Source organism: Canis lupus, chromosome 14, assembly GCF_011100685.1.
Source record: "Canis lupus familiaris isolate Mischka breed German Shepherd chromosome 14, alternate assembly UU_Cfam_GSD_1.0, whole genome shotgun sequence".
NCBI lineage: Eukaryota > Metazoa > Chordata > Mammalia > Carnivora > Canidae > Canis > Canis lupus.
In genome coordinates, this window is record NC_049235.1 from 22,921,543 (window position 1) to 23,187,358 (window position 265,816).

At 38.0% G+C, this 265,816-nt stretch overlaps 2 protein-coding genes, 1 long non-coding RNA gene and 1 pseudogene across 16 annotated transcripts; 3 read left to right on the forward strand and 1 right to left on the reverse strand.

Annotated features, from left to right (window-relative positions):
* Nucleotides 1–2,423: 2,423 nt before the first annotated feature.
* Nucleotides 2,424–173,720, forward strand: LOC119866411. 3 transcript variants are annotated; one of them, XR_005369438.1, is made up of 6 exons: nucleotides 118,292–118,341; nucleotides 121,407–121,678; nucleotides 122,526–122,609; nucleotides 132,505–132,594; nucleotides 138,724–138,860; nucleotides 173,319–173,720. It is a non-coding gene; the product is annotated as an uncharacterized LOC119866411 (long non-coding RNA). The 3 variants fall into 3 exon arrangements; XR_005369437.1 differs by lacking the exons at nucleotides 118,292–118,341; nucleotides 121,407–121,678 and adding an exon at nucleotides 2,424–3,981; XR_005369439.1 differs by lacking the exons at nucleotides 118,292–118,341; nucleotides 121,407–121,678; nucleotides 173,319–173,720 and adding exons at nucleotides 2,424–3,981; nucleotides 143,437–143,684.
* Nucleotides 26,890–189,018, reverse strand: COL28A1 (collagen type XXVIII alpha 1 chain). Of its 2 annotated transcripts, XM_038556895.1 has the most exons (36): nucleotides 188,862–189,018; nucleotides 185,625–185,785; nucleotides 183,772–184,328; nucleotides 177,833–177,853; nucleotides 176,076–176,132; nucleotides 173,171–173,224; nucleotides 170,481–170,522; nucleotides 165,899–165,925; nucleotides 161,604–161,648; nucleotides 158,604–158,648; nucleotides 157,107–157,160; nucleotides 141,921–141,989; nucleotides 140,755–140,823; nucleotides 133,240–133,308; nucleotides 130,108–130,176; nucleotides 126,422–126,490; nucleotides 122,201–122,269; nucleotides 121,009–121,077; nucleotides 112,197–112,268; nucleotides 111,380–111,448; nucleotides 108,411–108,482; nucleotides 105,173–105,241; nucleotides 104,466–104,534; nucleotides 101,194–101,262; nucleotides 101,011–101,079; nucleotides 88,013–88,081; nucleotides 83,758–83,826; nucleotides 54,629–54,697; nucleotides 53,981–54,061; nucleotides 53,857–53,892; nucleotides 49,053–49,089; nucleotides 46,872–47,426; nucleotides 45,165–45,322; nucleotides 30,757–30,943; nucleotides 28,709–28,881; nucleotides 26,890–27,600 (listed from the first exon to the last, which is right to left on the reverse strand). In XM_038556895.1, exons 2-35 carry the CDS (start codon nucleotides 185,746–185,748, stop codon nucleotides 28,709–28,711), a joined length of 3,432 nt encoding a protein of 1,143 aa, XP_038412823.1. In that variant the 5' UTR covers nucleotides 185,749–185,785; nucleotides 188,862–189,018; the 3' UTR covers nucleotides 26,890–27,600. The 2 variants fall into 2 exon arrangements, with proteins under 2 accessions (XP_038412823.1, XP_038412824.1); XM_038556896.1 differs by lacking the exon at nucleotides 185,625–185,785 and having other exon boundaries at nucleotides 188,862–189,011.
* A 10,976-nt stretch (nucleotides 189,019–199,994) lies between these two features.
* LOC608813 lies at nucleotides 199,995–202,263 on the forward strand (annotated as a pseudogene).
* A 4,485-nt stretch (nucleotides 202,264–206,748) lies between these two features.
* On the forward strand, nucleotides 206,749–243,989 carry MIOS (meiosis regulator for oocyte development). Of its 11 annotated transcripts, none has more exons than XM_038556898.1 (12): nucleotides 206,749–206,888; nucleotides 207,903–208,047; nucleotides 212,867–214,208; nucleotides 214,559–214,657; nucleotides 221,767–222,021; nucleotides 224,354–224,523; nucleotides 227,046–227,111; nucleotides 227,937–228,095; nucleotides 233,635–233,787; nucleotides 235,012–235,216; nucleotides 240,986–241,115; nucleotides 241,945–243,989. In XM_038556898.1, the coding sequence occupies exons 3-12, from the start codon at nucleotides 212,915–212,917 to the stop codon at nucleotides 242,039–242,041; spliced, it is 2,628 nt and encodes an 875-aa protein (XP_038412826.1). In that variant the 5' UTR covers nucleotides 206,749–206,888; nucleotides 207,903–208,047; nucleotides 212,867–212,914; the 3' UTR covers nucleotides 242,042–243,989. The 11 variants fall into 11 exon arrangements, 9 of the variants coding, with proteins under 9 accessions (XP_038412826.1, XP_038412830.1, XP_038412828.1 ...); XM_038556900.1 differs by having other exon boundaries at nucleotides 206,796–206,888; nucleotides 207,955–208,047; XM_038556901.1 differs by having other exon boundaries at nucleotides 206,864–206,888; nucleotides 207,951–208,047.
* The last annotated feature ends 21,827 nt before the right edge of the window (nucleotides 243,990–265,816 follow it).

The window sequence follows — 265,816 nt, forward strand, 5'->3', positions numbered from 1 at the left end:
TACCTCTCCAGGACTTGGATTTGGTCAAGGCTGTGAGAGAGAATCCATGGGCTACAAACAAATAAAATAAAATAAACTCTTATAGAGCTCCAGCTATAAAAACAGAAAACTTCATGTTTTTTTAGTGGCTTGAAAACCAAGCCTGATAAAGCAAGAAAATTACGAGCTAAAGACTGCAGGCGTAAATGAAAACTAGGCTTGATGCATTTCAAGGGCTGGTTTGTATTACAAAGTGAAAAAAAACCTGCGTGAAAGGGCTGGCCAGTTAGCACAAGCGTGGGTTTCCGGAAGACTGCAGTAGTAAGTTCTAGAGGTGCTGGCAAAACCCCAGGGCCTCGGGCGTGGGCAGGTCCCCTGAGGTGGACCTGAATGGGAACTGGCATCCTGCTCAAGACCCATGCTTTTTCAGGTCAGTGGGGCTGACTTTGGAACCCACGCAGACAGGAGAGAGAAAGGGAGCGGGCTGCGGGGCTGTGGTGAAGGAGAAATGAGAAGCCCAAGAGCAGGAGGGAAAGAGGGGTGACCTCTTGACCTCTTCTTTCTGTCCCTCCACAAACAGGACTCTTCCCCATCTCGGAGAGGGATTTTTCAGAGTTCCCCTCCAAACACTGATCCTCACCAACCTGAAGTGCCAGCCTACAATATGCTGTTTCCAAGAGTAGTGTCCATCTGGGTCGAGGGTGCTTTTGTTTTTTTATTCTTGTTGGAAACTCTTCAAAGTAATTTGAGAGACAGAGGAAGGAACAGCCCCAGGGGGGCAGAACTGCTTCAGTCAATGTCAATGCTTATGTTTGGGTAACTCAGGACAGATTACAGCCTTTATCATATGCCATCTTCATAATGACCTTGTGAGGCAGGTTGGGCAGGTTCAGGGCTATTATCTGGTCCAATCCTGTCGTTCTTAGCTTTGTGCAGGAGGAGGCCTCCAGAAGTTAGGGGAGGCTAAACTCTTGCAGCCGGTTGACCACTTGCTTGACTTGCTTGCGAGGAGGGTGCCTGGGGGGACCGGGGGCGCCCAACAGTCTGATGTGTAGTTGGGCTGGCGCTGGGCTTTCCTGGGCTTCAGCTGGATTCCATTCACCACTTGCTTCATATGTTTTGTTTGTAAATGACAATTTTGTACCATGATTATCAGGCTTGTTGTTAAGGTGGAGGTGGCGGTCTTTTGGGACTTCTTTTTAATTCAGCAAAGGACAGCTACCTGGCTCTGCTTCAGTCTCAGGCAGGATCACTCAGCCCCTGGGATGGGGCAGCTCTAGACCATGCTCTGTGAAATTAACAGTAAGGAGCTGATGACAACTTTTTGTGTCACCCTGCCCGGAACTGTTTCCATTTGGAAAAAGGAGGACTCAGGACAGGAGGCAATGTCTTAGCTAAAAAGTGAAAAGCATGACTGTGATGCTAATGGAAGGATTTCAGAAAATGTGATGTCAATTATATCTCAATTTTTTAAAAAAGACAATGTGGCAAGCAGATGGAGTAGATCTTTTTGGGTCAGAGAGCACTTGCCGATCCCCTTATAACACACCACCTCAGAACCACTCCATGTATGCTCAAAGACTGTGTGGCAATCTGTGACTTCCCTGGTAACTCAGTCAGCCCAGAGTCCAGGAAAAGTGTGTAGAGTCCAAGGTTGGGGTTGGGGGGGGTGATGAAGAGAGGCATGGCCCAGGGGGTAAAGAATAAAGGGGAGATGGTTCAGAATCCCTTGAACAAAGCAGAGACCTGCTGGTCCTACCCCTTCCATCCTATCCCCACATCCTAACTAAGAAATTTTCCATTCATCCACACAGTTGTACAAATTTATCTAAGCATCTATGATGCACAAGACAAGACTTGCAGGGCCTGTGCCCCCAGAAAAGAAAATAGAAAGTAAACAAACATTGTGAGGAGGTTGGCAAATGTAATAAGGAGTCGGGGGGCAGGGGTGAACATAGGCCAGGGGAGACCATGGCCTGGGAGATGGAAACTGAACCAGCTATGCAGGAGCTGGAGGGAGGACCTTCCCTTGGGGGGACAGCAGGAACAGAGGCTTTGAGATGGGGAAGAGTCCTGTTTGTGGAGGGACAGAAAGGGTGCCAGTGTGGCTGCAGTGCAATGAGAAGTGACCGGGAAGAGGTGAGAGAGACTCAGATAAGCAGGAGCCCGAGACTGCGGGGTCCTTTTGTGCGGGTTGTGAGAACCCGCTGAGTGATTCATGGTAGGACAGTGGCTCCATGTAATGTATATGAGCAAAGACCACAGGGGCAGCCAGGGGAGAGTGGACCCTGAACGTCGCAAGTTTGAATTGCGCAGGTCCACTTCTATGCGGAATTTTTCCGTAAACACGATACAGTACTATAAATGTATCTTCTCTTCCTTATGATTTTCTTAATAATGCTTTCTTTTCTCTAGCTTACTTTATTGTAAGAAATATAGCATATAATACATGTAATGTAAAATATGTGTTGATTGACTATTTATGCTATTGATGAGGCTTCTGTTCAATAGTACAGCTACTAGTAGTTATGTTTTTGGGGAACCAAAAGTCATCTATAGACTTTTGACTGTGCAGGGGGTCAGTGCCCCTAACCCCCACATTGTTCAGGGGTCAAATATATTGTGCATTGGAGCTGGAGGGGAGCAGGTGTCTGCGGACCGAGGAGGTTCTCCTCAGCCTTTCATGGAGCTACAGGAGCTGAAAGTGTTAGCGCTCAGGCAAGCATGCACTTTTTTCTTCCCTACCCTGAACTCAGTACCCAGTTCTTGTCAGTGGCGTTCAGTTTTCCTGAGTAGCTATTGTGTCTTTTGAGCTGGGGGTACATGACCACATTTTTGTCACTGTTTACTAATCACCTAGCAACATCTGCAGTCATCTGTACACTCATATTTTCCCTCCTCATGTTGCTGCTACTTGCTATCTAGATGCTGCAGAAACTATTTATGGACAAGGAATGCTGGGAATTTTGCCTCAGGATTAGAGAAATTTCACTTGGCGAGAACGTCCAAAAATCAGGTCAAAAGCTTTTGAAGGTCATTACCAGCTGCCATATAGAACATACCTTTCAGTGTTCTGCTGTTGGGCTGTCCTGCATCTGGTTCTTTGAATTATTCCAACCAAGCCTGCTTCCTGCTAACTTCCTGCTAACCACCAACACTCTGGAGTTACCTGGGCGGCCATCACGATCTCACCTATTCCTACCCTGCTCTCAATCTGATCTAGTATAATTCTAACCCTAGACTCTGTGGACCTGTTATCCTTGATAAGGAACATTTGTGGATGGTGTTTCCAGCTTTTGATCCTTGACTTTTCCTCATGACCTCTGACCTGGTTTGTCCTTACACATCTCTGCCATTATGGAAACTGCAGGCAGCCCCAGCTGCTTACCTGACCCCCAGTGCTCCATGAGAAAGGCCTGGTGGCTGCCTGGATGTATCCTCTGCCCCACTGAACACGCCACCCCCAGGAATCAGACCATTAGATTAGAAGTTGCTTTTGCCTTTTTTTCACAGGAGCCTGGAGTATGTCCTCTTACAAATTGCACTCACAGCAGACCCTGATATTCTAGAATTCCCAAGGCAGATATGCAAATCAGATCTAAGCTGTGACCTTCATCTCTCACATGTAAAAAGAATGTGTCAGGACCCATGGCTTGCGAAAGCAACCTTATTTCTTTACAATCATTTTTAAAATGCCACTAATTGTTTTATTACTTTCAACTTCAACACAAAGCATTACTCAGACAGCTACTGAAACAGATGAGTACATAGTACCACCTCTGAATCACCTGCACAACTGCCATGTCAAGGACGAGGTTGCTGTTCTCCCTCTGGCTTTCTGGACTTCTAAATCTCAGCAGTGCTAGGATTGAAGAACACGCTGGGCTTCCTGCATACCTGCACCCCCTGTGGATACCATCATCTAAATTACACCAGCCAGCTCCTTCCTCATGACCTGAAAGAGTAATTAAGACTGTAATGAAGAAGAAACATTCAGCAAAAGTAAGCGTGACTCTCTTGCTCTTTCAGAGGCTGGGAACCAAGCCACCATGGGATAGGTCACTTCCTTGTAGGTTGGGACAGAAGGAAAATTATGACTCAGAGAGGTTGGTTCTCTCTTATGGGATACAAGAGGAAGCAGAGATTCCAAGGGTATTGTTTTGGGGGTTTGTTCTTTTGTTTTTTTCAGAAGAGTTGAGAAATATGTAAATTCATGCTCTTATCATTGGAGAGGACATGAGGGAAATAGGACTAGGAAGGCATGTGAAATAAGTAAAATTTTAAAATATCCAAATTTGCCATAAGAATGTGAGTATGTCATGCATGTCCATGAATTGTCTGTGTGTGATGTTGTTGAACAAATACTTTCATGTGCTAGGAGCTGTTGCATTCCCTTCTTATTTGGGGTCACTGCAGGAACATTGAATGTCAGCACAGTGAGCTGAGGCAGTGTGGAAAGGACACTGGGCTGAGGGCAGGGACATCTGGATTCTATCATGTGAGGACAGAGGGCAGCGTGGACCTCTATACAAGGGGCTGCCCTGATGGAAGGCTCAGACCCAGGTGCCAGGGGGTGCCCAGAGCAATGACTTGATCAATTAGTGCTGGACTCACTTGAAGATTAGCCGCACTCAGAGATAAACACTGGTAATGAGTGTGACAAACAGGGAACTAAGCCAGGTCTCTTCATGGTGACCCCTTGTTTCTTATAGGACATGCTTTCTCAGGGAACATCCAACCTTAGTCCACATGAAGCAGGTTTTGGGGTACAGAATGGGGGGAAATGTGAAATGCTTATGACCCTCTCGCCTTGCTGGCCCTCACCAACTATGTGGACGCCTAGTCCTTCTGAGATGAAATCCCTTCTGAGATGGACCAATTTCCCTCCCTAGCAGTGCAGTGCGGACCTCTAGGTTAATTCCTAAGAGGTCTGGAATTCCTGCTGAATTAGAAGAAATTGTGTTGTAAAACTTAACCGGTGAGATTTAGTACTGATGTAAAGAGGAATTGGTGTTTTACAGATAATAGCCAGTGGTAATTGTTACACAATATTCATGGAAATAGGTATAAAGCCTAATGACACTTGCCCCAAATGTCTCTTAAGTTACAATCTGCTCCCGGAGTACAGAGGACGGAGAAGGGCCACTGTGGATCTCAATTGAGGTTGTGGGGAAAACAGTAAAAGTTTGATTAAGTGTGGATTTAGAATTTGAAGATACTCTGGTTGAGAAGTCCTCAAATAGCTCTTCAGTTTCAACTCTGAAACCGATACTCTATTAACAACCCACAGGCAGTTTTGGAAGTAGCTAAGTGCTGTCTGACTCATATTTCTAATGCATTTCCTATATGCTCTGTGCAGAAAAGAAGTTGAGTTTCTGTTATGATAACTGGGCTACCCAGAATCAACTAACCGACAGGTCTGACTTGTAGCTGATCCACCCTTCTGAATACCTGTAACCTAAGAATGACCCAGAGCCAGAAAAGCTAGAAATCACCATTTATTCACTATCAGACTCTGAAGCCTTATGAAACCACACAATGGATTGGGGATGGGTTGTGTGTGTAGAACTACTCCCAGGTCACTTACCCCATTTCTAGGCTCCCTGAGTGACAACCTGGGGCAGTTCCAGCAATAGAACACATTTCTTGGAGTTAGAAGAACTGGCTTTGAGTAGTAGTAAATTTACTGTAAAACTGGCTAAGTGACTGTGAGCAAATCATTTCACCGTCCAGGAACTGAGTTCTGGCATTTGTAAAATGAAGGCTGTGGACTCAGTAATCCCATACATGATAAACTTCTACTAAGATTTATGATAAGAAACATGAACTTTATAGAAGTTAAGATGTAAGTCTTAAGAAGAAAAGTCTAGGCCTGGTTCATTTAGAACTTGTATTTCTCAAATCACTCAATTAAGTCAGTCTTGGAGTTATAAATAAAGGTATTTGACTGATAGAGAAACCTTTTCAGATTTCCTTAACCATAGGTAATATACACACTTAACAAAAATCTCTGATTTTTTCAAACTAGAACATAATTGTGCTGGATGAAAAAGTTTACATTACACAAAGAGTTCTTTAGGGTCGTACCTGACATTCCCTGACAATGATAGTTTTATGAAATCTTGTAATTGATTTGCTGTCTACATGTGGGTGTAAACTTACTCCTTTAGAATGTGGGCTCAATGGGAGTGCAACATCTTTTACTTCTTTTTCAGTCCAGCAACATTGAATTCAGTACTCTAAATATAGTCTGCATTCAATAAAAATTTAATTATTGACTGAATCTAGGCTGTCGGGGAAAAAGGACATTGCTACTTGTTTGGACATGCCCCTCTGATTAAATGCCACTTTTGCCTTTCTAGCTAATCAGTCAGTTAACTAAGTGTGGTGCACATTTGACCTTCTCCCTAAGAGAAGGTCAGTGGCTGAAAATGAGATCCAGCATGATCATATTAGGAGGATTTTCATGTGTATTCCATTAAGGAGATTAAATATCCAGGTGCTTCCCACATTTCCCCTTAGAACTTGTTAGAATCTCAACATTTCAAGACTAGCACCAACGCATTCATTGTCACTTCCCAATGATGTTTATAAAAGGTTCATATAATGTTAGGGTCCTTCAGAGAAACAGAACCAACAGGACGTATATACATAAGAGTCATTGTCAGGAATTGGCTCACTGATTGTAAGGGCCTGGTAAATCCAAAATCTGCAGGGCTAGCTGACCAGGAGGCCCAGGGGGGAGTAGCAGCTCAAGTCTGGAGGCAGATTCCATCTTCCTCAAGGAACCCCAGTCTTTCCTCTTCAACTGATTAGATGAGGCTCTCCCACATTATGGAAAATAAAGTTTTCCTCAAAATCTTCTGACTTAATTAATTGAAAGTGTGTTTTTTTTTTAGATGTGACTAATATTCCTAATAACATCTAGATTGATGTTTGACCAAACATCTGAGCACCAAAGCCACACTAAACTGACACACAAAATTAACCATCACACATTATCAAAGCAAAAAAAAAAAAAAAAAAAAAAAAAAGGATTTGGGCCTCTTGCAGTTATCTTCTAAAAGTTCCTAATTTCTTCATTATTTAAAATTGTTCAGGGCACCTGAGTGGCTCAGTGGTTGAGAGTCTGCCTTCAGCTCAGGTAGTGATCCCGGGGTCCTGGGATCAAGTCTCACATCAGGTTCCCTGAAACACAGAAGAAAGAGCATGGTTTCCAACTCTCATGAGGTTATAGTCTAAGAAGGGAAGAGTGTGTAAACTATTGCCAGGCTGTCTGCTTGCTGTTCTGAGTTGCACAAGGACAACAGAAGAAGGAAGAATTAATAAGTAAATTCACATGTTGACGGTGCTTGCTTATGTAAGTCCTGTTTCTTTTCTCTATGAGGCACATGTATCCTCCCTGTATAATGGTTAGGAATTGGATTTTCCCTGGAGCTGAGTCTGAGGGCATGTGACCCCAAACAATCTGTAAACTCATTTACTCTTATCTCCCTAGCATACACACTAAGCTAAATAAATTTATTCTCCTGGTAAAACTTATCATTTAATGAAATGACATTAACTTGGTGGCAGTTTCTCTTCTGTTTGCGACTTTATTTTCCATTCTTAACTTTATGTTAATTAAGCTCCAGATTTTCTTTTTCACTGTGTTAAAGTACATGTAACGTAAAATTTGCCATCTTAGCCTTTTCAAACTATACAGTTCAGTCGTATTTCACATCCGTGCCTGTGACTCTTTTCATCTTGGAAATTCTGAAACTGTACCAATAAGCAACTCCCTAGTCTCCCTTCCTCCAGCACCCTTCTGTCTTTATGATTTTGACCACTCCGTCATATAAATGGAATAAAATAGTATTTGTCCTTTTGTGACAGTAATTAAACTCCAAATTTTGAAATAGGCTATATAGCTACATGTGTAGGCTAGAAAGATGTGTCTGGTGCTGGAGGGAAGGTGTGTAGGACTATGTCATTGAGACAGAGGCAAAATTTCCTTTCCCACAGCACTGGGATTTGATCATGCAGCCAAGATCCAGCAGGGTATTAAGGGCCCAGACTCTAAGTGAACCTTTATTGTCCAGGCACTGCTGAGAAGCCACTGCCAACAGGAAGTTGATTCTAGAGACTAGCATGCTAGCAAATATATATCCTGGGATTATGAGCACCTGGCAGTGGTTTTGGCAGGCCTCCCTTGGCCTCATTGACATCAGTGATAGGGAAGGGACAGAGATAGCCTCGTGGACAGAAATGAGAACCTTTCAGAGATGTCTAGTTCTAGGATAGCACCTTTGGTTTTCTAGCCCTTCAAGGGAGTGAAGAAAGCTATCATCCCTTCTATTTTTCTTTTCATATTTTTCTTTGCTCCAAGGCATGAGCCCCATTCATTGTCTGTGACCATGACACAAAGGTTAAGAAATCCTGCATTCTACTCAAAGTGTGGAGGGGTCTGGGTTTTTTATTGTGCCAGACATGTCTACAATTGCTTTCTGAGGTTTGGGGGGAAGCAAACAGAAACCTAAAGAGGCTTCTTAGTCCTCCTTATCATGTGCTTAAAATTCCAGTGTACTAGTAGATCCTAGAATGGTGAGAATTCCAGGGAAAATGGAATTATTAAAAGCAGAGCCTGAGGCACATGCCATTTAATAAAGCCACAGAACAGCCTCAGATTCTGCAAGTAGGGGGAAAATGGTTAGTATAAGACTTATGTTCTGGCTTTTTAAAATGGTCTTCACACAGTCTTTACACATTCTGGAATTAAATGTGTATTATTCTATTTAGATGACTTGTGCACATTAACCACCAGTTTGAAATGTGACTCCAGGTCCAATCTTTTGTGCTTCTTTTTCTATGTTTTGTTCTTGCTCTTCAGAGGAATTGCATTAGCTCAAGTCTTTAAAAAATTACTGAAACTAAGAAATGTTGGTCCCTTGTATTCTATACTAGGCAAATACATGCACGATCAGTTCCATTTCTCCCTGTGGGCCTATCTCCTGGGAATCATAATTAGGGAGATGTTTCAGGAGCCTTGAGTCAGAGCAAGGAGCCTTGTGGGATAATGCAGATGTCTGCTAGCGCCAGACTGTGGCAGCCCGATGCATCCGTTCACAGCAGGGGCAAGTCTGGGCACCAGACAGGATCATGAACTGGCACCCCCACCTCCTCTAGTGGGGCAGGCTAGGTACCACCGTATGCATTTTTAAGGTAAATTTAAAATATTTTTGGGATCCCTGGGTGGCGCAGCGGTTTGGCGCCTGCCTTTGGCCCAGGGTGCGATCCTGGAGACCGGGGATCGAATCCCATGTCGGGCTCCCGGTGCATGGGGCCTGCTTCTCCCTCTGCCTGTGTCTCTGCCTCTCTCTCTCTCTCTCTGTGACTATCATAAATAAATAAAAAAATTTAAAATAAAATAAATAAAATAAAATAAAAAATAAAATTTTTTGTCCTGCAAGTATCTGAAGCATTGTAAACAATCTCATGCATCGAGATTCTTTGGCAGACGCAGCCAGCAGGATTAAAGGTTGCTGTGTAAGTACCTCTCACTGGATTGCGATCAATTTATCCTAAATACTCTCAATGCTGGTGTAAGAGGCAGCATTTCATAAGGCTGCAGGGAAATGCCACAGGGTTATCATATCAGATAGGTCTAAGCCATAGGAAGAAGATAAAGATGAAGCAGGAAATATTGAGATGGGAGAAAGTAGAATGAGAAAAAGTAAGAAGGTGAGAGGCAGGAAAGGGAAAAAGAAATATTTCATAGGAGGACCTGTTTTTGTGGGAAGTATAAATCACCTTTAAAACTGCTCCAGGGGACACTTGGGTGGCTCAGTCAGTTAAGCACCTGCTTTCGGCTCAGGTCATGATCCCAGGGTCCTGGGATCCCTGCCTAGCAAGGAGTCTGCTTCTCCCTCTGCCTTTCCCCTCTGCTCATCATCTCAATCTCTCTCTCTCAAATAAATAAAATATGAAAAGAAAGAAAGAAAGAAACTGCTCCAAGGATTATGGTTCTCATAGCTATTTAGGCTACATGAATATCTGAGCCAAAGAACAAACCACACATCCTAACCCTAGGTTGATCTAACGATAATGCCTCAGGCAAGTTGCTACCTTTCTGCGTATTTTTCATCCATAATCTCAAGATAACTAATACTTGCAAAATAGAATGAAAATAGACATGACTGGCCATGATAGTGTTTGGCCAAACTACTGGTTGTTTTTTCTCAGCTGTGTCCCTCCTTCTTTCTTTGCCATGAAGTATTGACACTCACACATTTAACTTCCCTAGTGAGGCCCAAATTAGAGACAACCTCCAAAGCAAACCAAACACTAACCAACTAAATACACCAAAATTGCTCAGAACATATTATGCCAGAAAACTTATCTATAAATTTCTTCGGATTTCAGCATTATTGTCAAGAGACTAGGAAACAAATAACCTCATTCAGCACTACATGCTAGGTTATATATACGTGGTCTGATTTGAGTTTTGTCCAAACCTGCTCAATAGGTATCACTTTCTCATTTTACAGTTGTAGACACATTTCAGAGAGCTCATTGTAATGTATATTGGAATGGCTTTGCAAACCCATGTCTCTGACTTGAACCTTCCATTAATTCCTAAGACCAGTTACCTGTGTGGGGGAGTATTCTTTGAAGAATCAATTCAGGGACATACAATACATGTATAATATGATTCATAGAGTGTATTTACTGAGTAATGTGATCTACGCCCTAAGGTTCTCCACCTTCCTGTGCATATATTTTCTCATCTGTAAAATTAGGTTAACAATGGTAACCTCACAACAAATAAAGCAATGGAACAGGATAAATGATCCAGAAACATATCATTCATCTTTGCTCACCAGATGATCAAGGGGGCACTGCAGGATCATCACTTCATTAAATGGGACTCAGTTAACTGGATAGAAATATGGGGGGGGGGGAAACGTGGTCTCTACTTCACACTATATCTCAAAGTCAATTTCAAGTGGATTAAAACTTTTAGAATAATAATGGGAGGACATCTTTATTTCCTTAAGCAAGGATTTCTTAAACAGCAGCAAAAGTGTCCCAAACAGGGAAAAAAGGTAATAAATAGGACTACAATATAAGATTAAGAACACGGAAGGCACTATTGAGAGAGAATAGGTAATGTACAGTATAGAAGAAAAATATTTGTGCAACACATATGACTGACTCACATCAAAATACAGAGCACCTAAAAGTCAATTTGAAAAAGTAGATTGTTATGGTAATTAAACATATTAATACAGGTTTAGCGAAGAATTTGGTTCATAATACGCCTTCACTTCATATATGCTATTATTTTTATTAAGAATCTGAACAAAGGTTTAGGACTCTCCTGTTTTGAACTTCTGTCTATTACCAGCCTAAGGGTCTCAAGTTTTGGTTTGGAAAACATGGTAACCATAGTGATAAGGTAAATCTATAGACTAGGCTTCAAAATATATGATTCAACAACATCAAGAGAGCATTTATTTTCCCAATGTTTCAGTATTTTCTCACTGCTTTCTATTGCTGTGTGCCCATGGAAAAGGTGTAAGAGTAATGCTACAATCTAAATTTAGCTCAAGAAGCAAAGCATGCTCTCACTCCTCCAGTCAGTTAAGGGCATCACAACCTCTCATTCCTGGAGCACCTCCAAGCCCCAGAGGGCCTCCCATTTAGGAATCCTGAGTTCAGGTTCTCTCCTCTTAGTCCTCTGACTCAAGCCAATCTGAAGCTCCAGAGGGACTACAGTCCGCCCATCTACTTCGTGTCTGATCTCTCTCAAGGCCTGCTGGAAGGAGGGACTCTGTCCCCACATTTACCAAAGGGCTTTGGGACTCATTCTCTCACAGTTCTGTATAACCTGTATCCCTGTTATCAGTACCCTCCACCCCAAGTTGACCTAAGGAACTTCCATTTTCATGTGGAAAATCCCTTCAGAATCTTGGCTTCTTGAGTTCATGATCACTTTCCCCTGTTCAGCTACCCACTGTTATTGCCTTGTTTTAAACTTTGCCATAACCTGAAGTTCTAAATTCAAGCATGCTACTCTTTAAACACAAAACTCTGTTCTTCCAATTCTTTCTCATCCATTTGCATGACATTATTTCTTTGACTTCAACAAAGCCACCAGTCGTTGAATCTCTTCAGTTCCCAACTATCACCACTGTTTTCAGGTGAATTTTGTTCCTCCAAATTCATATGTTCAAGTCTAACCCCCAATACCTCAACATGCAGCTGTATTTGGAGATAGGGCTTTCAAAGAGGTAAATTGAGGTAAAATGAGGTCATATGGGTGGGCCCTAATCGCAAATGACTGGCATCCTTATCAGAAGAAGATATTGGGACACAGACATATGTATGCACAGAGAGAAGACCATGTGACAACACAGTAGGAAGGTGGCCATTTGCAAGCCAAAGAGGGAAGCCCTAGAGGAAACCAAATCTTCTGACACCTTGATCCTGGACTTTAGCCTCCAATGCTGTGAGAAAATTAATTTCCTTATTTAAAACATCCAGGTTATAGTATTCTTGTGGCAGCTCTAGCAAACTAATATAACCACTTTCCATATTTGCTTCTCCTCAGTTTAATTTGTATTTCATGAGCCATTCACCACTCTCTTTCTACATCTTTGCTCCATTGTCCTTCTTAGTTCATTGGCCTAGCAAAATCTCAACCCTAGGTGAATTTAATAGTCTGTCCCACGCATGTCTGCACCCAGGCACCTTAATGTGGTTGGAGAGAATCACAACACCATGCTTATTGGTAAAGCTTCAAAGCTATGGTTTCAGTCTCAACCAGACCTACAATTACCCTAATTTCCCTTTTATATCTATAAATATGCAAGCTTTCTACCTCTCCTCTCACTCTTGACAAGTTATTTTGCATCCTTCTTCTCATTTGAAAGGAGCCACCAGACAATAATTCATTCAACTTTCTAACACCAAATCAGTACATTGTTCTGCCTGCACCCCATCTTTTACACTTTCCTATGTGCTGCAATGGAACTGGTATCTCTGGCTAATCCTTCCACTCATACTGTAGATTGTATGCTCTCCATGTACCTCAGAAACTTCTTTCAGTGTTCTCTTCTTTTTCATATATTCAACCTCTCCCTCTGTATAGCTCTCTCCCAACATCATTTAAATATAATCAACCCTGTTCCATTAAAAACAAAACAAATATAAGAACCAGCCTTCATTCCGTTTGATAGACTGATAACCAAAAATGGCCTCAATTCTTTACCCCTACCAGTGGGCTTTGCAGTGGAACTTTGCAGCCCCTCCTATCAAGAGGCAGATCTCTTTCCCTATATCTTGAAGTTTGGCTGACTTTGTGACTCACTTTGGATAGTCAGGTGTGTCAGATAGAGTACCAATTCATGACTAGGCCTAAGAGATCTTGTGGGCTTGTGCTCTGTCTTAGAACCCTGCTATCACCATGTGAGCTAGCATGCTGAATGATGAAACATGGTCCAGGCACTGCCCCCACCCCAGCCAACAGAAAACCAACTTTCTAAACTGTGAGTAAGACCATTCTAGATCAGTCAGCCCTTAGATGAGCCCTTAGTTGCATGAATGGGCCTAGCTAGGCCCAGTTCCGAAGAACCATCCAACTCACCCATAGACCCAGGAGTGATAATAAATCCTTATTTTAAGATACCGAGTTTAGGGCTGTTTGTTACAAAGCAATAGCTAACTGATATAGCCCATATCCCCTTTCAACTGCCCTCTAGCCTTTTTCCTTTGGATTCCCAACTAACTATATTTCCTATCTTACTTCCCTCTCATTCTATCCTTTAAGCACCTTAGTCTCCAACCCTAACAATTACTCTTCTCAGGGTATTTTTGCCAAGATGTCCATGACTGCCTGTTGTTAAATGTAGTGGACACTTGATATAAATCTTACCAAACTTTGGCTCAGCATTTATCACCAGTGACTCTCCTGCTTTGGCTTTTGTGCTTAGATGTCTCACTTGTGACACCCAGGTTTCTCCTTCCAGGTTTCCTCAGAGGCTTCTCTTGGATTTCCAACCCTCTAACATCGTGGTTACTTAAGAAGTGTGTCCTAGGGTGCTACTCTTCCCACTTTATAATCCTTCCTGAAGACCTCTTGAACTCATTTTTTTTTCATAGAACTATTACTTCTTTTATAAATTTATTTCTATTAAAAATTTTAAAAGACTTATTTAATAACCACATGAGAATCACCATGATACTTTGCTCACCAAATTTAACTATGGTTTAGGTTAAGAAGCAGCATGTATTAATATTAAGTTGAATTTTTTCTTGGCTTGTTGAAATTAGGCATATTTTTAACCTTGTAGATTGTTTCTATCATATCTATATGGACAGATACTTTCTTTCAGCATTTTGAAAATGTCACAAAGTCTTCGGGCCTCCATTATTTTTGCTGAGAAGTTAGTTATTAATCATATTATTGTTTTGTAGGTAATGTAACATTTTTCTCTTGTTGCTTTCAAGATTTTCCTTCCATTTTTGGCTTTCATCAGTTTGACTCTGTTATGGCCAAGTGGGGTTTTCTGCTTTTTGTTTGTTTGCTTTTTAACATTTTAGTTATTTATTCATAAGAGAGACACAGAGAGAGAGAGAGAGAGAGAGAGAGAGAGGCAGAGACACAGGCAGAGGGAGAAGCAGTTTCCATGCAGGGAACCTGACGTGGGACTCGATCCCAGGTCTCCAGGATCAGGCCCTGGTCCGAAGGCAGTGCTAAACCACTGAGCCACCCGGGCTGCCCCAAGTGTGTTTTTCTTTATATTCATCCCACTTGGGACCCATTAGTTTTTTGGCTCTATAAGTTAATTTTTTTTTCTTTTTGCCTAATCTGAGATTGCCACTTTATCTTCAAATGTAGAATATTTTTACCACCCTTAAATCTCCTTCACATCCATACAGTCATTATTCAACTTCCTATAATATTCTCTATCTCATGTGGTCCAGAGCTTTAAATATTGTCCCTTTCATTCTCAGAATCTACTGAAGCTAAGATTTAAGACATTCCAGAATAAATGTTGTATGTATAGACTCCAGTGTTCTACTAACATCTCTAATTTCCACTTAGATTTTAGGCCTTGTATCCCTCAATATCTCATTAGCAGTTTGATGCTTTTAAGAAATTTCTTCTACTCTTTTCAACAATTTCATTGTTTCTAGTAATCAGATTTGTCTAACTAAGTAGCCTTGACTGTTACCAGGAATAAAATTCTCTAATTATAAATTGGTTCAAATGTTTTTTGATTTTTTTTTAAAAGAACATACATTTACTAAGGAACTCTCCCAGAAAGGCATGGGTTCTTTATAAAATGATGAAAATCCAGAGGATAAAAAAGCCCTCCCTGTCAAAGGCTGTACAACGTCATTTGAATTGGAAAGAAAATCTGAAGATTTCCCACTGTAGCAGTGGAAACTTAAGAAAGCATACAGAAAGTACCAAAAACCTACTCAAGACTTTTAACATGTTCATAACTATTTTCTATTTTATGCCTCAGGAAATCAAATTATATCATTCAATATCCTGTAGCAAATAATTTGGGAGGCTTTTCTAAAAATAAAATAATGGAAAATTCATTTATTTTGAAAACTCACTTAAGTTTTGTGTAAAACAGAATGACCAGAGGAAGGGTAAGATTTGTACTGGAAAAGAGGTTCAAGATGGATAATCCTTAATTTGGAACTAGCAGTTCTAGGAAAGTGTAGATAACAAGTATATCATAGAAAAACTTTCCACCTATTCCTGCCAAAACTCCATTTAAAAATCATTTGCCAGAGCCTTTTGATACTGGAAATATAAATAATATCTATAGAGTTGTTTCAAAGCTTCATTATCTTAAAATATTTAAAATTATTTTCCTTTATCAAACAAACCAGATAAATCACTCGGAAATTTTTTTTAGCAGAGATGAATTAGGATTCTTGTCTTCTGACTTGCACCATGTTGCTTTCCCACAGTGATGAATATTTATTAAAATAAATTGTAGTAGTCACACCTGCAAACAAGAATGCACATAGGCTGTCAATTAGATTTTGGCTACACTGCCCAGTGAAAGGAAATGACCGTTCTCCTTCTTGTCCCTGGTGCATGAGTCTCATTTAAAATGCCTGTTTTCGGAATGCCTGGGTGGCTCAGTGGTTGAGCTGCCTTCAGCTCAGGGCATGATCCCGAAGTCTTGGGATCGAGTCCCGCATCAGGCTCCCTACAGGCAGCCTGCTTCTCCCTCTGCCTCTCTCTTTGTGTCTTGATTGAATGAATGAATGAATGAATGAATAAATAAATAAATAAATAAATAAATAAAATGTCTGTTTATAGTCTTCATTGGAATGACACATGTCACTCCATCAATAAGTAAATAATTTCTTTTTCAGGTAGGTGGGGTTAATAAGTACAAGTTTCTAAATGCCCAGAACATAGATCTTTCATCTTCTAATGTCTATTCTAATAAAAATGATTGTTCTTCATTTTTTATTATTATCTTTCTAAAAACAGTCTTAGTCTCTAGGTGGCTCCAAGAAAGGTAGTACTGCAAACTCTGACCTACATATTCCTTCTTTCTTTCTGTTATTTCCTTTTTACACTAGAATTTCTGTGATGTCTCCTAGCCCAAAGCACCAAGTTCATTGCCCCAAGGTTATGGTTAGTTATCATTTTACTTGTGCCATTAGTAGATCTCACTAAGGCAATATTATTTAGAGGCTCAAACAAAAGGGGACTTTTTAAATTTTTTTTTATTTATTATAGTCACAGAGAGAGAGGGAGAGAGGCAGAGACATAGGCAGAGGGAGAAGCAGGCTCCATGCACCGGGAGCCCGACGTGGGATTCGATCCCAGGTCTCCAGGATCGCGCCCTGGGCCAAAGGCAGAGCCAAACCGCTGCGCCACCCAGGGATCCCCGGGACTTTTTTTTTTTTTTTTTTTTGAGAAGCTGAGAAAGGCTTAATCAGAGATATAATGTTTAAACTAAGTCTCATAGAAACGACAAATACCATTTGCTTCGACGTGGATGGAACTGGAGGGTATTATGCTGAGTGAAATAAGTCAGTCGGAGAAGGACAAACATTATATGGTCTCATTCATTTGGGGAATATAAAAAATAGTGAAAGGGAATAAAGGGGAAAGGAGAAAAAAATGAGTGGGAAATACGAGAAAGGGAGACAGAACATAAGAGACTTCTAACTCTGGGAAACGAACAAGGAGTGGTAGAAAGGGAGGTGGGTGGGGGGTGGGGGTGACTGGGTGATGGGCACTGAGGGGGGCACTTGATGGGATGAGCACTGGATGTTATTCTATATGTTGGCAAATTGAACACCAATAAAAAAGCAAAAAAACAAAAAACAAAAAAAACCTGTCTTAGAGATTCTGTAGGAGTCTACCGTGCAGAGGAGAGATAGAGGAAACAGCAGGTATGAAGGCACAAAGGCAAAAATACCAACATCAAACCCTGCCTAGTACACTTAAGATTATTAAGCAGAATGGCTGGAGCATAAGGTGAAGAATGAATGATGGAAGAGCATTAAAGCTGGATTGTGAAGGAAATTATCAGCCTTATAATTATAACATTGGACTTCATCATGTAGGTAATGGGGAGTAGTGCTTTGAAAGTAATGTACTTTGTATCTTAGAATATTTCTGATGATTCTGTAAATTATTAATTGACATGGCAACTAAAAAAATAAAGAAAACAAAGATAATAGAAGTTAGCATGTAGAGAAGGGGGTAGATTTGATAGAAATTTCTGTGGTCCAATTGACAGGACTCAATGATTTATAGAATGCAACAGGAAGGGAAGAACTGAAAATAAATGTGCAAGATTGGTGACATAGTGAGGCCATTAATAGAGATGGGGGACAAGGGGAGTAAAGCTGGGGTTCAGAAGAACTTGGAGTTATCACTGGAACTATGCCAGGTCATTTATAGATCAAATAGTGTAAATAGAGGTTAAGATCTCTACCCACCTCTCAAACCCCCAGCTTTCTTCCCTTGAGAATATGGGGCGTGTCTGGGGGGCTCAGTCAGTTAAGCTTCCCAACTCTTGATTTCAGCTCAGGTCATGATCTCAGGGTCGTGAGATGGAGTTTTGTGTCACTACTGCTGAGTGTGGAGGCTGCTTGGGATTCTTTCTTTCCCTCTCCCTCTGCCCCTCCGACTTGTACTGGTTCTCTCTCTATCTCTCTCTCACTAAGAAAAAATACAAAAACGAAAACTAGAATAAAGGATGTTAACTTGATTGATCACAGGTCACCAAAGTATCCACATTTACCTCTAGACAGGAGCAATGTGTATTAAAATATTAAAATGCCAAAAAATATATTAAAATGCCAAGTACATAGGAATTTGTAGTCTCTAGAGCATTCTCTCTCTTTCTCTCTCAGGCTGTAGAAGGGTCAGCTCCTTTATTCTCTCTCTCTCCCTACAAGACCCTTTAAAAATACTTAACAGCTTCATTGAGGTATAATTGACATACAATAAACTGCATCTATTTAAATTATAGAATTCTAGAAGTTTATATGTATATACCCATTTGTTTTCTGCTTTCTATTTTGTTAGTTTTCATTCTGGTCTTTATTATTTCCTTTTTTCTACTTATTTTAGGTTTAATTTACTCTTTCTTTTATTTAGCGCTATAAATTTCCCCTTAAACATTCTACAAATTATGATGCGTTGTAAATTTTTTCATTAAATTCAAAAAACTTTCTGATTTTCCCTTTCATTTTTTTCTTGACTTATGGATCTACATGTATTCTATATGGTTTGGAAATATTTTGAGATTTTTCAAAATATATTTTTATTACTGGTTTATAATTTAAACTCATTGTTGTAAAAGAACATATATATATATATATATATATATTTTTTTTTTTTTTTAAGATTTACTTATTTATCCGACAGAGAGTGACTGAGCCAGAGAGAGCTTGCACAAGTGGGGGGAGGGTCAGAGGGGGAAGCAGACACCCTGCTGAGCAGGGAGCCTGATTTGGGACTCGATCCTAGGCCCCAGGATCATGACCTGAACCAAAGGCAGATGCTTACCCAACTGAGCTGCCCAGGAGCCCCAAGAGAACATACTTTATATGATCTGAGTTCTTTTAGGTATAATGGCACTTATTTTACGGCTCAGAGTAAGTACTCTACCCAATATTCTGTGAATCTTGAGGTTTTCCAGTCTGGCTGGTGTGTAACAGGTACTGTTCCGGGCCCACTTAGCACCCAGCGCTGCTACCTCTGATCTGTCAGAGGGTTCAGTTTCTAGTTTTGGGTAGTTTCCTCATATGCATTCAGTCATCAGTACTTAGCTGAATACTCAAGGAGAACTGTCCATGTATTTTCCAAGTTCTCACTCTGTGAACTTGTCTCTTTTCCAGCCTTCTGTCCCCATCCTTAGAATTTTAGTTATCTAGGTCTTCCTTGACTCAGCTCATTTGCTCACCCAGGGAGTCCTCCAATTTCTGCCTTTGTTCACTCTCTCTGCACTGTGACTTGGAAATGCTCTCAGATCAATAGGCTGGGACAATTGCAAGGCTCACTTCATTTTCTTTCCTGCCTGTTGGGACCACTCTTCTTCCTTGACTGATTTACAATGTTTTGCACACTACTGTTTCCTATATTTTGTCTGGGTTTGGTTGTTTCAGGAAAAAGGATAAATCTGGGCCCTTACTTCATCTTGGTTAGAAGCAAAATTCTCTCTCTCTCTCTCTCTCTCTCTCTCTCTCTTTCTTCTTCTAAGAAGCTCCAGCAGTAGACATGTCAGAGCCTTTTCCTACAAGGGAAGAGACCCAGCCATCTCCTACAGATTTACTCTTTTCACTTGTGTCAGCCAGGCCAGGAGCTTACAGTCTCCCATACACAGGCAGGGCAAGCCTGGGAATAGGAGTTTGTATTTGTCCACTTTTGAAGTTGTAAAAAACAATCCAAAATCTAAGTAGCTGGTGACAACAAACATTTATTTCTTGCTTACTTGACATGAGGGCTGCAGTTGGTTCCAGCTGTGCTGGGCTCAGCTAGCTTTGCTTGGTCCAACTGGGCTTGTCGGGATTTATTTCATCTCTCTGCATCCAAGAACCCAAGGTGAAGAAATGATATCTTCTTGGTGAAGGTCCAGAGCAAGAGACACAAGGCCAAAGCATGCAATACATTTAAAGCTTTTGCTCAGTCCTGACATATACTTCACATCTATATATATTCTACAGACAAATGCAAGTCAATAGCTAAGCCCAAAGTTAAATGTATGGGAAAGTACACCCTACCCACAGGGAGCATAGCAGAGATAGAGAAAGAATAATTTTGAAGAATTATAATCTTCCATAGCACTGAAGACTTACTCTCTCTTGCTGTAATTACTAAGTGTTCTAGCACAATGGACCTCTCTCATAGTACTGAACACATCGCAGTATTTCACACATTAATTTCAATTTGACATTTATGTGACTCTTTTCTCTCTCCTCCACTGGAAAATAAGCTTCATAAATGCAGAGATGATTCCTGGTGCCTAGTAAGCAACTGTTGAATGAATGAATGTCTTTCTCTGTTTACTTCCTCAAAGCACTAAAAAATATGCCAGACTTTGCATTTGGTTAGAAATAGTTTAGGATAGACTAACCTAGGACCAAATGATTCTACATTGTCCATCCATGTTGGCAGAGAGCTCAGCTCTGGTACTTGACTCAAGTATAGGAAATGATGTAGAGCTTTGATTTCCTTTGCTATTGTTCTCTGTACATATTCTTATGGACATGGGGAGCTGCAGTTGGGAGCAACTCTTGTCCCAAAATGAAAGAGAAATACAGATGAAAACAAAAGTGAGATTCCAATTTTAACTATCAGATGAGCAAAAAATAAAATAATTGATAGCACTCAGTGACAGTGAGGAGGTGAAAAAGCAGGCACACTTGTATGTTGGAGGAATGTAAATTGGCACAGTCTTTAAGGAGGGCACTTTGACATACTTATCAAAAGTACATTCTCTTTGTCCTTACAATTTTCCTTACAATTTTGCTTTATGAATATATCCTATAGATATACTCATACAAAGGCTAATAATGTATAAAAGGATATTCAGTGAGCATAATAACGAAGGATTGGGAACATATAAAGGCCCAGCAAAGATGGATCAATTAAATAAAATGAGCAGCTGTGAAGCTCTTAAAACTAAAGTAGCTCTTTATCTACTGATATGAAATGAATTCTGTAATGCTAAGTGAAGAAGAGAGAGGGAGGCAGTGAAGAAGGGGAAACTCCAAAGGGAAATAAATAGTGCTCTCAAAAAGTAGTGAATGTTTGAGTATAGCTGAATTGAAGAGCATGTATAAGGACTTGGAAATAAACTAGAAATGTAAACACCAGAAGGATCCTGAAGGCCCTCGAATACTACATTGAAAATATTGCTCTGTGTCTTGAAGAGATGGAGAGTCCCTAATAGAGAGATGGAGAGTCCCTAATGTACTCCCTAATGTACTCGGTCCCTAATAGGGAGATGGAGAGTCCCTCATGTACTCGTTCTCCTCCTCCTGGAGAACGAGTGGGTCAGACTTCCTGGGGCTCCACAGCACTGGGCAGATAAAGATCAGAGGTGAGGGATAGGGTGGAGGCCATTGTGGAAGCCATGACAGACTCATGTTAGAGCAAGAGGTAAGATTGACCAGGGGCACTGACAATTAGGTGTAGGGAGTAAGGGAGAGGAAAGAGTCTGGAATGTTTCTCAGAGGCTAGACAAGGTCACTGACAGTGATTGCAACATTCACAGAGACATGGAATAGAGGGACTACTGGTTTATGGTGAATGTGGAAGCAAATTAATAGACTTGGCCTCTAACTTTCAATACAGGAACAAGTTTGAGTAACATTCTAACATTTGAATAGGCACAATTTTAGTCCATTTTACTGTATTTGTCACTATTTTTCTAATAGCAAAGTATGTAATCTACCATAGGAAAAGCCTATACAAATTCCAATATTTATTTCTTGGAAGCCTAGAGATGAGACAATCACATGAAGGAAGGGGTTGTTGGGTTTTTGTTGATGTGTTTAAACAACTGATGTAGGAGATGTGTTTTAAACAACTGAAAACAAGTTGGAGCAGTGATTTGTTCAGAGTAGAATTAATTTGAGAAAAATCCCAACCAAGTTGCAGTACTGGCAAAGCCATAGCATTCTTCATTAAAATGCAGGAGAGGGAAAACAGGCAAATGATAAATTTAAAGTAGCACCAACTAATATGCTAAGGAGCAAATAACTGGAAAATGCCATCAGTTCTTAAAACTGATGTCGAGAAACTATGAGTATGGAGTTTAAGGGCAAATTTGAAGGATGGTGAAAATAAAAGCCTCTGTCTGGTCAATTTCAGAGAGAAATAGGGAAAGAAGCCTTTAATTTTTCTGTCTTTGCAAACTACAGTCCTATTTACTGTTTAGAATTCCTACTATGTAATTCTGGTTTCTTTTTGCTTCCAAGGTAGAAGGAAATTTTCCCATGTCTTCTCTTGACATGTGGTAGTCAGAGAAGTCAGGTTTGTCATATTCCATAGCAATATAATATCTAGAATGGGGATGTGTTAGGGATGCCTGGGTGGCTTAGAGTTCTCTCTCTCCCTGCCCCTTTCCCCCCAAAAAAAATAAATAAATAAAAATAAAAAGATAACTAAAGAAAAATGATATGTCAGTGAGTAAAAACTATCACTTTCACCCACTTCAAGGAGATTCGGGACCCCCTCCTATGATTAGCAAAACAAAGGGAAAATTCAGAGAGAATGCTGTCTAGCTAGACAAAGGATCAAAGAGAGTGTTATCTAGCTAGATAAAGGATCAAACAGGCTGTATTTAATGATCTGAGAATTCTGGAGGAAAAGGTGATTTACATTTTCATTTTAAGCTAGGGAGCAAGCCAACAGGGATGAGATAATATAGGACATTCTGTTTCTCCGTTCCCATATGAAAAATGGATAGACTATGTATGTGTATCTAAAGAAGTCTTCATTTTAAATTAAGACATCAAGAAATTTTTAGCATTTTATTAAGAACTAATGCTGTTCAAGAATTTTAACAGTGAAAAAAATACCTACCAAAATGTTAAAATATCTTAGATGATTTCTATCATTTTTATTTAGTTGAAATCTTAGTTTTGCTAACTGCAAGAAATACCCTACTCAGGTTTTGGAAGACTAGCAATTTTAGTCTCAGTGTTTTTCCTAAACACATCAAAAAGTAAACAATACAATAGAGAAAAATATTCACATGTAACCTAGAACAGAATTTTCGTATCTCTAATAGATCAAAAAGAATAAAAAGGAAAAAATGGAAAAATGATAAAGATTGCTAATTCAAAGAAGATGGCCAATATACATGAAGAGATGCCCAGCTTCATTTAAAGATTTCTTTGAGAGATAAGAATGGAGGGCCAGAGGGAGAGGGAGGGAAAGGGAGGAGCAGAAGGGGAGGGAGAGGGACAAACAGACTTGGTGCTGAGCCAGGAGTTGATGAAGGACTGGATCTCATTCACGACCATGAGATCATGACCCAAGCTGAAACCAAGAGTTGGGCACTTAACTGACTGAGCTACCCAAGGATCTCGAGATGCTCAGCTTTATTAAGGGTCAGAGAAACATGCTAAGCAGGCTGAGGATGAGGCTGTTAGCAATCTTGGCTAGAATAGTGAGGGGACATCTAAATTATGCTAACTTTAGGAGACAGTCTACTCTTTAGGCCTTTTCTCTCTGCAAATCTATAGTTCAATGTCTTTTGGGGAATGGCAATGAAAAGATAGATTAATGCTGTTGGTGTCCAAGATTTTCCTCCCTCCTTATACCTTTTAGTAAAATATCACTAGAATAAGAGAATAAGACATGTTTTAGAATATTGTGTGCCTGTATGATTATCAAAACAAGGATAGTCCTAAATCATATTTCACACATATATTTATACATTTGGGTTTTTAAAAAATATTGGACTGATTTGATTTCTAAAATCATTCATTATGTTTTATCATTTTATATAAATTAATATCTTTGAAAAAGTCTTCATGTAGATTCAAGTCACACCAGACTCAAATTTAGGAGATTTGAAACCCTGGTTTAATCACACTTTTAGAATTGCCACGGATCGTTAGAGTCTTCTAGTCCTCTGTCTCCTCAATTGCTTATATCCATTAGACAAATAACCCAAGTGCGTGGGCAGTCTTGGGGTAAATATTTCTGGTAGGACAATAATCTCCTTCTGAGACAGCCCATTCCTTAGATAACGCTGACTCCCACTGATGCAACTTGACTTGGATGCCTTCTGTGGCTTCTATCCTAACAACTTCTACTCTGACATCTGGATCCTGGAGCCTTTCAGAATGGTTGTGTTATTTTAAAATAGTCGATATGTCCTCTTTCATTCTGGTGCTTTGAGTAATTTGCCCTATTTCCATGGCTCTTTTATCATTCTGTCCTCTAATTCTGAGTATGTCCTTGAGCTTGGGACTTGGGAAAGAGGTGTCAACTGGCATGTCCCAATGCTTTTTTTTTTTTTTTTTTTTTTTAGAGAGAGAGAGCATGCATACAGGGGTTGGGGGCCAGAGAGAGAGGGAGAGACTATCTTAAGTGATGCTGAGATCACGACCTGAGCTGAAATCGAGAGTCAGGATACTTAACCAATTGAGCTATTCAAGTGCCCCTCTAAATTATCTTTTTAAACTAGTGTGATATTTCTTTGATCTTTTTTTCTCCCAAGTAGTTATTATTTCTGCAATTATTTTTATGAAGTCAATTCTAATTTTTTTCAAATGTATGGAGTTCTTCTTATGTGCCAGAAACTAGGGACACAGAGATAAACAAGGCCTGCATTGCTCCTAATCTCAGAAAGCAGGCAGAAGATATAGGTGCTACGGTCCATGGAATAATGACCCCAACCATTCCTTTTCCCTTACATAGCAAAAGGGATTTTGTAGATATGGTTAAGGTTGAGGGCCTTGAGAAGATGAAAGTATCTTGGGTCATTCAGGTAGACCCAGTCTAATCACATCCTTAAAAGAAGAGAATCTGGGGATCCCTGGGTGGCTTAGTGATTTGGCACCTGCCTTTGCCCCAGGGCGCAATCCTGGAGTCCCAGGATTGAGTCCCATGCCAGGCTCCTGGCATGGAGCCTGCTTCTCCCTCTGCCTGTATCTCTGCCTCTCTCTCTCTCCCTCTGTCTAAAATAAATAAATAAATAAATAAATAAATAAATAAATAAATAAATAAATCTTAAAAAAAAAAAAGAAGAAGAGAATCTTTCCCAGCTATACTCAGAGAACCAGAGAGATGGCAGCATGAGAAGAATTCAACCTGCGGTTACTGGTTTTGAAAACAGAGGAAGGGGCTACTAGCCAAGGATTGTGGAGAGCCACTAGAAATTGGAAAAGGTAAAAAAAAAAAAAAAAAAAGAAAGAAAAAGAAATTGGAAAAGGTAAGGAGACAGATTCTTCCCCAGATCCTCCAGAAGAAGTACAACTCCCATGACACCATGATTTTAGCTCAGTGAGACCTGCATAGGACTTCTGACCTACAGAACTAAAGATAATACATTTGTGATGTGTATGCTGCCAAATTCGTGGCAATTTGTTAAAGCAACAAAAAGCAAATTAATGCAGATGGTCTCAGTGCAAGGCTTGTTCAGATGGTGGTCAAGGTAGAATGGAGGTGTAAGCCAAGTGCGTTGGGCACTCAGTGTTGAGCATAGCCCAACTGATAAAGATGAGCAAGGAATGCAAAGGAGGTCCACAAGTTGTCCTTGAAGTATTAGGATTCAGTCAGTCATGGAAGGAGAGAAAGACATTTCAGACAAAGGGATGAAGACCCAGGTCAACATTACAACATGTTTGCATATCAATTTTCTATCTGGGTAAAGTTGCGAAAAACTTGGAAAAGGAATATAAATACTTCTGTTCTGACTAAATAGCAGTCTGGATATTCCCAATGGTCCTTCTACTTTCCAACATCCATATGGTGACCAATACATGCCTTTTAATGCATTGCTGAGCTTCCAGGAAATAAGAAAATACCTGAAGCCCTCCCTCACACAGCAAATCAATATATTAATGGCCATCCATATAGATCAGACCCACTTTCATGCTGAGGATAACTAAAAAATATGAAGAAAAAAACAGTCACCGAGAAATTACCATAGTGCCAATAGGATCATAAGGAATTACCATGCATGCAGATGGAAATCCAGAGACATACACTCAGTACCCAGAGCAATTTCTTCTGTCCTGGGGGAGTTCCTACCCCAAAAAAAGTGGCTCAAGAGGCTGGGCAGCATAAACAAGAAAAAAAAAAGTGCTATCCCCAAGAGAAAAGATGGGTAAATTTGATTGCATTAAAATTGAGGACTTCTGCTCATTTAAGGGAAAAAAAGGTAAAGTAAAAAGCCACAAAGATATGAGGCCACAAATAATAAAGAATTCAATTTCAGAATCTATAAGGAACTCCAGAAATTCAATAAGAAAAAGACTGACAATCCAATAGAAAAATCTCCAAATATCAACAGACATTTCACATAAGCCTCAGCAGAGATAGTAAACAAATATAGTAAGATGTCACCAGAGAAAGTCAATTTAAAATAAGATAGCATTTTACACCCACTGTTAGCAAAATGAAGAAATCTGACAATACTAAAAGTTGACAAGAATATCAAACAATGGACACTGTTATACACAACTGGTGCAAGTTTGTAATGAATTGGTTCAAACACTCTGGGAAAAAAATTGGTATAATACACTAGTTTTGAATGTTTATATGTCCTGCAACCCAACAATTCCACCTTAGGGTATATATCCTGGAAAAACGCTGGTACACATACACCCGAAACTGCCTAAGAGCATACACCCGAAACTGCATAAGAGCATTCATAGCAACACTGATGGACCAGGGAGGAAAAATTAAATAGAAACAATTTAATCACAGACAAGGCAATGGTTAAATATATTGTGATATATTCACACAAATATGATACAACTTTGAATGTAAATGGACATTATATGAATTATGTAATGACACATCAAGTTGCAAAGAATTACATATTATGAAACAAATTTTCTAAAGTTCAAAAAACCCTAAATAATAAGTTATTTAGGAATATATTTAGATATGATAAAACATATGGATTAATTATAATATTGGATGAAAATAGCAAGTTGCAGAAAACTAGAATATGACCCAATTTTTATAAAGCTCTAAAATAAGCAAGACTATGTATTTTCTAGAACTACATAGAAATCTATGTGATTTTACATGTAAAATTACATGTAAAAACCCAATAGCAAAGTAAAATGGTAAGCACAAAATTCAAGATGGGTTATCCCCAGCAGGAAACAGGGGGCTGGGTTTGCAGAAGTCCACACAGGAACCTTCAACAGAATTGATTGTATTTGGTTGACTGTCAGTATGATATGTTCACTGATGTTTATCTTATCATTATGTTCGGTGACTTACAAGTACATTGCCTATATTCTTTCATGGTACCAAATATTACCTAATAAAATTTTAACTAAACCACACAAAATTGTGTTTGTTAAGGTGGCTGTTCATCCAGCTCCCTCTTCCTTGAGTGTTCTGTTTTGTACTGCCAGACTTGAATGAGGGTCTTAGGCCTGAAAGAAGAAAAAAGTGTGCTGAAGATAATATGCACCAATGCTGCCTGAGCACAGCTCACAACTAATGATCTTCCCAGGCTCGATGTCTCAAAATTATTATAAAATGACAGAGTCAATTCTCTATTACTCTGTTGGGTTGTATTTCAATTTAGTGGTTCATTTTTCAGTGGCAGTCTGATCTTCAAAATACCGTGTTCAAGACTGGATGTGGGCTTCAAGGGGTGCCTGGCTGTCACATGCCTTCTCTTTCTGCCCCCTAACAGTGAAAGTCTCATTTATGTATTTTAAAGGAAGGGTAGAAAGAATTCCTTGGTTTAAGTTACAAGTTTTGTCTTAAACATAGAGTTTAAACACACAATAAAGCCTTTGTTACCAAACATGTTGGAGGAGTGGAGAGTGACAATTGTTAATAAATTTGAGTTAGGTAATTTTCAATCAGATTGGTTTCTCAATCTCTTTAAGGACTAGCAAGGCAAAAATCTAACTACCCTCAGCACCTCACTTCTATTCCAGTGCCTCTCATCTCTCAGAACCACCATCTTGCTGGGTTTACCCCAAGCAGAATGTCTTTCTCATCTTACCTCCTGCTATCCAGAGATATGCTCCCTTCCCTTCTAATTGCCAAACTCAGATCCTTGCCAACCACCTCCCTTTTGCTAGAGGCAGGGCTTTAATGGGGTTCAGGACTGGGCCAATGGGAGGGGCTGAGGGGCTGGGGACCTCTGGCCAGGGCAGGAGTTTAATCCAACGTAATGCAGAGAATAAGAATTAATGTAGATCAGAATGACACTGCAAGCCATGATGTGGCTAGAGACTGTCCATTGAGGTTACACATCCCTGACTCAAACCCCCCAGTTATGCCACTTTTTAGTTCTAGAGTCCCTGAAATCCTCAGAGCCTCAGCTTCTTTGCCAATAAAAATAGTTAATATCTATATCCTAGGGTGGTTATAAAGATTCAATTATGTTTATAAATGAGGTACTCAGTATATACTCAGATATGGTGTTTTATTTGTATTGGGTGAATATGTTGAAATTATAGAGGTTCTTTCTAGGTTTGCTGATAGATACTCAGCCTTGATTCATTAGGGGTTGATTTCACTTACTCATTCTTGAACACAGATTTCTTGACACTCCTTTTCACTGTTGAATCTATTTCCTGAGCCATTACAGCCACTGAACCAAAAGCGGGCACAGGAGTTGACCTGTTTGTCATAATACCATCGAACCACGTATTCTCCACAGTTTCCTGGCTTTAGGGCTTCCAAGCATCTAGGATCTAGAGTGAGAAAAGGATCATGTGTCATTATAGGTTTTTCTTTCCCTGAAAAGATGAAAAGTGAAAGCTTTATGAAGTTTATTCTCCATGCACCCAAGCACACCAAGAAAATGAGGTACCAAGTTAAAGAAGGGTTCCCTAATACCTGAAATATTTCCTCCACTACCACCAACTCCACCATTAGATACTCCTTTGAAAACATAAAAGTTTTTGATCTTCATGAAATCTCATTAAAAGTGTATATTCCCCTGAAAGCATAGCACCTTCATTGACTAATACTCTTGCAAAGATTAGTTGACAAGAGAAAACTAGGATTTCTTCATTTACTTTGGACTAGATTTAAAATCAGATTAACATTTGGAATAAAGATGATCTCAGCCTTCTATACACCTTTCTTCCAAATATGTTCATGGAAAGTACCACTGTGATCACATTAATTGTGCCTACTAAAAAAGGAAAATCCTTTTAAGTTACAAAAATATATATAAATAAAGGGCTCTTCTTATATCACATTTTTCTTTTAAAAAGAGCAGTTCTTGGGGTGCCCGAGTGACTCAGTCAGTTAATCAAGTGACTCTTGATTTCAGCACAGGTCATGATTTCAGGGTTGTAAGATGGAAACCTACATTGGGCTTCATCATGTTCAGTGTAGTCTACATAAGATTCTCTCCCTCTCCCTCTGCCCCTCTCCCTGCTCACTCTCTCTCTCTCTAAATTAAAAAAAATCTTTAAAAAGAGCAGTTCCTACAGGACAATAAAAACATGAGCTTTTAATGTCTACTTATGAATAAATTTTAGAAACACTTCCACCATAAAGAAAAAAAAAACAGGGATCCCTGGGTGGCACAGTGGTTTAGCGCCTGCCTTTGGCCCGGGGCGCGATCCTGGAGACCCGGGATCGAATCCCACGTCGGGCTCCCGGTGCATGGAGCCTGCTTCTCCCTCTGCCTGTGTCTCTGCCTCTCTCTCTCTCACTGTGTGCCTATCATAAAAAATTAAAAAAAAAAAAAAAAAAAAAAAAAAAAAAACAAAAGAGAACTACAATAATAAAGCCATTCGTTAAACCTCTTTTTATTTTGTGGTACTCCTTAGTGTCTTGATCAGTATTCCTTACCTGGAGATGTGATTCCAGGGTAAGAAAAGCCACAAAAACCAAATAGGTACTTGTTGCCTGAGACTTGTGTTCTGTGAGACAGTTTATATGCCGTAAGCTTTACTCCTTAGTTGCAAAACAAGCCCTCTCTCCATCTCCCAGATTCATCTCCCTAGATATGGAGCATGTCTTGATTCCTTTATTTTCCAAAACTAACCTCCAAATCCACCTCTCCTATGAAGACTCCTTAGATCAAATGGAAAGTAGTAGACTTTCACTATCTCCACTGTTAAAAACTAAATAATGTATATTGTCTAACTTGTCAAGCCAACCTCTGAGCTTCTTTTGGTCAAAGATGTTGTTTCTGGGCCTGTTCTTCAGAAACTATGTATATAATGATTAATTTCTATAGATAGTAACCATAGAGAATATGTGGAAGAATCTAGGTTCTAGCTTTTTTTCTCTTCTACAGTCTGGGTGTCAGAAATTCAAATGTCCATATGTGTCAAGGCCACATATAATACAACAGGGAATGGTAGGGGCTATGATAAAATGGGAACACAATCCTCTCTAAAGGCATTTAAATTAAAAAAAAAATGTTACAAGAATTAAAAAAAAATTTATTGACCAAATTTGTTCCACAATTTTCTAATTTGTTATATAATAAAATGTGTTTCCTATTTAGAGTCAAAACACATTCTTTCTGAATGAGAGCTTAGAGCCCCCCCCTTTCTGCACCTTGACATTATAGACACAGCAGCATATTAGCAGGTGTTTCTTACCTTTGTGCGCCAACTTTTCTGGCTGTAAGTTCAAAACAGGACTTGGAATTCTGGATTCGACACCCTCTGTCCCATCTTCTGGCTGCTCGGTGGCAGCAGCCTCAGGTGAAGGACTGGTGGCCAGGCTGCCAGCCCAGGTAGGCTCTGGAGGCTCATTCTCTTTGTCCTCAGCTCCAGAGACACTGACCTACACAAAACATCCACATTTTTGTTTCTGGTGATAATCAAGTCAGAAAAGTTAGTTTGCTTTGGGGAACATTTAGGGGAAAATTCAGCATTGCTTCTTCTCTCCAACTCTCCAATAATTATTTCAAGTAAAAACTCAGGAAATGCCCCTCTTCTATGTCATGCATCCCTGAGTACCTAAATTATGGACGTTCCCACTGCCAGGCATGTGCTGGACCTTCCAGAGAGATCTGCATGCAGGGCATGAAAGGTGGTGAGCTTAGGAGGGGGTAATCTTCATTCTTTTCATAGTCACTGGCATGAGGAGGGAGAAATAACCTAGTTTCTCTGACCTTTTTTAAAATAGCCTTTTCTCCATTTCTTAACACTAGATAAATTAACAATATATTCCAGAATATCTACAACAAACTCTCAATCGATTTTGAGATTGGGGATGGGGGCGGCAGAGGACAATAATACAGCTGAAATAAAAACAGTAGCAATCACTTTTCATCTCATCCTAATATCTGGACCCCAGCAAATGCCAGTGCTGCAGGATACTTAGCTTCAAAGAAGTTTTAGAAATGTTTGTTAGCTAAGGAACAAAGGAATATAATTATAAAAGCAAGTTTTCTGGACTCCAGTTTCTATGTTTTATCTATATTTATGATATGTAATGAGAAAGGAAAAAAAGGTATTTTGCTTCAAAAAAAATGTCAGATCAGTTATTCTTGACTACAATTGCCAGGAGCAAGGGCAATCTTTTATGGGACCAATTAAGTTCTTTTACTTTTTTCCCCCTTGACCCCAGCTACAGGAAATTAAATTGACCATTTATCTTGGTCTTGGCACAGGATGGTCATTTATCCTTTCAAGGCCCTCTTTTTTCCTTTTTTTTTTTTATTTAATAGGCAAATCTACAAACAAAGTCAAGTAATTTTTGATGCCTTCTTACCTATCATTCCTGTGTCTAGAGCCAGCTGTCACCATTAGCTCTTCTCTGCTGCCTAAGTAATTCCACTGTTTTTGATTCTGTACACGCACACACACACACACACACACACACACGGGGAAAGGCTAATCAATTCTGTTACTCGGAGTTGGTTCTTTGAAAAAATTAATAAGATAGATAAACCATTAGCCAGCCTTATTAAAAAGAAGAGAGAGAAGACTCAAATTAATAAAATCATGAATGAGAAAGGAGAGATCACTACCAACACCAAGGAAATACAAACGATTTTAAAAACATATTATGAACAGCTATACGCCAATTAATTAGGCAATCTAGAAGAAATGGACGCATTCCTGGAAAGCCACAAACTACCAAAACTGGAACAGGAAGAAATAGAAAACCTTAACAGGCCAATAACCAGGGAGGAAATTGAAGCAGTCATCAAAAACCTCCCAAGACACAAGAGTCCAGGGCCAGATGGCTTCCCAGGGGAATTCTATCAAACGTTTAAAGAAGAAACCATACGTATTCTACTAAAGCTGTTTGGAAAGATAGAAAGAGATGGAGTACTTCCAAATTCGTTCTATGAGGCCAGCATCACCTTAATTCCAAAACCAGACAAAGACCCAACCAATAAAGGAGAATTACAGACCAATATCCCTGATGAACATGGATGCAAAAATTCTCAACAAGATACTAGCCAATAAGATCCAACAGTACATTAAGAAAATTATTCACCATGACCAAGTAGGATTTATCCCTGGGACACGAGGCTGGTTCAACACTCGTACAACAATCAATGTGATTCATCATATCAGCAAGAGAAAAACCAAGAACCATATGATCCTCTCATTAGATGCAGAGAAAGCATTTGACAAAATACAGCATCCATTCCTGATCAAAACTCTTCAGAGTGTAGGGATAGAGGGAACATTCTTCAACATCTTAAAAGCCATCTACGAAAAGCCCACAGCAAATATCATTCTCAATGGGAAGCACTGGGAGCCTTTCCCCTAAGATCAGGAACAAGACAGGGATGTCCACTCTCACCACTGCTATTCAACATAGTACTGGAAGTCCTAGCCTCAGCAATCAGACAACAAAAAGAAATAAAAGGCATTCAAATTGGCAAAGAAGAAGTCAAACTCTCCGTCTTCGCCAATGACATGATACTCTACATAGAAAACCCAAAAGTCTCCACCCCAAGATTGCTAGAACTCATACAGCAATTCGGTAGCGTGGCAGGATACAAAATCAATGCCCAGAAATCAGTGGCATTTCTATACACTAACAATGAGACTGAAGAAAGAGAAATTAAGGAGTCAATCCCATTTACAATTGCACCCAAAAGCATAAGATACCTAGGAATAAACCTACCAAAGAGTAAAGGATCTATACCCTCAAAACTATAGAACACTTCTGAAAGAAATTGAGGAAGACACAAAGAGATGGAAAAATATTCCATGCTCATGGATTGGCAGAATTAATATTGTGAAAATGTCAATGTTACCCAGGGCAATATACATGTTTAATGCAATCCCTATCAAAATACCATGGACTTTCTTCAGAGAGTTAGAACAAATTATTTTAAGATTTGTGTGGAATCAGAAAAGACCCCGAATAGCCAGGGGAATTTTAAAAAAGAAAACCATATCTGGAGGCATCACAATGCCAGATTTCAGGTTGTACTACAAAGCTGTGGTCATCAAGACAGTGTGGTACTGGCACAAAAACAGACACATAGATCAGTGGAACAGAACAGAGAACCCAGAAGTGGACCCTGAACTTTATGGGCAATTAATATTCGATAAAGGAGGAAAGACTATCCATTGGAAGAAAGACAGTCTCTTCAATAAATGGTGCTGGGAAAATTGGACATCCCCATGCAGAAGAATGAAACTAGACCACTCTCTTTCACCATACACAAAGATAAACCCAAAATGGATGAAAGATCTAAATGTGAGACAAGATTCCTATCAAAGTCCTAGAGGAAGAACACAGGGCAACACCCTTTTTGAACTCGGCCACAGTAACTTCTTGCAAGATACATTCCACGAAGGCAAAAGAAACAAAAGCAAAAATGAACTATTGGGACTTCATCAAGATAAGAAGCTTTTGCACAGCAAAGGATACAGTCAACAAAACTCAAAGACAACCTACAGAATGGGAGAAGAGATTTGCAAATGACGTATCAGATAAAGGGCTAGTTTCCAAGATCTATCAAGAACTTATTAAACTCAACACCAAAGAAACAAACAATCCAATCATGAAATGGGCCAAAGACATGAAGAGAAATCTCACAGAGGAAGACATAGACATGGCCAACAAGCACATGAGAAAATGCTCTGCATCACTTGCCATCAGGGAAATACAAACCAAAACCACGATGAGATACCACCTCACACCAGTGAGAATGGGGAAAATTAACAAGGCAGGAAACCACAAATGTTGGAGAGGATGCGGAGAAAAGGGAACCCTCTTACACTGTTGGTGGGAATGTGACCTGGTGCAGCCACTCTGGAAAACTGTGTGGGGAGGTTCCTCAAACAGTTAAAAATAGACCTGCCCTACGACGCAGCAATTGCACTGTTGGAGATTTACCCCAAAGATTCAGATGCAATGAAACGCCGGGACACCTGCACCCCGATGTTTCTAGCAGCAATGGCCACAATAGCCAAACTGTGGAAGGAGCCTCGGTGTCCATGGAAAGATGAATGGATAAAGAAGATGTGGTCTATGTATACAATGGAGTATTACTCAGCCATTAGAAACGACAAATACCCACCATTTGCTTCGAAGTGGATGGAACTAGAGGGTATTATGCTGAGTGAAGTAAGTCAATCGGAGAAGGACAAACATTATATGGTCTCATTCATTTGGGGAATATAAGTAATAGTGAAAGGGAGTAAAAGGGAAGGGAGAAGAAATGTGTGGGAAATATCAGAAAGGGAGATAGAACATAAAGACTCCTAACTCTGGGAAACGAACTAGGGGTGGTGGAAGGGGAGGAGGGTGGGGGGTGGGGGTGAATGTGTGATGGGCACTGAGGGGGGCACTTGATGGGATGAGCACTGGGTGTTATTCTGTATGTTGGTAAATTGAACTGCCAATAAAAAATAAATTTATTATAAAAAAATAAAAAAATTCTGTTACTTGTGTGTGTATATTTTTACAAAAATTAAAATACTACTAGGTAAATCAAAGTAAACATTTCCATTGGGACTAGTTTGGTCAACAGCCTGATATAAAAGGTGCTTAATTCAAATGCAATCATGACTCTTTACTAGCCCCAAAACACAACTTTTGGGACAAATGGATGTAAAATTGTGGGCCACCTGACATTCCTCTTTCTTTGAGAATGATCTGGTGTGTATGTATATTGATTTGAATGGGAGGTTTTGTTATTATCATTGGGAAAGTGATAAAGAATTTTAAGACTGAAGGAAAATTTTGTGAGTACTTCATTTTCTGTAGAGGAATCTAAAGCTCCAAATGATGAAAGAACTTCCAAAAATCACTTGATAAGCTAGTGGTAAAGTCTGAGAAATGCCTGTTTCAAGAAAAAGATAACTATTTTTTGGTTTTGTTGTGTTTGCCTGCACATATTTTGTTAAGGAAAAAAAATAAGTTAAAAGCTTGACTAAAGAGTAGTTTATCAAACATAAAAAAGCCAACAGCTATTAGGCTACACTTCAGACATCCTATCTGCCAATTTAGAAGATTCCTTTGAAGAAGTACACTGGACAGCAGTTTTCTTAAAAGACTTAACTTGGCCTATAAATCATTACCTTGTTCAAGCCTTAAGGCCTCATAAGTTATTCTTTGCCACTTGTAAGTTTAGGAGTGTGTGTTTTCTTTCTCAGTCACTGCATCATTTGGGGCTTTTGACTACTACTGCTACCTCAGGTTCTAGAATAAGTGAAATTAATTTTTTCTCATAAATGAGGGTGATTTTATCTTTTGGTTCCATGAGATTTCAGATTATTTAAACAAATGCATAATCACTATGATTTGCCATTTTCATAGTTTTCTTATTACAAAAGCAAACATTAATTGAGGGGAATTTAGAAAATCTGGACAAGCAACAAGAAGAAAATAAGAATCACAAGGGATCCCACCTCCCAGAAATAATCATTGTTGACATTCAGGTGTACTTTTAGCTCAATCCTCTTCCTACATGCATTTTTTTAAAAAAACAAAAAAACATGCTGTAGTATTTTTTTTTTTTTTTTTTTTGTAGTGTTGGTTTTTAATGTTTTTTGAATTTAATATATTATGGCTCCATTTATTTTACTGTGACCATAAAATACCATTGAATTACATAACTATATTTCAATATATAACAACAATATCCTTTCTTAAACATTATTTGCTCTTTGTTTTCTGTTGGAAAGTTGGTCCCGGCAGCAAAACCTCACCCAATAACCCAGTCAGCACCAGCGCTCCCCTTCCAGTTGTTACACAGTAGCTCCTACTGCTCCTCTACTTGGCCCTGACCATACAGAAGCTAGCCCCTAGCCCAACACTATTTTCTATCATTTTCCATTTCACACGTGTAACCATCACCTCCCTGATAAGATAAATTAAACCATGCCACGGTTTTCTTCATCTTCATCTCATTCCTTTTTCTCCCTCCCCTTTTTTCTTTCCTTTTTGTTTTCTTTTTAAAAATCTTTATAGCACAGAACAGCAAATAGTAGCATTGGATAAATTCAGAATGAGTTACAGGGAGAGAGAAGGAGAGAAAGGATTTGGGATTAATTATTCCATTCCTTTAGGTTTTAATGTCATCAGTTTTTAAAAAAGATTTTATTTCTTCATTCCAGAAGGCTGAGAGAGAGGGAGGCAGAGGGAAAGGCTGGGTCCCCATGGAGCAGGGAGCTTGCTGTGGGATTCGATTCTGGGACCCGGGGATCATGACCTGAGCCAAAGGCAGATGCTCAACCCATCGAGCCACTCAGATGCCCCTAATGTCATCATTTTAAAGATAAGATTAAACCCTGATGTGATTTCTATCTCTAAAAGTGGAAATTAAGCAGCTCCAAACTTTCCCAGCAGAATGCACACCAAATTCAGTCACTGCCTCTAGAGAGAGAGGAGGAGGAGGAGGACCAGACTGAAGACACAGGCAAGCACCCGAACTTTATCCGAGCACAAGTAGAGAACAAATGGGAACACTAGTCTGTCCTATCAGCTCACGGGCCTGCCTTGGAGGAAGAGTGGTCCCAGCTCCAAGCAGGGGCTCCCCACAGTAGAGACACAGAAGAGGAAGTAGAGGCCCGTGAGGGGCCAGCATCTGGAGTCCAGGGCTGCTCCGTGCAGCGGGACAGGCAGGTGGGACGCTGTCAGTCTCTTTCAGCCTTGGAGCAGGTCTTGAGGAGAAGAAAGCCGATGGCCAGCGGCCCCTGGGATGTGAGGGTATGAGCTGACCGGGGGATCACTAGCAGGTGCCTGCACTGTTCCAAAAGGTCATTTGGTTTCTGAATTCCAAACATTTTCCTCGGAATCCAGCACCCAGAATCTTGGATACATTACAGCAAGCCTTCACCTGGGAGGCACGTCTTCTCGGAATGGGTGCTAATGATCATCTGCATTAGCCCACGGGCTCAGCCTTCGCTTTTCCCAGCCTGCAGGTCCAAGCTTCTCTAGGTTGGCTGCGGGGGATTTGCTCCTGCCAGCTGGTTCTACAGCCAGGGCCCGCAAGGTGCCTGCATTTCTAGGCTTCCAACCTTAATTGACTCTTTCCAGGTGACAACACTTCGTTGCCAGGTCTCTCAGCACATATTTAAACTGATGCTCTTTATTTGCATTTAAGGTTGCTGCGGACTAACAGGAACACCTGAAGTTTGAGCTGTGTGCCTCCCCTGATGGCCTGCAGCTGTGCTAGAGGGTGGACTACGGATTTTAATCTGGCTAAAGCCTCTCCTCCCTTAGTATAAAGCTCTCCACTCTGGCATTGCCCAGTAAATGCTTCTGACTGTTCTTTCTAATCACATATTTTTATAAAAAGGACGAAGAGCCTAGCAATCATCTCTTACTTTGCAAATGAGGGAAGAGAAACCACAAGAAATAGATGATTCGCCCAATGTCAGGCAGTTGTCAAATTTCATTTCTAAGATGTCATTCACTGTGAGATACAGTATAAATTTGAAAAGTCTTCTTAAAAAGGCCAAAACACATTAAATAGATGCATCCTCATCTCTGAAGTAATAAAAAATATTGAACTTGGGGCACCTAGGTGGCTCAGTCTGTTAAGCATCTGATTCTTAATTTTGGCTCAAGTCATAACCTCAGTCATGAGATGGAGTTCCACATCTGGCTCTGTGCTCAGTGTGGAGCCTGCTTAGGCTTCTCTCATTCCCTCTCCTTCTGCCTGCCACCCCCCGCCCCCATACGTATATACTACAGAGCCAAGGAAATAAAATGTTTAGCTTCAGGACTGAGAATACAAGCCAAGTTTCCTGACTTCTAGGTCCAGAATATTTCTTCTAGATCAGTCTGCAATGCATTTTTTTCCTCCTTCATAAGATAGAAGCATCTTATATTCTAAAGTAATAAGTTTATTATTAGCAATATAGATGCTTATATAGAACTTCACTAAGCAATACTAATATTAGTTGTTATGCAGTGTTTTATCAAGAATTTGAGAGTTTTTTGACCACCACAATGAGAGAGTATTGATTTTATTTTATAAACAAATAAATTATAATATCGATCAATATGACCATATCTATATATGTGGCTTAGTCAAGGTCACTTACAAATAACAAGGTCTGATTTCAGGAAATCAACTTAGTTTTCCTGTCAGTGGAGAGCCTAAAGTAACACATGTCTCAGTTTCAAGTTTTTTTGAAAGTTTGAAAAGTCCATGTGTTTTAAAAGCATTGATTATGACCTTTGGATAGGATATTTCATTTAATAATGAGTGTAATATGATCAAGCAACTTCTAAAATTTTACCTGAATAGGACATTAGGAGAAATACAGATATACTCAAATATTTATGTTATTTTTCCTAATGTACCATCATGGAGGCTTAATACCAAGCTAAAATATAGGCCATTGTATTATACACAGATTTTTTAAAGGTAATTCAGCCAAATGGAATTATATATAGAAGAAATATTATTTTTTAAGAGTAAAAAATAAATGATGCTATCAACAAGTAATGAATAAACTGGAGAGGATGTAGAAAAGAGAGATAGGACAAGAGTTTTGAGAATATATTTATTAATATAGACAATTATGAGACTCAATCTAAGAGAGTAGAGATATGGAAGAGGAGAAAAGAGTTGATAGCATGGATAGAGGGATGAGAAGTGCAGATCAAAGAAGACAATACCAATGATTGGGGAAGAAAAAGTAAGAATAGAGCTACAGATGCATTCCAGGTGTCTTGTCAGATGCCTGGCTGGTTGGTGGGACCATACCCCTACGGAAGGCAATCTGGAGGACCTGCATTGTGAACAAATTCCATGTTGAATGCCGGCAAAACACCCAGGATGTGATCTGCACAGACATTCAAATATATGAATCTGGGGCCCAGGAGAAAAGTCTGGACTGGGGAGGCAGATTTGAGAGTTGTTAACATAAGAAAGAGAAGAAGGCTAAGGTCAGATCTTAGAGAAGTGAAGAGTTTAATATTTAAGGAGTAAACAGAGAAAGTGAAACCCCAAAAACAATTGAGAATGCTAACAAGGCTGAAAGGGGAACAAGGAGAAAGAGGACTCTCAAAACCAAAGAAAGGAGTGGCATGGTATTCTACGCAAAAGAGAAAATAAGTAAGAGGATGGCAATGAGGCAATGAGGATGTGGCAATTAGGGCATCACTCATCATTGTTCCAGCAGTTTCAGTGGTATATTGGAGGCAGTAGCCTGACTTCAGAGGTGTTCCCAAGTGAATGGAAGCGAGGAATGTGAAAGGAGAGAGAGGGAAGGAAAGTGAAGGGGAGTGTGTGTGTGTGTGTGTGTGTGTTTGACAGAGAGGCAGAGACAGCTGAGGCTGGCCTGTGGAATCATTTTATAATAAAAAGATAGAGATAGGATAATAAAAGGTGGACATGAACTATGAGGTTAGAGGATTTTCTTAGATGGGAAAATCTGAAGCCTATTTGCTAGAACAGAGAGGGAGTCAGAAATACTGGCAGGAAAGGAAATACTGGTACAACAGTGAGGAAGGTCTGAGTTTTGGAAGAGGTAGAAGGGGATGGGCCTCAGAGCACAGGTGGGAAACTAAAAGGTGTCACATCAGAATTGAGGATAGAGCCTAGGGTCATGTTGTAGGATGAAGGGACACATCCAATTCTGGTATCAAGTGAGAACCTACCCAGGTTCTGGTTTTTAAAAATATTGCCAGGAGGAGCCCATTTCAGAAGCAGCCTACTCTAGAAGATCTCGGGGTGCAGTAAGAATGAATAAATATTGCAGGGAATGGAGGGCAAGAGATGGGAGAGCCAGCAAGGGGGAAAATGAGATGGGGAGCTAGGAGCAGCTGTGTGACAATGACAGGAGGGGAGAAATGAGGGAAGTGGCATGGGGACCAGAGAGAGAATTTCCCTAAATGAGAAGGTGGGACAGCCAGCAGTCAGCCTGCTGTGTTAGTTTCCTGTCATTTACATCAATAAGGTATATATTTCCTCCATGGAAATGAGGGGCCTGCATTCTCACATTGGACTACATGTCCTGATGATAACGAAGGCCAGGAGAAGACTCACAGCTCCCACTTCCTCCACCACATGTCTCCACCTGGTGTGGAGCTACCCACAGGGACCCTTCCCAGACTAGCTTTGACTCTCCCTTTCACTGGCTTGTTGTGGAATCACTCTGCCTAGAAATCCCACAGCCTCCTTTCCACTAAGAGGAACATATCGCTGCTGCCAGTTATTTAAGTTATCTGCAATCAGGGAACAAAATTTTATAATACAAAAAGAAGCTTTATGGAAAGGATAGACAGGGCTTCTTTTTTTCTACTCTTTCAACCGGAAAAAGAACTAGGATATTGTTACAAGAAACCAGTTCCAGTGAATAAACAAGCTGTGTTTTGACATTACTTTATTAATGCATTTAGAATGACAAAAAGTTATTTCATGCAGGAAATTAATATGCTTATTTGCTTAATGGACTGAATATAACCAGTTGGTCTGACTAAATGATATTTACTTAATTTTATTGCCCCACTCCCATTTATACCTTGGAAATCTTAACCTGACTATACCCAGAAAGAATAAAGGAACATGAGTGCCAACATTTTTACTCCCATAAAAGATAAGGATTTTTTTAAACATACAATTGATATCTTTCATTGAAAAGAAGTTTTAGATTTCTTTGTTAGCCTAACATTTGGTAAAGCACTCATTTGGTCAGTAAGTATTTACTGAGTATGTACTGTGTGAAAGATGGAGCATATTTTTAAGTCATGAGTGGGACACAAAATTTAATTAGACACATCGCATTCTCAAGGTATTTAAGTCCATTAGGAGAGTTGAGGTATATACATAAATAATTATTAACAATGTAAAACCTAACACATTCCAAACAACGTGTAAATTATCCTGAGATTTCAGGAGAGGAACAGAGTAGAATGGATGTACATGTTTAGCTTCCCAAGACTGGCCTGAAAGAACAACAGAGTAGGGGGTTACTGAAGAGTTACAAATTTAGTAGAACCTGGGAAATCCGCCTGCTCTATTTCCCAACATACCTGTGCACAGATGTTTAGTGTACCTCAAGTTCATTCCACAATATGATAAAAGACTTTGTATGTAAGTCCTTCCTAGAGGTGGAAACCCATTGACTTAGATTTCATACAGAAGTATAAATAACTAGATTTTTCTCTAAGGACAGATTTCCATAGAAAGAAGAGGAAGAAGGAAAGCCAGATTTAGATGCTGTGAGGAGTGGTAGAGGCAATACAGAAAGGAAAGAGAGACACACGGTAAGGGAAGTAGGACTTCGGAGATGGTTTGTTTGACAGTATTGCCTAGGGCAGGCTTGGGGAAAATCAGAGAATTGAAAAGCTTGGACAGATCAACTTTACATGTTTGGATACTGTAATTATAGTTTTAGATAAAGGTGGATCTTAAGTATGCTTTTGTATTTATGTGTGTGTACACGTTATATAAACATATGAGAAACACAACTGTGAATATACATGCACAGATATTTGTTCAGACTAAAATCTATTGGGAACATTCATTGTCTAAAATCCAGTCTTGCCGGCATGCCTGGGTGGCTCAGTGGTGGCCTTTGTCTCAAGTCGTGATCTTGGGGTCCTGGGATCAAGTCCCACATCAGCTTCCCCACAGGAGCCTGTTTCTCCCTCTGCCTATGTCTCTGCCTCTCTTTGTGTGTTTTTCATGAATAATTTTAAAAAAATAAAATAAAATCCAGTCTTGCCTTGGTGCTTCTGCAAAGAGAGCCAGAGTGAGAAGGTCTAGAGATGAGGGCCATCCAGGAAGCTCAAGTCCATTGCAAGCTTCCCTATCTCTGTTAGAGGCACCGGAGAAGACCTAGCTGAGGCTAAGTTTCCCTCTATGTGGCTCTTGGTGTTCTAAATCCAAACTATTTGGGATGCACTTTTCTTACTCTTTGCCCTCCACAACTCCTAGAATGCTTCACCTGCCATAATGTGGTCACACTGCTTGTCTCTCAGGGCCATCTAACTTCCCGTGTCATGATACCAGGGGCAAAGGTACTTACTGTTCCTCATTCTGTGTCACAAGTGCATTGAAGAGTGCCTCAGGCACCTTTGCTTTCCTGGAGCAAACCAAGCTCATTATTATTTTTTTTTTCAAGCTCGTTATTTTCCTTCAAAACCCCCACCCTGCCTCCTCTAAGTCTCCATCTCAGCAGACTGTGTTTCAGTTCACTCCAAATCCAAGTTAGAAACCCAGCTGGCTAACCTCTCCCTGACCTCCAGTCCATCCAGTCACTAAATCCTGTTCACTCAACCCCAGAAATGGCTTCCAATCCATGCGTGCTTTCATTCTGACCTCCCTGCCTTAGTTCGGGGCTGCATTCTCTCTCACCCAGATGAGTACAAGACCTCACAGTTCAGCTCAGTCTCCTGTCCTCTGATTTATCCTTTGTGCTGCAACACAATTATTCCTCCTGCAAACCAGACATGACCATATGATGCTTGCTTTAGAAACTCCTCTGCTTTCTCCCAGCTGCCTGCCCTGCACATGAAGTTCAAGCTTTTTCACTTGATACATGAAGCATGTATAATTAGTCCTGACTGTCCCGCTGTACCACTCACCATCCTGCCACACTCACCACAGGCTCCAATTAGACTTAACTTTTCCTAATGTCTTGAGATGCTTTGCCTTTTGGAATCCTCCTTTGGCCACACGTTCCTTCTGCTGGAAATACCCTTCCTCTTACTCTTGTCATGAGAAACTCCCACTTATTCTTAAAAGTCAGCTCAGTGTCACTTCTTCTGGAAAGCCTTCTTTTACTCTGAAATTAATTGCAACGTCTCTTGTGCTTCATCTACAGCTTTGTTAAAGTTCTTAATAATTCTCGTATATATCCATCTTCCTGATAGGCCATGGACTTCTCTTGGGCAGGAACTGTGTCTTAAGAACCACCCACTGGTAAGCAGTAAATAATCAATATATACTATGGAATGCATTGATTATAAGGAGAGCTCAGGGTCTAAGTGCCACTTGCTAGATGAAACCTAAGTCTACTCTTATCTAGGAGAACTTCACAAGGGACAGATTGAGTAGGACAGGGGCAAAAGTGGTAGGTCACACACGTAGGCAAGGCCCCAGGAGCACTGCATGCTCAGAAGGAGACAAACTGTGTACTTTATTATCTGTAATTTACTTTTAAATGCTCAGTGAAGACCAGGATCAGCAAACCCCATGGGCCAAACCCAAGCTTTCATCTGTTTTTAGAAACAAGTTTTATCTAAATGTAGCCATGTTTGTTCACTTAAGTGTTGGCTGTGGCTGCTTTTGCCCTTCAAAGGCAGAGCCGAGTAATTGCAACAGAGATCAAATGACCAGCAAAGTATTTTGTGGCCCTTTATAGAAAGAGTTTGCTGACCCCTGATATAGACCATGTGGTATAAATGTGTATGTGAATTTCAATCTACAATCTAGGAATATTCTGTTGCTCTAATTGGAATTCCCATCTTGGAGTCAGTCAATATTTAATTAAATAAAAATATATCATAGACTTTTCTGCCCCTTTTTGAACAGAGGATAAAAATCCAGTGAGTTCTATAGTCTGTCCCCTTAGGAATGACAACATAGGCCTGATTCCTGAATGGTCCTGGGTTCAACTACTGATCTGGAGGTTTCCTACAGCTTTAGTCCAACTAGACAGTTAACTGAATCCTGATGCTAAAATATTGTTGCACTTGCTCATAATGAATCTTTCATGTCCTTTCACAAAAGGACAGCACAAAGACTTGACTGAGCACACAGAATAGGGTCATGACTCCTGTGTGTCTGCTTGCTAGAGGATGTCCTTATGTGTTGTAGAGATCAGTCTAGATCTTGTAACTTGGTGGGGAAAAGAGCACAGCACTCCCTTACCAGTAATTATGAGAGAGTTTCCAATTTTCACCTAAAAAAGCTTTGCTCTTGACCTGATTGGCTGAGGTCAGTGCCCAGAAGCTTGTTATGAGGACAGTCACATTTGTCTCCATACATTCAGGAAGTAGTTCTCTCATGCATGTGTGGTTGATGAGCTCTGAAACAGAGCACCCACCTTGTACCAGATACATGCATGGCCTCCTACCCAGTCTTTACTCTGAGCCCAGGAAGTAGAAGCTAAATGAGCAAGAACATAGCTTGGAACATGGAAAATGGCAGGTTGAGCATATGCACACTTTGAAGAAACTTGAGAGGGTGCAAAATGGGGAGCAAAACCACAGATGGATGAGGGGGATTCGTGGCCTGGTACAAAAGGATCTGCAGAGCATGGCAACTGGGTGATTCAAATAGTGTGTCATGTTAATCTGTTCTAGTGTACACAATTCCTTTGATGGTGGTTGGGGCATACTATAAAAATATTATTTGGAAAAAAATACATTATTTGCAACATTCAATAAATAATTACTTTTAAAAATGGAAATACTTAAAAATCTCATATTCATGCTCATAAGCCCCAGAGCTATTTCAGAACTAGAAATGTGAAGACAAAAGTACTACTATTTATAGCCAAGGACTTGAAAATACACATCCCTCAGTTGATTCTTGACAGTGCAGGCCAAGATGGTCTTTGACGTAAAACAGAACACACAATTTCAAGCTCACAAATTAAGCAAGACAGTTACTTACAGTCTCTGAAATTTCCTTCCGAGGCTCTGGAGTGGATTCACCAAGTTCTTCCCCTGATGTCCCAAATCCAGGTTGAAGTGCCGGTGAACCCAAAACTTGAATGAGGTAGGAATCAAAATCCTCACACTTTTTTTTAAACAATTTTTGCTTCAAGGTGTCTTTTAAAAGAGAAGTAGAAAAGTAGGGGGGATAAAACGAACCACTGTTTAAAGAGATAGTCCATGCTTTCGTTAAAATAAAGTCACTTTCCCATCGCTTGAAGTCACCTGCTTGGTGAACTAAGTTTTCAAGCATTTGGGGATCATCCATAAGAGGCCATCTAAAATAATTCAGTTTAATTTAATAATGTACAACAGCCTATGAAGGCAAAAGAATCACTTAAATCCTGGCTATCCAAAGCATCGGTTAACTGAACTACTCTGTGGAAGGGGTAGGTCCCACCCATAAGGAGTAATAATAGGCAGTTACCTATGGTTTCAGAGATAGCAAAAGGCCAGCCAGTCCAAAAATATATCCCTCATTGGCTGGAATGAATAACTAATTCCCCTGGTTAAGATGATAAAGCTCTTTAATTATTAAATACAATGTCTCTGAAATGTGCAAAATTTCTGGTCATTTTAACACAGTAACAGCCCAGTGAGACTGACTATATCCACTAAGCCCACCAGTCATCCTGCAGTGTTAAGGGAAAAAAGGCTTAGAGAAAGGGAGAAATAGAAAGCAGGAAGGTTCTGAGCAGGGCACGCTACCCTTCAGGTGCACGCTGCCAGCGCCCAAACTAGGCCGGGAACAGCATGAGGCAAGGAAGGTTTGAGCTAGGACACACCACCCCCCACTCCCAGACGGATGGTCAAGGAATGATGGGGCCAAATGGAAGCCAAATGTAAGCAAACATGTGGAGCATACATTTTACCCACTTCACAAGCTCGCTGGATGTGGCCCCTGCCACCATGAGTTCTCAGCTGCCAAAGAATTGGAATGTACTTCACCATGAAGCACTAGCAACCATGTTACAATCACAGATGAGTCAGTGTCTTAGAATGCTTCCCTGGGAAGAAGCATCAGTTCATGTGACAGCGTCAAGTAGCAAAGGGAAACCCATCAGACTGGCACTGACTGTATGATGAGTATTCACAATATGGTACTTTAAGATAGGCTCCTGATATCAACCTGTTTACACTTCATTAGCTTCATATTTTGTAAGAGCAGAGAGTGGAGACTAGAACAGAGACTAGAATAAAATAATCCCTGCTGCTTGTGTTTCTCATCTCTTTAGATGGTCATAATTTTCTTTCATTTATCATGCACTTCTTAATTCACTTTGATTCCATAGTTCTTTTCTGCCTTGCTCTGGCTTCCTTCATCTCTTATGTAAGTTGGGTAATTTTTTTTAAACATTAACTAGTCTCAGCAATAACCCAGACCCTACCCTTTCTTTTCAACCATGTCCTCGAGCATAGACAGCCCAGTTAATCACCTCCAAGGCCAATTCAGCACTTATTCCAAATGAATAAGGACAAGAGATTGTACTCTCTAAACAGGCTTAGTGCTAAATGTTTTTTGCCTTCCGAAGTTTATGTATTCAATTTAATGTTGGTATAAGCCTCATCAGCCTCTTCTTGATTTCCATTTTTTGGTCAGGATAATCCAGTGATGCAGTACTTGGAAGAACAAGATCAATTCCTTTCCCCTGGCACTGAGTCTTACCTTGCAGGGTAATGAAGTCATCAAACTGATAAACATGCTCACTATCTGGGTCAGTGGCAATTAGATTCATTTCTTTGTGGAACATTTCAAAGTTTGGATCATTTTTCTTCGCTACCCCAATCACAAATATTTCCACGTTGATGTCACTGGCTCTCTTCACCACTTCCGTCAGATTCTTTTCATCTCGGCTATCAGTCTGCCCATCAGTGATGACCAAGGCCACCTTCTTTACGCCGGGCCTTGCGGCTTCAAACATGTGGTTGGCTTCATGGAGAGCTGTGGCCGTGTAGGTGCCTTCCCCCAGATACTGCATGTTGTCCACAGCCAGCTTGAAGTCATCCTTGTTGGAGAACTGCGTCAAATGGGCCACCTTCTCCACCTTATGGCTATAGTTGATTATGCCTATGCGGGCTGTAGCAAGGTCCAGAGCAACCTGGTCAGACAGAGTCTTCACGAGACTTTTGATGATCTCAAAGTTCTCTAGCCCCACACTTTCTGAGCTGTCAATCACAAACATCAGTTCTAGAGGAGTCTCTTTGCATTTGGGCCCACAACCTAAAAGATGGATGTTGAGAGAGAAGCACTGCATGAATGCCAAGTCAGAACATCACTGATTAGTATGAGATTTGTAAGAGACAGGAGCAGCAGGGGCAGCGGGCCACCAGAGGCCTGGATTAGTACCTTCCTCTTCTGTGTTAACCCAGCAAATCGCTGTCCCTCTTCTGGCTTCTATATCTGACTTTTTAAAAGAGAATATATTGCAACACCACCACCACAACCCACCAAAACACTGTAGAGGATAAAATACCAAACACTGATGTGCCAATTTCTCAGATTTAAAAAAAAAATTTTTTTTAAAGGGTCAGCATCCCTGTGTACCCTCCTGACTATGTTCCTCTCTCTCTCTCCCTAAAAGATAACCCTCTTCTCAACTAGCTATTTATCCTTCCAGCATTTGTATTTCATCTGAATCCAACAGATAATCTTTTGGTCTTCAACCATATCCTTATGTGAAAATTGATATTTGCTCACTGGGTAAAGTGATGGATTGAAAATGTTTAATTGTAGGGGAAGGACTAGAGCCCGTAACTGTACACAAGAACAGCTGCCCCCAGCTACTCTAGCTTGTGTCCTTGGTCTTTCATAAAGATGACAAAGGTGGCTCCATGAGGCCAGGAGTCCATCCATATAATGAAACCTTTTAAGAGAATAGTCTCAGACTGCTGGCCAATAAACAACTTCTGTTTAGGGTTTACCATTCAAAGCAATCGTTAGAGTCACCAGGAAATAAGAACTAACAGGGCTGCATTGGTTTATTCATATCCTCATGTTGACCAACAAACCTACCACAAAAAAACCATGAGGAAACTTGGTGCTATTTTTACCGGGCTTCTAGAACTCAGAAGCCACATCTAAATTGGCTTGTCACTGTACAGAGTCCCAGGTGGGATCCTAACTTCCAGAGGTTTTTGGGGGGACAAGCTAGTTCAGGGGTTCTGTTATGGAAGAACAATGACATTTCTGCCTCTGTCCATTTTAAACACACAAGTTTCTCATCTCTATTATTCTACTAATCTCTTGCCTTTTGGCTAATCTCTTTTCTTCCCCTTTCTGCTAACTCTATTTTAAGTCTAAAGTATTTAGCCATAGAAGTATTTAGATGGAGCTATGAAGCAAGATGACCTTCTGACTATGTCCTCTTGCCTTTGAAATGAAATGCACTCTAGAAATCATGCTCAAAACTCAATTCAGAAAGACTTCTTGCTTCAGGAAAAACACAGACATTATAATCACCAGTCAGGCTGGATTCAAATACCAGTTAGGCCCCTGTGGTCATATTTCCTTTGTTGTTTTTTTTCCTTCCCAAGCTCAGGTAAATGTCACTGAATACAAATGAGCTCTGTGCTCACAAAAGGCCTGGCTGCCCACAGACTCCAGGGCCAGTGTCTTCACTCTTAACCACCGTGGGAAGATGATTTCTTTTTTCAAATCAGGATTCCCACGGCTCCTGTCACCACTTCTTTCAGTTTCCCATTGACTTTTCAAATGAGCTTCAAACTTTCTCATGAGCTTTATCATATATATATATATATATCTGGGTAACCACACTTATCTAACATAGAATATAGTAGCTTTGGTACTTTAAAGTGATGGTTCTTTTTCTTGATGGTCAAATCTTACCACATATTTCAAAAATAATTTTGATAACTTCTTCTCTCTGGAGAATAAAAGGAAAACACATGAATTACATGAGCATAATATTTTTTCCTATAGTCATAAAAGCTATGTCTTATTACAATCAGCATTGGGCCACTTGCTTTCATTCTTTGGCTGAAGGAAATAAATAGCACAGAAGTTAAAAGTTGGCTGTAATATATCAATGACTGAAATATGTTTGAGTTGTGAAATGTCATAGCTCAGACTTTCAGAGTTCAAATTGTGGCTCCAGCACGTATCAGCTGTGTGACCTTGGGCATTAGATAACCTAACAGTACCTGTGTCTCAGGGTGATGGTGCAGATCAAATGAGGCTATGCACACAGAACTCTTTGGGTCCAACTCCATAAAGTACTATTTACAAAGGTATGGGAGATGCATGCAATCAGTTACACAATTTAACCCACATGTTCTGAGCAATCAAGACAAGGGCCAAAAGAGAATTCATTCTACAGTTTATTTCTTCCCTTTCTCTACCACTGTCCAATTTTGCAAATCCCCTCCCTAGGTTTCTAATACTTTCACTTTGGCACTTCCATGAAATGTTCCCACATTCCTAAGTGCTCCTTCCTGCTCCTGCCACCATAAGCTCCAGCAAAAGAGCCCGAGGTGAGGTGGATAGAAGTCAGTGTGCCAATGCCTTGCCCGGAGTAGCACATATACAAATAACTGGAATGAGACAACAGAAAACAGAATTCTATATTTGCCAAAGACAGGAAGCTGACCAGAATGATTAACTGAATAGAAGCCCAAAAATTTCAACAGGAAGGAGGCAAAACCTCATCTAGGAAGATAAAATTTAACAGTTGTGAAAGTAAAGTTTTAAAGAAAAAAAATCTTTAATGACAGAACTGGGGTAAAGGTGACATCGCTAGTGATGTGACTTAACAGAAGCATGCACAGAAAATATTCAGGGCATTTTATTTTAATTGTGTTTTTTACTATAAATTGATACATATTGCCACAGTGACCTTCAGAAAGGTAACTGATGCCTCTAATAGCAGTGTATAAGAAAACCTGTTTTATTTTAGACATACAATACTGGTTATTATTATTGTATAATCTTTGCTATTTGATAGAACAAGATAGCACATTGTTTTAAATTATACTTAAGCAATTCTTAGGCTAAATTTTTTTCATATGCATGTTTCCAAGTTGTACCCTCTTGTGCAAATTCTTTGTATGTACTTTGTCCATTTTTTCTATTAAGATAATTATCTTTCATTGACTTGTAAGAATAATTTATATATCAAAGTTGCATTTAAATTCTTTTGAATGTGTTTTGATAGCCTATGTCTAAATGCTTTAAGTACTCACATATATCAATCTTTTCCTCCTATTCTTTGCTTTTACTTGACTGAAATAGTTTTATTTTTTCCACTCAAACTGCTCAATGACTACTTTGGCTATTTTCATCAAGGATGAAGGCATTGAATTTTTACTTATCAAAAGGTTCATAGTCTAGTAAGAAGTAAACAAATAAATGCTTTTATAAGTGCTATATACTATTGGATTAGAGCCAAGGAACCATGTTGGTCTGCTGGGATTTCCAGGGGTGGGAGTGTGCGGGTGGGGCTGCAGTCCATGAAGGTGAATTATGAACAGGTAGGAGAGGAGAGAGGTGGAATAGAAGGAGCATTCCGGGCAGGGGACGAAGTACACACACACAGTACATTATAGTGCTTGGGTAAATTTATGACACAAGGTATGTGGCAGAGAGGATGAAAGGAAACATGGAAGACAGATGAACTCTAGAAGGTCTTCAAGTCATGTTGAAGAGTATGCTTTATCTTAGGCAGTGAGAAGACACATGGTCCCTAAGCAGGGAAGAGATCTGATCACATTTTCGTTTTCAAAAGGTGATCATGGCAGCCAATGGAGGAATTTGAGGTCTCTAAATAGTTCAGGGAAGAAAAGTGACACCAGAGAGCAGTGGTGGCAGTGATGGATAGGAAGGACTGGCCTGGACAGATCTTTCAGAGGGAAAATAAAGGAGATTGGTGAGTAATTGGAATGAAGGACCAGGAAAAGCAGTCTCAGTGGAGGCAAATGATATTGGCCCACTCTCTGAGATAGGGAGGAATGGAAGGGAGCTAATGAAGGTCATTGGGCTCTGCTAGTGCCTGGTTGAGTCTGATACATTGATCCATCCAGCTGAAGATGTTCAGTAGACACTAAGTTGTAAGGTTTGGTGCTCAAGAGAGCGGTTCAGAATGGCGGGAAGATTTCAGGAAAGATTTCAGGAAAGCCACAGCTGGCTGTGGAAATGGGGATGGCAGATGAGATTTTATGGAACAGAGCTTCACAGTCTTTTTTAAAACAGTGTGTCCCCACCCACCCTCACTTGTTAAACATATTCTTTTCCATGTTTGTAATATAAAGATAGTATGTTTTCATTCCCCATACAACTTTATTATGATATTAAATTAGCCTTTTCAAACTATACATCCCCCCTTCTGTTCACAGCCATCCCTGCCTGAGAGTTGGAAGGCCAGGAGAAAGAAGACTGAGGACAGAAACTGGGAAATGCTAACATTTAAGGGACAGGTGGAAGAACAGCCTTTTTGAAGCAATCTGGCATGAATTATTATGACATTAAACTCTGTCACTGGTATTTGCCTCCTAAAACAGTAGTTTGCTACTCTGGAATGAATCTACAACTGACAGCTGTTTGGAGATATATTTGGTCAGGGAGAGAAGGTGGGTGGGAAGAGGAAAGAAGCCTTCTAAGAACAGCATTGATGGGGGAGCAGCCTGGATTTGGTACCAGACAAGTCAGCTCCCGCTACAAGGGCTCTGCTACTGGCTAGCAAGGTGACTTGAGGTGAAAGGCTCAAACTCTTCTGACGTAGCATGTCTTTCATTGAAGTAGAGATGACAATACCTACCTGACAAAGCTATCGTGTAGATTAACGTGAAGTCTTAGACAAAAGAGGGCTGTGGCTGACAGCCTGTGCCCTTCTCATTGCACCCCCTTCCCCACCATTTCCACACTGCATGGGGGCTGGTCCATCATTCATTCCTTGCTTCTGAGCTCTGTCCACATTCCCTGAAAACACTTGCCTTTTTCTTTGTCCACCTTTTGGGGGGACCTATGCACACAAGCCAGTGCTGTCAGCTTTCCACACAGGCTATTTAGACAGGCAATGTGGGGATCCTGTGTATCCAGCATATAGATAGAGGGTGCATGTGCTCAAGGTGGTCACTCTCCTTGGCCCTAAGGGCTCCTCACCCAGGGCAAGGGAAGGGGTACAGCTGAAGAAGCACTAAAGGTCTGTGTTGGTGCTCTACAACATGAGCCTCAGGCACCTTACAGTACTAGGTAAGGGTGCCACTGATGCAAAGGAGCCTCACACAGTACCAGTCACATACTAGATTCTCATTTCAGATAAATTCTCTCTTCCTTTACTCATCCTTCCCTGCTAGTCTCTTTTCTAGAATCTGGAAAAACAAGGCCAGAAGAATAACATCCTCATTTCTTGGTTAAAAATCTTCTACACAAGCAACAAAAGCCTAAGTTGACCCCAAATATCATACATTCTTTTGTCTGCTCTGGATCCACGTATCTACTCCTATCATAGCATTTATCAAACAATAGGTGAATATCTGCTTGTCTTTTTTTTTTCTAATGGGCTGTGAGCAACTGAATCCACAGAAACAGCCTCTTACTCTCTACTACGCCCCTGCCTGTCTTAGAGTCCAACCTGGAATACACACCCAATAAATGTTGGTGAAATGAGTGAACAAATGAATGGATGAAGGAAACCTAGTCCTCTCCACACTGGGATAGGAGGGAGGGGAGAAACTATGGAGACTGTTCCTCGTGGCATTTTACAGACACTCTCCCTGCTACTTTGGTGTTGGGGGTGGGGAACCTACCTACGTATGTAGCTATGTATGATACATATGTAGCTATTTCATATGCTGTAGGCACCTGGGGTATCTCACTTGTGGTGAGGAAGAACAAAGAGAAAAAGGCAAATAAGCCCTAAAAAAGTGTGTGATCTGTTTGTCATATGCCCAGCTCTTGTGTCTTACCTTCACTACTTGTACTCCCACCCCTTACACCTAGACTTGCTTAGCACAGCACATAGGGTCAGCATCTCCAGGCTATGACCCACTGGAAAACCAAAAAGAAGAAAAAAGAGAAGGTTCCTATTGCTTTTCCACTCCAGAAGATGAAGTGCCTTTCAATGAAAAAGGAAGAAGTAAACTTTGCTACAGAAATTCTAGAACTTTCCACCCAGTGGGAGCTAGAAGAGTCAGCTTTTTATTTGCAATGGTGTAGGGAGAATAGGGAAAAGTTTGCCAATGCCTCACAAGTTTTGTTGAGTAAGTGAATTAGTGCATTAAAGTAATCCCCATTTGTGATGGCTGTTGTCCTCAGAGCACTTCCTAAAGAAGCTAGTTCAAGGAAACAGAGAGTGCCCCTGCCCCACTTTGAAATGAGAAGGAGCATGTAAAGTAAGTCGTCCGGCTGTTTGGCCTACTTTTATACAGCTTAAGTCCTTGTTACCCTATCTAGCAGGGGTCACAGGGGAGTAGTCACCCACCACCTCAAGGCTGGGTAAGGACTGCCTAGTATTATCTCTCTCATGCTCAGATCAATTACCTCATGCATCTAAGTCGACACTGGGCTTGTAGTAGTGCTATCATTAAATAGCAACTGGAACTCTGTGTCAAAAGAATTCACACTTCTGAAGCTAAAACATGATTGTAATAATTTTGCAACCACAAACCCTCAATTACCCTCTAGGATGGATACTCACTGTAAGTCCTATGTCTCCCTTTGGTCCTTGTAACCCCTACTTAGCAGAAGAAGAGTAACAGTCAATATAGTTGGAACTGGTTAGTGTATAAAATCACAGGAAGACTTTAAAAATCACTGCTTGCCTGTCTTCCTGGGGATCCAGGCTCCCCAATTTCTCCTTTATCGCCTTTCTTTCCCACAGTGCCCTGTTCTCCATGCTCTCCCTTTAGAATACAGAAAAAAGACAAGGTTAGAATGTAAATATTAAAGCCAAATAAGAAAAACTCTAAAATTTACTTCATTTGCAAGTGGTAGCTTTTGAAGACCTGTGGTTCTGGTTGATACAAATATACTATAGGAAAAAAAGGGACAGGCATGATATTTATATTATCCCCCCCACCTCTACCCCCAGCCCGATTCCATAAACTAATTCATGATGAAGCATAGATCACAATGTAAGGAGACCTTGATTCACTATTAGGTCAGCTCACTGCCTTCAGGAAGTTCAACTATTATAAAACTTTACACCAGAGTTATCTGGTGTCTTTTACGTCGTATGTTGTAAGGGTTTAGTCCTTTTTCAGCTGGCTTTCAAGGATGAAGAAAATGAGATTTATAAAGTAAACATGTTTATAGTTAGGAAAGGAAATGCATAAGGATTTGCTTTCAAATGGATTTTTTCCTATGAGAGCTGTAATGATGAATGACCAGTATGAGAGCTCTTCCAAAGTTCACAATAAGCTATTGAGATCCTAAACCTAAGCATTTTTCTAAGGTCCAGAAATACTTACCTTCTGGCCAGGGAGCCCACGGCCTGTCATGCCCTTTGGCCCTGGAAAGCCTTGAGGTCCTTGCTCCCCCTACACAGTATGAAAAAGGGATCATCCCATTAATTTCTCAAGATAACTCAGAAAATTCTTTGAGTCAGATATATACTTGCAGTTTCAAAACCATATTGTAGCATTATCTAAATTGGGGAGGGGGACTGTATATGTCAGATGGGCTTAATTCTTTGCTAGTAAAAGTTGAACTTCTGAATCTGGGGTAGAAGTGAAGGAGCTAGTTGACAGCATTTGCCTGTTTCTGTGATATAATTACTCCCACCTTGGGCAATTTCAAACTATGAATATTTTATAAACCAGTTCACAAATAACAGGCAGCTGTTATTTCAGTTGTGATAGGAATGGTGATTTTTATGATCTTCTCTACATTTTTCTATATTTTTTGATATGCTAAAAGCATGTATTGTCTTATTAGTGGAGGAAAAGAGGATATAACTGCATCTCTCCCCAGTAAATGCCAAGGAGCTGTTTATATAATTACCATAGACTGTTAGTTGCAGCCCTGATCGTTGGTACCATGGATCTATTTATTTAGTACATCCTTAATTCAGAAAATAAAAATGTTTTCATGGCAGGACTTGTTTTTAACTGCCCCATCCCTTACCTCAACTTTTTTCTCCCACTCCCAGACCCCTGTCTCCACACAGATTTAAAGGGCTTTCATGAGGTTGAGCACGAAGCAGAAATAATCCGTCTACTACACGAAGTCGCAGTTCTGATTCTGCTTACCTCTAAATCATTGTTAGCAATGAATCTGTGGCAAAGCTGTGTGACAATGAGCTACTGGGATTTCATTTGCTCACTTTGAACATCTTTCTCAAAGGTACCCTGACTATACCTACTAGAATCACTTATACACTTAATGAAAACCTCAGACAACGAATTGAGAATCCAGGTGGGGGTTAGAGGTAAAATATGCATTTTGCCACAGGCTTGCTAGGGCTTGAGAACCACTATTCTAGAAGGCAGGATGGGATCTAGAAGGAGAGCCTGGAGGAGCAAGAGGCTTGCTTGGAGACCACTGCAACTTTGAGTATCAGCATTCCTCAGCCCCCTTCCTAACTCATTGGCTTCCAAACTTTTAAAAATCAACAGAACCCTTTGTTTTTAAAAGTATTATAATGAAATATTTTAGACATGCAAAATGTATACTGAAAAAGGCAAATATTTATATACTACCATATTTAAAAAGGAGATGGTAAAGATACCCTTGAAACTCCTGAGGTACCCAATCCCCTCCCCTAAGAAGAGGGGACATCTGTCACTGAAATTGATATGCATCACTCATATCCATGTTTTTATGCTTTAACTACATATATATAGTCTAAGACAATATTTCATATTTTAAACTTCAAAGAAGAGGTATATCTATGTATCCAATTTATATTTTAAATCTCAGCATTACCTATTTGAAATATATCTGTGTACATATACATAGTTCTAGTTTGTTAATTTTCTCTGCTTTACAGTGTGCCATTAAATAACTAGAGTATAATTGATCCATTATCCTAGTGATGGACATTTAGGTTGTTTCCCATATTTCTCAATTGCAAATAATACTTCAGTGAATACTATCTTAAATATCTTTGCACACTTGCTCACATCCCTAGGAGGGAACCTTTTCATTAAAACAAATGTTATACAGAGAGGTACAATATAGTAAATATAATTGGAGACTCTTGTTGAAATAAAGTGGATCGGGGCAGCCCCAGTGGCTCAGCAGTTTAGTGCCACCTTCGGTCCAGGGCATGATCCTGGAGACTTGGGATCGAGTTCCACATTGGGCTCCCTGCATGGAGCCTGCTTTTCCCTCTGCCTGTGTCTCTGCCTCTCTCTCTCTCTCTCTGTCTGTCTCTCATGAGTGAATAAATAAAATCTTAAAAAAAAAAAAAAAGAAATGAAGTGGATCGACTTAGCTGAACTTTTAGGTCCTTTTCATCTCTGCCATGTTGTATTTCTAAATGGAAAGCAGCTATGGTGTTACAGTTTTGCCTCAATTCAGCTCTAGAGGACTCAGACCAAGTTCCTTACAAAGGTCAGGTTGTGGAGAGCTCATTCACTGAGTCTTTTTCACCTTGGTCATTCTTGAGCCAAACACAGTGCCATGGTAGCGTGGGCCCACAGTAAAGGTACATGCAGTATTGTGCATGGATGTCTCAGGCCTATCTGAGGAGACTCAACCCTGAAGAAGTGCCCCCAGTATTAGTTGCTTTAGTGGTGACAGAAGACTGGCAGGGATCACTGGTCTTCTCTATTCAGTTCACAGTCAAGAGAGAAGAGTCTTTTCCCACCAGGAAACATGGTGCTACAGAGAGCCCAGAACCCTAGATTGGGATTGGTGCCAGTGAAGTAAGCTGGAGACAGTACATCAACATTCAGAGTCCAAGCTAGAGATTCAAGAAGGAGAAAGGAGGGATCCTTGGGTGACTCAGCAGTTTAGCCCCTGCCTTTAGCCCGTGATCCTGGAGGGTGTGATCCTGGAGTCCCAGGATCGAATCCCACATGGGGCTCCCTGCATGGAGCCTGCTTCTCCCTCTGCCTGTGTCTCTGCCCCTCTCTCTCTCTCTCTCTCTCTCTCTCTCTCTGTCTCTCATGAATAAATAAATAAAATCTTAAAAAAAAAAAAGAAGGAGAAAGGAGAGGAGAAAAATCTGTTCTGTTTCCAAAGATTAAACAGCTTGAACACAGGTGTGAAGAGAAATAGACAGGAAAATGTGGAACACAGACCAACCTCATTACACTTGCCGACAAACATGCTCTGGGAGTGGATGTGCAGCCTCATTTAGAAAATGAAGGCTAGAAGGATCTGTCTATATACAGAATGTGTGGCCAGCTCACAGAATCATATGGAGGATGGTGGGGGAGATACCTGCCTGAGAATCTGCCTTCTCTGTTCTAATTTAAAAAGAAAAAAAAAAAGAAAAAATTATAAGAAAGATATCCTCTTAAGAAAGATGTGTCAGGGGATCCCTGGGTGGCGCAGTGGTTTAGCGCCTGCCTTTGGCCCAGGGCGCGATCCTGGAGACCCGGGATCGAATCCCACGTCAGGCTCCCGGATGCATGGAGCCTGCTTCTCCCTCTGCCTGTGTCTCTGCCTCTCTCTCTCTCTCTCTCTGTGACTATCATAAATAAATAAAAATTAAAAAAAAAAAAAAAAAGAAAGATGTGTCAGTAAATGATACTTTGGCATAAATTAGTTTCCTCAGAGTTTTTTTTTTTGCAGAGGTAAGTAGGACAACTTCATTCAACCGGGTACCTGGTTGAAAGGTAACTTGAGGTTGTCAGGGAGATGCTTGCGATCCCTGGGACCTGAGTTCAGGGTTCAGAAGGTTTCCCAGATAGGCAGGAGGGGATTAAAGGTTCGAGAGAGAACACTAGAAAAGGCTGTATAGCTGGCTGTGTCCCAGCCCGTAGGACAGAACAGCGTGACAAACAAAGCAGTTGGGCCTGGGGTGTGATGGCGAATTGTCACTGAGAATCGCACATTCAGACAAGTGGGTCCAGAAAGAGCTTGACACCTTTCTGACAATTCTTCAAAATAATAATTTTTTTACAACCTTTTGGATCCTGTAACAGCTAATATAGATGTCCAATAAATATTTCTGACTAACTAGTTTCCTTCAAGAATTTATACAATTTCCTAGCAAACATAAAAGCTACTGTGGCTTCACTGCCAGGCCCTGAGGGGAAAACCTCAAAGTGGCCACTTATTGTGTTAGGATCAGCTTCACAGTCAGGAATTTGTTTTGCATTATTTCACATTATAGACATTTTAGATATAATTGTTCACGCTGTAGCTATTCCAGGCAGCTGGGTTTCCCTACAAAAAGACCATTTTTTTTTCTTCTGTCAGTTTCCCTTCAAAATACTTGAAGCCTTCCTATAACTTTCAGAGTGTACTATCTGGCCAACAGTGAGCCAGCTCCTTAATTTGGCAGAGGTGAATGCTATCCAACCATTTTTTTCCTTACAAGTCTCAGGAAAATGATACACAATTATTTTCAGCCTGGGTCAGAAGCAACTACAGGAAAGAACCTGTCTGTCTGAAGGTATAATTAAATCTAAAATTCAAACCCAGCTTCTCAACCACTCTGTCTCTCACCCTTAGATCCATCCTGCTACAGATGTGATCATTTTCATCTTTCAGGTAATTAAGGTGCAGTAAGAAAAGAAATCAAAATGATGGATGATCCAAAACTATAAAATAAAACTTCTGCCTTCCCTTGAGGGCATAGAAACTAGAAAAGGCTGCTCTCATGTTTTCTTTAATTTGTTTGTTTTAATTTTATTTATTTATTCATGAGAGACACAGAGAGAGCGGCAGAGACATAGGCAGATGGAGAAGCAGGTGCCATGCAGGGAGCCCAATGAGGGACTCAATCCCAGGACTCCATGAGCTGAAGGCAGACGCTTAACTGCTGAGCCACCCAGGTGTCCCTCTGCTTTCACTCTTAAATCCACAACAAAAAGTGCTAATCAATCTATGAAAGCACAACTTTTTTTGAGTGCATCATAGACCTGTGGTTGTAGGGTAGCCAACTGACTCAAAATCTAAGGAAACAAAGGATCCTCTTAAGGAGAGACAAGACTTGGGCATTTACCTTCTGGAAACAACAGATATCATGCAGGCTGGTAAGAGGAATTCAGATAAAATTCCTAACCAATCGCTAAAGGCTGAGTGTGGGCCAGTGTGAGAGGTCAGAACCCCTGGGAGCTTCAGACACAGGGGACTTTATATCCACTCACAGGTCCTTTGGGGACCTCACCAGGGCTCATAGGAGAGACTGGGAGCAGAGTGACTCCCAAAACTTCCCTAGTGGCTCAGGCCCAGGGGAGGGAAGGAGCTAACCCCCAGCAAAAGGCACAAAGCCATCTATGGGACAAAAATCTGAAGCTGTTGAGGAAGTACAGCAATCATTGTCACCTTTAGGGCACAGATGACCCCTGGGAGCTGAGGAAAGGAAACAGGATAAAACTTGCAGGCATGGATCATAGACTTTTAGAGATGCCCCACTACTTGGGGAAGGGTCAGGAAACCTTCCTTAGCCCAGACCGTCAGAGGCGTCCTATGCATTTGCTGGAACTTATAACACTGTCCACACTTAAAAGGGTAAATTTTTCTTTTTTTTTTTTTTTTTTGAATTTTTCTATAAATAGTCTTTTACTAAAATAAGAAAGTCTTTTAAAAAGTAAAAAGAATTAATAGAACATGGGGCAAAATGAACAGCGTCTATAAACAGTACTGAAGCAATGGTAATTTTCCAACATTGATAATTTTACTGTGTTACATAAGAGAACGTAGATTTTGATAAATTTAGAAGGTAGGGGGTACAATATTATTGAAGCAGGCCTGGAAAGAAAAGCAGCTCAAAGAAAGAAGCCAGTATTGTATTAAGATGTTGACTTAATGGGTAAATGGCAGAGTGAGCAAGATATGGTGACCTGGCCGATTAGTTATAGAAGTATTTGGCCTCAAATCCACAAACCATCTTGTATGGAAAGGGATTATTTTCTTAGGCTTCATGAAGGACACAGTAACTCACTTTAGAAGGAAAAATGGTATTTTCTTGGTGGCCCATGGAGTACATAAAATTGTACATGTAGATCGAAGGCGCTTGCCCAGAGGCCCCTAGAACGACCCAATGGTCTGGCATTTTGAAACCTATCCCTTCCTCCTGAATCGCCATCATCACATTCTCATGTTACAACTAGCACCTGCCACGGAAAAGGACTGAGCCACACAATAAGAGAGCTAGACATAGTCTTAGGTAATTGCTAGAATAACCTGGGGGCAAGTATGTAAATGATAAAACCAAGGCTTGCAATCCCTCCCCATTTCCTCGGATTGTATTTGATTTCACCTCTATGCTTCCAACAGTAATTCTCTCCAAAGGCAGTTCCTCCAAAGCCTCTGCTGACTTTCTTTCCTCAGTTCCGTCTTGGCACAAAGTAGAAGCCTGGCAGTTTCTCCATCTCTAGCCTGAAAATCAAGAGCCTCCAGTTTCTTAAAAATCCTTTCTTTTGTGGAATTGAATTCCTCTAACTTAATGTCCCATTTTGATATGTTAGCTTCTCTAACATGGGCTAATGCAGCATAACGCTTGTGCAGGGAATGGAATCCATGCGTAAGTTATGTGTTAGCCAGCGAGCCTTCTGCGGGAGCACAGCCCAGGATCACCTGGTACCTGGCCAGGCTACAGTACCAATGGGCTTAAATGGAACAATGTGGCTTCATTATACTTGATTCTCATTCAAATGGTGATCTAGTCCTATTGTGTCCAGTGAGAGGCAGAGATGGTTTACTTTTTACAGATTCAGGGACTTGTTTGGGGTCTGTCCCTAAAAATGGTTTAAAACTTGCATCGTTTGTTCCTCTCCTCCTCTCCATGGCCCATAATATAGGGTCTTTTTCAAAACCTAAGTAGTGTCAGCCATGTATGGCAAGGGTTTTCTGAACAACTCCTATGGAAACTTGCATGAGCTGGACCAAAATGCTGCTGACATCCATATTGATGGCTATATTCATTTCCTTTTGCCACTGTAATGAATTACCACAAATTTAGTGGCTGAAACAACATAAATTTGTTCTCTTACTGTTCTGGAAATCAGAAGTACAAAATCAGTTTTACTGGGCTAAAGCCAAGGTATTGGCAGGGCTGCTTTTTCCTGGAGCCTCTGAGGGGAGCAACTGTTTCTTGGACTTTTTCAACTTCTAGTGGTCATTGGTATTCTTTGGCTTGTGGCCCCTTCGTCCATCTTCCTCCACTCTATCCTTATTTCCACCATAACATCACCTCTTCCATAGTCTTTTCTCCTTCTTCCCTCCTCTTATAAGGACACTCATGATCACACTCAGGGTCCACCCAGATAATCCAGGATAACATCTCCATCTCAAAATGCTTAACCTAATCACATCTGCAGAGTTTCTTCTGCCATAGAAGGCAATATTCATAGACTCTAGGTATTAGGACATGAACATCTTTGGGGGACATTATTCAGCCTACCACATTGGCTTTTTACCTATATTTATGTGAAAAGCAAGATAATTGTTATATTTTCTGTAATTTACTTTCACATGCTTTAGTTTAGATAGTATCATGAGAATGTGTATGTGTAATTTAGTTTATACTGTAGGGATGCAGAAGTAACATTTGAAATACCATAATCAGTGGTACTGGCCTGTGCTTCAATTCTTACTATCTGAATTTGCTCCAGAGGGATGAGAAAAACAATTTACCCTTGGGAAAATAAGAGGTAGTCAAGATCTGTCATAGATAGAAATGTCATGCAGGTACTTCACCCCTTGCATGGATGGGAATGAGAGTCAGCCAAATACTTTTGGAAGAGCACCCTAATTCTAGAACTCATTCAGAACAGGTGCCTCCTACCCCCATCCCATAATGAAGAGTCCCTTCACTGATCTAAAAGGTTAATTGATCCAATCATGAGAATATGGGTATATTTGTCTCAGAGAAATAATTTTATGCAAAGAGCTTATCAAAGTGCTTTAAAAAAAAAAAAAGACAATTGGAACTTGGACCATGCTTTAGCGCCTTCTTGGTAATGAGTAGCTGAATATCGGGTACAATTCTCTCTGAAACTTGGTTTAATTAAAAATATGACTCCTGATAGCAAGGTTGTCTAGGAGGAAGCAAGTAACTCCTGCCAATTTCTAATCTTTAGAGGCTACCAATTGTCACCATAAAGAACCTGACAAATCTAAATGTTGGAATTGACCTTGCTCAGCTCACAACAGGCACGGCCAAATGTGCTCAATTTGGGCATATGTTCCCCCTAATCATTTCGTTAAACTTTTTTGTCTCTGCTTCCAGTTTTCTGTCTCTGTCTTCTAGCAGATGTTAACATGGTTGAACAATTAGCACAAATATTCCCAAAGAATCTCAGCAACGGTCAAGCCACTTAACTGGACTGTTTGATTGCTTGGTGGACACGTGTGTTGCTGTTCCGATCTTCCATCTGATTGCAGGATCTGGTCCCATTTTCCAATAATAAGGTTGTTCTTAATATAAACGTTAGAATTAAATACATCGATAGGTCATAGTGCAAAGCCCATCATGGCTTCTAGGGGTCTTGCCAGCTCAACTCAGTTGTACATGTTTAACTTTTTCTGCTTAAATAGCCTTTTGTAAAACCTGCCAAGTTTCATGAAAATCTTGTATGGCATGTGGATATCCCTGCAGCACACATGATAGGATACAAAGAGACAAGGTCAGCTTTATGGCAGTTGCCTCGGCTAGAGACGGAGGACTCTGGAATGCTCCCTTTCCTGGCCACCTGCACAGTGTAGGCTGTAGGCTCCTGGTTTCCCTCCTGCCATTGTCAGCTTGTTTTTCACTTCTCTAGAGTCTGTCTCTGAACCCTTGGTGCCCTCAAGGTGGATGTCTGCCATGGTCCTTCCTTTTGTTTTAGTATTATCCTCTGTAGTATTGTCTACTACCATGGCATCAGTGGTGACCTTCTGAGGATAATCTCTACTTCTCTAGCCCCAGTCTCACCCTAGTCTCTATGCTCTGGCCCTAACTTTATATCTGCTTTCCAGAACTTTCCACCTGTTAGCCAAGTCAGAACCAAATCTATCAAGTATAGACATTCTCTTCAGGCAAGCCTGCTTTGCTTTCTGCCTTTTTCCCTCTCTGACTCCTCTCCCAGTGCCCAGGTTTGGGATTCTCTTTATGTTCTGATCTTCATGTCCTCTCTGTGTCCCTCCCAGTGTCCTCATCTCATCTGTGGACCAGTTCTAGCCCACCAAACACATCCAAGGGGTCTTGTCTGACCCACTCTCACCCCAATCACAAGTAAAACCCCCACATCAGCCCACACCTCTGTGGTATATGTCTCCTCGCGGGTTTGGGTGCACACATCTTTCTGTCCTTAAATTCTCAAAGTAGAGGCACTTCATCTTAATTGTCTTTCTACCTCCTAAGGTACCTGTTTCAGGTCCCTGCATTTCAGACCTAGCTAGATGGAGTGGATATGGAGGCTGGCTACCTTTTTGGTAGAAGCAGGAGGTAGCAGCTCCAGCTGTCAAAATGAATGTGTCTTGACTGTCACACTTCTGGTGTGAATGCTGGTAAAGATGATGTTTACTTTATATCATCACTCTATGATTCTGGGGGAAGAAAAACTTATTTAGACTGTATGTGACATGTTTAATTTTACCAAAAAGAAGATACCAATGAGACTTTCAGCCAGGTCTATCCTTAGGCCCAGGGTATGATATTTCCTGTCAGTAGGTTTGGTGACAGCTGTTAACTCCTGTGGTGCACCAAAGAACAGACCAAAAGGTGAATGCCCCCCACCCCCCACTTTATCCCATGGTCTTCTGTGGCCACACCAGTGACTTCTAAGCCAACATAAGCACACTGCCTGCTATGCCAACAGTCCCCAGCCATCCTGGCTCTTCAATTGCTGCTCCTCCCATGGAGAAATTATGGAGGCATCATTGACACTGACATCAAAAAACCATAGTGGAAATTCTGCTTTTAAATGCTTATATTTGAGATGTGAATTTTGGACCTGTGCCTCTGTATTGGCCTCCTGCTTTTATTACCTATCAAAAGGATTATAACTACTGAGAAACAGTGACATTCTAGAAACTGATTTCCTCTACCAGGAATTAAAAGCACAAAAAGGACTAACAACTAACTGATTGCTTTCTCAGAGAATGTCTTTCACCAGAGGGTTCACAACATTAGTTCTTCTATGTGTCTCTTTCTGGATATGATATGGGAGTTAAAGAAGTCATATCTAGAGACCCATGAATTCTTTGAGTAAAAGCAGGGTAAGCTTATTTCCCTTCTCATAATGTCCTCCAGGTTGATTTATATTGTTCCTTATGGCATGAATTTCCTCCAATTTGGGGAGGCTGAATAATATTCTATTGTGTGGATATTTCACATTTTCTTAATCCATTTGTGCTTTGATGGGCATTTAGGTTGTTTCATATCTTGGCTGTTGGAATAGTGCCACAGTGAACACAGGAGTACTAAGTGAAACAAGCCAGCCACAGAAGGACAAATACTGCATGATCACCCAGGGTTAGATGACCGAATAGTCAAAGTCATAGAGGCAGAGTAAAATAGGTAGCTGCCAGGGGTGAAGAGGGGGAAATGAAATGTTGTTCGATGGAAATAAGGTCTCAGTTATGGAAGATGAGTAAGTTCTAAATATGTGCGGCATAACATACTGCCTATAGTTAGCAATACTGTACCGTACACTTCAAAGATTGTTAAGGTAGGTCTCACGTTAAGTATTCTTACCACAATAAAAAAAATTAAAACAAAGGCTGAAAATAATGAATTTGTTTTTCAAAATATAGAAATGATAAGGCTATCCAAATATATTTTTAAAACAAAATAAAGAAAATTACATTAATTGGAAAAAGCTGGGGGGATAAAAGTACAATAGGGCCTACTTCCTATAGACAGTTCTCAGTCTCTTTCATTTATATGCCTTGTTTTCCTTTCTCATTGCTTCCAACTCAACATGATAGAAACTATTCCTAATGATTCAGATGCTAGTTTCAAAGGGGCAGAGCTTACACATATATGGCAACTTTCCTCTTGATTTTTCCCTGCAAAACTCCTCTAAACTGTCTTCTTAAGCAGTTCAATGACAACCTAACAATCAACCTTACTCTACCACAGAACACACAGATGCGGTTGGCATCTCTCAGGCCAAGAAACAGAATTGAAGCAATATGAAAACATCCACAAACTCATAGTCTCCTATAAAAGCATATGTTTCAAGAAATTCAGTTATTGATAAAGTTAACTCAAGTTTTAATTGCATCACACTTGCTTCAAGGATAAAGCAAGAAAACATGCAAGGGCCAGTAAAAGAGACAAACATATGTATAATGAAATAATATTCACAAGTCTTTATATGCCTAAACTTGTGCTCACAGTGAAGTAGAAAATAGCATAAAAGGAGTGGCAGCAGCAGAAAAATTCATAAGTAGACAGATTTCAGTTCAGAATGAAGAAGGAAAGCCTACCAATTATAGCTATAGAATAAGCCTTTCAAAGCACAATGAAATGGAAATGCTAGCACAAGTATGGGAAAGTACAAGAATGTTCTCTGCAGCATATCTAAGCAGATATATAAAATTGTCACATTCAGGTAATGAAGTACTATGAAACTGCTAAAAAGTATAGTAAATCTTTATGTATTGATTTGGAGGCCCATTCATGCTCTATTTACTGAGGGGGGGAGCAAGTTGGGAAAATAACGTATAAAATTATTTTAAAGGCTGTTGCACTGTATATGTGTGTGTTTATACATCTAGTTGAAAATATGGAAGCTACACATCAAACTGCAAACACTGACAATCTCTGTAGGGTAGGACTGCCGGGAAAAGTAGAAGACTTTCAGAAGTTTACATGATTATGAGGTATTTGGATTTGACAGTTTTCTTTTGAAAAAGGAACAAAGCTTCTCGAATTTGCTACAAGGCTACTAGGAAACATATAAGACAGGTACAAAGTTTCCATTCCCTGGAGTGTCTAAGCAGAGTGTAAATGGCCAGATGCCCTTTAGGATGTTGTAGAATAGCTTCTTGTGTTGGATTGGAGAGGAATTAGTAGAAACCCATTCTAATTCAAAATATCACAGGCATGCCTCTAGCAATCGCTTTCTCTTTGGCATCATGAATATTGCTTTCTGTTCACTAGATCTTTTCCATTGGCATACAATATATGTACATACACACATACATACAATCTCTCCCATTTTTAAGAAAACCTTCCTTAGGGCACCCGGGTGGCACAGCCTCCAACTCTTGGTTTCAGCTCAGGTCATGATCTCAAGGTCATGATATCAGGGGTCATAAGATAGCAGCAGAGACTGCTTAAGTGTCTCTTTCCCTCTCCCTCTGCTGCTCCTCCATCCCTCTCTGTGTCTCAAATAAATATATTTTTAATTTATTTGACACAGAGTGAGTACAAGCAGGAAGAGTGGCAGGCAGAGGGAGAGGGAGAAGCAGGCTCCCTGTTGAGCATGGAGCCCAGTGTGGTACTTGATCCCAGGACCTCAGGATCATGACCTGAGCTGAAGGCAGATGCTCAACTGACTGAGCCACACAGGCACCCCTTCTCTCTCAAATAATTCTTTAAAAAGAAACTTCTTAATCACACATATCACTCTATTGCTCAATCTCTACGGACCTCATTTTCAAAAGTATTGCCAATTGTGCTCTGTTTTCATTTTCTTTCTCATCATTGTCTCTGTTTTATACTTTTTATTATAAAGTAATTTCAAACATACAGAAAATTATGATAATAATACAAATATATCACATATTCCCTTCACCCCCATTCATCAATTGTTAAGATTTTTTCCAGGTTTTATTCTGTGAGCGTGGTGTGTCTGTGTGTTCTGTGTGCATACATGTGATTCTTGTCAAGGTCACAATGACGATGTTGTCAAATCTAGTGACCACTTTTCACCTTTCAAACAATCAACAGCAATGAAACTAGATGACCATGCCCCCCTTGAGATAATTCTTCACTTGGCTTCTAGGAACCACTTCCTCTTGATACTCTGCCTACTTTTCAGTCTCCTTTGCTGTATCCTCTTTGTCATACAAACCACCAACTGATGGAGTTGTATGCCCAGTCCTTGGATATCTTCTCTGTCTACATTTACTCATTACATCTTTCCATTTATGCTCAAGACTTTAAAAACTATCTATATATCATTAAACCAAATTAGTATCTCTTGTGTTGATCTCTTCTCTGAACTGTAGATTTCTATCCCCAGATATCTATTTAACAGCCCCACTGAAGATTTAGCCTCATGTGTCCAAATTGAAATTTCACATTATTTGAATTGATTTCCTCCATACTTGGCCATCCTCATCTTCCTATAGTCTCTCTCAGGTCAGAAAATGGCAACCCCATCCTTCTAGTTGCTCAAGTCAAAAATCGTAGTCATCCTTGACTCTTCTCTTACACCCTACATCCAACCCTGAATCCAACCACCCCTTCCCATTTCTACCATTACCATGCTCAGCTAAACCACCACCATCTCTCACCTGCACTTTGGCAATATCTTCCCATTTTAATTCTTGGTCTTAATACCCCCCCCCCCCAGTCTATTTGCTGCATGCTGCTGGAACCATCTTTTTAAAAGATGATTTATATCAGGTTGTTCCTCTGTACAAAGCCTCTGATGGGAGGGAGGAAAAAAAAAGCCTCTGATGGCTTCTTATCTCATTCATGACTCACTGAAGTCTTGTCATTGTCCTAATACTGATGTTCCTTGAGTATGCCAGGCCTGGATTCTTACTCCAAATTCCTAATTAAGAAACCCAAAATTCCTCCTACCCACTGCCTAAGCTTCTATCCCACTTTTTAGAAAAGGTTTATTTGTTTTAGAGACAGAGTACACACGAGCAGAGAGTGGGAGAGAGGGAAAGAATCTCAGGCAGACTTCCCACTGAGAATGGGGCCTAATGAGGGATCCAATCCCAAGACCCAAGATCATGACCTGAGCCAAAATCAAGAGTCGACCACTTAACAGACTGAACCACCCAAGTGCCTCCTACCCCACTTTTTAACATGGAGAATGGAATATCAAGGGCTAGGAATGCAGGGTGAAGAAGGACAAAAGACATGGCCCAAAAGAAAGTGTTTTGGACAAAATAAGCAAAAGCAGGTGGTAAAGAGATTCTCCCAGTGGGAGATGTGTTGCCCTGAGTCCTCTGTTCCTTCTATTCATACTTTAGAACTTACCATCAATACAGCCGGTTACTCTGGGGAACTGTATGTTTTCCACATTGGCTGACATTATTAGGATTTACTTCCAGTTTATGATTTCATCAACAAAGTAAAAAGAGTTAGCCCTGAGGACTTTTTGCTTCCTCTTGTCAAGGCTGGTTGCAATGTCATTGTATCATGCAATGGTAAATTATGTAGTGGTGAATTATAAATACACATTCTATGGCTCAGAAGGAACGGGCTCATTTTGGTGTGTAAGAGAAGGCTTCTGGAGGAAGTGTTATGTAATATGAGCCCTGACATAGAAATAAGAGTGAGCCTGCTTCCTTGATGGTTAGTAATGTTGAGCAACTTTTCATCTACTTGCTAGTTATTTGTATATGTTCTTTGGGAAAATGTTCATTGAGGACTTTTGTTTATTTTTTAATTCCATTATTTCATTTTTATTTGCTATTGAATTGTATAAATTCTTTCTATATTTATGGCATTAACCACTTATCAAATGTATGATTTGCAATTTTTTTCTAATTCTGTAGGATGTCTTTTCATCTTGTTGATCATTTCTTTTCCTCTGAAAAATCAATTATTTTCAGATTTGTTTTTTCATTATTGTTTAGTAACTGGTAAATTTTTTTATTCAGTTCTTAATCTTAATTCCAGTGTAGTTAACATATAGTGTTCTATTAGCTTCAGGTGTGCAATATAGTGATTGAACAATTCTATACATTACTCAGTGCTCATCAGGGAAATGCAAATCAAAACCACAATAAGATATTGCCTCATATTTGTTAGAATATCTGTAATCAATAAGATAAGAGATAACAAATCCTGGCAAGGAACCAGAGAAAAGGGACTCCTCATCCATTGTTGGTGGGATTGCAAATTGGCACAACCACTGTGAAAAACAGTAGGGAGTTTCCTTTAAAAATTAAAAAAATGGAAGTACACAATCCAGAAATTCCACTTCTGGGAACATATCCATAGAAAACAAAGCAAAATGTCAAAGAGATATCTGCACCTCCATGTACATGGAGGCATTGTTTTTAACAGCCAAGACATGAAAATTTTGAATGCCCATCAATTGATAAATGAATAAAGAAGTTGTGTTATATACATGTATTAATCATCCATAAAAAAGGAAATCCTGCCGTTAGTGACAACAGTGATGGTTTCTGAGGGCATTATGCTAAGTGAAATAAGCCAGAAAGAGAAAAATAAATACTGTATTTTTTCACTTTATGTGAAACCTTAAAAAAATAGGGAAAAAAAAACCTTGGAGAAACCAGATTTGTGATTACTAGAGGCAAGGAGTAAAGGTACAGAGATTGAATAAACATGGTCAAAAGGTGTAAACATCTAGTTACAAGAGAAATAAGTACTAAGGATGTAATATACAACATGATGATCACAGTTAATACTGCTCTATGATATATTTGAAAGGTCTTAAGAGAGTAAATCCTGAATTCTCATCACAAGGAAAAATCTTTTATGTCTTTTTCATTTATTTTTTATATCTATATGAGATGATGGATTTTAACTACAGTAATTGCAGTATTCATGCATGTAAGTAAAGTCATTATACTGTATACTTTCAACATAAAAAAAAAGTGAGCCTACTTAAGCAGGGAGTGAAAGAGATCTCTCCAAAAAGAAGGAAAGCATACATAGAAGCACTGGGGCCAAGGTACACAGGAACCAAAGGCTTTCAGAGCTGTGAGGTTGAGAAGATTTAAGATTGGATGTCCAGACCTTATGGAGTCATGCTAACTTGTGAAGCTGTCTCTTTGGGTATATGCTAAAAACTCTTTAGGTTTATTTTCTTGATATATAAATATATAAAGGTTTTTTAAATTACAGAACAGAGGTACCTGGGTGGCTCAGTTGATTAAGCACCTGCCTCCAGCTCAGATCATGATTGTAGGATCCTGGGATCAAGCCCTACCTTGTGCTCCCTGCTCAGGAGTGAGTCTGTTTCTCTCTCTCTGCCCTTCCCCCTGTTCATGCTCTCTCACTCTCAAATAAATAAATAAAATCTCTTTAAAAATAATAAAATTATAGAACAGATTTTGAATAATATAGTCACATCCACACCTTTTCTATGGATGAGGGTTTTGCTTATTAAGAAGTACATTCTAGAATGTTTTCTAATAGCCAAGAGAAGTCAGGACCTTCTTTTACTGGACTTTGGCCGGGAAGTCAGGCAACAAGCAGTATGTCTGTCACATACATGTCCTAAACCTCATAGGTTCACCTATAATGTTTTCAGCATATGGTTAACATAGACTGAGGAGAGAGAAGAAAGAGAGAAAGTCAAAGGCAAGAGGAAGATCCCACCTGTGTTTTCTCCAAAAGCATGATGAAAACATGTCTCTAGGGTGAAGATGTTTTATAGTTGTACACAGTACAGCTATAAAACACAGTTCAGCATGGTTCAATAGCTTAAACTGAGTTGGTAGATATGCAACCTGATTTATGTGTCTGGCATCAACTGTGCTAGAATGTTTCTCATCACATGTTTCTACTTTCAGATACAGGCAACTAGATATAAATCCTTTCCGAGGAAGTTAAATTTATGTGAACTAGATTATAAAACCTAGATTTTCAAATATCATTTGTAATTGCCTAGATTCCTAAATAGCCTCCCTCATTCAGTCTCGGTCCTGCTACCGTCTGTTCTCAGCCCACCAGTCACAGTTATTCTTTTACAAAATAAGTCAGACCAAATCACAGTGTTGGTTAAAACCCACAAACAACTCCCCACTTGACTCTGAATAAGAGCTAACATCCTTACAAGGGCCTATCTGGCTAGACATGAGCTGGACCGGCTCCAACCCTCTGCTGTTATCTTCCTGACCTCACCTCCAGCCACATAGCAGGTCCCTTTACTCTTCTTTTGAACTTGCCTGCCACCTTTCTAGAACCACAGGAAGGTGCCAGGCAAGTTCAGGGCTTTTGCACAAGCTCTTCTATCTGCCTCTGTTGCTCTTTCTTCAGAAATCCTCAAGAGTACCCCCTCACCTCCTTCAGATCTTTGCTCAAATGTTACCTTCTCACGATTTCATCCCACTTAACACTTCATCACATCCCCTTACCCTGCTCTCCCTTTCTTTGCCATACCAGTTTCATCTTCAAACATACTATATAACTTATTTACTATGTTAATTGCCAATAAAATGCAATTCCCATGAGTCAAGAATCTTTGTCTTATTTGCTTATGATATACCCCAAGCACCTAGAACAGAGCCGGGAATATTTATGTATGCTCAATAAATATTTATTGAATGAATTGCCACAATATAATTTTATATAACTAGCTAGGACTAAGTATTGGAGTCAGTATCCCTAATTTTGAGCAGAAGGAATATCTATTTTAAAACATATATAAACTTACTTTCCTTATATGCAGAACAGAAACAGATCCTATTTGAAGGACATGCTAGTATTACTTATCTCACAATCCTGGCAAAGAGTGCGTGTGCACTATTATTTAAGTATATATGTAGCAGGAAAACACAGCAAATGTGTTTACTTCACAAAATTACCATAGTAAGGTAAATCAAGAAGAACAGACTGAGGTCTGTGGAAGAATTATTTCTTTCTGAAACTGGCATAATAATCACAATGGGAACTATTGACTCATCAGATTTCACTTTTCAAAACCAACAGAAGCCAGTTGGAGAATTTTCAGAAGGCTAGTATTCTAATACATTAAAAATCTATTTTCTCCTTTGAAATTTAAGAGCCACTATTTAAAGGCACAATTACATATGCCAATAAATAGTCTTACCAAAAAAGTTCACTGTCTTTACACTGATAAAGAGAAATTGATAATGAATGTATTAGTATTCTTAAAATGTCATCTCTACAAATACAAACTCATAGGAAAATCTATTTTCAAAGTTAAAACTTCCTGGTAAAAATTACTTCCTGGTAAAGGTGTGAAAATGTAACAACTAGATAGCATACGTCTCTCATTTATTTCTAACTTGATTATTAACTTAAAAGGATCAAGGGAAATGTAATGATATTGCCATGATTGTCTGATCTGGTGACAGGTAATGATGAATTAAATTTTTTCCTCTTTACCTCCTTAATCTATTAATGTAAGTCTTTAAAGTTAGGACCTAGATCAAATCAATCAAGAATTATTGAATATATACTCTGATTACCACCAGGCAGATCCCACTGAGCATTCAAAAGAACCACCAGATACAATGCCTTAGGTTCATTTGTATCAAACAAATACATTTACTTTGATAGCATCCACTGTGATCCTGTTGTACTGTGATAAAAGATAATTTGGGCACAAAGATCTACTTTCAAGAAAGCCAAATACAGTATTTCAAGTAAACTTCTACCTGTTAGTCCAATCAAGCATACCAACTTGTAAGAGTAAGGTATTCTCACTATTAAACACTAGGACTTAAAAAAGAAAAAGAATTTATCATTTCACAAGTTTAGAATTCTCTTAGTAATGGAATTCAATACTTGTTTATTGAATCAAAGAACGTATAAACGAATCATGTTGTGGGTCAACAATTTGATTACAGGTGGAACTTTACCATCATCCATCATACATCTACCTTCATACCTCCATTCAACCATTCATTACCTTGTTCATTCATTATACAAATATTTATTAAGTGTCTACTATATTCCAGACACTCTGTTAGGTGTTGGGGAATTAGACACAGATGAAAGAAGCTAAGTCCCTGCTTTCCAAAAAAAATTTTTTTTAATCCAAAGAAGATAAGCAAAAAGATATATATATATTTTCAGATGGTGATAGTGCTATGAAAACAATAAAAAGGAACAATATTATAGATTGAGAATGGGATGATGAGTCTCCCAGAAATGATAAAAAAAAATACTATTCCACAAAATTAAAAATTCTGACAAATTAGGCAAAAGACATAAAAAAGAATCTACACTAGCTACATGATAGTAAAACTGCATACCACCAAATAAAAGGAGAAAGCATTAAAAGTCACAGAGACAAGGACAAATTATCATTAAAGGAATAGTTAGAATGATAGGTAACTTCTCAAGAGCAACAATTAGGACCAATTGATGGGAAAAATCTTCCTGCCCTGAGAGAAAAAGCTGCGTACCTAGAATTCTATACTCAGAAAAATATCTTTTAAGAAGAGATTAAGGAGAAAGAAATATAGTTTTGGGGGCACCAGAGTGGCTCAGTTGGTTAAGCATCTGATTCTTGATTTCAGCTCGGGTCATGATCTCAGTGTTGAGGGATGAATCCCCACATTGGGCTCTGCACTCAGTGTGGAGTCGGCTTGAGATTCTTTCTCTCCCTTTTCCTCTGCCCATCCCCACTGTACCCCCTCTCTCTAATAAATAAATAAATCTTTTAAAAAAAGAAAAGAGATATAGTTTCAGGCAAACAAAAATGGAGAGGTTGCTCTGGTGGTTCTTTAACCAAAGGAAATTCTGAAGAATCCACATCAGGCAGAGGGAGAGTGGTTCCAGTCTGAGGTGAAAGATGGATTGGGTAGAAAGTACTAAATAAGTGAATAAATCTAAATAAACAGTGAGTATATATTTTTAAAAAAACATGATCTAGGGGAATTGAAAAATTTAAAATATAAAACAATAACGATAGGGTAGAGGCAGATGGAATTAAGGTGTTCAAAATGATTGTAAGAACCAGACAGGTAAAATGGGTATTTCCTAAGGTAAATGATAATATCTTTAAATGTAAATATTGAAAAAGAGGGAGAAAAATGAGTAGATTCCAAACAAGTAAAGGGAAAATATAATGGTTAAAAATGAGTAAGTATCAAAAAGGGGAAGAAAAGATTTTCAAAAAGGAACATAGAACATGAGGGACAAATGGCCCAAAGTTAGATGGTAGAAATAAATTATAAAAGTTCACTAATTACAAAATTGTAGCTGAACTAAAAATGCTTCTGACAAAAGACAAACATTGTCAGACTGGAGTTTTAAAAATCCAAATACATGTTGCTTAAAAGAAACACGTAAAGTAAAAGGATACAAAAAGGCAGAAGTAAAAGGATAAAGGTAGAACATAAGCAAAATTTAACCAAAGAATAGTAACTATATTCATTTCAGGTATTGGAGGCTTTAAGGCCAAAGGCATTACTACCCAGTGTCTTAAAAAAAGTCACCATTGTGGGCAGCTCTGGTGGTTCAGCAATTTAGTGCCACCTGCAGCCTGGGGTGTGATCCCGGAGACCCTGGATCAAATCCCACTTCAGGCTCCCTGCATGGAGCCTGCTTCTCCCTCTGCCTGTGTCTCTGCCCCCCTCTCTCTCTCTCTCTCTCTCTCTCTATCTCTATCTCTATCTCTATCTCTATCTCTATCTCTATCTCTATGAATAAATAAATAAGTCATCATTGCCAATTTTCTATTCTTTATTCCCCTTTCTCCTTTTTCTTTCTAATTCTCTTTCCATTTCTCTCCATATCAATACTCTTTGCTCCTCTCATTCAGTTTCACTTTCCTAGGACAGAACACATACCCATTGTGCCCATGATTCCTACTCATATGATGTAAGAAGCAGTTTTGAAGAACTGGTGATTGAAGAATTGGTCACAAAATGAAAGAAAGATTATTCTGGGGTTATCTTTATCGCCTATCAGTTTGAGCCACAAATACCCACAAACTCCATACTCTTGGCTTTGTTAGAGCTTCTCTGCTTATGAACAGGTAATTACCTCATTTTCTGTCATATATTTAAAATTAGAAGTCCTATCTGCAACTAGATAAGCAAAGGTACTGATAATTTAAAAAGCCAATAATTGTAAAGTCCTTCAGATGTTTGTAAAAGCATAAAAAGTGTTTGATTACTTATCAGTTGGCCTTAACTGACTTGTCAAAGGTTTGCAGTACAAAAGAGTGGGTCCTTCAACCAACAATCCAGAAGGGACTTAATAAGCCTTTGTGTGTGGGGCAGAGTGGTTATTACAGCCTCACCCTGAAGCCACACTTGCCAGCCCAGAGCCTGCTGTAATTTCTAGTCTTAGGCCTGGCCATTGATTTCAAAAGGTCACTACATCCAATCCCTGGCTTCTGACAGAACATGCTGTTCAGGGGAAAAGAAGAGCTTTTTAGTGCCTCTCTCTTTTAAAAAATTTAGATTATCATGGTAAAAGACCTTACTACATAGATCTCCTGTCTGGAAGGGCCACCTTTTAATTTCAAGATGCAAAAAAAAATTTTTTTGAGTGGACACATCTGAAAGTCTCAAACGGATCATTTCCTCTTTCTGACATCTACCCGGACTTGATTACTACATGTCACACAATGACTTCAGGGAGGCACATGAGAAGCAGGGGTGAGTGGCTTTGGATACATTACTTAACATCTGTGTATAGAACACATGGAATATAAAGAATGTAATATGGTCCTGGTTCTCTCCCTGAGCTCAAAGCCCTGAAGAATAAAGTTACCTCTTTCTTGAAAGAAGGAGAAAAATATATACTAGTAATTTACTTCTAACCAAGCATTGATGGGTGGGAAAAAGATAAAATACCTTTTATAAATTTTCAACAGTGAAATTCATATGCTAAAAAGATGGTGACAGCAAGGTATTAATTTATTCATGTCCTTCATTCAGCTTAGTTTTGTACAGACAGTATCTGTTACAAGAATGAAAAGGAATAAATATATAACATTTAAATCTTTATTTATTGAATGATATGAATGGATGGGTGGGAAGAGGAGAGGGACAGAGGGAAAGGAAGACACAAAGGGAAAAAGGAAAAAGTCAGAACAATCTGAAATGACAGCATGCTTGCTGTAATTATAAATGATGTACTATTATAACATGAGTACCTTTAGCAGCATATAACTGCTCAAATGAAGTCATTCACATAATTTTCAAATATTTGGTGCTAACTTAATCTTTTTTTTTTTTTTTTTTTTTAATATTCGGCATCAGACCATGACATCGGACATTTATCTTTATTACCTAGTGTTCGGTCTTTTGATTTTTCTTTGGAACTAGGGAGACCATAGTAAAGCTTGGGGAAGGATATACCATTTACTATGGAAAAAGTGACTTAAAAATTATTTTTTCAGGATGCCTGGGTGGCTCAGTTGTTGAGCATCTGCCTTTGGCTCAGGGCGTGACCCCAGGGACCTAAGGATTAAGTCCCACATCGGGCTCCCTCCAGGGAGCCTGCTATCCCTGTACCACCCATCTCTGCCTCTCTCTGTGTCTCTCATGAATAAATAAATTAAAAAATATGTTTTTCCTTTGGGGTTTATGGCAGTATAGGAGTAGTCACTAGTCATTGCATAGGGCTTTATTCATGGCAAAGATGGAATATATAGAAGCTGGCAATAATGATTCAAGACCACTAAACTGAGATCCTAAAATCTCCATTCCAGTTCTGATTTGGGGAATAGGAAGGCTATTTACATATAAAATTTTAATAATGAAACTGAGAAAGGAAAATACTGTACCATATCCTCAGATTCATACTCAGAAATAAAATAAATAAATAAAACAAACAAAACATCCTTTTTTCTAACTAGCTTGAAAGTATGAAAACCACTTGGCCCAGGAGGAAAATGAAAGCATGAAGCAGTAAATGAGAAATGCAAATGGTCTCAGAGCCAGCTGGGTAAAAAATAATAAAAGGTATAAAGGTATAATACAGGTATAAGAGGATGCCTTCAATGTCTGAAAACTAGGTTTGTGGATTTTGATTACCAGGATGGACTTTGAGTCACAGCCCTCCCCCACCAGAAGCAATCTGGCAGGTGTAATCCCAAAACACTGAACAATTTCGAGGTCAAGGTACCTCTCATGTGCTTCTGATGACTCCTTTCTATGTAGGGAAACCACTGTGGGAGTTTGAAAATTACAGTACAGGAAAAGTATTAGAAGCTAATTCAAAGATGGTTTCTGGTTTAAGCACACATACAATCTATGTTATGCTATTAACTATATTCTTTATTGTTTCAATTTAATTTTTAAGTCATGTTCAGGTTGAATGTGGTGATTTACTATTACTGGGCTGGTTTGTTTTTTGGTTTTTATGCTGTTGTTTGTGGTCAGGAAGGAGAAAGAAATTTTTAAGTTGAAACACTAGAAAGTCACCATATTAAAATATGTGTGTGCATATATTGTTCTTTTTAGTAGTATTAACACCATCATACAGGTTATGAGTTTGGAAGACTAGAAAAACCTCCTGTCAATATCTCTGCAGGTATTTGCAACCTGGTGTTTATCAAATCTACTCCCAAATTTTATTAGGTCTCATTCCCCCCCTTGAGTCAGTTTAATTTCAACAAATAAATCATTTCTATTTGGCTGTTACATGGGGGCAATTTTTCCATTCTGTAATAGGTCCACTCTAACCAAATATCTAGTCAAATGGTTTCTGGAAACACTTTTAAAGTGATCAGGGATATAGGTAGGAGCCAAACAGAAGGCTGCTAGGTTCTATGTGAGATTTCCACCACAGTATGCTCACATTCTTTATGGTATGCTCTCTTTCTTTCCCTTTCTTTCTTTCTTCTTTCTTCTTCTTTCGTGGGAGAAGGTGAGTGCTTTGCGTCTTTATTTAGTGTATTATGTATGTATTACTTGTTCTTATTACTTCATTTCTGTGTCACTTCCTTCTGTCATTTCTTGCTTTCTTTCTTTTTATTTCTTATTTCTTTCTTTCTTTCTTTCTTTCTTTCTTTCTTTCTTTCTTCTCTCTCTCTCTCTCTCTGTCTCTCTCTCTCTCTTTGAAAAGGCAGAGGGATAAGCAGGCTCCTGATGGGGAGCCTGATGCCAGCATTCAATCCCAGGACCCTGGGATCACACCCTGAACTCAACCACTGAGCCACTCAGGCGCCCCTGCTCACATTCTTCCAAGCTTTAGCCTTTCTGATGAAGGGATTTCAGAAGGTGGCAAAAGTACTTGCTGCAGTGAAAATGGTGCTGGGGGTTTTTAGAACTACAGTTACTTTGATGCAGCTGAAACAAACAAAAATGTACCTAAGAAATGACATTAACCCTAAACATTGAGCCAAGAATCTTAAAAGGTTCTGGGTTGTACACTGAGCTTCTAGTCAGAGAGCTTTGGAGGGAGAAGCCATTTTTTTTTTCAGCTGTCTTCATGCTCAGCCCTGCCAGCTGGGTTAACTCACCCACCATCAGACCTCTCTGGTCTCAGATGCTATTGGAGTCCTGGGTAATCAACACTGACCTTTCCCTTATTCCTCACGGGATCCTAATTATTGGGTCCTCTTTATTCTTCACATCAGCTCTGTGGGCCAGCCTCCCTCCTCTGACGCCATGTCTCCCAATCTTGAAATCTCAGCTTCAGGATCCAGGTGACCCATGTCCTCTCGCTCTTGGCTTTGTCACAGACAGGAATGAGCATTTCCTGTTCCTTTCCTGGTCCTGCAAAACCCAAAGTCTCCTCCAGCTCTGTGGCTGGTAACCAGCCTGTCTACTCAAGACAGGTTTCTAAATCATCTGCTAGTGCTCCTGATGCTGTGTGAAATAAGAAGGTATCAAGGCTCTAAGGTTTTCTTTTGAAGTTAGGATAAAAGGAATGATGAATCTGAACCCAGCCTTTGTAAGCCTGGGTAACATTGCCCCACAGTACCAGGACAGTGTGAGGCATCCTGGAAGTTGCCATGGAGACCACTCTTGTCTTCCATTTGCTTCTGGAAGCACCAATATACTTCAGAACAACAAACAACTTTAAATTTGCCATCCTTCCTAGAAACAGGTTAAATTAGGTGTGGCGTTAATACCAGCTAGCTCTTCACCAAACCTCTTCTGGTTCTTCTTCCTGGACACACAGCTAGATAGCCTTTCCATGATGCTAGTCCTAGCCAGTAAAATGGGGCAGAGGTGACATGTGTCAATGCCTGACCAAGGCTTTGGAGAAGTAGGTGTGCCTCTTTCACACTCTCCCTATCTGCCTGCTGGGTATCAGTGGTGTAGAGGCCGAGCACAAGGAGGAAGCATCAATGGGAGATGAAATTCTCTGAAATTTAAAATGAAAGAACATTGCTCACTGAAAAGGAACACCTACATTGGCCTGTTAAGCAAGCACAAATCTCTATTGTGTTTGAGCCATTATTCCTTTTGGGTTTTATTTGGTACTGCAGCTAGGCCTACACTAACTCCTGCAACCAATATTTTATGTTTTAGAGCACTGAATCATTTGAATGCCAGAATTCTGGGACTTCATCCTGGAAAATACAAGAGGGACTAGTGGAAAGGGAGGTAGAAAGGAAGGAACAATAATGTGAATAACTACAGACATTTACTGCACCTATAACTATGTGCCAAGCCCTGTGTTAAATGTGTTACACATAGTCTCATTAAGTTTCATTTATTCCTCATGCCAACTTTAGGTAATAGTACTATTACTATCCCTATTACTCAAATAGTGAAAACTGAGGCCAGGTTTTGGTCCTCAGGAAGCCATGATTCAAATCTGTTGACTCCATGGCCCAAAGTACTGGACACTTTGCACAATTTTATTTTCACAGTACCTTGTAAAATAGGCTGTCTTATCTCTATTATTTTAAAGATGAAAAAGCTAAGGTTCATGGCTTTATCCAAGCTTACACAACTAGCAAGACTCAGGCCAAAGCTCATTTCTTTCTATCATGCCTTGAATTCAGAATATAGAGGAGAGAGGTCATTTGGATTGAGTTTCCCTCCGTTTCTGGGTCCCTGTCATCTTAGAGGTTAATCCTTTAGCTCTTAGACTATGTGACCACTGTAATCATTGCTATTTACCCGCTTTGGAGATATTGGGATTTCTGCCAGATAATGTTCACCAGATTCCCCCAGCACATCACTGAGGCTATTCTTCACACTGGGTTGGCCTACATATCCGTGAACCCATCCTTTGCCACAGCCTGACTGCAGGGACAGTTCCTTCAGCCAGGGGATCAGTCATGTTCATGCCTAAATGCAGAATGGAAGCCAGTGGCATGGAAGCACACATTTTAATGAATAAAGGAGTAAAAGTAGAGCCCAGTCCACAAATCTACCTCAGAAACTCCTGAAGTCAAGGAGGGCCCTCAGGAATCTTATTTTTATAAATACCTCTTGATCCTCTGAGAAAAAGTACTACAGGAATGTCAGGGCTGATCAGGGCACTGGAACTGACTTCAACAAAGATGGAGAGAAGGAACCCTTTCATCACACCCCTCCTGGCCCCTAGAGGGGCTAGTTGACATAGCAAGTAATCCTTCAAGACCCCACTCCATTTCTTCTCCCTCCTGACTTAACCTGGAGGATTACTGGCATATCTATAGTCCATATTTAGGGGGATGCTCACTGTTCACAGTGGGATAAGATGGTAGCATCACATAACCTCCTGACCTAGTCCATGAACCCGAAGGACCAAGGCCAAAGAGCCATAGTCCATATTCATCCACTTAATCAATAGACATCTGTAGTTGAGAGAAAGCACTGGAGGTCCTGAAGGAACTAGGGCTTCTCTGCAGGGCAGAGCCAGCTGAGTCACAGTGTGAACTACAGAGAAAATGCAGAAAACTGCCATAGTGCCCAAGGGGAGTGAGCCCATTATGCTTTTATGTTTCCCAGGACCAAGGCTGCCACAGCAACAGCCCTGTGTGGTCCCAGAGCTTCAGGAGAGGCAGAAAGAGAGAGTTGCCAGAAAATCACATTCTACCCTATGGAGAATCAGGAGGAGGGGCATGAGTAGGGCAGCACCCACATTCCTTGTAGTCACGTGCATTCATTCTACAGATGGTAGACAGAGTCTTTTCTGATATCTGTCTGATCATGTCATCCTTCTCTGACTTTCAATTGCTCTTGAGATTAAGTCTAACCTCCTTATTGTGGCCTACTATAAACCCAATATATTCCATGTGCCTCTCCTCCATATTCTCTGGAGCTCAGAGTGTAATTATTTTATGGCCTATAAACTCCATGACTAAAATCATGTCTCTTCACCCGCCATTTTATATTGCAATTAGGTTATTTGCCTGACATAGATGGTACTTAACCAGTATTGGTGGTTAGTTGGTTGGTTGGTTGGTTGGTTGGTTGGTTGGCTGATTGATGAGTGACTACCTAAAGACACAATATTCTAGCAACAAAGTTAGGGAGGTGCTGGAACAAACCACTTATGTGATTGTTACCCAAGCGCTTCTTTTTTGCCATGGTTGGGACAGCATGAGAGACAAGGCACAGGTCACACACCAGTATTATAGCAGCAAGGGCTTCCATCAAAGACTTACCAACAGATAAATCAACAGAAGTGTTTTGCTATTTCAAATGGGTTTTAGAAAGATATGGGAAATAGGTCAACAAATGAACATAAGAAATTACATTTCACTCATCACGTAGCCTTAAAATGACTTGGAGGAACACCATAAGCTTGATTTTTCAGTTCCCATCCTTTTACAGTGATAGTACAACCCAGGGTCAAGAAAATGAGGTGGCAGTCCTGAGTAAAATAGGTTTTCCCTGTTCCCAACAGGATGCCAGGTGATCCAGTATGTCTAGAGAGGTTTTATGAGACAGCCAGTGGCCAGGGCTCACTGACAATAGGATCAGACCACAGCCCTCAGTGGAAGAAAAGCTGATCTCATTTCTGCTAGCACTGGATATGTGACAGTTTTAATTTTGGTTCTTTCCCTATCGTGGTAGGCTTCCCAGCAGAGTCTCACTCAAGATAGATTTTGAGTATAGCATACCCTGGAGGGCATAAGAAAGGATGAACAATGAGGAAGGCAGGGCACCAGTCAGAGTTGGTGAGGATTAAGTGCAATCCACAGTGCTGCTTGGGAAATAAGGAAGTATCTCCCAGATAATAAAAAGGAAAATGCTGCATGTGATGTGATGAGTTCTGGGTGTTACATGCAGCTGATGAACTATTGAACACTACATCTGACACTAATGACGTACTATATGTTGGCTAATTGAATTTAATTTTTTTTTAAAGGGGAAAAAATTTAAAAAAGAAAAACGCTGGCACTGAATTTAACACAGTGGCAATAAGGATCTACCAGTGCATTTAGGCTGAGCTCCTGTTGGTGGAAGGACCAGTGGTCTAACATGGGTTCTCTACTTAAGCGAACTCATGCAACGGCATCTATAGAGCGTCACCATTTTTTAACTATAGAATTTTAAGATTAAGGATGAGAGTGATGTTATTTACAAAGAAGCAGGGTTTTGTTGGATTTTCCAGTGCTGGTACATCAGCAACATGGTAACTGTCAGGCCTTCCCTTGGATACTCAGCCCCACAGATGAGCAACTGTTATTTAAAGGACCTGCCGTGGAAGCCTTAGACATTGTGTGATAGATGGAAAGATTTAACACAGATTCAGTGAGTTTTGCTCTTGACTAAGCTCATTTTCTGCACAGGAGTAGGTGGTTTATTTTCAACACAGGATTTTCACAATTATTAACTTACACTCTTACTGTCTTCTACTTAATAAGAAATTCTATTTGAAATTTAGTTTCAAAAAATTTTTGAACATTTCCACTTTTTAAGAGTCAGCATCAATTATCTAGGGGATGAACTACCCAGTTTTGAAGCGCAACCATGGTAAAAACAATAGAAGTTTATTTGGGAGAAAATAGAATGAGAATGAGCCAGTACAAAATAAAAACTAAAAATCAATAAATCAACCTATGAGATGTATAAGAGGAAATTGTTTGAAATTACATGGCAACCTTTAGATGCCAAACTTTGTCTCCTGAGACATGGGGCACCTGGTGGTCCCACCTTGCTGCATAAGCTTATTACTATTGAGACAAACCACAGAATATGAGTAGCTGTGAATTCCAATAACACCAACTCAGGACCTCGAGCCAGAGTTCTCACCCTGGATGCTCAGAAGAATCACCTGGGTGGGGGGTGGGGTGGGGGCGGGGCTTTCAGACTTCAAGTACTACACCAGAGATTCAGATCTAATTCTTCCAGGGGAGGTCATCAGTATTATTCATAAAGTTCCCTGGGCAGTTCAACTATGAGCTAAGACTAGGAAGCCTGGGGCTAAGAGCAGACAATACAGGTGAGGAAGATAAGAGACAGAGACAGACACAGGGAAAGAACACGCAGCTGGGCATAAATTCTCCACTCAGCTCAGAGATTGGCAAGAACAACAAGCCCACCATCACAGTTAAATGTCTCGCCGAGCAATTTATGTAATGTCTAGTGTTCATGACACTAATGTGCTTAGAGCATTTTTACACTTCTGGGTTGTGTCTCTAAGTACTGGAGGTCATTTTAACTGCTAAGCTTAGATTAAATTCATTTCATAACAGTCATGTTTGATATTATCCACAACCTCTTTTCTCATCATTCTGGAGAATTGAGAGGTGACTCAAGCGCAATCACATCCACTTACTTTAATTCCTTGTAATCCGTAGCCAGGGGGTCCAGGAGGGCCAGGCAGGCCTTTCTGCCCAATATCTCCCTGTTGGAAGATGAAGCGAAATTGAAGAGAAGTGTGAGAGGATTCAGGAAGAAATAATGTATTTCTGCTCTTGGCTTCCTTCTAACTAGGGTCTGATCAAGACTAACATCTATGTGCCCATAAAGCTAGATCATAGTTTATATAAAGCAGTGCTTTTCCCCAAATTTTAAGCCTGCAGAACCCTTGGAAAAATCTTATGCATAATCCAAATATAAGTAAAAAGGCAAGGCAGGGCTACTTGGCCTAAGCCGAAGTGTTGGCCTGGTAGCCTTGTCTGCATGGGCTTCTTTAGCTGCTCTACCACCAGCCCCTAGAACACCAGGGGTGTGAAGACCACTCACACATAATTCTGTGTAGCCTCTAATATGTTTCTCCACTTCAGTGTCAAGTGCTATTCACTAGGGTTGCAGTTAAAGTTTCAGTGGATCAGTATTGAATTTTTAAGAAAATAGATAAATGAAGCAAAAAGTACATCATTTCCCAGTATGTGTTTTTTACAACATAAGTTAACCCCATGTTTATTGAGGAAAGACTTCTGCGGTCAAATGAGATTGGAAAGTGTTCTACACCACGGTGTGTGCCTCTCCTTGGAGACCCCTAGAACACACAGGCATACCTTATTTTATTGTTCTTCACTGTTATGTTTCCTAGATACTGCTCGTTTTACAGATTGAAGGTTTATGGCCACCCTGTGTTAGGCGAGGTCATCAGAGCCATTTTTCCAATAGCATTTGCTAACTTCCTGTCTCTGTGTCACATTTTGATAATTCTTACAATATTTCAGGCTTTTTCATTATATTTATTATGTTGATATCTGATCAGTAATCTCTAATGTCACTATCATAATTGTTTTAGGGCACCCTGAACCACACCCGTATAAGACAACAAATGTAATCACAAATGTTGTATGCAATCTGATTGTTCCACCAACTGGGGTGTTTCCCTGTCTCTCACCCTCTCCTCAGGCCTCCCTACTTCCTACAACAATACTGAAATTAGACCAATTTAATAACCCTACAATGGCCTCTAAGTGTTCAAGTGAAATGGAGAGTCACACATCTCTCACTTTAAATTAAGAGCTAGGATCCCTGGGTGGCGCAGCGGTTTGGCGCCTGCCTTTGGCCCAGGGCGCGATCCTGGAGACCCGGGATCGAATCCCACATCAGGCTTCCGGTGCATGGAGCCTGCTTCTCCCTCTGCCTATGTCTCTGCCTCTCTCTTTCTCTCTCTGTGACTATCATAAATAAATAAAAAATTTAAAAAAAAATAAATTAAGAGCTAGAAGTGATTAAACTTAGTGAGGAAGGTATGTCAAAAACCAAGGCAGGGATGCCTGGGTGGCTCAGCAGTTGAGCGTCTGCCTTCAGCTCAGGGCATGATCCCGGGGTCTGGGATAGAGTCCTGCATCAGGCTCCCTGTGAGGAGCCTACTTCTCCCTCTGCCTGTGTCTCTGCCTCTCTCTGTCTCTCATTAATAAATAAATAAAATCTTAAAAAAAAAAAAAAAAAGCCAGGACAGGCCAAAAGCTAGGCCTCTTACACTGAACAGTTAGCCAAGTTGCAAATGCAAAGGAAAAGCTCTCGAGGGAAATTAAAAGTGCCACTTCAGTGAATTGATGAAGCATAAGAAAGCAGAAGAGCCCTACTGCTGAGATGGAGAACATTTTAGTGCTCTGGGTAGCTCAAACCAGCCATAACATTCCCTTAAGCCAAAATCTAATCCAGAGCAAGCCCCTCACTCCCTTTGATCCTATGAAGGCTGAGAGAGGTGAGAAAGCTGCAGAAGCAGGCTTGAAGCCAGCAGGGTTTGGTGCATGGGGAAAGACATCCTCTCTTGTAACATAAAGGTGCATGGTGAAGCAGCAAGTGCTGATGGAGCTGTCAGAAGTTGTCCAGAAGATCTAGCTCAGAGAAAAAAGAAAGTGGCTATGCTAAACAACAGACTTTCAGCATAGATGAAACAACTCCATTTTGTAAGAAGATGCCACCTAGGACTTTCATAGCTGGAGAGGAAAAGTCAACGGCTGGCTTCAAAGCTTCAAAGAACAGGCTGACCCTCTTGTTCTAGGCTAATGGAGCTGAGGACTTTAAGTTGAAGCCAGTGCTCATTTACCATTTCAAAAATCCTGGGGCCCTTAAGAATTATGCCAAATTGACTTGGCTTATGTTCTATAAAGAGAACAACAAAGCCTGGATGATAGCACATCTGTTTATAACATGGTTTACCTAATATTTTAAATCTACTGTTGAGACTTACTGCTCAGAAAAAAAGGATTATTTTCAAAATATTGACAACGCACCCGGTCACCCAGAGCTCTGGGTGGAGAAGGAGGATGAGATTAAGTTGTTCTCATGTCTGTTAACACAGCGTCCATTCTGCAGCCCATGGGTCAAGGCTGGGCTGCCCTAAAGCATTCTTAATTAAGGTATATTCATTGGTTTATTTTAGACATAATGCTATTGCACTCTTAATAGACTAGAAATATAATAGTAACATAAATTTTATATGCACTGGGAAACCAAAAAATTCACTGGACTCTCTTTATTGTGGTATTTATGGTATTGTGGTAGGCTGGAACTGAACCTGCAACACCTCCAAGGTATGCCTGTAGGAATATATTGAGCCTCTAAGAAGTCCCACAATAGAGAAGTCCCCAAATTAACATTTGATGGAGTAAGCTTTGAGAAATGCTGGATTAATGTAAGCTACTGTATAAGTCTTTTTTTCTTTCCACTACAGAAAAAAAGCTTTATTTTTTTTCTAATTGTAAAAGGCACACCTGCTCATTGAAAAAATAAATTAGAAATAATGATGAAAATGAAGAAGAAAAAATAAGCCTCTCTTTCCACCACCCAGTGATAGCAATTACTAACATCTTGGGAGTATCTTTATCCACAGAAAATAATCTAGAAAGTTAAGAAATCATCTATTGACAGAATGAAGCTGATGGACTGAAAAGGATAAACTAAGAATCTTGCTAATTCTGGGATCCTCAGTAAAATCTTTGACTCATAGAGCCTTTCCCTTCCCTCTCTGCTAATGGGGCTCAATTCACTTCTGTGCATTTTGGTCATAAATTTGAATGTGTAACAGGTGCCTCATTGACACCCATTTTCCCTATGAACATGCCTAATACTTCTTTATTTTACTATTTTAACAAATCAGAGAATTATTTGTTGATCACATGAATCAACAATTAAGACAGGGCTTCTCAACCTCTGCACTATTGCCATTTTGAGCTGGATAATTCTTCATGAAGGCAGCTGTCCTGTGTCCTGTAGGATATTTAGCAGCATCCCTGGCCCCTCCCCAGTAGATGCCAGTAGAATTCCTTCCACTGTTGTGACACTCAAAAATGATTCCAGACATCCCCAAATGTCCCCCGGGGTAAACCAGGGGGATAAGATCTCCCTCATTGAAAAGCACTAGATTATAAGGATGAAAGGATGAGGGGCCCCTAGGTGTCTCAGTTGGTTAAGTGTCTGCCTTCGACTCAGGTAGTCCTGAGGTCTCAGGTAGTCCCAGGGTCCTGAGATCAAGCCCCACATGGGGCTCCCTACTCAGTGGGGAGTCTGCTTCTCCCTCTCCCTCTGCTTCTCTTCCCTGTCTGTGCTATCTCTATCATGCATTCTCTTTCTCAAATAAATGAATAAAATCTTTAAAAAAAAATGAAAGGATGAATAATCACCATATTGGAGATGACAAAAGAAAGAGAAATAGAAATGAGAGCAAAGGGAGCAGAGGAAGTTTCTCACACCTTCCATGGGACAATAAATCTAGACCTTGACATAAGGCCCCAACAGAGTAGACTCTACATATAGGACACAATCGATCTATTAGCGGGCATTCTGTTAAAAGGCCAACTGAGGCACCTCTGACCAAAGTAAAAATGTGCTCCTTAATGATGGCACAGCTGCTAAGAGACTAGAAATATTTTGAGCCTTTTGTAACCACTTTCTTAAGAGACACTTTCTAATTTCTACTGGGGAAGCAAAAAAAGTGGCTTTATAAACTTAAATGATCTACTTTACTGAAAGCTACATAATATGAGAAAATGAGGCTTTTCATCAACACTAAAGAAGAAATAAGCCAACACTAAAATAAACATTTGCTATGAAGTTAATGTTCACTTGGCTGGCACAGATGGTACCTGACCTTCACACAGAGCACAGACCTAAAGACTCACCTTTGGCCCTTGGGTTCCTATGCCCCGAGGCCCAGAGGGGCCTGGGGGGCCTCTGACACCAGGCTCTCCCTGAAAAGACACAGTGAATGACAAGTTACTGATTTAAAACAAACAGAAAAACTTTATGTTGTATATTTTATACAAAATGTCATATTTCATATTAAACATATTTTATACAGATTTTCATATATAAAAATATATTTTAGGGCAGCCCGGGTGGCTCAGCAGTTTAGCACTGCCCTCAGTCCAGGGTGTGATCCTGGAGACCCGGGATTGAGTCCCACGTCGGGATCAATGCATGGAGCCTGCTTCTCCCTCTGCCTGTGTCTCTGCCTCTCTCTCTCTGTCTGTGTCACTCATAAATAAATGGGTTAAATCTTTAAAAAAAAAAAATATATATATATATATATATTTTTTTTTTTAAAGCCCAAACCCTTGAATTTGACTAAGATATTAATTGAACCCCCTTCTCCCAAATCACTTTCTTATACTTGACAAAGGGAGTGTTATTCCCCTTTGTTTTCATTTCTTAGTGCCATTTGTGTCATCTTCCAGCCAACTGATACGGGTCCATTCCAAAGCAGTCGGGTCAGTTAACTTTTGACAATCTTAAAAGGTACTTTTTTCAGAACTCCCTTCTCTGGAATTTGGAAAAGTGCTGCCATTGTGAGTGGAGGGAGAAAGAAGAGACAAGAATAAAAGAAACCATTGAAAGAGATAACCCCATTTTGAACTAGTTGCTCTTACTGCTTCATGCAACAAAGCTTATGCTACTTGGAGTTAAGGATGAACTTTGTGATATTTCTGCCCTAAAAGCAGTTGCCGCTGCAGGATAAGCTCTATAAAAGCTTTTCAGATTGCCCAAAGCCTTTTAGAACAGGCAACTAGCCCAGAAAAGTGGTAGGGGCTGATTAGGGTAGGCCAGCCCTTTCATTAGATCTACATGAGATGTGAATGATAGAAAGAAGCAGAGAAAAGAAAATCTCTTCATTAATCACCTTCTGTGTACCCAGAACTATGCTATGCATGTTCACATATCTTACTGGATGCAATTTAGTACTCAAGACAACCCTGTGTTATAGCGATGACTAACTTACCTAACGTCTCTGAACCTCAGTATGTTCATCAGATACATACGAAATCACACTTATATTTCCTGGTGATGACAGGAAGCAAGACAAAGAATGTGTCTCTCTCATAATGTCTAGCTGATACCCAGCTGAGTAGGTACTTGGGAAGTATTAACCCCTCACCTCAGCTGGTTTGGGTTTTTTGTTTTTGTTTTTGCTTTAAGATTGATTGATTGATTTTAGAAAAAGAGAAAGCAGGAATGGGAGGGGCAGAGGGAGAGAGAATCTCAAGCAGATTCCATGCTGAGCACGGGGCCCAACATGGGGTTGGATCCCAGGACCCTCAGAGTATGACCTGAGCCAAAACCAAGAGTGGGACACTCAACCAACTGCCCCAATCCCAGCTGTTTTATTAAAAGGAAACTAAAGTTAGCCTAAAGCATCACAGCTATTGGAAAGCAGGACTAGGAGAACATGGTGAAGGAGGTACCCTCCTAAGTTGCTAGTACAGCCACTTTGGAAAACAGGTTGGCAGTTTATTAAAATGTTCAACATTGGGGCACCTGGATGGCTCAGTGGTTGAGCATCTGCCTTTAGCTTAGGATCTGATTCCAGGGTCCCGGGATCAAGTCCCACATTGGGCTCCCCAAAGGGAGCCTGCTTCTCCCTCTGCATAGGTCTCTGCCTCTCTCTGTGTGTCTCTCATGAGTAAATAAATGAAATCTTTAAAAAAAAAAAAAGTTCAACATCAATTTACTGTATGATCTAGTAATTTCACTCCTGTACCCAAAGGAAATGAAGACATATGTCCACATAAAGACTTAGATATGAATGCTCTTAGCAGAATTATTCATAATATCTAAAAACTAGAAACAACCTAAATGCCCATCAATGATAAATGGATAGACAGAATGTGGTATATTCAGCAATAAAAAGTAACAAACCCGCAGTTACAAGCTACAACACAGATGAACCTCAAAAGCAGTATTCTCAATGAAAGAAGCCAGATCTAAGGGAGCACATATTGTCTGATTCCATTTCTATGAAATGTCCAGAAAAAGCAAATCTACGGAGACAGAAAGTAAATCCATGATTGCCTGGGACCAGGAATAGGAACTAGGATAGGATTAAGTGCAAACTGGCATAAGGGATTATAAAGGGTGAGGGAAGAAAATGTTCTAAAACTGATTTATGGTGAAGCCGTACAATTTTAAATTTCCTTTAAAAATCATTGAAATATATACTTGGAATGAGCGAGTTCTATAATACATTAAATATGCCTCAATAAAATTATAAAAGGAAAAACCAGAAAGAAACCAAAGCCAGACTTTGAAGCTAAATCTCCCAAGCTCGTTGCCCTAGGTCCTGTTTCATCTATGTTCTGTTAGGAGCTAAATAGCTTATAGATTGCAACAGTGCAAAAATCATGGATTATAAGAAATGATGAAATTATTTAGCAAAAACAGTTCATCCTTATTTAACTTGACTTTCCACTTTTAAATCCTAAAATACTTCTAGAGAAAACAAGGCCTTAAAAGAAAAGGAAAAGATTTAAACATTTTATTACTGACTTGATTCTTTTAATCCCTGTTTTCATAATTACCGTTTTCCTTGTGCTTACAGGCCACTTTTATGATTCTGGTCTCCTGTCTCCATCTCTTTCACATAGTACATGGTTCCTTTTGAGACCACAGGTACTAATTATCTAACACCTCTCCTCCTTCTGATTCCCAGCTTTGAGTGACCCCATGTTTCTCCCAGCTTAAATAATCACTCCTATCATCAAGAGCTCCAAGTAGAGAACACAGCTTGTCCTGTACCACATGCATTTCTGTTGTCTCTCCTTTCTTGAGTATCTGATATACCTTTAGAGGGAGTATCTGTAAGTTCACGGGGGAAGGGTCTCCAGCTATACCTGACTGATTCACACACTTGCTGCATTTTGACACCTTCCAGCAAAGCAGAACCAAGATAAACAGTTCAATACATTTTACCCAGAAGCATTGAATGTTTTTATCAAAAATAATTATCTCTTTGCCTGGTTACTTTGAACCCCACCCCAGATACAATGGTTCCCTCTCTTGTGTTTCTATTCACCTCTGCCCTTCTGTGGTGAGGTTGGAAGCACAGGGCTGCAACCCTGTGTGGTGCAATGGGGAGTACACAGGCCACCCAGAAAGCATGCTGCTAAGAAAAATAGAACCTATATGTGAGCAAGTCTCTAAATCTGACAACCAGAGGGTGTAGAAACATGTTAACATCATAAGATTAGCATCTACAGGACCCTCAAAGACAAGGAAAGCTCAAGGAAAAAACAAAGGATGACTAACCTTTGATAAAAAGAGATTTAAGAACCATCTCAATCGAAAGCAACGTGTGGATGTCATCTGGATCCCAATTCAGACAAACTAACTGTAACAAATTTGTAAGACAAGCTGGTCAGTTCGAACCCTAGATATTTGATGACACTAAGGATTATTCATGTTTTCGAAGTTTGCTAATGATATCTCAGTTATGTTTTTATAAAGAGCCTTTATATTTGAGAGACAAATGCTAAACCTTTCTATGGGAGATGTCCGGGATTTGCTGTGGAGTAATGCAGTGGAACAGGGGGAAGAGGAGAATGGAACAAGATTGGCCACATACTGAAAATTGTTGAAGTGTGACAGGTAAATGGGAGTTCATTTTACTAGCCTTTCTACTTCTATCTATGCTTAATAATTTTCATAATACAATGTTCTTATTTTTTTAAGATCCACAAACAATATCCAATAAAAATCTCACCAATAAAAGTGAGGAAAGGTTACCATGATGTTCACCATTAATAAGGAGAAGAATACAAGATTTTAAAGATAGAAAGACGGACAAAGGATTAAAGCACACAGGTGGATTCAGTATCATTAGAACTTACATGTCTTTCATGCATTCTTGGTATGTCTCAAAAGTTACATGTCTTTTAAAAACTAAGAATATGGAGACAAGGTAGAAGATTTTTTTTATTGAGTAATATTTCTGTTAAGAAGGAATTCAATACAGTTCAATTCATGATATTTTTTAATGATAATTTTAGTTAAAACTTCCTTCTCAATTAGTGTTAATCATACTAATACACACACACACACACACACACACACACAGAGAGACACCAGATGGGAAAGCAAATGGGAAAAACAGTTGAAATAAGTTGTGAGTGTACTTTAGGCTAGCCTTGTCCATGCTCATTATTGCTACTCATTCCCTCTCTTACTCAGTTTCCCTAACTCTCATCATGTAGAAGAGTCTGAAGGCTGAGTGCAGACCTTGTAGACATCGTATTGCCCTTTCTATTCTTGAACCATGGCCAATGAACTTTAATGGCATGATGCCCACATCATCTGTGGTGCAACAGTGTTTACCTCAAATAAACTCTCCATTCTTATCCATATAATTGTTGACATATAGCTCTGTTTTATCTATCCAAACAATTTTTGGTAATCTTTTCCCCTAGGTAAATATAATCTGACATATGCACTTATTTATCTGGGAGACACTAAACCAGTCTTAGCTTAACATATTCTGCAGATGTTACCGTTGGTCTATAACATAGTATTAGGGTTGTTCCTCGGTGTTTCTGTACCATACTTTTTAATAGATGGGAATATCAGGCACTTAATGAGCTATGTGAATCCACAGAGACAGTGTCTCTCTACTATGGTGCAGTCTTAAAAATGTATTATGTCTTATGTTCCACGGGCCATGTGCCCATAGAAGGCCACAACACCCACAACACCGAGTGGATACAAGAGGACCATGGTCCAGACTCACTTCACCACTTGACAGCACCCAGTCTGCCACAATGCAGCACCAGTGGTACCTAAGAAGTGCATTTACCATGACATTTTCAGACGTGTAGTTTGATTGTCAGGGATGACACGACAATCACAAATAAAAGGAATTCCGACAGGCACTTGCACAGCTGGACTTAGCTTCCCAGGCAGGCTCTGAGAGTTGTTGGAGCCTGCAGAGGGAGCCCTTGCATTAGGAGATAATAAACAGCCCTGACAGCAAATTCTAGAGTTGCCATTTTTTTTTTTACTATATCCATCAATTTCATAAGACCACATAGCCTAAGTCCTACCTCTACCCTCCACAAAATGAACAAACAAACAAACAAGCAAAACTGTTTAGATTGCCCAGAGTTTCCTTTTGGCCCACAAAAGGAATTCTAGACTTGAGATACTCCTTTCATTTTCACAGGAAATGGCACCTTTAGAACAAACTACCAGCAGTACTTGTATATGTGAATTTAACAAATGATTCCCTGAAGGTTTTTACCTAGACCATAACCTTGCAGTGGTTGATTTCAACCCCTTTAAAATCATGCATAATCTTATGATGGTCCCAGTCATCATTCATTGATTAATATCACAAATTTAATTTTTTAAAAGATAGGAAAAGAAACCAAACACACTATCCCATTCATTCTTTTTTCTCATTGGTAAACCTTTGCTTTGGTTAATATTAAAATTATAATTAATAATAAAATAAACAATTAAGACTTATTAAATTTATTATATGGCAGGTACTTTTCATTCCTTGTCTTATCCTATCCTAGCAACATCAATTTACTTCATTTTATATGTAAGGCAACTAAGACTTCCAGATAGGATACATGATTTTTTTAAAACCATGTAGCCAGCAGCAATTCACACCCAGGTCTGACTCCAGAGTGCATCTACCATCCTGGTGTTGGCTGGAGCTAGATGCAAAATGCTAATGTATCCAGAGACTTTCTTCCAGCTACCATCTGATGCAAAGACCAGGTCTCTGTGGCTGTGAAAGTCCACTTCCTACATTCAATCACACTCTCAAGGATGCTCAAGAAAGAATCCTCATGACAAGATCCCTATGAGGCCCTTGCCACTAGCATAGTGCCCAGCTGTCTCAGGCTGGCCTCTCCATTTCTCTGTCATTGTCATGCTCAGTTTTGTGGTTTACTCCAATGTTTTATTTAGTCTCATCCCAGATCTTCTACCTATACCAATTCTTATGTTCTCTGTGTATCCATACTGCAATATACTTGATTTGGCAGAGTAACACCATCACGTGCCGTGATGACTACTACTACTTTAGACATTATTCCATTAACTTCTCACAATAAACCTTATGTTCTCTGTGTATCCATACTGCAATATACTTGATTTGGCAGAGTAATACCATCACATGCCGTGATGACTACTACTACTTTAGACATTATTCCATTAACTTCTCACAATAACCCTATGAGGTGGGTATCATTGTTCCACACCACAGATGAGGAGGCTAAGTCCCAGGGAGAGTCAGTAACTTGCTGAGGTCACACAGCTAGGAAGTAACAGAGGTCCAAGTGGAGCAGTGAAAAGGAAACAATCCAGTATACCTTTTGTGTTTTATGAGATTTAAGTATAGTGTTTGAGAAGATAGTGCTCTTAAAGACAAACAAAGCAGCCCAATTGGACTGTCTCCCTCCACCCCCACCACACATGAAGACAAGGCTCTAATCACTGCTTCACCTTTGGTCTGTGCCAGTTAAGTCCCTGTCACTCTTTGAGAGAATGGTAGAAGCATGTTACAGTTGTTTTAAAAGGGACTTCATGCTTTTGTACTTGGGAAACAATGAAAAGCAAATTGAATTCACTTTGAAAAGAATTAGATCTTAAGAAATGTCCAAGGAATAGCATTCAAGAATCTACTAAATGATAAAACCAAGGAATGACTGAGTTTCAAAATAAGTTGTAAGTCAAAGCGATGATTAGCTTTAAATTTCAAGATATTTAAAATAATTTCCATTCTTCCAAATAATTTCTCTCCTAGAACTTTAATATTAACCTCAAAGCAGCAGTATCTCAAAGTCCACGGTAATTTAAAAACTTGATTTAGGAAAGGGTGGTGGGGATGACAAAACATGAGAGACTCCTAACTCTGGGAAACAAACAAAGGGTAATGGAAGGGGAGGTGGGCAGGGGGATGGGTAACTGGGTGACAGGCACTGAGAAAGTCACTTGATGGGATGAGCACTGGGTGTTATACTATATATTGGCAAATCAAAAATAAAGGAAGGAAGGAAGGAAGGAAGGAAGGAAGGAAGGAAGGAAGGAAGGAAGGAAGGAAGGGGTGGTGGTGGGGAATAGGAGAGGAAGAGGGGGGAATTGGGGGAAGGGGAGGATTTGTCGATTGTTTCTTTTCTCAAAATCAACTAATCAAGATGAACAAAAGACTCCCCTGTGCCAAGGTGCCAAGAATTTCATTGGAAGGGAGAGAGAATCTTTCTTATTTAGCTGCCTTAGGAATCTTAAAAGTAGAAATAATGATATTGTCCATAATGACAGAGAGAAGGGAAGTCTCTCTTATATTGATATTCAATATAATTTCCCACTGTGGGGGAGCTCCTCTAGTCCGAAAGGCTGAAAATAAAAAATGTGTTGATGGTGATTTGGGTGGCCAATGTTAAGAGGATTTAGAGTGTGTCTCCAGGGCTGAAGGGAGAGGAGGGAGGTACCACTGGGGAGAGAAATGCAGAGCTAGGAAAACAACAAGGAGAAATGAAAGCAGCCCTGAAGGTCACTAGACAGACGAGAATAGAGCTCTGATATTAAAGAACATGCATGGAACTAAATTGGGGAAATAACCTTGAAAAGTCACCCATTCAAGTTTTCCTGGTCTTGAATGTGACCTTTTCTGAAATCTAAAGGTCAAATTGCCTGGCATTTTAACTTGATATGGCTCTGGCTTTCATTAGTCCTGGTTTTGAGCTGATTGTCCTGCCTGTCACAATTTTGCAGTCATATTATGGGACATGGGTTTCTTCAACCCCAACTTGGAGTCGCAGACCCTTCACTGTTGGGTCTGTACCTGAGGCCAGCCCTCCTTGTCAGAGACTGTTCAAAATGGAGCTTCCTGTCCAGTCCATGTCCACCAGTGGAATCCACAAATTCCTACTACATCTCCGTGTGAATTGCTCCTCTGTTCCGCCACTGCCTGTCGGTGGTGTGCACATATGTGAGCCATCGCAGAGAACAGAGGGGCAATTCAAATGCTGGGAACATTTTTAGAATAATGATACTCGGTGGAATTTCACAGAACTTTGCATTTTAATTTATGACTATGGGCCATTTTTGTCAAGTAAAGCATGTATTTACAATATTCAAACATGTAAAGCTTTTGAAAAATGTTTAACTCTTTTGGGTTTGGGTTTATGTTTCTTGTTAATGTTTACATGATTTAAGTTTTGATGATGGGAAAGCTGGGATGGAAAGAGAAATACTCCCACTGTATGCTAAGCGAAGCCAAGATATTTGGAAGATAGACAGCTTTGAAGATGAAGCATCTGCAGAGCAGAGAGGGTCAGTCTCTCTGCTCTGATTTATTCATCCATTTCGTTTGCATTCATTCATCAATATTCATAGTCTCCCTCTTACACGTAAACACAATATAGTAACAACACTGTTTCTATTGTAAAGGTGTTCAGCCTTTCTGCTTCCTGATTTCCTTACCTATAAAATAAGGGAGTAGTTTATAATGCCTTGATATTCTGGAAATATTTAGGTAGTATATAATGTCCATTTACATAGTATACAACCATAATAGCAATGACCTAATGTGGGCTTTCTGCCCACAGATGTTATGCCAACCACTTGATGGCAAAGAGGTCCTTGAGGGCCCTACCAGGCAGGTTAGAGTCCCTCTGTGCAAGGACTGGGCCAAGCTCACTTGCTCCAAAGCTTTAGGGAAGAAATGGCTTCCTCTCTGGTGAACTAGCACACTGAAGGGGACTGAGAGAGGTGCATGATAGGATGCACCTGCCCTCATGGAACTCTGGAGAGCTACTCCTTGTATTTCTCCCCCTAGATATGTCAGTGGGTCAGGCCCTGGTTGACACGCACCTCATGAGCTTTTGCAGGCGGAAATACAGGAGCAAAGAGTTAACTGGGCTTCTCAAAGGCAGATGAGGATCACATAACAATTGTCCCCAAATCACAAAGGGTCCTTTTCGTCTGTAGGAGTCTGGTGAAAAAGTGCAGGCAGCATCAAATAAGATCTTTGAGCTTGGCTTCCTCATCAGCAAACAAGTCTGGGTCCGGGAACCAGACACTAGATGAGTGCTTCCCGCTTAGCAAAAAACCAAATTGTCAGTTTCTCTTCCAGCCATGTTTCAAAAGCAGATTTTAAAGATTTATTTATTTATTTATTTATTTATTTATTTATTTATTTATTTATGATAGAGAGAGAGAGAGAGAGAGAAAGAGAGGCAGAGACACAGGAGGAAGGAGAAAGCAGGCTCCATGCAGGGAGCCCAACGTGGGACTTGATCCCGGGACTCCAGGATCGCGCCCTGGGCCAAAGGCAGGCGCTAAACCATCAAAAGCAGATTTTAAAGCTATATCTACTATCTACTTAAGTGTAGTTTTTACAAGAATTTTAGAAGTCTTTCAGAAGCCCTTGTCAAAATTTGGTTACAATTAGAGTAATTGCATATTCTATGCAATTGCATACTCTAACCACTGATGTTATTTGGAAATTCTTCCACTTGGAAAAAAGCCAGAGAGCACCACAAGGATGCAAGATGTCAGGGACTGCTTCTGATATGTTTTGAAACATAGAAGCTTTGATTCTAAAGTCTGTGTCATATGCTAAACACATGTGCCCTTAACTAAATAGCACAAAAACCTACCATAAATTGTCAACCTTAATGGTTTCCTCATTTCAAAACACATTGGTTTTGTAAGTTAATGCTCTAAGACCAATATTTTAAGGTGACTACACAGAGTTTAAATGAAAAACATATCAGATATATATGTCTATACAATTGCACACACATACACACACACACACTCCCACAGACTTACAATTTCTCTGTTATTTTAAGTCAGAATGAAAGGAGATGAATTTTGCATGCATTTGAGACCAGGGTTTTTGCTACCATTGACACCATTTTGAGGGTCTTACCTCCACTTTATCAAACCAGAAGGACAAAATTAGGTGGAATTAAACTTTTCCAAATATCTTTCTTTCTTCACTTGCATGTATGTGTTTCTAAAAGTTCTCTTTAGAGAAAGGCCACATAGAGACTTTAAGGCCTCTACTAAAGATGAGAGATGATATTGAAAGTTATTTAATAACTTTTTAGAATTTCCTTTATTTGCTTTTAGAATTTCCTTTATTTTCAAGTTTGTGATCTAAGATCTATTTCCAGGAAAATACATTTATTTTCCCAGCAACCACAGGAAGAGGTCAAAGAGAAAAAGAAAAGGCAGCTGAGAGCATGGTGAGGGGACAGGGAGACAGAGGCAGGTCCTGGCCAATATTTCCTCCTCCCCACAGCCAGGAATGAGCTGTCAGCTTCTGCCTCCACTCAGCCTCCTGTGTGGGCTAACAAAGATAATGAGTCTCACTTAGGACATATCTCTGGCAACATGTCGGTTGTTTAAAAAAGTAAAATAAGCAGCATAAAATTCTGAAGGAAACACGCTTTTTCTTTACTTTTCCCCCCTAAAATACATACGATAGCAAAGACGACGGGACTTTCAGAGAAAACCAGTATACGGAATCATTTAATTCACATTTTAGTTTGTATGTTAAATAACCTGATGTGGTGGAAGACTTACAAGAAACAAATCTTACAATGTTCTCTGTATGTAAATGCCTGGCTTTTTTTTTTTTTAAGATTTTTATTTATTTATTCATGAGAGACACAGAGAGAGAGAGGCAGAGACACAGGCAGAGGGAGAAGCAGGCTCCTCACAAGGAGCCTGATATGAGACTCATCCCAGGACCCTGGGATCATGCCCTGAGCCAAAGGCAGATGCTCAACCTCTGAGCCACCCAGGCATCCCGGTGCCTGGCTTTAGTATCATTGGTAAACATAAAACAGTAGCAGTGGAAACATAAATGATCATGTTTCCATTTTAATATAAATACATTCCATTATACGTTTAATATATTTTATTTCATACTGTATGTTAAATAAGTGTCTACTTTCCTAACTGAAAGAATATTTATGTAATCACAAAAGCTGTTACCAGAGCTCCACATTACACAGAAAACAAGGTTTACATACTGAAATGTCTTCCTAGTTTTACATTTTAACATTTTCAGATTACTATGCTTTAGAGAAAAAAAGAATACTTCACTACCCAAATTCAGCATGGCTTATTGACACTGTCAAGGTGTGTTAGAGGATTGGATTCAGCTCTGAGTCAGACCAAGCCAGAACCTTGATAAAAGTATCTCACGTATGCTATTGTGTACAGTTTGCACAGTAAACTTTCAGACACCCTTCCCCTGGGCTCTCATGATTACCCTAACAGAGAAAGGGAGGAGTCAAGGTGTCCTTCAATGACAAAATTTAGTGCCATCGCCTCTGAATTTTCATTCTACCTAGGAGAAGGCAAATAGGTACCTGCCCCCCCCATACAAAAGCATTGTCACTCCCACGTGCTAGGGCAAAGACCAAAAAATCAAAAAAGGAACTTGACATCGAGCAATTATAACATCTCTCCCCAATGACCCAGAAGCACTTGAAAAACTAAGTAGATATATTTCTAAGGACATATTTTCTCCCTAGGGTAATGTTGCTCATTCATTCAACATGTTACAAAGCTCCTATTGGGTGGCATGCCTACTTCTGGTGCCAGAAATTTAGCAGGGCACAAGCCAAAGAACCTGCCTTCAGGAAACCTAATACTCTCAGGAAATAGGCAGAACAGTAAATGAACAAGATGGTTTGAAAAAGTGATACATGCTAAAGAGGAAATACACAAAGGGATGTGATAGTGATGAGTGAGGGAAGAGAGGACTGTTCTTTGTTTAGGTGGTCAAGCTCAGGTTAGGTGAGATTTGAGCCATGTCCTTAAGAATAAGCCATTTTGACAGAGCCAAGACCCAGAAGCAGGAATGAAATGAAATAGGGCAGGCCAATGTAGCTTCCAGGCAGAAGGCAACAAAGGAGAAAGGGGGAAGGTGCTACAAAGCAGGTCATCAAGGGACTCACAGGCCACAGAAAGTGGTAGGCTCTTGTTCTAAGTGGAGAAAGAAGCCATCAGTGTTTTTTGAGAAGGAAAGGGATATGATCTAATTCATGCTTTTAAAAGATCACTCTTCCTGGCAGGTAGCAGAAGGGCCAAGGTAGAAGAAGAAGAAAGGTCAATGAAGGGTTTTGTTTTGTTTTGTTTTGTTTTGTTTTTGTTTTTGTTTTTGTTTTGTTTTGTTTTTAATAGCCCAAGCAAGAGCTGATGGTGATTTGCCCTGGTGAAGCAGAAGGAGAAAAACAGCTAGAATCAAAATATATTTTGAAGAGAGAACTGACAAAATGTACCAAAAGACCAGACATGGAGGGAGAGGGAAGGGAAGGGGCAAGAATGATTCAGGTCTCCTGGCTTGAGCATGAGGTAGGTGGTGCCGTGTACAGGCTTAGGAGGTGACAATTTAAATTAAATTAAATCTTGGACCCTAGGTTAGAGATGTCTGCGAGACGTCTAAGAGAAGTAATATGGTAAGAAGCTGGATATAGACAACCAGAGCTTAGGGGGAAAGACAGAAACTTGAAAGGCGTAAGCACATGAGTAGTGGGTAAAGCTATGGGGCCAGATGAGAACACCCAGGGTAAGAGATGTCTAGAGGAGGGCAGAGGGCTCTGGACCAAACTCTGACTTTACAGAAAACAAAGCAGCAAAAGAACGTGAGAGTTGCTACCAGAGAAGCAGGAGAAAATGCACAAAGTTAATCTACATGTTCAAAGTAGTGCAAGTTCCCCCAGGAAGTCGATAGGTGAAGATAAATAACTATCAATTCTTTAGACACTACTACCCTCTATTACGTCTGATTAAAAAAAAAAAAAATCACCTTTACCAAAATCACTTTGGTAAGACATCCTTTTTAGAAGCTACTATGTAACCTACTTTAAAATCTTACCTTTGCTCCCGTGTCCCCCACTCCACGCAAACCCATTGGTCCAGGGGGTCCTGGTAGTCCCCGAGGTCCCTGAGATGACATAATAAGGGAGACAATGAGTGTCCTTGTCATGTGCAATGTTAAGAAGGAAAAAAAGAGAAGGAGGGAGGGAACGAAGGAAAGAACAACAATGTCCACACTTACAGCCACACCGGGGTAGCCATCACCTTTGAGTCCTGGAGCACCCATGGGTCCCCGAGGTCCTTGGGCCCCCTGTGTAAATTCAACACCAGATCATATCATAAGACTAAACTATGAAATACCTGGCAAAACGTCAGCACAATACCAACTCTATCTGGCAACGTGCAGTTGGTAAGTGCAGAGGAATGATTTGAAAAATTTGAGAAGGGAGTTCTATCACAGATGATAACTTGTTCTGAGTCTCTCTTTGTAAGTCTTACCCATTTGCATTTGGTGGGAAGCATGGGATGAATATAGGGAATATATGTGAACTGCTATAAAATCCTCAATAGGAAACACATTCATAGGAATTAAAAATGACTGATTACTGATATTTTAATTTTTAAAATTTAACTTTTTTGTATCATAAATTGTAGAGAAGTATAAAAATGAGAAATTTTAACATGCATAGTATGAGAAGAGAAGGAAAAAATACATAGCAAGATCTCAATTGTAAAATTTTGAATATCAAGTAAGATAACTATATGCTACCTACTGTTATGTTCCATTTGTTGTCCTCCCCAACAGGGCCGAAATTACACAGGGAATAAATAAGCCCAAATGAAAATTAAAAACAAATTAAATTCTGAGAAGTCACTTCTCAGAAGCACTTTATTGTGCTATTCCAACCATCTTTAAGGTTAAAGCTTTAAACATCCACATGGACACATCCCAAAGTAAGAAACCCATTTCTTTCCTTGCTTACACAAGAAACAGGCCAACAACAAAACAAAGCAGTAACAGCTCCCTGGTTAAGTTGAAAGGAAAAGAAAACTGGAATCAAAATTCACTTTCAATTTTTATTTCTAAGTTTCAAGCAGATTATCAGCAGCTGTTACTGTTTATCCTCTGGCACCCACACTGGGAGAAAAAAAATGTTAAAACATTTATAATTTACAACTAAACATTTTTTTTCCCTAGAGATCTTTGTCCTGCCTCCTGCAAAAATGTCAGTTACCTCATTACTTCTAATGTTAATAGAAAACATCAGGAGCAGGGATAAGGGATAAGGTTCTGTCTCAGATTTTCATTCTGGACCCCTCACAACACTTTTTTTTTTTTTTTTAAGATTTTATTTATTTATTCATGAGGGACACACAAAGAGAAAGAGAGAGGCAGAGACACAGGCAGAGGGAGAAGCAGGCGCCATGTAGGGAGCCTGATGTAGGACTCGAACCTGGGACTCCAGGATCACGCCCTGAGCCAAAGGCAGGCGCTAAACTGCCAAGCCACCCAGGAATCCCCCCTCACAACACTTTTATAGGTAGAATTTTTGTCACTTGGCCTTGATGCACTGGATTCAAGAAAATGGCCTGTGAATGAGTTCTCTTTTAAGAGTCTCTCTCATTTGACAGGAATTAAGGCAGAAATCTTAATCTGGTATTTTGTAATGGGCTTTAGGGAAGGACCTGGGAGCTCCCTGAAGTCCTATGCAAAACTGAATTATGGGGACACCTGAGCGGCTCAGTGATTGAGCATCTGCCTTCAGCTGAGGGCGTGAATCCAAAGTCCTGGGATCAAATCCCACATCGGGTTCCCCGCAGAGAGTCTGCTCCTCCCTCTGCCTATGTCTTTGCCTTGCTCTCTGTGTCTCTCATGATTAAATACAGAAAAATATTTAAAGAAAAAAACTGAATTACGTTTCAAAACTTCCATCGGACATTTCACCTTTCAAAAGCTTATAAACTAGTGCATTAGGGAAGGATGGCGGAAAGAGTATCATTAGAGGCCAAGGGATTAGAAAAGTGATAGAGTAAAGAGGTAAAGAACTTCAAATACATCACCCACAATGCCAAAAAGAATCAGTAAAAAAAAATGGGAGGGCAGAGAGGGCCTTCTAAATCGAGGCTGTACATTTAACTAGATTTTATTTCTACAGTAAAGAATAGTATAAGTAGAGAGAAGTAACTTTAAATCATGGAACTACGAATACGCAGATTCAGAATGTTATCAAACTATATGAAAATTGCCATCCAAACATTCTTGACCAAGGCCATATCTGCAGTTTTAACATTAGGAAATTTGCAATTTTCTCCTTGTGTCATACATAGCTTGGGTTGCCATGTGCCTCAGGGTCTGGGGAGTAGGAGGACTACCTTGTTCTGGTTTCCCCTGGACTTGCTCTGTTTCAGCTTGCAAATCCCTCAGTCTGGGAATCTTGTGTGTCCCCAAGTAAACCAGAAGATTGTCATTCTACCAAGGACACTGTTAAGTGATTAACAACAATGGAAGTCAGGATCCTCCCTTGACCTTCAGAAGGGGCACTCCAACTTAATAACAGTCTATAGTAGGTTGTGCATTATATTTCAGAGATGGTTCTAAGTTTTCTTTTTTGAAGCTTGAAAATCACTGATGTTAGTACTTGATCTCTTTTATCCAGAAGAGGCAATCTGATAGCACTAAAGCCAGTTTTGAAACCACATAAAAACATGCTACTAATTCAATAAAGTGCTGATTATGGAGCCCTGAAGCCTATTCTCATAAACAGGAATGGGATGTGTTTGTGACATTTGGAATGTTAAATTTTGCTGTGATGCTGGGTTTTTGTGAGGAGGGAAATGGTGCTTTGTTGCCATGGAAAATAGATATGATTACTTAAAGCTGTCATCTCCTATAATTATTTGCATTTTCATTTAAAATAACTCTGAAAGATGGAAAAACAAAGCAAAGCAATTTAATTCAGTAAAGCTTCCAAACATGAACTTCCTGGACAATGTTTTGTGAAACAGATACCTAGGCCATTAACATGTAAATGAAAGAAGTTAAAGGTCATATAATCTCTTATCACAGACATTACAAAAGGAGCATTTTCAAATAACTGTTTAGTCATCCAAAATCTAGTTCCTCCACATTTGTGAGAAATGAATTATCTGATGGCCTGATATTTACTCTATTATTTTTTAAAAATATTTTATTTCTTTGTTCATGAGAGACAGAGACAGAGAGGCAGAGACATAGGCAGAGGGAGAGGCAGGCTCCCTGTGGGGAGTGGTGTGGGACTCAATCCCAGAACCCTGGGATTAGGACCTGAGCCGAAGGCAAGACACTCAACCACTGAGCCACCCAGGTGCCCCTGATTGCTTGGTTTTTAAAAATGACAGTAGTGTACTTTTACATTCAAGTTCATCAATGTAAACTGTGAGTAGAACAATCTTGATTATCAATTTATTGTGCATTAAATCCCCCTTCCTTTCTCTCTTACAGAGAGGGAAAGAAAGAACATGAATAAAGCCTACCTTTGGTCCTCGAATAGCAATTCCAGGTTCTCCTTTAAATCCAGGCATCCCTGGTCCTCCTCTGTCTCCCTGCACATTTCAAATAATGTTCAGTTTCAGGTTTTAAATGGCAGGAGAAACCATAACAGCACAAAACACAAAAGAGATGGGCCAATTTACAGAGTTTAATTTATCAGTTTCAGATCTTAAGGTAGTAGCTTCTTCTAATATATTTGAGGGGTATTTCAAATCCGAAGCAAATAAAACCTGTCAGTAAAGACTATGACAGCTGTTTATAGAAAGGTCACTGAAATAGGTGGTGATCTAGGCTCAAATATTTAGACTATAAGAATGCCTGAGAACGCTCTTAAATCTGAGTGGATTTCTTTCTGCCAGACTTTCTGATTATGAATTCCACCAGATTCTTCTGAATAAATTTTACCTGCATTTGGGTCTAGGATTTGGTGGAGGTAGTTCATGAGGAAGTGACAGGTTCAAGGCCAGGAGCAAGAAATCTGTTTTCTAATCTTAAATCTTCTGCTAGCCTTTCCTAGCAGATGCAAAAGTTGAAACAGATAATAGCTTGGGTTCTTCTAAAACTAAAATTTTGGTTCACTGGTATCATGAATTTTTCTGTACTCTAACTGCCAAAGATCCAAATAATAAACAAACAGACAAACAAATAAATTCATTCATTCATTCATTCATTCACTCCCAAGAATGTATACCTTTGGCCCAGGTGGCCCCGGAATTGATGCTCCAGGCATCCCAAAAGGGCCCATGATTCCTGGTTCACCCTAAAAAAAAAGAGCAAAATACTCATTACATTACAATCAAAGAAACAGTATATAGGAATTATATTAGGAAAAACATAGAAATGTATTTCCAGCTTTTTAAAATATTAAGTTTTAATATAATATTTTCACAGACCCTGTTTCACTGACCAATGTGAAAATATTTGAACATCTTTGCTAAACCACTACTAAAGTTTTTGATGATTAAGATTTCAGTGCCTTTAATAAATGCATTCAATTAGTTTCTGAATATTAGAAATTTTAATCTCTTGTGCATTCTTTTATTAGCTAATAAAAATTATACAATTCATGGTGCTTCTCTTTTGTATTGCATGCCAGGAAGCTCAGAGGGAAATGTTTGTTCAATTACAATAATTTTCTTTAGTATAAGTTCTTGGATACACTTGATAGGTAAATAATGTTCCTTCTAGCTTATAACTTTTTCCTTTGTTATTTTACTTTATGGCTGTGGCATATCAGTCTTCTATTATATCCTAGCTCACATTTTTCTTTTTTAGAAGTAGGGAGTTTATGGCAAAAACAATGGAATTTCAAACAAATTTTAAAACATGTCTTTTTTTTTTTTTTTGGTGTGTCACTATTGAATCTCAATAAAGACTCAAGCAATATCTCTGTCCCATCTGATTCTAGACCAGTGATTCTCAAATTATAGTGGAAAGAAATCATCAGAGAAATTTGGTAAAATACAGAGTCGGGTCTCAGCTCCAGAGATTTTTAACTCAATAGATCCTGAGGCTGGGCCCAGGATATGAGTTTCATGAGGCCCCTCTGGGAGTTCTGAGGTAGGCGATTACCTTACTTAAAGATTATGTAAAGCAATTGTCATTAAAAGAAGGTGCACATAGCCAACCAGGTGTTGAAAGTGACCCATTTGGGATACTAGAGGAACATATTAGGGCTTCATTATATACTTTTATCTCTTCTAAATGTTCAATTATTTATGTAAATTTCATAGCATATTAATTTGATAGTTTATGAGTAAAAACTACAATTAAAGAATAAACCTATATTGGAGTGTGGTCAAATTCGTTTTGACTAGTAGGGCTTTGTTATTGGTTTGGAAATTACTGATGTAGCACAAGGACAGGTGTGGCAAACTGTGACATTTGTGCCAAATATGGCCTGCTGCCAAGTTTCACATAGCCGTGGGCTAAAGATGGTTTTCATTTTTGTTTTGGTTTTTAAGTAGGCTCTGCACCCAATGTGAGGCTTGAACTCATGACCTCAAGATTAAGAGTCACATGCTCAGTTGCTCCACCAGCTGAGCCAGTCAGGCACCCTGAATGTAAAAAAAAATCACATTTTAAAATGATTGTTATATAATTGATTACATAATGTCCTCAATTTTGCCCTTGGCCACAAGGCCTGAAATATTTACTACTTGTGCCTTACCAAGAAATTTGCCTCTCCCTGCCTTAGAGACTGAGCCGTTCTCAGTGGTGGGAACTGCCCACTTGGCCCGCCAGTCTTCCTCCGGGAGGGACTCCATCAGATTCACCACTAATGACTCACCCTGGACCACATTCACCTTCACAGCTGAGGCCTCTCACTGGGCCCATCACCCAGTAGGACCCACAGGCTGAGCACACCAGCCAACCGAGGCCCAGATCATGCCAATACATATACGTGCCAGATCTTTGATTCTAAACCTATAAGGCAATGGTACATCACACAACCAGGATTCTGGCAATAGATAACCATCCTATTCAATCCAGTGGCAAAGGAATAAAACATCAACCTGTTAAAATTCTCACTTAAACCAGGGTAAGCAAAATTATGCTTCTACATTTCATCTATTCTACTCCTCTTTAAAAAAAAACACAATTATTTTTAAAATGTGAAATTATATGTGTAGGTAGTATGTAATTCTTTTAAGAGACTCTGTATTAAATTGTGATTATGCTTTAAAATAGGGCAGTTCTTCATCAAAAAATCTTTACTTAAAAACTTTACTTCAAAATACAGAAAAATAGTCTTTAAGGAAGACTAAGATACGAGGACTAACCATTGTTATTAATACTGATACAACACTTTTCCTTATATAGTGGCATTTCTCATCACATATTCCTTGAATTACCTGTCACATAGGACACTTATTTAAGAAATGCCAATTTCTAGGACCCACCTACTAAAATACCCCTGTCTGGGCATAGCGCCAAGAAACCAGGATCTGTCACAAGCTCCCAGGTGATACTGATGAACACTGAAACTTAAGGGACTTGTCTACAGAGGATGCTTTGTTTTCTCCCAGCTCTCATCTTGGCAGTACCGTGTTTGTTTGATTCTAGAATAGTATGGTCCTTCAACATACTCCTTGTCTCCTGACAATTAGCATCTTCCTAAAAGCCTGAACTCTCTTAGGTTTGCAATTTCTGTTTCCTGACACATCCAAATGACCTTAATATTCTCTCCTGCTAAGTCAGGACATGCAGCTGATTGCCTGTCTCACAGATTTCCCTTCCTTCATCCTCAGCACCTGGTCCTGGTCAGTTGATCAGGGCATCTATCCCTGACTTTTCATTACACAGTCTTGATTTTTCTCTCTCTCTGAATAGCTCCATGTACTAAGCACTTACTAAGTGCCAGGAACAGTGCTAAGTGCTTTATTAACTCTTCAGTCTTTTTTTTTTTTTTTTTTTTTTTAACTATTTCAGTCTTCACAGCAATCCTGAGAAATAGATACTGTTATTGCTTCCTATCACTGAAGTGAGTGGCTCCAAAAGATTCTGGGTAGAACAGGATGAGAGTCCTACTCTCCTGCATTCTGAAGCCCTGCTTTTCATCATCACCGGGCTGCCTCTCAGTCTGCAACTGTGCTGTTGTTTAGCAAAACAAGATGGAAGAGAATTGGTATCTCCTGCAATCTTAACTTTATCCCAACTTCTGAATATCTGGTGGTCATTTGAGAGAATTGACATACAGAGTGTCTCTAAGAATCATAAATGTTTCAATGACGATCACTTATTTTATGGGTTCTTCATACTATCCTGTTTGGTCCAGAATAGTACCAATAGTTTTCTAAAGCCTTTTTCATTTGGATTTGTTGAGAAGGAACGAGGGAATCCAATTTGCAGTGGAAATTTAATATTCTATTAAAACCAGACACAATTACAATTTCCCCAAAGCATAAATGAGAATATAAAAAACATACCTTTGGACCTTCAGGCCCTGGAAATCCCCTCTGTCCATGATTTCCTTTGCTCCCTTTCTTTCCTTCATCACCCTGACAAAATAATTATAAAAAGATGCCTGTATCAGCAAACCCTCCTTGCACTTCTAACAACCCTATCAGGACCATGTTATCAACTAACACCGATTTTCAATGTGTCCCAAGCTCAGCTCAGTTGTATAGGATTTGTCAAGGTTCTTGGGCAGATTGGATGACTTCAGAATGGTTCAGTCTCTACCACTTAATTGAATGTTTTTGTTTTTTTTTAATCTAAGTTCAGTGTCTCTCTTTGGGGACTTTATTATTTTTTTTAATTTTATTTATGATAGGCACACAGTGAGAGAGAGAGAGAGAGGCAGAGACACAGGCAGAGGGAAAAGCAGGCTCCATGCACTGGGAGCCCGACGTGGGATTCAATCCCAGGTCTCCAGGATCGCGCCCTGGGCCAAAGGCAGGCGCTAAACTGCTGCGCCACCCAGGGATCCCTCTTTGGGGACTTTAATTTGAATCACACTTCTTTCGCACCATTGGTTTATTAACAGATGCTTCTGAAACATTCCCTGAAGTTTCAGAAAAGAGAGCTACCTGTGCTTTTTCAGCTTTAGTGCTGCTTCTGTTTTAAAACATAAAATGATATATTTTCCAATATAGAGAACAAACTGGTGGTTGCCAGAGGGGAGGTGGGTGGAGGACTGGGTGAACTAGGTGAAGGGGATGAAGAGTCCATTTATCTTGAGCACTGAGAAATGTATAGAATTGGTGAATCATTACATTGTACACCTGAAACTAATAAAAACACTGTATGTTAATTATACTTGAAAAAGAATTTTTTTTTAATTTTTAAAAAGAGGTGGCAACAAAGAAGGGAAGCATGAAATAGCTAGCTATACAAAATGTGACCACTAAAAAACAAAACAAAACAAAAAACCACAGCCAGATTTTTCAAATACAGCCCCACTTCTTCCCTAATAAGGATCCTAGTTCTGTCTCCCAAATGAGACCAATAATCCTACTGGTGGAAAGATGCATGAGCATTAACCTGGAGCAGAGTTCTAACCTGCCCACTGGCTGTTCCTCAGCCTGGTTGTGTAAGCTAGTACTTCCCTGAAAGGATTTTGTTACCTTCTCACAGAGCCCTCAGAGTGTTTCAAAACTATCCTTAAACAAGGACTCAACTGCAAGGTGTCATATCCAAATGTGGTTCAACAAAGGAATAGCCTTTTGGGGTTTGCAGCTGAGGCCATTTATGACATGAATGACTCTACTACCATTTTCAAACCTAAGTGTGCATCATGTACATACAGAATCATGTACAATCAGCCCACAGATTGCTGAGCCCCACCTCCAAGTTCCTGATGTAGTAGGTCTGCATTGAAACACAAGAATTCATATTTCTGACACATTCCCAAGGTCATCAGCAATGCAGACACTCCCTCAAGAAGAAGGACTGAACCCCTACTGCACCTATAGATTGTAATTAACTTCCCAAGGTCCAAACTAATGAAGAGCAGTGACACAGATGCTAAAAAAAAAAAAAACAAAAAAAACAATTGAAGGTTATTGTATCATTAACTTATTGTGCCATTATCATTTATCAGTAGAGGCAAAATCTAACCCCAACTAGTTATTTTCTTCCATTCACTTCCAAATTTAATTTATTGACCTAAATTACCCAGAAGACAACAGTAGGAACACAGAGGTAATAAAGCACCAACACTAAACCACAGCATGTCCAGGCTACATAACATAATCCTACCACTCCTCTCTATAACCTACTGTAAGCTACAAATCCCCTCAGAGCTACAAATCCAGTGCCTTCTGTTTCCAATGCATTTTCCTTGCTCTATCAATAGCATTTGACACCACTGGTGGCTTCCCTCTTGAAACCCTCTCACCTGGGTTTCCCTAACCCGGTAACTATGCTGCTTATCTTCATGCTGTTCTGAATGTTCTTTCTCCAACTACTGCCCAGTGTGGGATTCAAACCTCAGCTCTCTTTCTCAGAGACATCACGCATTCTTATAGCTTCAATTATTAACTCCAAGGGTCTATTTTCTGAAAGTATATTCGAGAAAACATTAGTTCTCCTGAATGTTGATAGACAAGTATTACTAAAAATATTTTTGTTGGATGTGAAAAAGGTATTCTCTGTCCACATTTACCTCCCCCGCCACATGAAAAGAGATCTCATAGTCTGATAAGTCAATAAATTAAAATGTTTGAAATTCTGCAACTATATTTAAATGTCAAATACTCACATTTATGGTTAAGGACTCAATTTTAGCCAATATTTGCACAAGATGTAGACATCTTAAGGTTTCACTAAACACTTTAACACAATTATAAATAGAACACTAATAAGTATATGGATTTTATTTTTACTTTACTCATGTAATTCTTCAGAATCTTTATGCATACATTGATGACGGTATATAAAAACTGTAGGAACATCTGGCATCTTAGAGTCTGTAGGTTATGTCCAGCATGGTCTTATTGATGAATTTGGATATTCTCATCTTGACATATAAAGATGTTATTCAACCAACATTTCTACGATGTGTCACATAAATTTATGCCAAATTGTGAAAATGAAACCTCCATTTGATAATGTGATATTTCTTATTACTGTGTGAGATTCTATAAATATTTGAAGAAAATGTATGTACTTTCAAGTCTCAAGGATGTATCTCAGGGCTTCTTTTCTATTGTTTTTAAAATATCAGTCTGGCCATTTATTGAGAAAACATGTGTTGAACTCTTTCTCTTATGATAGATCTTAGGAAAGTAAAAATGAATAATACATACTTGCTGTCTTCCAAAAGCTCACAAACTAGATCTATAACTTTAAGGCAGAAGTAAACACATTTGACATAGCAGGAATAACAATCAAATTTCTCCTAAATTGTCTCCTTGGGCAGTCTGCTTTCCCCAACACTGTGTCAGTTCCATACCTTGGAGCCAGGTTGTCCTTTTCCAGGTGGTCCTTCTGGGCCTCTTGTCCCTGGAAGCCCTGCTTCTCCCTAGAGGAAATGACACTGATGTCTTGGCTAATCCTCAATGGACAGTTCATATAAGCCTTCCTTTTCCTCCTTTTATGGCCAGTGGATTCTCTGCTGAGACCCCCCAAAATAGACCAGACCTTCACTTTAGTCTTAAAATTAATTTGGAAATTTACCAACTTTAAATTAATATCAAATTCTAGTTTAGCTCAGAGCAGCTGAAATATGAAAAAGACTAATTTCTCAGCCAATTTTCAAAGAATAAGCTCACTTTCCTTTGGCTCTTCATTCACATTTGATGGTTTGGTTTAAAAAAAAAAAAGAAACAAGAAAGACCTTCAGCCTTTCCATCTGCTGTTTTTCTCTACTTATATTGAAAAATGAGTATTTCAAATGTCAGCTCATAATACTTTAGAAAATTTTTATAATTACTTCCTGACTGCATTTACAGACTCTCTTTGTGGAGGTGGAAAAAGTGTTTTTCTCAAAATTTCGATTCAAGTGCTTTCTAGGAATCCCAAAAGGACCAGGTCACTGCAGGATGCCATGGCTGAGATGCCAGAGAGAAAGCAGAGAGCTGGAGACACTCTTTAGTCATTAAAGTGGTGTTTTTTCTATCTAAAGAAGTGAAAAAGGAAATTTAGAGTTGAGAAATGTTTTCTTAAAAAGACTCAGTTTGTCCTGGATGATTTAATTTGAGCTCCTACAGGACCAAGATATCAGTGTGGTTCGATAGTTTTTACTCTAGGAACATAAAAAATAGTGTTACCTTCTTCCCTGCAGCTCCATCCTCTCCTGGTACTCCTGGTTGTCCTGGGAGCCCTATTGAGCCTGGCTCCCCCTGGTGGATAAGAAAAGATTTTATTTCCCAGAAATTCATATTTATCTTATCATATTTATCATACTTTAAATTCATAAAGGTGGAGGTGCATAAACACCTCCATTTTGTGGTACTTGCCAACTGCTTGTATCTTACAGTACTTGCAAGAAGTCTCTGAATGGATAAATCCGAGTAGTAGCTAGTAGTAATTAAACTATCAGACCTTGGGCAAGTTACTTAACCTCTTAGCATCTCAATTCTGGATTATATTGTTATGGATTGAACTGTAACATGTTGAAGTCCTAACTCCTGGGACCTGTGTATGTTAACTCATTTGTAAATAGGGTCTTTGTAGACATAACCAAGTTAAGATGAGGTGATAGGGCAGGCCCTAATTCAATATGACGCTGTCCTTATAAAAAGAAACAAACACCACATTAAGGCAGGCACACAAGGGGAACTCCATGTGACAGCAGAGGCAGAGTCTGCAGTGGTTCAGCTACAAGCCATGGAATGCCAAGCACTGGCAGTCAGCATCAGAAACTAGGACAAGGCAAAGAAAGATTCTTCCCTACAGGTTTTAGAGAAAGCATGACCTGAAGACACCTGGATTTTCAATTTTCTCTAGAATTGTGAGATAATAGATTTCTATTGTGTTGAACCGCAGTTTGTGGTTCTTTGATACAGAAACCCCAAGAAACTAACCTACAAGTGAAATTTCAGCTCTAATAGTCAATAATGCTACTTGCTTTCAAGTTTGTTTAAGAATATATCCTTTAAAATTCTCCAAGAATGTTTGCTACTTTCAAACAGTGCCAAAGTGCTTTTACTGCATTTATTAAGAGCAAAAATATTAAAGATAAGTGAGAGTCATTTCATGTAAACTCAACTAAAACAAACCCAAAAAACAAAACAACAACAAAACCTAGTGAAAATAAGAAGTACATAAACCTAAAAATAAATAGAAGGATATGGTAAAGATGAGAGCAGACAGTAGTAAATTTGAAAATCAAAAGTAAGAAAAATAACAACACTAAAGGGTAATACCTTTAAAAAAATTAAATAAACTTCAGCAGAAATTACTAATATGAAAAAAGTTACAGATAACAGTATTAAGAATTAAAGGGAAATATAACTATGTACATATTAAAGGTTTTTCTAAAATCATAGAAAATTTCTGTGACAATTTCAAACAAATAAATTGGAAAAGAGTAACATAATTTTTAAGAAAAATATAAATTATTTAAGTGACATAAGGATAAATGGACAAGCTAAATAAACCTGAAGCATTAAAAAACTGAATCAGTAATTGAAAGTCTCTAATTTGCTCTCCTTCCAAGATCACAGGCTCTGTTAGTTTTATATAGTCAAGCCTTCCCAATTCTTTATCCTTCGAAGAACAGATATTCCCTATCTTATACAAATAGTTCTGAGAAACAATAAAAGAGGGAAATTTACCCAATTTATTTCAAGAGGCTAGTAAAATGTTAAAGTCATATAATAATAGGACAAGTAAACAATATTGTAGAGCAGACTACCTATGAATGTAGATATAATGTAAGTTTCCAGTCAAATGGAGGAATAGGGACCAGATTCAACTTCCTCCCTGACACAGCTAAAAACCAGACAAAATATATAAAGCAATATCTTTCAAGACATTAGACATCACCTAATGAAGAATAATAATACCTGAGAATGAGGAAATAAGTTAGGTGAATACTATAATTTCCCCAGTTTGCTGCCTGGGTAAAGTTTCCAGGCCATGGTACAGGGAGAGAGAACCCAGAGAAAGTTCAGAAATATCTCTAATTTAAGGAGACAAAGGTAGGAGTCTAGGTAAGGCAGGTATCAAAAATTCACAGAATAAATTACCTGATGGAAAGAAGGTACACAGAAAGAACGATGAAGCTCTGATGAGTATCCCCCTCAAGTATTCAAGTAAATACTCTTCAGCACAGTGTGAAGAAACTAAACTACCCAACACCCAGAAAACAACCAACTTAAAGGATTAGAGAAAACTGGCAGCAGGCCAGAAATAGTGCCTGCTTCCAGTGGCAAAAAAGGAAATCTCACAATTATGAGGGCATAGATTAGAGTTTTTAAAAAAGGCCTTGCTTCAGTAGTCAAGATAAATGAATCCTAGCCTAAATGTTGCTTTAGTCCTATCTAAGAAAGCTTAAAAGCAAGATTAAGAGGTTCAAACTGTTTTTAAGGGTCTTAAAAGAATCCAGGAACAAAGATATGTATGGAAATACAAAGATGTATATAGGAACACAAAAATGTCTAGCCCCCCAAAAATGTAAAATTCACAAAGTTTAGCATCTATCCAAAACTAATCAGGAATTCAGAGAAACTGGGGTGGGGGGTGGGGGAGACTAAAGAAAATGGCACAGGTGATACAATAGTAGATAAGGACCCTAAAAGCTTTTGTATTGCATTCCATATTCCAGAAACCAAAGGAAAGTTGAGATACATTAAATAGAAACATGAAGTTATAGAAAGATACGATTTGAACTTCTAGAGTTGAAAACTGCAAAGTATGAGATAAACCATATGCTGGATAAAATTAAAAACAAATTAGACATCACAGCAGATTAATGAACTCAGAAACATAGCAATAAAAACTATCTAAAATGAAACAGAAAGAAAAGAGACTGAAAAGGAATGAGCAGAACTTCAATGAAACAGCCACATTTAAGTAATATGGGGTGTCCTGGGTAAAGGCAGAGAGCAGGAAATATTTCAAGAAACAATGGCTTACTATTTCCAAATTTGATGAAATCAGTAACTCACAGATCCAAGAAAATCAATGAACCCTGAACACAAGAAATATGAGGAAAACAAAAGTAAAGCACATTATAATGGCATGGCTCAAAACTAACGATACAGAAAAAAATCTCAAAGGTAGTCAGACAAAAGAGACATGTAGAAAAACAAATGTGTGGATTCTAGCAGATTTCTCATCAGAAACAATGAAAATGAGAAGTGAAACAACATCTTTTTTTTTTAAAGATTTTATTTTTATTTATTTATGAGAGAGAGAGAGAGAGAGGCAGAGACACAGGCAGAGGGAGAAGCAGGCTCCATGCTGGGAGCCCCTGACGCCGGACTCAATCCCGGGGCTCCAGGATCGGGCCCTGGGCCAAAGGCAGGCACTAAACCACTGAGCCACCCAGAAATCCCCCTCCAATGTACCTTTTTAACTAAAAAAATTAGAAGATCTTTATGGATAAAAGAACAAATATTTTCCTGAAAAATCAGTTTTACACTGTCGTTCAAAAGACTCAATATTTAATCTTCAGATTCAATGCAATCTCAATAGGATACCCCACTGGGATACTCTGTCAAATTTGACAAGTCAATCCTAAAAGGAATATGTTAGAATTAAGAGTAACCAGGAAAGAAGTTGAGAGCATTGTCCCTATTGATGATAAAACTTATTATAACTCTATCATAATCAAGACAGAGAATTAATAGCACTGAAAGATATAAATAGACAAATGGAGCAGAATAGAGAACTCAGGCACTGATCCTCACACATAGAGAAGCTCGATGTATAACAGATGTGGAATTATATACCAGTGCAGCAAAGATGGACTATTCACCAATCCATGTGAGGACATCTGGTTGTCCATCTCAGAAAAAAGAGATCACTCACTACCTTGCCCCATACACAAAAAGAAACTGTAAGTGGACTAAAGACCTAAATTTTACAAAGCAAAACACCAAATTTTAAGAAGAAAATATGAGTATCTTTAAGACTTTGGAGTCAAGAAATGTTTGTAAATAATATTCAAAAAGCTCAGACCATCAGAACTTACAACTTCTGTATAGTAAAAGGTACCCTAGGTAAAAAAGCAAAAATAAAAACAAAACAAAACAAAACAAACAAATGATAGCCCAGGGAATATCTGTAACCAAATTAACAAAGGATTAATATCCTAATACAAAAAACTTTGACAAGAAAGCAACACCAGGCTATTTGGGGTCTTTTCTGATTCCACACAAATCTTAAAATAATTTGTTCTAAAAAAAAAAAAAAAAAATGTTCTAACTCTCTGAAGAAAGTCCATGGTATTTTGATAGGGATTGCATTAAACGTGTAAATTGTCCTGGGGAACATTGACATTTTCACAATATTAATTCTGCCAATCCATGAGCATGGAATATTTTTCCATCTCTTTGTGTCTTCCTCAATTTCTTTCAGAAGTGTTCTATAGTTTTGAGGGTATAGATCCTTTACCTCTTTGGTTAGGTTTATTCCTAGGTATCTTATGCTTTTGGGTGCAATTGTAAATGGGATTGACTCCTTAATTTCTCTTTCTTCAGTCTCATTGTTAGTGTATAGAAATGCCACTGATTTCTGGGCATTGATTTTGTATCCTGCCACGCTACCAAATTGCTGTATGAGTTCTAGCAATCTTGGGGTGGAGGCTTTTGGGTTTTCTATGTAGAGTATCATGTCATCGGTGAAGAGGGAGAGTTTGACTTCTTCTTTGCCAATTTGAATGCCTTTAATGTCTTTTTGTTGTCTGATTGCTGAGGCTAGGACTTCCAGTACTATGTTGAACAGCAGTGGTGAGAGTGGACATCCCTGTCTTGTTCCTGATCTTAGGGGAAAGGCTCCCAGTGTTTCCCCATTGAGAATGATATTTGCTGTGGGCTTTTCGTAGATGGCTTTTAAGACGTTGAGGAATGTTCCCTCTATCCCTACACTCTGAAGAGTTTTGATCAGAAATGGATGCTGTATTTTGTCAAATGCTTTCTCTGCATCTAATGAGAGGATCATATGGTTCTTGGTTTTTCTCTTGCTGATATGATGAATCACATTGATTGTTTTACGGGTGTTGAACCAGCTTTGTGTCCCAGGGATAAATCCTACTTGGTCATGGTGGATAATTTTCTTAATGTATTGTTGGATCCTATTGGCCAGTATCTTGTGCATCACAATGCCAGATTTCAGGATGTACTACAAAGCTGTGGTCATCAAGACAGTGTGGTACTGGCACAAAAACAGACATATAGATCAATGGAACAGAATAGAGAACCCAGAAGTGGACCCTGAACTTTATGGTCAACTAATATTCGATAAAGGAGGAAAGACTATCCATTGGAAGAAAGGCAGTCTCTTCAATAAATGGTGCTGGGAAAATTGGACAGCCACATGCAGAAGAATGAAACTAGACCACTCTCTTTCACCATACACAAAGATAAACTCAAAATGGATGAAAGATCTAAATGTGAGACAAGATTCCATCAAAATCCTAGAGGAGAACACAGGCAACACCCTTTTTGAACTTGGCCACAGTAACTTCTTGCAAGATACATCCACGAAGGCAAAAGAAACAAAAGCAAAAATGAACTATTGGGACTTCATCAAGATAAGAAGCTTTTGCACAGCAAAGGATACAGTCAACAAAACTAAAAGACAACCTACAGAATAGGAGAAGATATTTGCAAATGACGTATCAGATAAAGGGCTAGTTTCCAAGATCTATAAAGAACTTATTAAACCCAACACCAAAGAAACAAACAATCCAATCACGAAATGGGCAAAAGACATGAAGAGAAATCTCACAGAGGAAGACATAGACATGGCCAACATGCACATGAGAAAATGCTCCACATCACTGGCCATCAGGGAAATACAAATCAAAACCACAATGAGATACCACCTCACACCAGTGAGAATGGGGAAAATTAACAAGGCAGAAAACCACAAATGTTGGAGAGGATGCGGAGAAAAGGGAACCCTCTTACACTGTTGGTGGGAATGTGAACTGGTGCAGCCACTCTGGAAAACTGTGTGGAGGTTCCTCAAAGAGTTAAAAATAGACCTGTCTACGACCTGTTGGGGATTTATCCCAAAGATACAGATGCAATGAAACACCGGGACACCTGCACCCCGATGTTTCTAGCAGCAATGGCCACAATAGCCAGACTGTGGAAGGAGCCTCGGTGTCCATCGAAAGATGAATGGATAAAGAAGATGTGGTTTATGTATACAATGGAATATTACTCAGCTATTAGAAATGACAAATACCCACCATTTGCTTCAACGTGGATGGAACTGGAAGGTATTATGCTGAGTGAAGTAAGTCAGTCGGAGAAGGACAAACATTATATGTTCTCATTCATTTGGGGAATATAAATAATAGTGAAAGGGAATATAAGGGAAGGGAGAAGAAATGTGTGGGAAATATCAGAAAGGGAGACAGAACGTAAAGACTGCTAACTCTGGGAAACGAACTAGGGGAGGTAGAAGGTAGAACTAGGGGTGAGAGTGAATGGGTGATGGGCACTGGGGGTTATTCTGTATGTTGGTAAATTGAACACCAATAAAAAATAAATTAAAAAAAAAAAGAAAAAGAAAGGAACACCAAACCTAAAAAAAGAATACCTAAAAGAATTCACAAAGGAAAAGAGCTGAAGATCCACTAAGTACCCAAAAACCGTTCAAATAGTTACCAGGGAATAGAAATTAAAACAATGAGCTATATCATATATGCTTCATATTGGCAAAAAGGTAGAGAAAGGAGCATTGTCACATATTGCTAGAAGGAGGGTGAATGGGCAGAGCCATTTTACCCATTGTTCATTTTGGACAGGATTTTCACAATATCAAAACTGAAAACTTGCCTATATTCTATGATCTTCCAGTTCTACTTACAGTATCTATCACCAACTAGTGAGAGAAACTTGTAGTCTAATTTACACCAAAGGAAACTTGTAGAATATTTATGGCAGCATTGTTGGCAAAGGCAAAAGAATGGGAAGCAATTTAAATGTCTATCGATAAGAAGATGGATAAATTTTAAATGAGGTATTTTTACACAATAGACTACCATAGAGCAATGAAAATGAATGGATGAAGGACATATAAAAACAAATAAGACATGAGGCTGAATATAAATATATGGCAGAATGATGCATCATATAAAGTTCAAGAACACACAAAAGGCATATGTGGTTTATGGATAAAAACATATGTAGGAAAATCATAAAAACTTTGAAAGAATGATAAATACCCAAGTCATGATAATAATTAAGTCCGGTGAGGAAGAGGAGGGTCATGGGATTCAGAAGCACAGGGAAAGTCCTCTAGCTATATATCTGTAATGCTTCTTCTGAAAAATAATAGCTATAATAAATATGGCAAAATGTCAACATTTGATAAAGCTGGGTTGTGGATTACATGGGTGGTCTCTGTATTACCCTCTACACTATTGAGTATGTTAGAAATATTTCATTTTCTAAAGTGAAAGAAGATTAAGATTGCACTTCTGATTAGTGGCAAAACTGGGATTCAGAGTCAGGTAGCCTAACTGTTGAGCCTTACTACCCTATGTTGCTTCTCTGAAATTGGCACATATATGACATAATGCGTGTACACACATATACATACACTACATATATGTATGGTGACATTTATGTCATACTCAGCACCTAGCATATTGCGTGGCACATGGAAACCATTCAACAAATGGCAGCTATTATTACTATTTATGTTAGTGACTGCTATTTACATTAGCACATTTTGTATCCTTTGTAATTATATATTTATGTATATGTAACATGTATATTCTTCTAGATCCACATCTTGCACATTCTAATACCCAAATACCTATAAGAATGATGACAATGTCAGCCACAACAATGATGGAGCTTAACCCTCAGGATGGCCGGCCAAATCCTGTGTGCCTTCAGGATTAGTTATAGAAATTGTGAAGGGTAAAGTAAGAATTCGTTCATGTACTCAACAGCATTTATTGAGATCTGCTTGTCCCCAGAACTGGAGATTCAGTAATAAGACAAAAAAGGAAACAAGGACCCTGCTGCAGTGCAGTAGCACTGTCCAATAGACATATAAAGCAAGCCATCTATGTAATTACAGCTTCTCTAGTTGTCACATTCGCAAAGTTAAAGGACACGGGTGAAAATAATCCTAGTAATGTATTTTACTTACCTTACTATGTCCGAAATTGTATCATTTCAATATCCAATCAATCTGCAAATGTACTAATGATACAGTTCACATTTTTGTGCTAAGCTCTGTAATCTAGTGTGTCTTTCACACTTAACACACACCTCACTTTATACTCTCATTCCCAGCATTCAATAACCACATGTGGCTGGTGGCTGCGGTGTGGGGCACTACATTCCTTTGAGTGATTAGTAAGATGAAAAGTAATTCAGAAAACATGCCAGTTGAGGGGAGTGGTAAGAGCAAAGGAAACAGCATGCTGGGATATAAAATAACTGGGTAAAAGGAGTAGGAGAGACATGCTTTAGGTTTCAGGACCAAATTTCTGAGGGAGTAGCTTTTGAGTTGAGATCTGAGACATGAGCCAGCCACAAAACAAGACAAGGGAAATACCCTTTGCTGAAATCTTACTATGTTATGTGCTCTGTTTATAATCTGGCAGGCAAGAATATTCTTAAAGAATTACACTGTGCCATCGCTTCTTGGCCTCTTGGCTAAGATCATGTGAAGAATCACACTATGCCAAAAGAGGGCCTCCGATGCTAATAAATATACAAATAAAAACCAGATAGCAGTCATTAAAATAAACTAAGATTTTTGGTTCTTCTTAAAATGTAAGAGTTGCACTGAGCATAAGACCCCTTCCTGAATAAATATTCTCCTCTGATGAAATAACAGATGACACATGCAGATCTGTGTTGCATTTGGACATAAATGAAACTCCACATAATACGACATAAATTATCTAAACGCTTCTGATCACTATGGGCAGCTCACCTTTGGGCCTTGTACTCCAACTCCTACTGGCCCTCTAGGACCCGTAGCTCCTGTCTGGCCTACTTCACCCTAGTGAGGAAAGAGTATTAGAAGAGTATGTGACTATAGTAGCAATATAAAAATAATATATTCCTGCCTTTAGAGCTAGGAGCTTTCTTGTATCAACAAAATAAGATCAAACTGAGCTTTGTATGCTGGATTCACATTATGTGTGCAAATATATATATATATATATATATATATATAGTAAATAGATATTAATTATATTGTCAATATTAACACTCACAATACATTTTAACATAAAACATGAAAATATATTTTAATATATATTGATTCTATTATTTTAATATATGTTTATATATAATTCAAATGCATATATTTGCCTAAAATCCCTTCAGGTGGATGGAGTTTTACCAAATTTGGAATGTATAATGGACTTGCTTAAAATACAGGCTAGGTGGCATACGCAAAAGGTGGCACCTGGAAGATGGACAGTTATACCCCACAGCAATGGAAATTGACACATGAGAAGCCAAAATGACTGTGAGTCCAGAGCAATTATCATAAGCAGAGAGAAAACCTGAGCTTCTAATAAGGAACCCACAGCAAAAAGCTCAAGGACAGTAACTTTATTCTATCACATGGCAATCTCTAAGGAGTATACTGGAAGGTGGGTACTCTCAAAGAAGTATTTATTTAACAATGATTAGTGATCATTTGGAGCAACGTTAAGGACAGCGAGTTAAATAAGAAGTGCCATGCCTCTCCCTAAGGGATAAAAATAATAGTTTTAATTTAGGACATAAAATGATTCCCACGTTCATAGATTTTTTTCCTTATCTCTGACTCTGTATCTTTAATTAAATGTGTCAGGAGTTAGGCCTACTGTGGCAGTGCTGGTGAGAATGGATTAGCCAGTCCACAGGTAGCCTGCTTGATCTGCTAGAATGGGATCTTTTGAGAAAAGGTAATAAAGAAAACAATAAACTAAGATTGCATAAATAAATGCTTCTAAATGTATAAAGATTACATACATTATCCAAACCATCAGGAATTACAGTAACATTTTGCATTAAGTAGAAGTCTGATTTTAAGTTCCTTTCATCTGCTGCTTTCCCAATGCACTGGCTACTGACCAGGAAACAGCAATTAGACATAGGTATGTTAAACTCTGCTCTCAGTTAGAAAATACCTTAGAACCAGGTAGGCCTTGTCCTGGAGGCCCTTGTGGACCAGGTGGACCCATAGGACCTTGGATTCCCTTTAAAATAAAACATTTTTAAAAAGTGTTAGTGAAATTAAGAAATTTGCATAAAAGTGGTTTCATACCCTCTAAAGTGAAAATTTCATTAACAACCCATAATACATTACTGGTAGTATTTGTTGAATGGCATGGTAGAGGCTGCCAGTTGAACCATAATATGCATTATCCCCTTTTTCCATACTAAGAGAATTTTAGCTGACCTGCATGGCTGCCAAGAATAACAACCATGATTCTCAATCCCTGTTGCATCCAGGTGTTGCCAGATGGACTGGATGCTGACCAACGGGATACAAATGGAAGTGATGTGTGCAACTGCTGATTCACAATAAGGGAAGAGGTATGCATTTCCCTTCCCTAATCCCCTTTCACAGGGGCTGAATTGAAGACACAGTGGCTATCCTGGACCATGTGGATGAGGAAAGCACCCTTGGAAGGGCAGACTCACAAGAATGAAGACTGAACTTCTGAAGACCCTAATGAACAGAGCTACCACACCAGCTTGGAGTTTCAAACAAGAGAAATAAAATTCCTTCTTGTTAACCTATTTCACATTTCAGTCACATGCAGGTGAACCTGTATTCTAGCTGTTTCAATCAAAATATAACAGGATGTTAAATTGAAGTTTTGACCTTAGGCTCTTAAGAAGTAGTAGTCGATAGACACCAAAATGAAGAATGTTCAAACACTAGATTCTCACTCACCTTGTGGGTATAAAAAGGGGAAGGAGATAGGATTAATTAGTTCTTCTCTGGAGAAAGTAATCTTATAAAGTGTTTTCTCTGAAGAAAATGAGAGGGGTTTGAGTTGCTTCTCTCTTTACCACTTCTAGAAAGAGAGCTTCAGTGAAACCACTTATTGACGTGGAGTTTTGCTTTGGTGACACAAGGGACCTATGTCTGACTCCTATCTGGGAAAGCTAAAATGGACTGTAATGGTTAAGAGAAAGCTAGGGTTGGATCCCATCTATCCCATCTATCCAGAGTTTGATAGCACAAAGGTCACACAAGTTTTTTCTGTGGATCAGATGTACTCTAGGTGAGAGATAGGGTTGGCCTGGAATCGTTTTGAATCCTGTCCCATAGGACCTGGAGGAGCAGTGGAATCTCAACAGAGAGAATCAGTATAGAACAAACCCCCAGAAAAGCAGAAGCTGATGATGAGAAACAGCTAGAGGAAGAGAGTCCTTCATCCATGTTCTGAGAGTGGCAGTCACAGGGGCAAGGCAGGAGCCCCACAATGAAGCTCAGTGTCAAGCAATTAGCAAGACCAGAGGATCCAAAGCCATGTGACAATAGACCATCCAAGAAAGAACCTGTGTCCTCCCCTCTACCCTCATCCTTGATTCAGCCTGGGAGGGATAAGAAGCATGTTTCTTCTCACAGATCATAGGTTTTCTCTATAGCTCATATCAGATAAATGAAGATTAAAAGGAAAATTAATATACTGACTGAATAATTTTTATTACTCAATTAAAACTGTGATTTACAACCTAGAGGTGACACTATGACTTGTTATTACCTAAAAGTAATATGAAAAGTTTGTAGCTCATTGATAATTTCTTCCTGCAGTAAGAAAAAGAAAAAACTTTCCTCACCAAAAAATATTTAAACAGTTGATGAAGAAAAACTAAAATTTTGTTTTGCTTACACCCCACAAGTTATGATTGTGTAAATAATGGCTACAGATACATGATTTTTTTATTTTAAGTAGTATCCCCTTTTCTCCAGCTGGATGACACAACTGCTTGTTTGTCTTTTAACTATAAATATCATTTTCTCTGGTTAATGAAGATGAAGCAGTCTAAACAGTTTAAGAAAGCTAAGGTTATTATGAGAAGGATGCAAAAGGACTCTTCTAGAATAATCTACAAGTTGGATGATATGTGACAAGGAACTAGAAAATTCAAAAAGATCCACCATATATGTTTGCACATGTGTAAATGTGGTTATTTGGTATTTTCACTCCAATTTATGACAGTTAATGTGGACAAGCCTCCAAACATTTCATGAAAATCTGCAGGTCACTTGAGAAGTATTATCAACATGTTCCTGAAACCAGGAGTTCTCCCAAAAACAGATGATTGGGGAAATTCATTTCTGTAAGAGAATTAGGAAGATGTAATAATAACAGTAATTCAGTGGGTAAACATGTTAAATTAAGGAGAAGAAAAATGAACAACTGTATAAATAGAGGTTACATTTAAGTAGGCTTTAAATCATTTGTCTTAAAAGAGCAATCAAATTCCTTTCTTGTTCAAAGCAGTTTACAAATAACACATTCTATTCAGTCTCCTATGCAGAGTCAGCTCCGTATGGACATCTACCTTAAAAGTTCTTTCTCTTGAAAATTTTGAGAGAAAGGGGTGAGGAGACAAAAGAAGTCAAAGAGATTTTCTTTTAAGCTAAAGAACAACAATCCCCACCAAGAACCAGCATTAAAGGCAACAGGAAGTTGCTGGTGGGAGGTCCAGAACTCACGGGCCATTTGGAAAGATTTGGCTTTCTTTGAACCTCATTTTTTAGCACCAGGACCACAACACCCAGAACTAGGACTGTCCAGCCCCTTCCAGGATCAGAATGTAAGCCTGGCTGAAACCAGCAAATAAACTACAAAGTTTGAGACTGCCCAGTGCTGTAGTCAAACCATAGTTCTGGTGTAATCAAAATATCCAGCTCTTAATTATTATCTAAACACTTATATACAGACTTATCTTTGCTTTTCCTGCATCTTAATCCTCCTAATGTATTACACTAGGATCGCTATCAAGAGAAAGGAAATGGGAAAAGGAGTAATATCCAACTTTGCTGTTGCTTGGATTAACAACAACAAAATACTAATTAATTTCAAGACGTGGGGGTGGGGGGCACCTGGGTGGCTCAGTCACTTAAGCATCTACCTTCAGCTTAGGTCATTATCTCAGGGTCCTAGGATAGAGCCCTATATCAAGTTCCCTGTTCAGCAGAGAGCCTACTTCTGCCTTTTACTCTCCCTCTGTACTCTCCTTCTGTCTCTCAAATAAATCAATAAAATCTTTAAAAAAAATAATAATTTCCAGATGGTTAGAAATAAATTCTAATGTCAACAATGAGATTTGGAATTCTTTCTTTTTTTATTCTCTTTTCCCACTCTCCTAGATAAGGGAAGCACTATTCTTTCTCTAGGCAACAGAATAATTCAAACCTTAATCATAAATCTTAAACCGATTGGCTACTTTCTATGCAGGAGGACAGTTAGCATAAAGTTGGATTTGTTCATCACTTTGATTAAATGAGATTCTATAGGTAGATAGTGCTATTACATTATCTTTATATTATTTAAATCTAATAAAATTACCCAGCTTTTCCAAAAGTTATGGTCAGAAGATTTTGGAAGCAGTTAAGCCACGAATGTGGACATCTTCAGAGAGCTTTCCTTCCTTCTGACCAAGAGAAGCCAAATGTCATTTATAAACCCAGTCTGTAGGGGCACCTGCATGGCTCAGTGGTTGAGTGCTTTTGGTTCAGGTCATGATCCCAGGGTCCTGGGATTGAGTCCCACATCAGGCTCCATTTGCCTAAGTCTACCTCTGCCTATGTTTCTGCCTCTCTCTCTGAGTCCCTCATGAACAAACAAACAAACAAACAAACAAACCCAATTTGTGATTTGCTTCTATTCAGGAATGGTGCTCTTTAATTTAAATGGTTATCTCTGGTTCTGGTGCTTGTTTTAAGTTCAACACTTTTTTTAGATTGGTACAAGGCTCAGAGGTGGGAAATACTACTCTACTAGCATTGGGAGAGAGTGAGATTTAATCATTCATAAAGCCTCAAGGGGAAAACAAGCACACCAACTGATAAATAAACCAATGCTCCTAAGGAAAACTAAAAATATAAAATCACTCTGAAACTCTTATCTTGTTAACTAGGCATTAATGGTAAAACTCATAGCTCCAAGAAACACACATGTTAATTTTTTTTAATCTTTGGAAGTTCTAAAAAGTAAAATCTCACAGAACCATCTTTTCTTTCCCCACATTCACTTTTGGCTGTATATTCCATTACTCTTTGACTATCAATTATACTCATAGGTGTTTGCAGAACTGGCTTTCAACAAACACCAGTATTGGGCCAGAATGTTCTGTACAGAAGGGAAAGAGAAAGCTTTGATTACCTGTTCCCCTTGACTCCCAATTCCAGGGACACCCATTGGGCCTTGGGGTCCCACAGGTCCCAAATCTCCCTGTATAGAAAATAAGACAGAAATGTAACCGTAAACCTCATTCTTTCATACTTTGCTAATCTTGAATTGTGCTGAAATGAAATCTAGCTATGCCATAAAAGGGTTCAACATAAAAAGTTAGAAAACTCTCTTTCTTTTAAACAGTGTATAGTCAAGTTTGCCAAAGTAGTGAATGATATTTTCACTACGTAGTCTAAACTGGTATTTGCACCAGTTTATATTTACCAATCATTTTTCTCACAAGGACCAAAAGTGCCTAAATGGGTATTATAATGACACAAACACTTCCTGTTAGGATCATAACAGAAATATTTAGAAGACTAATATTCATAGGGTACAAGAAAATCAGGATTTTTCTAAATTTTCTAAATACCTTTTCCCTCCACATCTTGCTAAAATACATTTTAAAAATTGAGAAATTATTTAAGGTAAATGCAACAAAATTAAAGAATCACACCTTTTCCTTCCTTGAAATAAATTTGAAAAACAAATTATCAGTAAGAAGAACACTATCAATCATTCATTCTTTGTGTCTTTCAACAAATACTTGTGTGCCAGGGATTGTTCCAAACACTGGGGAAGCAACAGTGACCTAAACAGCCAAAAATCTCTGTTTTCACAGAGCTTACATTTTAGTAGGGAAAACAGAAGATAGTAAACAAAATAAATAAGATAAAATAAATATTATGTTGAATAAGGGTAAGTGCTAAGGAGAAAAATAAATTAGGGAAGGAAGAGACAGCTATAGTTTTGTGTAAGGTGTCCAGGGATGGCCTCACTAATGAAAGGGAATGAACCAGGTAGAAATAGAAGAAAAAGCATTCCAGGCAGAGCAAACATCCAATACAAGGATGATGCCTAGCACATCCCAGAACAGCAAGGACACAATGAGACGCATATATTTTTTATTTTATATTTTTTATTTTTAGAAGAAAACTCTATGCCCAATGTGGGCCTTGAGCTCACAATCCTGAGATTAAGAGTCACATGCTCTACCAACGGAGCTAGCCAGATGCCTTAGACATTTAAATGTCAATTGTATTTAGGCTACATTAGGATCCATGAACTTGTTCGTAAACAGCTGGAGACTAAACATTATTCTTAAGGGCCATACTGAGGTCTCTGTCATAACTAATTAACGCTGCTTTGGTAGTGAAGAAGCAGCCACAGACAGTACTTAACTGAACAGATGTGCCTATTTTCTAAAAACACTTTATAACAGCCAGCCCCATAGTTTGCCAATGCCTGGGATAAATAAATGTTTTTTGAACAAAACTATATCACTAGATCATAGTTCATATAATATCATGGGGTGCCTGGGTGGTATCCAACTCTTGATCACAGTGTTGTGAGTTCAAGCCCCACATTGGGCTCTACGCTGGGTGTGGAACCTGTTTAAATAAATAAATAAAGTATCCTTATCTTGTCATTAAGACATGCCCTAGAATATGCTTCTTAGTATTTTACTTTTTGTCAACCCCCAGTCTAAATAAATATCTAAGAAGGAAAAATGTAATGGACTCAAGTTCTAGTTTAAAGCTGGATTATTCTGATACAAAATTTGATTGCTTGTCATTTGGCAGACACTGGGCTAAATGTTTTTGATGCATTATCTCACTTAATCCTCATAAGTACTCTCTAAAGGTAGGCATCCCTATTTTCCAGATGAGATTAAGTAACTTGCCTCAGTCACACAACTGTTTGATGACAGAGGCAAGATTCAAATTCACTCTCTCTCTGACTCCAGAACCCAACTCATAACCACTATTCTGCAAATATTCAATGAATGCATAAGAAGGATCCTCTTATGTGCATTATTATTTACATTTAATATCTGTATCAAAACTACTTCCTTGTGTTTTACCCATTACATATTTTGAGAGTCCTTATCATAGAGGTGTTTATCTTATCACTTGAATTACAGACACCAAAGTACTTGAATCTAGTATTATATATAAAAGAATAGGAAAGGAAGAAAGAGGGAAGAGAAAGATAAGATGGTATTGATTTAGTAAGGCAGTAGTAGCAGATGAAAGCCTCATAATTACTATGTGATACTGTCTGATATTTCAATGTATTTTCTTTGTATGAGCTCCAGATGTAAAAACAAATATCATGATAACAACACCTGAAAAAGTTAATTTACTGAACTTATAAAACAATAGAACTGGTGTGCTCAGTTCTTACTGCTCCAAAGGAAAAAAAAAAAAACAAAACTTACATATTGTTAGGGTATTTTGGAGCTGGAGCTGAACTATTTGAAACAAGAATTATATTGTAACTAAAATTTGCATAACTCACTATTTACCAGTATCTCTGCTATTTAAAAACAGAGACCTAGACGAGACAGCTATCAGTAAATAAAAGAAATAAGTAATTCAAAATTGAAACACAACACCTAAGATAATAATGAATATAAATTATTATTCTAATATATAATGTGATGATATGCTTATAGTTTAACATATAACTGACTCCAAATTGATATTAGGTCTCTGTTTTTTGCACATTTCTTATATCCTCTCCCCTTCTGGCAGCTTTTCCTTCCCACTGGTCTGTAAGACCTTATCAGCCTCCATAGCTCCTATTACCAGACTCACCACACTTCTAATCTGGGTATAATCTGCAGTTATTTTAAAGAAAACAAGTAACTAATGAGAAAGAGAAAAGCAATGACAGATAGGCCATGGTATTAAACATAAACAATTTTAGAGAATACTGTCAGATATGGCCATTCAATGTAATGAACTAAGATAAAAGGAAGTCTGCTCCATAGTCATGTCTGAGCACAGACAAAAACAACAACATCCAAATCACCCATCCCCAGCAAAATGATCACACATCCCCCTATACTAGCTGAAATGAATGACTGCTACTCTTTTACCAATTAAAGCTAAGCCTGACTCCATTTTTCCCACCTCCTAGATAAGATGCATTAAGATAGCCAGTTTTAAAATTACCTCACTTCCTAACAGCATTCAATCCAAAATCAACTCCTACTTTCTTAGATACTTCCCAAAATCGCCTAACACAAGCCCAAATCCTATAAAAAATCTTTAATCTTCTTACTGAATATCGATGAGTTCCCCATGGTATGTGGCCTCCCTCACTGCACTGAATCTATAAACCTAAGTTTGTTCAACTATATGTGGATCCCTCTTGGTCCTTGTTAGAGGGCATCAATGCTAGTTTGCTTAAATAAGTTCTCTTATTTTAGTTCTATTTTAAAGTAATAGTATTTGAGTGAGCACATAAGGATGGACATGCACTTTCTATAATGGGGTCAAGTCAATACATTTTAAAAAACTATTTTCTTTAATAAGAAGAGGTCTGTTTTGCTAATGTTTGGTTTCAAAGCCGCTTAGCTGAAGATAGTTTTACTGGAAGTCAAAACCCAAATAAACGAGACATTAGTATAAATACACATGATAGGATATCTCAAATCATAATTCATCTTACATAATAATATACCTTGCATATACTTGATTTATAATTAACTGGATACCTGTATGATACGGTCGTCAGGTTGAACACAGTTCATAAATCTACATGCATAAAGAACAGTGAACAAAATACTTTATTGGCATCTTTCCTATTGTATACCCTATATGCAGTACCTTGTCCCCTTTGATTGACAGGCCTTGTAATCCTTGCGGGCCAATTGGTCCTTCAGAGCCTTTTTCACCCTGAAAATATATGGGAGAAATATTAGTATATTAATAAAAATCGGGATTTAAAAACAGTTGAAGCATTCAAAGCATCAGATTCACTACTCACTACAAATGGGTAATTCTAGCTGACCCAGAGATTTGTAACTTGCAACAAAATATAATTAGTTTTATGACTCTTAGATAGGAAGAACTCTGTCCAAACAGAACATGTACACAGCATCACTAAAGTTGGAGAAAAGCTCCATTCCTGATATAATCAGATATACCTGGAAATGGAGGACCTATCTAATCATGCAGTACAACAAACAATCAATCCTCCATTTCCTTAACACTGCGCAACTAGATCCATCACACAATGAAAATTCATCTTTTGTATTAGTATATGAATACTTGCTAGTATTGAATTACTTATTAAACATTTTATAATCATAATTTATAAACATTCACTGAAAATTTAGTTTTAGACCAAGTCATAGAAAATATTCTTGAGGTAATGTCTGGGTAGTCAGCGGTTGAATGTCTGCCTTTGGCTCAGGGCACAATCCCAGGGTCCTGGGATCCAGTCCCACCTTGGGCTTCCTGCAGGGAGCCTGCTTCTCCCTCTGCCTATGTCTCTGCCTCTCCCTCTATCTGTGTCTCTCATGAATAAATAAATAAAATCTTAAAAAAGAAGAAAAGAAAATCTTCTTGAAGGTACTTTAAGTCACATGACCTATATAGATAGCTCTGGTCGTAATGTAATTTACGTATGTAATGAAGTCATACGTCTTGTGAATTTGTGTGAAAAATAAACCATATGATCAATTAGAAATAGCATTCATGGGCAGCCTGGGTGGCTCAGCGGTTTAGCGCGGCCTTTGGCCCATGGCATGATCCTGGGGTCCCCGGATCGAGGCCCATGTCGGGCTCCCTGCATGGAGCCTGCTTCTCCCTCTGCCTGTGTCTCTGCCTCTCTCTCTGTGTTTCTCATGAATAAACAAGTAAACTCTTTATTTAAAAAAAAAAAAAAAAGAAATAGCATTCATTTCATGAGTTTTTTTAACCCAGAGTAAAATCAAAGAACACGTGCAAGAAACCTAAGAAACAGGAAAATATACCTTTAAGTCCCTCCTTATTTATAATTTATTCACTTTACCTCTACATCATCACAAACTAACCCCAAGTAGCTCATATAGAAAACTCCCATTGGCCCTGCTGGTTGGGGGATGAAGTATTCTGATTAACGGGCTTTTCTGAAATCTACCACAGAATAAAATTACATAAGATGACCCTAAAATAACCCTGAATATAATGTATTCTTTCTGTGAAGAGATACAGGGTGATGCAGTGCTGTGAGTTGTTATGAATAAAAGTATATTATTATAACATACAGTTGAACCTGTCACTAAGACCCGCCCTGCAGCCTGCTTTTTAATATTTCCCTTATTCATTTCTCATTTACTTATGTATCTTAAAAACCCCCACAGACTCTCAAGAGAAATAACCCTGGCTATTTGAATTTCCCAGGTTGTTTGGACTATTTATAAACAGAAATTGAGTATATGCCAAAAAATTCAAGAAATTATGTATTTTAAAAATTTCTAAAATGTAGCACTAAACTGCTGGTCTGTCTTCTGATAGTGATACTCTGGTTAGGTTAGGTCTTTAGTAATGTCCCCTTTATCTTACAAATGATTTCCATTGATTATGCCAAAATAAGTTTATGAGTTAATGAGGGCCTCTTAAAGTTCAACTCAGCAGTCACTCACTACTTAGTAAGAATTAGGTTGTAACGAATTGATTTTTTTTCTCTAGTTGAAATTTAGGTTACTCACAGACAATAGAATTTTGATTCTGGTGGAGGAGGCTAAGAAGGAGATGATATTTTATAGCAAGAGGCTGGGATGAGAAGGCCAGATCTTGGTGACCTTACCAAATAGCTGAAATGGAAGTTCTTAGATACTTAGAAAACAGCATCTGCTTCTCTGGGTGGTATGTGTATGCATGCATGTGTGTTTGGGGGAAATAATTTAGAAAAGAAGGAAAAAGGACCCTGAAAATGTATTCTTGCTTACTATGAAATTTTGTTGATGCTGCACAAAGTTGGAAAATCATTTTCTGTGTGGCCTTTGGTAGATGGTGGATAAACAGCCTAGACTAGGGGTCAGCAAACTATAGCCCATTGGCTAAACCTGGCCCCCTGCTTGTTTTTATGTAAATAAAGCTTTATTGGAATACAGCCACACTCACTCACTTATACTTAGTTGATGACTGCTTTCATACTACACCAGCGAGGTTAAATCATTGTGACAGATACCATACTGCTCACACAGCCTAAAATATTTATTTTCTGGCCCTTTACAGAAAAAGCTTGCCAACCCGTGATCCAGAGGAACTGGAGCACCAAGAATTATACATGGGAGCAGTAGAAACATTTAAAATCTCAATTGCCAGGTAAAAGATACATTTTTCATAGCATTTTACTCCTTATGATAACAAGGTAATTCTAGTTCTGTCCTCCTACACATATTTTCTTTTTTTTTTAAATAATAAATCTATTTTTTATTGGTGTTCAATTTGCCAACATACAGAATAACACCCAGTGCTCATCCCATCAAGTGCCCCCCTCAGTGCCCACCACCCAGTCACCCCCACCCCCCGCCCTCCTCCCCTTCCATCATATTTTCTTTCTTATTATACTAATGACAATATGATTACACATTGGTTTATTAGTTTCTTATCTATGTTTCACAAAACAAAGCTGTAAGTAAAGTTCTGTGGAAGCTATGCTCAATAACTTTTGGGCATAAAGATCCTTTTTATCACTTTGCTTGAATGACTACAAACTATGAGAGTTTTCTCATTTCACATGCAATAATTCTATCAAGTAAAATCTGTTAATTAGTTACTTATAATTGCAAATTTCACTACAGTTTCATGTCAAGGGAAAATTTACATATTGCTTCCTTTAGGTAGGGTTGAAGATGGTCAGGAAAATATCTTCGACTTCTGATCATGGCTAGGACACATTTTTTAAAGTTGTAAATCATGACCATGCAAGGCAAAGCACTTTTTTCATAGCCCAGAATGTATTGTTACCTTTGGCCCTGGAAATCCTTCTCCTGGTAAGCCCCTCTCTCCTGGTGCTCCCTCAGGACCACGGGGACCCTGTTGAGGAGAAGAGAGGATGAGGAGCAGGAAATGAGCAGGAAAGAGAGAGTGGGAGGGGTGGAGAGAGAAGGGAGAAGGAAGGAAGAAATGGTCATATCTTGATTCACACGGGCATGCGGCGGTGGGACTCCTTCTAGCAAACTCTATACTGATCAGTAGAATCATAGAGTTGTGAAGAATAATATTCCCTTTGTATTACTCATTCCAGTTGATTGGTAGAAGATGTTCTATCCCAGTGTCCTCAAATTAGGGGAAAACGGAAATTAAGTGATGATTCAGAATAAGGATTAGGAAATAAATCCTATGAGGAAAGTCTAAAAATCTAGGACTCCATGGTCTGGAGAAAGTTGCGGAGTGATTACACAACTGAAAAATATTGGGGGGAAAAAAAGAAAGAAAAATATCAGGAGACCTCTGTGAAGAAATCACGGCACAGCTGCTTTAAAACATTGAATTCTGTTTACACATGTTTTAATTTCTATCCTGATACATTTGGATTCAAACTTGTATTTTTTCAAGGACTGCTGGAATCCACTGGAGATTTATGTGCAAATAGGAATCTCAATAGCATCTTTCAGGGGAAGCATGGTTTTTGATCTCAGTGATTCAAATTAAGAAGTCCAGGTAGCTTTTGCTCAGAAAGGCACTTGGGAAATCAGGTGAAGATTTCTCATAGAAGGAAAGAAAAACAACACAGTTTCAAGCTTTGAAGTGGACTGGCTTGAAACACACTAATTGAAAAATAAAAGACAACAGCAAGATACTCACTTGAAGTTGGAATTTTAAAAAGGCAACAAATTTTCCCTGTCTTTATTCTTGGCCAGAAGGCAACAAAGCAGAAAAGAAACTAACAAGAATCTTAGAAGCACAAACTGAAGCTTTTCCCCTAATAGATCTAAAAAGATAATTAGGGCTTGCTTGGCAGGGAAGTGAACCTAAGATAGAATAAAGTCTACTGAGTTGCCCAGAAACTCCAAAGCCAGCACACTGCAGACACTGAACCATCTGGGTGCTCCGAATGCAATAAGCCAGAGTAATTTGAGAGGCACTGTCTCCTGAAGCCTGGTAGCAGAAGTAGGAGGCAGCATTTGCTAATCAGTGACTAGAGAGTTGTAAACAAGAAAACCAACTGTACCCCGTGTTTAATTTTTTTGCCTTTCCCTGATATTATATATTTTAAAAGACATCCTCCTTCAGAATTTATGCATCACCAATTTCGTAAAGACTTTAATTAAAGGAAAAAGCTAACATTTAATTCAATTTAAATTGCTCTGCTTATGGGAAACCTAACTTTTAACAACCTGAGACCTTAATCAAAGCACTAATATCCATGACAGCTCACTCTAATGCTAGAGCAATTAACTAGGGGAAAAAATAAATATAAGCATGAAAACTAGATTGCAAACTAAAAAGGCAAGTGCCTAGCTAACATCACGTAATTTAACAACAACAACAAAAATTCAACAAATTATTCCTCTTTCCCAATGATGGAAACAAATGAAAATAGCACAATTTACATTAAATGCAAAGAAGTCTTTTTCCAGCTCACTCAAATTTTTCCCATTCATTCAGCAAATACTGACCTAGTGGGTGCAAGGCACTGTGCTAAATTCTGGGAATAGCAGACAGACCTGCCCCCTTGTCTCATAGAGCTTACAGTCTTTCACAATAATTGAAGGCATATTATGGTGTCATCCAGATGGAGGTTCAAGTCCTAGCTCTGCTGTGTGTTAGCAGTGTGATCTTCAACAAAGATTTTAATCTCTCTAAAGTTCAGCATCCTTATCATAATGGTGATAGCAACAGTATGTACCTACATCAACTATAGGTATTACTCTAAGGGTTAGGACAGAGACACTTAAAGCTCTCATATACTGAGCACTCAATAAATGTTGGCTATCACTATCAAAATTATTTTACTTGAATCTTGTGATTATGAAGAATATCCTTTCGTGGCATATTTAGGAATAAAGTAGCCTCAAGCAAATGGTTTACAGTAGGCAATATGGAGAGAGGACTGCTGCACAGCATAAGCACTGAACCCTCCTTCCATTCCTGCATTTCTAGAGTATACCAGCCAAGGTGAGAGTGATGGCTTTGAGGAGCCATGTGTTCCAATCTGCTGAGAACAGAGGACAAATACTCATGAGTAGTCACTTAAAGGAATTTTAAAAAGCAGTGATCTAAGGTTTAATTACTATAAACTGTTGGAGTAATATCCCACATCATCAGTACATTCTCCTATTTTCCAGCTTAACAGAATGGAAGATGAGTTCTTGGTTAAGAGAAAGAGCAGGTACTTTGGTTAGATGAACTGCACTTTATTATGACAGTACTCATGGATTATTTTTAAAAGACAGAAATACCTCTATAAAAAACTCACAGTGTCCTTTTCAAAAGCCATGAGGACCAATTATAATTATGGCACACTTATCTGACTTCTCATGAATGCCACTAATAAAAAAATAATGGAGGAATCTAATTATCAGTTAACATAGTCTGGGGATCCCTGGGTGGCGCAGCGGTTTGGCGCCTGCCTTTGGCCCAGGGCGCGATCCTGGAGACCTGGGATCGAATCCCACATCGGGCTCCCGGTGCATGGAGCCTGCTTCTCCCTCTGCCTGTGTCTCTGCCTCTCTCTCTCTCTGTGACTACCATAAATAAATAAAAATTGAAAAAAAAAAAAAAAAAAATTTAAAAAAAAAAAAAAAACATAGTCTGACCAGTGACATGCTTTATTTGAGACATTAATGAAATAAAATGTGATTATCCATTATCTTATATTTTTCTTTATGATCTCACTAGTGTGGATAGTCAATAAAAGTGGTTTTAACATACATTGCAAGCATTAAAAATAAATATGCTAAATAATAATAAAAATTGCCCATAGTATTCAAACAGTACCATGTAATTTTTTAACCTCACAGCATTTATAGTTGTACATCAGGAAGTATTTTTTTACTAATAGTGCTCTGAATATACTTGTACAAAAAAGTAAAAACCCAAAATCACTTGAAATCATTTAGACAAAGAAACAAACAAAAAGGACCTTTGCAGAATTTTTCAGTCCCAAAGTAAGTCTCTATGTTACTTCTAAATAATTCAAAAACTCACAATGTTGGGTTTTTATTATGATATTTTGGTGCAAAACATTTTCATACATTGTGATCTGCCCCACCTTTGTTATGATTTCAGTTCCCAATTAAACCACAGACTTCATAGTGTTACTCTAACTTGTATAATTGTGGCTTAGAAAGCAAACAAACAAGAACTTCATATCCTGGCAGTATTGTGAAAACTCTCTAGCTACAAACAAAAAGGCAAGTAATACAAATTTTTCTTTAATACGAATTTTAAAGGCATAGCTGAAGTCACAGGGCTCCAAAACAAAAGGAGAGTGGAACATAGAACTGATGCTATGGCCATCCTGGGTGAAGAGTGTGGTTGTTTGGTGGAAATAAGTCTAGAAAATCTAAGAGAACTGGGAGCAAGGATTTTGGCTCACTCAATGGAAAATGAGGACAGAATTAGAGCTGAGATCTCCGCGTAAAGCTAGGCTCTGTGCTGGGCACAGACCCTGCTTAAGATTCACTCTCTCTCTCTGCCCCTCTACACCTCCTACCCCCGTGCACACTCTCTCTCTTAAAAAAAAAAAAAAGCCTATGGTCAGTATATTATTTTTAGGATCAGATACCAATACTGATGACATTTCAAGCTTGTTAGCTAAAAGCACATCTTAAAAGTTCAATAACCAGGGGCACCTGAGTGGCTTCGTTGGTTAGGCATCTGACGTCGGCTCAGGTCATGATCTCAGAGTCCTGGGATCCATCCCTACATCGGGTGCCAACAGGTGCATGAAGCGCACAACAGCCACACTGGGTCCCTATTGGGTTCTGTGCTCAGTGGGGAGTCTGCTTGTCCCTCTGGCCCTTCCCTGGCTCGTGCACATGCTCTCTTTCTCAAATATATAAAATCTTTTCTTGAAAGTTCAATAACCATATATACATACATGTAGATATATGCATACACGCATGTGTATATAAAAATACACACACATATTCTTATACGTAGGTGCTTTCTAGTTAGATTTTTTTAATATTAAATTTTGAGGGCTCTTTATACAGTTTTAATATAAATCCTTTGTCAGATGTGTGGTTTGCAAATACTTTCTCCTGGTCAGTAGCTTTTCTTTTCACCCTTTTAACAGAGTTACAGGACAAACACTTTCACTGTCCATGAGTCCAACTAATCAATTTTTTTCTTTTTTGGATCATGTTTTTTGTGACATGTCTAAGAAATCTTCACTAAGCAGTAGGTCCCAAAAATTTTCCCTCATGTTTATTTCAAAAGTTTTATAGTCTTATATTTCACACTTAAGTCTGAGCCATGTTGAGTTCCTTTTTTATAAGGTGTGTGTGAAACTTACTTAAGTTGAGGTTCAGTTTTTTGTGTGTATGGATATCCAATTGGTTCAGCACCATTTGTTGAAAAGTTATGCTTCCTTCATTGAATTGTTTTTGCATTTTTATCAAAAAAAATCAGTATGTGGGTCCATGCCTGGGTTCTCTATTCTATTCCACTGATCGTGTTTTTACAATTCTCCAGATCTGCACAATCTTGATTACTAGAGCTACGTGAATAAAACACTTTCTTCAACTTTATTTTTCTTTTTGAAAATTGCTTTTAACTAATCTGGCTCCTTTGACTTTCTATATAAATTTTAAAATAATCTCATCCATATCTATAACAAAAATCTTACTGAGATATTTACAAAGACTTGCATTAAACCTTAAATCAATTTAAGGAGATTGACAGCTTTATGCTGTCAAGTCTTCAATCCATGAACATGGTATGTCTCTCAATTTATTCAATATTCTTTTATTTCTTTCATCAGTGTTTTGCAGTGTTTAGGATGCAAGTCCTATATATTTTTATTAGATTTATACCCAAGTATTTCTATTTTTAATGACTATAAATGCTATTATATTTTACATTTTTATTTCTATGTGTCCGTTTATAGAGTATAGATATAAAATTAAATTGTCTGTTCTCTCTATCTATGCGATTGGTTTGTGTTTTTTTGTTTGTTTGTTTGTTTGTTTGTTTGTTTGTTTGTTTGTTTTTAAGGTTCCACATATAAGAGAGACCATATGGTATTTGCCTTTCTCTGTCTGACTTATTTCAGTTAGTATCATGTCCTCAAAGTCCATCCACCATGTTGTTGAAAATGGCAAATGGCAAGACTTCATTCTTTTTTATGACTGAATAGTAACCCACTTTCCTATATATATCCAGTAGTAATCCATTATATATATTATATATAATTATATATATTGTGAGACATGAGATATGTATAGACAGAGATAATAATTTCTTTTTTTTTAAGATTTTTTTTTTTAATTTATTTGACAGAGAGAGAAAAGGAGTGCACACAAGCAGGGAGAGCGGTAGAAGAGGGAGAAGAAGCAGGCTCTCCACCAAGCAGGGAGCCTGATGCAGAGCTCAATCTCAGGACTGTGGGCAGACGATTAAACAATTTAGCCACCCAGGTACCCCAACAACTTCTTTACCCATTTACCTATTAACGACCATTCCGTTTGGTTCCCTATATTGGCTATTGTAAATAGCAATGAACATGAGGATGCATACATCTTTTAGTGGTTAATGGTTTTATTTTCTTTGAATAAATACCCAGAAGTGGAATGGCTGGATCATATAGTGATTCCATTTTTAATTTTTTGAGGAACCTCCATATTGTTTCCACAGTGGCTAGACTAAATTACATTCCCACCAATGGTGCATGAGGGTTCTTTTTTCTCCACATCCTCACCAACACTTGTTATTCTTGTATTTTTTTAACAGTCATTCTAGCAGATATGAAGTGACATCTCATTTTGATTTTGATTTGCATACCTGTTGGCCATTTGTACATCTTCTTTGCAAAAATATCTACTCAAGTCTTCTGCCTGTCCTTCGATTGATTTTTTTGTTGATATTATTGAGTTGTATGAGTTCTTTATATATTTTGGATATTATAAGATACATGATTTGAAAATATTTTCTCCCATTCTGTAGATTGCCTTTTATTTTGTTGATGGCTTCCTTTAATGTGCAGAAGCTTTCTGGTTTGATCTAGTACAGATTTGTTTATTTTTGCTTTTGTCTTTTTTTTTTTTTTTTTTTTTTTTTTTTACTTTGGGGATTAAATTTGAAACATCATTGCTAAGACCTATGTTAAGGAGCCTACTGCTCATGTTTTCTTCTAGGAGTTTTATGGTTGTACACTCAAGACTCAAATCCATTTTGAGTTAATTTTTGTGTATGGTATAAAATAGTGGTCCAGTTTACCCAATATCATTTATTAAAAAGACTGTCCTTTCTCCAGTGTATATTCTTGGCTTCTTTGTTGTAAATTAATTGACCATATATGTGTGAGTTTATTTATGGGCTCTCTATTCTGTTCCATTGGTCTAGAGTCTGCTTTTGTGCTGTTTTGATTACTATAGCTTTGTGATATATTTAGAAATCAGAAAGTGTGATGCCTCCACCTTTGTTTTTCTTTCTTAAGATTGCTTTGGCTATTCAGGATCTTTTATGGTTCCATACAAATTTAAAGGTTGTTTGTCTGTTTCCATGGAAAATATCATTGGAGTTTTCATAGGGATTGCATCGAATCTGTAGATTGCTTTGGGTAGTATGGACATTTTAACAATATTAATTCCTCCAATTTGATCCAGTTGTTTTTATATTTACCTCAGTGAGTTAGTTACTATTCTTTTCTGGGAGAATAATGATGACTTGAAAAGCTAAGAGCATTTCTATACTAGGATAGTCATGTTTTATTCATTTCTTCTCCAGATCTCTTTTGACAGAAACACTTTTTTTTTCTTCTGCAAAAATAGTAAACTTCAAAGCTCCATAAGCTAGAAGCTGCAAATAGCGCAGGTATTACCTGTCTACCTTCATCAGTCCTAGTGTTAGAGTATGCTCATAAACTCATAAGCTGGATAATGAGCAAGGTCCTTATTCTCTTTTTTTTTTTTAAGGTCCTTATTCTCAATGATTTTCTCATGATTACATGAAAGTCAGTTACAAAGTATAGACCTTAGGCCTGAATCCAGTTCTCCTATCTCCTAGGAGATTTTGACACATGAGATCTCTTTCTTTCTTGGACAAGCTGATTAATCTTGTGAGAGATTTCAGTAAGAGAGAGAGAGAGAGAGAGAGCCAGTTGTACATATCGTGACATGCATGTGTGTGTGTGTGGCTCTATTTCAAGTCTTATGAAAAATAACACTTGGATCTGACACTTGCATATTTGTTGTCTTTTGCTATCCCCAAAGATGCAAGATGGGCTTAATTTAACCATTTAGTCTAACCACAAAAGGCACATGAGAACTATATTTGTACTTTCTATTCCATCTAAAATTTCTTGCTACTTACTGGCTGGCCTGGCTCACCAATGCCGATTGGTCCTGGTGCCCCTGTTCTTCCTTCCTGACCTCTTTCCCCCTAAGAGAAAGAAATATCAAATGAAGATTTGAGTTTTTAAAGAAAGAATAAACATAGCACAAGATACTCTGGAGATTTCAACAAGGATATGTATTGCACAATAGTCAAGCTTTTCACAATCATAAAGATAAAAATTCTGGAGGAGGAGAAATGGCTGAAATTTAAGGGAACAAATTACTCTAAAATGTTCATCATCCCTTCTTGTATAAGTGCCATACACCACTTTTAGCTTTCAGAAGCTATTGTGTAGCAATTGGAAGGATGGACTGTATTCAATTCATTTGAGTTACTGAAAGGACCAAGCTAACAATGCTTGTGCTGTTCCCTGCTCTTCTCACCATCATCCTGGAATGCCATCCTCTTCTTGTCCTCATTCCGTTCCATTTTACCTTTCCTTTCAGCCGTTTCACGTTTGATCTCCTTCAGAATCTTTTTCTGATCACCTTGCCAATACAAACTCCATCTTCCCTGGAGTCTCAATATGCTTACTGTTTAAATGCTATCCATGGTGATACTTGATTATATTAGATGTGCCTGTTTTGTACCACTCTCTATTTTAGTCCCGCATCAAAGTCTTATTGTCCCAATGACATAGAAAAGCCATTTAAAATAAGCACTTCTGTTCTGTGACATCCTGCATGATACAGAGCACTCCAGGGTGTTGGATATTCTGATACTTTCTAGTTCCCTACAAACCTTTCTATCAACACTTACTTATTCAGTGTGGTGGTCTTTCTGGTTTCTGCACCTCTATGCTTATTTAATGTGAACAGGTGATAGTTCATATGTTAAGATGTTTCACATCCCAATATCACTCTTGCATGTTAACATTTAAATTCCATGAAAACTCAACAGAACTAGATGTACATTGGCAAGACGGTGGGTATTTGGAGGCAAGGCAAATTTTTTATACCAATCGAATAAAAAAAATACATTGTGGTAACTGCCCCAGTGTCCAAGCACCCAGACTGTAAGTACCTTCGATACACAGCCTCTTTGCATCTAGAGGGCAAAGCTGAGCAGAGTTTGAATAACAGCATCGCCAACTCCTGTAATAAATTCAGTACTCATTAATGGGAAAAGGCAAGACTCAGTACCTTAATACCTTGCTGTCCAATACCAGGGGCTCCTGGAGGACCATCAGGACCAGGGGGACCTGCTTCACCCTGGAGGAAGAAACAGTTACACATTAGGTCAACTCAACAGTATTTGTTGAACAGATCTTACATGGAAAGTGATGCAGTAGGAGCTTTGAGGGCAAATCTAAGTGAGATCTGGGACATAATCACTGTCCTCAAAGTCTTTATAATCCAGTTGGAAGGACAACATAGATCCAGGATTGAATTAACCACCAGACACAGCAGGCACAGTATCTAGGGTCCATGAATGTGTTTCCATTTTAATGTTTAAAATCAGAATAAAAAATTAAAAAATAATAATGGTGAATACATAACAATGAATCCAGTCTAGATTAAATTTGTCTTTCTGCCAGCTCAGTTGTAATATATAATTTTTAACATTTTTTTATGGAAAAAGAGGCCCACAAAAGCAAAAATTTTTAGGATCCTGCCGCCCTCATTTGTTTGCTCAACAAATATTTATTCTGTCCTTCTGACAGACACATTTGTCTCCTACTCAATGACCATCCTTTCCTTTCTTTTCCTCCTTACTATTAGAACTCTGACCTCTTCATGTCCATGAATAGCTATTCTTCACACTCAGGGCTGTAGGATGAATGATAATTGGTTCAATGCAAGTCTAGAATCTCCTTTCCCTTTGCTACTGGCTGGTCCTCTGGCTTAGTTCCAACAGATGAGATATGGGGATGTTATTAGGTACAAAGAGAAAGCTTTTGCCTCTACTTCTTCTTTCCTAGTTGGAGATATGGTAGCTGTCTTGTAACCATGAGGTAACAATCTCTCAGACTAATGCTAACCATTGAAGAGGATGATGCAGAAAGACATTTTTAACTGCCCTAGCTCCTGGAAAACCTCACTGCACTCGATCAAGCAAAACCTCATTGAGCTATCTACCTTCAAACCTTCTGTTTAATAAACAACAAGAATTCTTATGGTGTAAGCCACAATTAATCAAGATGTCTGTTATTAGAAGCCAGGTGCATTTTCAATTAATAGTCTGCTATGTGGCAGGCCCATCCTAGAATTCAAGCATCACAGAACTGAACACTGATGCACTCAAACTTCTACATTTCATGAGTGAGGAACCTGAGTCCCAGGGAGGTTACATGGCCTTCCCAAACTCACACTCAGTATCACCCACAGGAACATGGCTCTTCAGGTTTCTCAAATTTCTGGTTGTGTGGCATGTTGATAGGGGAAAGCAGAGTGGCTATTGATTACAATTTCTTTTTCTTATTTTTTTCTGTTTACCAAAATAATGTATCTTCATTATAGAAAATTTGCTATAATTATCCATTTATAACAACTACTGATTTCTGGTACATTTCCTTCTAGTTCTTTATGTACACGACATACCTCTATTTTATGTTGAAGAAGATTTCTAAATCCTCTCATATTTGAGTTAATGAATCCTTGCCATTTAAAATTTCATCCAACTTACAGATTTCTCTCTTCTCTTCATCCTTGTGTTAAGCAACAATAAAACGGAACAAGAAGTTGAGACAAACTTTCTCCAGATTGAGGCGAACGAAAGAATTGTCACCAATGTTAAAGACTCAATTTTCCCTGGAGGCTTGTGATTTTGAAGAGGACTCTTACTAACTAAAGCAATGTCCTATTGATATGGTAGGGGCATTATTTTAAGGAAGTCTATGGACTTTAATCAATTGCAAAAGGGAAAAAGAAGCGACAAGAAGAGGGGTCAGAGTCAAATCAGCTCCCCAAAAGATATGCCCAGGCTCAAAATCATAACAAAGAAAATCTGTCACAAAATCTGTTGATTGTTAGAGTTTATGATGCTTTGGCATTTGAGTGGACTGGATCTAAAGGTACATTCAGTTCGTTCTTTCTTTCTTTCTTTCTTTCTTTCTTTCTTTCTTTCTTTCTTTCTTTCTTAGATTTTTATTTCTTTGAGAGAGAGAGAGAGAGAGAGACCACAAGCCAGGGGGAGAGGCAGAGGGAGAAGCAGACTGAGCAGGGAGATCAATGCGGGCCTTGATCCCATGACCCTGGGATCATGACCCAAGCCATGATAAGCTGCCTAACCGACTGAGCCACCCAGGCACCCCCAGTTCATTCTTTTAAGTATAAGTCAATTTGGCAGATAAATCAACTTGAATTTTCCCTTTAAAATTCAAAGTTGTACTTATTATTATATGTATATTAAATGTTCTGGAGCAGCCAGATAATCACCATTCTTAGCTGTTACTTGGTCTTGGCCATGGAATTTCTCCACAAATAATATTAGACATAAAGTTCTCCCAAATTTGGAGCTGTTCTCTCTCTCTCTTTTTTTTTTTTTTTTTTTTTTTGGAGCTGTTCTCTTGACCTCAAAGGTTAAGTGGTAGAGAATATTTGGCTTCCTAATTTAGATTCCAAATTTTCACTTCAAAGAAACTTTTTCTTAAAATTTCCTGTGCCACACCCTTGTGAGTTATATTGTATGTGGGTGATGGTTTCCATCACTTAGCAAAGGAACACCAAGCATTTAGTATGTCGGGAATAATGGAGTAAACACAAAGAAGTTTGTGGCACAGTCCCTAAACTCAAAGGCCTAGTTTAAGAGATAAAAAACACCATTAGAATAATAATAACATAAGTCCCTAAGTTCCCTTATTCTATTCATTCCCCATCCCTTTTATAATAATTAGGTTCTGTAATGAATCAGAAGGCTTTTAAGTATCATATCTATCATATATCATATATTATATATACATAGTATATATTTGGAGGAGAATTTGAGTTTTTTAAGTAGTGGAAGCTCTGTGCTACTTAGTACTTTTCTATATGCTTGATTTAAAACAAACAAGAGCCTAGGATGGTGAGAAGGTTTCCTCTAACTAGGGACAAGGAATGGGTTCTGTTGTTAACTTGAAATGTGTGAATCAGGAAAATCAATAGGAGAAGCAACTGTCTTATCCTTAAACCCATGTGCTTCCTTTAGCTTTGGTCAAGTACCAATTCCCACTGAGCGATTTCTCAATACTGCTTTTTTGAGAAGGTGCAGAGATCTGAAGGTTATAGAGGGACCACTTTCCCTTATCTTGGCATAGCTCAGTAGCAACATAGCTTCACCTTTCAGTTGCTTAAAAAAATTTCTCAGGAGCTTAGCCTCTCACCATAAGGCTTGCACACCAGTATTGGTCTACAATTAATGTTTATCCCTTTCATACTTCTCCTTTCCCTTTCCTACAAGATTCCTGAGGTAATAAATAAAGTGGTCTTGATTGTAACATACCATCACCAGGTAAGACAGAACAGGAAGAGAAGAATTAGCACTCTATTAACAATGATTTTCTGAAAATTCACCAAGGCCATATTGCCCATTATTCCTACCCCAACCTTCACCAGTAAGTACAAATACACAGAGAGAGATTTAATGGCTCTAGTACTATTTGTTATTTCTCTACTTCACTTTTTTTAACCATCAGAAGCATATCCAAAGAGGACTGAGTTAAAGTGAATAGCTCTGGAAGGGGTCTGTTTCTCATGACCTCCATATGAGTGTAAGCACAGGTAGGAACATTGAGAAGGACAAGTAAACCACTTTGATCTTCCTCAGAAATTAAGGATGCCTATGTGATGGGCCCCAACATTGAAAGAAGATGATGTCTTTTTTTTTTAAGAAGATGATGTCTAATAAAACCTAGTATTTTCAAGTACTATCCTGATACTTTATATACATTATATCACTTACTCTTCTAATAATCTTAGGAAACGGTTATTTTTTCCCTCTATTTATGATATGGTATATAATCACCATGTTTTAATCCAATTTTCAACATGCATAGAATCACAAGGGAAAAAAAACATGGCTTTTTTATTCAGTCTAGTTGAATCCTGGCTCTATAATTTACTAACAGTTTGAGCTTTTGCAAGATCTCCATATGCAAAATGAGGATAATTATATCTACCTTGCAGCGTTGTTGAAAAGATGAAAGATACTGTCTATAAAACATCTAAGTCACGACTAATCACATTATAGCTGTTTAATTTGTGTGGATTCAATTGTTACTCACTAGACTTTCATAAAGCATCACCCTGGTACTGCGTACCCAGTTACATAATTATAGACATAAATCAGAGTACACCTGCACTTTGTAGACACTTACAATCTGGCTGGAGAAACAAATGAGTATAAAAAAATACAAGCATGCAAGTTAGTGATAATAAAGGTATTAAGAGAGGATATAAGACTCTGAGGCAGAAATGTTCAATTCTACCTTAAGGAATTGGAAAAGTTTCATATTGCAGAGGAGATATTTGCTCTGAACAAAAAAGGTAGGATTCATATCTAATCTGGTAGAGAAGAGGAACAAAAGTTCAGAAAAGGAAAGAGTATGAAGCATAAAATAATTCAGGGATGACCAACAGCTCTGTAGGCTCAAGTGGACTTATTCTTGTGAATAAGCCAACAATAGGGTCACTGTCCATAGCAGTGCCATTTACTAGAAATATACACTGAGCCACACATATAATTTTAAATTTTCTAGTAGCCACATTAAGAAAGTAATAACATAAAAAAGAAAGTAATAACATAATAACATTTTACTTAACTCAATATATCTAAAATATTATCATTTCAAGATATAATCAATATAAAAATCTTATTAATGATTTTATTATTTCTCACACATGTCTTTGAAATCCTATGTGTATTTAACAATTATAGCACATCTCCATTTAGACTAGCCATATTTCAAGGGCTCAACAACCACAAGTTGCTACTGTATTGAACAGGGCAATTTAGGAGTAAGGAGGCCAGAGGCTCAGGTCACAACCATGTTGAGGACCAACAATTAAGTAGAGTGAGAGTGGAAGAACACAGAAATGTCTTGTGGGGAGTTGAGGAAGACAGTGGCTGAGAAAAAGAAATGGAAACTTCCAAAAATAGTGTGACAGAAGTCAGGAAAGAGATTTTCAAAAGGAACTCATTTCCAAAGACAAACTCCTACCCTTCCCCTCGCAGCCTGATCATCTTCCAGCATTCTCTGAGGAAAGAGCACCAAATCCCTCCATGAGTCAAGCCAGAAGGAGTCATTCTTGATACCTCTCACTCCTTTACCCACCATATGTAATGCATCACCAATGCTTTTCCGTATGCCTTCTATTTCTGTCTCAAATCCATCTACCTCTTGAATCCTCTACCATGTCTCTACAGTCTACTTCAAATCAATATCACCTCTTGTTCAGACTATAACTAAGTCTTTAGTACCCTACACACATCCATTGTAGCATACTTTAATTTATCCACCCCTGCCCCCACTGCTGCCAGCACAGTCTTTTAATTTTAGTTTTAGGTTCAATCTGAGTGAAACAATTCAAAGCCTTTCCTTTTGCTCTTAGGAGAAAGACAGAGGTCCTTACAAAGCTTATGAGCCCCTACATGGTGTGGGTCCTACCGCCTTTCCAGTCCCTTTTGTAACTAGTTGCTTCTTCGCTCATCACCCTAGCAGCATTGGCCTTTGTTCAGTTTCTTGTGCTTGCCAGGCTCCCTTCTGCCACAGGATCTTAGCACATGCTATTCTATCCAGGATGTTCTTATTTTCCTTTTTCCTAGTCAACCCTTACTCATCCTTCAAATCTTATTTTAAGCAGCACAGCTTCAGAGAGAGCTTCTCTGATTAAGCGTAATTCCTATTCTAGAGGGACTGATAGCACCATTTTCCTCTTTTTCTGACTATTCATTATAATTAAAACTCTGTATTTAGTCAATATGTCTCCCCCAGATTGTGGGGACAATGTCAACTTTGCACTGTCAATGCTTAGCTAATTGATAACATTCACTCAATAATCCAAGGCAGCAAACATTTACTGAGCAGCAAGCAACCTGGGAGCAGATCCCATGCTAGTTGCTGGAGGTGAACAAAACAGGAAACAAACAGGTCTGAGTTGGGGGAGTTGGGAATCTGGAAATGCTCTTTTGGAGTTCCTTTGGTTTAGTTAGGTTTTCAACCAAGAGCAATGATATATAAATCACATAGTGATACCAAGTACCTATAACAGTTTCTCCTGCAAACTTATCCAGGTAAAATTAAACATACCTTTTTCAGCTGAAGGAATAATGAAATCCCAATTGATGGTCTAATGTTATACTGTATGGGAAGTTCAGCTAGAGATACCCAACATGCCTTATTCTGAGCATCAGCAAAGTTAACATCTTTTCCTGCTATAAGATAATAAATAATGAATGGTTGTCTAAGACTGAATGTTTTAAGGACAGAAAATTATCTTTTCTTGAATAATACAGTTATGAACAATTTAATCATACTTTGGGGTTTTAACATTAGGAAAGACATCTTAGCAACTTCTTTCTGTGTTACTTCTCAAATATGTGTAGCATCAACTTTAATATTTTAAGTCTTGTGACAAATATTCTCATACTTTCTAAATGGAAGAAAATGGTGGATGAGCATTTTGTAGGTGCAGAATGATTCAAGTATGGCCAAGATACAATCTCAGCTGAAACTCAATGTGGTGACGACTACATACAAAGATTTAGGAGAAAAGTCAAGAAAGGTCCTTTATGGAGGGGAAAGAAAGAAGTGGGTGTTGGGAGGCAAGACACTAACATTTATCAAATACTTGCTAAATCAAGCTCTATATTTAGTACCTAATTTCTCTTATTTCAGAGAAGTGTTATAAGCAGCTTATTTTAGAAATCATTTCAGGCTAGATTTTTTCCTACATTAATAAAAGCTAGTTGTAAAATACTTAGCTGCTTAATTATTATCAACACATATGGCAGTTACTATGATTAACTCATATAATCTCCAAAACAACTCTTAGGAGGTAGGTGCTATTATTAACCCATTACATGAATGAGAAAACTGTGGCCTGGGGAGGATAAGTAACTTGCCCAAATCACAGAACTAACACAATAAAGGGCTGGGTTTGAATCCCAGAAGTCTTGTTTTAGAACCAGTGCTCGAGCCACCATGCAAAACTGCCTCTCAAGACTTTTCAATTCTTCTTGAATTATTTCAAAAATCACTTGATCGCAGAAAAAATCCATATCTTTGTTACAGGATGGAAAGCACAAAAGTCAGATAGTTACAATCTGCCCGTTGTGAAAGATCCATCACATGAAGACAAAGGATCTTTAAAATAAAATGCAAGCCAAGAGAAAATACACTTTTACAAGCCAATTCACATGTCATTTCAGGCATTTAAGCCTACTGGATCAGTATTACCACTAAATTAGTGGTAAAGGTCATATAAATTATAATCGCCAATATTGTGACCTCACAGTGTAGGTCTACACATCAGTTATTAACCAACTGCACTGAGTTTGAAACCATCATTATTTCAAATCTCCAACTGCAATCTTTTTTGAATACCATTTATGCAGATAAGAGAAAAGATGACAGTCCACCTACTCCACCTATTTATACTCTCCAAAGGAGAAAAAAATACTCCATGGTAACAAAAAAATCAGTGAAAATTGTAGTATTGTACCAGATCTAGTAACTCACCTCCTTTTCTTTATTGCTATTAGGTTAAACCACGTGAAGTTGATAATATTCAACCATAGTTGACCTACAAAAATGGCATTCATATGGTTCAATATACCAGGAAAGTCATACTTCAACATATATAATAAAATCTAAAGAATTCTGTGTCATTGTCCCTAAAAAGAAGGACTGCTCAGCAGCCCATCAGGAGAACTTTTAAAAATCTCAGCTCTGATGGACATTCCTTGAATTTATACCATCATAAAAAAAGCCTTACTCTTGGGATAAACTTAATATTCCCTGTCGCAATGCTATTGCAATTTACTTGAATCAAATAGGTACATTAATGTGTTTGTTTTTGTTTTTGTTTTTAATTGTGACATCCCTCTGAAGACCCTATAGTAAGATTCAGTTCCATGTTGCCCAGCTTGACTGGTCAGGTAGTTTAGACTCAGCACCTTTATGTTAGCAGCATTTTGGGTTTCTTGATCCATTAGAGGTTTTTCTTTTTTTTTTGATCCATTAGAGTTTTTACTTTGGCAGTCTCTGTACGTGTGCACACGCACACACACATGCACACACACGGTATACCTGCCTGCTGAGAACCATATGTGTCAGAGATTTGGGAATGAAAATCATCTACCTTGAAGCCATTGGCTGACATCCCACATGTTCTGGCAGCCACTTCAAGTTGTCACTATCAGTTGTCTCATGTCAAATGAGTTAATAAGCTCATTTAGAGTCCTGGTGGGCAGATGTGCATGCAGGTCAAAGTCCTTTCCACGACAAGAATTACTGGATTACTAATGAATTTTCTTCCCTTTAATTAGGCTCAGGACAGAAATAGCATTTAAACTTTGACATCTCTGAAGAAAAAAGCATTCAGATAGTTTGGCAGCTTGGCTCCAATCTTCATTAAATAGATATTTATAATTAAAATTGTAAAGAGATCTCTCACACTGAGCAGTCACAACCTTGTTCAAAGTAGTAAGCTGCCAGGGGAACCAGAGGCCCATCATTGGTTTGGGACAATTGGAAAGGTTGACACGTTCAAGTACCCTGCTTTACGTGAAGCAAAAAATATAGTCATTCTGTTAAGAGGACCATGAACTTAAAAAAGTTTTCTGTTTGACTAATATTCCATTCTAGGAATTGTTGATGTCTATGTAGGTTTCACCTGGTTTGTTTCCCATCAAGTTAGAAGAATTATATCCTACTTCAAATCATGATTTTTTATGATTGAAAGCAACATTATGATGTCAGGAGATTGTTAGGTCTTTGAATTGTGTGAGAGCTGAAATAAAACTACACAGTGTGCTTGTTTGAAGAGGCAGTTTAAAATCCTTCATACTTGTTCATATCTGTGGTGTTGAACTACTTCCAAGCCATAATTAAAATATTAGTTACATTTAGTGGATTGATCTTCTAAAGCTGTTATGCTAACATTGAGTCAAATCAAGTATTTAAATAATGAATAAAGCAAGAATGTATTTTTAAGACTACTAAAACTTCGTTAATGATAATTCTGTTCCAGCAAAACTAGTGCTGTTATAGAAAACATGAGACTCTAAGTTATATATTTAAAACTGTAAAAAAAATAAAAAATTAAATCCCAAGTCTACTTGCCTCTCTTAGAAAAAAGTGGAAGTATAGGGACAGTTGGTTAAGCATCTGCCTTTGGATCAAGTCATGATCCCAGGGTCCTGGGATGGAGCCCTGCCTCTGGCTCTCTGCTGAACAGGGAATGTGTTTCTCCCTCTCCCTCTGCCCCTCCACCCACCTGGGCTCTCTCTCTCTCTCTCTCTCTCAAATAAAATCCTTGAAAAAGTGGAAGTACAAGAACACATCAGATTATTAAATGCACAAAAGCTTTTGATGGGTTATGTCAATGCTGTCCTGTTTCACTTTATTATCCCAATATCTTGGAAGAATGGTCAGGATTCCTGGCTATTGTATTCTTCTCCCTTTTCACTTCCCCAATCTCTCTATCAAAACTGTTCCCTTACAGATTTCCAATAACTTCAAAGTTGATGCACTAAATGACTTTTAGGTTCCTGCCTGTTTGACTTGTCTACAGTATGTAACTGTTGACAACTCATTCCATTTAAATATACATCTTCCTATTCATTCAACAAATATTTCTTTGTCCTATATAGTACTTTTTTCTCTGAGATATAATAATAGTGCTCCTTACCCATTGTCACTAGATTTATTTTTTAAAACAGTAAAGGACCTGCATATATTTATCCAATTCCCTTGCTAGTGGCTCATATCTTGAAAAGGCTAGTCATATTTAAAGGCAGAATGCATAGAAGCTAAAAGGAAACTATTAGCTACCAAAAAGATGTGCATGTGCATTCCTGGTAGCTATTACAAAGGTTGACAACCAGTGCTCTTTTAAAAATCGACCTCTTTCCATAGGACATTTTGACGAAAACAGGATGTTGTGTAGAGATCCTATGTTTACAGTTTCAACTTTAGGATTTGTACTTTTAGTTCTTAGTCACTTCTTTAGAAGAATACTAGCTACTTGAAAAATACATACCATGCTTGGAAACCTCAAGAAATTAGATGAATCCTTGACAAAGTTGGATAAGGAAGAAGAGAGCGTACAAAAATCATGGTGTGATGCAGAACCATGGTATGTTCTGCTTGATTTGTCCTCACTCCTCTTGAAACATAGGTTCCATTTATTCATTGATACAAGATCCTTTGTTCATTTTGGATGGATAAATGAATGCTGGATTCACTGGAGATTATTTACCCTCATCATATCTATTTATTAAACTGGACAAGGCTGCTATTTCTCTGTGGATTTTCTTGACATCTCACAAATAAAAGTGAGTTAAGACAAATCTTATACGTAAAAGGCCTTTTAGTTTCTCACACTTGTGTGTAGCACAAGAAGAAAAATCTAAGGGGAGAAAAATCCTGAAGGAAATATATGAATATCCTGGAGTAAAACAATAGAAGAAGTTATGATAGGCAAGGTTATGCATCCATTAGCATAAGTTACTATAGAATATAATATCATGGTATTTGTAATTGTTGGAGGATTAACATGTGGTACTTGGACTTGGAAAGCACATCAGGAATATTTCCTACTGCTCTTGTACCACTAAAGCTCTAGCAGTACTAGGATACCCCACTAGCCCTAAAGCTCTGGTAGTACTAGGATACTCCAACATGTCACAAGCTATTTTCTGCTCATACCACAGTGAACAGGCCCTCATCCCAGGAGCACAAAGAGAGTCTTGGAAAGAGCCGATTTGCAGAGATTTGAGAAGGAAACACCCTTCCAAAATAACCTCAAAAAGACATCAAGAAATGGCAAAAATTATCTAATGTGGTTTTGGCACACCCAGCATTCTACTGTGTTTATTTGTACAAAACTAATTTTGTAACTTGTTCTCTGTGATTTGAAAGCCCTGCCAATTTTGAGCCATTTTTTTTTCTAGTTATTAGAGAGCCCATTGTAGGGCCAGATGGGATTGCAACCTGAACCACCACAACAGCCCTTAGAAGTCGGCATAGGACTCTCAGGTACTCAATTTTTACTAAGAGCACAGTGCTCTCTCCAGAGTTATAATATTTTCCTTTTGGTCCTAGGGATAAGGCTCTTGTGTGATTATAATGCTAATTGATTTTAGAGACTGATGGAATGTTCTTATGAATGCCACTGCATGACCTTCATATACGAGGGAGGCTGAAGTGGCATTAGAGCCACAGCTTCATTTTGAGAAATATCTATGTTTTGTTTCTAAGACAACAAGGTCATTCAGGGCAGAACACTTTACATATGGAAAATATTAATGACAGAAATGATTTGTGAAACTGGGCCTGCATCACATTTTTCCTTGATTTATCCCATGCTATTTTTCCCCCTTTTGTTCTTTGACCACCTTTCTGCAAACCCTTTGTTGAAGAAAATCCAACTACTAGAGCAATAGCATGAGACTGTAGCTCATGAGAGAGATCATTCATAAATTCAAAGGCATAGGCCCCATCTAGAAACTCTTATGGAATCTTTGCAAATATAACAAGTCTAAAGTTTTCTGTTTGAAGGTCTCTTAAAAGAAAAAAATATTTGAAATGTATATTACTGTTTTCTTTTCCCCATGCAATTCCCTTCCTTCTCTTCCTACATCTTCAGATGAACAGTATAACCAAATAGAAATGCACCTCTCAACAGACTGTTGTTTCTAGCTAGAGTACAGGAGAAGGGAGACAGATGTAAATTCCATACTGTCCAAAAAATACATTTATCTCAGGTCAACTATGCAGGAAATTCAGCAATATCCCTAAGGAGGTAAATATAAATTGGTGATGAAGAGCAGGCTGGCTGGGTTTGAATCCTGACTCTATCCCTTACTAGCTATACAGACTTGAACCCATAGCTTAAACTCTCTCTGTTTGAATAGCCTAATCTGTAGCATGGAGGTAAGACTAGATCATGCCCCAAAAGGTAGCAGTATGTTAAGTGAGTCTTTAAAATTACATATCTGTACATAGTAAATATACAATAAATGTTATTGATTATTATAGAAGTTTCAAAATAAATAATCCTCCCCGTGCCCATGAGAAAATACAGAATTACTAGATTTTAGAGAATTTTTTGCACAAATTGCAACAGCAATTTCTTAAAAATATTTTGTAATAAAATTGTAATGCAGGAAAAGAAATGTCATTATAAACATAACATTATTTCCAGATTGAGGAAAAAAGTATATTAAGCCTTTAAGATTTAGAAGTATGTTCTGAGACACAAGATGAAATTACTCCCTTAAACCTGACTTTTAAGAGAATATACTAATAAATTTATAAAATTTTAAAAAATTTAATGATTAATGCAACATGCATCTCTGGTTGACAGACCCAAAGAGAAGTAAAAATTAATAATAGTCTTTTTAAAAGATTTTATTTATTTATTCATGAGAGAGACACACAGAGAGAGAGGTAGAGACACAGAGGGAGGGAGAAGCAGGCTTCATGCTGGGAACCCGATGTGGGACTCTATCCCAGGTCTCCAAGATCACACCCTGGGCTGAAGGCAGTGCTAAACCACTGAGCCACCAGGGCTGCCCAAATTAATAATAGTCTTGAAGTATGAGTCAAGAGACTACTAAATTTGTGACCTTAAACAAGAAATATTGCTAGAAGGAAAAAGAAAAACTCACTCCCACTTCATTTGCTCCCAGCAACCCAGAATATGCTCTAGAAATTGACATCTTTTTCAATTGGCAATGAGCTTTGTGTATTCACCATATTCACCTGGCAGTGAATTTTGTGATTAAAATCCATCTGGTGGGGTGCCTGTGTGGCTCAATTGGTTAAGCATCTGCCCTTAGCTCAGATCATGATCCCAGGGTCCTGGGATTGAGTCTCACATTGGGCTCCTTGCTCTGCCCGCTTCTCCCTCTACCTCTGTCTGCTACTCCCCCTGCTTGTGCTTGCTTTTTCTCTGTGTCAAATAAAAATCTTTTAAAAATAAAATAAAAACTCAAGTGCTCAAGTGGTAATTTTATGTTATATATCCTTTAGCACAATTTGTTTTTATTTTGTAAAGATTTTATTTATCCTATTAGAGAGAGAGAATGCTGGCGGACGGGCAGAAGGAAAGAATCCCAAGTAAACTCCACCCAGAGTTGTGGAACCCAACTGGGATTCAATCTCTTAAGTGACTGAGCCTTCTTGGTGCCCCCTTTACCACATTTTTTTTTTAAATTTATTTTAGAGAGGACTTTAGAAAATTTGTGAAGTCCTCAAATACTTTTGGAAAAATTACTCCTCTTATGATGATGGAAAGTCAAGCATGAAATGTTCCAACTTCCCCTAAACTTTTTTTTTTTTCAAAAATTTTATTTATTCACTCATGACAGACACAGAGAGAGAGAGAACGAAAGAGAGACACAGGCAGAGGGAGAAGCAGGCTCCATGCAGGGAGCCTGACGTGGGATTCGATCCCGAGTCTCCAGGATCACACCCTGGGCTGAAGGCAGGCTCTAAACCGCTAAGCCACCGGGGCTGCCCGCAACCCCCCACCCCCGCCCCGCTAAAATCTTGACTATATTTACTCTTTCTAAGAATTAATGCACAATTGGAATTAAAAGCTAAATTTTGTCTAAATAAGTTTATGTTAAAAGAAAAACCTAAATAGTAATTGTATGAAATATGAATAGAAGTGAGCAAATGATGGTATGTTTTGATGGACTGCCACTAACCAACTCCTAAAGCTACCTGCCCTGCTCCTAACCCTCCACTGGGTGCTCTCCAGAGCTGATGAGCCTTGTTGTGCCTTTGCCTCAGGCAAGCCATTTGATATCCAGACTTTACTTCTCATTTTCCAAAATGAAAACTTTAGGCCAGTATAATCTCTAACATCCCTCGTGGCTCAGTCTATAATTCTACAGCTATTGCAAATTCCAAACCCCATCCCTGATTTTAAGCCTCTTTTTCACAAACATGAAAATTATCATCTTAGGTAACCAGAAAATCCGAGAAATAAGTGTGGACTGTCAAAATATTTTTTTTCTTGCTGCAGGATCTTATCTACAGCCAAAGCAATTTTATAAAAACTCCTATTCAGTATTCAAGAGATACGTTTCTTTTCCCCAGAGAGAATTAATCATAGGCAAAGACTGGAAAAGGCAGTTTCCCCTGATGAAGCTTAAGCACACTCCCGCTGAGAAGCTCATTCTATTTTAATTTGCCAATTAAAAGTGGCCTGGGAAATCACACATTGTTGTTATCTCATTAAAAATACTATACTTGTCACTCTCTTTCTTCTCCTTGGAAAATGAACACTCCGGCAGCTCAACTGCTCCCCACAGCTTAGATTTGATAGCACCTTTAAAAAATTGGCTGTATCCAGGGTCCATTGGGAATGGCATCTTCTGCTGTTCTTGCTGCCACAAATTCTAAGATCTCCACTCACAACACTGTTTATTGGAAATTTACTATATCCATGAAATTTACTAAGCATTGAGAAGAGTTTACAAGGTACTTAAGAGCTTGTTTTCAGCAAATTAATGGCCACTCTTATTGGAAAACAAAGCCTTATAACCAGGTCTTTTAAATATCCCAGCCATAGCATCTTTTGGCTCAGTTTGGCTCTTATTCAACCCCTCCTCATTTTGCCTGGTTATATGTCACATGACATTACAAGCCTGGTACTGATCGTTGAGATTGCACCCCTGTAGCGATCTTTTTTTATTATTATTATTTTTTTTTGTAGCGATCTTTAAAAGCTCGATTTTTGTTGGCATGACATTCATAAATCTCCTTCTTTCATAGACTCTATATTGAGTTGGTATCACATATGGGGAAACAGTGATTTAAATTGGTTATTTGTTACTACTTTTCAGTTTCTAATGAACCATAAAATGACTAAAGCACAGGAGTGAGAAGGAAACACTGCAAGATTCTGAATAATGACTCGTATTTAATAATACACCTTTGACTAATATGATAATGAATTATAAAGCTATGCCACTGACTTCCTGCATGTATTGGATGGAACACAATTCTGTGTATACACCTGAAGGTTATTATGGATTGCCAAAGATACACCCTCAAAGAGTCATTGACTTCTGCTTCATAAAAATACACATTAAAAAAAAAAAAACATTGATCACTATAGCTCATTAGGGGAAAGGCACTCTGCCTGTCTTTAATCGAAGGGTATGATTACCTTATTGCCTTGAAATCCCTTCGGGCCTGGATCCCCTGGAGGTCCACTAATGCCCTGTTCCAGGAATGAAAACCAAGAATTAGTTCTGTGTACCAAGGTCAACCAGGAATGAATTGTTCACTAGGGTCCCCAGTGTTGCTGAATTTAGAAGTCAAACTATGTATCTCAGAGCTGCATAGGAGTTCTGTGTGACTGAGAAGTGGAATGAGATGAAATTTCTCATGTCTAAGAGGCAACTTCTGAAATAGTACTTAAGCTGAGAGCAAACATATGTTCATGAGGTGTTTGCTTTCTTTTTCTTTTATTTTTTATTTATTTATGATAGTCACACAGAGAGAGAGAGAGAGGCAGAGACACAGGCAGAGGGAGAAGCAGGCTCCATGCACCGGAAGCCCGACGTGGGATTCGATCCTGGATCCCCAGGATAGCGCCCTGGGCCAAAGGCAGGTGCTAAACCGCTGCAGCACCCAGGGATCCCAGGTGTTTGCTTTCTAAGCCCGTGTTTCCAACCTTATCCCTGGGCTGGATGCCCTTTTGGAAAAATTTTGAATGAACAACAATTTTTTTTTGAAATATCTAAGGTGTTTATAACTAAAAGTTGGAGCTTCTGATGACTCCATGATAACCAGAGTTACTGCCCTGCCCTGACACAATTCCAGGCCAAAGAAAAGTAGGTGATGGTTAACTAGGTGCTGTTGAGAAAATCTTGGGTCAAGTTATAATTTTCAGTAGACTTTTTGAAATACATACACCTTCCCTCTACTCCCCGGAAACTTTAGACTAGGTAAATCCCCAGACTGGAAAAAAACTGATCTAAATTATTTTTTGAAATCCATAGACTATGTTTAACTTAAATAAATGCCTTTAAGTATTAGTCCATGTTACTGAGTACTAAGTACTTATAATAACGGAACAATACAAATACCATAATTTAGATAAAATGCATAGTTCTTCTAACTATATTACAGCAGCAAAGCAAAAATAGTTACCTCCTGTTTTTAATTGCTTTGGCTTTATCTGTCTTCTGAGACTCAAATTTTTAAACTTTTATCCCTCTACTAAGTAAATCCAGCTGCTGGTACCTATCCATGGGGAGCCTGAATTAGTTATTCAAAACACTGGATAGTGATTTCCAAACATTGTTGTACATTGGAGTCACCTGAGAATATGTAAAACTACTGATGCCTGGCTTCAATCCTTAGACATTCAGATTGAATTGGCAGAGAGAGCAAATGGGCAAAGTGAGTTTTATTTTATTTTTTTTCAAATTTTTATTTATTTATGATAGTCACACAGAGAGAGAGAGAGAGGCAGAGGGAGAAGCAGGCTCCATGCACTGGGAGCCCGACGTGGGATTCAATCCCGGGTCTCCAGGATCACGCCCTGGGCCAAAGGCAGGCGCTAAACCGCTGCACCACCCAGGGATCCCGCAAAGTGAGTTTTAAAAGCTTCCTAGGTGATTCTAATCCAGACATAGATTTGGTTTAGCTTCCTTACCTGAAGTCCTCTGGGTCCCTTTGGTCCATGTGGTCCTAACGATCCCTGTGAAATAAAATTAATAATAAGTTGCTCTAAATATTCATCTTCAAAGTACAATGATTTTAGATGGGGGAGAAGGGAATGTGTTCTGAGTAATAGCCAATCTTCCAAGGTTATCCAAACAGGAACGCCAAAGGATGCACTGTTAACAAAATGATCCGAATTAATAAGCCAACATGAGGTCAAATTTTCCTTTAGTGAACTCCATGAAAACACAATTTTAGATGTAAGTCCTTCACCTGTATATTAAAATTTTGATCAGAGTAAAAAATTTATTTCTTAAGATTCCTTAGAAAGCAGTGCTCTTCGTGGAATATTGTTTCTTTCCAACAAGACAAAGACAAGTAACAATTTAGTAAGTTTTCACAATGTCTAGATCACTCTTTTGCCCATCTTCAAGACATGCAGCTTGACAAAACCATGTTTATACTCAACCCCCCTTTTAACAGAAAATATTTCAGTGTTCCATAACTAGGAAACCCCCTAAAACTTATTTTTAGGAGAATATAGTCTAGTCTCTCTTTTCTCACATTATTTTTTTTTTGCTTACCAAAATATAACCTGTTCATAATAGACACGCCTTGACAATTATAGAAAAATGCAAAGAAAAGAAAAAAAATCACACAGAAGCAACTACTATTAACATTTTAGGCATATACAATAATTACATTTCTTCAAATAATTTGATTAAAGGGCATATACAATTTGTGCCCTTCTTATCTGGTCTTCCATTGTATCAAAAATATTTTTCTATGTCATTAAAAGCTCTTAGTAAATGGAATAATATTCAAGAATATGAAACTATCATAATTTACTTACTCGTTTCCCTAGTTTTGACATTTAAATAGTTTTTGATGATTGCTATTTTAAATAATATTATAATGAACATCTTTGTGCATAATCTTGTCCAATTTCTGATGAATTCCTAAAGATGATGTCCTGGAAGAGGACGACAGACACAGAGATGATGAGCACATTCAAGGCTCACTGTCTTTTGTGTCTCACACCCTACATGGAAAGAAAAAGCAAAACCTCCCTCCATAGAATTTGTTCAGATTTCCATTCTTACTACCTGAGCAGAGAGTGATCTTCATTTTACAGCCCGCCCATCAATGCTGAGTATTATTTACTGTCTCAGTGTTTGCTAGTTTGATAAGAGAAATAATATTTTAATGTGTTACTTTCACTTATCTGATTGCTAATGTATTTGGATTTTTTCGATTTAATTAGCCATTTATATTCCCTCTCTTGTGTCTCTTCATGTTCTTTGTATGTTTGACATAAACTTATATGAACTCATGTCAAGGACACTATTTCATTGACTCTAGACATGCATTTGTTTCCCAGATTTTTATATCCCTGGCACTAAGATACATTTTGCAGTCAATTGCATCTTCGGTTTGTAATTGGCAGCATGTTTGCTTTCTTTTTGGCACAAAAAAATAATAGGGCATTTAACAATCCCCTGGCATCCTAGTCAATGAAATGGGATATTAACTCTTTGTCAGTCGTTTTTGTTTCAAATAGTTTTCACGGTTACTGTTTAATATAACTTTCATTTTTGTTCTATGTGTCCCTCCTTCTGTATATTCAAGTCCATGTCTGTCTCCCATTTTCAATTATCCTCCAAGCAGAATCCATTTATTACAACAGTTTTCACTCTGCCCAGAGATAATTACCAAGCCCACATTTTTCAGATCCACCTGGCCTTTAACTCCACAGTACTTTAAAAGCTTTCACAAAGTCTCAAGCTATTTAAAGTGCTTAGTTAGCTACATAGGCCGGTGTCATTATCTCATTCTCTGCTTTTCACTTTTTGCCTGTTTTTTTTTTTTCCCTTGGCTCTCTTCCATAATTAAAATACAGATATTGAAAGAGTTGAGTATCTGGGTAGCATGCTGTTCATAGTTCTTAACTATAATGAAAACTATTTTTATTCTCTACATTTTTGTATCTTTTGCCATTTTGTTTCAAATGTATTCTGTATATTTGTGCTCCATTAAGGAACTCCTTAACATATTTAATGTTGTCTCCAGTTTATTTTATTTTTTTTAAAGATTTTATTTATTTATTCATGAGAGACACAGAGAGAGTCAGAGACACAGGCAGAGGGAGAAGCAGGCGCCATGCAGGGAGTCCAATGTGGGACTCGATCCCGGGTCTCCAGGATCACACCCTGGGCTGAAGGTGGCACTAAACCGCTGGGCCACCCGGGCTGCCCTTGTCTCCAGTTTAAATACTTGATTCATAATTATTTATTTTTAATAAGGTAATTTTTTTAATTTTTATTTATTTATGATGGGGGGGGGGCAGAGACACAGGCAGAGGGAGAAGCAGGCTCCATGCACCGGGAGCCCGACGCGGGACTCGATCCCGGGTCTCCAGGATCGCGCCCTGGGCCAAAGGCAGGCGCCAAACCGCTACACCACCCAGGGATCCCTCATATTTATTTTTAATGAAAGACAAATGCCTACCCGATTGCCTGTGGCTTGCTGCAATTTCAAAATGCCAAACTCTCGCCTATACCAGTTCTGCCACATTATTTATAACTGCGTCCTTAACTTATTCCATGGAGTTCTTTACTCCGTTTTGGAAAGTGCTTACAGTCAGTGTTTACATCTGAAAAACAATTCCACTTTGACCCAATTGGAGCTGGAATTGACTTTGCGGGTTAAATTATTTTTTTCACTGTAACATTCTGGAGGCCTGGCCTCAAAGGTTTGGTGCCACTAAGCAAGGTCTTTAAGGTCCATGGGAAAGGACATGCGGGGTCTCCATTCACTAAAGTTAGGTATGGCTTTGTTTTCTGCTTCATGTTTTATAGATGTGAAAATGGAGCCAATGACTTTCCAACTCCAGTAGCGAGAGGCAAGGTAATGCATTTCAGGAATTTCTTCTTAAGGAAACTTAGCCCCAAAGGGATCACAGCTGTTAGCATTTTAAAAACATGTTCCTTACTTTGTCACCTTTTATTCCTGGTTTGCCACATTCTCCATTTTCCCCCTGAAAAATAAATAAATAAAATAAGTAAGAAGACATATGCAGTCATTCGGGGTTAGGATTTTTTAAAAAGATTTCTTACAGCATAAGCACTCTGAAGGGTTATATAGAAGTTTACCGTCAATCCTGTGGATTATCTGGGTATTGCACTCCGAAAAATTTTATCCATGAGTCATCCTTGACTTGACAGAATTAAATCAGTGATACCACCTAGTGAGGTTTAACATTGCTGAGAGGTGGATGAAATTAAAAGGAAAGAAACTAAGGTTTACTGAGCACCTATCATACGCTCTTTCTGTATGTGATTTAATTGAATCCACATCACAACTCCATGAGATCAGTTTTACAATTTTATTTTATAGATGAGAAAACTTAAGCTCAACAAGATAATTTCCCTTTATCAAGCAGCTCAGACTCATGTTCTCTATCTTTTCCACAACACCATACTCCGTCCTGAGTACCAGCTTTGATCAATTAGTAGTAAGAAAAAGATCCTGAGACCATGCCATGGCTTGCTAGGGAAAGGAGCCATGAAGAATTAGCAAGACTTGCTGGGAATGGGCATGGTGGCAAGCACACTCTGTCATTTCCCATCATCACATTCTCCTGTCCTGCCTTTCCTGGAATATTAATGAAAAAAGAACTAACATTTAAATTATGCTTTACAGTTTATGATCAATGTTATTTTGCAGATGTTATCTCAGTTAGGCTGACGTTAACTGTCTGACATAGATATTATTAGCCCAATTTCACAAACTGAGAATTTGTGATTCAAAAGGTTAAGTAACTTGCTCGTGTATAATGAGAATTGGGATCTCTGAATACTAATCCATTGTATCAGACTTCTAAGACTTTGAATAATTAGAACTAAAAGGTATCAAAGACAATTAGAAAAATTACTAGTTAGAATTTTCAAGTGCTTTCATATTTTTTTTTGAACCTCAAAGCAATTCCTTTAAGTTTTATTTGAGCATGTCTGACACACAGTGTTACATTAGTTTCAGGTGTGCGATATAGTGATTCAACCTCTAAGTTATGTTGTGCTCACCACCTTGTAGCTACTATCCATAACCATACTATCCAACACTACTGCAATACTGACTATGCTGCCTAAAAGCAATTCATACTTTTAAGATATGGCAGCTCAACTGGAGAGGTTAAATGAGTTACTTAAATGTACATGCTAGCCAATGACTCCTAGTCCAGTGCCCTCACTATGAGTGTGTGTTTCTGCTGCCGCTTTATCTTCCATGTGCTGTAAGGCATGCTACTCAAAGTGCTACTGCACAGTGACAAAAGAAATATGCACTACGATGAACATCAGTGCCCTGCCTCCTTCATTAAAGAAGATATGCTGTGAGAAATGAATGTCGACTAAACAGTGTATGTAGTGATATAGTGGATTTGTATTCTAATACAAGCTTTATCTCATCACAAAAAACCAACAGTTCACAGACTGACAGCCAGTGGGCAGATCGCACTTTGAATAGCACTACTCTAAGGAGGTAAATAACTATTGTAACCACCAATCATGGATATAAAATCCAAAGATTTTACATTACTGCTAATCTTCACAACAGATTAGAATGAGAGAGAGAGAGAGAGAGGAAACGAAGGTTTGGAGAGATTAAACAGCTTGCCCATTGAGTCTGTTAGATTCGCAAGTCCATGTTTATCAACCATCCAAAGCTGAAGAAGGCACACCGCCATGGTCTGCAAGTTACTCTCCACTAACCATGGTACCACATGGGGTGTTGCTGGCATCAGGAACAGGAAAGAGGGAGGTACAATTCCTAGATCCAGCTATGCCTCTGTTCAAAAGCAATCTGTTCTCTCTCCACATCAAACTGAGTCAAACTGACCCAGGGAAAAACTGAGCTTTTACTTAGAACAAATTGAACATTTACTTCTGAATAAAAATGGAAAAAATCACTCTTGAAGAATCAATTAGAAAGCAATTAATTTAATAATGTTGGATGGGAATAAAATGAGTCAGCCACCAAAATATAAAACAGAAAAGTGCCCTAAATACACTCAAAATTCTTTTGGCCAGAGTTCACATTCCATTTGTCCAGACAGATTTGTTAGCTATAGGGTCCTGAGGAACAGCATTTGTTTTGGGGGCAGACTTCCATCAATGAAAATATTGTACTCATGTTATTTGCCTCTGCAAAGGCGGTTTCTTTTTTGGTGGGCTCAGTTAATCCCTGTGGAATGGCCACAATTACACAGTTTCAGAAACCAAGTTCTTCAGAAAGCTATGAACAGATTAGCTCTGTTCCCAGCCTCTAATATCTGATGCTGCTGTTCTTGGTGAAATTCTAGTTTGAATGTCAATGGTTCAGGGTCACTTTACTCTGACAGCTTGTATTTTCCAAATGAGAACTTCACCAGTGATTCTATAATTCCCCAGAAGTTTAAATGAGTCTTTCATATATATACATACTATATATAAATATATATGAATATGTATGTGTGTATAAATGTATATATAGTGTTCATGAGTAGTTCATATTATAAATCAAGATGGAGGGTCTGGATAATTTTCTTCAACTATATATGGGACAATTTTACAATCATGAAACACTCTTAGCTTTCCCATATTATCATTTGCTCACTGGCTCTTCATAATAGCACCTTACCTTTTTAGACCAGCAAAAAATTTAAAATTGTCACTTCCATAATTCCATTTGATTCTCCAACCACGCTGTAACTTAAGGAAGCCTACATTAATCTAGTTTTATGTGGATGAAGAAAGAGACACCTAACATTTCCTGTGATTGGGAATATGTTTATTGCCTGTATGCTGACTCACCTCTAATATATATATGCAGGACCATGTATCTAAATAGTTGAAAGTTATAAATTAAGATAATAACCTAGTAATGTTCTAGCTTCCTTTTCCGACAAGCACAGCTTCAAAAGGAATAGAAAATGAGGGATCCCTGGGTGGCGCAGCAGTTTAGTGCCTGCCTTTGGCTCAGGGCGCGATCCTGGAGACCCGGGATTGAATCCTACGTCGGGCTCCCGGTGCATGGAGCCTGCTTCTCCCTCTGCCTGTGTCTCTGCCTCTCTCTCTCTCTCTCTCTCTCTCTCTCTCTGTGTGTGTGTGTGTGTGTGACTATCGTAAATAAATAAAAATTTAAAAAAATAAATTAAAAAAAAGGAATAAAAAATGAAAGAATTTTGGCATTCCTCAGAGGTCCATGTGGAAGTACAGCCCCACGCCCACAGCTGACAGCCCTGCTCCCTCTTGACTCCTCCCTACTTCTGGTTCCTTCCACAACAGGAGGAACAGATACACACGAAGGTGCATCAGGCTGTACAACAAAGCTCCTACCAGGGCCCCCTCCAGCTTCAACAAACAACTTGCATTTTGTTTCCACATAGGCCTAGGGAAAAGATGGACATAGGAAAGATGTTTGCATCTGCCTGCAAAGCAGGCTCAGGCCATTTTGTAGGGATTTCTGGGGTCTTGGTTACCCAAAGCAAGGTCAAGTTTTAAGGGGGCACAAGCCCCTTGCCCCGCAACTTTCTGACTCTAATGGGGATTGGGCCAGAGGAGACCCAAACCAAGACCTCTTGCCCAGATCTGAGGGTTGCAGACAGATTGAATGAGAGGAACATGCTTTGCTTTCAGATAGATAATCTGCTAGCAGAGAGAACAGTGGCATAAACCTATGAATGGACCATTGAACACTCTCAAAGGTTCTTAACACCCCTCATCCAGCTTGATAACTTGTAATTTGCAAAGAATCATAAATAATCTATGAGCCCATAACTTTTGTTTGTTTGTCCCCAATGCAAACTCTACCCAGACACCTGACTATATGAAATAAAGTGGTTCCTTAGTGCTTCACCCAGGATAAATCCTCTTGCTTCCATGAGACAGTTCAGTGTCTATGTTTTATAGGAAGTGAAGGGCCAAGGGAGAAACCTAACTGCAATGTTGCTGTGTCCATTTGTACGTAAACACTTTTAGTCTGGATATCTGCTACCTAGCTGTTAAGTTGGGGTCCTCATGTTTGCAGAGCTGAGAGGCTGGATCCTATTCTCAGGGATCTTAGGGTGCCATTTATCCCTTACATGTCCTGTATCTTAAGTTCTATTATTGTTTCATGTTAACAGTTAAGAGTATACTTAGGGAACCCAGATTTACAAAAGTAAAAGAAACAAACTTTTTTTAAGTACACAAATACAGTTCTGTTTCTTTTCTTTCTGCCTGGTCTTCCCATTCATTGTTACCAACTTACCTTCTCACCCTTGTACCCAGGAATTCCCTAGTTAAAAAAAGAAAGAAAGAGTAAACTATATTAGGAGACATTACTGGAGGAAGTATTTGATGTTTTTCATTTATGGAGTATAACAAAACACATCTGTACAGTCAAGGAACTAAGATCACATACGGAAATATAAGCTATCTTACTCCTCTTTGAGCCTAGGGAATGTGCATTTACTCCGGAGAAGAGAAGAACGTGCTTTTCCCTTAATTACTTTCTATTCTCGGTTCCACATATTTTTTTAAACCCAATTCCTTACTTTGGCCCAAAGCTCAAGGAAGGACCATACACCGAAACTTGTTGCAGAAGGGATAACCTATAATGCTCCTTTCAGAATGGTGATATTGACTTTTAAACGATGAACCATCCCAGCTGAGAATGTTTCACAGAGACTGTTAGAGAAATTGACTTTAAAAAAAATAATGGCCTTTCCGGCGTATGTAAATATTTATATCCATTCCTCCTTTCAAATTTGGGCTGGAATATAGAACATCAACGAAATGAAAGGTTGGTTCCTTTATCACCATTAATGAGACAGTGACAGTGACCTTTGAGTTCCTGTATTTTTTCTCTTGCTAACTAACTAGGGGCCAGTGCCTCTGTTCCTCTCTGGGGTACCCGTTGGGAACCCTGCTGGGCCTTCTGCAAAGCATCCCTGCCCATGAGCCCTCTAAGTAATATACTACTGAGTATTAAGTGAACCAGAAAATTACCAACTTTAAGCAACAGCAAGGCTTTTTCAAATAGGATTTCATGTCTTCATACAATAGCTTTCAAGGATGAAAATAGAATTGTAAGACATATTCTAAGTAAGCTGGAGAAACCAATAGAATAAACAAACTATTATCACAGTTACATGTGTCAGGCTACACAATTTTGTTTTGTATGACTTTTCTTACAAAAGGCAAAAAAGGAAAACTTCAGGAAGGAAATAATACTTCTCTCCAAATGAGCGGTCACTGAGAAATTGAATATAAAAATAGAACTACAGTAAAAAATATTGTTACACTATAATTTAATTCGTCTTAGAAATATTTATTTGCATAGAGTTTAAGTTTTAATCTTGTGCTTAAAATTAAAGGCTGCATTATAGACAAATTGGGATTCTTTATGAAAACAATTCATGTTTTTAGCACTAAAAAATTCTGGACTTCCAATCTCAGGAATTTGAGAGTGTTCTCCGCCCCTTACAGCACACAACCATATTCAAATTCTGTCATTTTTTAATGTTAAAAGAGTATAGACTATATTTATGAAGGAGCAAACATAGCTTATGAATAGAAATCTTACTTTTTATAGTATACTCTTCCCCCTGCCCCCCACCGCCCTGTTTTTCTTCTGAAATCTCTGGTCAATGTATTTTTTTTTTTTTTTACAATTTTATTTATTTATTCATGAGAGACACAGAAAGAAAGAGGCAGAAACACAGGCAGAGGGAGAAGCAGGCTCCATGCAGGGAGCCCAATGTGGGACTCGATCCCAGAACTCCAGGATCACGCCCTGAGCTGAAGGCAGACACTCAACTGCTGGCTACCCAGGAGTCCCTGGTCAATGTATTGTTTGGGTGCTATCAGCTTCCTTCCTTCCTTCCTATCAGGACATCTTAATTACTAGTTTTAAACTATTCAGATTTAAAATATCCAAAACTGCACTCATCAGTCTGCCAAATTTGTTTCTGACTTTCTTGTTTCTATTAATGGTACCATCATATTTCAAATTACACAGAATCAAAAGTTTATAATTATCTTTTCTCTCTACTTACCCCTTACATTCCTTTAATCTAACCAGTTAAAATTCTCCACCAACTTTCACTGCATTTAGTTTTAAATCCATCCTCCCTACCCCTGCCAGCAGAGCCTTCATCTACCCCGCCGATATCAATAACCTGTCCACCACCACTCTTTGCCAAGTTCTGGCTTTCTTTCCATTTCTGCAGCCTACCAAGCTTATTCCTACTCAAGAGTCTTTATACTATTGCTCTTCCTGCCTAGAACACCCTCATGACCTTGTTTTATGTTTCCAGAACAAATCTCGCTGATGAAATCTCATTTGTTTGCCTGTTTATTGTGCCCCCTGCTAGAACATTCTATGAAACAGGGACTGTGTCTTGCTCACTCCTGTATTCCCAGAATCTAAAGAAAGGCCTAGCATATGCTCAATAAATATTTGTTGAATATATGAGTTAGAGTCAGTCCCCACAGCCTTTTCATGATTCTCACAGTGTTCTCTTCTTTTCTACTCTACTATCACTGTGGCCCAATTCTGTCCAATAGAATGTGAGCTACATATGTAATTTAATTCCCTATAGCCACATTTAAAAAGCAACGATAGGGGATCCCTGGGTGGCGCAGCAGTTTAACGCCTGCCTTTGGCCCAGGGCGCGATCCTGGAGACCCGGGATCAAATCCCACGTCGGGCTCCCGGTGCATGGAGCCTGCTCCCTCTGCCTATGTCTCTGCCTCTCTCTCTCTCTGTGTGACTATCATAAATAAATAAAAATTAAAAAAAATAAATAAAAAGCAACGATAAACAGGCAAAATTAATTTTTAATAATATGTTTCATTGAGGGGTGCCTGGGTGGCTCAGTCAGTTAAACGTCTGACTCCTGATTTCAGGTCAGGCCATGATCTCAGGGTTGCGAGATTGAGCCCTGCATCTCCGCTTTGGATTCCCTCTCTCCCTCTCCCTCTGCTCCTGCTTCCCCACATACCCCATCTTGTATGCATATGAACTCTCTCTAAAATAAATAAATAAATAAATAAATAAATAAATAAATAAATAAATAAATAAATAAATAAAATTTTACCGATCCCGGTAGGTGTGAAATAGTCATCCACATGTGACCAATATAAAAGTTATTAATGAGATATTTTATGTTTTCTTTGGTACTAAGTCATCAAAATTCATTGTGTATTTTACTCCTACAGCACACCTCAATTCAGGCCTGCCGTGTTCCAGCCGTTCAGTAAGCACGTATGGATAGTGGCTTCCATATTGTCCAGAGCAGCTCTAGCCAGTGTCCCTGTTCTCATATAAACTGTAATAGAAAACCTTCTCCGTGCCCCTTCCTTCTGTGTATCCCCACTTCAGTTTCTCCTTTTCAGTCATGCCAGATTAATCTCCCAAGTACATAGCTCTTGGGTTGTACGCTTCATCTAAAATCTAAATCTCTCACCTAGCAGAGCAGGGAGCACTCACTCTGACCTTTACACTGTGGCTGGCAACAGGAGTCTCTCACTATTTTCCAGCACATGGCCTTCCCTCCAACTGCAGGTCTTGGCACCCTCCACTTGGAATGCCTGTACCCTTGCACCTTTCCATTCTGTCCTTTCCTGTCTCCAGGAGTCATTCTGTAAAACCTACCCTGGCTTCAATATCCTCTGAGTGCCCACAGTAATTTGTGCATGCAAATTTTACAATATTTTGACATTCTGCTTCATGGTGCAGCAATTTTTTAAAATTAAAGTATAAGCGACACACAATATTACATTAGTTTCAGGTCTACAACATAGTGATTTGATTTCTCTATACATTATGCTACCTTCACCACAAGAGTAGCTACCATCTGGCACCATAAAACACTACATATAATACCATTGACTGTTCCTTATGCTGTACCTCTTATCCTTTTATCCTCATGACTTATTCACTTTAAAACTGGATACATATACCTCCTACTCCACTTCACCCATTTTGCCATCCCTCCCTCACTTCTGGCAACTAATACCGTAGCTATTCTAAATATCTTAATCTCTCCTATAACACACTTCTCAAAAAATATAATTTGTCTTAATTTTATTTTCACACAGTAATATGCTTTATAAGTAGAAGACACCTAAGAATATTTCCTAAATGAATAACACACATTTCTGAATGCATTCCCACTGTTCATAAAGTTGATTAAAAACACCAAGAGATCAGTTTTTAAAACCTCTGGGCCTGCCTACTGGGCTTTTGCCAAGGGGACAAGCCAGGAGGAGAAATGTGGCATGGCCTTTTTTTAAAATTAACTGTTCACACTTATCTGCTCTTTGCTATTTTACTGCAACTCCCCAGAAAATGCAAGAGAAGAAATTTACAGTGATTATTTCTCAGACAATCTCTAACATCTTCTAATTTTAGAAATAACAAATCAACTAGAATGAAAACTTTTTTTTTTTTTTGTCTGTAGATCAAATTTACAAAAGTGCAGTTTAGGTTATATAGTTCTATGCTCCCAGATTTTTAAACTCATTCTTTATTGGAAAAAAGAAAAAGAAAAACAAGAAGCAAAGCAAAATATTTTTCTTATTTGAGTCTTCCACAAATCTTACTTAAGTATCAGAGAATGTCATGTAGTTGACTACCCGGCCCCATCATCACTTCTGTTGAGCAGAGTATTTTCTCCCCACATTTCCACTTCTAAAGCCCTATCTGTCTGCCTGTCTGAGCCATCAGGAGCATATGTATATATAAATCATTTCTTCCCTTGCACTACAGAGGTCACAATGATCACTGACAGGATCTTAGCATCCTGGATTACTTTCTTGGGAAGGCATTCCACTTGTATACATACCCCTGGGCCTCTTTTTCCAGGTTCCCCTTTTTGAGCATCACCCTGTGACAAACAACAAAAAATCAGTCAAAATTCCACAACCCTGCAGAGGAACTGATTGCTCAATAAAATGCATTATTCAGAATTCCCAGATTAACAGGTTAACCGAATGGGGAAAAAAATCTTTGACCTTTACCACTGACATTTTCACCATGCAATCTGGGGAAGAAAATAGCAGGTCAGATAGCCTTTGCCCTTTGGAGTGAAGCCAGATGCACAGGGTGCAGGATCCAGGTATAGTTGCACAGCTTAGGCCGAGTTTTGCATCCCAGCTTAACAACACAGACGTTGTTCTCAAATACAGCATTGTACCCAACTGGAGCCAGCCATTCTGGCTTTGCTCCAAGGGGCTTTGGAATGTTTTCCAAAATGTCCTTAAGAGTAATTGCTTGATTTCAGCAAGACTTAGGAAAATATATTATGTGGCACAAAATTACAAGCCAAATAAATGAAATGTAAACATAGATTTCAGACAGGTATTTAACAAAAAAAAAAAAAAAAAAAAAAAAGACAGGTATTTAACAAAACAAAAAGAAGCCATGATGGCATCAGTTTGGACCTACATAACGAGTATGTAGGGTTGTGTGCGCTTGTATTTAAAGACACCTAAGGATGTATCAAATTCCTTTCCTTTTCCAGGTAAGCAATGGACTTTCATGCATCTAAAAATACTTTCATGCACCTAACTCATTATATTTTTCATTACCTCTCTAAAAATAGTTTCAGAAAATAAGTTATTGGGTTAAAATTTGAATATTTTAATACTTCTCATGCAATGTCTAATTGCTTTCCAAAATGTTCGCACCAAGTTATGTTTGCAATGCAGAGCAAACCAGTTTCACCACTTTATTGTTATAACTAGTTATTATTATCTTAATATTGCTGTGTTAACTGCTACAAAAAACATGCTTTTTAAGATCTGAAATACCCAAAAACCCCCAAACCCCAACTATGTGAACTAGAAAACTGGTCCCCGCCACCATGCAAAAAAAGAACACAACAACCCTGGACTACAAAGTTTCTAAAATGTGAATAATTAGTATTTGAGGGTACCTCATTGTCTTTATCTAAATTTCATTCATTATCTAGTGAAATTAAATTTTTTTTATTTCTTTATTTACTGATTTTGTTTCCTCTCCTGAAAATTGAGTCTGTTGATCAATTAATTATTAGTGGCTTGATCTTTTCTCAACCATTTTATAAAATCTGTATATACTATAGAAATTAACCCAATATCCCAATATCCACTGTATTTCATATAAATATTTCCCTCTTTTCCTCTTTATTTTAATCATTATTTTTCATTATATAGAATTTTGCCATGAATTTCCACATAGTCATATCTCTCTCCTGTGATCCTTTTGGTCACTCTTGAACTTGGAAGATCGTCATCTGAAATATATCTGATTTTTACAAATTTATCTAGAATTTTTTCTAATTTAACTTCAATTTACCAACATAGATTATAAAACCCAGTGCTCATTTCGTCAAGTGCCCTCCCTAGTATCCATCACCCACTTACCCTATCCCTCTACCCACCTCCCCTTCTGCAACCCTTTGTTTCCCAGAGTTAGGAGTCTCTCATGGTTTGTCTTCCTCTCTAATTTTTCCCACTTAGTTCCCCTCCTTTCTCTATGATTCTTTTCACTATTTCTTATATACCACATATGAGTGACCCTATATGGTAATTATATCTTTCTCCTATTGACTCATTTTGGTTTATTTACTTATTTTTTTTTCTATTGACTCATTTTACTCAGCATAATACCCTCCAGTTCCATCCATATTGATATGAATGGTAGATATTCATCCTTTCTGATGGCTGAGTAATATTCCATTGTATTAATCTAGAGGTTTTTTTATGGGTACACAAAGAAAAGAATTGTGGAAGTGCCTGAAGATGGTCTGGGCATAGGAGATAATTGTTTTTTCTATTATGACCTATGACCCAGTGACCATTCACTGGGGAATCTGCTTAAGATTCTCTCTCCATCTCTGCCCCTCCCCTTGCTTGCACTCTCCCCCTCTCTTTAGAATAAGAAAATAAAATCTTTTAAAAGGATATAAGTTCAAAAAATGGTAAATTAATCTCCAACAATATTAAGTGACTGAAATTGTCAGTTTAGCTCAGCAACTGTAAATTTTCTTACTGTTCATTCTAAACTATAAATGAATAACCCAAGTAAATCTGCCCCATAGCAATTTCTCAACAATATTAAGTGACTGAAATTGTCAGTCTATTTTTAGACTGTAAAAATAGGTCATAGGTCAGTTATCTATAAAATGGATCCATAAAAAACCTAAGTGTCAATGCCAATCTGAAATGGAACACATATTAGTAATTCATGAAACATTGTAGTAATTAATTTGGGCCACCATTATGTAAGTACAAATTTCAATTTGTTCAGTATTCCTAGGTTTCCTAGACTTATTGACTAAAATGGACATATATTACTTAGAACTTGCAAGTGCTAGCTAGCACAAATCAGATAGATAATACAGGACATAAGCATCCTGTAGTTTTCACAGAAATCATCATATTTTTGGCATTGACATACACTATAATGCTCTTTGTTTTCTTCATTTTCATTCTTTAAATAAATCTAGGAAGAGATACATTGGTTTATAAGGAAAGTTGTTTATTCATTTACCGGATTTCCTTTCGGTCCTCGCTCACCTTTGATACCTGGGTTTCCATGTGTACCCTGAAGGCAAAGGGAAAAAAGATTATATTGAGCACACATCCTATTAGTTTTTTACACATTATAATAATTTCTGATCAACTTCATCCCATAACAGGAATGAAGACTGTAAACAAAAACCTGCCAAGCAGAGATTCAACTGTATTCTCTCCTTCACTACACACCAGGAAGACTGTATTGTCTTGAATAAGTAGATTCTCTAGATTTGCTCAAAAGAAGATAACGTCTCTCTCTGCCTGCTATCCAAGGGATCATCTCAAAGATGAGAGAAGACAGTGTTCCAATCCTGTTCCAGAAAGGTGTTATGTTTTCTATTCTCAAGCCACCAAAAAACTAGCTTTTCTGAGAATTGGTTTTAGGAACACTCAGTAAATGCTAAATAGTGTAGTTTTATGTCTATCACTATTAAAACAGTGTATGGTACAGCATAGGGAATATAGTCAATGGTACTATAATAGCACTATATGGTGACAGATGGTGGTTCCACTTGTGGTGAACACAGCATAATGTATAAACTTATTGAATAAATATGTTTAACCTAAAACTAATATAAAATTGTTTGTCAACTATTCTTCAATTAAAAAAAAACAACACGGGTAGGGCATCTGGCTGGCTCAGTCATTTAAGCAACTAACTCCTGATTTTGGCTCAGGTCAGGATTTCGGGGTCCTGAGATTGAGCTCTGTGTTGGGCTTCACATTCACTGGGGAATCTGCTTAAGATTCTCTCTCCATCTCTGCCCCTCCCCTTGCTTGCACTCTCCCCCTCTCTTTAGAATAAGAAAATAAAATCTTTTAAAAGGATATAAGTTCAAAAAATGGTAAATTAATCTCCAACAATGTTAAGTGACTGAAATTGTCAGTTTAGCTCAGCAACTGTAAATTTTCTTACTGTTCATTCTAAACTATAAATGAATAACCCAAGTAAATCTGCCCCATAGCAATTTCTTGGTGTAATAAATATAAACTAAGACTTTAAAAGAAGGGAATGTTAGGGACATCTGAGTGTCTCAGTGGTTGAGCATCTGCCTTTGGCTCAGGGCATGATCCCGGGGTCCAGGATTGGGTCCTGCATCGGGATCCTTGCAGGGGGCCTGCTTCTCCCTCTGCCTATGTCTCTGCCTTTCTCTCTCTGTGTCTCTCATGGATAAAAAGATTAAAAGAAGAAGAAGAAAAAGAAGAAGAAGAAGAAGAAGAAGAAGAAGAAGAAGAAGAAGAAGAAGAAGAAGAAGAAGAAGAAGAGGAGGAGGAGGAGGAGGAGGAGGAGGAGGAGGAGGAGGAGGAGGAGAATGTTAAAACTTTTACTTTGGCCAAAATCAACTTCTACTGGCTGCCACATTGTCCTATAATGTATCTAACTTACATTTTAGAAAAAAAGAAGAAGAAGAAGAAGACAAATATTCCTGCTTTCTAATGCCTTGACTGGTAGAATGATTTGAGAAAGTATAGGGCATCTGGGTGGCTCAGTCGGTTAAGCATCCGCCTTCAGCTCAGGTCACAATTACAGGGTCCTAGGATCCAGTCCTGCATCAAGTTCCCAGCTCTGAGGGAGTCCACTTCTCCCTCTCCCTCTGCTACTTCCCCCACCCCCCATTTGTGCTCATTCCTTCTCTCTCTGTCTCAAATAAATAAATACATAAAATCTTTAAAAATCTGAAAGAAAGAAAGAAAGAAAGAAAGAAAGAAAGAAAGAAAGACGAAAAAAAAAGAGAAAAAAGAAAAGGAAGGAAAGAAAGACAGAGAACGAATCCATTGCATCTTAACTTCAATCAGGCTTCGCATTACATCCACTACGACAGAAGAAGACCCCCTCACGAACAGAAAAGAAAGAAAGAAAGAAAGAAAGAAAGAAAGAAAGAAAGAAAGAAAGAAAATAGTCTTTGGACTCAAGTCTCAAGAGAAAATGTGGCATAATCTAAGAAATTTATAGTACACATTCTCCTCTCCGTACCCAAATACAAGCAATTGTTTAAAAACTGTAGTGATGCATTTTTTGAAATATATCCACTGGACTTTTGACCTCTAAGATTTGAAACCACATAAGTAAATGGAATACTAAATGAACAGCATAGATGCATGATGCTGATGATATGTGTTAGAGAAATATGTACAGTATATAGTATATATAGTATATACAGAAATATATACAGTATATATATACAGATATATGTACAGTATATCCAGTCACTGTGATGTTGTTGCAAATACCTTCCCAGTGCATAAATGGCACCTACCAGATGTTAGCTCAGAATATAAAGGAAGCAATCCTTTTGGGATTACTTTATCAAGCATTGAATCATTGTAATAAATCCTGCCTTTAACCTTCAATTGCCAAATTCTATTTCACAGAAGTCATTCTAATCCCTAAATCTTCCTGACCAGCTTCCACCCTAAGAGGCCACCCAGTGTTGTTCTTGGATACATGTGAAAACAGTTAAGGGACTTCCAGAGAAGTCCCTATCACTTGTTTCTAGGTGGAGTAGGATAAAGCTGTCCCTAAAGCCCCAAGGATTTGTATGATCTCTTTTTCTGTATTTTCACTTCAGTGTTGAGAAATTCTGGCCCCAATTGTCACATCAGAAGTGACTCTGGGACATCCTTTGTGAGAACAACTTCATCATTTTAAACTGAATCTGCCCTTAGTTCAGGTCAGCAAAATCCCAGGCTTATTTCTAAGGACAGAATGTATCCCTTTAGGAATAAAAGGAAGAAACAGCATTTCCATGTTTGCTGCTATTTGCACACAACTGCTTTTCACCAGCACAAAACAGCGCTGGTGTTTTCAAGGGCAAGCAGAGTAATCATGACTAGGGCTTTCTGACTTGACCCTCAGTTCAGAGTAGAAACATACTCACAGGAGGCCCTGGGTCACCTGGATCCCCCTTCTCACATTCACAAATCTTCTGTTCACACTGCACCAAGAATGAAATCCAGTATTAACACGCAATGAAACACAGTATTTCCAATCTTATTCAGTACATAACTAGATTGAACACTCCTTTGATGAAATTTTATCTTGCAAATTTATGAAGATTTTGTTCTCTCTTTTCAATCCTTCTAGGCTAACTCAGATCTAGTAAAAGCCAGCTAGCTAATAAAGTATTATTAAACATTGCCATGGTTAGATAAAATAGACCTTCATCAAAAATATATGTATAACATCTAGTTGCCAGTGAAAATTGAAAATGAACATTTTCAGTGGATTTTTAAAATTTCTACTTTTTCTCTTTTCTACAGCACATCAAAGCTCAATAATATACAAATATCAACTACTCCTTTAGTCCAAAAGGAAAACATGTGATATATTTTATCAATTCTAGAATATTCATTTCTCCTTATTTTAAAGTCAGAATGAGTCTTAATTGAATCAGGCCTGATCATAATGAAGTTGTTATTTTCTGCACACGAACTTCAAAACTTAGAGTGAAATGGAAGAAAACTCCAGAGACACAACTGGCACATACTCAAGAAATGCTTCATCACCAGTATTTTTGATGGCTCAGAGGCCAATATTGCAGTGGGGCAGAAGCGCATCAGTGACTCAGAGACAAAAAAATGATTCAGAAGATTCAGACTCTGAATGCAAAGATGTTTTAGAAATAACCAATTTAGTTTGCCTCAATTGTCCCTCATATGTATGCACAAAAGCAATACAGGATTTAAAAATCTATATCTAAATAAATTTAGAGGGACTCTTACCATAAGTATAAAATCAAGAACTGTAATCTATAAGACAGTACTATATCATAGTTTAATTGGCAGGGTCCTTTCCTGTTTCAATGGTACATGATGAATCTGACCATTTGATGAAATGTGGTGCTCTGTAGGGTTTGGTTGGCTCCAATTATTTTATGTGGTACTACTTGTAAATTTCCTGATGTTTAATAAGCAGCTTATCAAACAAAATTCACATGTTCCAAACTCTTTGTGTTAAGAAACACACGTTCAGTAAAGAAGTCCTCAGCAACCCGGTGGTCATCTACTGCGCTAAGCACTATCCAACCAATATTGGCCAGCTTCCTTTGCCACTTGGTGTGGTTGCCACCATCAAGAAGGATGAGCTTAAAATCAATCACCAGGTAGCAGTGGGAGACTCTGAGCTGTCTCCTGGCCAGGAATCCGGGCCAACACCAGGCACACCTCCCAAGGTGGAGAACCCCTATGTACCTGGTGCCAAATATAGGCTTAGAATAAAGGAACTCATATCAAAGTGAGCAAAAACTATGCCTTTTGCAAGGTGCCTGGTGGGCTCAGTCGGTGGAGTGTGTAACTCCTGATTTCGGAGTTGTGAGTTGGAGCCCTGCGTGGGTGTAGAGATTACTTAAAAATCAAATCTTAAAAAACAAAACAACCACACTATTAGGTTATCAATGATTTCTAAAATCACTCTCTAGAATCATATTAAATACTTCCTACTTTTTCCAAATTTTGAAACTTGCAGTATACATAGGTACATAAAGAAATCAGATGGCTGCCTCAAAATGGAGTGGCTCATTTTTAAAAGAATTAAGCATTTTTGTTTAGACACATCTTCTAATGTGAATTGTAATGCTGATTTGATTATGCAAACTTTTAGAGTTAATTCATAATAATCAAAGCATGTAGTACTTACCTTCTCTTCAAATAAGATATCCTAGGAGGGAAAAAAGAATAAAATATTAACTCGATTCATGGTTCTGCTTTCAGCTTCTTATTAGTCTTAATTATTCCCTATGGGATATGAAATTTCCAGGAAGGACAGTAATTCAGCTTTTTAACCTTGTAAAAGCAATAGAGCCTACCAGCCAACCACTCCAGGAACACTTTGAGCCATATAATAAGAGGCATGAAGGGCACTAACATTAAAAATTATTCTATTTTCTAGGAACTTTATCCTGTTGCACTCTGTGTTCTATCTTTTGTTTCCTTTATCAGCTCTCTAAACTCCATAATTTGGCTACAAGCTTATTCAGTCCTAACAAAAATTTCTCATTTTTACTTATAGACACCTAGAACACATAATTGTGTGTTTTCTCTTCTTTTGTTTTTCCATCCCTATACATACATGCATTTGTTTTTCAGCATTAAAGCATTAATTTTAGAGTGATCATTTCATATCATGAAATAAGCCTTTGAAGTCAGTCAGGTCCAACCTCTAATTTTGCCCTTAAGAGACATAGGTCTGCAGTGCTGTATGTAACTTGCCCAAGGTCACACACTTGACTGAGCCACTTCACCAAGTTCAAGTGCTACTTTATACTTACACACAAATTAATTAATCAGAATATTTTTCAAAACTCCTTTAAATCCATGATTTTGGAGAAATCACAATCTGATTTTTGTCTAACATCTAGGCCTCCCTAACCTACTTCCACTTAATGGGTGTTACTTGACAACTGAACTGAAGGCCATGTCTGAAGCCAAACACAGGAAAGAAATTAACCTCTGCTTACAGATAGAATTATTGCTTTCATAACATGGAAACTATGTGTCAGATTGATGTTTTATGACTGAATCTCAAGAGTTAATTTGCATTTGATAAAACAAAAATGGAAGTAAAAAGCACTAAAATATTTGTTACAAGATATTAAAAATGAAGATAAGTCAGACTTGTGCCTTTATGGAGGAACCCACATCTTTTTAGTTTTATTTTTACTTTACCTTTATTTCCATATAAACTGATAATACGGAGGGAAGATATAGCAAAATGCTTTTAAGTGGCCCTAATGATTTAATGGGAGCAAAAATTAGGCCAGGAATTGTCAACCAAGGTTTTCATTCGGTGACCACCATTAACTAGCTGTGTGGCCTTGGACAAGTCACATAATCCTTCTAGGTCATTTTTCACATATATGAAAAACAAGAGAGTTTGACTATGTGGTCCCAGGGGTTGTAAAACTCTGGCCACTGAGGCCATCCAGAAACTTCAGAGTCTTACCTATGGCCTTCTTTCCTTCTCTCCCTCCCATTCACTCCCCACTTCAATGATTTAAAATAACTAGACAATGTAAATCCAGACTGAAGGCACGTGAGATACTTGTGTCTTTATGAACTAGAAAGTCATGTGAAGAAATGGGAATTCAAATGTCCTAACAGTCTTAGTGTACAATGGCATTTACCCTCTTCTAAACATTTGGCTGTGCCTATAAACCTGAAGATGTGTGTGCTCTATTTCTAGGCTGCCCAGGACAAGTCCTTGTTCCCACCAATTATTCTGACCTTTCTTGCAGTCATATCTTAGGAAAATTCTTGTACTTCCTATATATTTCAGAATTTATTATATTTAATAGTGAAAAATTGGAATTTGGAAATAATATTCATCAATATTAGAATGCATCAATAAACAAAACATTATTCAACAGTTAAGATGAATGCATTGGATGTACATATTTAAACATAGAAAATTTTCCAAAGACACTGAGTGAAAAAGGTAGTTGCAGATGGATATACAGAATATGATCCAAATTATAAAAATATTTAAAACACATGTAAGAAGTTTAGTTTTTCTAAGAGGGAGAGAAGAAAAGAAATTTGAAGAGAATTTAAGAGACAAAAACAACTAATAATTCAAGTCAAATTGTAATATTCGAAAACAACTACTGAATAAAGAAAACTTCAAAGTTTTGTCACCTTACAACCCTTTTATGATAAGCAACATCCTTCTATTAGCCAATATCAGTTTTTAAATTCATGAATTTAGCTGCTACTATGCCTGATGTATAATTTTACATGTCTTTCAGCTTTTCCTTTGAGAATTTAATTTCTGCTTTGTACATGAACTCTTTAAAAACATGTGCCATGAGGCTTAAAACCATAACAGCATAACAAATATTGAAACTCATTTGATTTTGCATTTGCTGGAATTTATATTCCTAAGGAAACAAAAATGGACCCAAGACGGCACAATAGATGAGACTGTTTCACACAAAGAACAAAGTTCTGTCCCCAAGGGCACTTATAGTCTATAAGCCCCAGGACAGAACACACAGCAAGCAGAGTGGGAGATCCCAGACTGGGTGGGGAGGTGGTTAACAAGGCAGTTTCTTGAAATAGGTGGGTTTTCTGGATAATTTCCAAGAGAGGAATGCCAAAGACCAACTCACTGATGGAATGCTACTCTGTATGTTAAAGGTTATGAAGAGAAAAGTCATAAAGACTAGTGTGGGCAATAAGACAAAGGAAGCAGTGAGGAGAACCATTTAGAAAGAGTGGATGAAAGGACCCATGTGGGGGGAACTGGACACCTTGGGATGTAGTGAGTACTTTCACTTAGGCTGAGAGGCAGGTTATGTGGAGTACACCTGAGGGAACATGATCAAAGCCATAGAGAAGGGCACATTAGTTAGGATCTGGGTGGATACTGTGATCTAACTAGAGAGGACAAATAGAGAAAAGACCTCCTCAGAGCAAGAGAAGGTGTATTTTATTAATGGAGGAAGAGTTTTATGATGGCATATATGTGAAAGAAGAGGGCTAGGATGAAACTGCCAATTTTGTGAATGAGTATGAGTATGAGAAGAAGACAGAGGAACTGTGAGGTGTCACTGTTGAAGCGTCAACATTACTGGCACAATAACAAAGGGGATGAGAATAAAGAGATTAGTAGGCAAGGATTACAAACTCTACAACAAAAAATATTTGCAGCTTAATATACCAGCCAAATAGTCACCATAAAATCTCTTCTAAAAGACCAACTAATATTTATGGACATCGAGTTGGAATTATTTTTTTGGTTTTGATACTGTTATGTAAATCATAATAAAATAGTATTAAACATTTTACATACATTTTACATAACCTTTTCAATGTGTAATCATCAGATCTCTCTTGGGATATTCAGAACTGAAATTTTTCATGGGAGTTCTTACATGATACTTTCTACTAGAGATGCCAAGGAGTTGGTCATGATTCTTTGATTTGTCTTGGCTCCTGCAAGATGTATTCATTGTGGGCACTCATGTCCGTTAAAATTCAACTAAGTCGGCTCCGCAACAACAAAAATAAACTTCTGATACAAAAAATAGCCCAGTTGAATTCCAAAATCATTATGCTGGGTATGAGAACTCTGACAGAAAAAGAGTACACACTACATAAGCTTACTTATATAAAAGCCTAGAAAGGGTACACTAATCTGGAGTGACAAAAATCAGATCAGGAGCTTAGAGACAAGGGAAGAATATCTTACAAAGAGGCATGAAGAAATCTGAGGGTGCCAGAAATGTATACTGTGTTAGTGGTTTCATGAATATATACATCTAGCAAAACTTAAATAGATGCAGTTTTGTACTTAAACTATACCTAATTAATTTATTTTAGAAAGTCAACCACATAATTATTTCAAAGTGAAAAGTTTAAGAATTCAACTAAAAACGTAATAGAAATAGATTAGAGGAGGAACTTTTCCAAAGGCCTGACCAAGAGTCAAGTTCTGCCTCCTACACAGTGGCGATTTGAAACACTGAAGCTTAGTATAATGTTCTTTGAAGGGGCTAATAGGCCCTTTGGATGTTGGAAGTGTTTAGAAAGCAGCGTCTCCTAAGAAGTGGCTTGTTCATAGAGTTTCCATCTGAACAAACAAGCTGAAGTCACAGGATGCTGAGGAAGAGCAGGGTCGTTGGGACATTTGGTCATTCTCTGGTTTCCTCAGAAACGAACAAATAGTCCTGCTTCAAGTCTACAGCCAAGACCCCGTGTTCTGAGTTGGTCAGGAGCTCTCTGTGAGGAGAGAGTATCTGGACCAAGTAGGAATCTCCTGGGCCTACACAACTGTCCAAACAAGGAGCTTCTATAGTCAGCAATTGGCAACTCATTATCTCAATTCCAGTGTTCTCTCCTGCACATGCTGGAAACTGCTGTTTCAAGTTAGTGGTAAGGACTGATTAAATTATGGCACAGCCAGCTCTAGGCAGTTAGCTAGGCATCTCCTGCACATTTCCCTTTTATTTGAAGGGGATGCTCAGGGTGAGCACTCACCTTAAGCACCCTGGGGGCCAAATCCATCATCTCTAGGGAAGGCAGAGCTCTCCCAATCTACCCTGAATGTCCATGGAAAAGAGGCTAGAAACAATATAACTTTGGAGGAGGGATGTTGCTAAACTGTTCCAAGGCAGTTCTGACTGAGAAAACCTTAAAACATAGTTATTATTTTCCCCTTTCAATATAATTTCACAGGGTCAAGCATGAAGACTCCAGGGCCTTTGCCTATTCTTACATTTTCAACTATAAAGATAATATAGTACCTACATCATGTCATAAACATTTAATAAAATAAAATATGTAAAGTGTTCAGAACAATGCCTAGTACACAGAGCACTCAAGGTGTGATAATTATTATTTAGATTTTAAAAAGTCAGTGTCTCATGCCAAAAGCAACAATTGCAAGAATAACTTACAAAGTAATATTTTATAGTTAATATTGATTTGTAAGTTATAAGAGAAATGTTAGGAAAAGGATTGGGGAAGGGACAAAAGGGGCAAAAAAAATCTCTGAAACAAGGCTGAGTTTTTTTGCAACCTATAGAAAACAGCCATATAAAATGCTCAGTACCTAAAGGACACACTTGCCTTGCTCTCTTCTCAAGAAACCAAAGAAAATCAATATTTTTAAGAAAATCAATTTTTAACACTTAACAAATCAACCACTTTTTCTCCAGGAGTTTTCTTCTTGAGAAACACTGTAAAGAAGGATTTTATTTTCATTGCTTTGCCTTGTGTTTTCCTGAGCAGAAAGAATCTCACACACAGCTGAGCAATCAACAAAGAAAAGCATTAACTCAACTAATCAGCCCAATCAAATAGCACTCACTGATCTGCAGAGAGAAACTCTAGGGTGACTGCTAGCCACAAGTGATTTTAAATTGGGTAGGCTTGCTAATGTCTAAGAACAAGGACATAATAAAAAAGAAAGAAAGAAAGTCTAAGAACTTTGCTTGAGTAGCATAATAGAACAGTAGGTGAGACATTGAGTCAAAATATTTCTGCAGATGTTAAATGGGAAAAAACCAACTTAGTACAAATACAGCAGACCACAAGTTGGCCACAAAGTGAATATAAGTCAGCAATGCTCATGATCCCAGGATGTATAAACAAGAGCCTGAAGTGTATGATTGGAAAGTAATTCTTCCAAAATCCTCAGCATTGACTGCTATAAAGGTAGGAATGCAATTCCAGAGCATGAGCCTTGTACTTTCCCAGTTTATCTGGTATAAACTATCAAGAAGGTGGAGAGAGACTTCAGAAAGATTCTCCTAGCTATTTCCAAGGTGAATCCTTTTTCTTTCATCTTTCTGACTCAGTACCTAATCTTTACAGACTTTGTAATTAATGTATCATAATATGACTGGAAATATATATATATAATCAACTCATTAGGGGTACCTGGGTGGCTCAGTGGTTCAGCATCTGCCTTTGGCTCCGGTCGTGACCCCAGGATCCTGGGATTGAGTCCTGCGTAGGACTCCCTATGGGGAGCCTGCTTCTCCCCCTGCCTATGTCACTGCCTCTCTCTCTCTGTGTCTTTCATGAGTAAATAAATAAAATCTTAAAAAAAAAAAAAACTCATTAGATACCTACCAGGCGATCACGAATTTTATCTGCAAGGGTTGGATCACTTAACAGTAGAATGGGTTCACTGGGTGGATCCCCAGATATCAAACGAAGTTTGGCTTCATTGACTACAGTGGAAAGTCCAATGGTGATAAATAATATTCCTGCAGTTCTGGCATCTTCAGAAATACTCTGGACATCTGGATTCTTTGGATGGTCAATGCCATCGGTCATCAGCAAAGCCACTTTCACACCATCTTTACGCCCTTCTCTCTTAAGTAGCATAGTGGCATTGGAGATGGCATAATAAGAGAAGGTGCCTTGGCCAATGAAATTCATAGACTTGACCTTCTGTTTAAAAGTCTGCAGATCCTTCCAAGAGGAAAAAGGTGGATCAATTTGGACAGAGCTGCTAAACTGAAGCGCTGCCAGTTTGATGTCGTATTTCAAGAAGCCAACTGGGGTCAACTGGAAAACCTTGTCACTCAAGCTATTCACAAAATCTTTCTGTTTATCAAAGAGGGCAATTTTAGAACTTTCAGAGCTGTCCACAATGAAGACAACATCTATGAAGCAAGTAGAGTCTGAAATAGAACAAATAAGTTAGGCAAAATATTTGTTCCTACTCATGAAATTACTTTGCATAACAAAAGCCCTGAAGTAATGTGATGTGTATGGTTTTGTTGTTGTTTTGTTTTGCTGTTTTTGTTTTTGTTTTGAGAGGAGAGGAGAGGGGAGTGAAAAAGAGAAGCATCTTGTAGATACAGCTAAAGCTGTGAAGAACTATATCTCTTTCCAAATCTATAAATTATTTGCTTCTTGTAAAATCATGTAAATCAAAAGTAAATGAATAAGCAAAAATTCCATGTATTTTTAAGTGTCTTTAAAGCCTGTTTAAATATTCAACAAATATATGTATATATATTTAATTTTATTTCTTTCTTTTGAGAGGAGGAGGAAGGGGCAGAAACAGAGAGAGAGAGAGAATATCAATCAGACTCCACACTGAGCCTGAAGCCTGATATAGGGCTTGATCTCACTACCCCAAGATCATGACCTGAGCCAAAATCAAGAGTCAGATGCTTACCCGACTGAGTCATCCAGGCATCCCAGAATTCAACAGATATTGGGCAAAGTTGTCTAGAAGTAAATAGTGCTCTGCCTAATTCTCAGGTTGTGTGTCACAATTGTGAGGTCCCATCTTGTTTTGGCGGTTGTTTTTTTGCTTGTTTTTAGCTTTTTTGAAATCAAGGGAGAAAATGACTATCCACATCACATTATAGCAATGAGGGAAAAGAAACATAAAAGCAGATAACTTAAGTTTGAATTCTAGCTCTTAGCCATTAATTTGCCTTTTGGCCTTGGATGTGCCACTTAATGTCTCTGGGCCTCAATTTATCTATGAGAGTGGCAGTGTCTGTCATTCCCATTTCACAAAACTACAGTGAGGCAAATGAAATAAGGGCTCTAAAATATCTGATGTTTTTGTAAGTATGCTCTATAAGTATATAGCATATATTATTATTATATTAAAATAGAATATTACATATGTTTTTATATATATGGTTTGCTATCTACATCAACTGCTACTTGGAAAAATTCATATTAGCATCCTAACAGGCTAAAACTAATCACTAAAAACAGAAACAGGGGATCCCTGGGTGGCTCAGTGGTTTAGCACCTGCCCTCCATCCAGGCCATGATCCTAGAGTCCCGAGATAGAGTCCCGCATCAGGCTCCCTGCATGGAGCCTGCTTCTCCCTCTGCCTGTGTCTCTGCCTCTCTCTCTCTCTCTCTGTCTGTCTCTTATGAATAAATAAACAAAATCTTTAAATAAATAAAATTAAAAAAAAAAACAGAAACAGAACATTTTTATTTACCCTGGAGATCATTTTTCCTTGCAAATAAATTGGATTTTGATCCTTTCTTTCTTTGTCCATATATTGTTTGGTTCATAAAAGCTGGCAAAAGCAGGAGATAGAAGACAAAATGTCTGTTCCACATTATGATAGATGGTGAAAAGTCATCTGTCTTGTAGCACCTTTAACAGAAAAAATCGGTTACAAATACTTTTGCAAAATACAGTGTCTGCTATTTTAAACTTCAAGCCAGCAGAATTGAAAACTGGCATGTGACAGGAGAAAAGGGTTTTCATTTATGTTTGCAGAAGAACATCCACATTGAGATTTTAAAAGATTCTAATCCAAGTAAATCATGGCACCACAACCAAACATTTACTAGTGAATAGTTCTTTTTTTTTTTTTTTTTAAGATTTTATTTATTTGTTCATGAGAGACACACAGAGAGAGCCAGAGACATAGGCAGAGGGAGATTCAGGCTCTCTGCAGGAAGACTTATGTGGGACTGGATCCCAGGACCCCAGGATCATGACCTCAGGTGAAGGCAGACACTCAACCACTGAGCCACCCAGGCACCCCTGCTAGTGAATTTTTCTATATAGTCAAAGAATTACATCCAAGTAATCTGAATTTCCCATTTTATTATGGTTAGCAGAGAGTGGGGAAAGCCTTTTAAAAACACTTCAGTCTCACTCTATACGATGACTTTGTTTCAAGCACAGGGTCTGTTTTGACATTTCCACATTCTTCAAGGTGATATCAGATTGCTACATCATTGTTTCATTATGACCAATTCCTGATCATCTCAATATTTTCACAGAGTTAGAGAGAACCACCATCATTGCAGTGTTATTAATACATGCACAATTTTAGTGAGTTCAAAAGGCTAGTCAAAAATGGAATCGCCCTTCCCATTCCCATAGAACACCATCTCTCTTTTGTACTCTTACTTGGAAACTTCATCAACAGAGCTCCAAGCTGGACCATAGCTGCATTCATATATAATGAATCAAAAGAGTATGAGAACAAAAATTATAGACTTGCTCAGAAAGAAACACTGTTCTTCTCGTGAAGAACTGATGGACAGAAATGACACTTGAAATCAGGAAACACTTCCTCTGAACGTTCCTGTGAAACATTTTTCTGGGTAGATTAACAACGAAAAATCTAATCCTGTATTAAAATCTACAGCCGTCTTCATCTCTCAATATGTGCAGTTCTATACCAAATGACTTTTAAACTCACGGGCTTCCCTGGCAAGAGGAAACTCATGAGGGGCTAGCTCAGTATACTTGAGAAATAACAAGAAAGCTTTTTTTTAAATCAACATTCTGCATGGTTTGGAAATGCTTTCCTTCTTAAACTATACTGACTTCAGAAGTTCTGGAAAAGGAAATCACATTTTCCTTCACTTTGCCTTTAGGGAATGGGAACTGGGAAATCATAAGCATGATTTTTCCAGGCTCAAATAAGAGATAGAAATATATGCAAAGGCAGTGGGAAATGAAATGGATGACTAGTTCTTTCGTACAAGCCAGATTGAGAAACCCAAAAAGGAATCAAATCTGAGGGGTTGAGGATGAACCAATGGATGGCTCCATGCTGTAATTTGCTTCTCAATAACATTCTCTAGCAGAAAACTTATTAAGTTGACTTTGTATCAGTATAGCCAAGAACCTCTGTTGACAAGTGCATCAAGTGCAATTGACCAAATGTCAACTGTTCTTCAGATCAGGTATGCTAAGATGTGAAGATGTGGGTGTTTAAAAAAGAAAAAGAACAAGAAGTTTGCTGGGGAAACAGAATACATAAAGGACATCCTTCCCCAAGTAATTCTTTGTTAACCAAAGAGAAGAATACAGAAGGATGTACAAGTTTAACTCTGAAGACTAGTGTAAGAATAAGGCTATGTAGCAGAACACAGCTGCTGGAGCATTTTCAGGGGGGAAGGCAGGAGAAATAACATTATCTCCCTAGTATTACACATAACTTTTCTCTTGTTGAGCTCATACCATAAGCAGGTCACAGAAGTTATGGAAATAAGAGGCTGAGAATTTAATTTCATTGAAAATAGGAGAGATTTAACAAGCTACATAATCAATACGACTCTTAAAAAATCTAATGAAGGTGATTCCCCTGCATGATCCTGAGCAGAAAACCACTTTCTCCTCATTTGTAGGCCTCATTTTTGGGCTGTAGAAATGCTGTCTTTAAATAAAGGCTTGTGTTTCCTAAAACTAAGGACCTGCTCATATAGTTTTTTTTGCATATAATCATGAATTCATACCTGAAGCTTTGTATATATAATAAGTTGTTCACTATCACAACTTATTCATTAACACTAATCATTGTCCCATATTTCATTACTATTTGCTCTGATATTTTTTATCTAGCTCGACCAAAGCAGTCTTGCTTTTGCCCTCTCTTTACTGCTATTAGCCAGAGGACACCCTTATATCTTTGGGTTTTTAGTCCTACTACCATCCTAAAATCTTTCTTCTATATTAGTTTGGCACCTTGAGAGCACACTCATTTCTAACCATTTTTGCCATGTTTTATTTTGCCTCAGTTTTAAATAATTCTTACCTTTCTCTCACTTATATATAACACAAAAATAGATTTCTGGGGAAAAAGACCATTAGTTAAATAAAGGAAACATAAACTTCTATGTTCACTATAAGTTACATTTTTATAAATGCAGAAACAATGATTATCTTTAATCAAATGCCATATATTTGCCTTTTTTGCCTAAAATTTATTTTGGGTAAATACTAGAATCAATAAATCCAAAAGACTTTATATTTTGGGATTTTTCAAAAATAAAATTCTTTCAACACAGTTTAAAATTGTATTCACAGTATTTATATCTCATTTGTTTCACAGAAAGATAAAATTATCAAATGAAGACTTTATTCAAATTGCCAAACTAGCCAAATTATAAAATATTCTGTGATCAATACTGAGTTATAAAAATATGTTCCAAATTAATAAAAAGAGTTTCCAAAAGACATTAATATCATTGCAATTCTAGGTAGTAGACTGCAAATTAAAAATCAATTTTAAGCTTTGAAAAAATTTTTAAACATCTACATTTGAATAATTATTTAAACTTTCTAATAATTAATTTAAAGTAATAGCAGAGGATAGAAAATTTTGATAAGCTTTCTTCACATAAGTAGGTAAAGCTTTTAGTCTTCCACAGTGCCTCAGTGGTACTATCTGATTTCAAGTGATTAAAATAAAACAGTTATGTCTTACCTTATAAAGTTTGTCAAACAGGAATTAAAGACTGATTAAGCAAATGTCAACAGCAAGGACCATTGTTGGGGATGGAGTTGGCTATTTGATATTGTTCTTTTCTGTAGAAATAAAAATTGTCTTTGGTCTTGGAAGTTTTGCAATCTTTTATTTGAGTTTATTAGCCTAAGTTAAAGCAAGAGTGGTCAGGCACTTGGCCAGGGTGCAAGATCTGGGTGGGATCAGTAAGTAGTTTAAAGGAACAGTATCCTCTCAGAACAAATCTGTGTTCTCTAGACTGTTAAAAAAATAACTTGAGCAGATTTCCAACATTTTAGGCATTTATTGACAGCCTGCTATTTCTTATTCCATGTCCTCCTTCTATGTCTACGTTTCTTTGCCTGGAGTGTGCTTTGTGTGATACTGGTTCTGAACAGCTCTGTGAGGGAGTACAGGTGACAACAGGCTCAGATGCAAAACTGATTTTTGAAATTTTTCATAATCAAAAATTGATATAATATACAGTGAAAGAGTGATCTGAATTTAGCTCTGGTTCTGTCTCTTATATGGGGACCTCAGTCTTCCATTTATGAAATGAGGGAGTGAATTTAATTAGCTATCAAGATCCTTCCAAACTATAACACGAGAGCTAGGTTTACAGTGCTCAACATTCCGAGCTCTCTGTCCCAGGAAGATAGTCACTCAAGTGGCTTTATTCTCTTTATTTCTAGTTTCTACCTCGTGGTTATGACCTATGTTAAGTCGATGTTTACCAGTGCAAAACATACTGCAGAGAAGGCACTCCACTCCTAGACAACTAATAGGCTTCTCAGCAAACTGCCTCCAAGATAGAGTACCAAGCTGATCAGAGATAGCAATATAAACATTCATGTCATAATTTATAATCAGCCTTCTTAGGAAAGCACTTTGACATTTACAGATCTGCTTATTGTAATAATAATAGCTTCCATTTTGTGAACACTTCACCAGGTTCGAGGCACTGTGCTAAGTGCTTTGTACACATTATGGCACTTAGCCCTCCCAAAGCACCACCACCTACATACAATAAGTGCTGTAAGATTTCACGTTTTGAGGATGAGGATGTTGAGGATGAGATGAGTGAGGTAACTTTCCCACTGTCATACTAATGCTAGAGAATGCCAGAATGATATCTTAACTCAGATGTATCTGACCCCTTAGCCTCACTTACAACAACTGCATCATTAAATTTCTTATCTGTGTGAATGTTCATGTTTTTATTGTCTCTGCACCATAACACAGTTTTTGAGGAACTGAGCAAATTTTGTGAGGCTTCATTAACAGAAAGAAAAAACAGTGGGTATCATGCAGAAGCACAAATGGAATTTCCCAAGAAGCAACCACATATATACTTAAATAGCCCATGAATGTTAGCCACACTTAACACTTTTGTGAAATGAGAATCCATGGACAAGGAAGTGCCATTTTTGTGGATGTTCATCTCTCTTTTTTCTTGGGGTAGAGTACAACCTCCTGAATAACATACCTGAAAGAAGCAAACAGGTAACTCCTGAAGGGGAGATATGGACTAAAGCCCTCCTGATTTGGAACTGTTCTGACTGAAGTTGGGGATGGGTTGGAGTCCTGCCTGCACATCCTTTTCCTTCCATCCCCCCAAGTCAAATAGGGTAACCAGAACCCAGAGTTTTCCTCCTTTCATTCTCGGAGTGGCAATCAGCACTAAGCTGATTAGGTAGATGACTCCAAAGAAAATCTTTTGTCCTGTCCATTTATATAAGGCAATTTGCTTTGCACCCAAAGAAACAGGATACCACGGGTGAATACTGCAGTCTTGAATGGTCTCAAATTAGTGTGCAATTGGACATACATAGTCCAAATAAGAATGCACAGATAATGATGATGATTCCAAGTCAACTTGGGGTCCATGCCTTTCTGACAGTTGTTCTGTAGCAAAGTCTTTTTTTTTTTTTTTTTTTTTTAGAGTCTTCATTATGCCTTTATTATTTCTTACAGGGAGCCTACCTCCTTTATACACCCACTTGACAACATCTACCTTAATACCTCTAATTTTTCCCATTACTTGCAGTGTACAGTGTTGGCTATAGGAAAGTCTTCATAAAAGAAAAAAGAATGCTATTTTTGCTATTATTACTGTAATGGCCTAGAGTTTATCTTCGTGTTGCAGCTGGATATCTTTCATTAAAGATACACCCATTTGAGTGGTCTAGTCAGCCCATTTGGGATTATTAAGAATATCCAAAAAAAGGAAAATTTTTAAATAATTATCAAATTTCTAGAACTTAAGTGTTTTCAAGAAGATTAAGTAACTTACTATGCCACATTATATCAACCGTTTACAACTCTGGTTTACACAACATTCTCCCTAATTGAGGTAAGAGAGCCATCTGCTTTTCGAGTTACATCTAAATCATATAGTTTCTCCTGTGCAATAGTTTGTTTCTTCTGTCCTTTTAAATTCTTTACTAAAAGTAAACTATTCATGGATAAAGTTTACAGTGAAAGAGACCTGAGGTGAATTAATATTTTTACTATTTTGGGATATGAAAAATCTTTTAATCTAAAACTCTGCACAAATATATCTATTATTAATCATTATGTATTGTTTATATCCAGAACGATAGATTCTGAAATTACACCTATACAATTTTTAATGTACGTAATTTTAATTAGATGTTTTCCATTATGCTAATTAACCAAATTCTATGCTAATTGACCAAATTCAGAAATGCCAAATACACAAACTAGGACAGACCCTGAGTCTTGAGGGACTATTGGTCGAAAAAAGATATTTGGGCACCACCTTGTGGGCCTTTGTGGAAAAACACAGCATGAGAGTCCATTTACCTACTATCATTAAAAGATTAAAATACTTAATTGCCTATGATTCTGAACAGGTAGAGTGTCAGTTGCTCTCTACAAAATTTTCTGGGTCGAGGAATAAGAGAATAAGTCAAAGGTGTGACAAACTACTTTTATATATGAATCAAGAAACTAACATCTGATGAAATCTCAAATGCATTAACTCACATTTAGTTCCTCCTATATGTGAGGCATTGGATAGAAAACAACTAAGACCCAGGTCTCTTCAGCCCAGTGAAAGAGATAAGGAAGTAAAAGGCAATGGCAAATTTTACCAAAAATATTTGTTTAAGTAATCAAATGATGAACGCTGGTTAATGATACCATGTTGTTGTGTTTGGAGGCAAAGTGCACTGTTATCTGCAATTTGAATAAAGGCCTGGGTAGACAAATAAATACATGAGAGAGCAAATATGCCAGTTACAGACCGAATGTTAATCATGGAATCTAAATGGTGGATAGTGAGTTTATTTTATAAATCTGTCAACTTTTCTGTATGTTTGAAATTTTTTGTGACAAAATATTGGTTTAAAAAAACCCAAACAAGGCAGCCCCGGTGGCGCAGCAGTTTAGTGCCTACCTTCAGCCCAGGGTGTGATCCTGGAGACCCGGGATCGAGTCCCATGTCAGGCTCACTGCATGGAGCTTGCTTCTCTCTCTGCCTGTGTCTCTGCCTCTCTCTCTCTTTTGCTCTGTCTCTCATGAATAAATAAAATAAAATCTTTAAAAATAATTTTTAAAATAAAAATAAATAAATAAATAAATAAACCCAAACAAGTAATGACAACAAAATACAACAATATCTATAGAAGAGACATGTGAAGAGGCACCCAGTCCAGACTGTGACATGGAGCTTGGAAGTGCAGGGAGCAGAAGATAAGTAAGCATTTCTTTGTTGCCATGTTAAACGGTTTAGACTTTATCTTGAAAGCAACAAGGAGCCACTGAACAGTTTTAAGCAGAGGAGTGACATGATCATATTTTCATTTTAGGGAAATCACTCTGGTGGCCTTGTGAAGAATTAATTGCAGAGAAGCAAGCCTGGAGACTGAGAGACCTACTAATAAATGTAGCAGAATACCAGTGAGAGATAAGACTCTCAAGTACCAGCAGTGGGGATGGAAAAAGTGAACAATTCTGAGAAATAATTGAGGAAGCAGAATCAAAAGGTTTAGTATCTAATTGACCTAGGAAAGGGAAGGAAATGAAGAAGCATGGTATCCAGTGATTTGCTGAAGAGTGTTTAACAATTGGTTCTCTGGAAAAAAGTGTGTTTGCATCTGTATACAAGTTCATATAAGTTTATTAAAATACTACTAATATAAAGAATGTGTGGTATTTAATTTACAAATAATAACAACATATACAACTTTCTGTGTTATAAATTCCATGTAGCAAGTTGATTCTCATGGAATGCTTTTTTTTTTTTTTTTGTCAATTTTTTTGTCCTTACTCAATCTCTGGCTGCAGTTGATACATGACGGTAGTTCTGACAGGGATGCTTGCTAACTGATCTTTCCATTTTCTTTAACAAGGAAGTATGCCCTTGCTTTCATATTTCCATTGTACTTATGTGAATAGGTAACTTTTGGTATCTCTTTCCTCCCATTATTCACACCCCTCCATAAGAGAAGGAGTTAGATTTATCCTGAATGATGGGGGTGATAGTATAACGCCCACTGGTTCATGTTTCCTGTCTCAACATCCATCATCACAAAATAATATTTTAATAGTCTGAGCATTTACTTAACTTATACACCATGTGTGAAGGCTTCTCATGATATATAGTATCATTCCCTTTAAAGTATTACACATGTAACATACACTATCATATCCCATATTAGAAAAGTTCCTTTTTCTTAAGACTCTTAGTACCTGACAACTGTCAGAATAATCACAACTCAGATAACCCTTCTGGAGACATTTAATGTACAGCCTGCAGAACTGTAGGCTTCAGCCCTGTGTAACAACACACTGTGCACACAATATTTTGGTATGGAGTCGCAAAATCTTTCTTGTAATTTATTATTACATTTTATAATTTTTATTAACTTATTAAAGACTTGAAACTTCAGTTGCATACAATATTTTGCTCACCCTGATTCCATTTGAATGTCACTAATCCATTGAAAAGGCAGGACTCCACAGGATGTATTATAAAACAATTTTATTTTACTCCCCACTGTCCCTTTGTCTCTATTTTTGAGGGTAGTATTTTTTGTTTTATTTATGTATTTAGGGCAGCCCTGGTGGCTCAGCAGTTTGGTGCTGCCTTCGGCCCAGGGTATGATCCTGGAGCCCGGGGATCAAGTCCCATGTCAGGCTCCCTGCTTGGGGCCTGCTTCTCCCTCTGCCTGTGTCTGCCTCTCTCTCTCTACTAGCTGTGTTTCTCATGAATAAATAAATAAAATCTTAAAGAAAATAAATATGTATATATGTATTTATTTATTTATTTAGCCACTTGGATGAAATCACAGGAAGGTGCATAAGTCTTTGGGTCAGTGTTTTTTATAAAAATCACTTCTTTCACATTTCATCATAAAAACTATGTGCTTCCCACAATTAAAATATCTATTCCCATGCAGTAGGCAATACTCTGCGCTTGAAGATTCTCCTCTCCTCGGCTGGGGCCTGCTTCAGGGCTGGAAGCCTGCCGTGGAAAAAGGAGCATAGTCAACTGTGCTCCATTTCCACTTTGTACCATTTCCCCACTTTGTACCTCTCTGCCTTTCACACTCTCATGCAGAACAGTTTCTGACTCTTCCAGGTAGACCAGCAGGAAGGAACTACTTAAGTCAACTGCCTTGCTCTGACTTTAGAAGGTATTTAAGTGATCCCTTTCTCCATTGTGGAGCTCTCCCTCGTTCTTTGGAGCCTGCTACACTGGGGATCTCTCATCACGTTCTTTTAAAGCCAGCCAGGTCTCTTCTCTGGCGGGTGTCCAACTCCACCTTCTCTGACCCCAGCCTGTTACCAGTGGAACACTGCCAGTGTCTCTCAGCTGAGGTCCTCTCACTCCTGCAATTTTCTTATTTGACTGTGCTACACTGCTCTCTCACCCTTGTGGCCCCTATCCTGTCTGCAGGGCACTCCCAGGCATCATTCACCCTGATAAACTCCAGAAGTGAAGGTTTCCTCACCTCATCTTTCAGAACAACCAGCCAGCCTTTAGAGTTGTCCAGCACGGCTTAGACAGTGGACGGACACATTCTCTACCCACGTCTCTGTTCCAGCTTGCACAGATCAAGCTCCATGGACAACAGCACTCTTAGATCTCTCCTAGAGTATTAGGAGTAAGACTCTTTGAAAATGAGTTTCTCCAAAGAACTCTCTCTCAGACTTTTCAGTTCCAAACTCTCTTCAGGAAGGTTTGGGGTCTTCAGGCTATAAAATCTGTTCCAGTTCTGCAGGTGGTAGCATCTCACTTTGGAACATGGGAGTATTCATCACCTATTGTTCTATTCCAGTCTGCTGGGGGCTTAACCAGTTACTACACATGGCCAATTCTATTTTTAACATCTTATTACTCAGACAAATATGTTGTATGAGCATGGATAAATCCTGAAAGAGAAACAGAGAAATGAAAACAATGGTGCATGATGGGAATACCTAAATTTTAAGACATTTTCTTCAATATTGTTTTCACAATAATATTTTTAAATTTTTGAGTTGGAATGGTAGCATTCGTATATGTGTAATTTTTCGTCATGCATTTCTTATTTTGATTCAATAAATAATGGGGAGAACAATGATGACTACATGTATCCTATCCTGGAGGAATTCACAAACTATGGAAGTATATTGCAATGTAATAGGTAATTGCATTACTACAGTAGTGTGTGTGTGTGTGTGTGTGTGTGTGTGTGTGTGTGTGTAGAGACAAAGAGTCTGATAGAGGCATAGAAGACAAGGTGCCAAGTAGCTTAGAAAGGCAGGCATTACTTCCAGCTATGGGCGGTATTAAAGAGGAACTGAATAATACGTCCTGAGGGATGAATAGAATTTAATTTTTCTTGGGCAGCCCGGGTGGCTCAGCGGTTTAACACCACCTTCAGCCCAGGGCCTGATACTGGAGGCCTGGGATCGAATCCCATGGTGGGGTCCCTGCATGGAGCCTGCTTCTCCCTCTGCCTGTGTCTCTGCCTCTCTCTCTCTGTCTCTCATAAATAAATAAAATCTTAAAAAATATTTAAAAGAATTTAATTTTTCTAATTCTTAGAGAAAGGCATTCCAGGAAAAAATTGGAACAAGTCATGTTACTGGGAGGTTGTTGTAGAATTCCTCAGTTTTGTCTTCTCAAAGGAAAGAATTCAGTCAAGAGACCCAGAAGAATGGTAAAGTAGCAAAAGTTTTTCATTTAGCAAAGTGAAAGTACACTTCAGAGTCAGAGAAGCAGGCTGACCCAAGGATGGGTAGCAGTGTGCTGAGTTTCTCACTGTATTCTTTTTTTTTTTTTTTTTTAATTTTTATTTATTTACTTATGATAGTCACAGAGAGAGAGAGAGGCAGAGACACAGGCAGAGGGAGAAGCAGGCTCCATGCACCGGGAGCCTGATATGGGATTCGATCCCAGGTCTCCAGGATCGCGCCCTGGGCCAAAGGCAGGCGCCAAACCGCTGCGCCACCCAGGGATCCCTCTCACTGTATTCTTTTATGGGGTTTTATTTGGTCTCCTCCCTCTCCCCCATCCATCTTGTTATTATCACTCCATCCTTGGATCTGTCTTGGTTTCCTCCCCTCCAAACTTTTGGGCAAGTTTGTGTTAGTCCTCTTCCCATGAGTGACTAAGTACAACTCATGGGTTGGGGGGCCAAACCTCAGTGCAAGTGGCATTATAATGATGTTATAATAGCCTCAGGGTTAGTAGTGGACAGACAAGATCTTTTTTAAGAGCACATGCTTCAGGGATCCCTGGGTGGCGCAGCGGTTTGGCGCCTGCCTTTGGCCCAGGGCGCGATCCTGGAGACGCAGGATTGAATCCTGCATTGGGCTCCCGGTGCATGGAGCCTGCCTCTCCCTCTGCCTGTGTCTCTGCCTCTCTCTGTGTGTGTGTGTGTGTGTGACTATCATAAATAAATAAAAATTTTTAAAAAATAAAAAAAAAAGAGCACATGCTTCAAAGTTGGGGAAGTCCCTGTAGCCACTATCTTCTGCTTATCAGTCTGTGCTAAAAAGCAAAAGAGATTGACCTAAGGGAGATGGGATAGTTTCTTGGATGGAGACTGAATGGTCCCTAGCAATTGTCCATCTGTTATCCTCCATTCTCTCCTCCTGCTTATGTACATCTAACTGCCTACTCTACCAGGCATGATAGAAGAAAAGTGCTATGTAAAAGTAATTAGGAACAATTCAGTAGAGCTAGAGCTAGTATGGGTAAAGGGAACAAGTGGGAAAAATATATTGGGCCAGAAGGGGGACAACGTCACGTTGATAACTTTTTTTAATATCCTAAAAGCTTTTATGCATGTTATATGAAGAGGAATATTCACTATTATGTAACTTACTAATCTTTAAATCATTAATAGCCACTTTACCTCATTTATACAATACATTAAAAATATATTAATTCAATAAGCTAGATTTCCTCAAACTCATAAACATTGTTGCAAACTAAATACTTTTTTCCTAGTTTAGAGTATCAGATTCTTTTAAATGTTTTTCAGAAGAAGACAAAATACACTCCACTGTGCAATTCTAAAATTGATTGATATAGAAGTTTCAAAAGGGTTAGACCTTAGGAAGTAAATTTGTTTCCTCATCATTTCTATCCTGATTCTAATTCTGATTCTCTTTATACTTCTGATTTCTTACCTCTTGAGTTTCTTCCTGGGGTTGCAATTATACTTACTAAGAAAATCAGGGTTAGCTTCTCAAATAAGCTGCTGATGGTCCATGATTTAGAACATGAGATTCAAATCCATTATCCATTTGAAGGTTTTATTTATTTTATTTTTAAAAAAGATTTTATCTATTTATTCATGAGAGAGAGAGAGAGACAGAGACAGAAACAGAGGTACAGGCAGAGAGAGAGGCAGAGATACAGGCAGAGAGAGAAGCAGGCTCCCCGCAAGGAGCCTGATGCAGGACTCAATCCTGGACCCCAGGATCATGCCCTGTGCTAAAGGCAGACTTGCAACCGCTGAGCCACCCAGGCATCCCCGTTTGAGGGTTTTATAGTCACACATTATACATTACTTCAGAAACATTCCAAATTATTGATCAGTCCAATAAGATATGCTTTGGTTTTTCTGTGACCTGATCTTTTGCTCAAAATAATCCTGATTCTGAATGCATCACCTTCATAGTTAGATATTTGTCTAACTTTCAGTGACAGTTCTGGGAATCTTTTCCTCATCTTACTACCAAGAGAAGTCTGCCTTTCCAATTGCTTTGGGCTTTGTCTGGCTTAGGTGATTCTAAAATTATTTTGATCCATTGAAAATACAAATTTTCTTTCTCATTGACTGTTAAGACTTAAAGAATTGACATCTTAACTGCAGACTAAGGAATTTGGATGCTGGTCTGTAGGGAACATGAACCAATGAAGAGGTCTACCTAAGAGAGTCACTTGAGATGTGCTCATGAAGATCAATCTAGCTACATGGGGGAGATGAAAAGGTAGGAACAGGGGAATCAGAGGCCAGTAGGGAGACTACTGTCTGGGTGAGCAGTAATTAAGACCAAAACTAGGGCAATGGCTATGGGAGCAGAAAGATTAGCAGAATTTAGCCACATCATCTGTTTCAAAAGCTCAAACGTGATTTACTCAAATCCCATCCAAGGAGACAAAGAGACCAGGCAGCAAGATAGCCTGCATTTCACTAGGATTAACAGTGCTGATCTGATAGTATTTTGATGGCTGCTGCTTTAGTGCTTCAGTGCTCATCAGAAGGGATGAACCTAGTTTCTCTGTCAGTTTGGGCTGCTATAACAAATTACCATAGATTGCATGGCTTGTAAACAACAGACATTTATTCCTCATAGTTCTGGAGGCTGAAAGTCTGAGATCAGGATACCAGGTTCTTTTTTTTTTTTTTTTTTTAATTTTTATTTATCTATGATAGTCACAGAGAGAGAGAGAGAGAGGCGGAGACACAGGCAGAGGGAGAAGTAGGCTCCATGCACCGAGAGCCCGACGTGGGATTCGATCCCGGGTCTCCAGGATCGCGCCCTGGGCCAAAGGCAGGCGCCAAACCGCTGCGCCACCCAGGGATCCCAGGATACCAGGTTCTGATGAGGACTCTCTTCTGGATTTCAGAGTGGTGACTTCATTATGTCCACATATGCCAGGAAAGGGTTGCAAGAGTTCTCTGGGGTCCCTTTTATAAGGGCATTATTCCTATTCATGAGGGCAGAGCCCTATCTCATGAAGGCCCCATCTCCTAATATCATGACATAGGGTATTAGGATTTTGACATATCGATTTTGGGGGGACACACACATTAATTCCATAACATGAAGTTACCCACAAATGAAACAGAAAGCCTGTGAAGAAGCAATGAGCAAAGCAGGAAATGTTAGCATCACTCGTGTTGCAGTTAACATCCTAGAATGGCTCCAGTTACTGAAACATTTAGTATGCTGCTTAAACCTTATTATTTCTGCCCTAACTCCATAGGTACAGGATTATGAGGTATCTATCACTATGGAATTTAGCATCCTGATTCCTCCACTACGCTCTTTAAAATGATATTCATTGTTTTTTTTCTCATTAAAAAATTTACATTTTTATTTTAGAAAACGTAGAAAAGTATAATGAAGATAATAATGACCACTTTTAAACCTACCACACAGAGAATCTACTAACAAAATGTTGCCATTATTCCTTCCAGCCTTTAAAAAATAAGGTTAGAATTATGTGTATTCTATTTGGTACTATTTTCTTCCTATAACAATAAACCATGAGTGTTTCTGGCATCTTTAAATGTTTTTCTAAAACAGAGTTTAGCAAACTAATCCAACCTGCCACCTGTTTCTATAAATAAAGTTTCCTGTAACATAGCCACATCCATTTGTTTATGTTCTATCTACGGCTGCTTTTGCACTGTGATGGCAAAATGGTGTAGTTGTGATGGAGCCAGTGTAACTTAAAAGGCTGAAAATATTTACTATCTGACCTTTTACAAAAAAGTTTGCCCACTTCTGTTTTAAAAGATTATTATTATTTTTTAAATATTTTATTTATTTATTCATGAGAGACACAGAGAGAGGCAGAGACACAGGCAGAGGGAGAAGCAGGCTCCATGCAGGGAGCCTGATGTGGGACTTGATCCCTAGTCTCCAGGATCATGCCCTGGGCTGAAGGCGGTGCTAAACCGCTGAGCCACCCGGGCTGCCCTATTTTAAAAGATTATTTTAGGAGACCGACGTTGAGAGAACGAGAGGGAAGGAAAGAAAATGGTGTCTATGGATTACAGTACCTACAGCCAAGCTGCAGCCCAGCAGGGCTACAGTGCATACACCGCCCAACCAACTCAAGGATATGCACAGAACACCCAGGCATATGGGCAGCAGAGTTATGGAACCTATGGACAGCCCACTGATGTCAGCTATACCCAGGCTCAGACCACTGCGACCTATGGGCAGGCCGCCTATGCAACCTCTTATGGACAGCCTTCCACTGGTTATACTACTCCAACTGCCCCCAAGGCATAGAGTCAGCCTGTCCAGGGGTACGGCACTGGTGCTTATGATACCACCACTGCTATGGTCACTACCACCCAGGCCTCCTATGCAGCTCAGTCTGCATAATGGCACTCAGCCTGCTTACCCAGCCTATGGGAAGAAGCCAGCAGCCACTGCACCTGCAAGACCACAGGATGGTAACAAACCCGCTGAGACTAGTCAACCTCAATCTAGCACAGGGGGTTACAACCAGCCCAGCCTAGGATATGGACAGAGTAACTACAGTTATCCCCAGGTACCTGGGAGCTGCCCCATGCAGCCAGTCACAGCACCACCATCTTATCCTTCTACCAGCTGCTTCTCTACACAGCCAACTAGTTATGATCAGAGCAGTTACTCTCAGCGGAACACCTATGGGCAGCCGAGCAGCTATGGACAGCAGAGTAGCTATGGTCAACAAAGCAGCTATGGGCAGCAGCCACCCACTAGTTATCCCCCCCAAACTGGATCCTACAGCTAGGCTCCAAGTCAATATAGCCAACAGAGCAGCAGCTACAGGCAGCAGAGTTCATTCCTACAGGACCACCCCAGTAGCATGGGTGTTTATGGGCAGGAGTCTGGAGGATTTTTCCAGACCAGGAGAGAACCAGAGCATGAGTGGCCCTGATAACTGGGGCAGGGGAAGAGGGGGATTAGATCGTGGAGGAATGAGCAGAGATGGGCAGGGAGGAAGACGGGGTGGAATGGGCAGCGCTGGAGAGCGAGGTAGCTTCAATAAGCCTGGTGGACCCATGGATGAAGGACCAGATCTTGATCTAGGCCCACCTGTAGATCCAGATGAAGACTGACAACAGTGCAATTTATGTGCAAGGCTTAAATGACAATGTGACTCCAGATGATCTGGCAGACTTCTTTAAGCAGTGTGGAATTGTTAAAATGAACAAGAGAACCGGACAACCCATGATCCATACCTACTTGGACAAGGAAACAGGAAAGCCCAAAGGTGATGCTACAGTATCCTATGAAGACCCACCAACTGCCAAGGCTGATGTGGAGTGGTTTGATGGGAAAGATTTTCAAGGAAGCAAACTTAAGGTTTCTCTTGCTCGGAAGAAACCTCCGATGAACAGCATGCGGGGTGGTATGTCTCCCCATGAGGGCAGAGGGATGCCACCGCCACTCCGTGGAGGTCCAGGGGGCCCAGGAGGTCCTGGGGGCCCCATGGGTCGCATGGGAGGCCGTGGAGGAGACAGAGGTGGCTTTCCCCCAAGAGGACTCCGGGGTTCCCGAGGGAACCCATCCAGAGGAGGAAACGTCCAGCACCGAGCTGGGGACTGGCATTGCTCCAATCCAGGGTGTGGAAACCAGAACTTCTCCTAGAGAACAGAATGCAACCAGTGTAAGGCCCCGAAGCCTAAAGGCTTCCTTCCACCTCCCTTCCCGCCCCCGGGCGGTGACCGTGGCAGAGGCGGCCCTGGTGGCCTGTGGGGAGGAAGAGGTGGCCTCATGGACCGCGGTGGTCCCGGTGGGATGTTCAGAGGTGGCCGCGGTGGAGACAGAGGGGGCTTCCGTGGTGGCCGGGGCATGGCCCCAGGTGGCTTTGGCGGAGGAAGACGAGGCGGTCCTGGTGGGCCCCCTGGACCTTTGATGGAACAGGTGGGAGGAAGAAGAGGCGGGCGTGGAGGACCTAGAAAAATGGATAAAGGCGAGCACCATCAGGAGCGCAGAGACCGGCCCTACTAGACGCAGAGACCCCACAGAGCTGTCTTGACTACCAGATTTATTTTTTAAACCAGAAAATGTTTTAAATTTATAATTCCATATTTATAATGTTGGCCACAACATTATGATTATTCCTTGTCTGTACTTTAGTATTTTTCACCATTTGTGAAGAAACATTAAAACAAGTTAAATGGTAGTGTGCCGAGTTTTTTTTTTTAAAACTTCTTTTAAAGATGGTTGTTTAAAGACTAAACGATGAGAACCCTTGTGAGCATGCTCAGTATCATTGTGGAGAACTAAGAGGGCCTCTAACTGTAACAATGTTCATGGTTGTGATTTTTTTTTAAATAAAATTCCAAATGTTTATTAAAAAAAATTATTTTAATAACACTTAGAACTGCATCAAGTGGCTATTCCATTTGATGGTTAGAAGCACAATGCTGGGGCCATATTGTCTAGGTCCCTAACCTCACTCCACCACTTAAGAGATATCCTGGGGGGTGCGGGGGGGACTGGGTAGCTCAGTCAGTTAAGCAGTTAAGTATCTGACTCCATTTTGGCTTAGGTCATGATCTAGGTTTGGGATATTGAGTTGGATCAGGCTCCGAAGTGGAGCCTGCTGAAGATTCTCCCTTTTGCTTCCCCCCTCTCCCCTCATTCCCTTGCTTAAAAAAAAGGGGGGGGGGGAGGGAGAGATCTTGGGCAATTTATTTAACATTTCTGTGCCTCAGTTCTCTCATTTGTAAAAGGGGAAAATAACAGTATCATCCTCATAAAATTGTGAGGATGTGGTGAAGTCCATGGTGCACCTCCTGGATGTCTCCTTTCAGTAATGAATAACTTAGTCTTTCAGCTGCTGGGAAAGTTGTCAGCAGATGGTCTTCAGCTGTCAGACATCTTGGGAGATTGCCTTGATAGAGGAAACTGCCTCACTCACAGCCACTTGTCCTTTGAGGGACAGGTCGTATCAAAAACATGTCTACTTCCGTGGGGTAGTATAAAGTCCTGGGTCCTTGTCCCAACTCAGGATAACTCTGGACAGCCAATCCAGTTTCAGAGTTTCTCATGGATTGGCTGAGGTCTTTGTTGGTACTGAATTACACAGCTCTGCTTCTCCCTCTGCCTAGTCCTGCACCTTCCTCCTTCCTTCCACAGGTCTTGATCCCAACACTCCTTTATAAATATCTATGTCCTAATCTCCATCTTAAAATATGTCTCCAGGACACCCAACCTGAGCGAGACAGTGTTAAGTGAGCTTATGTCATAAAGCATCTGTCACGTAGTAAAGGCTATATAATTGTTGATTATCAAACAAATAAGTAATTCTGGTAGAAAGTAAAATGGAAATACAAGATCAAGAAGAAAAATAGAATAATATAAAATTTCCTACAATTAAAAGAATAGCTTGGTCATAAAAATTTTAAATGAATGATTGTAAGAAACTCTCACTAAAGTATTTAAATTTCATGAACTACATTTAAAGTGTGATGCAACAGTTTTATTTACCATTTAAGTATTTTAAAAGTATTCAAAATCATATCCTTGGAACTATGTAAATTTATTATGACAATGTTAGATGTACTCCTCCAAAATATATGAATAAGAATATTGATTGACCAAACTGATTTGGGAGTATGCTTGAATACTTTTTGAAGACCACTATTTTAAGATATCTCAGATTTTCCCATCCACAACTTTTGTAAAAAGATTACCTAAGCCATGTCACATATTTCCAGGGCCCTATTTTCCCTTTGATGCCTAAAAACAAAACTTGCTCTCTGGTACAGACTTATTTTGTGCATGTAGAAATAAAAGGAGTTCAAATTAGCCAGTCACAGACTCCACAGAATATCCCAATAGTAACTGAACTGCTGCTGCTAAAGAGCAGCAGTAAATAAGGAAATGAGCAGTTTTTCCACTGTTGTCCTTTATTGGTTTAAAAACCACACACACACATACACACACACACACACACACAACACAAATTTTATCCTGGATTGCCACAATACAAGTGAAGCTTAGAAAGAACAATATCTTGTTAAGGACACAAAAGTTTAAATTAAAAAAAGAAAACAAAACAAAAAACCCATAAGACCAAACTATAGCAACTCTGGCATCCATCACAAAATCCCTATTTGATAAAGACAACTAGTGTATCCTCAGGGCAGCCTGCCAAATTCTCTGACACAGTTTAATCTTCTACAAAGTACAATGCACTTTCCCACTAAGTAGCTATTTTTGAATACATACCATGCAGCAGGAGCTACAGGAAATCCAAAGTTCTATACTACAAGTTCACTACTCACAAGGAAATGGATGGCAAGGAGCTTCTCTCCTAAGGAATCCAGGTTTACTAACAAGGAACACCATTTAGTAGAGAAGGGGAATGGATTTCCAAGTAGAATGGGAGAAGTGTCACTTACCTTTCTAGGGATTCTAGAGTGCAAGGTATTGGTAGCAGCATGAGAAGAATACACTTTCACCAAAGCTTATATGGGAAAGGAAGGAAAGAAAAATATATCAGCTGGAGGAGAGCATAGAGCAAGATATTGTTTCAGGATTTATCCAACAAATTTTTATTGAGTACATACCTGTTCTATGTACTTTTTAGGTTCTGGAGATTAAGCAGAGAATAAAAAGGCAGAGTTCCTGTGTATTATAGAATAGGCCAAAGTGCCCTAACAAGTCCAAACAAACAGTAATTTTTAAAAGAACACAGTTTGTTTTCTCTTGTGTAATGGTGCAGAAGTCTATGGTTGATCCAAGGGAGGAGGTAGCTCAGCTTTCTGAATTAGACTGGGATTTAGACTAGTGGGGCAGTTTTGTTTCCCATAATACATGGTCTCCATTTCTATACCATGTTTCTTTTTGCCATATCCCAGACAGCTGGAAGGGGAAAGAGGAAGTAGACATCAAGCAGCTTCTCTTTTAAGATGAGAAGTTAGTCACTCCTAGCTGAAACGGAGGCCTTTCAAGGAACTGTCCTCTCTAATTGGCTCACCAAGCGCCTTGCTGACATCTGGGGGTGGAGGTGCAATGGAATGAATCCTGGGGTGTGGAGCATGTATTCTAGCAGGGGAAGACAACTATAGGCAAGTAAAGGGCAGTTTTGGGGGTGGCATGAAGGCCCAAGAAGAATAAATTCAAGGGAAAACACAAGGATGTAGGATTGGAGAGAGCCAATATGGCCTTCTCCTGTGAGGACAAAAATGAGTCTGATTTGAACATATGCTGAAGGCAAAGAAGCAGTAGAAATGGAGAGGCTTAAGACACATAGAAAAGGAGAAAACTGATGGTGCAAGGTCCCGGAAGAGGAGAAACCTATGCAGTCTCTCCTCTTACTTTGTGTCAAGTAGAAGAAGGTAAGAATGGGAGTGAATGATGATGTTGGGGACGGGAAAGAGAAGTAATAGGAGGCTGTGGGGAATGAATTCCTACCTAATAGCTTTAATTTTTTTTGAAGTAGGAAGCAATGTCATCTCCTGAGGGTAGACTAGGTCTGTGGTAGGAGCGGATAAGGAAGAGACTTTTATTGATCTGGAAATTTGGGACCAGGGCCTGAACCATTGAGAAGATGGGCAAGAGAGTGCTTGAAGTGATGCATCCTATGGTATCTCCCTGCAGCTGTACAGCCCTTTCTTCAGCCTCCACTTCTCCAAAGGCAGGAATGGGAACCAAAACCCTAGAATCCTTTTTCTCCTTCACTGTCTTAAGCCAATCATTAAGCTCTGTTCATTCCATCTTCTAAATATTCCCTACACACTTCTCTCCATCCCTACTCTCCATCCCACAGGTAGTTTGGATTACCATTATCTCTCACTGGGATACAGACCCCGTCCTTCCCTTTTCTCCCTGAAAAACTGATCACACCACTTGCCTAGTTTAAAACCTTCAATGACTGCACCATGGCCTTTAGGAAAAAGTCCACCCAAACGTACTAACTTCGTTTCCAAATGCCTTTCTGGTACAGCTTCTTGATCTCCTCCCTCTTCCTCTGCTCATCCACCCATACTTCACTGTTTTCCCCATTGAGATGCCGTCCCTTCTCAGCCTGCACTTGCTCTTCCTCTGCTCTAGAAGGCTCTTCTCTTCCAGCCTCCTCCACGGTTCCCTTTCCCAGTGAATCCCACATTCATCCTTCCTGGGTGGCCTAGGGGTCCACAAGGTAGCGTTCCTGACACCCCGACACTAGGGGGGCGGCCCCTCCCACGGAGCACCGTGTCAGCCCCTAATACGGCATCACTGTTTTCTGCCGGGACCGCAGTCATTTTTAGTTCAATCTAGCGTCCCCAACACTCCAGCAATGTGCTGGGTACTCAAGACGTGTTTGTAGAATGAGTAAATGCAAGAATAAATGGCGAACCACACATTCCCTGGATTTTCTTTCTCCGTCGACGGCCTGCAATAAATTGTCAACGGAAATTGGAAGTGATCAAACGAGCTGAAGTGTCTGGAGGACTTGAGATAACGCGTCTCCGAGAGGCCGTGCCCTGGGGACCGTCCCGCAGGCTGCAGGGGCGCGGGCGCTGGGGCGGAGGGCGGGGCCTCCTGAGCAGTGGCCCCGCCCCCGGGGCGTGGCTACTCCCGGGCGGCCGAGGGGCGGGGCTCACGAGCGGGGGGACTCCCCTTCCAAGGCCGAGGCGCGCCGCGGTGGGGTCGCGGGTCCCGGCCGGGGGGCCCAGGTCGCCCAGGTCGCCCAGGTCGCCCGGGTCGCCGGTCGCGCCGCCGCGGCCGCCATCTTGCCCGCGTGCGGACTCCCACGGCGGGAGGGGCGGCGACCAGGCCGGAAGTGGCCGTGCGGCGGCCGCGCTGCCTCCTCAGGTCTGTGCGTTGCGGCTCTCGGGTGGCGTCTCGGCGCTCCTGAGGCGGAGGCCCCGGGCGTGGGTCGGCGAGCGCTGCGGCCGCCGCGAGGGGCCCGGGCAAGCCCAGTCGGAAGGCCCGGGCGGGGACGGCCCCCGAGGGCCTCCTGGAAGCCGGGGCGCGGGGCGTCGCGTTCCGCGCTGAGGGCTGACGGCGGCGGGCGGCGGGCGGCGGGCGGCGGGCGGCGGGCGGCGGGCGGCGGGCGGCGGGCGGCGGGCGGCGGGCTGGGCCTAGTAGGGAGCCGCGGAGCTGCGGGCGGACCTCGGCGGGGGCGCGGGGTGCGCGGCGCAGCCGCTCGGGCGGCGAGTTGGTGCGGAGCCGCGTCAGGCGTGGGACGGGAGCTCGGCCGGGTGTGTGGAGCGCGGGCGGGGCCTCAGGTCCTGAGGCGGCGGGGGTAGCAGGGAGCCGTGCTCTCCCCGCGCTCGGTCGGATCCTTCCTAAAGGGCCTGTCACGCGGTTAACTCGCTGTCTTTTCTGCCTGTACGGGTAAAGGAAAATTCCATGAGAGAATGAATAAAGTCTTTGACGAGTGAGTGCCGTGAGCATTGCTAAGTTGCTTAGCAAATGACTGCGTTTTACAGATTTTGAAGTTTTTACAAATTTCAACAAATTCCGAAGGGAAATTTATGCAGTGCATCGCCCTAAGATCGAGAGGCTGAAAATGTCTTTGAGCTGCTTGCTAACTTTCGTTAGTGTCATGGTAAGAAAGGTAGAAGACAACGACAGAAGGATGTGAAGGGGTAGTCGGACACCTTGCACACTTAGTATTCTGGATCTTCGCTGCCCAGTAGAGACGCGGGGTTGAGCCCTACTGTAAGTGCAAAATGCACATTGAACCTACCAGACTTGGCACCAAAGGAAAAAAAATTCTCAATGACTTTTTTTATATTGGCTATATGTGGAAAAGGGGTATTTTTTTTTTTTTATATGTTGAGTTGAATGAAATATATTGTTTAATTTTCATCTCTTTTTCAGTGTGGCTGCTAGAAACTTAAATCATGGCTAACACTGTATTTCTGTCAGACAGTGCTGTTATATTCTGGTGAAGAATACAGAGTCAGCACGGCTTTCCTTTGCTCAGAAACCATTGATGGGAAGTGAACACTTGTTAAACTCGAAGGTGAGGATGTAAATTATGCTGTAATTATTGCAGATTTCACCCCCTCGCCTTCCACGGTTCAACATTTCCACCATTTGAAAACATTAACTTCCAGGGCTGCTAGTGATACAGCTGTGTGATGGGAAGAGCTCAGTTTGTCACGACTTTGTGAGATGGCAATAGGGTGGGTTCTATGTCTTCATAGTCTTGGTGTATCCACGGACTTGTTAGAGTCTAGCCGGTGAGTGGTTGGAAGTCTTCCCTCCCCAGGTTCAGTTTTCTTTGCTCTTCACCATATTCCATATTCATCTGTGTTCAGGAGCCAAGATCCATCTATACTGTGTGTTGGATTGTAAAGAAACACATTTCTTAAAAGGGCGTTTAGGGACATACTTCTCTATTCAGGGCCAGCTTTGGGTTGTACAGCCCATGCAGTCACATAAGGCCCATCATTTAAAAGGGCTTGGCACAGTTTATTGCTGTGTCGTCACCACTTTGAAATTCTTAATAATTTTTTAATAAGGGGGCTCTGTATTTTCATTTTGCAGTGCATCTTGCAAGTGATGTAGTTGGTTTTTTCTTTTGCTGTAATTTAGGATGGGAGTTGGGAGATATTGGACAAGAAGAACTAAGACATCTGGTCTTCACTGTACTCCTATGTGAATTGAGAGGTTTTACCAATCTCCCTCCAGTTTTGTGATTCTGTATGAATTACTATAATCAGATTTTGTGGCTGGTAATATAGACATTGTACATGCATAATTACATCAGAAGAAATGCTTATAGTCCTCCATTGAGAGTCATGCAAATCAAAGACTTTTTAAACTATAATAACACTTTATTTTTTTAAAGTGGATTTTTACATGTGCCACCAAGTTTTCTTATAGATTATCCATGTAAAGAATATAAATTATGAGAGGGAGGCTTCTATTGAAAGTGTGATTATTTCAGCATTTATCTTTTGATAAGATAGGCCAGATCTCTAGATACTTCCATTTAAGAGGTTTCCTCTGTTGTCTGTGAAGACGTGTGTGAACCCTTACTTGTCAGTATCTGTTCCTTCTTTTTGTTGTTTTAGCTACTATTGCATGAAGTGCCTCTTCCTTCTTATTCCTAAATTTTTAAATTCTTTTTAAGATTGGACATAACTTCAGCATTGGAATGCAGGCTTTATTAGACCAGTTTATTACTCTTCTTGGGCTGCCATAATAAAAGACCGTAGAGTAGGTGGCTTAAACAACAGAAATTTATTTTTTTCACAGTTCTCACAGGTTGGAAGTCCAAAATCAGCGTGCCAATGTGGTCTGGTGGTGGTGAGAGTTCTTGCCTTGGCTTATAGAAGGCTGCCTTCTCACTGTCCTCACATGGTGGGGAGGGAGCTCAGTTGTCTCTTCCTCTTCTAAGGGCACCAGTTCTATCAGTTTAGCACTCTACCCTTACGACCTCATTTAATTCTAATTACCTCCTTAAAGGGTCTTTCTCTAATACTGTCACACTGGGGATTGGGAGTGAACAATTTTGGAAGGACACAATTTAGTCCATAGGAACCAGGGAACTTATGTTTCTGTTCATTACCATGTTCTGAAAATTTAGAACAGTTTCTAGCACATATACTATGCCCAATAAATATTGACAGAATAAATGAAAGACAGGTATTAGAGTGATCCTCTCTTAGAGTAGCTCACTGTGGGCTCTTACCCATCATTGGAACCAGTTATGACAGTGGACACTTTGCTCTTGACTGGAGCCAGTCTTTAGTTGAAAGGATGATGGGTGGAAGCATGAGGAGATTGGTAAAAGTTGGATATAGCAGTGTGAGAAATGTCAGCTGGAGCATTTAACAAATAATTCTTAAATATCTACTAAGGGCCTAGCCCTGGGGTGGGTATCAGAGGTATAAACAGAGAGCAAAAGGTACTTTTCTTGCTCTTGTGGCACTTATAATTTAGTAAGAGAGACAGGATGATTTAAAGGGAAGGAAAACTTTTCGCCGAGAGTACTAGTTAAGTAACCTGACCAGGGAGGGGATGGAGGATGTTTGGCATGTGTTAACTTGGCCAAGAAGGGAGGGAAGAATGCTCCAACCAGAGAGAACAGCATTTGCAAAGTAGTAGTGATGGGAGGCAAAGGGGGGTGGATTACATTCGAGGAACTGAAAAGAAGGAGTGTGTGGCTAAAACACAGCAAGTAGGAAAATGTGTGACTTGATGCCAAAGCAGTAAGTAGAGACCAAAGCATTTAGGATTTTATAGGTTATATTGAAGATTTGGAATTCTATTCCAAAGAGCATTTGGAAAGCATTAGAGGATTTTAAGTAGGGATTGTATAAACTAAGCTTGCATTTTAGAAAGGTCCCTGTGATACTACATAAAGATGAATTTCATAAAGGCCTAAGTATACACATGAGTAAAAGAATTGCTAAATTAACACCATAAGTCAAACGTGTTGTATACCTTAATTTCTTGTGGAATCAGTCATCAGAGATGTGAGACTTTGCAGCCTTTGTGGAGGAATAAAGAGTAAATAATTGGGTTGGTGTAGGCTTGGGGAAGGCATACCTAAAGTGGCAAAGTAATGAAGAAATTGAGGATCTAGTAAAAAAAAATATACTTGAGATGACTGATCTTGAGCTTCAGAACTCTCAAGGAAGGAAATAAACCAGTATAAAAATTCTTAGAGGTTTTTCCCAGTCATCTAAATTGTATGAGTGTATTGAATTCTAGATTGATAATTCTTGACTGAAAGTTTCACAAGATTAGAAGATAAAGCAAGTATGTTTGAGCTGAGTTTATTTAGTGTATCTATATTAGGAGGCTGTGCCTGGCTCTACATCTGATACCGGGGATCAGGGGATGAATGGACCATAACTTCACCTTTTTAGAACTGAAGCATTGTTGTACAGAGGGGCACCTCGGTGGCTCAGTCTGTTAAGTGTCTGCCTTCAGCTTGGGTCATAATCCTGGGTCCTGGGATGGAGTCCCACATCGGGTTCCCTCCTCAGCTGGGAGTCTACTTCTCCCTCTGCCTTTCCTCTCCCCATTCTCTTTCTCTCTCAAATAAATAAAATTAAAACAAAAAAACCCATGGCTGTACAGATAGATTCCAGTTGCCATGAAGATACTAAAGGTCTTTGTCCTTTTTTAATCCAGACTATAACCTCTAGCCAGAACTGGTTAGAAACAGATATTTAAGTGTTTGTTAAGTAGCTTTTGTTTTTAAAATACCATTTTTTCTTTTCTCTTTTTTTTAAGGCGTATGTATTAGAGAGAGTGTGTGTGTGTGCCTGCATGTGTGAGTATGTTGAGGGGCAGAGGGAAGGAATCTTCAAGCAGACTCCCCCTACTGAACGTGGAGCCCCAAAGTGGAGCTCAGTCTCAAGACCCACGAAATCATGCCCTGAGCCGAAACTGAGACGGTCACTTTAACTCACTGAACCACTCGGCTCCTCTAAAATACCATCTTTAACATAGCTGTATTTAGTTTGTGCTTCAGTGGCTATTATCTTTTCAAAATCATATGTCAATATTAAAGTTTATAGAGTCAAAAACTTTAGAGCCTTTAATGATCACTTACTTCAGTTTCCCAAATGCAGTATGTCCACTGATCATAAACAGAATGATTTTAGGTAAAACAAGCATTTTTTAAAAATTCCAATATAGTTAGCATATCAAGTATTTTAATAGTTACACATTTAATTTAATGTGTGTTAGAAAAAATATTTTTAACATACCATACTGTGATTCATGGACTTCATAATGAGGTTAATATCAATTTTATGATTTTAAAAATAGTCACTTTAAATAAAAAGATTAAATAAAAATAGGTGGTACATGATGAAGTTTAGGAAACACTAATCTAAACCAACTCTTGTTATGTAGATGAGAAAATAAAAGGACTCCTAATGACAAAGGCCTTTCTGTGGTATATAGCTAATATATGTCAGAGCTAGGGATAGAAGTTAACTTGGCTCAATACATGCTACTGTTTATTCTGCCCTATAGGGCTGCTTCTTATTGTTGATACTTGAGGTAGAGACCTCTGTTTTTATTTTTTATTTTTTTAAGATTTTATTTATTTATTCATGAGAGACACACAGAGAGAGAGAGGCAGAGACTCAGGCAGAGGGAGAAGCAGGCGCCATGTAGGGAGCCTGATGTAGGACTCAAATCCAGGACTCCAGGATCATGCCCTGGGCCAAAGGCAGGCGCTAAACTGCTGAGCCACCCAGGGATCCCTAGAGACCTCTGTCTTAATAGTGGCATTGTACTTTAAATCTTCACTGTCCATTATGGTGGCCACATGTGGTTATTTATATATTAAAAATTAATGAAAAGTAAGATTTAAAATTTGTACTAGTGACATTTCTTGTGCTGGGTTAGCCACATGTGGCTAATAGCTGCCCTTTTGGCAGTACAGCTGGAGAACATTTCTATCACTGCAGAAAGTTCTATTGAATAGTGCTGCTGTAAACTATTGCTTAACATGATTCATAACCCTTTAAAGTTTTACCGCCTTCAAAGAGATGATGCTTATTAATTTGCTCACCATACTGAAGTTAATATTGACTCTGAGATTAATGAAATTACTAGTAACATGCAATTAAAAAAATTATCGTGGGAAATAAGGCTAAAATGTAGTTCTCAGAATCTTATACCTCATCTGATTGGGGGAAGGTCTTTTTCCCTTTTTAATCAATAAATTATGGTCATTAATTATAGCAATTAGAAGAAATATATTGAGAAATACAGTACTCATATAGAGAATTTCCTGACTTTCCAATAGTTTATTCATCTTAGAATTCTATTTTGTTAAAATTTTAAAACTTTTCATTTTTAAACAGATTTTCAGTGAATGGACCTAACTGGACTCTTTGAGCATATCAATAAACATGAGCGGTACAAAACCTGATATATTGTGGGCACCACACCAAGTTGATAGATTTGTTGTATGTGACTCTGAACTGAGCCTTTATCATGTGGAATCTACTGTGAATTCAGAACTCAAAGCTGGATCTTTACGTTTATCTGAAGACTCTGCAGCTACATTATTATCAATAAATTCAGATACACCATATATGAAATGTGTTGCCTGGTATCTCAATTATGATCCTGAATGTCTCCTAGCAGTTGGACAAGCAAATGGTCGAGTTGTACTTACAAGTCTTGGTCAAGATCATAACTCAAAGTTCAAAGATTTGATAGGAAAAGAATTTGTTCCAAAACATGCACGGCAATGTAATACCCTTGCATGGAATCCGTTGGATAGTAACTGGCTTGCTGCTGGGCTAGATAAACACAGAGCTGATTTTTCAGTGCTGATTTGGGATATTTGCAGCAAATATACTCCTGATATAGTACCTATGGAGAAAGTGAGACTTTCAGCAGGTGAAACTGAAACAACATTATTAGTAACAAAACCTCTTTATGAATTAGGACAGAATGATGCTTGTCTCTCTCTTTGTTGGCTTCCACGAGACCAGAAACTTCTCCTTGCTGGTATGCATCGTAACCTAGCCATATTTGATCTTCGGAATACAAGCCAAAAGATGTTTGTAAATACAAAAGCTGTTCAGGGAGTGACAGTAGACCCCTACTTCCATGATCGTGTTGCTTCCTTCTATGAAGGTCAGGTTGCAATATGGGATCTAAGGAAATTTGAGAAGCCAGTTTTGACTTTAACTGAGCAACCAAAGCCCTTAACAAAAGTAGCATGGTGTCCAACTAGGACTGGTCTGCTTGCCACTTTGACAAGGGATAGTAACATTATTAGATTATATGATATGCAACACACACCCACTCCCATTGGAGATGAAACTGAACCCACAATAATTGAAAGAAGTGTGCAACCTTGTGACAATTACATTGCTTCTTTTGCTTGGCATCCAACAAGTCAAAATCGAATGATAGTTTTAACTCCCAACCGAACAATGTCTGACTTCACTGTTTTTGAAAGGATATCTCTTGCCTGGAGCCCAATTACATCTTTAATGTGGGCTTGTGGTCGTCATTTGTATGAATGTGCAGAAGAAGAAAATGATAATTCTTTAGAAAAAGATATAGCAACGAAGATGCGCCTTCGGGCTTTATCCAGGTACGGACTTGATACAGAACAAGTGTGGAGAAACCATATTTTAGCTGGAAATGAAGACCCACAGCTCAAGTCACTCTGGTATACCCTGCACTATATCCTTTTCATTATGAATTTCATGAGATGAATCAGGTAGAAATGTTCTTAAAGTTTGCTGAAAGGTCAGTCTGTAAATTTTATTCTGAATGTTTTATATGCACATGCAAGTTACATAATGCCAAAATTACAAAGTAAAATTATTTAAAACTGTTGAACTTGAAATACTGCTTTACAGATTGTATAGAAGGAAGAAAAATATATTTTTTTTTTGAAAAATATATCTTTACAATAAAGTAGAACCAACTTTCGCTGACACCTATTATGAATTGGCTCCAAATCAGAGTAAGTTTAGCTTTGAAATATATTATTATACATCGTCATTAGTATTTCCTATGCATTTAAATACTTATGAAGCAGTATACAGAAGATATGGATCAGAAGTCTCCAGGAAACAAAGGATCATTGGTTTATGCAGGAATTAAATCAATTGTAAAATCGTCTTTAGGTAAGAAAATTCTATTTTATTTTCTGAAATATAATTTTGTAGTCTTATTTTTCACCCATTATCCCCATCAGTTAGCTACTTCAGAATAGTGTACATAAATATTTGTTGGTTTTTTTGGGGTTCCTGGTTAGATATTTTAGTGAATTGTTGTTCTAAATGCATAATTTATATCCTTAATTCTTTTTTGGGAGGGGGTAATATCTTGGTTCTTTGAAGTATACTGTCTTTCTAAATCTATTCACTTATTCAATGTTGTTTTTTTGAAGACCCACTTTGAGAAGTCTTCCATTAGATGAGTTATAGGATCCTGGTGGTTAGTTTGGATTTTATCACAGCATTTTGCTTTTTATAAAAGCTAAATGAAAAGACATATAATTGAAGGAGATCTCTTTTTATTGTCTTGCCCAAACACTTTGACTTAGCTATTTGATGGCAAGGTCTGGGTAACTACGTCATGAAGTATGACCTTACCTATAGGAGCCTTACTTGAGAGAGTCCTTGATGATTAAATGAATGTATGAGTTAATGTAGGATTAAAATTGATCAACTATTTAAGAATAAAGATGATAGAAGAGCTAAACTAAGTTTTTCACTGAACAGTTGTTCTTATTCATTTTTTTTTTTTTTTAAATAGAATTGTGCATTATACTATAATCCTTTCCCCAACCTAGGATTCAGGCCACATTACATTCTCAGTTATTCTGAGGCTTATTATTGTTTTTGTTGTATTTTGATATATTTTAGGGGAAAACCTACAAACTGCCTCTGAAGAAAAGCAAGAGGAAAAGTAGAATATCTGTATATATATTTCTGGTGCAATAGAAACTGAAAGTCTTGAGTCAAGGATGGTCTTTACCCAGATTAAAAAACTACATTGGAATGATTTCCTCATTGCTAGACTTTCAGCTTTTTGTTTCGGTTTAGATATTTTTGTTTCTATAGCCCCAAAGTAAACAGTAAAAGAAATAACTGTCAAAGATGGCACATGTGGAATTCAGTTTTTTTATCTGGCCATACTTTTTTCTCTAATTGTATATCTTATGATTCAGCACATAGTAAGTCAACACATTGAGCCATCTTGCTCACAGTAATCCAATACACAGGTTTATTAGAGCTCACAGTGCAATTTTAATGATAGTGACAAATACTATGTATTGAATGCTTACTATTAATTGGATATCATGCTAGTTACTTTCCCCATGTTACTTTATTTAATTCTTATAATATGAGGTAAATTTATTCATTGAGCAAATATTTATTATTTGCTTATTATGTGCTAAGAATTGTCCTTGGAATAATAAGATATAACTTAAGCCTCTTCCCTCATAGAGACTGAATGTGGATATTACCCATGTTCTTGGGAAGTTTACATTCTAATACTATTTCAGAGTATGGACAGATAACTAGGCTATTTACCATGAGGAATAACAAACAATTATGTATAGAAGAATCCTAATCTGGGTGTAAGATTTGAGAGGGTTCCCTTGAGAAGGTAAAAGCAAAGACAAGCATGGTCCAAATAGGGAAGCAACATATGCAATTAACCCAAAGGAGAGGGAGCATAGCACATTTCAGTATTGGTGGAACTGTGTGAGAGAGGAAATGAGGAAAGAATGGAGACTAGAAAGGTAAGCAATGGGGTAACTCAGGACTTAGAAATCATGGTAAGAATTTAGGGAGATTTATCCTGTAACAAAGAGAAACCACGGAAATATTTTAAAGAGTATTGGCAGAATTAGATTTGTCTCTTATAGGTGTAGCTATGTGTGGAATGAATTGGAGAGAATCAAACAGGGACCTTATGCCCACAGTAGTTAGGGGCACCTGGGTGGCCCAGTCAGTTAAGCATCTGCCTTCGGCTTGGATGGTGATCTCAAGGTCCTTGGATCGAGCCCCACATCAGGCTCTTTGGTTCTCCTTCTTTCTTTGCCGTTTCTTCCTGCTTGTAGTCTCTCTCTCTCTCAAATGAATAAATCTTAAAAAAAAAAAAAAAAAGCTATAATAATTAGGCAAGACAATGAGGGTGTTCCTACCAAGGTTACTGGTAGAGGAGCTAAATAAATGTGGATTAAAGTGTGACAACTTAATCATTGAATAAAGGTAATGGAAGGTAAAGTGAAAGTACACATATATATATAGCTTACGAAACTGGGTTACTACTGGTACCAATTAATTACATAGGATTAACAGAGGAAGAGTTCATTTGAGAAGAAAAAAAAAGCTTGTTTTGGAGAAAGTTGAATTTGTGATAGCTGGGTAAAGATGTGCAGTAGGCAAGAAGTTTAGAGTAGGTTGAAGAAGTAAAGTCATCCATATTAAATAATTCTTCCAGGAAATTTGACTAAAGGAAGAGAAAAGGTTTATAGTAAAAGCAGCAAGTGAATCTGGAGGCATAGTAGGGTTTTTTTGTTGCTTTGTTTTTGTTTTTAACATGGGATTGATTTAAGTAAGTTTAAATGCTGATGTGAGGAAGCCCACACAAAGAGGTTGAAGATGCAGAGAAAAGGAAGTGAAGAGCAAAAATCCTAGAAATAGAAGAGAATCGGATCTGGAGCACAGGTGAAAAGACTAGTGTTAGCTAGGAGGCTGTACACTTTGTCCATACCGTCCAGAGGGAAAGGGGAAAGGTATACATGTTTTATAAGGTTCAGTGACTAGAGACTGAGGAGTTTCCCCCGATGGCTCCTCTTTTCTCAATGTAGTAGGTTTGCTTATTGAGAAGGAGCAGGGAGGTTGTAGAGAGAAGACACTGAGAAGAGGAGCCAGAGTGGTCTTGAGAAACAAGGGAGGATTGTGTGGCAATGTTATTTTACCAGAAGATAAAGGACAGTGGGGGGAGAGAATTGGGACACTGGCAAGAGAATGATTCATTTGTTGAGCTTTGGGAGGAAAATGACAGAAGACTGATAAGTAAAAATATGGGGGGCCAAGAGATTGTGAGGTTGAAAAATTTAGAAGTGAGATTTCTGGAAGGCTATATGAAGTTGTAGTAAGAAAGTAGTTCTTTTGAAAGAGGAACAATTTGTAGTAGGTCTGTGAAAGGAGTGGGTGAAATCTTGGAGGTGTGAACCACTGGAGATAAAGCAGCAAAGGAACAGAGACTAGTTTATTGGGTGGGCTAAGTGTGAAAGTCAACCAGGATGAGAATGCATGCTCTAAGGGAATATCTTGTACAGTCTTGTGGAGAAGTGTTCATGATGTTAATAATTATAGTTCTTTGGTTTTAGGATGGCAGAAAATTGTATAATAAACGTTGGAATATCTTGTACAGTCTTGTGGAGAAGTGTTCATGATGTTAATAATTATAGTTCTTTTGTTTTAGGATGGCAGAAAATTGTATAATAAACGTTGGTCAGCCTTCCAATATTTTTAGACTTAAGGGGTAAATTCTGTTCTAGAGAACTTGTCATTCAGAATTACTTTAATGAATAGAATAAATAAGGAAGTGTTTTTAACAACAAAATGTTCTTATAAACACTGGATAATTTTACTGCTTTGTTATATAGATGTAAAAATGCAACAAATTAATATCTACAGGTAGCATAGTGTCTGATTACTTGGTGTAGTATTTGAAACCAGTTTTTAAAAAATGTTTTTGAATGTCTAAACTGGTTTCTCACACTTGTCAATAAAATGTCAATTCTATTATTTATATATAGCACAATCTCAAATTTAGGGGATATAGTTTTGTCACTTTAATATTACATAACATGCATAAATAGATTTTAATCTTTTTCAGATATAAATTTTAAATTCATGTACATGAATTTAACATGTACATGTTAAAAATAATGACAGTACATTTAGAAGTGTACAATATTATCATATTGCTTATTTGATAACCCTAATTAACCTGTCACATAGTTATCAAGCGATAGGAAGGCCTCTGGGCATTACAGACATAATAACCACATTTGACTTAAAGGGTATTTTTCTACCTCCTAGTATAAAACTCTTTGGAGTCCTATGTATTGATCTTTATTCCATGACACAGTTTCTATAAATAAAAACTCTAAGAAAACTGGAATATTATTAAGCTGTGAGAAAGTTTGAAAAAGGCTTTTTGTTCAGCTATTGAAAATTGTTATTTTTACCATTTAATGTCTTCAACTTGAATCCAAAATTTATAGGGGAGCTATGAAAGCACATACCTTATGTATATCTACAGCTTGTTCTACTTGAAATGTAATAACTCCATTCTCTCTAAATTTAAGTTTTTTACGCAGAAAAGTAATGTGTTTAAATTTTTAATATGCATGTTTTATTTTATTTTTGAGATTTTATTTATTTATTCATGAGAGACATTTATTTATTCCTAAGAGACACATAGACAGGCAGAGACATGGGCAAAGGGAGAAGCCGGCTCCCTGCTGGAAGCCTGATGCGGGACTCAGTCCCAGGCCCCAGGGATCACGACCTGAGCCAAAGGCAGACACTCAGCCACTGAGCCACCCAGGTGCCCCTAATATACCTGTTTTAAATTAATCATTTGTTATTTTCTAATAGTTCTTAAAATTTCACTTTCATAAGCTAAAAGTGATTTTGTCTTGAATAACTTTCCTCATGGTTGCAAATAGAGTAGCATGCTTCCTTTTTTTCCAATGGGCAGGTGGTTGTCTTAAGGGAAGAGAACTTTTCAGAAGTCTCCTCCTGACCCCTTGACCTAAACAGCGATGGTTTCAACGGTACAATTAAAAATAAGTAATTTAAAGTGTAATTATTAAACTGTTTTCTAAATTTCCAGAATTTTACAAATAATTCATCTTGAAACTTTTACATAAAGCAGTGATATATAGCTTAAAATATGTCCTAACATGAATAATATTGTAGGCTTTTGCCACAGCCTAACATCATATAATGAAACAAGCTATTTAAAAGTGTAAATTAGGTTTAGCAAGTTCAGACTTTGGCTATATACTGATTTTACTCTGTGCATGTATTTAGACTAAATGAACTTTAATAATGTGTTTTGCATTATTTATATATGTATATGTTTGCTTTGTAAATAACTGATTCAGTTGTTTTTTTTTTAAGATTTTATTTATTTAGAGAGTGCACGCACATAATGGGGAGGGAGGGGCAGAGGGAGAGAGAGAATCTCAAGTGGACTCCATGCTGAGAGTGGAGCCCAATGCAGTGCTCCATGCACTGAGAACATGACCTGAGCCAAAATCAAGAGCTGGACATTTAATCCTCTGAGTTACCCAGGCATCCCCTGGTTCAGTTTTTAATATTTTCTCAATTTTGCTTGTGCTCATTTCTTTAATGCCTTGATCAGATGAGTGTAGTTAAAAGTCAACTTTGGACAGTATATTAATTTTTATATTATGCATTTATTATCTTACCATTTCCATGGTCTGTGGAGTCTGGGCATGCCTTCACTGAATCCTCTGCTCAGGGTCTCACAAGGCTAAAATAAAGATGTTGGCTAGGCTTCTTGTAGTTGGAGTACTTATCTCAGTTCACATGGTTGTTGACAGAACTGGTTCTTTGAGTTAGAGGACAGAAGTATCCTTCCTGGCTGTCACAAGGGGCTGCCATGAGCTCCCAGAGGCTGCTGGTGCTTCCTTACCACATAACCTTCTTACAACAAAGTAGCTTTTCCTTCCAGTCCAGCTAGAGAGTCTCTCTCATTTCCTGGATTCTTTTAAAGGTATCACCTGGTTACATCAGGCCCACACAGTATTAATTTCCCTTTGATTAACTCAGTTAATGGAATAACGACCTTAATTACGTCTGCAAAATGCTTTCACTTGTACTAATGTTATTTAGAAGCAAGTCAGATTTCACCTGTACTCAAGGGAGGAGGGGATTATGCAAGGGTGTGGTTATTAGGGGGCAAGAATCGTGGAGACCATTTTATACAGTTCTGCCTACCACAGACAAGTTGAATTATTTCTTAAAACCTATTTATTATTGATCTAGTTATTTACAAAGGTATAATAACTGTATTATATGTAAGTGGATAAATGTAGAATTACTCTAAGTTACTCCTAATAAAAGATGTTAGTAATGTTGGACACTCTTGCTGCCTAATTCATAATTCAGTTTTTTCTGAAAAACAACAGGTAATTCTACAATGACAGTTTTGATGATACAATGTCCTAGAATGAGCAGCCCGAGTGGTTCAGTGGTTTAGTGCTGCCTTCAGCCCAGGGCCTGATCTGGAGACCCAGGATCGAGTCCCAAGTCGGGCTCCCTGCATGTGGCCTGCTTCTCCCTCTTCCTGTGTTTCTGCCTCTCTCTCTCTCTCTCTCTCTCTCTCTGTGTCTCTCATGAATAAATAAATGTAAAAAAAAATCTTAAAAAAAAATGTCCTAGAACATTTAAGAATTTGAGTTGCAATTAAAAGTCAAATTTCATCTTTTTTTTTTTTCATCTTTATATTAGTTTTATTTAGTACCATTATGATCATCTGCCTTGATTGAAATCTAAGGCTGGAAGAATTAAATTCCTTATGAAAAGAAAATGAGAATATAAAGTCTTCTGATATTGTGAAGAAGAAAACTTCATATCATTCCCATTGTATTTTAGCTTTAGTATTTAATTTAAACTTTTGAAGTACTTTTATATATATGATCTCATTTTTTCATATATTTGCATATATGCATACAAAGAGGTAGCAAATGGAGAAGGAGAGAGAATCTATTGAATCTTAAACACTGGAGATAACCTTTCAAATAGAACAAGACGCCTCCCCTTTTGGAGCATATGTTCTAGCAGGAGAAGAGATAGGTCTGAAAATTAATAAAATATAAGAACTTACATTAGTTCTGAAGGAAGTATAGGAGACAGTCACAGTAGATAATAACAGGTGCACTCAGATTAGGTGGTCAGGGAGGCTTCTCTGAAGCAGTGACTCAGCCCATCAAGCATTAATTGTTCTAGTAGCTTTTTTGGTATCTCAAGGAACTGTTGTATTTAACAACATGTAAAGTATGTTTTGTTTGTGGCATATTTTACACTTATGGTGTCACGAATTTGTGGTTAAGTAGCCAAATATTCAAAGCATGCTGTCGAAATATCTCTGTGTAAAATGGACTTATTTTTTAAATATATTTTAAAAAATAATAAAAAAACAACTAATATAAAAATGCTTCTCTTTTTAGGAATGGTGGAAAGCAGCAGACATAATTGGAGCGGTTTGGATAAGCAAAGTGATATTCAGAATTTAAATGAAGAGAGAATCTTAGCTTTACAGCTTTGTGGGTGGATAAAGAAAGGAACAGATGTAGATGTAGGGCCATTTTTGAATTCTCTTGTGCAAGAAGGGGAGTGGGAGAGAGCTGCTGCTGTGGCATTGTTCAACTTGGATATTCGACGAGCAATCCAAATCCTGAATGAAGGGGCATCTTCAGAGAAAGGTACTAGGTTATTATATTCTAAGATAATTGCAGTTTTTAGAATTCTTTAAAGAAAAGATACTGATAACTTTCAAATATTTAGTCAATATTTTTCTGTAAATTTTTTTGAAAGACAAATTAGTACAGAACTGTATCTATGAAAGTAAATATTAGCCCATTCCTTTTGTTTATGCCTTGATTTATGTCTGTAAAGAAGAAAATGTGTCTTAAGGGCCATTTTTTAAAAAAGATTTTATTTATTCATGAGAGAGGCAGAGACAGGCAGAGACAGGCAGAGGGAGAAGCAGGCTCCCCTCAATGAGCCCGATTAGGACTCCATCATAGACCCCGGGATCATGCCCTGAGCTAAAGGCAGAAGTTCAACTGCTGAGCCACCCAGGCATCCCTTAATTGCCATTTTAATAATAATATAGTGAATATTCAAATGCATCCACTTTTAATGCATTTTCTTTTAAACATAGTTCACAGATTTTTGAAAATGTATTTTCTTGGAGATTAGGACTACTTCATTTTGCAAGCATTCTTAGGGCAAACATTTGAGAGTTTTTATTTCATCTTTTAGATGGTTATTGGCTGACTTTTAGGAAACTCTAAATGACACTATTAGACTAATGTAGATTATTATAAAACTTACACTTTGATCTGCAAAAATGCTTCTACTTGAGGCTGGTGATTTAAACATAGTTTCCCCCCAAAATAAATAAGTAAATAAACATAGTTTCCATTTAATTTTTTTTTAAAGGAAGAAAATACAAAATGTGATAAAGTTTTTACTCTGATATTTTGTAAGAGAATATTCAGGCAAATAAATCTCAATCCAGAAATTCAGTTTTTTTACTATCAGGGATATTTCACTTGAATAACTAAGATATATATAGCTATTGATGTTTAATACACCTAGCAAATTATTTCTGATAATCAGAATGCTTAATTCTTACTTGATATTGAAATCATTACAGTTCTGTTGTGCCATAGAGAAAAACATGAAATTAATTGTAATTATTTACTTGCAATAAGAAGTTGAAAATCTAATGTTTTGCCCAGATTGGCCTCTTTCCTTCACTTTTGCTCCAACATAAATCTTCCTTATTTGAGAGTACAATAGAAGATAAAATGATGAAAAAAAAGAGTTGATATTTAAAGCCATTTCTAACTATGATTTTGATATGAACTGGGAGCATGGTACTTCCCTGTCATGTATATGTGGAAAATTTGGTGTTAGATTTAAACACCCATATATCAGTAGGGGGAAAAGTATCTTTCCAGTGATTTTAATAAGTTTTTAAGGACTAAAGAAAAGATTTATATGTTCCTTCTACCTGGAAATAAATTGTTTTGAGCAGGATTCAGGAAGATATTTCTCTGTTGTGATGGTAGTGGTTGCTGTTAATCTTAAAAGACTTTAAATCCAATTTAATAGAGTAGGCAGAGGAAGCAAGCACAAAGCAACTTGAGGAAAGTGTTTATAGAAATGAAGAACAAGGCTATTTAATACCATAAAATGGGAAATGCTCTTTTATTTGGAAAAGAAAGAAAATGATTAGGACCCAGGAACAGAATAAGAACACTGCTATAATAAATGTACAAAATACTAAAGAGTAAAAGTTAAAGGTGAATTTAATTTTCTCTTGAAGGTGAACTTATATTAGAAGAAACCTAGGTGTAGTCCATGGGGTTGACTACCAGGTTAGCAGCTTATTAGTGACTATTTAAACTGCTAAGAACTAATGTTTAATAGACTATTGATAAATACTTTGTTGAAAATATGTCTAAATACAATGCTATGGTAATACTGGTAATTAATTTTGTCCTAGAAAAATAAAGTCTTATACTATGATAAGAATGGTGAAATACTGGTTTTCAGAACATACACTTAAGTATATGCATTATATATTTAGGAGTAGGAAAAGAAAGTGATTTTGAAAATTGTAGTACTGAGGTACAGTAATATTTACTATTGGTGCTTTGAAATATGTCCACATAAATGAACTTGATAAGACTGACAGTGATTCTGGTAGAATGGCATCACTTCTCCATTTCGGTCCTAAATAATAACATTGTATAGCAACTTGCCTGGAATGAGAACTTGAAAATTTAAAGATGTGCTCGTCCTGGACAGGGTTAGTAATATGGGCAAAAGTTTTATAAGAATGGAAATGTTGCTTGTGGTCCTTGCCAAATATTCCAGTCTGGATCAAAACCCTTAATTCTAGTGGGCTTATTTTGCTGTAGGTAAACATGACCCTCTGATCTTTACTTTGTGATTTAAGAACTGGAAGAGGGGGATGAAGCTTTTGATCACTTTGATTAGCTGACTGTTTTTAATGTGCAGGTGATCTGAATCTCAATGTGGTAGCAATGGCTTTATCGGGTTATACGGATGAGAAAAACTCTCTTTGGAGAGAAATGTGCAGCACTCTACGACTACAATTAAATAACCCGTATCTGTGTGTCATGTTTGCATTTCTGACAAGTGAGACAGGATCTTATGATGGAGTATTGGTAAGCTAATTTCTGTTTGACAGGACTCCTTTAAGATAGTTTTATCTAGTCTTGCTAAAATTTTCAAATGTCTGTTGCCTAAAATACTATATTTTGATGTATTTTGTATAATTTAAAATAAAATATCTTAAATATTTTTGACAGCTCTTGAATGTCATCCTACAGTTAGCTGATAACAAACTTGATTTTTTAGATAGTTTTAACAATATAATTGACATAGAAAGTTAGGGTTTTATCCTTTATTAAGAGTAGAACTAGAATTATACAACTGTATAAGCATAAATTTTATATTGAAATGTAATTTTTTAAAAGTGCCTGTCTTTTTTTTAGTTAAGTAAGCAAACTTATTTGTGATCAGAATGACTATATATCTTGTCTGAGTTAGTATTTGCATTCTCAGACATTTACCAGTTTGGAAGATGGACAATCACACTACTTCTAGTGAAATACTTAATTTTTTCATTATTTAGTCTTTCATTGCTTTTTCCCTCCTGCTTTAACCACCTATAAGCACATCACCAAATAGGTTCTTTATCACAAAGTGGGGAAAGAAATAATGAAGTGAAGTGTGCTTGTAAGTTTTTTTTTGTTTTAAGCTTCACATTAATACAACTTTTTTTGCATTGTTGGACTTCTTTCTACCACTGACAAGAGCTTTCTAACATGAAATTTATTTCTGTGTTTGCCATTATAGCACTTCATATAAAGACACATTGTTTGAATAATTGATTTAAGTGTCTCAGTCCCTAAGAATTTATAAGAACCTGTATTTTATTGAGGTATCTTAATGAAAATTTCAATAAATTTTGTTAGCATCCATTTTGACAATTCCTTAGTTTATATACTTTGTCTGTTACTCTTAGTAAATGAACTACTGAACTTTTCTAACCACTTCAGATTAGTATCTGAGAATATGTTGGGTTTTTTGTTTGTTTTTTACTATTACTTTTTTTTGTTAAACAGAAGACTTCAGGTGTTGCATTTTGAAGAAATAAAATACTTTCAGGAAGTAGTAAAGTATGGTGAAGACTAGAAAAAAGTGGATTGTTCAGATTTTAAATTGATAAATATTCTTTAAATATTATATTTATTTTAAGTTAAGTGACCTATTATAAATACTCTCATTTTCTTATATGTAAATTTGGGTTATTAGGTAGGTTATCTTACCTTGAGTAGGAAGTTCATATTTCCAAACTGCTTCAATAGTGTACCTAATTTTACTTCATCTGTAAATAATTATAATTAACATATCTTTTGTTAAAAATTGTTAAGTTGTAGTAATCTAATGAAAGTACTGAACTGGGAAATCAGAAGATGAAGGTCTGAGTCCTTGCTCCAACACAGTTACTTCATTCAGCTGGCCAATTAACTTCTTTGGGTTTTAGTTTTCTGAGCTATAAAATGGGACAGCTAATATTTATAACACTTTCCCCATCAAAATCGAACACTTGCACCCGAATCTAAAGAGTTAAATCCAGCTTGTACCAAACATGCTCCCTAATAAGGGCAGAACCGTATTTTATAATTGAGAAAACATGCTAGGATAGGTACCAGTTGAAGTGATCTTATGTTTAAGCAAGAAAACTACTTTTCATAGAATGACTTCAGTGGAAATAGGATCTTTTTCCCACCTTTAGACTGTTTTCTACTTACCACAAAATTAATTACCTTTTTACATTTATAGAAATTCAAAATAGTGTTTTACAATACTGGCAGGTATACAAAAATTTAAGTTATCACAAATACCCCTGAAATTTTGCCACGAATCACCTTTATAACAGTATTTTGCTCTGGCCACAAAGTGTGTCTTGTTGGTTTTCTTATAAGATTTTATTTATTTGAGAGAGAAAGAGCACATGTGGGGGAAGGAGTGGTGAGAGAGGGAGAAGCAGACTCCCCGCTGAGCAGGGAGCCAGATGCAGGACTCAGTTCCAGGACCATAGGATCATGACCTGAGCGGAGGGCAGATGCTTAACAGACTGAGCCACCCAGGCACCCCATGTCTTATTTATTTATAAGTGTATATTTTAAAACTTACCACTTTGTATTTAGATACATGTGCTGATAGTCTTTCCAAATTCTGTATTGGTATATTGATACTGGTATATTCACTGGTAATTCACAGATTTCCTAGACTTACTGATTAAGTTAGCATCCCAGAAAAGATTTTCTCAGTTTCTCCAAAATTAATTGGAGATTATGTTGGAAGGATTACATGGCATCTTAAATCTAATAAACCATACATCATTGCTTATATTTTATGTTGCAGTTATATAAGACTGAAGTGGAATGTTTTACAACTGAATTGGTCAGTATTTAAGATGTAAATTTTTACTTTACAAGAACAATAATTTTAGAGCTGAGTTTCCAGAGGGATACATTAAGAAAGGCCTCTTAGGCTCTGCCAGTATATACACAATAACTTACTAATACATTTGAAAATAAAATTACTATTAGGTTAATAGTCTGCAAGAATTTAAAACTCCTAGCTCCCACAAGTAACTTCTTGCTCTTCTTTTCAGTATGAAAACAAAGTTGCTGTACGTGACAGAGTGGCATTTGCTTGTAAATTCCTCAGTGATAGTCAGGTAAAAATTGGTTTAATTCTATATTTGAAGTGATTAATATTTACTGTTACTGGATTAGGAAACTAATCTTCATGTACAAATATGTGTATGTAACATATAAATTCTTCTTTAAAAATAATTTATTAGATCAAGATACTGTAAACATGTGTATTGTAACCAAAATTGTTTAAGATTCCTGACTTAATATTTTAGTTTATTTTTGCTTTTGATCTAGAGATAAAGACATTAAATTCACCGCTTAGGGATGCTATAAAAAAATTCCTTCATTCCTTCCTAATACAATAAATAAGTATTGAATGCATATGCTGTGTATATAGTGACAGAGAAACGCCCATAAACAATCAGTAATAAAAGGTGCTAAGCACTATAATAATGAGCAGGAAGTGCTGAGGGAACAGAGAGGAATATAGACTAGAATTTGGGGTGGGATGAAGTCAGAGACCTTACCAACAGATGATTATTTTTGATCATCTTCAAGTTCCCTTTCAACTCAGATTCTATGTTTCTATTACAATAAAACTTTGCAGAATACTGAGGGACAGTTCTCTTTAAATTTAAAATAATAAACCCTCTATAGTTCTTTTATAGAATAATTACTAAAATATAATGAATGCCTTTTTTAAAAAATATTTTAAATAACCAGGAATGCTACATTGTAATTTATGACAGATGCAGACTTCTTAAGAGATCACATCTAGATTTTTGCGAAGGCTTTGTTTTAAAATGTGTTCCATAAAAATAAAACTATTCCAAAAGTATAAGTTTTGAAGTACAGAGTATATAGTGAAACAAATTGCTTCAGAAAAATCACTTTGAATTTTCCAGTTAAATAGATATATTGAAAAGTTGACCAACGAAATGAAAGAGGCTGGAAATTTGGAAGGAATACTGCTTACAGGCCTTACTAAAGATGGAGTGGACTTAATGGAGAGTTATGTCGATAGAACTGGAGATGTCCAAACAGCAAGTTACTGCATGTTGCAGGTTAGTGCAGTGTGGTAGCAGCTTAAAGAAAAACAGTGCTTAACCACCTTCTTCCTTCATTGAGTGGGTATGCCTTTTGCTTGTTTAGGATCTTTATAAGGCATTTAACTTTAATTATTTTTACTCTAAATTTAGGTAATTAACATATAGTGCAATATTGGTTTCTATGGTAGAATTCAGTGAGTCATCACTTACATACAACACCCAGTGCCCATCACAAGCGCCCTCCTTAATCCCCATCACCCATCTAACCCATCCCCCACCCACAACCCTCAATCAACCCTCAGTTTGTGCTCTATTTTTAAGAGTCTCTTATGGCTTGTTTCTGTCTTTTTTTTTTTTTTCTTTTCCCACTTCCCGTGTTCATCCGTTTTCGTAAATTTCACATATAAGTGAGATCATGTGACATTTGTCTTTCTCTGACTGACTTATTTCACTTAGCGTAATATACTGTAGCTCCATCTGTGTCATTGTGAATGGCAAGAGTCCATTCCTTTGGATGGCTGAGTAATATTTCTGTGTGTGTATCTGTGTGTGTATGTGTGTACACACACCACGTCTTCATCAGTTGATGGAAATTTGGGCTCTCTCCATAGTTTGGCTATTGTGGACATTGCTGCTCTAGATGCTGGGGTGCATCTGTCCCTTCGAATCTGTATTTTTTTATTCTTTAGTTAAATACCTAGTGTAATTGCTGAATAATGGGGGATCATTCTATTTTTAACATTTTGAGGAACCTCCATACTGTTCTCCAAAGTGGCTGTATCAGTTTGCATCCCCACCAACAGTGCAAGAGGGTTCCCCTTTCTCTATATCCTTGCCAACACCTGTTGTTTCTTGTGTTGTTAATTTTAGCCATCCTGACAGGTATGAGATGGTATCTCATTGTGATTTTGATTTGTATTTCCATGATGATGAATGATGTGGAGCATCTTTTTATGTGTCTATTAGCCATCTGGATGTCTTCTTCAGAAAAGTGTCTATTCATGTCTTCTGCCTATTTCTTAACTGAATTATTTATTCTTTTGGTGTTGAGTTTTGTAAGTTCTTTGTAGATTTTATTTTTTTTTAGGATTTTATTTATTTATTTTGAGAGAGAGAGAGAGAGAGAGAGAGGCAGAGACACAGGCAGAAGGAGAAGCAGGCTCCATGCAGGGAGCCCGACGTGGGACTCGATCCCAGGTCTCCAGGATCATGCCCTGGGCTGAAGGTGGCGCTAAACTGCTGAGCCATCTGATCTGCCCTCTTTGTAGATTTTCGATACTAACCCTTTATCAGATATGTTGGCAGATACCTTCTCCCATTCTGTAGGCTGCCTGTAGTTTTGTTGATTGTTTCCTTCACTGTGCCAAACCTTTCTTTTTTTAAGATTTATTTATTATTCATAGAGACAGAAATCTCTATGAATCTCAGAGAAAGAGAGAGAGGCAGAGACACAGGCAGAGGGAGAAGCAGGCTCCATGCAGGGAGCCTGATGAGGGACTCGATCCCGGGACTCCAAGATCATACCCTGGGGCAAACGAAGGCAGGCACTAAACTGCTGAGCCACCCAGGGATCCCCTGGCTGAAGCTTTTTATCTTGATGAAGTCCTAATAGTTCATTTTTGCTTTTGTTTCCCTTACTTCTGGCAACATGTCTAGTAAGAAGTTACTACGGCCAAGGTCAAAGAGGTTTCTGCCTGTGTTTTCCTCTACCATTTTGATGGTTTCCTGTCTCACATTTGATCTTTCATCCATTTTGAATTTATTTTGATATATGGTATACGAAAGTGGTCAAGTTTTGTTCTTCTGCATGTTACTGTCCAGTTTTCCCAGCACTGTTTGTTGAAGAGACTTTTTTCCATTAGATGTTCTTTCCTGCTTTGTCGAAGATTAGTTGACCATATAGTTGTGGGTCCATTTCTGTGTTTTCTATTCTGAAGTTCTATTGATCTATGCATCTGTTTTTGTGCCAGTACCAACTATATTATCTTTTTTATTTTTAATTTTTTTTAAAGATTTTATTTATTTATTCATAGAGATGCAGAGAGAGAGGGGGGCAGAGACACAGGCAGAGGGAGAAGCAGGCTCCACGCAGAGAGCCTGATGTGGGACTCGATCCAGGGTCTCCAGGATCATGCCCTTGGCTGCAGATGGCGCTAAACCGCTGCACCACCAGGGCTGCCCCCAACTATATTATCTTGATGACTACAACTTTGTTATAATACCTTGAAATCTAGAATTATGATGCCCCCAGTTTTGTTTTTCAGAATTGCTTTGTCTGTTAGAGGTCTTTTGTGGTTCCACACAAATTTTAGGATTGTTCTAGCTCTGTGAAAAATGCTGGTGGTATTTTGATAGGGATTGCATTAAATGTGTAGATTGCTTGGGGTTAGAAGGCATTTAACTTTAAGCTAATCAGTTATTCTGTAGTAGACTTCTACCTTATCTTACTATCCCTCAGCCAGTTTTTCCTTCCATTTTGGGAAGTGTCCGTGTTGAATTTACATAAAGCTCAAATGGAGCAGAGAAACCTCTTTCTAGTTTCTCCAATTCACAAAACTACTTTCTATAAAAGAGTTGCCTTTCCCTGATCTGAACTATGGTCTCACTTGAAGTGCAGAAAGAAGTTATACCACAACTTCCTTCCTCTCATTTTACCTTTTTAATATTTGGGGTAGCCAGTTCATCAGTTTACTCTCAGTTTTTATTGTCTAACAGTTAAAAACAGATTTCTGGCAAAAGTTCTCTTCTTTACTTTTGATAGAAATATGGTGAACAGTTAGAGCATTTCCCTGAGATTTCATGTAGCCCTCCAGCTAATCTTATCTTCTCATGGTGTCCTCTTTCCTATCCCCATCTTTTCATACAGTTGATAGCATGCTGTATACTGGGTAAATGTAGTAAAATGCACCCTCGGATCCTACCTTCTTATGAACAAACAAACAAACACAGTATAAATTTACCAACTTATCAGGCCACTGCCTGTGGAAGAAAAGGTGTCTTTCTGTAGCATAGCACATCATTTTTTTTCTTACTGAAATGAGATTATATCTATTAAATCAACTGAGATTACATGTATTAAATCATCCCAAATCTCCCCTGTGTAAGGTTTCATTTTCCTTTGGGCTGCTTTTGATTTTCAGCAGTTTACCCTTGATGCTTAGTTGTATTTCTTTGTGCCCTGCTTGTGGTTCAGTGAGCTTCTTGGATCTGCAAGTCTGTGTTTTTCATTAGTTTTGCAAAGTTTAGGGGTGTTGTTTCTTTATATATATTTTTTTCTGCTTCAATCTCATTCTCTTCTCTTTTTCAGGCTTCTATTACCATACATTAAACCATTTGATAGTGTAGGTATCTTAAACCATTTGATACCTGTAGGTATCTGAGGTTTTGTTCATTTTCTTTCCATCCTTTTTTTCTCTGCTCCTCAAATAGGTTAAATGCTGTTGATTTGTTCATTGACTTTTGTGTCACCTGATACTAAGTTTTTCAGTGAATTCTTAATTTCAGTTACTGTACAATTTAGTTCTAGAATCTGTTTTTTATAGTTTACATTTTTCTTTTTCTTTTTCTTTTTTTTTTTTAGTTTACATTTTTCACTTAGATCCCTATCTGTACACTAATTAAAATACTTTTCCTTTAAGTCTTTGAACTTATATCTTATAGCTGCATTCAGGAAGTTGCCTGCTAACTTTGATATGGGCTATTTTAGACTTGGTTTCTATTGACTGCCTTTTTTCTTGACTTTGAACTACATCTACCCGTTTCTTTGTGTCTAGCAGTTTAATACTAGATGTTGTGTATTGTATATTATAGAGATCTGGGTTCTTATTACCTCTTCTGGAGAATGTTGGTTAATGCTTTTGGAAATTCAGTTATTTACTGCTCACTTTGGTCTTAAGTTTTGTTACTATGGATCTTTGAGAAGCCCAAGTTACTTCCCAAGCCTTTCCAGTCTTAATCTTTGGATTGTTTCCTCTGCAGATTTTGTTGGAGCTTAATTTTAGGTTTATTTGGGGGCAGATCTAGAGAAGACTTAACAAATATGAATTGACCAAATTCTTTCTTAGTTTATCCTTACTACTGCCATGAAAGGAGAAAGAGTGGTATATGAAGATTTCTCTTTTTTTCTGTGAATTTTCTTTTTAAACTAGGGATTATACTCTACTTTAGCACTTAGTTCTGGCTAATTGACCATTATTAGGACCAGAAGAGATGTTTACTTTTTTAAGAAGTAAAATTTAAAGTTATCAGCTAAGAGTTTTTCACATATTCTTTTAGCTGATTTAACTCTGGTAACAGAAGTTAATACCTAATTAATAGGTGAAAGATAAGCTCATTCTGTCTTGATAAAATGTCTAAAGATAGATTGTCTAGTAGTTGTTACAGGTTTCTTCCCTTCTTCCATAAGTAAGATATATGCTAAGTTCTCTCTACATTTTACTTTTCTGTCTGGCCCCCCAAAACTGGGTTTCACATTGATGCTTATGGCATCATCAGAGGTTGAGACTTTCTCAACTTTCTTCATCATGTGAACTTAAGGGAGATATCATGTACAGGGCTAAAAGCATTCTATGAAAACCCAAAGCAAGCATAGGTAAAATGTGAAATGTCACAGCTGCCAGGGAAAATAAAGCTTTAGGAAGTCTTACTGGCAAGAAATTGAAGTTTTTATTGAGAAGAAATGTAAACTTGAGGTAAAGAAATTGTTGCTTTTCATTGTGGCCTAAGGGCAAAAGAATGAAGAACTTTTTTTTTTTTTAATTTTTTTTTTTTTTATTTTTTTTATTTATTTATGATAGTCACAGAGAGAGAGAGAGGCAGAGACACAGGCAGAGGGAGAAGCAGGCTCCATGCACCGGGAGCCTGACGTGGGATTCGATCCCGGGTCTCCAGGATCGCGCCCTGGGCCAAAGGCAGGCGCTAAACCACTGCGCCACCCAGGGATCCCTGAAGAACTTTTTTGATTTGGTTTTGGGATTTTGTTTTGTTTATTCTTTTTAATTTTTAAGGTGATAAATGTATGTTTTAATTGAGGGAAAGAGAATAGACAGGTTTAACTTTCAGATAAATAGGTATGCATAAATAGCAACTCTATTCACAGTATATTGGTAGATACAAAGGACAAGGCTCAGTATTTTCAATGTGATGAAGCAATTTTGGTATGTATTTGAATTAGATAGTAAATAGATATTATGAATGCAGAAGTTTTAATTTAGGGGACAAAATATTCACATCAGTTTTTATTGTATTCAAGTAGGAAAGTGAATTGTTTATTTTTGGGTCCTTAAACTTAAATAAGAGATATGGAATTACACTTCCTGGCCAGGTATAATGATAATGTATATAGCACATATTTATGTCATTAGTAGAAGTCAATTTAAAGTAAATTCAAAAAAACTTCTGTCAGTTATTTTATTTATATCCTCAATATGAACCAGCTTTTGGCGGAAAGGGAGCCTATTTCTTCTGTGTGACTCATACTCACATGTTACCTGGAATCCTCTGGCTTAGTCACAGAATTTTTAAACAACTGTATTAATTTGTGTTTTCTTTTTAGGGCTCTCCTTTAGATGTTCTTAAAGATGAAAGAGTTCAGTACTGGATTGAGAATTACAGAAATTTATTAGATGCCTGGAGGTTTTGGCACAAACGAGCTGAGTTTGATATTCACAGGAGTAAATTGGATCCCAGTTCTAAGCCTCTAGCACAGGTAAGTAAGTACATTATTTTGGAGAGAATCATATTGTAACATATACTTAATCCAGCCCAAAGGGAAGTGTTCACAGCATTATTACATTGGGTAAATTTAGAGTTCAATTTAATAAATTATCATTAGCTCATCTTTGCTTATATTGAGTTCCTCTTGATGTTTTTATACCACAGTGCATTTCATCCTTGACCACCCTGTTTTTTTTCAGTCCTGCCACTTCCTGACAGTCATCTCAGTGTCAGCTTTAGTCTGAGCTAGAGCAAACCATATCAGGCCTAGAGGGTCTTAGGCAACCTAAATAAATCCTAGGGCTCAGCTTTTCTAGTATATTCTAAGCCCTTTCGGAATCTAAACTATTATACTATCTTATAAATTCCATTTATGAATTAAATTTATCTGTACTACTTATGTGTAATAAAGCACCATTTGCTTTTTCTCTAATAGTATGTACATATATCTATATATCTAACTAAACATGGAAATTTTTTTCTTTTGGCATTAGTTCAAAAAACATGAGCTCATTTATCACATAAAGCACATGACATGAAATCACTATCTAAATTTGGACATTAAATACTGGGTATATCCTCATTGTGAGCACTGGATGGTGCTGTTTTCTTATTTTAGAAAGTTGAGAAATTAGTGATTATATTAAAACAACCTGAGTTTTTGTAAAATAGCACTGCATGATAATGTTTGTTATTAATCTGTGTAAGTGTTTAAGAGCCTAGGAATTTAATGTAAAGGCAAAATGAACAGTTTCTGTTGCTATTATTCTAAAATCCTAGCTATTTGACATTATAGGGTCTTTAACTCCTTTTTATCTTTGGAAATGAATATTTTCTTTACAAGAAAATTTTGTTCAGGATATTGAATCATTGAACTTTAGATCAGAACTTATATTGGGTTGTTTTGTAATATTCCAATATGAATTCTAAAGTCTGTCATTTCTAAAATGTTATCTAACGTTTCTAAGTTTTTCTTCAGATGCCATGGTATTAGGAAGAATATAGGTAAAAAGAGGTAACAGAGAAGTACTCAGTGTCATTGCTAAGTGGAAATCCTAAATGAGAGCTACTCAAAATATCACAGATCACAAATTATTTTATAATAAAAAATAAAGTTTAAAAATTGTTTAAGAGTAACTTGTTAGGATTAAACTTTAAATTTATTTTCTTTATAAAGTTTGTATTATATTTATTCCTCCTTTCATTTGTTGTATAGGTGTTTGTGAGTTGCAATTTTTGTGGCAAGTCGATCTCCTACAGCTGTTCAACTGTGCCTCATCAAGGCAGAGGTTTTAGTCAGTATGGTGTCAGTGGTTCACCAACAAAATCTAAAGTCACAAGTTGCCCTGGCTGTCGAAAACCCCTTCCTCGATGTGCACTTTGCCTCATTAATATGGGAACACCTGTTTCTAGCTGTCCTGGTATGACATCATTCTATGATATATTTTTTGAGCTGAAATTGTTCCTACGTAACTGATTTACTGTTGTCAATAGAAGTCATACAGAGTTGAGTTTATATTATAACTAAGAGCAAGCCGCTCTGCTGGCTTAAAGGTTTTGTATTTCCTGGAATTTATTTTTATTTATTTATTTATTTATTTATTTTAAGTTTTTTTGGGGGGGAAGAGAGTTTTCAGTAATTTTTATTTTTATTTTTTTAATTTTTATTTATTTATGATAGTCACACATAGAGAGAGAGAGAGAGAGAGAGGCAGAGACATAGGCAGAGGGAGAAGCAGGCTCCATGCACTGGGAGCCCGACGTGGGATTCGATCCCGGGTCTCCAGGATTGCGCCCTGGGCCAAAGGCAGGCACCAAACCGCTGCGCCACCCAGGGATCCCCATGGAATTTATAAAAATCAATACATTAAAAGTAAAATATTCATATCACAAGTAACCTCACAAATGCTGGCCAATTTAAAGTTTGTGAAAAGAGCTTAAATATTAAGTAACCCTATAATTATACTATTTTCTTACCATTTTTTCTAAGAGGGGTTCCCTCACAATTTATGTTTAAAAGTCACTGTGCCCTCATCTATTAACAAATACCTTATATGCATAAAGAGCTTTTGATAGTCTCAAAGAACTTTCACATTCTCTCTTTTTGAGTCTTCAGAATCTACCTGTGAAATACTTAAGAGAAAATGTTAGGTTAGAAATCAGGTCCCTTTACCTCCAAGTTTTGGTGCTGCTTCTGCTATATACTAATTACCTAGTGGATCTATGTATTTTTTTAATGGTTAGAAATGTTAGGATTATTGTTTACTACTTACAGTAAACATATAGGAAAAAATTTTGAAAATGGTAGATAATTGAATATAAAATATTCAGTGGCTGGAAATATTTGAGCTATTTATGTAACTTAAATCATACTATGGCAAAATTTTTAATTAAAAATGTTTGAGTATTAATTTAGCATACTGGTATTATCAAGAACTGGATCTGATGTCAGAATGCCTGTTTTATTAGTTCTACCTGTGTGACATTCAATCTGTAACACTGAGAGTTACATATATATGAGTTATATCTTTCATATAAGGTGTTGGACAGAGAATCTTTCTAGTTATGAAATTTTGTGATTCTATTCAGCAATTGGTTCATGTAAATAGTTTGTTTTATTTCATACATTAACATCTTTGAAAGAGGTTTGCCAGTATCATTGGATGAGTATTTTTCAAGTTAGATGCCTTTTTTTAAATAAAGGCAATATGTAATGTTTTCAAATTTATAATAATAGTTTTGATTTAAATTTTAATCAAGAATTTTCATTTTATATTGCATAATGATTACTTTTATGGTCCTGATACTAGTAAAAAAAAAATAATTAGGAATAAAAATCCACTACAGTGAAAGAACAAGGCAAAATATTGCATAAAAAAGTTATATATGAACTGGGATACATAAAAATAGTTAAATTCAATACATCTTTCAGACTATAAGCCCCAGGAAGCCATAATGGTCTGAGTGCTATTCCATTTTGCTAGATAATTAGCTTTTCAATCTTTTTTATTTTTGAAATGGGTCTGAAGAAAAAACAAAACATTTCAGTCTCTCTGTTATGGAGACTGTTAATTTAATGAATATTCAGCACTCAGGTTCATAAAATCTTAACATTTTCCCATATTTGCCTCAGAAATGTTTTTTGAAATTTGCTTCAGTAATAATTTTTTGTACATATTTGAACACTTGGCTTAGGTAAGACTGATACCCTGAGATGAATCAAAGACCCTTGTGGAGTTTTTAGTGTATAATGAGCACGGGTAAGAAATGATATATTAAAGAAAATAGTCCAGAATCCCTTATCTGTCATTCCAAAATCTCTAGAAAGTTCTGAAAATCTAAAGTTTTTGTTTTTTTAAATCAAATTTACAATAATTTCATATGACCAAAACAACAACAACAAAAACCTGTTCAGAATTGATTTGCATACAGAGTGCTGCCCCAAACTTTCCTGGAATTGTTATATATTGTTTGCTCATTATTTTTTTTAAATCCCAAATATTCTATGTTCTGAAACACGTTTAGCTCTTTGAAGTGAATAAGGAATGTTGTATAAAGAAAGTGTTAGGATTTTTGAAAGCAGGAATCATTACTTCTGTTTGAAGGGTATCTGGAAAACTTCAGAAAGAAGATGGCTGTTCAAACTGATCCTTTAAAAAAGTTTGGGAGATTTAAATATGTGAAGATTTTAGAGAAGCCTTTCCAGGTGTAGACAAGAGTGAAAAGCATGAACTAGGATAAAGAGATTGGTGAATAAAGTACAGAGAGTATATGGGAACTAGCAGTTGCATCTGCATGGTGAGGGCCTTAGGAAGTATACTGATAGAAAATAGTGTAAGAAAATGAGGGAAACCTGAATACAATCTTTAAAGGATTACTGAGCCAAAGTACAGTTACCCTTGAACAACATGGAAGTTAGTGGCACCAACCTCTGAATAGTCAAAAATCTAGGTATAACTTTTGACTGCCCAAAATTTAGCTACTACTAGCTTACTGTTGACCGGAAGCCTTACTGTTAACATAAACAGTCAATTAACACATATTGAATGCTTTGTGTATATTATATACTGTATTCTTACGGTAAAGTAAGTTAGAGAAAAAATGTTAAGAAAATCGTAAGGAAGAGAAAATATATTTACAGTACCATACTGCAAGAAATCCAGATGCAAGCACATCCATACAGTTCAAACTCAGGTTTTTCAAGGGTTAGCTATAATAAGCATATTCTTTTTTAGTGTATAAAATCATAAGGTTCTGAGTTCCAAAATAAGACAGGAGCTGATAGAAATAAAGTACTAGCTCAAGGCTGTAAAAGATTGAGGTGTACAAACCCCCTGATGCTTTGCCTGCAATTAGAGTTGTCATTCATCCATCACGTTTCATAATCCAAATGGCCAGAATTTCCATAAGCTTATTTAACTGATGGTTGCATATTTTTATACTCAGTTGTGCTTTAAAGATTGGAACTCTATTGAAACTTGGTAACACTTATGGTTATAAATGTTTGTAATTATTTATGAATATTTATAGCTATGTTTGGTTATAAACATTTAGTATTGTTTAGTATTTAGTATTATTGTTGAATAACAAGTATCTATTTACCACCTATTGTCCTAAGTGCTAGGAATGTTACAGTAAACAAAACAGACAAAAATCCCTGCCCCTAGAGAGCTTAATGTATAGATGTAATACCTTTCTTAAAGTTAGATTATATATTCATTTCCTTCCTACTCTTCTTTTATTATTAATTATTATTAGACTGTGTGAAACCCTAGTATCCCTCAACTATTCTATAGCACTTTGTAATTCACTATGAATCTTCCAAAAGTTAAAATTATTTTTTAAAAAAGTTAAAACTATTTGATCTTTTTTGGCACACGGTATTACATAAGTTTCAGATATACAGCTTAGTCATTTGACAAGTTGGTATATTGTTCACCACAAGCGTAGCTACCATCTGTCCTGTTATATCGCTATTACAATATCAGTGACTGTATTCCTTATGTCTGCCTTTTATTTGTGGCTTACTCATTCCAAAATTGGAGACCTGTATCTCCCTTTCCCCTTCACACATTTTGCTTAACTCCCCATACCTCCCCTCTGGCAACCATCAGTTTGTTCTCTGTATTTATGGGTCTGATTCAGCTTTTTGTTTATTATTTATTTATTTATATTTTAGATTCCATTTACGAGTGGAATTGTATGATGTTTATTTTTCTCAGTCTGACTTATTTCACTTAGTAGCATGATAACTCTCTAGGTCCATCCATGTTGTCTCAAATGGCACAATCTCATCTGTTTTATGGCTTTGTAATATACTTGTATGTGTATACCAAATTTTCCTTTTCCATTTGTCTATTGATGGACACTTAGGTTGCTTCCATGCCTTGGCTATTGTAAATAATGCTGCAATAAACAGGGGTGCATATATCTTTTTGAGTTAGTGTTTTCATTTTCTCTGAGTAAATACCCAATATTGGGATCACTGAATCACATAGTAATTCTATTTTTAATTTCCTGAGGAAACTCCGTATTGTTTTCCACAGTGGTTACTCTGTTTGCATTCCCACCAGCACTTCACAAGAGTTCCCTTTTCTCCACATCCTCATCAACACTTGTTATTTCTTGTCTTTTTGATTCTAGTCATTCTGACAGGGGATATCTCATTATGGTTTTGACTTGCATTTCCCTGATGATTAGTGATGTTGCATCTATTCATGTGTCTGTGAGCCATCTGTGTGTCTTCTTTGTAAAAATGTCTATTCAGATCCTCTGCTTGTTTTGTAATAAGATTGTGTGTTTTCTGGTGTTCAGTTATATAACTTCTTTACGTATTTTGGTTATAAACCAACCCCCATCAGGTATATCATTTGCTAAAGCTATTTGATCTTTAAAAAGCCTTTTCATGTGGCAGTAGGGTAGACCTTAGTATTTTCAGCTTCATCAGAGAAACATAAGGAATAAACTGTTCCGGATCCAGTCTGTTTTCCATGTGTTAGAAGTTATAAACACAAAATAAAAATCACTTAATGAACTATATGCAATACAGAATAATTTAAAAAGTCTGTATTTTCTTTCTTTTTGTTTTCTTCCTATCCCGTTTCATTATTAATCATTTTTATGAAGCTTTTAGGGAGAATTTCAGTGTATTTACATCTTAGCCACCTATACATCCTTTTTACTTACTATCGTTAGCAAAAACAGATAGGTATTTTAAGAAACTATTTGTAAGACTAATAACCCTGTGGTCATTAACTTGTGAGCAGCAGTAGTCTAGATAAAATTTTTAATGTAGCATCATGTTAATAGGTATACAACTGTGTAATTAAACTTAATATTTTTACTTACTCATTTTTGTATTCTTGTCTCTAATTTTATTCAGTCTCAAAATATTTTAATTTGATCTGTTTTAGAACAAAAGAAAACATAGTAGGATGGCCAAAATTAATAGAATGAGCGTTTTTTTACTGTCACACACTTTGTTCCACTTTACTATTGATTGACACTTTGGTTGTCAATCAAACTCTTACTATTTTTTGCTATTTGACTTTTATTTTATGAACAGACTTTTACTATTATGAACAATGCTGTTATGAACATTTCTGCATAGGTCTCCTGTTAGCATGTACAAAAGCCTCTAGTGTATGTACTTAGAAGTTAGTACTAAATAATACTAGTTACTAATTTTTCCTTTGGATTTTTATGTCTGTTCAAGGAAAGAGATTGACCTATAATCTGCCTTTCTCAATCTGCTTTTGTGAGCAAAGTTATACTAGCCTTAGAAGTGCATTGAGGCATTTTCCCTCTTTTACTAATTCTTTGAAAGAGTTTATATAGATAAAAATTACCTGTTCCTTTAGGACTTAGTAGAACTCACCTATATACTGGTCTTAGTATTTTCTCTGTGGGAAGATTTTAAACTGATTGTTTTTCTAAGGTTGTTAATTCAAATTGCTTCTTAGTGGGTTTTGATCATTTAAATTTTTCCATTTTTTATTGACTATTAAAAAGTATAAGGACACTCCTCGTATCCAGTAGTTTTTCAATCTAAACTAGATCATAGCACTAAAATTGCTATTTTGATATGATGTGTAATTTGTATTTTGACATAGTTTTAGAAATATTTTTTAAGAAGCTTTGAATAAAATATTTTGACAGAGTTAATGAAGATAATTTTCTTTAACCCATAGGAGGATCCAAATCAGATGAAAAAGTAGACTTGAGCAAGGATAAAAAATTAGCTCAATTTAACAACTGGTTCACATGGTGTCACAATTGCAGGCATGGTGGACATGCTGGTCATATGCTTAGTTGGTTCAGGTAATCAGTACATTTCTTTTTATAATAGGCTTGAGTTAGAGGAGATAAGGCAGATGGCCTTTTAAATAGTTGAGGTGTATATAGTGAAGGATAAATTTCTTCTTTGCTAAAAAAAAAATTCTTTTTTGCTGTCACTTGAGTTAGCAGAAGTGGTGTCAACACTTCTGTCATTAGATATCCTATGTAATCTTAAACTATAAAATTAATACTTATATATAGGAAACAGTTTAAATACTATATATGAGTTAAATGTTTGAATAGCATTATTTGGAGAGGAGATATATTTATAGTTTTTTTTTTACAACTAACCTAATATTCTATCATAGTATATAATTGAAATTAGAAATTAAATGATGGAGTATACATATCAAACAACTATATCAATTATTGTCTAAATAAACTTGTTATATAGTAAGTAAGCACTTCATGCAATAGAGACTCAAGCCATATTTAACTTCTACTTTAAATAGTGCCAGTGGCTCTTTTGCTATAACTTTTATACTCCGTGTGTCTCATTGGCTTTAATTAAAACTCTGAGCACATCTTTGTCACTTTCATAACTATAAATCAGGTATCGTGTTATATATTTAAAAGGTAAAGCTATTCATTTTTCAGTAACTTTCTCCTTGATGGTGTGTGGGCATGAATGCTCATCAGTCATTTTTTATTTAGTTCTTTTCATGTTTTTTGTCTTTGGGTTTTAATTCCTGTATTTTTTCAAATACCATTGTGAAAATTGCATTCTGCATATAGATAGGTATATAGATAAATGTTTGTATGTATATGATTAATTTAGATTTTTAACTTTTACTTGACCTATTTTTTTTAGGGACCATGCAGAGTGTCCCGTTTCTGCATGCACATGTAAATGTATGCAGTTGGATACAACAGGAAATCTGGTACCTGCAGAGACTGTCCAGCCATAAAATGTTATCATCTAAAGAGAAACCTTCAAGTGTGGAGCTTTCTAATAGATGTCCTTCATAGCTCAAAAACGTACCTCAGAACAAGTCACTCATGACTTTCCTGTAATGGGAAAATAAATCATTCTATCAAATCAGCAATTTGATGTTTGAGTGATTTTGATGTGCTTCATAGAGACAAATGCTGCTGAAGTGAACATTGGTGTGTGGGCATGAATTCTGTTCAGTAGGTTGAAAAAGTTCATTTTGGAAGAGTTTTTTAGGGTTTGTTGAAATTATGAACACTATGCAAGCAGTTTCTGGGCTAACCCAGAGCAGACCTTGAACCTGTATCTTCTAAGCTGAAATTGGCTATCATTTCAGTAAAATCTGTATATTTTTTAAAATAGAATAAAATGACCAATTTTTTACCTTTAGAATTGGAGAACCCCTACCCCACAGTGGAGAATAAATTTCATCAAGGAATGGTTGGTATATATTTCTTAAGGAGTCTTTTCCTTCATACACTTTCATTTCAAGATAATAAATCTTTTGGTACAGGTCATTATTGTCTTCCTAAGAAAAACCAAAATTGAGAATGTATCTTACAACTTTTTCTCTTCTGAAGAGAAAAATATATACCATTTCAGGGGAACGTTTTATAAAATCACCAATTCTTCAGCCTTTCGTTTTCCAGTGTCTTTGTCTCCAAAAATTTCCTCCCTATTAATTCATCATTTTATGTTCATCATCTCAGAGCATTTTTCTGGGTGACTAATCAGCTTAATCTGCTTCAGTGTTTTCTATTGTCAGACTCCCTCCTGGCTTCAAATACTCTTGTTTTTTCTAAGGTAACCTGGGAGATGTTGGGGAGAACAGGGTCACTTTGGAGATAGTTATGCTTTAAATGTCAGTTTCTAAAAGTAAGTATTTTGGGGCCAATTCAGGAATTTTATTTAAAATTTTTATTTTCTCTTTTCACAGCTAACCAGTTGGAAGAGAAATACAAAGGATTTGTAGCTTGCTTCTCTGTTGTCTGACATATATACAGAGTACTCAACTGAATTTTGTAGTTGAAGTTGTATTCATAAAGTTAAAAGTAAGCATAAAAATTTTTGAATAGATTTTGGAGAAAGAAATACCTTAAGCTAAAGAATTTTAGAGCTTTCATGTTAGTAGTTTTACTTGGCGGAATTAACATTGATTACATTAGTTTGAGGTGACTTAAATACCGAACAAAAGTAGATTCAATTTACTTTGATCTTCTACAGAAGGCCCTTTTCAGGTAAAACCATTGTATATCTATTTTATATCTACTCACCTAGATGGCAGTCTTCTTTTAAATTGAAAGAGTTAGGAATTGGTGTATTTTTTGTTTTTACAAAGATTGCTATAAAAGAGACTTTTTCCAGTTTTCTTTTAAGTAAATCTTCCTGACTTCATTTTACTAAAATATAACCTTTATCTTTACCTTTAAAACTGCTTCATGTAAAGTGTTCCTTTCCAATTTTCTGTGTCCTAAATATGCAAAGTCAGCTTTAAGTAATGTCAAACTATCATAATACATTTTCATTTCTTCTTAGCTGAAGTTTGATAAAATTATTGAATCTATATTTATAATAGGGTTATATCTAAGATATTTATAATTTTCAGAAATACAATATAATAAAAACAAAGTCTAGAATATAAATAATCTGCTTGTTTGTAATCAAATAGGGTGACATTTCTAAGATTGTTAATGCCTGTGTGTTTTCTCTGAAGCCCAAATACTCATGTCTGTTATATTCGTTTTGCATTTCAGCATATGTGGACTATGAAAGTAGATTCAAATTATTTTTCCGTTTTGATTACTGGTCACTGATATTTGGGATTATAAATTCAAGATATTTTACCTAAACATGTTTAATATAAGTGTTTAATAAAAGTGTTTTTATTACTTTTTTAAAAATTGAATAAATTTGGGTTGAAGTCAGCATGTTTGATCTAGAAATTATCTTTGACTCTTCTACAAATAACCCAATAAAATAATATTAGTACTTATTTTGATGGCAAATTTGATACCCGATCTTAGAAGTAACATTTTTTAAGGCTCTTTTACAGTTTAATATGCTTTCCAGAATAGTTTATTCTTTAAAATGGTATATTTTAAAAGTAGCTTCCATTGTCAGTGGTATTAGAGTTAGAAGGGATATAATTCTGAATGTAATTATATGGCCAAATTTAAATTCAGGTACTCATTTGACTACAAATATTAGAAGTATGGGCTTTAAAATTTAAATTGTAATCCTAACCCCAGTGTAGTGGCCAAGTGACCTGACCTTTATGGGCCTCAATTTCCTCAATGTTAAACAGTTCAGAATACCTCCTAGGATGGTTAGAAGTGTTAAGTGATGAAATGAGAAGTACTATATACCTGTCACATAGTAAGTAAGGTAGTAGTTAATAGTTATTGTTACTTTAATCTTACTGATTAGTTATCTCAGTGCATTTTAATTGAATATGGTATAATTTAAATGAAGGATTTACATTTTTCTAAGGAGTGAAAATTTCCTAAGGGCTCATTTTCTGAAATCTGGGTAAGTTATAGCATTTTTTTTTTTTTTTGAGATAGAACTTAACTACTTTTGTTTATCCTATATTTAGAATAATACTTTTTGCTTTTTGAGGAAAAACAATAATACTTTTTGCTTTTTTGAGGAAAAACAATCAATTAGGAGTTTGATGTGATACAGGAGTGAACCCAAGGATTAAAATTAAATTTTCAGCACATCTGGACAGCTGACTGGTAACTCTTGAAAACTTGAGGTTTTCATATCCATATTCAATTCTTTTTTTTTTTCCATATTCAAATCTTAAATCCAGGTTGTTACTTTTCTAGGAGAACATATTTATCTCTGTGTAATCCTTCCTTTTCTGCTATTTCGTTACACTTAACGTTCATTTCAGTTAAAATGTTGACGTAGTAGTAGTAACAGGAAGTATCCTGTGAGATTTTTTTTCTCCCTTGGGATAGCTATAATTAAAACAAGTTGGGCACAAATTAGTTGTATTTGTCAAACATTTGCTCAGAGGCATCAGAGAGGTGGGAGAGACATGTTATCTAATGGTGAGACTGGTTCAGCGTCCTCACTTTGTGCTTGTGATCCACTGGTCGTGGCAGAGATGGGGCTACCTGGACAGCTGATCTTGAAGTCCACCACTCTTAACTCCTTGCATTACATTATATGCCTGTTTTCTCTCTTGCCTAAAAGTTTTGAAATTTTTTTTGGCTGAGTATAAAAAGCAACACTTTATGAAAATGTTACTTTGTATAAAATATTAATTTTTCCTGAGTCTAGGGAGAGAAGGAAAGCTTCCCAAATGTTTTTAAAAGCTTATGAATCCAGGTATCAAATCACATGGATTGCCCAAAGAACTGCCTTCACTTAGGAATATACGTGATAAATTCCTAAGTAAAATGAATAATTAGCCCAACAGTCTATTAATAATAGTTACTGTTGGTGCCTATTCTGTGCCAGGTACTATGCACATTATACCTTTTGATCTTCACAGTAGCCCTGTGGGGCAGGTATACTATTACCATTACCATTCTGTACATGAGGTAGTTGAAGTAGCAGATCCCATGGTGTAATGGTTAGCACTCTGGACTTTGAGGCAGTTGAGGTGTAGGGAGGTGACATCACTGTGCTAGGTTATACAGCTAGTCAATAGCAGAACCAAGATTGAGGGTCCAGTAATCTGACTTCCCAATCTTCACTTTTTAGTTAATATTTTATACTTCTATGTACTAGTTTATGGGCTGTATATAAGATAATCCACTATAACAAAGAAAGGTTTATTATATTCAGTATTAATACATCAGAAGAGAAAAACCATGCCAACAGCTCATTGGATGTAAAAGGCATTTGATAAAATTCAAAAATTGATTTCCAGTTTTTTAGATTTAGTTACTACATGCAAAGGAAGTGTTTTTCCTCCATTGTTTCCCTCCTCTTTTACTATGTATCTCTAACAGCTGGCATCATGCCTAGTGGAGAAAATACTAAAATCCTTCCCATTTAAGGGCAGGAATAAAACAAGGATCCTGTTGTTACCACTGGTTTTGCACACAGCAATGCAGAAGAGGAAAGCAGGAGATACACCTTACTGCTTTTCCAAGTCCTTAAAATTTGGTGTGGCAAAAATACAATAAACAGTTAAAGAAAAAAAAAAACAGTTAAAGATAAGCATGATAAACTACAGCATGCATGACAAATACCCTTAACTCATAAGAAACATTCTCAAATCCATAAAGACACAACCAATGGATATAATTGATCAAGAATTATACAGCCAAAATAAATTAAAATGGCCAGTATATATAAATGTGCTGATTAAAACAACAGGATACTGTTCACTTGCCTGCATAGGTTAAAAAGAACAATGCTCATTTTCATGGACGTGGGAAAGGAGCATTCTGAGATAACAGCTTGTAAGAGTATATGTATTGGTACAAGTGTTCTCAAGGATTTGTGAGCAATATGTATCAAAAGCCTTAAAAAGGTTCACACCCTTTGACACAGTATATTAGGAATATTTTCTAGGAATAGAAAAGTGCACAAAAGATGTATGTTTCTAGGAAGTGGTTTATCACAGCATTGTTTATAGTAAAAACTTTTAAACCTAAATAATAAGAGTAAAGAAATTATGTCCAGTTGACATAACAATTGTTACTTGACAATGTTCAAATAGCATATTTTTATTGATAAGGGAAGATTCATGATAATGGAGAGAAAGGCAAGTTATAGTACGTATAGCATATAAACATTTGCATGAAAGACTTGAATACAAAAATTTTAACAGTGGTCATCAAGAGTGGAATTTTAAGTGACATTTTTCTTCTTATTTGTATCCTCTAATTTTTCTATAATGTAAAAGTACAAATAAATGAATGCATATCACACATAACTGGCTTTTATTAAAGTTATCCATAATATGGTATCTTGTTACTATCATAATTAACAAATATTGGGAGTTATTCTGTGCGGTAAAGAAACTTGCTACAAGGTATTATAAAAGTTAGTATTGAAATCTAGTTGCAAAAAAAAAATCTAGTTGAAAAGCATTTTTGTAGATTTCGTATTTTGCAGTAATATATAGGAATAACAAGAAGATGCAGATCTTTCTCTTAATATTATCTCTCTCATCATATTTTGAAAAAGTACATTTTGCCCTCCATTTAGCACATTGGGAAATACATCCACAAAATAATTCTGGTTTTCCTAAAGTTAGTGGTACATAATTAATTATTTCAATATTTCCTCTCCTCGATCTTTCTCACGAGATTTCCTAACTCCTCTGTTTTGGCTCTAGGCCTGTGGCAGGAAACATATCGTCCATGTTTAGAATTTAGTTGATTATTGTCCAGATCAGCCTAGAGTGCATCTTACTCATTTCCAGTAATGTAACAACCTGTATTTAAGCAATAATTCTGAGCATGCCTGTTTGTCCATGCTTCTAACTAGCAAGCATTTGTGTGCCCTGGTGTACCAAACACTGTGAAACGTTAGGATTTCAAAGGATTGATGGGCAGCATAGGTTGCCTTGGAAGTTCTGTGTATCTCATGGAAGAGGCAGTCATAAACATAGTTTCAGCAGACACAAATCTATTCAGGTTAATATTTATCCTTGCTGTAAAGTATTTTAGCATCTTATCTCTTTGGACAAGCCAAGAAAAGTTTAGTTTTCCAACTTTGGGCCTTCAAAAATTGTTGTCTAATTAGAAATAATTTAATGAAGTAGAGTTTGTCCATAACATTTTCCAAGATGTAATTTTCTTACTGATCTATTAATAGTCCAAAGTTTTCAACTGTCTTGTTAAAAACTTAATTTTAGGGTTAAAGTTATAGACAGGAATAAAACAAGGATCCTGTTACTTCTGGTTCTGCACATAAGAAGAAAGTACACCTTACATCTTTTTTAAGTCCTTAAGGTTTGGTAATATATGTAATGTATGTAATGTTGGAAGTAGCTGCAATAATATAATTCAGTACATGATGTAGTCTTTCATCATTCAATTTATGAAAAGTATGTTGCCTTAAATTTTATAACGAAATTGAGATGTAGGAATCTAATTAGTTGGGCTCTTAAAATATAAAGTCATAAAGACAAGGTAGTCTGGGAGCATATGAATAAATTAATGTGTCAGAAACTTGAAACAGACATTTGCATAAGAATTCATACAAATTTTTGGTCGTACTTCTTTTTATTTAGAGAGTATTAGCTCCATTTATATATACAAATATACATGTGGGGTGGGAATGTGCATGGATGTATATGCAAGAGAGTCTGGAGTTGGAAATAGCAAATGTCAAAAGTCATGTTTATTCAGATTTCTATCACATTGCAGCTACATATTTTGCTGATGACAATTTAAGAAGTTGCCACTGACAAATGTGAAATTATCCTTTTTAGCAGCAAGTAATTTGATAACCAATTATCTCAGTAAAAATTTGAATGGTACAAAGTTCTTGTACTACATATATAGATAGATAGTCTCTCTATCAATTTGGAAAGTTGTATTATGCATTAAGAAGGTATATTTAATATTTGTTAGTTAAACTAGGGGTATATATCTTTATGATAAGTAAATGTTCCCCAAGTAGGTAGATATATAATTAATGGAGCAAAACATTCAGCAACTTGATAGACGTGGGAGAAGTGACTCTTGCAAAAGTAATGCATTTTTTTCATCTTAAATCTTACCTTTCCCTTTCATTCTTAAAAAATGGAATGTTGGGGGATCCCTGGGTGGCGCAGCGGTTTGGCGCCTGCCTTTGGCCCAGGGCACGATCCTGGAGACCCGGGATCGAATCCCACGTGGGGCTCCCGGTGCATGGAGCCTGCTTCTCCCTCTGCCTGTGTCTCTGCCTCTCTCTCTCTCTGTGTGACTATCATAAATAAATAAAAAGAAATTTTAAAAAAGTTAAAAATGTAATGTTGGGTCAGTTGTGACTCTTAAATTACCATTTCTTAAGATCAGTAGATTTCTGAAATACATGATATTCCTTTCAGGAATGTGAATATGACTCTCAGTGAATGCTAATATACAACTGGCTTCCAAAAAAAGAATATTTTTCCAGGCAGAGAACATTATTTTCTACTGGAAATATTAGATAAATTGGAGACAGTAAGTTGGGGCAGATTCTTGAGGTCATTTGATATAACTATTCTTTTGGTAACATTGTTCACCTACCTTAGTATTTAAGTCTAGTTTATTGAATTATGTTACACTGTCTTCAGAAATTGTTATATCAATTATAGAATATATTCCTTCTGGGGAGCTGAGAAATTAAAATCATGTATCATCCTTGCTGATAAAACATATTCTATAGGGAAAAAATGGCCAAAAAGTTATTCAATACCTCTCTTGGTTTGCCTTTTGTATACTTCTCTATTCTTTTAGAGTTCATTCCCAGTATGTGGAATTCTACAGATTTCTAAATAACTTTTCAAATATTCCCATGCTAGATTTTGAGTGGTATATATTTTCTGAGGCAGAGACATCTGAGCAGAGTGAAAATGAATTTTCATAGAACAAAATTGCCAAGCATATGTGACGGAACTGTAGGGAAAAAGAGCATAACTTTAATCTTCAAAGAAGCTTAAAAATAGCTCCGCTGTTATTATGCATGAGGCCTGACAATTGACATTTCTCATTTTGGCAGCATTCACCCACAGCCCCGTATCAGCAACTGAGCACATTTATCTCTGGGATAAATGATTAATGAGCTGCCTATCATTTCTACTTCTTTTGTACCAAGTGGCAGAGGCTTCAGTTGATCATATTGCAGCTATCAGCATCATTATTGAAATTGATTTTGCCACTAGAAGGTTGTGCTTGGACAATCGATTACCATTTAAATAAAGGAATTAAATTATGGCATTTAAAATAACACAAAATCATCTCTTCTGAGTTGCTCTGTCACACCTGGTAAGGTTATTTTATTTAGCTTATCAGTCAGCATCATAGAAACTTAGATTGAGGAAGGAAACATGGTAGGCATCAAAATTCAGTTCTTGTTTTGAGTGGAGCCCACTAATACTTCTAAACTTCTGATTCTCTTTATTAATCACTGTCACATTGTATGAAATGTAAACTTAATGAAATTGTGCAATTTGCATGCAGTGGTGAGCAATAAAGTTGCCAAATTACTGACTTTAGAGAAAAAAGTAAAAGAGTAGAGTTAGACATTTTTGAAAGGCCAGAATTAATCAGAAAGGGGAGAAGTTGAAGGATCTAGATTGACAAATGATACTCAGTTACAGTGAAATTAAACATACTTTTCAGCAAGCAAATGTGAGAAGGAGGAGAAAGAACATCATCATTTAGATGTCTTGGTGATGTAGGCTGTACTTCTAAAACAGATGGCATCCGATGAGGGTCTGCACAGGCCTATGGAAAACTGCACTTTGGGAAAAGTGATACACCCAAGGCAAAAGGGCTTGAACTTAGACCTTTTTTAGCATTCTGCTCTCAGGATTCCTGTCAAGAGGTCTCAATGTCACTAAACTTAAAATCCCTTCCATCTACTTTTGTCTTGCAGCGTATGACACTCTTCTGTTCATTCCACTTACATTTTCCCATTGTTTCCTGTCTCTGCTTTCTTCTGAATTTCATGAGACCAACTGTTTAATCTCTCTGTAAATTAAGACAACTATCTGAACTACATTATATAGTTCACCCAAAGTACTTGTGTATTTTCTTCAGAGCTAGGACTGGTTATACAAAGAAACAGCCATCACAGCTTTTTCCCAGTCCAGCTCCTTCTGCCCTACACTTGATTAAGGTTCTTTCCAGATTCTAGTAGTCTGTTGGAGATGGTATTGTGAGTTTTCATTTTTCTGGTTTGTGTATATTTTTAAAAGGCTGCTTTGAGAACCACTAACTAGAGGACATTTTTACCCAAAAATATTTAATACAGATAACTGAGTCCTGTATTTTGTGTTTTGTTTTGTTATTCAAGTATGGTTAACATAGAGTGTTATATTAGTTTCAGGTGTGCAATATAGTGATTGAACAATTTTATACGTTTCTCAGTGCTCATCAAGAGAAGTATATTCCTTTTTTTTTTTTTTTTTTTTTTTTTTTAAGAGAAGTATATTCCTTATCCCCTTTATTTCCTCCATCCCCCTGGCCACTTCCTCTCTGGCAACCACAAGTTTGTTCTCTGTATTTAAGAGTTGTTTGCTTGTCTGTCTCTTTTTTTTTTTCTTTTTTTCCTTAAATTCCACATATGAGTGAAATTGTATCCTATCTGTCTTTTTCTGCCTGACTTATTTCACGTAGCATAATACCCTTTAGGTTCATACACATTACTGCAAATGGCAAGATTTCATATTTTATAACTAATATTCCATTTATATATATATATTTATGTATATATATATACACACACACATGCTACCTCTTCATTCATCTATCAATAAACACTTGGGTTGTTTCCATATCTTGGCTATTATAAATAATGCTGCAATAAACATAGGGGTACATATATCTTTTCAAATTAGTGTTTTCTTTTTCTTTGGGTAAATACCCAATAGTAGAATTACTGGATCATACTGTAATTCTGTTTTAATTTTTTGAGGAAGCTGTTTTCCACAATGGCTGTACCAATTTGCATTCCCACAGTGTACAAGGGTTCCTTCCTTTTTCTCCACATCCTTGCTACCACTTATTATTTCTTGTGTCTTTTATTTTAGCCATTCTGGCAGGTGTGAAGTGATAATGTTGTTTTAATTTGCATTTGCCTGATGATTAGTGATGTTGAATGAGCATCTCTCCATGTGTCTGTTGGCTATCTGTATATCTTTGGGAAAATGTCTACTTAAGTCATCTGCCCATTTTTAATTGGATTATTTTTTTTTTTTTTTTATTTTGGTGTTGGGTTGTATAAATTCTATATTTTGGATATTAACTCCTTATCAGAGACATCATTTGCAAACATCTCCTATTCAGTAGGTTGCATTTTTGTTTTGTTGATGGTTTTCTTTGTGGTGCAAACCCTTTTTATTTTGGTGTAGTTCAGTAGTTGAATTTTGCTTTTGTTTCCCTTGCCAGAGGAGACCTATCTAGATAAATGTTCCTATGGCTGATGTCAAAGACATTACTGCTTATATTTCTTCTAAGAATTTTATGGTTTCAGGTCTCCTATTTAGGTCTTTATTCCACTTTGAGTTTATTTTTGTGTATGGTGTAAGAAAGTGGTCTAGTTTTACTTTTTGGCATGTAGCTGTCCAGTTTTCCCAAACACTATTTGTTAAAGAAAGTATCTTTCCTATTGTATATACTTGCCTCCTTTGTTATAGATTAATTGACCATAAAAGCATGGGTTTATTTCTGGATTCTCTATTCTTTTTTAAATTATTTTTAAGATTTTATTTATTGATTTGACAGAGTGCACAAGCAGGGGGAGCGGCAGAGGGAAAGGGGGAAGCAAGCTCCCCACTGAGCTGGGAGCCCGATGTGGAGCTCATTCCAGGATCTTGGAAATATGTCCTGAGCCACTGGCAGATGCTTAACCTACTGAGCCACCCAGGCACTCGTGGATACTCTGTTCTGTTTCATTGATCTCTGTATCTGTTTTGTGCCAGTACCTATAACCTTGAATTAAATCTTGAAATCTGGGATTGTGATACATCCAGCTTTGTTCTTTTTCAAGAGTGCTTTGGCTATTTGGGGTCTTTTGTGGTTCCATGCACATTTTAGGATTATTTTTGTTCTAGTTCTGTGAAATATGTTGTTGGTATTTTGATAGAGATTACATTAAATCTGTGGATTACTTTGGGTAGTATGGACATTTTAACAATATTGGTCCTTCCAACTCATAAATATGGAATATTTTTCCATTTGTGTCATTGTCTGTGTCTTTCATCGATGTTCTGAATTTGTCTGTTAGGTCCATCTGGTCCAATGTGTGATTCAAAGCCCTTGTTTCCTTGTTGATTTTCTGTCTGGAGGATTTATCTATTGATGTAACTGGGGTGTTAAAGTCCACTACTATTATTATATTACTATTAATTTCTCCCTTTATGTCTGTTAATAGTTGCTTTATGTGTTTGGGTATTCCCATGTAGCATGCATAAATATTTACAATTGTTAATATCCATCCTTTTGTGGATTGTTCTCCTTACCTTTATGGAGTGTCCTTCTTTGTCTCTTGTTACAGTTTTTGGGTTTTTTGTTTTTGTTTTTTAAAGATTTTATTTATTTATTCATGAGAGATACAGAAAGAGAGAGAGAGAGGCAGAGACATTGGCAGAGGGAGAAGCAGGCTCCCTGCAAGGAGCCCAATGTGGGACTTGATCCCAGACCCTAGAATCATGCCCTGGGCCAAAGGCAGATGCTCAACCACTGAGCCACCCAGGCATCCTGACAGTCTTTGTTTTAAAGTCTATTTTGTCCAATATGAGTTGCAACTGCAGCTTTCTTTTCATTTCCATCTGCATGGTAAATGTTTTCCCATCCCTTCATTTTCAATCTGCATATTCTTCAAATCTGAAGTAAGTCTCTTATAGGCAGCACATAGATAGGTTGAGACCTGTGTTTTAGAAAGTGTCAGAATATGGTTAAAGTAAGAGTAAGCACTGCAGTGATATGAAAAATATACATGGAAACAGGAGTTCCACACGGGGACCCTTAACAGGCTTGATTTATATGTTAGAATTCCTCATTGACAAGTAACTCATAAGTTACAAAAAGGTGAACAGGTTAGGCCAAATTGTGCCTGATCTGGTATGAGGGAAGGACCCCACCCTTCTTTAAGACCATTGACACAAATTGCTTATTAATCATTTGCTTTTCCTCCAAACACTTTTCAGCTCAGTATTCAGGGTATCAGCTACCAACTGGTCAACATTTATCTTGTTTCAATAGATGAAATGGACCAGATAAATTCTTCCTTGTTAGTATGATGTATATTATATGAACTCACAGTGATTTTTTTAAAGCTAATTTTTGTTGTAAAAATGATGCAGGCTTGGGATCCCTGGGTGGCTCAGCGGTTTAGCGCCTGCCTTCAGCCCAGGGCCTGATCCCAGAGTCCCAGGATCGAGTCCCAAATCAGGCTCCCAGCATGGAGCCTGCTTCTCCCTCTGCCTGTGTCTCTGCTTCTCTCTCTGTGTGTCTCATGAATAAATAAATAAAATCATTTTTTTAAAAAATGCAGGCTTATGGTAAAAAAAAAAAGTTACAACTAAATGTAGAAATATATATCTTAGTTTTTGCTCCATTATCCCCATTATCTATGTACTACCTTCCAAAACTCCCAACTTTTATTTCCCAGGGGAAACTGCTTTAAAGTACTTATACACACAGAGATGTGCTATACATAGACTGCATCTCTCTGTGTGTCAGTCTTTGCCTGTCTGTTTTCACATGGTACTATATAAATTCCCTCAAATTGCTGTTTTTAATCTAAACATATATCTTGCAGACTTTTGTTAGCTCATTTGTACCTATTTTTCCCCTTTTTTTCCTTAATGGTATGTAATCAAATATATATATATATATATATATATATATATACATACATACATACATACACACACACACACATACATACACACACACACACACACTCCTTTTGGAAATGTAGGGTGTTTCCATTTGTTGTTTTTGCCATGTCACAGTGAACATCCTTGCCAGTATATCTTTGGGTATTTCTGAGTAAGCATATCATCTGTCAGATAAAGTATTAGAAGGGGAATTGTGGAGCAAAAGCTGTATGTATTTTACATTTTGATAGCCATCACCAAATAGCTCTTCTATAAACTATAAATAAATCTATAAACTATAAATCATTGATACAGGAAATGCCTATTTTCCCTAACATCTTCAACTGCAGGCATTGTAAAATTTCTAATTATGGCCATTTGGGAGGTGGAAATCATAAAAATATTTTAAGTCCTATATATATATATATATATTCATTATATATTCATTCAGTTCTGAGTGAGGTTAAGCATAGAATTTAACTATTCACAATTTATTTACAGTGCGCTGCCTATTCATTTCCACGCTCAAACTTTTATGTTTACGTTTGAGAAAAAAAATGATGGAAAGTTGTTAATTGGATTTTTTCTCTCTTTATTCATCTTTTCTTCTAAAATTTCAAAATTACCTTTGATGCATTTCTCTGTTTTCAGGGTTTTAATATTTTTCTTCCACACTGATCAGCCCCTTATGCCCCCTCACCCAAAAGAGAAAAATAATTACCTTCTCTTTCCTTTTGTCTTCCTTCAATTGGGATGGTTCCAGCATTGATCATATTAAAACATTAAATCGTTTCAACATTTGTCAAGGGATACAGTATGTGACAGTAGAGATCCTATTTTGAAGTCAAATAGAGGTGATGATTTTGACTATCATTCAGTAGCTATGCAACGTTAGCCAAATGAGGAAATACCTCCCAGCTTTGATTTTCTGATAGAGGGAGTGAGGGGCTTATACCTTAAAATAAAGGGCAGACAGCTCATAAGAAATCTATAAAAATGGTATCTGTTGCCATTTGTGTAAAGAAATGTGGAGCATGTAATGTATTTTGTGTAATTGACTTAGTTCAAAATAAGCAATATATCCAGAGTGTTTTTCCAGTTTTAAGTGTTTGGTTGCAGTTCGGATGAGGAGGACTAACAGTACTGCCAAAAGTCTCTGATCATCTTGGTTCAGAGATGATTTTTGTCATAATGTACTCCATCATCTTGTTACCACCTAGTGTGAGTTCTTAGTATTTATCTTCTAAATAAATACAGTGGTTTCCACTGTAGGTGACATTATGTGTTTAGGGTTAGCAGAATGTCTCGTTTCCTCTTTTGAGGATACCTTTACATGCTGACAGGCCAAAGTGACCGTACTTGGCTGATTTATTTGGAATGAGTCCTATTGGAAATTTTTCCTCCTGTTTACCTGAGAGCTAACTACTCAGGAACAAATCTCTATTGTGAACACTCTTTTATTTAATTTTTGAATAGGGAGTTTATTTACATGGTTCAGATGGTTTATTTTACCCTCACCCACTGTCTTTGAGTTTCTCCTACCCTATTCCTACCCTTTTGGAGTTAGAAATATATCAGGGAGACAGACGAGTTGCTAATAAAGTCTGACAGCATATTCGGGACCTTCTCATTCTTAGTGATTCTTGGTGGGGTTGTAGGTTTCTGGCAGGGAGGGTATTTCAGAATCCTGACTGAGAAGCTTCAGCCCAGGAAATTTTAATATTTATCAAAGGAAGACTTAAAAAGTTTGAGAAACAGTTAAAGGAATAAACTGCAAAGATGGGATAAAATGGTTCCTGGGCTTATTTCTTGGAATCTCTATTGCAGTAATTACCCAAGTGTGGCAACCGCCTAGAGGTTACTTATTGAAAGTGTACCCTGCAGTAGTTTAAATTTGGTACCTTGGCCCCTTCTTAACAAAATGCATGGGTGAAAACTAACAGTAATACTTTCATCTGTACTGAATCTAGTAGAACTTACCCATTTCCAGGTTGTAACATGTTGTCTATAATGTAACATTATTACAATTACATTCATAATATATAATTGTAACTAGTTGTATACTGTTACACAATATCATTGTGCAATGTCTATTGTAATATGTTGTAATATATCCAAGTCCTGTATGAGTAAAACTCTTATTTGCATGCCTACATTCTTATATTATGGAAATGAGTAAGTTTGTTTCTTAGTAACAAGTTTCCATAACTCATAAACACTAAAATATGTGTATCTAAAGTTTCTCATCAGCACTTTTGAAGTTTTCAACTAAACAAAGCAATCTGTCTTTCTATTTTTCATGAAATCATTTTTCTATCTTAGCATACATTCCTTTTTCATTTTAAAATCTGTAATCTTCATTATATAACCTGAAGACTATTTGAGTGAGGTAATTCACTCTTCCCTTTGCTGGAAGGGGGAATGTTTTCCGTGCCACCATGTAATTTGCTTTGCAACAATTATTGCTACTTGTAACCTGATACAGTGATCACAGGACACACGTAGCTAGATTTAGAATCTGTTGAAAACAGGGAAGGCAGTATGACTGTTTCTAAATGTCATTGACTTCATGATTTTAACTCATAAAAATTTTTAAAGTTCAGATGCATCAATCCAAATCGTTCATTTCTGAAATGTACTTTAGATAAATCCCTCAGTGTTCTGATGTTGCAAATGGCTGTCTTTATTACGTCCCCGAATCCCTGTAGTTTCCTAACCTCATTTCCAGTGAGATAATTTATCAGATGACATGTCTAGATCCTATTTTTAAAATTATAGAAGCCAAATGTCATGTATTCCAGGCAGTTTAGGGAGTCATACCTAAAGGCATATGGTGCATATATGCATATATGCATAGGTGTTGTATAATCCTTTCCAGGCTTTTGATCAAGAAATAGTTGATATATATGTAACTGATGTCTTTTACCAGTTGTAGATGAAATTTACAAATGTTTCTTTGGCTTTTTTTTTTCTTTTCTTTATCCTTTTGGCCTGGTCTTCCTTTAAATAAGTTCTGAAAGAATCAACTGTGAATCAGATTAAACAGGGAGCATTATTTTTGTTTAAGCTATTTTAGGTATAGTTTTTGAGTTCATATGTACTGATAATGTATATTCTCTGTGTTGCTTAAAATGTTACTAAATTTGTACCTCAAATAGTTTTAAGTTATAAGATAAAAGCTAAAGGAAGAAAAGCAACATAGAACATATTCTATTCATCTTGGAATGTTAATTTTAAGTTTTCCTTAAGAAGGGTGAAAGCAGGATATTAGTGCCAGTTTTAGCAGATTAATGTTCCTGTGACAAATGACAGTAATCAGTTATCTGACTGCCCCATTCTACCTCCACTAGTAACTCAAGTTCACATTTGGAAAAGTCATATTGTATGAATTTATGATGAGAAAACAGAGGATAGAAGCCTTTGCAGCTGCCTTAAATTCTTTTTTTAGAAACAAGTGGGATAGAAATAAATACCATATCTCATCCTGAGTTGTTTTCATGGCTTAATCATACTGCTGAGAGTGAAGGAAATTGTTCAGTGGGTCAATTCCTTTAGGTCACCAGGTTCCAAAAGAAAAGTCTACAAATTCCCCTGGTTTAGAAGCAATGGTTCCTAATGGCTAGCTCCTCCTTTGGTCCATATTATGTTCATCTGGAAAACATTTAGTCATTTCTGAAGAGATTCCAAAATGAGGCAGCCCCTGGTCCACTGTCCGCCTCTCATAAAAGGTCAAATATATGACTAAGGCATAACATTTCTGAGCCATATGAAAGAAATAACTGACTCAATGGGACCTGAAAGAGATGTATGCTCTCATCAAGCCCAATGTTTGCCTAATACTTAGAGCTTCTCAAAAGCTACAGAAAAATATTAAGATGTTTAAATGAAATGTGATTTTAATTTTCTTATGGTTATGCTAAATTTATTTGTTACAATTTGGCTTTAAATGCTCATTATGTATTAAGTGAAGTTGAATTAATGAAAGTAAATAGTAAGTCTAAATAATATTTAGTCCCTAAATAAATACCTAAGCTAAAAAATTAAATGACCTAGCATTTAAATCATATAATTACTCAATAGAAGAAATTCTCCTTGTTGATTATCTTTCAAGATTTAGAGTGATATCAAGATCTTTCAATGAAACCACTCATTTAAACCTATTATTATTCAATAAACTTTATCATAACATTTTATGGTGAGAGAATCTTAAGCAAAATAATTGGCTTATTTTCCTGGGTAGTATTTTAAACTCCTGTGAAAAATGAATAGTCTCTTTAAAACAGAGGCTAATTAAGTCACAATGTCATGTGTGGTCTTGCTAAAACTATTAAACTTACTGCTCATATATTTTCTTTTCTTTCAACTTGTGGCACCCACGAAGAACATTCTCAAAATTTTCTCAACTTTGCATCTTAACGCATTATATGAAATCCACAGAGATTGTTGTTCTTTAACTCCCCACCTACAGAAATAATCATGGTGAAAAATTTTTTTTTTCATACATGAAAGCCACTATATTTCAGTCCAGATCTTGGAAAAAAAAAATGAGGAAATGCTATATAGAACATAGTGTTCTGCTTCTGGCATTTTTGTATTATTTAAAGAAACAAACAATAGCATGCTAATGACGAATTTAACCCTGGCGGTCAGGATGAATGTATTACACTATAAATTGTTCATAGTTTATACCTCTGGTCTTAATTAGCCATCTCAAAACCTATGCTCTAAGTCAAGTGGGGTCATAAAGAACATAAGTGGCTTACCTCAAACCAACATCACAATTAAAAAGTAACTTAAAGCATATGCTTTATGATTACTCTGGATTCAGCATCATCTTTTTAAGAAAGATAACCGGTGGTATCAGATTATTAATTTTCTGTCAGCAACAGATGAGATTCAAATTCCATGTGAATTATATAAGGGAGGAAAGCAAATTATAGTTTCACCAAATAGAACCTACAGGATTTGGCTGTTTGTAATCATGGTGAATTTCTTTGAAACCTTAGACTGGTTAAATATTAAACAGCTCTGAGCCAGACACCTTTAGAGATTATGCTAAACTGCTACAGATTGACATTTCAGGGGGCAGGGACATTTTTTATATGTATCTCTCACCCAGGATTCAACCCAAAATGTTTATTGAGTATTAATACATATTGAGTATTAATACATATTAATACATGCAGTGGAACTTATGAATATTTACAGCAAATGAATACCTTAAAAGACAACTTCAGAATTCTATGAATTTAATAATACTAGTTTATCACTCAGACCGTTTAATTCACCCTATGAAGAGAGATGCTTTCAGAGTTGTTTTAATTTTGCCTTTGTCAGATGAGGAAAAAAAGATCATTTGGAGAATATCTGAAAAATTACTACTGAAGACTACCATGTTGTAGTTCATCATCCTTCACGTTCTATTCTATGTGATAATCCTTTTAGAATTTGATATTAGGGAAAAGTTTGATTATTAATGAGTTTAAGGCTATGAGAATTGTATGGCTTATTGTTCCTTCCTTTTCCTAGATTCCCTGGGCTCCTGGAGCTAAATATAATGCCTACATGTATTTCCTATTGAGTGCTTTTGTAGTTATGTCCTTTTTTGATGTTTCCCTTTTTATTTTTGTAGCCTACTTAGAAATAAGGGTGATATATGTTAGTAATGGCAGTGTTTTATACTTTACATTTTAAAGATTTATTTATTTGAGAGCTCACATTGGAGCTGGGGGAGGGGTGCTCCCATCAAGCCACCCTCCATGCTGAGTGCTGAGGGTGGGCAGGGGGTGGCTCAAGATCAGACCCAAGCAGAAACCAAGAGTGGGGTGATCAACTGACAGAGCAACCCAGGAGCCCCCTCAATGTTTTACCCTTAATCCTTATCTGTACTTGTTCATTGAGCTTTGGACATTCTTGACTTCTCTTTGAAATTCTTCTTCCTTGCCTTTCATGATACTCTGTGAGTAAATATTTATTGAGTGCTTACTAAGCGTCAGGCATGGCTGGGGTCCTTCTCCTGACTCAGTCATTCTCCCACTGCTGTTCCATAAATGCATAGTTCCCTTGTGTCAGTAGTTATGTGGTTTTCTCACTTTGTATGCCGTCCTTTGATTTAGGAGCAATCCCTTACTTGGAACTCTTGGGGCCAGGTGTGCTTCAGAATTCAGAATTTCTGGATTTTAGAAGTCCCAGGTTGCATCTGCCCTATGTTTTTAACACCTTCCCCAGGGACGCCTGGGTACCCGGCTCAGGGCATGATCCCAGAGTCCTGGTGAGGAGCCTGCTTCTCTCTCTGCCTGTGTCTCTGCCTCTCTCTCTCTCATGAATAAATAAATAAAATCTTTAAAAAAAAAAAAAAACCACCTTCCCCAGAGGGCAGCACCCTTTAATCAAACATGTTAATATTTGTGCAGTGGAGCTTATGAGTATTTACAGCAAATGGGATAAAAACTACAAAGAGGCTCACTACAATTCTCACCAGTTTTGTTGTCAAATGAGTTTTGTCCGAAATTTAGGGAAAAGCTGTTGGATTTCGAATCATTGTAGATTTTGAAATCACAGATAGGAAGATCTCTTAAAACTACTCTGCCTTCAGCTCAGGTCATGATCCCAGGGTCCTGGGATTGAGCCCTACATCAAGCTTCCTGTTCAGTGGGGAGTCTGCTTCTCCTTCTCCCCCCGGCTCCTCCCTCTGCTCATGCACTCACTCTCTCAAATAAAAATTTTTTAATAAATATTTTAGGCATACTGTCTCTGTTTTTAAAGATTTTATTTATTTATTATAGAGAGAAAGAACAAGGGCGGGCTTAATTCCAGGACCTTGAGATCATGACCTAAGCTAAATGCAGATGATTAACCATTTAACAAACTGAGCCACTCAGGCACCCTTAGGCAGGTTGTCTCTTAAATCTCTGCCTGTTCTTACATTTCCAAGTACCTTCTGGACATCTTCACTAAAAGGGCCTATCAACTACTTAAAATTTGTATCGAAGTGAACTTTTTGCCTCCTTGCCACCTGACCTCATCCTTGCCTCTTATTTTGTTCAGTTCCTAGCATTGTCACCGAGTCCTATGGAATCCATTATAATATATTCTGAATTTCTTGCTTCCTGTCTTTGTCATCTCATCTATTATGACTTAGGTCTTCATTAGCTCTCCTCAGCCTGGGCCTCTTGCTTCTCAAACCAGGCTGGATGGACTAATTTATTCATATACTATGTTAGGCATTGAGAGATACCAGTAAGACAGATGTTTTAGCTACAGGTTTTTCATCTACAAATATCTCTACATTTTTGGGAAAACTAATTAGAGGACTGGTTAAACACTTGGCACCATGGATATTTTGCAACCATTATAAGGGATGAGATAGTTCTATATGTCATTTGCCAAGACACATAAATGGAGAAATGCATGTTGCAGAACAGTATATTGAGGTCCTACAGATATTTATGTAGTCAAAGTTCTGGAAAGTTATCTACCCATCCATAGCAGTGTCTTTGGAGAGACGCTAGGAACTTTACTTTCTGATTTTTGAAGTCTTTAAATATATATGCAGTAGATCCCCCTTACTCGCTTCACTTTCTATAGGTCCAGTCAGTTGCAGTCCAGAAACAAATGAGTCTACTTTTAATATATATTCTCAGGTCAGTAGTAGCTCAGGAAATTGAGCTCACAATGCCTTTATTCACCTCGTTTTATCTTACCACATAAGCATTTTACATCTCACATCATCACAAGGGTGAGTACAGTACAGTTAGATATTTTGGGAGAGACCACATTCACATAGCTTTTATTACTGTATACTGTTGTAATTGTTCTAATTTATTATTAGTTATTGTTAAACTCTTACTGAGCCTACCTTATAAATCAAACTTTATTATAGGTATGTATGTATGTATAGGAAAAAACAGTATAGTTAGGGTTTGGTACTATCTGAGGCATCTCCACGGGAGGTCATGGAACAGTCCCCATGGATAAGAGTGGGGTACTACTGTGTGTGTGTGTGTGTGTGTACATATATATATTTAATTTTTTTAAATGAACAACCTCTATAGGTTCCCCACTGACTACATGAGGTCTACACTTCCTTTTTTTTTTTTTTTTTTTTTTAAGATTTTATTTATTAGAGACACAGAGAGAGAGAGAGGCAGAGACATAGGCAGAGGGAGAAGTAGGTTCCATGCAGGGAGCCTGATGTGGGACTCAATCCCGGGGTGTCAGGATCACGCCCTGGGCCTAAGGCAGGTGCTAAACCGCTGAGCCACCCAGGGATCCCCAAGGTCCACATTTCCAATTAGTGGTTGCACTTCACAATCTGACCATATCTCACCTCAGACCAAATCCTACTGTCCCCTTGAAATTACATTCATCCAGCACCGATCTTCTGTTCCTGGAACACACTAGGCCCTTTAAGATCTGGGTGCCATTGAACTTACTCTTTGCTTTGCCTAGAATGTCTGGAAAGGAAAACATTCTCTAAGCTTCCCTAACAGGCAAGCAGAGTTAGTTACTTTATGTTATATTCCTTTCTTTATACCTCTTATCAAACTTAACTTGCTCATAACCTTTTACATTTTCAGATAAATTGTTTATATATTGTAAAGATATAACATATTGTTTATATAAGTACATATGTTCTAAAGTTGATTAGTGTTTTTATTTATACATATATACATACACATATTCATACAGTAGTATATATACATACAGTAGTCCCCCGTATATAAATATATTAATATAATTAAATGTTAAATGCTGATGTTAACCTTGATCACTTCATTAAAGTAGCATTGATTAGGTTTCCCCACTGTAAGCTTCTCAGGAAGTTATCCCCATTCCAAACTTCTTTGGTTTGTGAACTTTATAGTACGATGGTTAGAACTGATGTTAAATGCAACTGTATTAGCTGGGAAACCCAGAGAGGCTGGAAACTGGAAGGCCAGTTACAGTTAGTGCTGATAACAGTTCAAGTGAGAGATAACAACTGTCTGAACTTGCAGTGGCAGTGGCAGTGGAGAGGACTGGAGATACCCAAGCTTTTAAGGGCAATGGGGTGGCTTACAGTAGCTTTAAAGGAAACAGACCAAAACCATAATGAGATACCACTTCATATTCAGTGGAATGGCATAATCAAAAAGTCAGATTATATTAAGTGTTGGTGGGGATATGGAGAATTTAGAATCCTTAAACATTGCTGCTAGGAATGTAAAATGGTACCGCCACTTAGGAAAGGTTTGGCAGTTCCTCAAAAATTTAAGCATATTTACCATTTAGTGCAGCAGTTCCACTAAATAGGTATATATCTAAGAGAAAAAACATGTACACACATAAACTTATACATACATGCTCATAATAGCATTATTCATTATATCCAAATGGTGGAAACCACTTGAATTTTCAAATGATGAATGGATAAAAAGTGGTATATTCATACAATGAAATAGTTGGCCATAAATAGGGATGAAGCATATAATAGATATAATAATGAACCTTGAAAACATGCTAAGTGAAAGAAGAGTCACAAAATATCACATGGAATTCCATTTCTTTGAAATGTCCAGAATAGGCAAATCTATAGACAGAAAGTAGATCAGTGGTTTCTTTGGGCTAGTGGGTGGTTGTGGTGGTGGAGGGATTGGGCATGATAGGAAAAAGGTACAGGGTTTCTTTTTGGGGTGATATGTTCTAAAATTGATTATAGTGTTGGTGTACAACTCTGTGAATATACCTAAAAGCCACTGAATTGTATAGTTGAAATAGGTGAATCATATGTGAATTGTATCTTGACAAAATTATTTACAAAGAACACACAGAAGGCTGCACACATTCAAACTACACTCATTGAAGCTAAAGTGCTGGTGGAATATCTAGGTGCAGATGTTGAGCAGCTCAGAAGTGAGGTCAGGACTGGAGATATGGCACCATAAATAGAAAGGATTCACTTAATGGAAAGCAAGATATCCTATTCATTTAGTCCAATTTACTAAGCATAGTAGTTCAAGGGAAGGTTTTAAGTAGGACACCTTATTTATTTTAAAGATTTATTTATTCATGAGGGACACACAGAGAGAGGCAAGAGACACAGGAAGAGGGAGAAGCAGGCTCCCTGCAAGGAGCCCAATGTGGGACTCGATCCCGGACCTCGGGGTCACACCCTGAGCCCAAGGCAGATACTCAACCAATGAGCCATCCAGGCGTCTGAAAGTAGGACATTTTAACAGAATTGTCAGAGGTTAACACAACTTAGGACACAACTTTCTCTGGCATTCAAGACAACACTGTTTTTGAGACTGGTTGATGTTCTTCTTAAACCTAAATTTCAACTGTAATGGTTTTCACTTCCTATGTTTTACTATAAGTGGCTAATGGCAAGGTTCCTTAAGTAATTTGTAGAATATTTTGGGATAAAAGTTGAAATTGAAGATATTATCAATTTCAAATTTTGTATACCCAACGTGGGACTTGAATTTACAACTCCAAGATTAAGAGTCACATGCTCTACCAAATGAACCAGCCAGGTGTCTGTAAAGTATTTTTGGTATAACTTACAATCTAAATGGATTTAGAATTTGTTTATCCAGGGCACCTGGGTGACGTATTGGGTTAAGTGTCCACCTTCGGCTCAGGTCATGATCCCAAGGTCCTGGGATCCAGCCCCATGTCAGGCTCCCTGCTCAGCAGGGAGTCTGCTTTTCTCTCTCCTTCTGCCTGCCACTCCTCCTATTTTTGGTCTATCAAACAAATAAATAAAATCTTAAAAAAAATTATTTTCTCAGTGAAGAGAATGAGTCAAGTCATAAAACTCGACTGGCCAAATGAGTCACGTTATTCTGCTTTACTCTCTATCCTACACTTGCCACATCCCTACCTGCTCACTCCTAATGTTACTTTGTGGTATGAAGTATAAGAAAACAGGAATTTCATACTGACAGTTGAAAGGAAGAAAAGAAAAATCAAATGATTTCATCAACTGTTTTAATGATCAGATATCCCTTATTTGGCATTAGTAAATTCAGTTTTAAAATGCTGAGAAAGAGGTACTGTGATGGTTAATATATCAACTTAACTGAGCTAAGGGAAGTCCAAATAGCCAGTAAAACATTATTTCCGAGTTGTGTCTGTGAGGGTATTTCCTGAAGAGATTAGTGTCTGAAATCAGTAGGCCTTTACCAAATAGGTGGGTATCATCCAGTATGTTGAAAGCCCAAATAGAACAAAAAGGTGGGGGAAGAACGAATTTGCTCTCTTCCAGATCTGGGATGTCCA

What these genes read in the sequence shown, in the direction of transcription:
- COL28A1 (XM_038556895.1), bottom strand. Translation starts at nt 185,748, where the DNA reads ATGTGGAACAGACATTTTGTCTTCTATCTCCTGCTTTTGCCAGCTTTT. An exon ending in CTGGGTACAAGGGTGAGAAG is followed by an intron (nt 161,649 to 165,898) that starts GTAAGTTGGTAA and finishes TTTATTTTTCAG; the next exon opens with GGGGAAAATGGAGAATGTGG. An exon ending in TTGCTATTCGAGGACCAAAG is followed by an intron (nt 101,263 to 104,465) that starts GTAGGCTTTATT and finishes GAATTTACACAG; the next exon opens with GGGGCCCAAGGACCTCGGGG.
- MIOS (XM_038556898.1), top strand. Translation starts at nt 212,915, where the DNA reads ATGAGCGGTACAAAACCTGATATATTGTGGGCACCACACCAAGTTGAT. An exon ending in AATTGTAAAATCGTCTTTAG is followed by an intron (nt 214,658 to 221,766) that starts GTAAGAAAATTC and finishes TTCTCTTTTTAG; the next exon opens with GAATGGTGGAAAGCAGCAGA. An exon ending in ACCTGTTTCTAGCTGTCCTG is followed by an intron (nt 235,217 to 240,985) that starts GTATGACATCAT and finishes TTTAACCCATAG; the next exon opens with GAGGATCCAAATCAGATGAA.